The 288358-nt window shown below is 44.2% G+C and overlaps 1 protein-coding gene across 3 annotated transcripts; it reads left to right on the top strand.

Moving 5' to 3' along the window:
* The first annotated feature begins 26028 nt into the window (after positions 1-26028).
* On the top strand, positions 26029-230696 carry ARNT2 (aryl hydrocarbon receptor nuclear translocator 2). 3 transcript variants are annotated; one of them, XM_049852831.1, is made up of 19 exons: positions 26029-26152; positions 75547-75661; positions 83544-83591; positions 94601-94814; positions 98751-98964; positions 134969-135071; positions 140701-140766; positions 141192-141277; positions 175974-176050; positions 177502-177636; positions 181326-181400; positions 188773-188924; positions 197661-197733; positions 198591-198714; positions 206596-206695; positions 209315-209453; positions 210141-210306; positions 223662-223798; positions 226053-230694. In XM_049852831.1, the coding sequence occupies exons 1-19, from the start codon at positions 26122-26124 to the stop codon at positions 226149-226151; spliced, it is 2154 nt and encodes a 717-aa protein (XP_049708788.1). In that variant the 5' UTR covers positions 26029-26121; the 3' UTR covers positions 226152-230694. The 3 variants fall into 3 exon arrangements, with proteins under 3 accessions (XP_049708788.1, XP_049708789.1, XP_049708790.1); XM_049852832.1 differs by lacking the exon at positions 26029-26152 and adding an exon at positions 190342-190410 and having other exon boundaries at positions 75572-75661; positions 94603-94814; positions 226053-230696; XM_049852833.1 differs by lacking the exon at positions 26029-26152 and adding an exon at positions 190342-190410 and having other exon boundaries at positions 75621-75661; positions 87850-94814; positions 226053-230696.
* The last annotated feature ends 57662 nt before the right edge of the window (positions 230697-288358 follow it).

Here is a 288358-nt window from a genome sequence, read left to right on the forward strand (position 1 = left end):
ATAATTTGGAAAACAATAGCAAGAATGGTTGTATAACTTAAAGAATGCAATCCCTGTCACTGAATCATGCATGTAAAATTTGTTGAATTGCTGTGTTTTATTATGTATATTTTCACCACAATAAAAAAAATTAATTAAAAAAAAAAAGAAGTAGCGATCACAGCTTTAGCAAGTAGTTCTCAAATTGTGGCCCCTAGACCAGCAACATCAGCATCACCTGGGAACTTGTTAGACATGCAGAATTTCAGACCATAACCCAGACTTCCTGAACCAGAAACTCTGGGGGTGAAACCCAGAAATCTGTTTTAACAAGTCATCCAGGTAATCATGATGTTGTACCAACTTTGAGAACCACTTACCAGACAATGGTAATAAGGATTGGGTCCAATCAGTGAATCAAGACAATAAATTTTAAAAAGAGTCATTATGTCAGAAGCAGGAGAGATTGGAAAGAAATTGGGGAGTGGAGTGCAAGATGGCAGGGTAAGTGGTTTTGGATGAAGTCTTGGATTATGTGAAAGGTTTGAGAAGCTTTGTGGTCCTAGGGTGGGGAAAGGAGCTGATTAAATGCTGTTCCAGACATTGTCAATTCCTACATATTACTCTCCACTGTGTAGCACGTTGAAGTTTACAACATCCATCCACCCACCCATTTACTGATTGATTCATTGATTGAAAAATCTTCTTGAGGGACTACAGGCATTCAAGAGTTCTGTGCATTGGAAAAACTGAAGTAAGTCACCTTCCCTACTCATAAATAACTCATGTTCTAGAACAGGAAAATGCCCAAGCAAAATGTAATTACAATGCAGTGTGATGAGAAATAAACATATGAACTCAAAGGAGGGAAAGAGTCACCTACCTGCCCTGGCTGGGAAGCCTTTCATTTGAATTATATGATTTACTAATCTTTAAGCCTTAAAACCTTCTTTAAACCAAAATAATAATAATAATAGCTTAGCTTAATTAGTAGAGAATGTCTGCCTTGAGCATTGTTCTCTTTTAAATTACTATCTATATGGGATCAAATTGACAACAGCAACTCAAAAGGTTGGATAGGGAGCTTAGGGAGGGAGTTAGTTTATGTTAATAGAGGAGGAACAATTCAGAAAAGGAGGGTGAGAATGGTTACACAACTTGGAGAATGTAATCAATATCACTGAATTGTACATATACCCACTGTGATAGAGGCGTCACATATATTATGCATTGAGAGAAATTATAATGTTTATTGGGGAGTTTTTTAAGGGAGAATATTGAAAACAATAAAAACCATTTATTGACTGTCTACTCTGCTATTGGAACTCTACGTGCATTATTGCTAATCCTCCCAGTTACCCAGAAAGATGGACTTTATTATCACCCCCTTTGCATTTCTTTAGTAGCATGCGTCTGCTCTCCAAAACCACGAATAATATGGGGCAGAATGAGGTATATTCTTTCATACCTCCAAGTGTGGAGACCTGGAATATGCTCATTTGGTAGGTGCAGAGTGTAGACCAACTGGCTCTTGCATGCCATACGCATTCACTGAGCACACCTACATGTTAAGTACTTTGCTAGACCTGGAGGTTACAGAGGGGAATAAACAGGACCCCTGTCTCCAAAGTCTCTGAAGTTGTCTGAGATCTACAAGCACACAAACAGTTGAATCTCCTCGTTGTTTTTATTGATGTTAGCTGCCATAGAACCAGGTCTGATTGACGGCGACCCAATGCACAACAGAACAACACAGTGCCTGGTCCTGTGCCATCTTCACAATTGTTGGTATGCATTAACCCATTGTTGTAGCCACTGTTTATTTTGAGTGACTTCAAGCCTAGGGAGTTTATCTTCCAGCACTGTATTGGATAATATTCTGCTGTGATCCATAGGATTTCATTGGCTAATTTTTGGAAGTAGATTTCCAGGCCTTTCTTCTTAGTCTGCCTTAGTCTGGAAGCTCCACTGAAACCTGTCCACCATGGGTGACCCTGCTGCTATTTGAAATACCAGTGGTATGGCTTCCAGAATCACAGCAACATGTAAGCCACCACAGTACAACAAACCAACAGGCAGTGGTGGGTCACATTACAGTACAGGAAAACTCCACCAAGTGTAAAATATGAGTTACTGCAATGCAAAAATAAAGAACAGTTTTTTTTTTTTAATGGCACAGAGATAGAGGAGGCCACTACCTGTTGCTGCTGAGTCAATTCCCTACCCTGCAGGATAGAGTAGAACTGCTCCATGGGGTTTCCAAGGAGCAGATGGTGGATTTGAAATGCGAACTTTTGGTTAGCAGCCAAGCTCTTAACCACTTCACCACCAGGGCACTAGGCTTACAAAACTCAAATCTTATGATAAAAAGTCAAAACTACTGTTTGAGTGTATGTATATCTTAATTGAACTATTTTGGTTGCAAGTAAGGGAAAATAACCCAAGAAGTTTAAGGACTAAGAGAAGGCAGGGATTCCGAAGTGGTTTGTGAAAACCTAAGGCTAGAATAAGGAGCCCTGGTTGTGCAATGATTAAATGCTCTACTGCTAACTGGAACATCAGAGGCCCAAACCCACCAGTGCCTCTCCAGGAGAAAAGACCTGTCGATCTACTCCCATAAAGATTATAGCATAGGAAACTTTATGCAGCAGTTCCACTCTGTCACATAGGTCGCTAAGAGTCTTTCCATGACACACAACAACAACAACAAGACTAGAATATGAGGCATTGGTGGTTCAGTGGTAGAATTCTCACCTTCCATGTGGGACACCTGTGTTTGATTCCCGGACAGTACACTTTCTGAGCAGCCATCACCTGTCTGTCAGTGGAGGCTAGTGTGTTGCTATGATACTGAACAGGTTTCAGTTTTTAAGCTCTGTCTTAGAGCTTCCAGACTAAGAGTAAGAGGAAAGGCCTGGCAGTCTACTTCCAAAAATCCACCAGTGAAAACCCCGTGGATCACAACGATCCAATCTGCAACCAATCATGGGGATGGCACAGGACTGGGCCATGTTTTGTTCTGTTGAGCATGGGGTCACCATGGATCGGGGTAGGGGGAGGCAACTCTGGAGGTTAACAACAGTAAGGCTTGAATGCTATGGAAACTCTCAAGGGATAGTACCCAAGCATCACAAAGCCCTCAGATATTCAGGCAGTTCTTTCTCCCCATCTCTCTTTCTCTGTGCATCTGTTTCATTCTTCTGTCTGCCATTTTCTGTTTTTCCAGGCACTGGACAGCACCTAAGTCCTGGGACCATGTGGCTGGACCTTATAGAACTATGTGGCAGCTGCAGCCCACTGCACTGGGAGGGGGAATTCTCAGGGAAAATGAGTCATGACTAGGCTAAGACATTTCCCATAGTGTAAAGCACTAGTCTGGGATGTAGCCCTTGCGTTCAAGATGCTTACTGTCTAGAAGAAAAATGACTCAAGTTGCACAGATAGCTCTGGAAATGGCAAAAAATGATCAGTGCTGAAAAAGCGGTACAGCCAAAGTGTAGTGGGAGGTCGGAAGAAGAAGACCTGACTTCAGACTGGGAAGATACAGAAGTTTGCAGAAGAAATGGAAATAAACTGAGCATTGAAGGAAAGTTCCAACCAGTGTGTTGTTGTTGCTGTTATTAAGTGCCATCCAGTCAATTTTGACTTATAGGAACCCCATGTGACAGAGTATAACTGCCCTGTAGTGTTTTCTTGGCTGTAATCTTTATGGGAGCAGATTGCCAGGTCTTTCTCCCACTGAACTGCTCAGTGGGTTCAAACCACTGGGTGGGTTCAAACTGCCAACCTTGCGGTTAGCAGCCAAGTGTCTGACTGTTGTGCAGTCAGGGCTCCTTGGAATTAACAGAGGCAAGCACAAAAGCTGGGAATTAGTTTGTCCTGGAGTTTCCCTTTAGTGATACAAGGAAAGTTGTGATCCTTCAAAGGGGCTAGCTGTGCAGAGCTGTTCAGTGCCCATTCCCCAGGTGCATGTCCAACTAGTCACCCACATCTTAGCCCCATAATGGTCATCTCATTCTTGCTCTGGCTAGCTAATATCTTTTGAGCTGTTTACCATGTACCAGGCACTGTTACCTGTATTATCTCAATTGAGTCCCATAATAGCACAATGAAATTAGGTATCATTGTCCCCATTTTTACATGTGAGAAAACTGAGGTTCAGAGAGATAAAGCAATTTGCTTAAGGTCACACATATTGAATATACCATGGACTGCCAAAAGAACAAACAAATCAGCCTTAGAAGAAATACAACCAGATGCTCCTTAGAAGGGGGTGTGGCTAGGCTTTGGCTTGCTTACTTTGGACACAGCACCAGGAAAGACCAGTCACTAGAACAGGACATCCTGTTTGGCAGACTGTCAGCGAAAACGAGGGAAACCCTCAATGAGGATTAACACAACAGCCACACAATGAACTCAAACATACCAGTGATTACGAAGACGACACAGAACCAAGCAACATTTTGTTCTGTTGTGTGTAAAGTTGCCACGAGTCAGAGCCCACATGATGCAACTGACAACGCAAGTGTCGTTCTCCACGCATTCTGTCTTATCTGTCAACTTCCGGATTGCCATACAACTCACATCTGATGCATCAAATTGCATAATTTTTTTTCTATTGTACTTTAGATGAAGGTTTACAGAGCAAACAAATTTCTCATTAAACAATTAACACACATATCTTTTGGTGACATTGGTTGCCAACCCCATGACATGTTGACACTCTCTCCTTCTGGACCTTAGGTTTCCCATTATCAGTTCTCCTGTCCCCTCCTGCCTCCTCCTCCTTGCCCCTGGGCTGGTGTGCCCATTTAGTCCTGTTTTGTTGTATTGGCCTAATCTTGGCTAAAAAAAAAAAAAAAAAAAAAATTTTTTATTTTAATCTTTGGCTAAAGGGTGAACCTCAGCAATGACTTCATTACTGAGCCAGAAGCATGTCCTGGGACCATACTTTGAGGTTTTCTCCAGTCTCAAATCAGATAACTTTCTAAGAAAAAGACCTATAATTGCAGAGTACCTAAAATGGTTGAGTGGAAGTGGCTGGAGACGGTAAATCCACACAAATTTCTGGAAAAAAGTCTGGTGCAAAATAAAAGACAGGCTGAGCCTAGAAAACTTCCCTCAAGTTTTTACCTACTTTATGTCCTTTGGGTCCTTAGCTCTTGAAATTGGCATAAGCACTGATTTCATTTGCAAAACTTCTCACAATAGCATTATCCCTTTGGCGGATGCTTTTGAAAGTGAAAGAACATCTACGTATGAAGTCAAAGGTCAAAAAGAAGCCTCTAACCATGCCCTCGGGGAATATCTAGCTCAGTTGGCATAACATAGTTTCTAAAGAAAATGTTCTGCATTCTACTTTGGTGAGCAGTGTCTGAGGTCTTAAAAGCTTGTGAGCAGCCGTCTAAGATATCCCACTGGCCTCACTCTGCCTGGAGCAAAGGAGAATGAAGAAAACCAAAGACACAAAGGAAAGATTAGTCCAAAGGACTAATGGACCACAAGTACCACAATCTCCACCAGACTGAGTCCAGCGCAGCTAGATGGTGCGCAGCTACCACCCCTGACTGCTCTGACAGGGATCACAGTAGAGGATCCCAGACAGAGCTGGAGCAAAATGTAGCACAAAATTCTAACTCAAAAAAAAAAAAAAAAAGACCAGGCTTACTGGTCTGACGCGGACAGGAGAAACCCCAAAAGTATGGCCCCTCGGGACCCTTTTAGCTTAGTAATGAAGTCATTCCTGATGTTCACCCTTTAGCCAAAGATTAGACAGGCTCGTAAAACAAGATGAGACTAAATGGACGTACCAGCCCAGGGGCAAGGACTAGAAAGCAGGAAGAGACAGGAAAGCTGGTAATGGGAAATCCAAGGTCAAGAAAGGGAGAGTGCTGACATGTCATGGGATTGGCAATCAATATCACAAAACAATATGTGTATTAATTGTTTAATGAAAAGCTAGTTTGCTCTGTAAACTTTCATCTAAAGTACAATAAAAGACAAAAGAAGCCTCTAAGTGGAAAAAGATATGTGCTTGAACTTTTGACTCATTTCAATATGATGATAAATTTAAGCACTCTTTTGGTGTCAAAGATTCCAGCCTTGTAAGTTAGAAATAACCACAGCAAATACATCTGATGGCATTTAAGCACTCTTTTTTCTACCCCCTAATTATAAAGCAGGGAACTGAAATCATTTGCTTTGATTTACTTCATAAATGATGTGTCTACGCTTGATGTGATAATGTTAATGTGCTAATGAAGTTTGGCACCTTTTATTGTACATCCTTTTTTCAGTAAAATAGAAAAAATACGATGAGAAGTATGTTTTCCCAAGTTGGTTCTGGAATAAATAGGGCAAATACCATGTGAGAGCAGGAAATGTTATCTTTGGTTTGAGCTGGTTTAGATACAATTTAATTTGAACAGTTGAACATATTTATAACGTGCAAGAAGCAAATAAAAAGGCACATTCAAGCTGTGTATTCTGCATTGCTCTCACATTAAAGCTGAAACAACTGTAAGTGTGCTTGTATGTGGGCTAGCGTTGTTTTTGCTTTTCCTGGACATCCCAGAAAGCAGTAAAAACAAAAAAACAAACCCATTGTCATCAAGTCAATTCCGACTCATAGCGACCCTATAGGACAGAGTAGAGCTGCCCCATAGGGCTTCCAAGGAGTATCTGGTAGATTCGAACTGCCAACCCATTGGTTAGCAGCCGTAGCTCCTAACCACTGTGCAACCAGGGCTTCCCAGGGAGCAGTAGCAGAGAATATTCTGCTTACATGTTTCTCTAAGGCCACCTTTAACTTGAATTTATATCGTTTCTAGTTTTTTTTTTCCTTGACTCAATTTATGCAGACATTTTCATTATTTTGCATGCTGGTGTTGCTTCTGATTTTCCTCTTGAAACTTTAGAAAAAAGTCTGAGGCTTAGTTCTTATCTGAGATAATGAATACTGTTTAAGAGAGACAGGGTCAGTTGTTTCCAGCTGCAGAATGATCAAATGAATAGGAACACCTAGGGATACCAGTGTTGTATGCCTGTCCTCCATTTTGTGATTGTAATTTTATGTTGAGAAGATTAGGGTGGGATTGTAACACCACCCTCACTCAGGTCACCTCCCTGATCCAAGTTTCCCTGGGGTGTGGCCTGCACCACCTTTTATCTCTCAAGAGATAAAAAGAAAGGAAAGCAAGTAGAGAGCTGGGGATGTCATGCCACCAAGAAAGCAGCACCAGGAGCAGAGCGCATCCTTTCAACCCAGGGTCCCTGCCCTTGAGAAGCTCCTTGACCAGGGGAAGATTGAGGACAAGGACCTTCCTCCAGAGGTGACAGAGAGAGAAAGCCTTCCCCTGGAGCTGATGCCCTGAATTTGGAATTGTAACCTACTAGCTTGTGAGAGAAATAAATTTCTCTTTGTTAAAGCCATCCACTTGTATTTCTGTTATGGCAGCACTAGATGACTAAGACATATCTGAATTTAGAGACCATCTCAAAAACAGATTTGATGCATTGAACACTAATGACCAAAGGCCAGATGAGTTGTGGGATGGCATCAAGGACATCATACATGAAGAAAGAAAAAGGTCATTAGAAAGACAAGAAAGAAAGACAAAAATGGATGTCAGAAGAGACTCTGAAACTTGCCCTTGAACGTAGATTAAAAAAAAAAAAAAGAAGAAGACATGATGAAGTAAAAGAGCTGAACAGCAGATTTCAAAGGGTGGCTTGAGAAGACAAAATAAAGTATTAAAATGAAATGTGCAAAGACCTGGAGTTAGAAAACCAAAAGGGAAGAACACGCCCTGCATTTCTCAAGCTGAAAGAACTGAAAAAAAAATTCAAGCCTCAAGTTGCAATATTGAAGGAGTTTATCCACAATCAACGCCCATGGAAGCAGCAGTCAAGAAATCAAAAGACATGTTGCACTAGACAAGTCTGCTGCAAAAGACCTCTATAAAGTGTTAAAAAGTAAAGATGTCACTCTGAGGACTAAGGCACCCCTGACCCAAGCCATGATATTTTCAATCACCTTATCTGCACGTGAAAGCCAGACAATACGTGAGGGAGTTGAGAGTGGCAACCTACCCTTTTTGAGTTCATCAGTGCTACTTCCTCTGTGAAGCCTTCCTAAAGTGCCCCGTGGGAATGAGTTGCCTCTGTTTAAGCTCTTCTAACACTGCTTTTGGAAACCCTAGTGACATAGTGGTTAAGTGCTATGGCTGCTAAGCAAAAGGTTGGCAGTTGGAATTCACCAGGCACTCCTTGGAAACTCAGCAGAGCAGTTCTACTCTGTCCTGTAAAGTTGCTATGAGTCAGAATTGATTCAGTGGCAACTGGTTAGCACCACTTTTAGTTACTGGGAGATCTTGCCATGGTATTTGTATGACCCTAACAGCTTCTTGAAGGCAAAGGACGATACCTTATTATCTAATCGTCAACCTACCCTGTACCTCACATAGTCCCTTCACAAAATAGAAACTCAGTAAATGCTTGTTTTATTAATGAATAGATGAGCGAATTAATAAACTAATGAAAAAAGCCTAGTAAGGATGTTTTGACCCAGCAGAAAATTCCTTGTGCAATGCCAATGATCCTTAGGTCAGAGTTTCTCAGCCTTGGTTGGCACTATTGACATTTTAGACCAGATAATTCTCTGCTATGGGGGGTTGTCTTATGTAATGCAGAAGGCTTAGCTGTATCTCTGGCCTCTACCTTCCAGATGGATAACACCCCATCCCCCAGTTGTAATAATCAAAACATCTCCAGACACTGCCAATGCCCCTGGAGGGCAAAATCATCCCCAGTTGAGAAGCACCAGTCTTGGTTATCACTTGGACATTCGCCCTCTGCTATAACCCAGGCAGTTTCCTGATGGTACAAAATACAAAGTCTAATCACAAACCCTACGAAACACAGCTTTCCACTTTTGAAACATGCAGTGCAGTGAGTTACTTAATACGGCCCTTTGAGCCATGGTCTTTGTGACTCACACACAATGATTAAATGAGACTATGCACATAAGTTATATGGAATCTGTGATGGTAGGGATTATGTGTAGGCTTTGCTGGGCCATGATTCCCAGTATTGTATGGTTGTCCCTCATTTTATGTGTTGTAAATACTAACCTTGACATGTTAATGAGGCAGAATTGGCAGGGGTGTCTCTTGAGTCACAGCCTCGCAGGAGGGCGTGACTCAAGTCCCATCTTTACTCAAGTTATGCCCTTCCCTGGAGTGTGCCCTGCATCCAAGGTATATATGTGGGTGCCCTGATGGGTCTCTCTCTACATCTGGATCCCACATCCAGTTGGTGATTGCCTAACCTCCAGTTCTTGGGACTTGAGCCAGAGGCCTGCCACCTGACCTGCCAGTTCTGGGATTCATCGGCCTTCGCAGTCCTGTGGCCTATGATCTGACCTGATTTGCCAGCTTCTGCAGCCTTGTGAGCTAGCAGCCTGTGGTCTGACCTGCTGGTTTGGGTTCATCAACCCCTGCAGCCACATGGGTCAGAAGAAGCCTACACCGGACCCACGGATTTGGGACTTGCCAGCCTCCACAACTTCATGAGCCATTTCCTTGATATGGTTCATGAGTTCTGTGAGACACTGCAGTGAATTGTATAACCCAAAGATGGGAGGGAAGGGTACCGAGGGGAGGAGGAGTAGTTGATGTTAGAGACGGTGGAGTGGTACAGCAATTTGGAAAAGCTGGACATTTGGGACATCTTTAGCCTCTGCCTCATACGAACAGCTTTGTACTGATCCCTATAAAAGAAATTATTCATTTATGACATTATTTCAGTTTGTTTACTTTTGATTTCAGCAGAAAATTCAGTAGAGTCTGGGATGAAATTTGTATGGCTGAAACTGCCAAGGGACAAAGCACTTGTCACAGTGCGATTCAGTCAGTGACCAGTGAAACCGCAGTACCCAGTTTTCAGTGGTCAAACAGCCAGTTCCAGCCATCTGAGTGACCGGTTCTTATCCAGGGCATAGAAGGCTAACCAACCGTCTGACACCTGTCTACTTCTTGTTTGTTTGTTTCCTCTGTTTACAGACAGACTCCTAAATCATTCCAACTTACTTACTTCAATAAGTTAACAAGGGAAGTCACATTTCAAGTTTCTGTGTTAAAACGGAATAACATCTATCAGTGGAGAGGGCTTTTTGTTTTTGTTTTTTCCATAAATGACCACTTGGAGAGTAAGTGAGCAAGAAGTTTGAAGTCAGAGCAGTCTGGTTTCACATTATTTAGCTCTGTCACTTGTTAGCTGTGTGGCTTTGGGCAAGTCACTTAACCTCTCTGAATATCAGTCACCAGATCTGTAAAATGAGAGTAAGAAGTACACTAAAGAGTTACCTAAAATCATATATACAAAATAATTTTGTTGTCTTTCAGGCACTTTATAAATATAGATAGGTGTACACACATATTCATAGAAATGTCCTTGAGTGGTGCAAACAGTTAAGCACTTGACTTCAAACCAAAAGATGGTGATTCAAGTCCACCTGGAGGTACCTCAGAAGAAAGGCCTGGTGATCTACATCTGAAAAACCTGCCACTGAAAACCTTATGGAGTACAGTTCTCCTCTGACACACATGGAGCTACCGTGAAGCAGAGTTGACTCAATGGCAACTTTTTGTTTGTTTATTCATATAAATATAAATGTGATATTTTTGTTAGATAGATTGTATTGATTAAAATTAGAAATTCATGAGACTAAGATGCTCTCCAGGAAGGTCAGAGGCTGATCAGCATTACCTTGGGGTGAAACCACTGCCTGTGGTCTGGAACCTTGGTTTTTTTAGCTTAAGCATTGCCAATCATACCCTGAAGGAAAAACTTAACTAACTAAATGACAATTTCTTTTTAATAGGGAACATAAATGGCAAGTAGACCAGTTATCCTGTGGGCTGGGCAGCTCATTACCTCCTTATGGAAAAGCCTCTTTAGGAAGCAAGATTATATCCTGTGTGTTGCTGGGGCAGGATGACGCATGTACATGTGTTGACAGAGAGAGAGAGAGAAGGAGCTGTAAGTAGAGTAAGAGGGATTAGAAGGATGGCTTTGGAGTCAATGTCATTGAGCCATGACAGCCTAATGCATCCCCCTCCAAGGGCAGACCTAGCCACATGACCAGGGATCACTCTGGGGCCCCGGACACACTGCACTTCTTGAAAGTTCCTTGACCAGGCACCTCATAGACTATACATTCCTGTTGACAAAGGAATGCCTGGGCATGTTTGCTTACTAGTTTTTTAGATTTTTAGTTGGGACAAGTCCTTAAAGTTATTCTAACGGGGATTTATCTTTAGCAGGTCTTGCTTAGGCTGTCTAGCCCATCCTTTTGTGTTTGACCCAAGAAACACCTTCTTTTAAGTCAACTTGTGCCTTAAACAATTTCATCCATTTTGCATTGATTCCCCATCCCCAAGTCGAGCCCTGGGTTCTGGGGTGTCTGATTCTCATGCCAGTGTCCTGAATTCAGTGTCCTGCTGCTGTGGTCAGAAATTCAATGTCACCTTCAGAAACCATCATGCCACCAGCGATCAACTTCTCCTCTCTTTAGGCACTGGGAGAAGGGCAAGTGGGGAAACTCATAATCAGGAATGGACTCAGCCCCCAAGAAAGAGATATCAGTGAGGGTTTCAAGGGCACCTCATGTTAATAGCTGTCCCTGGCTGGCGCAGACAGTTCGACACTTGTCTACTACCCAAACCCACCCAGAGACTTCTCAGAAGAAGGGCCTGGCTATTTGCTTCAGAAATGTCACAGCCTTGAAAACCCTACTGATTGCAGTTCTACTCTACAACACATGGGGACGCCAGAAGTCTGAATCTACTCCATGGCAACTGATTTGGTTTTGTCTGGGGTGGAGGGGGGAAGATACCACAATCAGTAAGGCTGCTAACACCTGGTAGGTTGCCTCTCCAACTCACCAAATTCTCATAAGGACTGTGTAAACAAACTAAGGACAGTAAAGGGGGAAAACTCAGAATGGTTCTCACAGTGAATTTTGGGATTTGTCAGTATGACTCATCTGTTCAGTGATACTATAAGACTAATATGATTTGATACGCAAATATCCTGTTCAAATGTTATTTGGAGGCACTCACGTGAGGTAATAGGGACCCCTTGAGGATTTGCATTTTCTTCTAAGTGTTCTTTTGCTCATTTTTCCTCAAAGATGCACAAGTCACAAATGGTGACTTGAGAATGAGGAGCCCTTGACCCCAGCCCACCCTTGCTATTATCCCACATTTTTACCGTTGTTTTTCTGTTACAAGGAAATACAAAGTTATAACATGTATAAGATTGGGCAACCCAGACCTTGGGAAATGTGCCACGATCAGTCTCTTGTCATCATCTTTTTGAGCCCAAGGGGCAAATCACATCCTGGTAGGTCAGGAAGAGAATGGCGGTCCCCACTTTCAGTATTCTAGCAAAGTAGGAAGTCTTGGGCCAGGAATCGAGGTGTGTTCTGGAGTGGATAAGGGAGGACTTCTCCCTTATTATGGATTGAATTGTGTCCCCACAAAATATGTATGTGGGAATCCTAACCCCAATAGTTGTGGATGTAATTATGTTGGGTAATAGGGTTTTCTTTTCTATGTCATGTTGATAAGGTCATTCCAGTGTAGGCTGGAGGTATAAAATGAGCAGATTAGACGCAGAGGCAAGCATTCAAGGGGGAAGACAGAGATCGCGTGAGAATCACCAAGGAACCAAGGAATGCCAGGGCTACTGACAAGGAAAGTATTGACATGACCAAGACACTTATTTGGACTTCTAGCCTCCAGAACTCCAAAAAAATAAATTTTTATTCTTTAAAGCCACCTACTTGCGGTATTTGTGTTACAGCAGCGTTTGAAAGCTAAGACATCCTTCTTTCTGGAAGCTGGAAGGATTTGGAACCCTGGACCTTAAGGGGTAGGGAGGGCTAGAGCACTTGAGTGGTCAGAGGTATGCGCATGGAGACAGGCCAGTAGCAAGGGTTTGGTTTGCAGCTGGTTGCACTGTAAGAAGCAAATGAATTAGCAGCACAGAGGAGGGGCCAGTTCCAGAGTAGTCAGCACCTGGGGTTGTAGCTGGAGATGCCTCAGAGCTCTGGCCCCATTAGCAGGTGGTGAGAACGAAGGGGGATGGCCTCTTATAAGTGAGGCAGCAGGCCTGCTCTAACGCTGGCGCTGGCTAGGGACAGCAGCTATCATGAACTGTGTTGACAGCAATGTCCAGCAGAGCGGAAATCTAGCAGGGTTGCCAGAAGAGACAGGTGTTCACCAGGAGAGGAGCCTGGATTAGAGGTCACAGGAAGATGGCTGACTGGGTGGCAAGAGCCAATCAAGACAGATTTCTGGAAAATTTAGAGTTTCTTGAGAACCACCCAAAAATGCCTGGGGGTAGGAAACCTTATGAAGACTAGACTTCCTGTTAATAGGGGGATAATCCACCACTCCTCTGTCAGTTTGTCTTACTGTGGTGGCTTGCGTGTTGCTGTGATGCGTGAAGCTATGATTGTGAGGATGGCGCAGGACCGGGCAGTGTTTCATTCTGTTGTACATAGGGTCACTATGAATCAAAACTGACTTGACATCACCTAACGACAACAACAGGAGAATAATAGGGAAAGATGGATATTTGTGTTATTCTTTGAGACCCAGTAATAGGTGGCACAGTGGTTAAGTACTTGGCTGCTAACTGAAAGGTCTGAGGTTCGAACCCACCAGCTGCTCTGTGGGAGAAAGATGTGGCAGTCTGCTTCTGTGAATATTTACAGCTTTGGAAAGCCTGTGGGACCATTCTAGTCTGTCCTCTAGAGTCGGTATGAGTCAGAATTGACTTGATGTCAATGAGTTTTGGTTTCAAGGCAGTAACAGTGATTGCAATGTCCTCCCCACCCCCCAACGTGCTAAAGTGGTACATCTTCGTTTCATCTTTAACCCTTAATTTCCTAATAAATACAATAAGCAGTAAAAACTAGAATGTTTCTAAGGTTTACCTCCAAAATATGAACTAGGTGGTTTACCTCTAAAATATGAACCAGAAGCTTACCTCTAAAATTCTATGACTCTTTAAAATAGATGTTCAGGAGACCGAAATTTAACTCCCCAATGAGTTAGACTGAGTGTTGTCTTAGGCATCTGGTGCTGCTATAACAGAAATACCACAAGTGAATGGCTTTAACAAAGAGAAGATTTATTTTCTCACAGTCTAGTATGCTCGAAGTCCAAATTCAGGGCATCGGCTTCAGGTGAAGGCTTTCTCTCTCTGTTGGCTCTGGAGGAAGGTCCTTCTCATCAATCTTATCCTGGACTAGGAGCTTCTCCGTTCAGGAACCCCAGGTCCAAAGGATGCACTGTGCTCCCAACACTGCTTTCTTGGTGGTATGAGGTCCCCACTCTGTGCTTGATTCCCTTTCATCTCTTCTAAGATAAAAGGTGGTGCAGGCCATACCCCGGGGAAACTCCCTTTACATTGGATTGGGGATGTGACCTTAGTAAGGGTGTTATAATCCCACCCTAATCCTCTTTTAGGTAAAATTACAATCACAAAATGGAGGAAAACCACACAATACTGGGAATCATCGCCTAACGTATTTTGAGGAGACACAGTGCAATACATGACAAGTGTTTTCACAGTAAATTTTCTTAAGCAGAAGCTTCCCTGGTTTCCCCCTAATGATGTGACCTATAGGAAAAGAAGTCATTCTCACCTGTCCTTTATTTGTGGTAATTTGCATGTTAATGATTGAGCCTCCACAGACCAGTCAGTTGGATAATGAACTTGGCCTAGCCATGTTGTATCACAGTAACCAATGTAGACGACAATGGAATGTGAGATTAATTATTAACCAGTCCAATTAAGTCACTTGGAATTTGTAGGCAAAAATTACCTCTTTACATATAACATAAAGAAAGGATCAAACACACATTGCCTGCTAGAATTGCCAAAGAACCATATTAGGCGGAAATAAAATTTTTCTCATTTATGACAGTGATTTCCAAATAGGAAAACAAATACAAAAACCAAAGCCTTCACCAGTGAGTCGATTCTGATTCACAGGGACTGCAAAGGGCATTAGAAAGACAGGAAAGAAATAAAAGCCCAAAATGGATGTCAGAAGAGACTCTGAAACTTGCTGTTGAACATCGAGTATCTAAAGCAAAAGGAAACATTATAAAGTAAAACAACTGAACACAAGATTTCAAAGGGCAGCTCAAGAAGACAAAGTAGAGTATTATAATCACATATCCAAAGACCTGGAGTTAGAAAACCAAAAAGGAAAATCATGCTCACATTTCTCAACCTGAAAGAATTGAAAAAAAAAAAAAAATTAAGCCTCATGTTGCAATATTGATGGAGTTGCAATACTGAAGGATTCTATGGGGAAAATATTAAACACCACAAGAAGCATCAAAAGAGAGGGAAGGAATACACAGAGCCGATCCATTTCAGGAGGTAGCATATGATCAGGAACCTACAGTACTGAAGAAAGAGGTCCAAGCTGCACTGAAGGCGTTAGCAAAAAACAAGGCTCCAGGAATTGACAGAATACCAATTGAGATGCAGCGCTGGAAGTACTCACCTATGCCAAGAAATTTGGAAGACAGCTACCTGGCCAACTGACTGGAAGAGATCCATATTTACGCCTATTCCAAAGAAAGGTGATCCAACTGAATGCAGAAATTATCGAACAATATCATTAATATCACACAAAAGTAAAATTTTGCTGAAGATCATTCAAAAGCGGCTATAGCAGTACACCGACAGGAAACTGCCAGAAATCCAAGCCGGATTCAGAACAGGATATGGAACCAGGGATATCATTGCTGATGTCAGATGGGTCCTGGCTGAAAGCAGAGAGTACCAGAAAGATGTTTACCTATGTTTTATTGACTATGCAAAGGCATTCAGCTGTAGGGATCATGACAAATTATGGCTAACATTTCAAAGAATGAGATTTCCTAAACACTTAACTGTGCTCATGAAGAACCTGTACATAGATCAAGAGGCAGTCATTCGAACAGAACAAGGGAATACTGCGTGGTTTAAAATCAGGAAAGGTGTGCGTCAGGGTTGTATCTTTTCACCATACTTAATCAGTCTGTATGCTGAGCAAATAATTCAAGAAGCTGGACTACATGAACAAGAATGGGGCATCAGCATTGGCGGAAGACTCATTAAAAACTTGTGTTATGCAGATGACACAACCTTGCTTGCTGAAAGTGAACAGGACTTGAAACATTTATTGATAAAGATCAAAGACTTCAGCCTTCAGTATGGATTACATCTCAACATAAAGAAAACCAAAATCCTCTCAACTGGACCAATAAGCAAAATCATGATAGAGAAAATATTCAAGTTGTCAAGGATTTCATTTTACTTGGATCCACAATCAACACCCATGGAAGCAGCAGCCAAGAAATCAAACGACACATAACATTGAGCAAATCAGCTGCAACAGACCTCTTTATAGTGTTAAAAAGCAAAGATGTCACCTTGAGAACTAAGGTGCGCCTGACCCAAGCCATGGTGTTTTCAATCACCTCATATGCATGTGAAAGCTGCACAATGAATAAGGAAGACCAAAGAAGAATTGATGCCTTTGAATTATGGTGTTGGTGGAAAATATTGAATATATCATGGACTGCAAAAAGAACGAATGAATCTGTCTTGGAAGAAGTACAGCCAGAATCTCCTTAAAAGCAAGGATGGCGAGACTATGTCTCACACACTTTGGACATGTTATCAGGAGGGATCAGTCCCTAAAGAAGGATACCATGCTTGGTAGAGTGGAGGGTCAGCAAAAAAAAAAAAGCAAGACCCTCAACAAGATGGATTGACACAGTGGCTGTAAAAATGGGCTGAAACATAACAAGAATTATGAGGATGGCACAGGACCAGGCAGTGTTTTGTTCTGTTGTTCATAGGGTCGCTATTATTTGGAACCGACTGGACAGCACTTAACAACAACAACAAAAAGGCAGAGTAGGGCTGCCCCGTGGTGTTTCCAAGGCTGTAGTCTTTATGGAGGCTGACTAAACCACTGACCTTTCAGTTAGCATCTGAGCACTTAACCACTGAGCAACCAGGGTTCCTCCATAAAGACTACAGCCAAGAAAACCATATGGGGCAGTTCTACTCTGTCTTGTAGAGGGGCTATGAGTTGAAATCTTCTCCATGGCACCTAACAACAGCAACAAATTGAGTTACTGAAATCCTTCCCATGCACTTGGAAAAAATTAAGAATCGCACTGAGTAGAATATTTTTTATACTCATTTTCCTCTTGCTCCCCTAGTATTGTGTGATTGTCCACCATTTTGTGATTTTCCTGCTTGTTGTAAATCCTGTCACTATGAAGTTAATGAGATGGATTAGTGGCAGTTATGTTGATGAGATCTGCAAGACTGGATTGAGTCTTAAGCCAATCTCTGAGATATAAAAGAGAGAGGCAGGTAGAGAGACAGGGGGACTTCATACCACCAAGAAAGCAGGGACAGGAACACAGCACGTCCTTTGGGCCTGAGGTTCCTGCACTGAGATGCTCCCAGACCAAGGGAAGACTGATGGATCACAATGACCTTCCTCCAGAGCCGACAGAAAGCCTTCCCCTGGAGCCAGCGCACTGAATTTAGACTTCTAGCCTACTGGGCTGTGAGAGAATAACTGCTCTTTGTTAAAGCCATCCACTTGTGGAATTTCTGTTATAGCAGCCCTAGATGACTAAGACACACTCACTCATAAACATTAGTAGAATACCTTGTATGGGCCAGGCTATGAGCTAGGTACTGGGGAAGCAAATCAATGATGAAAACAGAGTCTACCCTGAAGTAGCTCACAGATCAGTGGGAAAAAAAAAAGACTTTTCTCATACAGTGAGTTATGTACTATAATAGGGGAAAAAGAAAGATTTGGAACTCTTTCACGGACGAATTGACACACGCCTGAGAGAGAGGAGGCAATTAATAAATTGGGGAGAGAGAAGACAATCAATTATTCTAGTTCACTGAAGAGAGGGACATTTTGGCAAAGCAAATATCATGATGTGTCTTAGTTTCCTAGCGCTTCTGTAACAGAAATGCCACAAGTGAGTGGTTTTAAAGAACAGGTATTTATTTTCTTTCACTTCAGGAGACTGGCAGTCCAAATTCAGGGCACCGGCTCTTGAGGAAGACTCTCTGTCTGCTTTGGGGGAAATTCCTTGCCTTACTTCTCTAGCCCCTGTGTCCTCCTGTTCCTTGGAGATCTCTGAGTGGCATCTGTCTTTTCCCCATTTGTGCTTGCTTGTCTCTGAGCCTAATCTGCTCATTTTATATCTCAAGAGTGATTAGGTTTAAGACACACCCTACCCTAACATGGGGTGCCCTGGTGGCACAGTGGGTAAACATTTGGCTGCTAAACAAAAGATTGGCAGTTTGAATCCGCCAGCTGCTCCTTGGAAACCCTACGGGGCTGGGGCCTTTCTACTCTGCCCTATAGGGTGGCTATGAGTTGGGAATCGACTCAATAGCAATGGGTTTGGTTTTTTTGGTTTTACACTAAGATGGCCATTAACAAAACAAAGAAGGCCCTACTCCAAATGGGATTACAGCCATAGGTATAGGGGTTAGGATTCCAACACATAGTTTTTGGGGATACAGTTCAATCCATAACATGGTGAATGTAGAAAACGACAAGTAGCTAGGTTTTATTGGGGCATAATTGTCAGTTGAGGCAGTGGGTGTCAAAAGGTAAAAAACAGACAGGTAGGTGGAGCCAGATACACAGAGATTCTTTTCAAAGACTAAGCCCTTGGATTAATTTATGATTTTTTGTTGTTGTTGTTGTTGTTGTTCTTGCTAAATGGTGGCGCAAATGTTTAAAGTGATCGACTGCTAACTGGAAGGTTGGCTGTTCAAGTCCACCCAGGGGCACCTCAGAAAATAGGCCTGGTGATCTACTTCCAAAAAATCAACCATTGAAAACTCTGATTTCCAAACAGGGCTAGTTTGAGCTAATTTGAGTTGGGATGCTTTTATGCACAAAGAAATGAATCCTTATTGATTGACCAAAAGAGTTGAATGCTGAGCTCACTTATTTTCATTTATTCCTGTTTAATAATGCAGTATGTGCAGTTGTGAATTTTTCTCTGGGTATAATTTTTGATACAGAGAGGCATTGTTAAGTTATTTTCCAAATTGCCAGTTGCTGTGGTTTTGAATTTCTTTTTTTCATTTGCTCCATCTCATATTTGTCTATGGAACTTTACCACTCTTATAACGGCAATAATATCAGTCAATACATTATACCAACTACATGCCAGATAATGTTCTAAGCTTTTCACAAATGTGATCTCATCTAGTTCTAACAAAAACCCTATAAGTACTATTATTATCCCTATTTCACAGACGAGGAAACTGAGGCATGTAGAGTTTAACTTACAAAGCATATAAGTAGATTGCCAAGATTTTAACAGGGCCTAGCTGGCTTCCAAGGCCATGCTCTGTGAGCAGCTTAGAGCATAAATTGCTATGCCATGACTCCTCTATATGGTAGAGAAGGCCAGTTGAGATGCCCAAGCAACCAAGAAAGCCAGAAAACTCAGCAAAAGGGCCAGGGTGAGTATGTGCTGCCCCAATACCTTAACAAAGCTCAGGTCTCAAAACACTGGCTCCTTTTAGCCAGGGAGTGACTCCCAAGAACCAGAGAACTCCAGGGAGGAAGATGATGCTGGTAGCCTGATGGCCCAATTATTGTCTCTGGACTCACTCAGTCATAGATACCCACCTTCCCCTTGGAGCTAGGGTAATTTTGACCCGTGCTTAGGGAAGGGATTGGGGGAGGGGAGGTGCAGCAGAGCCTTTGGGTCCTATGACATGGCCACGAGTAAACAACAAACCACACATTTTTTACATTTATCCTCTTGTTTATTTGATCTTTCAAAAACTAGAAAAGGTTGGGTAAAGTCTCCACTGCCACTGTAGTAGTTGCCAGCTTCTTCTCAAATATCTAGTAGTTTTCCTTTTATATATTTTAATACCATATTATTGTTGTTGTTGTTAGCTGCCATTGAGTCAGCTCTGACTCATGGCGGTGCCACGTACAACAGAATGAAATGCTGCCTGGTACTGCGTCATCCTCACTGTTATTGGTGTGCTCAAGTCCATTGTTGCAGCCACTGTGTATGTTAAGGACCTTCCAACCTAAGGGACTTATCTTCCGGCACCATGCTGGACAACATTCTATCGCGATCCATAGGATTTTCATTGTCTAATTTTCAGAAGTAGATTGTCAAGCCTTTCTTCCAACTGTCTTAGTCTGGAAGCTCTGCTGAAACCTGTCCATCATGGGTGACCCTGCTGGTATTTGAAATACTGGTAGCGTAGCTTCCAGCATCATAGCAATATGCAAGCCACCACAGTACGACAAACTGACAGATGGGTGCTTTGGTTTTGAATGTTATTTGGTTTTATCCCTGAAAGTTCATGGAGGATACATTTTCACTGTAGACATGTTCATATCTGTTATATTTTCACTTCAGGCTGTCCCTTTTTGTCCATGTAGTAGGATCAGAAATTTACTCATACCATACTTATTTGAATCAAATTAACTTAAAACTGGACAATTAATGCTGTCTCTTTGGTTAAAATCATCTCTCTTGGATAGCTCAGTCTTTTTCAGTTGAGCAAGCAGCCTTCCTGGTGTCCTCATCCTCCCACTCTCCTGTTCCTCTTCTACATGGTGTCTGGGTGCCCATAGTGGAGGCAGTGGGGGGTGCCCATAGTGGAGGCAGTGGATGGGTTGGTCATCTGGCTAGTGACCAGTATGGAGTCATTAGCAGGTCTTGCACAGGGGATTAAAATCTGTGGTCTTGGTTTTTGGCGATGGTTCATTCACCACCCAGCATGGCTTCTTAGTCCTCACCCAGGTGTCCATCAGTCTAGACTCCCTCACTACTCCCATGTCTTCTCACCTATGGAACTTGGGTCCCTACCACAACACAGAGGCCACAGCAGGGCCGCAGGGAGGGGGGAGGGAGGAGGAGCACCACCTCAGATCCAGCTATCTGGCCACATCCCTCAATCCCTACCGAACCACCCTGTGTGGCAATCTCCTCCTAGGCTTCCAGATAGGGAGCAGTCAAAAACTCCTCAGCTTTTAGCTTTTCCACCAACTCGTTTGATATGCCTTGCCTGAGGCGTAGGCCCAGAAAACCTAAGTCAGGATACATGGATCTGACCGCCTGTTGCCCACTCTCCATGAAGGTAAACTGTACTGTTCCCTTCCTATCTCTTTTGGGCAGGGACTTATCATAGTTTTCGTCTTCCCTTAGCAGAATAGCATTTTAAAGTCTCTAAAATATACAGATAGCCACAGCAATGGACTCAAACATACCAACAATCATGAAGATGATATAGGACCAGGCAATGTTTCATGCCTAAGGTCAGCATGAGACAGAGCCAACTGGATGGCAACTATCTTAGGTTGGGTTCTCTAGAGAAGCAAAAGTACTGAAGTGTATACACATATACACACACACACACATATATATTTAGAGAGAGAGAGATTTATCTCAAGAAAATTGCTCACACGGTTGTGGAGGCTGGCAAGTCCCAAAGCCCATCAGTCAGACATCTGCTGGAGGCTTCTGCTGATTCATGTGGTTGTAGGTGCTGACAAGCCCAGAATCGGCAGGTCAGACAACAAGTTGCAGGCTCGCAGGGCTGTGGAGCTGGCGAATCCCAAAGTCAGCAGGTCAGATGACAAGCTACTGGTTCAAGTCCCAAGAACCAGAGGTCAGAAGATGACCAGCTGGAAACAGGATCCAGAGCAAGCAAAGAGCTTTGCCAGAAGTCCACATAGATATTGGGTATAGACCACACCCCCGAGGAAACTCCCGTTACAACTGGTAGGCTGATCACATCAGCTCACATTATGGAAGTGATTATAGTACTTATGGGAGATCACAAAATAGAGGATAATTACATTAAATCATAAAATGGAGGATAATTACATAATACTGAGAATCATGGCCTAGCCAAGTTGACATATAACATCATGGCAACTAACAACAAAAATATTTAGGACAATCAATGGATGAATGGATAAATAAATTACGGTATATCCACCCAATGGAATACTACACATTGTTAAAGAACAATGATGAATCCGTGAAACATTTCATAACATGGAGGAATCTGGAAGGCATTATGCAGAGTAAAATTAGTTGCAAAAGGACAAATATTGTATGAGACCACTATTATAAGAACTTGAGAAATAGTTTAAACAGAGAAGAAAATATTCTTTGATGGTTGTGAGAGTGGGGAGGGAGGGAGGAAGGGAGGGTGGGAGAGGGGCATTCACTAATTAGTAGACAAGAACTATTTCAGGTGAAGAGAAAGAACACACAATACAGGAGAGGTCAGCTCAACTGGACGAAGCCAAAAGCAAAGAAGTTTCCTGAATAAACTTAATGCTTCAAAGGCCAGCGTAGCTGGAGTGGGGGTTTGGGGACTATGTTTTCAAGGGACATGTAGGTCAATTGGCATGATAAAATCTATTAAGAAAACATTCTGCATCCCACTTTTGAGAGTGGCTTCTGGGGTCTTAAACACTAGCAAGCGGCCATCTAAGATGCATCAATTGGTCTCAACCCACCTGGAGCAAAGGAAAATGAGGAACACGAAAGACACAAGGTAATTATGACCCCAAGAGACAGAAAGGGCCACATAAACCAGAGACTAGATCAGCCTGAGACCAGAAGAACTAGACGGTGTCCGGCTACAACCGATGACTGCCCTGACAGGGAACATAACAGAGAACCCCTGAGGGAGCAGCAGTGTGATGCAGACCTCCAATTCTCATAAAAAGACCAGACTTAATGGTCTGACTGAGACTAGAAGGACCCCGGAGGTCATGATCCCCAGACCTTCTGTTAGCCCAAGACAAAAACCATTCCCAAAGCCAACTCTTCAGACAGGGACTGGACTGGACTATGGGATAGAAAATGATACCGGTGAGGAGTGAGCTTCTTGGATCAAGTGGACACATGAGACTATGTGGGCAGCTCCTGTCTGGATGGGAGATGAGAGGGCAGAGGGAGTCAGAAGCTGGATGAATGGACTCGAAAATAGAGGGTGGAGAGAAGGAGTGTTCTGTCTCATTAGAGGGAGAGCAACTAGGAGTATACAGCAAGGTGTATATGAATTTCTGTATGAGAGACTGACTTGATTTGTAACCTTTCACTTAAGGCACAACAAAAATTATTTTTAAAAAAATGTAGGGCACATGCATTGCCTTATTCAATTAATCTTCAGTATAACTCAACACAGTAGGTAACATTATCCCTGTTTTATGTATAGGGAAAGAGACGTACAGAGGTTTAAGTTCCAAGGATAATACAGTAAGTTAGGGACACAGCACCAGGCTTTCTACTTCAAAGGCCAGTGCTTGTGCCTTTTTGTAGAAAACTGAGATCTCCTCCACCCCTGACCTTTTATAAGTCTGTGATTCTGAGTGTTAATGAAGTACCTGATGGAGAGGGAGGAGAGAGGGCGTAGGCGTGATGTGTATCATGATGGGGACTCCGGGAAGCCTTATGGGGAGGGTGTGGGCAGTTGTCACCTGTGTAGAATTAAAGATAAAGAGGTAGAAGTGGGGATAACAAAGACCTAAAAGTCTTTCTGTACAGTGAAGAGAAAGAAGTTGGAAAGAATGGTGGAGGAAGGGTGGAGAGAAACATGCAGGAACAGAGAGAGGAAAAGCTTGTGGTTGTAGACATGTTGTTGTTGGGGGACCTCAAGTTGATTCCATCTCATAATGACCCCATCTGACAGAGGAGGACTGCCCCTTAGCGTTTCCTAGACTGTAATCTTCACAGAAGCAGATTGCCAGGTCTCTTTCCAGCAGAGCCACTGGGTGGGATCAAACTACCAATCTTTCGGTGAGCAGCTGAGTACTTAACCATTATACTACCGGGGCTGTAATTATAGACATAAACCCGTTGCCATTCCGACTAACAGCGACCCTGTAGGGTTTCCAAGGAGCAGCTGATAGATTTGAACTGCCAACCTTTTGGTTAGCAGCCGAGCTCTTTAACCACTATGTCACCTGGGCTCCAGCTATACACACGGTGGACCATTATTTACCCGGTCACTCCTTCTACATCCACAGCAAGCCAAGCTTCTATTCCTAGTCCCTTGGTATCTTAAAGTGAAGTTAACAGAAGTTAAAAATTCCTGGAATCATTATACATTACACAATGGAAGCCCTTTTTGTCTCCAGTGTCAGGATCCAAAGGCCTGTGAAACAGAATTGGGGTGACTGCTTTCTCTCACTAAGTTAAAAAAAAAAAAAAAAAAAAGGCTCTGAAACACCAGTACTTGTCAGCACCATGGCTGGCAAGCCCTGCTCATTTTTGACAGTACTTTGTCCAGCATTATGTGGTATGGACCCAGTGAGTCGGCTTTCATTTTTTTTAATGTGAATCTCAGCTTCAAATTTAACAGCCTTCTTTGGATTTTAAGAGTGTTCTAGGTTGTTTAAAGGTTGAGTGGAATTCCTGAGCCTGTTAACTGGTCACAGTCTACTAACTCTCATAATTAGCACGAGACCACTGTGTTGTGTAAATGCTGCTCTGTACTCAGCAATGAATAACCACTCCATTTCAGACTGTTTACTTAAGGGTGGAGGCTTTCACACACAATCGATGTTTCTGGGTATTTAAACTATTTAACGCCCAGAGATAAGAGAGAAGGCAAGGCCCCCAATTACCCATTCTTCTATCCCTTCTCACCCGATCCCACTCTACCTCCCTGGGCCACCAAATCCCAGCATGTGGGTGACCCGGTTCTAAGTCTTCTCCTGCTGTTGAACCATATGACCTTGGGAAAGGCACTTCTCTACCCTGAGCCTCAGTTTCTGTATCAGCCAACTGTGGGGGCTAATGGTGGGGTGGAGAAACAATGCTTGGGGTGTATTTTCAAATAAGAATTTTCTTCAGGAAGTATTTGTCACTATTGATCTGACTAATAGGCTCTTCATGATATCCATCTGTTTATGGATTCACCACTATGGTGATGTTTTCTACCTAAAAGTCATGACCTTTCACACAGATCTTACTGTGTGGTAGAAAACAACCCCTCCAAGCTCTGGGCAGCCCAGCTCTACCAGGATATGCAAATCAAAGCATCAGAAAAAAAGCATTTTAAATGATCAACTTAAAATTGTAAATAAGGCTCTTGCAGCAACCTCAGATAATAACCAACGACAATCACCATGGCGAGAAGGTAGCCGAGCTTGGGCCCAGCGGCCTCTGCCTGGACGTGTTTACTGAGTGCACCTTGAAGCTTTGTGTTGCGGTGGCCTTGGAGGTGTGGGGGACCTTAGGAATTTCTGGACGTCCTTCCTTCAGCACCGGGGACTGGGTCTCTGCCCCGAGGAGCCTAGTTGCGCGGCCCTGGCATGCTAAGTGGGCAGCACTGGAACGCCTTTGTTTCTTGCGGCCATCTCCAAGGACCCCGTTTCCCTCTTGAATCTTAATGGACTTCGGCCCCACCCGCTCCGCCCTGGCCCACAAGGCTGGGGACGGCGCCCCTCGATGATGCGCCCCCGGACATTTGGGATGTGGGTGTGGGGGGCAAACTAAGGCGGCACGGGAGGGGGTGCGCCTGAAGGCCCCAGCCTGGGCAGGCCCAAGCACCTACGCGGGCCCGAGGGGGCGGACGCCCGCCTGCTTCCCCCCGCCCGCAGGGGCACCCCTCCAGCCAGAGCCTCCAAACTTCGGGGGTCCAGCCGCCCGCAGCCCCAAGTCTCGCGGTGCTACGGCTCGGACGGGGGAGCCACGGGCCGGGCTTCCGAGCGGCGCGGACTGCGCGCCCCCAGCCGCGCGACAAAGGCTGAACCCGGAGGAGGAGGCCGAGGAGCAGGAGGAGGAGGAGATAAAGGCGGGGCGGCGAACGGCGGCGGCGGCGGCGGCGGCGGTGAGAGCGCGGAGGCAGCGACCGCCCGCGCCGTCCTTTGTGTGGCGGCGGCAGCGGCGGCAGCGGCGGCGGCGGCGCCTGGGCCTGCGCCGGCCGCGCCTGGCCCCGGGGGGCGCTCGGCTCCGCGCGCCCCTCCCGCTTCCCGCCGGCGCGCGCCCATCCTTCCCCGGCAAGATGGCAACCCCGGCGGCAGTCAACCCTCCGGGTGAGTAACGGCGCGGCCCGGCCGTTCGGCCGCTGCCCGCAGGCCCTGCCCCGGGGTCGGCGCGGGCCAGGCGCGGCGGGCGTCCTCCGGCCCGGGAGCTGGGCGCTCAGTCCCGGGGTAGGGTGGGGGAGCGGCTGTCACTCCGCGCAGCTGCCTCAACATCAGCACCAGCAAGAGCGCAGCATCTATATCCCTCTCTCTGCCCCATCCCAGACCCCAGGATGCGCCTGCCTGGATTCGCGGGCAGCAGGACTTCGGATTCTGCAGCCCCGGCAGCCAGAAGGACCGGTCCTGGATCCACTCAAGCTCCGATAAAACCATATTTGCCTTCTCCATTCCGCGCATTTTTCTCTTCCGGTCCCAGCCCCTGTGGCATCTCCGCGTCAGTGGGTCTTGGAGGGTAGAAGGGTGCCACACTGACGGAGGGAAAAGTTTGGAGTTAGGATTCAACAGGGTAGAACTCCGGCCCCCAGATTTTCCCCTGCCCGCCTGGCCATCGAGCGCTGGTCCTTTGCCCCTTTGGCAACTGGCGGGTGTGTATCATAGTCATTAGTTCGTACAACCTGTGATAACAGCGTGGGGCATCCCCAGTCCTGCCCAAGTCACATTCTCTGTCATCTGGGGCTGAACTGTGACATCTGTGCTCATTTCGGTAGTTTTTGAAAGTGGAAGGAGGGCAAAAAGGGGACAGCTAGGCTGGCTGTCGCAAAGTTTTGGGTGTTGTGCACTGACTGCTGTGGGTATGGGCTGGAAGCAGGGAGTCAGAGGCCAGTTGTCAGTTGTGGGGAATTCCTAGGAGAGGGAGGTCGTCTGTTGGGGGTGGGGTGTGGTGGGAGGACAGTCACAATGCCTAGCAAGTGTCATCAGAGAGTTAGGAATGAAGTACCCTTTCCAGCCCAGGTGGTGAGCGAAGGTTTTTTGGAGGTTGGATATTTTAGTGAGATCTTGAAGAATTGGAAATTTTGAATATACAGAGCAGGGGGCTGAGGGGCATTGCAGGCAGGAGGGATAGCGTAAGTGATGGTGACTTGCTGTGAGCATGCCTAGGGTTCGGTGAGTCGTTGGTGCACTGGGGTTATCAAAGGGAGCAGTGGGATTGATTGTACATGGAATTGTTTGGATGTGGCCACGCTTCAGAGAACTTCGAATGACAGGCTCAGGAGTATGGGTTCTGTCCCTCCACTTCTGGGAAGACCCTCAATGGTTTTAAACAAGGAAGTCATGTGATCATTGTTCCTCTGGAAGATGAATTTGTCAGCCATACATAGGAGGGGTAGGACTGGAGGCGAAGAGGCCAGGTTGAAATGGAACAGGTGCTGGGGAGGTCCGAGTTAGCTGCGGTGGCTGGGAACAGAGAGGAAAGAAAGGTAAAGGAGTTCAGATGTGGCAGCTGATTAGATTTGGGGTAAGGGAGGAGGAGGAGGTAAAGGAGGTACAAAGGGGAGGTTTCCATGGAGACACAGAGGTGAGGTGCCTGTGTAACTCCAAGGAAAGAGGCTCCATAAACAGAAATTAGGGAGTCCTGGGCAAACAGGCCAGGAGTCCCCTCTCTAGAACATTGGGTGGGAGCAGGGCTGGGTGGGAGCAGGGCTGGGTGGAAAGCACAGCTGGGCCAGTTTGCTTGCAATGGAAGCCTACAATTTCAACCTGCTCAGCTCCTTAAAATCAATAGCAAAAAAAAATCAATAGCAAACTGATCGATTTAAAAGCTGTTAAATTAGAAAAAGCAGAAAATGTTAAATAAGATATTTCTAACATAGGTTAAGATGGGAAATTGGAATGAAAACACAGGGGCAATTTACATAACTTACATACCATCACAGCACTGTTTAAAGCTGTTTTGTCCGTGACATTGTTTTGTGAGCTACAGAATAAATAAGGCCCACCTGCCCAGCTGGTGGTGCTGAGCACATGGATGCCGGTGTCTGGACCAGGGGAGACCTGAATGGTGCAAGCCCCGGGTATTGTTTGTAAACACCTGGCCTCCTTGGCAGACAGTGACTTCTGTGTCATTTCTCTGTTGGTGGAGATAACCAGGGATCTTGAGTGTGGTGAGAATTTCTCAAGTGCCCCGTCTGCAGCTGTGAAAATTTCTTGGGGTGATCACCTGTTCTCTTATCCATCTGTGGGACATACTGTCCTTGCCCCATCTGAATCTAACTTCTTTGTGTGAAAAGGTTTAGACTCAAGGGATATGACTAAAGGTTTTAACCTGAAGAGAGAGATTTCAGATTCTACAGGCAATTTACAACAAAAAGAGACGTGGCACCTAAGCTTGTCAACGGGAGCCTGCCTCTCATGGGCAGAAGTCATGTGTTGCTTCTTTGAATTCCTACCTCACCCATCTCCCCAAATGTTGCTCTGTGAAGACTAAGAGCTTGGTAAACACAGGCAAATGGACTGGGAGACGTTAGGATTTATTTCTGCTGCCGGTGTGTGCCCCGGGGTACAAAGGCCACAGGCTGTTGCCTTCCCCACCCCCATCTACTTATTCCACCTTTTTCCAGAGGACCACTGCACACCAGCAGACCCATTGGAATTACGCTTCTCAGTGGTGTATAGTGGGGGCACTTGGGGTGTACATTATGGCAGATGATATTGAAGCCTTTATTCTCTCATGTTATTCAGTTGGTAGGAGCAAGGTTTAAACTCTAATCTTCTTCTTTTAGATCTCCTGTTCAGCTTTCAGGTTTGGATTCTACCAGCTAAGCTAGCTGAGGAGTGGTCGCTGGAAAAAGAAGGGTTTGGATCCTGTTCTCCTATGGCTCTGCCACAGCAGTCATGGGTCTAGTTCCTACCTCCCATGGCCTCTGACATCTGTCCTGTTTCTGGTGTATTCCCAGTCCTGCACTGGCCACTGGTAATGTTGTACTGGCTGATTTTCCTTCCCCTCTGGCTGGGGACGTTTGTCCTCTAGACTAGAAGACTGCGTCGTGGAGTCTTCTGTTACGTGTGTATGCATGTATGTGCATGTGTGTGTATTTGTTTTACTACCTTTTTGGGTGATATTTTATCTTTTCTTATTTATATGAAATAGTGAGGCTTTGAATCGTTTACATGCCTTAAAGGGCCTCCAGCAGCTGAAATGTCGCAATTAAACAGGGTTGTTTTTCCATTGCCATTGTTCAATCTCAGTCTTTTGGAATTTATGAGGGAATCAGGTACAAATTCAGACTAATAGTCGTTTGGAATTACACATTCTCCGAACATCCTCTGAAATGAGTAATTGCTGAGGAATTAATAAGGCTTGCATATTTTAATGGAATTCGAAGGTATGTTTTAAGAAATTGAGTTTTTTTTTTTTTTCTGAAATCAGTTATTAGACTTTTTTTTTCAGGTTTCTGGTTGTTGGTATTTTAATTTGGAGTTGATTGTTTCATATAGGAAGCGTCTCTGGGCAAATTGCCTTAGATGCAGGGCCATTTGGTTTGGTGCAGCAAACATATTGAACACCTCAGATGTGCCAGGCACTCTTCTGGGGGCGTGGGATAATGCAAAGCTGAGCAGGAGTGTTCCCTAACCTTGGAAAGTTGAGCCTGAGAGGGGAGGCATGAGTAGACTAATGTCATGTACAGAAGGTGGAATGAAATGAATGTTGATTAGGTGTGTACGTGTCATGATGGGGAGGTAGCTTCTGATAATAGGCCTTTGGAAGAGAGAGATTTTTCTCTATAGAGAATTAAAAGAAAAACAAAAAACCAAATCGGTTGCCATTGAGTCAGGCCAACTCATGGCGACCCCATGTGTGTCAGAGTAGAACTGCGCTCCACAGGGTTTTTAAGGCTGTGACGTTTTGGAAGCAGATCGTTGGGTCTTTCTTCTGCAGCACCTCTGGGTGGGTTTGAACCACAAACTTTTCAGCTCGTAGTCGAGTGATTAGCCATGTATGCCACCCACGGACTCCTATAGAGAATTTAGGAGTCATTTCAAGCAGAGGGTGTGGACAGACTTGGGAAAGTATGAGATACCGTCAGGGAATGGGAATTCCAAAGTAGTTGTCTCCTCAGTGCTCTTGGGGACTGAGCTGGTCCCCACAGACATGGGGCCAATACAGAGCTCCTGAGAGAAATATTGGCGTCGCCTGTAACTGTCTAGCAGCATTGCCTTGGGCTGAGGCAAACGCCTGATTAGTGGAAAGTAGAGATCAGATTCCTTAGCATACTGCATTTCAGTGAATCTGTCAGCCCGTCAATGGCAAGACACATCATTATTTTATGTATCTGTAAGAAATTAAACTCTCCCAGGTAAACTCTGGCATACTGTCGGTTGTCGTAGGCACCTCGAGTTCAGAGATGTTTAGAAACACGTGTCTTAGAATCAGTAAAATGCTGCACATTAAGAAAAAGTCAGCTGGCATTGTGACTTGAGACTATAAATACTGTAAAGTTTGCCCTGTAGGCACGTGTCAGGGAGCCCAGTGATGAACTGATGCCCTTTTAGCCTCCATCAAAAGAAAGGTGTGATATCCGAAAAAGAGATTTATTTATTCTTTCGATTAATATTTATTAAGCAACTACTATGTGCTGGGTATTGAGTTAGGTTCTGGGGATACAGTGGTGAACAGTGCGTAAGACTTATTTCCCATTTCTAGTCAAGCTCCTTCCCACTCGAGGGCTCTTGCTTCTGCTCTGCCCTTCCTCCTGGAAGGCTTAATTACTCACTTGTTCCCCCTTTTCCATTCCTGCCCCTGTCCACACCTAACTGTTTCCCTGTCCAACTCCTTTGTTTCCTTTAGGCCTCAGCTTGAATTCTCACTCCATTAGAGACCTCTCCTGACCCCTCTACCCAGGAAAAGTGCATCTATAATTCATTCTGCCAGGACCTGCCTGTACTTTGGCTTTGACCTGCTTCTGCTAACCTGCAGTTTACTGGTAAATTGTGCAGTTATTTGATTGATGACTTGTCACCTGCCTGACTGGAAGCCCTGTGAGGGCAGGGAACGTATCATTCAACATGGCATCCCTGGCACCTACCATATGGCCTCACATACAGCAGGTATCCAGTAAAGTTCTGATAGTGAATGAGTGTGTGGCCACCAGGGGATTACATTATACTTTTGTATGTGGCTGCTTTTAAGTGTCTTGAAAAAAAGAAAGGTATATTGTATATTTATGGGTCTCTGAAACAAAATGGTCCAGAACTGCCTAATTTAGATTCTGATTTTTATTTGTGGGAACTGATTTCAATCTCAAAATCTTACCATGATGATCCCGACCAGAGCCAGTTCCTCTAGATTTTATAAATAGGTAAGGAAGCCTTGGAGACACCCAAACTAAGGCAACTGATCCTCCTATAATTCTCCCCAGAGGGAGGGTAGGTTGAACTGGTAACAGCCTGGAGATGCGCTGGTAGGCGTAGAAGGCCTGTCTCCATCAGGTTCCTTGTTAACATCCCACTAGGGTCATCTTGGAAGGGATCCTCCGCATCGACTCTGCTCCGTTTTGTATGGAGGACAATTTACATGCCTTGCTCAATTCCCTGCAGTGACAGACGAGGCTGACGCCTGGTTGGCTTTGGTTGAAATGGGCCCCAGGAAGGCAGTAGCACGTTCAGAGGATGCATTTGCTCTGCTTTGATGGAACGCTGCAGGCTCTAAGGTTGGAAGCTGAGGTCCTTGGCAGATACGAGGAGATCCTGTGGCTTCTGGACTATGCCAGTTTGACTATTTGTCAGACCAGTCCACGAAAAGGCAAAAATGTTTACAAGTAGGTTGTTATTAGGTGCCACCGAGTTGGTTCCTACTTACAGTACAACAGAATGAAACACTGCCCGGTTCTGCACATTCTCAAAATTGTTGGCTATGTTCGATCCCATTGTTGCAGCCACTGTGTCAGTCCATCACATTGAGGGTCTTCCTCTTTTTCGTTGACCCTCTACTTTACCAAGCCTATTGTCCTTCTCCAGGGACTGGTCCCTTCTGATAACATGTCCAAAGTATGTGAGACAAAGCCCCGCTGTTCCTGGTTCTAAGGAGCACTCTGGCTGCACTTCTTCCAAGACATATTTCTTTGTTCTTCTGGCAGTCCATGGTGTATTCAATATTCTTTGCCAACACCATAATTCAAAGTCATCAATTTTTCGGTCTTCTTTATTCATTTTCTAGCTTTTGAATGCATATGAGGTGATTGAAAACACCATGGTTTGGGTCAGGTGCACCTTAGTCCTCACAGTGATATCTTTGCTTTTTAACACTTTAAAGAGATCTTTTGCAACAGATTTGCCCAATGCGGTGCGTTGTTTGATTTCTTGACTGCTGCTTCCGTGGGTACAAGTAGGTAGTTCCTGCCTTTGTAGGTTGTATGGAAACACTGGGCATCTTGCACTGTTTTGGTTGTGTTGTGAGAGAAGCCAAAGCAGAACTTTGGGCTTTTCTGCTACTGTTACTGAGGAGTCCGCTTCTTTCATCATCAGAACCAATCTCCCGCCCCCAAACGCAACAGTAAAGGTACATGTTAATTTAAAAAAAACGGGAAATTATATAGAAGTGCTAAGATATTTCTACTACCCACTACTGGCATTTTTTCATATGTCCTAACAGACTTTTTTCCATGATATTATCATATATATACATGCAGATATATAAGCAAAATAGAATTGTTCTGAATGTGTTGCATCGTTACCGCTTTTCCTTCATTAACAGTGTGTCCTACCAGGGATACCAATTTGAGAGGCTGCACTATATTTTATTGTATGGCTGTGTCATAATTTTTTAATTCAGTCTCTTGTATTAATCCACCGCCGTCGAGTCTGTTCTGACTCATAGCGACCTTGCAGGACAGAGTAGAGCTGCCCCATAGGGTTTCCAAGGCTGTAATCTTTACAGAAGCAGATTGCCACACCTTGCTTCGGAGGAGTGGCTGGTAGTTTCAAACCACTGGCCTTTTGGTTAGCACCTGAGCGCTCAACCACTGTGCCCCCAGTGCTCCTTTCTCTTATATTAGGCATGTAATTATGTTTTCCCGTTTGTCAGTATTATACACCACATTGTAAGCTACATGGGAACATTGGTGATTCAGTGGTAGAATTCTCACCTTCTGTGCAGGAGATCGGGGTTTGATTCCCGGCCACTGCACCTCATGTATAACCACCAACTGGCTTGTCAGTGAAGGCTTGCGCGCTGCTATGATACTGAACAGATTTCAGTGGCACTTCCAGACTAAGATGTACTAGAAAGAAAGATCTGGTGATATACTTCCCCAAATCAGCCGATTGATCACAACAGTTGGACCCACAATTGATTATGGGGATGGCGAAGGACTGGGCAGCATTTTGTCCTGCTGTGTATGGGGTTGCCATGAGTCAGAGGCCAACTTGATGGCAGCCAACAACAGCCTATAAATATACGATTAATTACTTAAAGCAACACCCTAGAATTGGAACTGAACAGATAAATGGTATATATAATTTTCTTTTGCTTTCCACAAAAGCCAAACCAGTGATTCTCAACTGGGATGATTTTACCCCAGAAGACATCTGGCAATGCCTAGAGTCCGCTGGCCTTTCTCCCTGTATTTTATGATGGTAGGTAAGTCGTGGTAGTTATTCCCATTTCAAATGCAGAGGCAGGAGGTTGTAATAACTGAGGATAAATGTGTTTTGCTTTTGATTTGGCGATCCTTGCTTTCCTTCCACAACTCTGCAAAAGTAGAGAGCAGCTGCAGGTAGAACCAGGCAGGCAGCTTTCTGTCCAGACTCCAGTGGCAAAAGGAATGCCTTGGAAGTAGGACAGCCTGGGAGGGCCGAGGAGAGTTGGTCTGAGCTGAAACCAAGCTCGTTGGCTAGATCCTGAGAGCAAGACTCCTGAGGGCCTTGCTGGTAGCTGAATGGGGAGGTGGGACTGACAGAGAGGAAGGTCATCTTCTGCACGCAGGGCAGTCACTGCGATTCTGGCCATTCCAGTCACTCAGAGGTTCTCTGACTATTGATTGAGGCACCTTCCTGCCTGCTGCCCATGGTTCCCTGTGTTTCTCCAATAGCAGCTGAGGAAAAAGCCACTGAAATCTGCAAATGACTGAAGGGAGGCCAGGAAAGGTAAATGGTTGGCCCTATAGACATCAGTGGAGCCCTGGTGACACAGTGGTTAAAGAGCTTGGCTGCTAACCAAAAGGTCGGCAGTTTGAATCTGTCTCTCCTTGGATACCCTATGGGGCAGCTCTACTCTGTCCTGTAGGGTCACTATGAGTTGGAATCGACTCGATGGCAGCGGGTTTGGTTTCTTTTGGTATAGACTTCAGGAGCCCCTGGGTGTTTCAAAAGGTTAAGTACTCAGTTGCTAACTAAAAGGTTGGCAGTTCAAACTCATCTGAAAGTGCCCCAGAAGAAAGGCCTGACGATCTCCTAAAAGGTCACAACCTTGAAAACCCTATGGAGCGGTTCTACTCTGTAATGCTTGGGGTTGCCATGAGTTGGTATCAACCTGACAGCTACTTTTTTCTTATATATACAGACATCAGTAGATGAGCTGCGTTGCAAACTTTGAGGCAACAAAAAATCTGAAGCTAATTTCTCCCCCCAATTTTTATGCATAGCTATACAAAAATATACCCTTTCTTATCTAGAGTAGAAGATGCTCCTTGGAAACTCTATCAGGCAATTCTACTCTGTCCTGTAGGGTCACTGTGAGTCAGAATCAACTCGATGGCAGTGGGTTTGGGTTATCTAGAGTAGAGCTGTGACAAATCAGGAGGAAGAGCATCTGAAGAACCTGGCCATAGGGAGGCCAGATGTGCTTCTAACCAGGGGCAGTTTTGCCCCCCAGGGCACATTTGCGGTGCCTGGAGACACTTTTGGTCGTCACAGCAAGGGCACGGGGAGTGTACTGCACTGGCATCTAGTGGGTGGAGGCCAGGGATCCTGCAAAACATCCTGCAATGCACGGGACAGACAGCGCTCCACAAGACAGGATCGTACAGCTCCAGAAGTCAGTGGTGCCCAGGCTGAGAAACCCTGATCTATGGGGACAGGACTTTTCGCAGGCCTCTGGCCAATGGAAGGACCCTCGTGGCACAGTGGTTAAGTGCTTGGCTGCGAATCGAAAGGTTAGTAGTTCGAACCCACCCAGTGACTCCTTGGGAGAAAGGCCTGTCAATCTGTTTCCATAAAGATTACAGCCTAGGAAACCCTATGGGGGCAGTTCTACTCTGTCACATGGGGTTGCTCTGAGTCGAAATCAACCTGACAGCCCCCAACAACAACAACCAGGCGATAGCAGCCTGAGAAGGAACCCAGAAGTTCCAGAGAGGTAGGCAGCAGACAGAACAATGGGGCCAGCCAGGGCCGCCAGCTCAGCATCAGAAAACACAGTGGCTCTAAAAACAAGATGATGCTTTTAAGGTAATTATGATATCTGTGATGGGAGTTAATTTAAATGTGAAATAACAGGACTGCAAGAAATTTTTTATTACTCTTATTTTTAGAACAGCATTGATGTTTCTGTCACATCAGCGGTTTGAAATGAGGCACGGTCTGGAATCACTTGCCATAATTTGATATGCTTGATGGATTCCAAGTCCCCAAAAGAATAAAATGAATGAATGTGATCAAAGATCACAGCTGCGTTCTTTTTTTGAAAGCATTTCATACCAGAAAACTTCCAATTCAGTTCAACTAACCTTCCCTGAGCACTACGCCTCCCCACCATGCAGCGGGTGCTGTGCTCAGTGCTGGGTGGAAAGAGAGACTCAGTGAAACAGGTTGGCTACCTATGTGTTTCAGCCAGTCTCTAAAAAAAGTAACTTGGGGCTTTTTTATGCAAATGACTGATTGCATGCTAGAGAACAGAAAAGAATGTAGACCCCACCACTTCCTTCCCACCATCCAAGAAAGAGCTCTACAGAAATAAGTTAGGGGTATACAGCACATTTCAGGACCAGAGTGTGTGCATTTCCCTAAAGTCAGTGTCATGAACTGCAGGTTTCTCTTTCTCTGTCTGCTGGTATCTCTATCCCTGTGTCCTGCTGATTCTGCAAAGCCGGCACCTCCTACATCGACTCCTCCCCCTGAGTCCTTGTGGCAGTGAATGGCACCACTCTCCATTCACTGGCCCAAGCCAGGCATTAATTATTTTAATTGCTTACCCACCTAATTAAACAAATATTAGTTGAATGCCAACTGTGTGCTCACAGTGGCGTGCAAACCCAGGCGTGGCTTCTGCTTCCCTGGCGCTTACTGTGTGGTGGAAGAGTGGGCCATTTATTCAGTAATAAACGTGCATGAGGATATCATTAAAGTAAGTGTTAAAAAAGAAAGGAGCCTTTATTTCCAAATGCAGCAGGGAGCCATTGACGTGCTGTGAACAGGGGTGTGATGTGATCAGAAGTGCTTTTGGAAAGGACTGCTCTGGCTGCTGAGTGATGGGCGTATTGGCAGCAGGGTGGACTGGGCGACGGAAACCTGCTGGGAGGCTATTTCAGCAGGGAGATGGTGGAGACCTGTTCCCGGTGGCAGTGGACCGTGAGAGAAGTGGATGAATTCTTGAGATATTTAGGAGCTAAAACCAGCTGAGCCAGGTGATGGATGGGTTATAGGAGATGACAGGGAGGTGAACACGGTGCCATTTCCCAAGACAGAGAACGCTGGACGAGGCTCGCGGTGCTTGGAGTTTTTTTTGGTGGGGGTTGGGAGGAGGTCATGGGTTTGGCCTTGGACATGTTGCATTTAAGACATCTTTAGACATCCAAGGGGGTGGGGATTTGGCAGTAGCTTCTAAGTCGCGTCTGTGCTACATCGATGGCACAGATGATGGTTTTTCTCGGTATCGTCATAGTACAGGAGCTGCTCAGGTTCCCTGGAGCCAGGGACTTCTGTATCCCCCAAGCCTTGAACAACGCCTGGGACATAATTGGTGCTTAATATTTGGTGACTGACTGAATGAATGAATTGGCCTTCAAGTCTCTCTAACTCTAAACCAATGAAAAGAGATGTGTCTGTACCACAAGGCTGTTTAGTTTTCGGTAATCTTTTATTCTGAAATAATTTTAGGCTTCCCGAGAAGTTGCAAGAATAGTACAAAGAGCTCCTGTGTACATTTCGTCCACATTACTGAATTGTTAACGTTGTACTATATTTGCCTTATCAATTTTTCCCCATTTTTTTTTTCCTGAATCATTTGAGAATAAGTGGCAGACACAAATGCCTCTTTTATCTCTAAATAATGCAATGTCTACTTCCTAAGATGAGGACATTCTCCTACATAACTCCAATTTATGACCAAAACCAGGAAGTTGACATTAATGTATTAGTATTATTTAAATAAAGGAGTGGCACAAACCATCATATGCTCAGCTACTAACTGAAAGGTTGGCGATTCAAATGCACCCAGAGGCACCTCGGAAGAAGGTCCCAGTGATCTGCTTCTGAAGAGTCAGCCGTTGAAAACCCAATGGAGCACAGTTCTACTCTGACACACTGGGGGGTCACCATGAATCAGAGTCTACTCAGTGGCAACTTTTTTTTTTTTTAATTATTTAACTCACACACCTTACTCATATTTTACCAATTGTTTTACACAGCAGAACACAAAATAAAAGAAACTTTTTTGGGGTTCAGGGTTCAGTCCAGGATAACTGTTGTGATGTCTCTTTAGTCTCCTTTAATTCTGGAATAATTCCACAGCCCTTTGTGTTTCACGATCTTAGATTTTTGTAGAGTATATGCCAGTTTTTTTTCCCCCTAGGGTATCCCTCCATTCGGTTTTGTCTGATGTTGCGTAACAGGTACAGTGGGGTTGTGCTCACTCACCCTTCTTCCTTCCCTCCCTTCCTTCCCCCACCCCCACTTCCTTCTTCTCTCCCTCCTTTCCTTCCTTCCAGGAATACCACAAAAGTGATGTATCACAAGGTTACTTTTTTTTTTGTTATTTATTTTTAAGGATTTTCTCTTTATATTCTTCTCATTATTTTTTATATATTTTTTTAGTTGTTATAATTATACACAGCAGAACATACACCAATTCAACAATTTCCACATGTACAATACAGTGACACTGATTTCATTCTTCAAGTTGTGCAACCGTTCTCATTCTTCTTTTCCAAATGGTTCCGCCATCATTCTCATAAACTCACTGCTGCCTAAGCTTCCTAGCCAACCTTTCTTGAGTTGCTGTTGTCACTTTGGTCCCATACAGATAGTTCTTTATAAGAGTTCAATGCTAAGGCAGACATTCTTTACTAAATAAGCTAAACTATTGTTTGGTTGGAGCCCTGGTGATGCAATGGTTTAAGAGCTCGGTTGGTAACCAAAAGGTCCACGGTTCAAATCAACCAGCCACTCCTTGGAAATCGTGTGGGGTCACTATGAGTCGGATCTACTTGATGGCAACGGGTTTGGTTTTTGGTTTTTTATTGTTTGGTTTAAAAAAGACTTCAGGGAATATTTTTGGCTTAAGGTTCAAAGATTAGTTTAGGGCAGTAGTTTTGGAGCTCATCTAGCCTCAGTGGTTCCAGAAAGATCATTATTTAAAAGTGAGTCTCATCCTGGATGAAGTCAGGGTTGTATGTAGATAGGGCTAAGGGAGTATGATTAGTGGTTTAAGATGCTGTTCCCTACATGCTTGGCAAGCCCCTTCTCTGAGTTCTATATACCATATATAGGTAGCTTCAGATACTCCTTGTCAAGTATGGGTTCCATGGGATTAAAAAAAAAAAAATCTCTAAAAACTAAATACCAATTTAACAAATGAAATAATTACAATATAGCTGTGTAAGGATTATCATGTCTTTAATAAATTCAGTCAGCCACATGCTTGTCGGTTTGTCATACTGTGGTGGCTTGCATGTTTTGCTGTAATGCTGGAAGCTATGCCACTAGTATTTCAAATACCATCAGGGTCACTCATGGTGGGGAGGTTTCATCAGAGCTTCCAGACTAAGACAGACTAGGAAGAAGGACCTGGCAATCTACTTCTAAAAAAATTGACCAGTGAAAACCTTATGAATAGCAGTGTAACATTGTCTGAGATAGTGCTGGAAGATGAGCCCCTCAGGTTGAAAGGCACTGAAAGTACAACTGAGGAAAGCTGCCTCCTCAAAGCAGAGTTGACCTTAATGACGTGGATGAAGTAAAGCCTTCAGGACCTTCATTTGCTGATGTGGCATGACTCAAAATGAGAAGAAACAGCTGCAAACATCCATTAATAAACAGAACGTGGACTATATGAGATATGAATTTAGGAAATTTGGAAGTTGTCAGAAATGAAACGGAACAAATAAAGATTGATATTCTAGGCATTATGAGCTGAAATGGACAGGTATTGGGCATTTTGAATCGGACAATCATAAGGTCTGCTATGCTGGGAATTACAAATTGAAGATGAATGGCTCTGTTTTGATCATCAAAAAGAACGTTTCAGGATCTATCCAGAAGTACAACACTGTCAGTGATAGAGTAATATCCATATGCCTACAAGAAAGACCAGTTAATATGACTGTTATTCAATTTTACACATCAACTACTAGTGCCAAAGATGAAGAAACTGAAGATTTTTACGAGCTTCTGCAGTCTTAAATTAATCAGATATGGAATCAGGATGCATTGATAATTACTGGTGATTGGAATGTGAAAGTAGGAAACAAAGAAGAAGGATCGGTAGTTGGAAAATATGGCGTTGATGATAGAACCAATGCTGGAGATCGCATGATACAATTTTGCAAGACCAATGATCTAGTCATTGCAAATACCCTTTTTCAACAACGTAAACTGCAACTGAGATGTGGACCTCAAAGGATGGAATACACAGGAATAAAATCAACTATGTCTGTGGAGAGAGACAGAGAAGCTCAGTATCATCAGTCAGAACAAAGCCAGGGGCTGACCATGGAACGGACGATCAATTACTCATATGCAAGTTCAAGTTGAAGCTAAAGAAAATTAAAACAAGTCCACAAGATCCAAAATATGAACTTGAGTATATCCCATCTGAATTTAGAGACCATATCAAGAATAGATTTGACTCATTAAACGCTAATGACTGAAGAACAGATGAGTTATAGGGTGGCATCAAGGACATCATACATGACGAAGGCAAAAGGCCATTAAAAAGACGGAAAAAAAGACCAAAATGGATGTCAGAGGAAACTCTGAAACTTGCTCTTGAACATGTTGTAGCTAAAGCTAAAGGAAGAAATGATACACTAAAAGAGCTGAACAAAAGATTTCAAAGGGTGGCTCGAGAAGATGAAGTATTATAAATGTGCGAGGACCTGGAGATAGAAAACCAAAAGGGAAGAACGTGCTTGACATTTCTTAAGCTAAAAGAACTAAGAAAACATTCAAGCATCGAGTTGCAATATTGAAGGATTCTACAGGGAAAATATTAAACAATGCAGGAAGCATCATAAGAAGATGGAAGAATACACAGAGTTGCTGTGCCGGAGGTAGCGTATGATCAAGATCTGTGGTCCTAAAAGAAGAAGTCCAAGCTGCAGTGAAGGCATTGGCAAAAAACAAGGCTCCAGGAATTGACAGAATACCAACTGAGATGTTTCAACAAATGGATGCAGCGCTGGAGGTGCTTACTCATCTATGCCAAGAAATTTGGAAGACGGCTACTCGGCCAGCCCACTGCAAGAAGTCCGTATTTGTGCCCATTCCAAAGAAAGGTGATCCAACAGAATGTGGAAATTATCAAACGATATCATTAATATCACATGCAAGTAAAATTTTGCTGAAGATAATTAAAAAATGATTGCAGCAGTACATCGACAGGGAACTGCCAGAAATTCAAGCCAGATTCAGAAGAGGACGATGAACCAGGGATATCACTGCTAATGTCAGACAGGTCCTGGCTGAAAGCAGAGAATACCAGAAGGATGTTTACCTGTGTTTTATTGACTATGCAAAGGCTTTCAGCTGTGTGGATCATAACAAATTATGGATGACATTGTGCAGAATGGAACCCCAGAACACTTAATTTTGCTTCTGCGGAATCTGTACGTAGACCACGAGGCAGTCATTCGAACAGAAAAGGGGAATACTGCATGGTTTAAAATTGGGAGAGTTGTGTGTCAGGGTTGTATCCTTTCACCATACTTACTCAATCTGTATGCTAAGCAAATAATCAGAGAAGCTGGACTAGATGAAGAACGAGTCATGAGGATTGCAGGAAGACTCATTAACAACCTGTGATATGCAGTGACACAGCTTTGCTTGCTGAAAGTCAAGAGGACTTGAAGCATTCACTGATGAAGATCAAAGACCACAGCCTTCAGCATAGATTGCACATCAACATAAAGAAAACCAAAATCCTCACAACTGGACCAATAAGCAACATGATAAACGGAGAAAAGATTGAAGTTATCAAGGACTTCATTTTACTTGGTTCCACAATCAACACCCGTCAAAGCGGCTATCAGGAAATCAAATAACATATTGCATTGGATAAATCTGCTGGGAAAGACCTCTTGAAAATGCTCAAAAACAATGATGTCACTTTGAGGGCTAAGGTGCCCCTGACTCAGTCCGTGGTATTTTTAACTGCCTCATATGCATACGAAAGCTCAGCAGTGAATAAGGTAGACCAAAGAAGAATTGATGCCTTCAGATTATGGTGTTGGTGAAGAATATATGAATATGCCATGGACTGCCAGAAGAACGAACAAATCTGTCTTGGAAGACGTACAGCCAGAATGCTCCTTAGAAGGGAGAATGGTGAGACTTTGTCCTACACGCTTTGGACAGTTATTAGGAGGGACCAGCTCCTGGAGGAGGATATCATGCTTAGTAGAGTAGAGGATCAGTTTAAAAGGGGAAAACCCTCAACGAGATGGGTTGACACAATGTCTGTAACCATGAACTCAAACATAGCCAGGATTGTGAGGATGGTGCAGGACCGCACAGTGCTTCATTCTGTTGTACATAGGGCTGCTCTGGATGGCACCTAACAACAGTAAAGTCAGTAGGAAGTTGAAGTGTTTAATTATCAACTTTCGTGACATACAAATTGAAAAGCTTTTCAGGTGAGTTGCTCGTGTGGAACGCCCGAAACACTGCAATTAACAAGTGGATCTTCACTCAAACAGTAATTAGTGTGTGATTTGGCCCATTCTTCGCTGCTGGTGTATATCCCGGTTTCAGTGTGTATTTGCATTTATTTTAGAAAGTTAATTTGCTATTTCTGCTACCAAAACCAAACCCCCTGCCATAGAGTCGATTCCTACTCATAGCGACCCTATAGGACAGAATAGAGCTGCCCCATAGAGTTTCCAAGGATCGCCTGGCGAATTTGAACTGCCAACCTCTTGGTTAGCAGCTGTAGCACTTAACCACTACGCCACCAGGGTTTCCACTTCTACTAAGGCCCCCTTAAAAAATAATCTGTGTTTTACTGTGGCTTCATAAAATAAGACCATCTTTTTTTTTTTCTTAGTGACTTAAAAATCAGATTTTTTTTTATTGTTTTACCTAATTTGCCTGAGAAGCTTAATGAGTTTTCCAAAGTTTGCTAAGGATTTTAGAATTTCTTCCTCCTCGCCTTCACTCTCCCTTTCTTTATTGCAGACCCATAGAAATGGGACAGGATGGAAATGTTTGGTCTACCCAGCAGTTCGTCTTGCTGGACGGGTATCTATAAATGCCCACTTCTAAAAGGATAGCGATAATGTTTGCACAATGTGAAGAATGTGACCGGTGTCACTGAATTGTATGTGTAGAAATTGTTGAGCTGGTGTACGTTTTGCTATGTACATTTTCCCCACAATAAAAAAAAATCCCCACTTCTTCGTATTCTGGGAAACCCTGGTGGCATAGTGGTTGAGTGCTACGGCTGCTAACCAAAGGGTCGGCCGTTCGAATCCGCCAGGTGCTCCTTGGAAACTCTATGGGGCAGTTCCACTCTGTCCTGTAGGGTTGCTATGAGTCAGAATCGACTCAGCGGCACTGGGTTTTTGGTTTTTCGTACTCTGAGCATGGTGAGGATGTCGTCACCGCTTACCAGGAGAGGGTACAGGTATTGAAGGCCTCAGTTTTTCCATCTGTAAAATAAGGAGACTCGTTTATTGGGTACCCCCTGTGTACTTGGACCTGTTCTGTTTGCTCAGGATTCAAGGTGAGCGAAACACTGGCTTTGCCCTTATGGCAGGGTGTGGTGGACTGGATGACCTTGGCTCTTTGGCTAGCTGTTGCCCTCTCATTGCCACTGTTTCCATATACGTTAGAAAAACAAAGAAAACCCATTGCTGTTGAATCACCTCTGACTCATGGCGACCCCATGTGTACAGAGTAGAACTGCTTGGTAGGGTTTTCAAGTCTGTGACCTTTCAGAAGTAGATCACCAGGCCTTTATTATGAGGCACCTCTGGGTGGGTTCAAACCAACCTTTCAGGTAGCCAAGCACTTAACCATTTGCAACACCTGGGCTGTCTTATATGTAAAATGAGGGCGATAATAGTATTTGCCTCATTTGGTTGTGGTGAGCATTAAGTGGTTCTCCGTATCAGAGTTTAAGACAGTACCTGGCACACAGCAAGCACTCTGTAAGCATTGGCTTTTCTCATTATAATTGATTTTCTCAAGGCTCTCGTTGTCGTCATCGTTGTCGTCGTCATTGTAGTAGTGTGGAACACAGCACAGGGTTCAGACGCAAGGGCTTCTTTCCAGCTGGTCAGTGAAGGCTTGGGGAACAAGTCACCAAATGTGCTTAGTAAGAGAGGGGGTCTCTTGTGAAACAGGAAGCCCCATCTTCCCTTGGCACCTTGGGGTGCTTGGGGCTCATGTTGGCAGGGACTCTTCAGCATGTGCAGGGTTGGGAAGCCATGTCTGCTTGTGGCTTTCCCTCTTCCTGGTCTCATTGTGAGGAAAGCCTCCTGGCCCTTCTGTGCTGTCCCCGCTTCGCACAGCCCTGGGAGGGAATACAGCAGCCTTGGGATAGTCCCCTCCCTGACCCTGCTGGACTCCAGGCAGCTTCTTCCTGACGTGTTGTGATTATACTTCTTGCTGCCTGCCCCTTTCCTAGACAGGCCATGTGCCCTGCATCCAGCTGCTAACTTCAGACCAGTAAATTCCATGTTACCCGTTCCTCTTTCCTCCCTGTCCTCACTAGAGGGCCCTGTCCCCAACGATTGTGCCCCGTTTTGGCTCCTCCCATGCCCCTGACAGACAGGGTAGGTTCTGACCACCCGCGGGGACCCCTGTTGATGGCCGAGGGCTGTGGCTGTGGATGCTGTGCCTGGCCTGCCTGGGCACCTGGACCTTTCCTCTGTGGCTGGCTGGCTGCCTGTCCCCTTCCAGCCCTTCACCTGGCCCTGTTGACCGCAGGCTGATTCCTAAGACAGTGGTTTTATACAGCCCTTTATGGATGAACTCAGAGTTAGGACATGTGCCTTTTTTGTTCAGGTTTATTCATTTGGATTCACTTATTCATTCAACAAACATCTATTAAATGTCTGTTCTGTATTAATCATGGTGCTTAGGTTCTGGGAATAGACAGGTTAGAAAGAAAGACACAGTCTGTGCCTTCACACACTGCGGTCTCCTAGAGGGCAGCTTCTTCCTTTAAGCCCGCCACATTGAATGCGCAAGCGCTGAAAACCAACCACTTCCCACAATGCAGAATCTGTTAGGCCTTTCTGCCAGTAGGTGGCGCTTTCAAACAGGTAAGTTGGTGGCTCTCAAACTTGGCCATATATCAGGACCACCAGGAGGACTGGTAAACAGAGTGCTAGCCCCCTCCCCCTCTGAGAGTTTCCAGTTAGCAGGACAGGGTTGGAGGGGGGTAGGCGAGATTTGGATTTCTAATAAGTGTCCAGGTGGTCCTGTTGCTGCTGGCCCAGGGGCCACACTTTGCGATCCACGAGGCAGGGGTAGGACTCAGCAATTCTGTGTCCACTGCCAACCAACTCGGCTGCTTCAGGTCTTCTGTATACATGATTTCTTTTGGTCTTCTTGATTGTTGGGTTTAATAGCCCCATTTCAGTAATGAGGAAATGGGGACTTAGATGGTCGACAGCTTTGCCCAAGATTGCCTGGCAGGTGAGGGGCAGAGCTGAGGTTTAGAAGCCAATCTCCTGATCCTATTTGCACTCTCTTTTCACCATGTCACTGGCTTTTCGGGCAGTTTGGGGAGAGAAGCGAGTGGGTTAGTGAGTGAACTGTACTGGGTGGGGAGAAGTGAATTGAGGTGTTAACTAGACATTCTGGGCAGTATGAGAGGGTGGAAAGAGCCTAGTCCAGCCCTTGACTGGCATTAGCCTGGCTCTGTGGTCTTGAACACTCCACTTTTTCTGTTTGGGCCTTGGTTTTCTCATCTATGAGGATTGGTCATGAAAGCCTCTCTTACGCGGCACAGTCTTAAAGAGTCCTAGGAGAATAAAGCTGAAGGACACAGTCCCAGTTCTCAGGCAACTTTCATGGTCTTTCGAGAACTTGAGAAATGTGATCTCCCTGTGTCTCTAGGCAGAAGGACAGCCTGAACAGCAGAGTGCACTTGGCTTTGGAATCCAGCATAAGGCCCTTAGACCTTAGAGGCTCTCAGGGTAAGAGATCACTTAAGAAGAGATGACAGTAAGCCCTGTCTCTGTGTGGAAGTCTGGGGCAGGTGGGGAGACTGGCAGCAGATAGCCACAGGGCACCCCCACTTTCCCATTTGGCCCCTGCCTCCACCCATTTCTCTGAGCCTCTCTCCCACACCAGAACCCATGTTCAGGATCTGTCTTTTAGCTCTTTCTCTATTGTATCTGTTCTTGGTTAACAGATCTTATGAACATATATACAGATAGATAGATAGCTGCTGTCGAGTTGACTTCCAGTTCATGGCAACTTTATGTACACCGGAGTGAAACATTGCCCAGTCCTGTATCCTCACGATCACTGGCACGTTCGAGTCCATTGCTGTGGCAGTTGTGCTGATGCATCTCACCGACGGTCTCCATTGTCCTTTGCTGGCCCTCTACTTCACCAAACATGATGTTGTCCTTTAGCAATTGATCCCTTCTGGTGATGTGTCCAAAGCAAGCAAGTCAGACAGTGTTCTGTTGTGATCCATAAGATTTTCATTGGCTAATTTTCAGAAGTAGATTACCAGGCCTTCCTTCCTAGTCTCAGCCTGGAAGCTCTGCTGAAAACTGTACACCATGGGTTACTCTGCTGGTATTTGAAATACCAATGGCATGACTTCCATCATCACAGCAACATGTAAGCTACCGCAGTATGACAGACTGAGAGATGGGTGGTGGATATACTTGTATATACTACCATGAGAGTGACTCACCCCGTCCTGGGAGAGCCAGTGTGTTGTGATGGTAAGGACATAACCACTTCTGGGTTGGAATCTCATTTCTGCCACTTGGAGAAAGGAACTTAACCCTTCTGGGCCTTTCCATGTCTCTAAAAGAGGAAAAACAAAAACAAAAAAACCTGTCTCCTTCTAAATAATAATACCTTGGAGAGTTATTGTGAGAATTAGGTAAACACATAAAAAAACCAAGTGCTATGCTTGGCATGTAGTAAGGATTCAGCAGACAGTAATACCCTGTCACAAGAGTCAAGAATAAATGTCTCTTGCTGGACAGGAGTCTCCATGGATTTTTTCTCCCACCATGTCAGATGCTTTATTATCCAAAGAGACGATAAAGAAAAACTCTCATTTACTGTGCTGCTGTTCTAACATCTGGATAAAGTTGTCTCTTTCTGCTAAAATTGATAATTTAGCTGCTCCTAGCTGTCGGCGAAGGAGCCCTGGTGTGGTACAGTGGTTAAGCACTTGGCTGCTAACTGAAAGGTTGTTGGTTTGAACCCACCCAGAAGCTCTGTGGGAAAAAGACCTGGCAATCCGCTCCTGTAAAGATTAAAAAACAAATAAACAAACTGCTGCAGTTGAGTCAATTCTGATCCATAGGCACCCTATAGGACAGAGTAGAACTGCCTCATAGGGTTTCCAAGGCTGTGATCTTTACAGAAGCAGATTGCTATACCTTTCTTCCCCTTAGTAGCTAGTGGGTTTAAACCACTGAGCTTTTGGTTAGCATCCAAGCACTTAACCACTGCACCACCAGGGCTCCTACCTGTAAAGATGACAGCTTAGAAAACCCTATGGGGGCAGTTCTACTGTGTCACATGGGGTCTCTATGAGTCAAAATCAACTTGATGGCACCTAATACCAACAGCTGTTAGCTGTCACAGGCAGTCATCCAGATATCTGAGCTTTGCTTTTTCCAGGCTGTTGAATAGTGAGGATCCCTTTGAGTGGTGCCACCTTCTCTGGGGCGAGCTTGGGCATTTGATATGCCGTATGTTCTGCTCCTGGCAGTTTATGATGTTGCTTCTCCAGTGGATTTTTAGAGTACCCTTAGATACATTTTAGCAACATTCAGCCTCTCCAGTGGGCCCAGCTCTAGACTTTTCACCGCTCTCCTGGATGAGTGGGACCCGGGTTTCAGGGTCCACTTGTCTTCCTCTTTCTTGCTTTACTCTCTCATTTTGCTGAAATTCATTGTGCATGGGGGATAAATTTTCTGAGTCCTTGGATGTCTGGAAATGTCTTTATTTTGCCCTCACACATGCTTGATGAATAGGGTGGTTATAGAATGCTAGGCTTCAAATCAGTTTCTCTCAGAATGCTAAAGCTACTTCTCCACTGTCTTGGAGCATCTAGTGCTACTGTCGAAAGCGGAGTACCATCCTAACTGCTTTCCTGTATAGATGACTCCTACCCCCTCTGCTATACACACACCAAACCGTCTTTGATCTTCTCTGTCCTTGGTGTGTGCATTTTTTTTTTTCATTTATTGTGCTGGGTTCTCAGTGGCCCTTACAGTCTGGAGACGCTGACTTCCCACCACTACCACCACTTGCTGTGAAGTTGACTCCGACTCATGGTGACCCCATGTGTGTCCAAGTAGAACTGTGCTCCATAGAGTTTTCAGTGGCTGATTTTTCAGAAGTAAATCACCAGGCCTTCCTTCTTAGGCATCTCTGGGTGGACTCAAACCACCAACCTTTTGGTTAGCAGCCCAAGCGTGTTAACCACTTGCATCACAGAGGGACTCCAGGAGTGGGTAATTTTTTTTCCCCAAATTCCTTTTCTCTCTTTCTGGAAATCCTGTTAGTTGGGTGTGGCCGTTCTGAATGGATCCTCCAGCTCCTATTTTTTCTCTCATTCCTCCCCACCCCCTCCCCCACCCCCCAGTGTTTTGTTTGCTTTAGGGAGATTTTAATTTCTGTAGGAAATAATCCTTCCCCAGGGGTTGGTGTCAGTTTGTCAGCATTAGGGATTGGACTTCCTTTAGTGTCATTACTGGGGTGTCAGGAAGAAGAGATGAAGGCATGTGTTCAGTGTACTGTCCTCAAGTGGAAAACAGTAGCTTTTAAGAGAAGCACTTAGGTTAATTTTTCTTTTAAAAGACAAAGATTCCCTAATTGGGTAAACCAGTAAAAGCTAGACTAAGTAATTGTGTCCTACTATTTACAGCTTGAAAAAAGTTATTAAAAGTTTAAAAATAAAAAGATTGGTCATGGTATGTCAGGTCATTGCAAACACAAAGAAAGCCTTGGTTACATTGTTAAAATCAGTAAAAAGGAATCTCAAAAGGCATCTAATGGTACAAAGGTCATTTTTCTATAATTCACTGGTTTCGAAACTTAATGCACAAAACAGATTGTATAACTAATATGAATCGTATGATGATAACCCCAAAACCCAAACCCAGTGCCATCGAATTGATTCCGACTCATAGCAACCCTATAGGACGGAGTAGAACTGGCCCATACGGTTTCCAAGGAGCACCTGGCAGATTTAAACTGCCAACCTTTTGGTTAGCAGCCATAGCACTTAACCACTACACCACCAGGGTTTCCTTGTCTGATGATAGTTGGGTGCAAATCCACCATACTGCTTTTTTTTTTTTTTTTTGCCAGTCAGTTAAATCCGTCTATCCCCACCAGCTTGGCTGTGGGAACACAGTCTCATCATTTCTCCAATGGAAGGTGCACCTTTCCTCTAGGTCATTTATGACACTCTGGGCCTTATATAACTCGGGAAAATTGGAAATTGGCCTCTGGTCTTCCTTTAATTGTGGTTCCTAGTGAGATACTCATTAACTAGGCTCTCAGGGTCCAGTTGAAGGTAGCTAGCTGGCTGGCCTGTTCGTTTGCCCAAGTGAGCTGTCAGGAAATTCTAGCACTGAAAAATAAAGTAAACAAATTAGGAAATCAGTGGATGGGTTAAACAGCTATTAAACACAGATGAATAGAGAATTAATGAGTTAGGAAGTAGAATTAAAGAAATGACAGAGAATTCAGCACAGAGACAGTTAGAACATATGAAAGAGTGGCTATGAGACAAAGAGGTTAGAGACCTCCTTCTTGCGTACATATATTAGAGTTCCAGCCAGAGCTAGTAGGGAGAATGCAGAAGGGGCTGATAATTTTAGAGAACTAATGAAAAATACAGAGCCCCAGATTCAGAAGCTATAACAAATCCCAAGCAAGATAAATACACAAAGAAATCCAAACCTAAACAAAATCTTAAAAGCAGTAACAGAACCAACAGATCACTTACTCAGGAATGACAACTAGATTGACAAATGATTTTTTAACAGCAGTTATGCAAACCGGAGGACAATAGAATGAAATTTTCAGTTAGCTAGTTGAAAGTTATTGTAAACCTAGAATTCTATATTTAGAAAATATGTAATTTAAGAATGACAGGGAAATAAAAACGTGTTCAAACAAATCAAGAGAGTTAGCGATCTCATTAAAGGCACTTCTAAAGGATCTACTTCTGGAAGATGATAATTGACCACAGATGGAAGTTTTGGGATGCAGGAAGCAAGAGTAAGCAAAGAAAATAATAAACACAAGAGTAAACTAAATATACTGTGAGTCTAAATAATAATAACATCTACTTTATGAAGTTGACCATAGGTGAAGCGTTTTAAGGTTCTTAGGTAGTTCAGGAGGAGGATGAAAATTTTGGTTAATTTTAAACTTTGCCAAGTATGCATGATAATATTTCTAGAAGAACAATTAATGTATATAGAGTATATAACTTTTAAGCTAGTATAGCAACAGATAATGGAATAAAGAGTATAATCCCTTGCTCCAACAAAACAATAGCAAGTGAAGGAAAAAGAAACAGAAAAAAATGGGACAAATAGAAAGCAAAAAAGAAGTGGTAGAAAACAAGTAAACAAACCCATTGCTGTCGAGTCAATACTGACTAATAGCAACCCTATGAGAGTAGAACTGCCCCATAGGGTTTCCAAGGAGCAGCTGCTGGATTAGAACTGCCGACCTTTTGGTTAGCAGACTGACCCCTTAACCTCTGAGTCATCAGGGCTCCAGAAATAAATCTGTCTATAAAAATAGTCCCAATAAATAGACCAAATTTTCCAGGTTAGAAAACATTGTCAAGTTGGGTTTTTAAAAAAATATACCAGTTACCAGTTGCCATGGAGTTAGTTCTGATTCGTGGCTGCCCGTGTGTGTCAGAGTAGAACTGTGCTCCACAGGCTTTTCAGTGGCTGATATTTTGAAAATAGAGGTGCCTGTGGGTGGACTTGAACCTCCAACCTTTCAGTTAGCAGCCAAGGGCATTAACCATTTGTACCACCCGGGGCCTCCATTAAAAATTCTAGCCATAGGCGTTTTACAAGCGACATGTTTAAAATATATTATAGATTTCATTAGGAAAGTTTATAGCTTCAACTGTGTAGGTAGTGGTCCATTTCTTAATGTGGGAATTGGTACAAATTTTCACTCCTTTTTGTATGTCTTAAAATTTTTTATAGTAAGGTAAATTTTAAAATTCAGCTTATACAAAATTAAGTGACAATAGAGAAAAATATTTTTAAAGTATACAACAGTTAATTTCAAATGTGTGTACAGTAAAACCTGTGAAAGCTGTAGCCTGTGTAAGGCAGAAACCTGTCAGAGAAGGAAAATTCAAATATTTTCTACTAATAGAGAGCAATAGAAAAGTAGTAAGACTGCAGCCTGTCAAATTAGAAAACTTGTGAGACCTGGAAAAACAAGATGGTCCTGTTGAGTTCCAGCTCTCACCAGTTTTACTGTGTGTCTGGACGAAAAGGGTAGTATAGTAGCAATAGTATTGTCAGAACCTGTCTAACTTCAGGGGGGATAGTGACCAGGATCCGCCCAAAGCTGATTGCCATGAGGTGGAGGTCAAACATACCTCTACCCTCCGACCTTTTTGTCAGTTCTGACACCAGTCATGCCTCCCATGGCACTCTGTAATTCTCTTCTGGGTTTAATAATCCATTACAATAGCTATACAAATCTTAAAGTTAAATGGTTTGTTAAGGAAGTAAGTGGCTACAACTCAGGATGAGGATCGGGAAGCATGTAGGCAAAGTCTCCCTTCTTCAGTGTGGGATAGATCTCTTGGTTTTTCTCGACCATACAGGCTTCCTCTCAGCCCCCTGAGGACAGGCTCCTCATGGCCCCTTGAGGACAGGCTTCTCTTGGGCCTACCATCTGTCACCACCAGCTCTGCTGCGGGCCCCTTCTGGGCCTTTTGCCACTGGATCTGCCACTGGGCCCCTTCCATACCTCTCACTGCCTTCACTGTTACAGCCCTTGACCTGTGTTACAGCCCTTGACTTGTGTTACAGCTCTTTCAGGAGGTTCATTGTCTCCATTTTCTCTCTCTCACTCTGCATCTTCTCTCATTCTTCTGCTGCTTCCTGCTGCTTCTCTTCCTGTTTCTTTCTGTCTGAAAAACTTCTGTTGAGCTGGCTGCCTATATATACAACTCCTTGTCAATTTCAAGGCATGACCCTCCCACGAGGGCCATAAACTAACGGATCCACTCTCAGTAGACCACAGATGCTTCATTTGCATAGTAGGTTACAGGCACCACATTTGCATAGTCTATTGACCAATCCCTGCAAGGTATACACCAGTCACAGGGCAGGCTACAGTCCAGGACCAGATCAAAAATTATCAAACCAAGTTGTTTTATAGTTTACTCAGGAAATGTCAGTCAACCTGGACGAAAGTAACAAACCCCCTGTAGTGGAAAACTAAGCAAAGGTAACTCTCAGAGTTTAGGAGAAAAATCTCTCAAGCTGCTTTTCCTAAGAACCAGGGTAAAAGGCCACATAAATGAACTCATTTCACCAGTGCATATGTATGTATGTTTGTATACGTGTGAGTATGTGAGTCTATATGTGTGTGTGTATAAACAGTAAAAAGAAGACTAAAACCCCAAAAGGAACATTTTTTGAAACATAGAATTTACACAATTCAGAAAATAAATAAAATATGTTGTTGTTATTAGTTGCCTTCAAGTAAGCTCCAACTCCTGGTGACCTTATGTATAATAGAACAAAATGTGTCCCAGTCCTGCACCATGTTCACGGTCATTGGTATGCCTGAGTCCATTGCTGTGGCTGTTGTGTAGTGCCTTCCAACCTCGGAGGCTCATCTTCCAGCACTATGTCGAACGATATTCTATTGTGATCCATAAGGCTTTCATTGACTAATTTTTGGAAGTTGCCAGGCCTTTCTTCCTAGTCTTTCTTAACCTGGAAGCTCCAGTGAAACCTGTCCACCTTGGGTGATCCTTTCGGTATATGAAATACCAGTGGCATAGCTTCCAGCATCATAGCAACATGCAAGCCACGACAGTAGGACAAATTGACAGATGGGTGATGGAAATAAAACCTAATCACATGAAAACATGTTTAGATTCATTAATAACTAATGAAATAAAACTTAAAACAATATATACTTAGTTTTGCCTGTCAGTTTGGCAGTAGTCGAAAAGCATTATAATAATTTGGGTTGGCCAGGAAGTTTCTTTTTGATGGTAGTAAACTTGTAAACTCTTTGATTAGGTAATTCTAGTGTACTATTTTTATAATTATAGTTTATAAAAATGGAAACAATGGAAACAATGTAAATGCCCAATAATGACAAATAATGCTTAAGGTGTTCGTATAGTTTTTTAGTGTCCTGTCATTTAGGCTTTACAATGATGATACACGTCTATTCTCATCGACAAGGAAAAGCTTCAAGATTTATTAATTGAAAAAGTAGATTAATAATATGATCCCATTTGTATTAAATATAAGGAGCCCTGGTGGTGCAGTGGTTAAGCACTCAGCTGCTAACAGAAATGTTGGCAGTTGGAACCAACTAGTGGCTCCATGGGAGAAATGGCCTGGTCATCTGCTCCTGTAAAGATTGCAGCCTAGGGAACCCTATGGGGCATTTCTGCTCCATCATATAGGGTCACTACGAGTTGGAATCAACTTGACAGCACACAACATACATACAACATGCATATTAAATATATCTCTATATATTTGCATTTCTATGTGTATGACAAAGAGTTTAGATTCACAGATGCCAAAAAATTAACTAGAGTTATCTCGTACTGTATACTTTTACTTTCTAGCCTTTTTGGTCTTATAATTCACAATAGAATAAAAATTTAGAAAACAGAATATGTTCCTAACTTATATATCCTATTTCGTCTTGTGTAATTAGAAGCATCCACTTTTAAATCAAATGTACCTTGGTTTGCGTTTCACCTGTTACTTATCTGTGTGACTTAACCTCTGAACTAAAATTCCTTATTGGTAAAGTGAGAATAATAAAACCAAAAAGAAAAAAACAGTTGCCATTGAGTCGACCCTGACTCTTGGCAACCTTATGCGTGTCAGATAGAGCTGTGCTCCGCAGGTTTTCCATGGCTGTGACAGTTTGGACGTAGATCGCCAGAACTTTTTTCTAAGGTGCCTCTGGGTGGACTAAACCACCAGCTCTTTTGGTTAGTAGCCTAACTGTTTGCATCCCCCGCAGGTTAGTAGCTTAACTGTTTGCATCCCCCGCAGGTGGCTGAGAATAATAATAGTGCCTACCTCATAGAGCTGCTGTTGTTGTTAGGTGCCGTTGACTCGGTTCTGACTCATAGCGACCCTGTGCACAACAGAACGAAACACTGCCCAGTCCTGCGCCATCCTTACAATCGTTGTTATGCTTGAGCCCATTGTTGCAGCCACTGTGTCAGTCCACCTCGTTGAGGGTCTTCCTCTTTTCTGCTGACCCTGTACTTTGCCAAGCATGATGTCCTTCTCCAGGGACTGATCCCTCCTGACAACATGTCCAAAGTATGTGAGACGCAATCTCGCCATCCTTACTTCTAAGGAGCATTCTGGTTGTCCTTCCTCCAAGACAGATTTGTTTGTTCTTCTGGCAGTCCATGGTATATTCAGTATTCTTCGCCAACACCACAATTCAAAGGCATCAATTCTTCTTCAATTTTCCTTATTCATTGTCCAGCTTTCACGTGCATATGATGCTATTGAAAATACCATGGCTTGGGTCAGCCTCACCTTAGTCTTCAAGGTGATATCTTTGCTTTTCAACACTTTAAAGAGGCCCTTTGCAGCAGATTTACCCAAGAGAGCAGTTGTGTATAAATAAGACAATGCATGGAGTGTTCTTAGTACGGTACCTAGCAGAGTCCATGCCCTATAAACCTTACCCATTACCATCATTGGAGCCCTGATGGTCCAGTAGTTAAGAGCTCAGGCTCACTAACCAAACAGGTTGGCAGTTCAAATCCACCAGCTGTTCCCTGGAAACCCTATAGGGCAGTTCTACTCTGTCCTATAGGGTCGATATGAGTCAGAATCGACTCGATGGCAACTAGTTTGGTTTTGGTTTTGTTATTACCATCATTGGGATCATCATCACCATCACCATCATCCTGGATTTGAGGACCGTTTCCACAAAGGGGTTGAGAACTGATACTCAAATGGTCTGAGCCAGTGGCAGCATTGAAGAATAAGTATGGAAACATACAGGAACTCCTAATACTAGGAGTATACTTCTGTCAAAGTAATGAGACATAATCAACTGTGAAATGTCTTAAAAGTGTCTGTAGAGATAAACACATTTTTTTTTTTCTTATTTAAGCTATTGATAGATTTCCTAATGTTGAACTTTCTATATATTCCTGGAATAAAAGGTACATGCGAACACTACATTGTTCTTTTAATATTATTAAAAGATACGTTGGGACTAATTTGCTAAGACTTATTTAGGATTTCTCATCCATATAAATAGGTGAGATTTTTCTGCAAATATGCTAGGATTTGTAGTATAGTTGGTAAAGAATTGTACTTGTCAAAATAACTCATCATATATATAAATAACAAATATTTATCCTATGTGTGAGAGAAAGATGGAGAGGGAGAGAAAGAAAGAACAAATAAAATCACAGTGTATTTGCCAGGATTCTTTCAGCACCAAAAGACAGATAGCCCATTTCAAAATAGCTTAAACAAGTCATAAAGGAATCGTTCATAAAACTAGGATACGCAAGTGGATGCTTGGCTTCAGATGAAGATCCAGAGGGTGCTAACAGTATACTTGAGGCACTGTTGATCTTCCTCTTGGTCCATTTGCCCTTTTTCCCTGGTGTTGGGTTTATTCTCCGGCAGGCTCTACCCAAGTGGTGGCATAGTTATATTTTATCAGTGGAAACTCCAGCAGAAGTCACTGGGTGGAATAGTAACGTGATATCCCTGAACCAATCCCTGTTGCCCGGGGATGTGGTGCTCTGACTGCTTAGATCTGAGCACGTGCAAACCCCGGGAGCTGTCATGGGGTCAGACTTACCTGTGCCAATGGGCTGCAAGTGAGAGAAGGGGCATTCCTCAAAGATGCTCTCAGTACTTCCACCAGCAGGGAGAATGGCACAGGGCAGGGAATACAACAGATGTCTACACCGCTGTCTGTCAAGTGCTTGGAATGTCACAGGTTTGGTTACTTTATTAGGTTTGAATACTACTCCTGTGAAGCTTTATTTTATGACATTTTATTCCCATTTTTATTGAGGAGATAGCCTCAGAGAGGTTCAGAGGCTTGCCCACTGGGAAGGATGATGAGATGGTGCCTTTCCCTCAGTGGGGCTCCTTCCCTGGTCAGGACGCCCTGTGTCACCCCTTTCTGAACACCCTTATTGGCCAGTCACTGCTGATGCCCTTCTTGGTATAATTATGGTGCCCATTTGTCTATAATAATCAGGTAAAATTTCCCCTGTGGGTGGAAACTAAAGAGATTGTACTCTTACTGCTTCTCTGTTGCCTGGAACCTTTCCCTTCTAGTTCTCTGAGTCATAATTTATCTTTGGTTTATTGACAAAACAGCTTTTACTGTTTTCCTCCAAAACAGCCCTAAAAAACAAATAAGCAAACAGAGAATGGATTTCTAATTTGTCTCACACAAACTCAGGCTTCCAGAAACTATTGAAGCCCAAGATCTTTGTTTTGAAGATGTGACTGCTTCTGAGAACCTGCCATGAGTTTCATATAATTCCTTATGAAAAATAAACCCTGTTCTGCAGTGCAAAGGGTTGAAGTTGAAAGATCACGTAAGCAAACCAACCAACAGATAAGCTATTAAAATCAAAACACATCCTAGAGATATTTTTGCAAACTAACTTGGGATTTTGGGCATACCCAACTACTCTTGACCAAGTCTTGGCACATTGTGTTTGTGTTTTGTAGTATTGAAGCTCTGCTCAGATTAGCCCTGTTTCTATCAATAAAAATGAGCAGGGCGCTCAGGCTCACCTTTGTCTTTAAATAGTTCACAATAAGAATGTCCTTCGCAGGAGTCTGAAGTGTTAATTACATAATCTTTGACTTGCATGTATATAACGTGCTTCCTGTTTCTGCAAGTATGGCTCCCAAGTGGCCGTTGCTTTATTATTTGGAATTCTGATGCATCCGTTTTTTTTCTACCCTCTTGGGTGGAGATTGCTATTTCAGGGGAGCAGCATTGTTGCAGGGTGACTTCTGAGGGTCAAGTTCCAGAATTTGCTCTCTCTTTCAGGTTCCCGAGTCTATCCACATGGCTCAGTGAATTAAGTGCTTGTTAGAACTGAACGTGTAAAAGAAGAGAATACCATTTTTGGGGTGCATGGATAAAAGTGAGAAGACAGAGCGGTGACTGGTTGCCTGGCTTCTTCTGTGCACAGGGTAGAAAATTCTTGAGGTCTGTGCTTCTTAAAATAAACGTGGCTTATTGATTACTCCTCATCCACACCTTGGTTATGACACTCCCCAAATTGCAAGGGCGTGATCATGTCTCGTTAGATTGTTCTTCTCTTGGGATGCAAGAAGAGGAAATGAAATTTCACCACTATTGCCCTGGTTAAATTTTTTTTTTTTTTGGAAGGACGCATTATACAAATGAAAAACATTCTTCCAGCTAGGTGCTGTTGACCAGCACAAAATTGTTTTTGCTAGGATGATATTGTAGTGATCCATCCATGGGGCAGTAAGGTCCTAAGCTAGTGTTGAAAAGGTGAGAAAGGACAGACATCAGAAAGGGGGGTCAGCAGAGCACCTCACCTGCGAGGCCAAGGCTGTGTGGCCAGTGCTTTTTCTGCAAAGACTTAAATATGCGTGCTTTCTGTCCCTTGCCTACTTCTCTACTAAGATACATTTACAAAGTATTTCTTGGTTCACAGCTCAAATTGATTGTGTAATAGGCGTTGACAATTTGACCTTATTTACACTTTCTTGGACATTATCTCATGCGACAGTAGTATTTGTGATCCGTAATTTACAGACGAAAACGAGTCAGACAGATTGTGACTCACCCAGTTTCACGGATGAGCAAGTGAGGAACCTGAGCGTGGACCCAGCTACTCTGGGTGTTAAACCTTACGTGATAATTGCGCAGGAGCTATCTGATTTGTTTGAACCGTCATCTGAAGTACCCTCGACTGATCCATGTCGAAGCTGAGGCTGAAGGAGGGCTGAGGTCACAAGCGATGAGGAGGAACTGGTAGGACTGTGCATCTGTTTCCTAGTGCTGCTGTGATGGGATACCACAAACTGGGTGGCTTCAAGTAACAGAAATTTAGCCTGTCGTAGAAAAAAAAAAAAAAAAAAATTTTTTTTTTTTTTTTTTAGTTTTAGAGGCTAGGAGTCCGAAATCAAGGTATCAGTAGGGCCTTGCTCTCTGCCAGGCGTTCCTTGGCTTGTGGCAGCAAAACTCCAGTCTCTGCTTCCATCTTCAAATGGCTGTCTCCCCTGTGCCTCTCTGTCTCTTCTCTTTTTATAAGGACGCCACTCAGATTAGGACCCAACATACTCCAGTATGAACTCATGTTAACTGACAACATCTTCAAAGACCCTGTTTCCAAACAAGGTGACACTCATAGGTATCAGGGGTTAGGATTCCAACATAACTTTTTGAGGGACACAGTTCACTCCATAACAGACTGTGACTATAAATTTCACCTTCCAAGTACTCCTTTTTTCAAGCACACTTTTTCAATTGAATAGGCCCAAGTTCTGCTCTCTTCTGGAAGAGAGGCGAAGAGGATTTTGAAGGAAGCAGAGGACCACGATTGGTTCAAAGCAAACAGAATTCCTTTCATATACAATTCCCAACTTTTTTCTCTTTGACCTGTTCATACCCACCTCTGAACAAAACTAATTTTGTATTGTGCAATGAACTGAATCCTCACCATTTGTTTGGCGTGTGCTATATGCCAGCAAGTGGATTGGAACAGATGTAGGACTTATTTGATGTACTATGTCACTGGCAGAGGTTATAAAACTGATGTGCTACCACCGTTTCTCAGAATACCGCTTCTGTATGCCAGGACTCCAAAGCAGAAGAAATTACCTTGACTGATGCAACTTTTCAGAATGAAGAAATGCTATGGCCTAGTGCTGCCCAGCTGAAGTTCCCAACAGAGCCCATGCCCATTAAGGAACACCAGCCCTTTCTCTGTACTGCCGGTATCATGGCTACCCTTCAGTCCTAGGAAGCAGCAGAGACCCCTTACACCCCCAGCCAGGCATCTCCTTCTTTTCAGCATTCTTTCCTATAGCAGCCACACCCATAGGACATCATTGTCACTCTCGAGAAATGCCAACAGGGAAGCCTGTGCATGAACATGCCCAGTTTTGAGGCCTGATCAGCCATCTTCAGGATTATTCCATCCCCCCAAGAAGGCTTCTCCGTGCTTCCTTGGGCCTCCTTCCCCAGGAATAGAGCTGCTTTTCCTGGTACCACCAGGACTTCCTAGGCCCCCTGATTTGATATCATAGCTGTAAACTGGGCTTCCCCAGGCCACTCTCTAAGCTAGATACAATAGGCCACATGGCTACTTGGCCATGACTCCAGCTCTGAAATTTGTATGGTCTCCCTACTTCCCAAGTCCCACCTGCAGCCCCTCTTACCTGTTCGACGGGTATGGCTGGTCAATTTTCTCCTCACTCCAAATCTAAGGTAGTTCCACGGGAAAATAGAATGATCAAATATATGTCATTGATATGACCAAACCAGACAGTCAGATCCATAGCAAAGCTCCTAAGTCAAACTCCTTCTTACTTATAAGCTCTTTGGAGGTGCTTCCTCTTGGGATGAATGATCCCAGAGGAAACAGCCTAAAGCACCCAGAGACTGAAGATACCATCTGTCCATCCTCAGTTTGAGGAGTAAAAAGTCTTAGGCCATCCTTCCTGGTGTCTTCATGTTCTCGCTCTCATTCTGTCTCTGATAGGCTGGGATCTGCTTGATCTTCCAGGGTATTAGGTGTGACCGTGGGGATTTTCTCAACTTGGGTGGTCTCTTATGCCTTAGTGTCACAGTGAAAAAAATCAGAATTGGAAGTTAAAGATCATCTCCTGCTATGGCTAGAATTGTGTCTCCCAAAAAGTTTTGTTGAAGTCCTAACCCTTGTACCTGTAAATATGGTCTTTAAAGCTGTCTACTGTTTGGTACTTTTTTATAGCAGCTCTAGGAAATGAAACATCTCCCATACTCCCTCTACCCCTACCCCACAATACACACAACCTGGAAAGAGTCGATCAGCCCATCCAGGCCAGTGGGGGCCACTCATGTACAAATCCAGCACTGATCTGAGCACTCCCCAAGGTTTCCAGGGACCTTGGAACAAGGAAAATGTGGCAGTCATTGAAGGGTGTGACAGTTCCATAAGAAAAACAAAAAGATACTGCTCCCTGTACTGAGGGAGCTTATCTTGTCATGGGTGACAGATGCACACCTAGCCAACGATGGATTGTAGTAATCTGACGACGTTGCTTTCACTGCATCCACCCAAGTGTCCCTATCACTGTGCCAGCTCCTCTGGTTTTGACTGAAATGTGTGGAAAGTCTTGGTTGCTTGATGGTTTGGGAAGGGGCATCGGGTGTTCAGTGGTAGAATTCTCACCTTTCATGAGGGAGACCCAGGTTTGATTCCCAGCCAGTTCACTTCATGTGCAGCTACCACCCATCTGTCAGTGGATATTTGCGTGTTGCTTTTTTATGATGCTGAACAGGTTTCAGTGGAGTGTCCAGACTCAGACAGATGAGGAAGAAAGGCCTGGTGATCTACTTCTGACAATCAGCCAGTGAAAACCGTATTGACCACAACTGTCTGATGCGTAACCAATCACGGGAATGTTGTAGGACCAGGAAATGTTTCATTCTGTTGTTGCCATGATTCAAGGGTCACCGTGATGTCAGCTAACAATAACAAGATTGCCAGGTCACTAATAGACCCAAAATTATTAAAAATCTGGTGTCCTGGGAGTGCTTCTATATAAATGTTTCATGATTTATATGGGTTCAGTAGCCTGTCATTGTGATTGAGCCAACAGTCCACATGTAAGGTGGCCATATGCCTGGTTTGTCTGCACAGCCCCATTTATGCCTGGGACTGTAACATCTCTGCATGCCAGCTGGTTTGAGGTTTATCCCACCCTCCTTCCAGGGTGAGTCCAGGAGGCAGGATTCAGGTCTGCCTCACCTTGTCTGTTATTTACAGGTTAAACTGTGTTCACTACAACTCCACCAGCTCCTCGTCTCCTCCAGAAGCCTTCTGGACTCTTCCCACTTACTTCCATACCCGGCTTGCCTTGGCTGATACCTTCAGTCCCCAGAGCACTCTGAATTTACCTGTCTTTATCACTTATTCACACAGCCCTTTTCTTGCTGTTTGCTGTTTTTTCTTCCCTGATGTTGGTGGGCTCCTCATGGACTGGAGGGCATCTTGGCTTTCTATGTATGTATTATTATTTAATAATTGTTCTGTACACATTTCTTGGCTCAAAATAGACATAGTGGTCTTCCTGAAAGTAACTAATATATTCAGGGTCTAATGCTGTGCTGTGCCTGGGCACAGTGGTTAAGCCCTTGGCTGCTAACTGAAAAGGTTGGCAGTTGGGACCCACCCAGCAGCTCCCTGGGAGAAAGACCTAGTGAAATGCTCCCATAAGGATTAACAGAAAAACAAACAAACAAACCCATTGCTGTCGAGTCGATTCCAACTCAAAGCAACCCTAGAGCTGCCCCATAGAGTTTCCAAGGAGCGCCCGCTGGATTCGAACTGCCGCCCTATTGATTGGCAGCTGTAGCACTTAACTACTACGCCATCAGGGTTTCCCCGTAAGGATTACAGCCTAGAAAGCCCTATGGGGCAGTTCTACTCTGTCATATGGGGTCACTATAAGTTGAAAATCAACTTGAAGGCACCCAACAACAGTGACAATAACCTGTGTCTGGTACTCAGGAAGTGCTAGATAAATGTAGAGGCATAATGTTTTAGAGGAGGGCGAGGCCATGAGGAGTTCATGACCAGATAAAGTTTCTGAATGGTACAGGGCGGAATTACTGTGTTTCCTCTGCTGTGGAGGGTTGGGGGCCTTTGCTCCTTACCTCCACTGGCATCAGGAAGTCACAGGTGGGGAAGTGAGGACAGGATAACTCTCAGGAGGAACATACACGTTCGTCTGATCACTGTTATTCCTTGTCCAGACTTCTGAAGTCATGGCAGCTTTTCCCCCATCTAGGTATCTAAGCTTCCAGTATTTCTTTGGTGGATTCTCACCCTCTGCATCCCTCTTATCCCATTTTGTCTCTTCACCTCTTGTCTGGCCTCATCTCCCATTCTTTATACTTCCCTGAATATTTCAAATCCTTTGCCGTGCACGGTTACTACTACTATTCTAAACAGAAAATAATAAATATTAGCGCACCTGAGATTTGGTGGTAACGATGTCTCTCTCCCTGTGGTGAGGCTTAACGAACCTCTCTGGAACACAGGAGATACTTCATATTAAAATCATACCGACTTCCTTCCCTTCCCTCTGTGATACGTTTGTTCAGCTGTAAGTAGGTGGCTACGTGACTTCACGACTCACGACTCCGTCTCCTGCTCCATTCCTCCACTGCTGCATTCCGCAGAGTTCCCAAGCTGCCTGCCTGTGGAACCCCACTTCCTGGGTCTGGACATTTATCTTCACCAAAACAACTTACGCTTGCTCCTGATCCTTGCATTCTAAATTTTAAAAATTTGGAGGTTATAGAAAATGATAAGTGGAAAATAAAAAGCATCTGTGATCTTACTATCCAAATCTTGGCTTTGTTCAGTTTTTAGTGTATTTACCTCATGACACACACACACACACACACACCCCCATACGTTAGAGATACACTGAATTAATCCACAGTTTGGCTGAATGGTAAAGGGCTGAGTGTTAAAATCAACGTTTGGCCATGATTGAGGCTGAAGCTGGATATCACCATTGTTGAATGAAAATCTGGAATTTTTGCAAAAATAAGTATTACTACTATTTTATAATTACTTGTCAGTTGCTATGTGAAAGTTTGCCATCTAGGTCAGAAACCATCCTACCTGGGCACTGTTCTCCGTTAGATGGCTCCTGTATTCGTGTGCTGCATTTGTGATACTAAATGGGTGCTCATTTGCAACTGAGTTTAGTGGAGGAATGAGATATGTTGGGGAGACTTCATGTTTCTCAAACGCTTTCTTCTTTCATTTGTTCTCCTTGTTTTCTGGATTATGTCTGGACTGAAGATAATTTACTGTAGATGTTATTATATGTAATTTTGGAGTTTTTCCTCCTTATGAATTTTTGAGGTAGCAAAGTTGGCAAAATTGGCTATTAATTCATCCTTGTAAAGATATTAAAGCTCCAAAATAAAATTTTTTCTTGAAAGATGCACGTTCTGAATAGAAATTATTTTTTAAAAATCTTAAAAGTCTAATGTTATCAGAGCCCTTATACCAAACAGTTCTGCAAAGATTTAGATTATGATAAAATCTAACCTATTACTCTGCTTTGTATTCTTTGTATTCTTATTTAATAATCGTTCTGTACACATTTCTTGGCTCAAAATAGATATAATGGTCTTCCTCAAAGTAACAAACAAATATATGCACTCTTAATATTTGTATTATTTTTCTCATTTTCTTTTTCATTTAACTATTTGGAAGTTCTTAATAACTGGTTTTTCACATAAAATTAATAGCTTTTACAAAAGGTCGTGGATTATCACACATTTTACTCTTGCAGTAATACACCTGATTGGAGGAATTGCAACATCCATCACACATGCAAGGAGATTTTCAATCTAAGTACATCTAGAATGCTTATCTGTAACAACCACGTTGCTGTCGAGTCAGTTCTGACTCAGCGACCCTATAGAACAGAGTAGAACTGTCCCGCATGGTATCCAAGGAGTGGCTGTTGAATTCCAGCTGCCGACCTTTTGGTTAGCAGCCAAACCACTGTGCCACCAGAGCTCTATATCTGTGTCGAAAGTAAGTATTCAGACTTGAACAATAAATTCCTATAGCATACTTGTTTGTTGTGCTGATGTTATTATACTGATTAGATACAATGGTGGCCTGCATGGTCATATGGCCTTTGGTGATGCACAAGTTCAGAGATGCCAGAAATGACATTGAAATAGATGCTCAGAGATTTGTCCTTTTAAAAACCAAGGCATTCATTCAGAAACCATGGCCAAATGGTAGGTTTTGAACAAATATTGTGGCCAAAGCTGAACTTTGTTGGATCTCCAGTAAATATATGTTTGCATGTAAGAATTTGTATCCAGCTCTTTGAACTTATCCTTAGCATTTTCCTGTGACATTGCTTTTTAAAATCATGATATTTAATGGCTGAGTAATTTTTTATCTGTATGGATATTCTATAATTTATTAGCATTTCTCTTTATGTCAGACATTTGAGCTCATTTGATTTCTGTTCAACTTTAAACTGTATCTGGACAATCAACACATATCTGGGTCATTCATTTTTTTTCCTGACCCTTCATATCCTTGAATCGCATGATGAGGTCTCTGTAGCAATCAAGAGCAGTCTCTCTGCTTTTGTACATGAAGGTCCCTCAGGTATTTGAGGACAGTTTCATCTCCCTGCCTCAAGGGCTCTTTCAGGTGGACAAGCTTTGTCTCATCAGAAGAGTCTCCTTGCTGTAGTATTTGAACCCTTCACCATCCCACATGGCTCTCAAATATTTTTGAACATGAAGAATCAGAGCTTTGGGCTCCTTGCAAGCTCTACCACCATGAGCCCACACTCTGCTCTTTGCCCTGTGAGGTCTATTCTGCTGCAGTGGGCTCCTGACTCTAGACCTGGGCCTTGGTGGGCACCAGCCTAGGTTTGTGGTACAGCTCTCTCGAAGACCTTCTTAGGGGCGGCCTGTGCGCTGACAGAACCTGAGCCTTCCAGCCACGGTGTTTCTGGGCTGTCTTCTGCTTGGCTGATGACACCTGCTTTCCTCTAATGGTCTCTTGCTGTTGGATTTGGCTTAGACCTGAGGCCATTCATGGGCAAATGTCCCCATTGTGGTTAAACCCGTGGACCCTTGTTCACTGGGGGCAGGTTGATTGTGGTGTTCACCCTAACTGTTTTACTCCAGAATCACAAGAGTTGTTCAACAATAACCTCTTTACCTTTCTTCTGTTAGACTTACTGGTTGGTCATCTGCTTGCTGGGTCTGTGTTTTTACCCCTTTTATAAAGTCTAGCACAAGGGTACTTGGACTTCAGCCAGCAGGGCAGGGAAGGAAGCTGGAGTTACAGGGGCCCAGACACTGCTGGAAACATGGGTACTGACACACCAGTGGGCTGTAATGCCAGTGTCCAAGTTCCAAAGGGCACACCAGAGTGCCCAGTGGGACCTGGGGACCCAGGGCAGGAAGGCATCTCACCAGGCTGACTAGTTCCTATTCCTTAGTGCCAGCACCAGCCTGCCTGCTAAGGAGTGGCTCAGACACAGCCAGGGCTGTGTCCAGGCTGGAGGCACCAGCTGGGACAGGGAGGAACTGGCTGGCCTCTTCCTCCTTCTGGGTCCATTAGCCATCTTCCCGTTCTGCCACTTACTGCCCTGTTGCAGAGCCCCTGGACCAGCCTGCCATCAGGTAAAGGACCTCTTACAGAGGCTCACAGTGCTGGCTAAAGCCTAGCAAGAACCTGCTGGTTTAAAACCCAACTCCCAGTCTAATGGTTTTTCTGTACATTGTGCTACAGAAACCCCACCCTACAGAGGACCTCTGGGAATCGTGTGCAAGCCTTCCTTCCAGAAGTGGAGGGGACCCTCCCTCGCTTGTACTTGAGGAAGAATCCTATATAGTCTCTCACTGACTGTTACTAAATGATAACAGTGTAGATACTTCAGATGTGTATCTGCCATGGTTGCACAAGCAACCGTTTTCTTTTTTTCAGAACCTAAGCAGTTAATGCTAGAAATTTTGCTGCAAATAAATTGATCAGTATGCAAGACAGTTGTCACGGCTGAATCATGGTCCACAGTTAAGGTAAACAGATCTGTGATGACATTTTCTGAGCAGAATACAAATGCATCTAGTTTCCTCGCAGAGGTTTCTGACATTTCCTCTGCACGGATAACAGATTCTCCCAAGAAGGTGTTGGCCACCAGGAAGAAAGATCTTTGTTTAATCCCTCTGAAAAGGTAGGGCTGCAATATTTGATATCCTTTCTGCGAAAAGAATTGTTCTAAGACAGATGAATATTGAAGAGAACGTTTTTTTTGGGTTTGCTGCCTTCCCTGGCTCCCTCACCCACCCATAGAGAGAGCCTTTTGGTTTTTTGTTTATTTCAGTGATCATGAAAATGTTTTGTTGTTGTATTGTGAAAGTCGGCATGTGGTTAGTTTTTTTTTCCAATGTGAAGATCAAGGGATATTTATTTAGATTCAGATAAAATAGTGGGGGAGGGGTGGCAAAATGTCTTTTTTTCATTCCTCATGTTCCTTTCATCTGTAATGTTCTCAAGTTTTGCATTTTTCCTGGTTATCGCTGCCTGTACCGCCTTATGGAAATTCTACACAATATGTCTGCATTTGAAATGTGAAATAGTATTTAGATACTGCATCATGAGCCAGTTAGGGTTTTTTGTATTATAGTGAAGCTTTCAAAATCTTTCGCTTGTACTGATTTTAAGGTGGTTTTAAATGAGCCCCACACCCTACTGCAAGTTTGTCTGAGAGCAGGAGGTCATTCATTTCTCCCGTGTGTGTGATGGGGAACGGTTTCCTCTGGGGCGGTTTGCGTTTGGGGTCGAACTGCTGTGAAGAGGGATATTTCTGCTAGTTTCTGCACTTGGAGTTGGTTATGATGGGGGACCTCCATCAGAGACCTGTATAAGAAGACGGCATTTGAGGAGGGGGCATTCATTCTAGATCTTGTCGGTAGTTGCTGTTGGGGTAAAAGGCCAGAAAGCCCTTGTGACTGGAAGTGAGTAAGAGAGTATGTCCCTCAACGGGAGGATGGATGCACGTGCTCAGAAATTCTGCAGCCACCCGAAGAATACATTTAAGAAAAGGGCATCATTTATATAGAGTTCATTCCTCCCGAAGCGTTTTTGCAGTCAGTGGCCGGGTTAGCACAGGGGTGGCCTCCTCCAGGAAGCCTCATATCCCATCAGCTCATTCCCACGACCCGCTGCCCAGTTCTGTCTCCTAGCACTCACCTCTAGCACTCTGAATGACATTGCCTGGCCAAGTGCCTCCATCCCACTCAAGACTGGACTTGTCAGAGGGCAGGAACAGGCCCCTTTCATCTCTGACCATTGCTCAGCTTCTAGCACAGCCCCTAGCTCAAAACACGAGCTTTGCAGATGCTTCTTAGAATTGAAACATCAACCTCTGCAGAAGGAAATAATGGCCTGACTTAACCCCATTTCTCAGATGGACAGCAGATGGAGAAACTGAGGATCAGATGGTAAAGGAGCCAGATCTAGAGCCAGACTCCTGCTGAGCACTGGGCCCTCTGAGTAAGTTTTTGTAGGACAGCATGAATGGTTGTACCTCTGCCTGGCTGCAGAAATCCCGTGTATCAAGCTTGTGTGGCCTGGTGAAAGTGAGTATGTAGCCAGCCCACCCATATTTTTCTTCCTGTTCCAGAAATGCCTGTCCCATACAGCCTCCGTGTAGGAGGATCAGGTGACCAAGTTTTTTAGAATCATCCCTTTTTGGGCTCTGAAGCTGACACAGTGTGTATTTTGAGGCAGTGACATCATCTCTTCACCTTCTGAGCTCCCTCCTCGCTGTTCCATTCTCACATCATTGCCTTTATTCAGGTCCCTGTCATCTTTCACCTGCGCTGCTGTGACCTTCGTCATTCATAGGACAGGTAAAAGTCTAAGAATGAATCACCAGGGACCAGACCTAGACTTGGGTAGGGGGTTGGTCAGGGACAGGCTTTGTTGAGAAAGTGATGTTTGAGTTGAATCTAAAAGATGATTAGGAGTTAAGAGAGGGAAGAGAGTGTTCTTGATAGAGGGCATAACGTGTGCAAAGGCCCTGAGGTAGGAGGGAACGTGGTATGTTCAGGAACTGATTGGGCCATGCAGCTGGATTTAGAGAGGTGGATAGGAGGGGTGGGCGGTGGCCTGACCATGCAGGGCCTGGTTGGTCATGGCAGAGTGCGTGCCGTTTATGCTAAGAGCATAGAGAAGCCATTTAACACAGAGAAGCCATTAAAGGATATAAGCAAGGACTGGCCTGACCAGATTTGCTGTGTGGGGAAGGGATAGGAGGGGAGAGTAGATGCAGGCGGGGGGAGCATGTGGTGCTCCGGAGGTGGGTCAGGGGCAGAGCCCAGGAGATGAGAGACCTTAGGAGGTTACAGCAGAACTTGATGGCTTTTCTTGGGAATCATCAGCAAAGCATTGGCATTCATGTCAAGTGCCAGGATGAGATCACATGGGGAGAGGACAGGCAGAGGAGAGAGGAAGGAAGCTAGCCAAGAGGCTTGAGGTCTAGTAGAGAAGGAGGAGCCAGGAAAGGAGACCGAGAAGGAGGAACCCGTGAGGCAGAAGGCAAGGGAATGTAGCTTTGGAAACTCAGAGAATGTTTATGAGTTTGAGATGAGGGAGTAGGGAGCCATATCCACAGAGAAAGTTGGGGTCCAAGGAGTGACCGTCTGCCTTTAGAGGATGCTGGCCCAGTGATGAAGGGAGCTCTCCAGTGCGGTGACGGGGAGGTGGAAAGTGAAGGCTGTGAGGAGAGAAAGCTCTTTCATGGAATTTTGCTCCATGAGGGAGCAGAAACCTTTGCCACAGTTGCATGCTTTTACTTGTACAATTGAAAAGTCTGCATCTGTTTTGTGGTTGATCTGAATTTTGGGATGTGGCAGTATTCCTGTCCATGGGATGCATTACTGTTTCTGGGCTGCCCCAGATCCCTTTCCCGTTTAAATGTGGTAAACCTTAAACTGCATGAGAAAACCAAGGCGTAGGTCATGTCCTTTGTTTTCTTTCAGATGAACTTTGTTCCAGTCTCTGCTTGGGTTGCCCACAGGGGAGCTGGAGTAGAGAGGGAGGGACGGCTTCTCCAGGGGTCACTTGCTGGCCTGAGTCACCCCCGAGGGCTGGGTGGGCTGTGGGGTCCCAGGGCTGTGAGGGTGCCAGAGCACTCTTCTCTATGCAGGTGAAGCTGTTGTTGGGGTAAGAACACGTCATCAGTAGAGGAGAAGCTGTGCCTTTGTCAGGTTCAAGGTCGGGGGAGAGGTTGAAGCCCTGAGAGAACATGAGTCAGAGATGGTGGAGTGGGGAGGGCAGGGCAGCATGGCTGGTGGAGTAAAGGTGGATGAAGGCATACAGCTCAGGCCCCAGCTCTGCGCCAGGTAGGGCTCAGGGCTTGTCCGCTGAATCTGACCCTGCGATAGAGGGGGGCTGCCAGCAGGCGTAAAGGCAGCATGAGGCAGCATAGAGAGAACCCCTTTCAGGCTGCCCATCTTGTCGCTGGCCCCCTTTGCGTCCATTTTCAACAGCATCACCAGGGTGAACTTCCTACGAGTGGTGGGGTGCTGACGAATATACAGCTATACTGCCCTTGTGGCCCGTCGTTCCCTTTCCTGCACCCCTGTGAGATACAGGACCATAAAAATACAGTCATATAAGTGACTTAATTCCTTACAGGAAGAGATGGTTGTAAGTTGTATTAGTATCCGTGTGTGTGTTCATGTAACAAACACATGTATGTGTTTACTATGTATCAGGCACCACTAATCTACATGCTTTACAGATGTTAAACTTGAATCCTTATAATAGCCATGAGGTACATGGTATTATAATCCCCATTTTATAGATAGAAAAGTGAGGCACAGAGACATTGTCTCAAGAGCACGCACAGACAGAGACACACACACAGACACACGCGTACAGAGGTCCCTGGGTGGCTCAAATGGTTTGCGCTCGGCTGATCACTGAAAGATTGGCAGTTAGAACCCCCCCAGTGGTATCATGCAAGAAAGTCCTGGTGATCTGCTTCGGTAAAGATTACAGTCAAGAAAACCCATATGATCCTTGAAAAAAACACTAGAATATTCCGAAGACAAAAAGAGCCTTTAGGAGAATATAGCTCACCTCTTAGCCCACCGCAGAAATAGCCACAGTTAACACACTGATGGACATCTATCTATCTTCCAGTCCTTTTTCTGTGCATATAACAAACTGCAGACGCACACACACCTTCCACCCACTAGGATCTTCTTGTGAGCATGGGTGTTTTAAGGTCTCTTGATACACACTGCTGAGTTGCCCTCCAGAAGGGCTGTACCCGTGTACACACATAGCCTCAGGGTGTGACTGTGGCCACGTGGTCACCCTCTAGGTATCTGAGGTGTAGTTTCCTCTGCACAGTGCAGTGGTCAGTTTCCCCTTTTCTTCACTTCTGCGATACACAAAACCCTAGAACAAATCTGCAGCATGCTCACAGGGCCAGAGCCACTTTCCATCTAAACATGTAGTCTTCTCTGCTCCAATATATACCAGGCCCTGCTTTTGGTAGCCTTCACCTCCACCTGGCGAGTGACTGCCTCCAGCCACTTTGCCTGAGTGGAAATACTTTTTGGGATGACCAAGAGCTTTGTCCACTGATATTTGAGTCATACAAAAGTTGCTGGAATTGGGAGGCAATTATCACTTTTCTAGGGAAGGCCAACAGCGGATCACATTGGCAGATATGGACATAGACTACAGAGGAGAGAGACATGTTTTTTACTTTTGTGTGAATTTATTAAGGGTGGTTCCTAAAAGACATTTGATAAAATATTTAACTTTTAAAGTGAATTTAGGTTTCATTGATTGCATCTTCCATTTGGTTTATTTACCATATAAAATTTTATTTTAGTTACCAAAATTGCATTTGATAAAATGAGACATCCATTCCTTAAATAAACTTTAAAAAGTAGTCATAGGAGCAGATTTCCTTGGCCCCATAAAGAATGTCTGCCTTAAACCAGCAGCTCATTCCAACTAAATTCAAGGACCAAACAAGGTTGCTTATCATCACTGTAATTATGATAATTTTAATTATCATTGTTTGAGTGTGTATTTTCCAGACACTGTGCCAGACTCTTTACTTACATTACCCTTAATTCTGAAAATGCCCCTTCAGGGTATTACAACATTGCATTGATGACCCGATAACTTGGAGTGGTGGTCACTCTGATAGTTAGGGAGTGTTTTGAGTTGGGATTTAAAATCAAGTATGTCTGACTACAAAGACCCATGGTCTCTTCTTAGCTCATTTTAGGTCATTATTACTGAATATTGTCTGGAAGTTCTGGCCAATGAAATAAGACATGAAAAAGAAATTAAATATTTAACCATTCAAAAGGAATAAAAAGTATCATTATTTGCAGTCAATAGGATATGTAAATTTAGGAAATTTAAAAGCATCAAGGAAAAGGTATTAGAACAAGTAAAAGAATTTCATGAAATGGCAGGAAACATAATAGTGACCAGAGAAACTCTCTAACCAGGCATATAAATTTTGAAAGGATAACACCCTTAACAGTGAGGGAGGGGAGAATAACACCTACCTTAGCCGTCAGTCAGGACAGTTGAAATTAGTTCTGACAGAGTTGTTGCAATTCAGTTGTCTTCACAGCAACTGACCAGTTAGAAAATAAACTGGGAAAGAAAATACCATTCACATTAATAGCAGTGATAATAACATGCAACACAGTAGTATATCATAACAACAACACAAAAAATCTAGAAATAAACCGAACAAGAAGTTTTGGAGACCTATGTGATAAAAATGAAAAACTTCATTAAGCTAAAAAAGGGAGTCTTAAGTCAATTATAAGCATATGTCAGTTCTCGACTGAGAATTCTAATATTGTGAAAATGTCAGTTTTCCCCAAAATTAATTTGTAGGTTCAAGGTAATACAGTTGATTCCCAAATTTGAGGTTAAATTTTAGGTCTTAATCAAATTATCATTACAATGGAAGAATAAACCAGGAAGAACAAAGACAATTATGAAAAGTGAGATAAACTTGCACTAGTGAATATATTATAATACTGCAATACTAGAGGAAACCTAGGTAACTAGACAATTGACAAAATAGTGTCATGGGTTAAATTATGTCCCCCTAAAAATGTGTGTATCCGTTTGGCTGAGCCATGATTCCCAGTATTGTGTGGTTTTCCTATATGTTATAAATTCTGCCTCTATGATGAGGGAGGATGGGTGGCAGTTGCGTTAGTGAGGCAGGACTGGACCTACAGGATTGGATTGTGTTTTGAGGCAATCTCTTGAGATATAAAAGATAGAAGCAAGCAGAGAGACGAGGAACCTCATGCCACCAAGAAAGCAGTGCCAGGAGCAGAGTGTGTCTTTTGGACCTGGGGTTCCTGCGCAAAGAAGCTCCTAGTCGGGGGGAAGATTGATGCGAGGGTTGACAGAGAGAGAAAGCTGTCCCCTGAAGCTGACACCCTGAATTTGAACTTGTAGCCTACTAGACTGTGAGAAAATAAATTTCTCTTTGTTAAAGCCATCCACTTGTGGCATTTCTGTTATAGCGGCACTAGATGGCTAAGACAAATTGATAAGTATAGAAACAGGTAGTTGTTCTACGTGCAAATACAGGGTAGAGGGAGCATCATAGAACTTACGGGGAAAGGAAGGAATCTTGCGTAATTGGGGTTGGGTCAACTGATCTTGTCTCCTTGAAACTCTGCTTCTTAAAACTTTTCTATAGTAGAAGTTTTTTTTTTTTTTTTTCCAGCATGAAAAGGAAGTGACAGATGAGAAAAAATAAAGTCAAATTTCTTTATCGTAAAAAGAGATCATGCAGATAGATAAGAAAGATACTCCATCTCAGCAGAGAAATGGATACAAGATAGACAAACGGAGTTTACGGAAGACGAAATGGAACTAGAATGAGTAGGCCTTCTTAAGAAATGGTTTGTGATGGTGTTGGAGGTGGTGAGCCACCATCCTTCTGTTATTGCTTCATTAGTCCGCTTTGCAGGAAATGTGTATGAGCCCCTTGTTTTTAAATTCTGGCGATCCCTTTGTATATTAAGCTCCCTCGATCCCCTCCCCTTTCCATAGTGCACTGGCATTAGGGCACGTGCATTGCATATGCAAACATGTAGGTGTCTCTGTGCATAGCTGCCTGCCACATCACCTTCATTAAGTGTAGAATTTCCCCAGGTAGAAGCCAGCTTCGTCTACCCGTTAACAAATTTAGCATCTTCCACCGAGTATGGAGGACACTGGCATAGGCACAGTGGGGTCTTTGAGAGGCCTGCTGGTTGTGGGCCTGCCCCTACAAAGCTGGCCCTTTTGCTGAGCACACAAGACTTACCCAGGGCAACAGCCAGGGGAGCAGAGATGCCTGCCTTGTCGGAACCCCTGCGCAAGACCCCTACCCTCTCTGTGCCTTGCTTCCCTAATCTGTCTATGGAAAGGTTTGGACTTTGAGTATTCCTCAACCTTTGCTCCCCAACAGTCGAGATTTTGTGGAGTTTTGCTTTCTGTAACTTGTATGACAGAAATAACTGGCCTTGTTTTTGTTTTCCCAAAATAAAACTCGATGTATATACCTTTTGTCAATCTACGCATTGACGTCCTGTCCCCACTCCCACCCCTCACACCTCCGAACTGGCGGAGAATTGGGATCGGGGAAGGGATGGACCTTCTAGATTTGCAGATGATGGCAAAGATTCTGCCTGAAATTTCTTTACCTCAAAGGCAGGAGTGAGGTAGTTGGCCTTAAAGTACTTAAGCTAGTGTTCTGTGGAGCACTAGCTGTGCTAATAAGTTATAAAAAGTTTAATAAATTTTAAAAGTTTCCACAGTTAGAGACATTTATAATGTGCTGGGTCAATCAAAGTTAAACAAGCTTCTCAGTATGTTTTCAATGGATGTTTGAATCTCCAAGAAAGGGATTAAGTGTGTACCTCTTCCCAAACGTTTTGGATGGTGTAACCCTTTTGGGCGGGGGGGGGGGAATCCTGAGGGACTGCTGGTCTGTGGAACTTGTTTTAAGAAGTGGTAACTTTCATTTTCACGCAGGTTTGCTCTAGCAGTGATTCTGCCCTTCAGTTTGGGGACTTAATGAGTTTAATGTGCTTAAGCCTTCATTTCGGAAAAAATGTAAATTTCTTAATCAGAAGCAGGCAGATGACAGGGTTGTTAGATCATCTCTATTAATATTGTGTAGCTGTCACAAACCCAGTACAGTAATTGTCTAAAGAGGAGAGGATGACTTTAAGAAAGGAATTTTTTTCTCAATTACTTTTCAATGTGTATGTTGGTTAAAAAAAAAAAAAAAAAAACTGTAATACTTCTTAAATTTTTGTGAACTTAACAGAGTAAGTTAAGACTAAAAATTCTTCTGCAGAAATTTTCAGTGGAATATCTCAAGTTGACCTTAACTTGCTGCTTTCGCATCGACTCCGACTCATAGCGACCCTGTAGGACAGAGCAGAACTGCCCCATAGAGTTTCCAAGGAGCGCCTGGTAGATTCAAACTGCCAACCTTTTAGTTAGCAGCCAAACTCTTAACCACTTCCCCACCAGGGTTTCCCAAGTTGCCCTTAGGATGTGTTTATTAAACACGATGTTTTTGGACATAATTGTGTGTCACCTGTCAGATGACAGAGAGCAGTAACCCACGCCCTGTGTCTGCCACCAACAGCACCCCACTAACAAGGGCCCAGATGCCCCTAGTCATCCCTGTGTCTTTCTGCAATATGTTTTTGTAGCCTGTTGCTTCTCTTCTGCCTTGAGTAAGAGTTCAGCTAATAAAAGCAAACGCTGTGGAAGTCATTTCCAAGAACAATAAACAGAATCAGAGATGCTGTTTGAAATACTTATCTCACCATTTAATGGTCTGAATTTATGAACCCTTCAGAAAGTGGAAAGGATAAACTTTTTAAGTGTGGTTTCTTTGAAGTTAGAGCTGCTTAATGTTGCCTTAATGGGCTTCCCGAAGTGTCTAGCGTGTTAAGAAATGCTCAGGAAGGGTACTGTCGTCTAATGCCAGCCCTTCTTATTCTTTACTGTTTATCCCTGGGAAGGCCTGGACTGGCATTATCACTGGCCAGTGTGGGCCTGAGGCCATACTGTCAACGCCCCTGGACCTCATGGTCCTTAATGGTGAGTGGGTGTCAGAGCCAAGTGGGGCTCAAACATTCAAGGGTTCTGATCCCAGAGCATCAGCCCACACTGCCACAGGGGACTGACTCCCAGTGGACCTGCCCCATGTGTTTCACTGAGGGGAACCAGTACTGGCTCCTTCCTCCCAGGCTTTGGTCATGCTGCTTGGGTTCCTGGCTGTCTTATCTCTCTCCACGTAACTAGGAGACACGAGTCCCTTATGAAGGCTGCCAAACTGCATTCTTTTTAGTCACTGTTTCAAGCACTAAACATGGGAGTCTTGCTTGGAGACAGGAGTCCCTGGATGGTGCAGGTGGTTTAGCGCTCAGCTACTAGCTGAAAGGTTAGAGGTTCCGATCCACTCAGAGGTGCCTCAGAAGAAAGGCCTAGTGATCTGCTTCCAAAAGGTCATAGCTTGAAAGCCCCATGCAGTGCCGCTCTGCTCTGATGTGCGTGAGGTCACCGTGCGTTGGAATCAATTCCGTGGCAACTGTTTTCCGTTTTTTTTTTTTTTTGGCCCAGAGACATCCTTCTCCAGGGAAGAAAGGCAGAGCCCAGAGAGGGGGTGATGGGCAGAGTGGCCCCCAGGACCCAAGTCCTCAGGCTTTCCTCCCAGGTGGTGCTTTTGGGACTGCACTGCAACCATCTTGTTTATTGCTAGGCTTTTCTGGGATTGATGAAACCTCTCGTGTTTGCTGAATTCCAGAAATGGCTTCCGACATACCTGGATCGGTGACACTGCCTGTTGCCCCCATGGCGGCCACTGGACAGGTGAGGATGGCGGGGGCCATGCCTGCGCGTGGAGGAAAGCGGCGTTCCGGGTAAGCAACCTCAGTGTTCCTAGCAATTAGACTTCTGTGTTGTGCAGCACCCTTGACCTGTCAGGAAAATATTGTTTCTCCCCGTCCTGTGGGATGAAAGCTCAGCAGTTTGCATCCTGTTTAGATTTTGCAAGATCCCTAAATATGCACATGATTTGCCTCTTAAGTGTTTTGGGCCTCGGCACCCAGCTGGGGACTTTGTTTGCTTGTCCTTGTGGTGAGAATTTGCTTTGTGATCCTGCCTGGCCTTGCTCAGGCCATCTTTCTGAAGGGAGGGGTCTCAACCATTATCCCTGCACACCCCCCACAAGCCAGAGAGCAAGACTGCCCAGCTGCGTTCCAGCCCCTGGGGCTGCAAAGGATTGATCCACCCTGGTGCCTTTTCCTCCTTTCCTCAGGCTACCTGTCCTTGGTAGGAATTCCTTTCAAAAGAATTGGCTAAAGCCCAGCACCTAAAGGCCAGGCAGCTTGCACTGCATGCTAGTCTTTTAGGTGTGTTGGTAACAGTGATAAATTCTGTTGACCATACTGGGTCCTGATGGAACCAGAAAGACCATCACTCTTAGCAGATAGGACCAAAAACTGCATCACCTTGTGATGTATCGTGTTTATAACTATAAACAGATCTAAAAAACAAATATCCCTGCAGGAAAACGTAACTGTTTCAGACTCATTGTATCACCTAACTCCCTTTTGCCATTATTTTCAACGCAATATCTGATGAAGAAGGTTTCTCAGGAATTGGAATCCATTTTTACTTTGAATACAATTTCTGATCACACATGGCTCCTTAGCATTGCCACTGTCATGTTACACCAAGGCCTGCGTGGGTCTGTTTTTTCTTCCCTTTTTCTTCTTTTTTTATTGTACTTTAGATGAAGGTTTACAGAACAAACTAGTTTCTCATTGAACAGTACACATTGTTTTGTGACACTGGTTAACAACCGTACAACATGTCAACACTCTCCCTTCACAACCTTGGGTTCCCTATTACCAGCTTTCCTGTCCCCTCCTGCCCTCTTGTCCTTGGTGGGTCCCTTTTTTAATGGTCATTTTAAACCTGAGAATTTCCTCCAAAGCCATGAGATTCTTAAAGGCAGCGAGGACCACTGTCTGTCAAAATCTGGGGTGAAGTGGGGGTAGTTTGAAAATGCATGTTCATTATAAATAAATGTAAATTTATTTACATTATAATAAATGTAAATCATTTATAATGATTGTAAAAAGCCTGTTGTTAGTGTAGTCCAGTTATTAAAGGAGGGCCTGAGATTTTTACAATTATTGAGAGGGTTAAAAATCCTGAGAAACTGGGTTCAATGGTTTGACCAGAGATGCCCTCATTCCCAGGTGTGGAGCTGATGCAGCCAGGTCTCTCTCCAGACTGCCATAGTCTTTCCAGCAGAATGAGCCGAGCTGTAAGGAGCTCTGTGGGTACCTAGGGCAAAACTCAAATTAACTTTGTAATAAATGATGTGGCTTGGCCCCTGGGGCTTACTGAAAACACAGCCGTCCTATGTTAACTAGCTACTCTTGCTAACTAGGCGCCTTAATCAGGGGAGCCTAAGTTGCTAAAGAAATGCATGAGCTGGCAACATAATCACTTACTGGTTTAAAAAAAAAAAACAAATTCAGGTCTTTTAAAATTAGTACTTGTGTACTCTCTAACTTGCATTCCCTAGGGACAAAGCCTCATTGCTAGCCCAAGTTCTTTTTAAGAAGTGGCCGACACTGGACTCTTTGATGAGGTCGGGTGGGCTGGGTCAGGGCCAAGTGCTGCAGAGATGCCCAGGCCCAGCCCAGTATTCCCAGGACAAGGAACCCTCTCTGCACTGGGCATTTGTCTTCCAGTTCCTGCCAGAGCTCCTCTACCCCTCCTGCAGCGGGTGTGCTGGGTCTGTGCTCTGCAAGGGCCTGGGCTAAGTGAGCTGAGATTTCTTCCTTCTTTGAACCTTGGCATTTCTGACCCTAGCCTGGCTTTCAGACTCTGATTTCTGATTGTTCCTGAAACTGATGACCTGCCTCTCTGTCTTGACTGTGGACTCAGTCTTCTTAAGAAACCCTCCATAGCTGTCTGTCTCCCGACCAGATCTGGATCTCTCTCTCTCACACACACACACGCACACCATGGCACTGGAGGCAGAGCCCAGAGTTCAAGACCACATATAGCCAAGGAAGTAAAATATCAAGAGAAGAAACAAAAGAGATAAAAGGGGATGAACAGCAACTGACGACACGCCACCCAAAAGTGAGGGTGCGGGTACCACTCCAAGGGTCTCGACGCTTTGATCCCCTGGAGGACAGATCACTGAGCATGCTCTTCTCTCGGATGCTTGTCCTAGATAATAACAACGATAGCATCCTCAGTTGTGGGGTCCACATGCCTGCTCCCTTTTCCTCTTCAGAGGAGGGAACAAGCCAGCCCTGGTTCTTTTTGCCGAGCCCCATGATCTCAAAGGATTTATCCTCTGTGTCCACACAAAGAACTCTCCCTTTTACACTGCTGTTTCCATAGTAATTCATGCATCTGACTTTTTTACATTATTTGCTGAAATTCTGTGCTCAAGGCCAGCGCTGCTTGAGAACATCTTAATAACACCTCTTTGACCATGACCTAAACATTTCACTTAGCAAGTGGAAGTCAGATTCACCAAAACAGGCAGCCCCTGTCAGGGTTCCACTCTTGTACCTCCATTAACTGCTGTTCTCCCTGTTGGCACAGTGTCCTCCCACCTTGTCTCCAAGAATGGGGACACAGTTGGAGAGACACAAGAAGAGAGGGAAAAGAAAAAAAGGGGGGAGTAGGGTGGAGGGTATTGCATTGGGCAAATTTGCTGCAAAAGATCTCTTTAAAGTGTTAAAAAGCAAAGATGTCATCTTGAGGACTAAGATGTGTCTGACCCAAGCCGTGGTATTTTCAATTGCCTCGTATGCGTGTGAATGCTGGGCAATGAATAAGGAAGACTGAAGAAGAATTGATGCCTTTGAATTATGGTGCTGGCGAAGAATATTGAGTATTGCATGTACCGCCGGAAGAACAAACAAATCTGTCTTGGAAGAAGTACAACCAGAATGCTCCTTGGAAGCAAGGATGGCGAGACCCTGTCTCACATGCTTTGGACATGTTATCAGGAGAGACCCGCCCCTGGAGGAGTGCATCATGCTTGGTAAACCAAAGGGTCAGCAAAGAAGAGGAAGACCCTCAATGAGATGGACTGACACAATGGACTCAAACATAGCAGCGGTTGTGTGAGGATGGTGCAAGATCAGGCAGTGTTTCGTTCTGTCGTCCATAGGGTCGCTATGAGTCAGAACTGACTCGACAGCACCTAGTAACACAGCAACAGGGTGGCAGGAGAGATGAAGTAGCGAGAGACACAGGCCTTCTTCCCATCTGCCTGTTCCTTGGCTAGGTCTTTCCACTCTCTCCTGATTATTTTAATGGAGGAAAGGCTCTCAAATTCCCAGTTTAACCACCCCACCCCAGTGTTTCAAAGCCAAGGAGAACGGACTGCTCAGACTGCTCCCTGTTTCGGATCCTCCCGGTTGCATGCCTGGCCCAGCATGACTTCTTCAGGGTTGCATGTCCTTCCCGCTGCTTGAGAGCCTTCCTCCTCAGGATTCTAGGCAAGCTGCCTGTGCTCCTAGCAGCTGGGACACAAGGTGAAGGGTCAGAAGTATCAGATTCTTTGAAAAGTGATTCCACATGTGTGGGAAAAGTTGCCAAAGCAAGTCACCTGAAATGCATTTTTGTAGAAATGTCTGATCTCAGGGAAGGACTGTGTAAGGGGGGCACTTCCACAGGGGCAAAATCCGTGCTTCTGAAGGGGAAGCAGCAGCGATTGTCTGCCCCCCAGAGCTGGCCTTTCAGGGATGAAGGGTGGAGGCTCAGACAGGGATATGTCAGCCCCTTTCCACTGCCCTGGAATTAGCTGCTGGGCTTCTAAAATACAATGATCGAGGGAAAACTATTTTCAAATTGTAGATAGCTGATAGACCAGTATCTCCCTCCAAAGTACCCAGGGGCTGCTGGTATGTGGTCAAATGAGAAGTGTACTCACTTAAGCTTAAGTAGTTATTAGCCTGTTGTTTTAGTTCCCTAGTGCTGCTAAAACAGGAATACCACAAGTGGCTGGCTTTAACAAACAAATTTATTTTCCCACAGTTCAGGAGGCTAGAAGTTGGAATTCAGGGCACCAGCTCTTGGGAAAGGCTTTCTGTCTCTGTCAGCTCTGGGGGAAGGTCCTTGTCTCTTTCCAGCTTCTGTTCCCCAGGTCCTTGGCGATCTTCTGGTGGCGTGGCATCTGTCTTTCCCCAGTTCCTGCTGACTTGTCTCTGTGACTCATCTGCTCTTTTATATCTCAGAGGTGGCTGGTTTAACACACACCCTACCCTGATATGGCCTCATTAACGTAACAAAGAAAACCCTGTTCCCAAATGGGATTGCATCCAGAGATGTAGGGGTTAGGATTTACAGCACATATTTTGGGGGGACACAATTCAGTTGGTAACACCAGGTGAGCACTTACGTACTGGCACTGCTGTGGCTCAGTGAGCTGGCCCGGCTCTGAGGAGCGTGTTTGCAGCACCTGTGCCACTCACTTCGTGTTGGCAGAAGCTTGGAACTGGCCCTGCTGCAGGGCCTTTTATCCTTTCTCGTGAGAGCATGAGTGACTTCTCCTTCGTGCATTGTATTTGATGGTGCACTGTTATTACTACACAGCCAGTGGTAGGAAGATTCACGTTGCTCACTTTTAATGAGTGCAAGCTCACAAATGCCTTTCACAGCCTTTTATCAAGGTGAGAGCTCATGCTCATTGACAGGAGAGGGAGGCAGAAAGCATTCTTAGCCCGGCTTTGGCGAACTCTTACATCATCCACTCATTGTACTGAATTCTGTAAAATGAATGCAGTAGGACTTCAAGTCATATTCTGCTTTCTGTTCCTTATTACCCAGATGCTTCAGTATAATAGAGACACATAAAAGACAGAAAGCGAAGGGTGATTGATTAACTTAGGCTTTTTATAGCCAAAGAGAGAAGCAGGCTGATTGTGGTCGTATTTAAAGTGGAAAAATTAAAGTGGTGGCAGAAGACAAAAGGCAGCACCTGGGCAAGTGCTGCTCTGAAAGGTCCTTTGTGTCAGTGGGAGTTGGGTTTTTCTGTGTTCTGTGCGCTCTCTCTCGTGTATGAGCAGGTGAGCCTGTCTCGGGGACAGGTGAGTCATCCTGAGGATGTGAGCAATTGCTTGTGTCCTGATTTAACTCCTGGCTTCTCCCCGACCTTATGCTTTTCCGAATCACGGAATCCGTTTGCGGTACACAGTGATCACATTCATGCAGAGGCAGGGAGGTACGGTTTCTTGGTCCCTGATTTTTCGTAGACGAATCCCGATTCCCAACTTCCCTGCAGATTTCAGAGAACTTTGGCCTCAGAGCAAGGCTGTTCGTCCCTGCCTTACACCCTCTGTGTGATGGACCCTCAGCTGTCCTGGCCCAAGCTGGGACCCTTGACCACATGGCTCACGTCTCCATTTTTCCGCTCCTGGAGGGTCCTGGTAAAAAACAGAGCTGTCTTTGCCAAAACCAGGTAACCAACCATCCCCGTTGTAGCACTGGAGTCCTGTATCCGGGGAATCCCCTCAGTCCTGGGAAAACCTGGATGGTTTGTCACCCTAAAACCCAGAAGTTTGTGCAGGCTGAGAAGCAAGAAGGCCGACTAATCGTGTCTTGCTGAAGCCTTATCATACTCAACGTCAATTTGAGCTAAAACGCATTTTAGAGATCATTCCACATCTCATACCCACCTGAGGTTTTATTAAATGCATACATGAATTCATTGGAAGTTTGAAAACGTTACTTCTTCTTCTTAACCCTAAGCTGTTTTTGACAGCCCAAGGATGTTAAGAAATCTTCATGTTGGTGGCAAAATCGCTATTTCCCATAATGAACACTGGGTGGCAGTGTGGCACTGCAGCGCAGCAGAATACAAAAACCACTGCGGTCGAGTCGATTCCGACTCAGCGACCCTAGAGGACAGAGTAGAACTACCCCATAAAGTTTCCAAGGAGCACCTGGCGGATTCGAACTGCTGACCTTTTGGTTAGCAGCCGTAGCACTTAACCACTATGTTACCAGGGTTTCCTTAAGAGGCTTTAGTAGCCCTATTTTTGGTGGTAGCTCCCTGATGTAGTTTTCAGCAAAGGTGAGATGATGGCTTAGTACTTAGAATATTGACAGCGCTGCTTCATTTAGAAAGTCATTTATTCAGCTCGTGTTTGTCCACAACATAGACAACTCTACAGTGGCTGCTGGTGTTTGGCTTCAGGGAGCAAGTGTGTTTTCCCCTAGTGGTGTGTGTATGGTCTTTTAACTGTTCTTTCCCTTTCTCATTATTTTTCTTCCCTACCCCCACTTCTCTTATGCATAGGTATTTTTGTTATATTGCTGTCATCTCTAACTGTCTAACTCCTTTTGTTCTTTCCTTAGCAGCTAGTACAACCCTTGTGTCTGAGGACCAGGAATTCCACGTTGGCAGGGAATCCCTTCAGGTCATCCTGAACAAGATGATGCCCAGATTAGAACTCTGGCCACAATGCACATAAAACAAAATGAAAACAAACAACTTCTAAGAAGAAAAAAATACCTCCTTTGCCCCATCTGATCCCAGTCCCTCCAGTTCCTCAAAAGCCTAGAGAATCTGATTCATCTCATTAGGGGCCCCTTGTATGAGCTTGTTGCAAGGATGGCTCCTTTTCTTACAAACTGCTGTTTCCTGGTAGCCTCGGTGCCCTGTGCCTTCGCAGGTCACCCACTATGGAAGCCTTGCCCTTAAAGCTGGAGGTGGGGTGCTACCCACTCTTTGAGGCCAGGGGCACACATCCCGTTCTTATACCAAGCTGCTCAGACAAGGAGCTTCTCTGTCTGGCTGCTGGGAAGACTGGCCTCCCTTCTGTTTGAACTCCATGGGACTGTGCCTCACCCTGCCCTTCCAGTCCCACCAAGAATGTGGGGGCTGTGAGACATTGTTCCCCAAAGAACTCCACTCACTCTGGATGTCCAGGAGAGCCAAGACATCTGTATTACTTCTCATTTTGTTCCCCACCGACTCGGGGTACACTTTATACCACGTCAGCCCCATCTCTGCCCTCACGTCTTCAAGGGCAATATTTATTAATTGATGTTAAAAGAGGCCGAGTTTTTTGAGAAGGAGTGCTTGGGATATTAATTGAACAAGTATCTACCTAGACCTTTTGTTTTATGTTTAGAAGCTCAGTAAAGTGGAAATCTAAATTGTTATTTCATGCTTTTCAACAAGCAGCCAGCCAATTTGAGTAGTTTGGGCCCCAGGTGACCATTTTCACCTCCACAGCCATTTATGTAGTATGTCCTCTTTTCCTCATAGTTCCTTTACCACCCTCAAAACTTCCTCAGAATTCCTTGAGATTTTGTGGTCTATTAATATACCACAGAATAAAGTAAAAAAAAGGAAGTTTCAACGTGGGATGAACGATGTGGAGGGGAGCAGGTATCCCCCAAATATGATGGAAGATACGGAGTGTCGACCTTTCTAACACAGCCTAAGCCATCCGTTGGCCTCCTGTATAGGGTCCTGGGGGGGGGATGAGTGGATACTTAAACACTTCTGCAAAAGTTCCCAGCCGTATAATTAATGGTGCTCGTACTGAAAACCTTTCATTTTGCCTCCTCTTCCTGTCCTGAATCCATTAGATGACTACATGGAGACGTTTTTGTTTAGCACGCCAAGGGTTGGGACTGTTGGACAGCAATCTGGTCCGATAAGGCCCACCATGTGCCAGTAGCCCATGTTACCAGTTACGATGTTCTGCCTATAATCAGTGCTCACTTGTGATCTTGATTTTTCAGAATGGACTTTGACGATGAGGATGGTGAAGGTCCCAGCAAATTCTCAAGGTGAGTTTATTTTCCTTAGATTGAAAAAAAGCCAAGAGCCAGCAGTCACCTTATTGGAATGCACAGCGATTGAATACCCTTTGTCATTGAAAAAGCCATCGCCTGTTGTTTGACCCTCTTACTTGTCCCTCATTCTGTGCCACTATTTGGTCTGATGGCAGCTAACTGTGAACAATCCAGGTTATCAAAAGTTAAATAATAAGTTCTTAACTTTTTTTGTTTTTGAAACAGTGACTTCTATTTTTAATAGATTCACATTTAAAAGACAAACCTAGAGTTCAAGTTTAGAAAAAATTATCAAGATAAGGCCTCCTTTTTTACCACGGAAAATGAGGAGAGTTATGAGAAGCCTGGGTGGCCCTACTCTGGATGCAGGATATAAAACTTGATTTTGAGTTCCTAAACTGGCCTCACGACAGCATCTTAAGCTGGGCTCTGTGGGGCTGTCATGAGTACAGACTACCTCATAGAAAGGATGCTGAATCAGGGTGCCAGTGGTGTCACATACATGACATACAAATGGGATAAGATGGACCCATCCCCATGACTCTTTTGTTTTGGTAAGAAGTTTGGCAATGTTGGCAGGAAGGCACAAATCATCCAGTCAAACCTAGCAAATTCCCAGCTACACTCAGTTTACTTATGTAAGGGCCTGCCTGGACGTCCATCCCATGACCTAACCAAAAAAAAAAAAAAATCACCTAAGCCTTCCTTAATTCTTGGTTGTCAGTGAACTTGAAAACCTGCCACAAGCGATGGTGTCTTTTCTCCTGTCTACGTGATCCACAATTTGAATTGACAGCCTTGGTCGTTTTAAAAAAGTGTTTAGAAGAATGAATATGCGTATCAAGCCCTGAACCCACTGAACAACAACAGAACCAGCAACAGTTTGGTTTTGGTTATGGTTCCTTTTATCCATGGATGGTTGTGAATTAAACATGCATTCCCATCAATCCCAGAGGAACGTTCATCTTGTTACTTTACAAGGATTCCCAGTCTCCAAGCCCGTAGTAAATGCCTTGTCTTGAGATAAATTCTCCTCCCTGGAAACGTTTCCTTTCGTCAGTGGCACCTGGCTTCAGCTTTGGGTGAAAGAGTAGATAGGAGATTGATAACATTTTGATCTCTAATGACCCTGGAGTTTCTAATCAAAACAAGATGTGAGTTTCAATGACAAAAGCTTTTATTGTTTTTCCATTGGTGTGGACAGAACCCAGCTTGCGTGTCTACCCATCTCTTAGGATACATTTTTATTAGCAGGGAGCACTTTGTTCCTGAAACCGAGCTAGCTTCGGAAATGAGGGTACATATCTCCCAGTCCTAGTGTGCTCTCGCCTTACACAGACTCCCTTCATAAAGAAACAATGACTTTTGATTCCTCTGTATCAAAATTTCCCTCCTGATAACATTCCATACCATGTTAACCCCAGGAAATGATGATTCCTGGGGTCTCAGAACATAAAGAAGGAGTGAGATGAAGAGGGACATTTGTTTGACATTGAAGATCGGTGTCAGTGATGAAAAAATGTTGCAGGGACTCAAAGAGCTCATTGTGTTAGGCCCAGTCATTAAAAAGCAGAAACCCTAGACCCGGGGCATCTATCTCGTAAGCTTGTCAGTGAGTCAGCTTACACATAGTTGGGGTTCAAACCTAGGCTTCTGTGAACCATATCCTCTCCCCAACATGTTAAAAATAAGAGAGGAAGATGGTCTGTATTTCCACCATAAGCTGTTGTTTATACGGTTGAGTTTGCCGGACTCTAGAGGTCGCATTACTCTATCATAGTTGGCTGGTGATGGGCCCACCAGCTGATGGGTACATTGGAGCTGCTCAGAGTTGGGGGAGATAACTGTCTACCCGCACCCCTCCCTCCTTGCCAGTGGCTGTGGCTGCCACCCAGGGAGGAGGAGAGTGCTTTGTACAGGACACGCCCTGAGGCCTCTCCTGTCTCCTGCTTCTGCACTTACAATCAGTCCAGAGAGCCCCTCAGGTGAGGCCCTAGTGGAGATGATGGCTGAGACAGGTGCCAGTACCCAACACAGTTAGTGACTCAATCCTAGCTTGGTGCAGTGCCATGATTTCTGTCCCCAGATGTCTGTTCAACCAGCTTCCCTTAGATGTCAAGGAGGACCCAAATTCAAATGTCCTGCCTATCATCAGGCCTCCTGTCCCAATTTTTGATTTGGAAAAAGTGGCCACAGTCACATGGGAGTAAATCATAGCCAATTTGCTACCTTGTCACAGCCAGGCCCATCACAGCCGGCCTCAGAGTGAATAAAATAGTAGATGTGAAGCTGCCTGCTGCCTCTCTACTTGCCCCCATCAGTCGCAGACACGCACGCACATGCACATGGGGCTTCAGGCAATTAAGTGCTGATGAGAGGGCACCGGAAGAGGCCAAGCTGTGGGCCCAACAGCAGAGAGAATATAGCAAGGCCAGGAACCAGGAGAAAGTGGAGGAGGCCAGAGACCGAAACTTGGAATGTGGTTAAGGAGTAGCTCTAATTCTGTGGGAGTCTGAGAGAGCTAGAAAAGTAGGAAGTTGTGGTCAAATAGTGAAAAGTTGCAACCATGGCAGAGGTTGACTGAGGTCAGGTGGAGGAGGGGATGGTCATCGGAGAAGGGACCGAAAGAGCCAGAAGGGTGGAGTGTGTGCCACCTCACCCATGAAGTTGTTGAAGGTGCTGGGGTAGAGGCCCCCTCTCTGTGGGCTGCCAATGGGTGACATGATAAGGAGCCTTCAGGGTGGAGGAGATGGACTTGTGAGCTGCAAAGGAAGCGGCTTTTTGCCTAAGAGGTGGTAAGGAGTGGGGCTGCGGAGCTTTCTTCCCAGGCTGTGCCTGGAGAAAGCAGCCTCCATGTGAGAGCACTCAGCTTGACCTCACTTCCTGCCTCCTGGAAGCCCGGTTACTGTGTCACCTATCCTAACAGTGGGCGGTGGTGAACTGTCCTTCTCGGGGGAACTCTGATTATGCTCCAGAAAGCGTTCCTCTGCAGACGAGCTTCCCTGGCAGCTGGTGGTGGCGCCGCATCTCCTTCAAGGATGTCGAAACAAGCCCCTCTGTAATCTCATCCCTGGTGGATGGCCTTGGTGTACCTGGAGGGTCAGAGCGACACCCATCCCAGCCAGCAGAGCCTGTAACCCCAACGACCTGCTCTGCACACTGAGCGGTTAAGGCGCACGCGCCTACTTTCACAGCCCTCTGGGTGGATGCGTTTCCCTTCCCTGCAGTTGGGGTCAGCTGAGACCAGTGGGTAGTGGCGTCTTGAATGCACTTCATAGTTGGGACAGCTGACCTCCCAGAGCTGTCATCTGTGGAGTCAAAGATTATACACCATGCTGTTCATGTGACTTACATATATATATTCATGTGTAATATTCTTCATTACAACAGAAAAGTGGAAACATGGCTCCTTAAAATATTTTTTAATGTTAGATTTATAACTTAGGAACAACCAGGCATTCACTCCCAAACCTTTAATTATTGTCACTGCATATTACCAGCCTGTTTTTTCTGTGTTCTGACTCTGCACCCCTTCCAAAAAGACCCAAAAGACTTTCCAAGGAATTCTCATGTCTGTTACCATGGATTTGGCTCCAGTGCTTGGGGCCTCCTGAGGGGGGACATTTTCTTTCCCCATAGGCCATAAATATGTTGGCCTCTCAGGCTCACTGGGCATCCTGGCTCCGAGTCCAGGACCAGTTAGCCCTGATTGGTGGGTTTATTAGCTTCTCTTTCACCCTTGGAAGAACAGCTCTAAGTGATCTGCCTGAGGCCCTATTAGCTGCGTGGCCCACTCACCTATCCCCTGGTGAGGTTATAGCCCACAAAGGCACCAGTTCAAAAGTATTCCTTATTTTTTATAGGAGTTAATAGTTTACCCTCAACTGCTAACCTACAGGTTGGCACTTTGAACCCACCCAGCAACACTGCAGAAGAAAGACCTGGCAAAAACCCTATGGAGCATATGAGTCGTGGGTTCCCATGAGTCAGAGTCAAAGCAGTGGGTTTCTTTTCTTTTTTTTTTTTTTTAAGCCAGTGAACCTTTAAAGTTATCTGAAAGTAAAAATATTCATGATAATTTGAAAAGTCTGAACAAAATTGACCTTTGAGTTTTCACCATGCCAATCTGATCCTTTACCCATGGTTTGCATGGTATTTACCCTTGCATGCATTTTTTTCTGGTTTTGTATGTCGTGACGCTGTTTTAGCTTTAATCATTGGGTCTGAACTTACCGCTCTGCTTTGTTTATAGGTATGATGATTAAAACCCTGTTGCTATGGAGAACTGTGCAAGGTAGGCGTGTTCTGCTGTCCCCAACAGAAAAAGAAGAGGATTGGCGTTTCCCAGAATTCTTAGTCTCTGAATCTTAGCTTAGAGAGCTGTTTATTTCCAGGCAGGAAGATGCGCAAAGCACTTCTGATGCAGAGAGGATGGCCAGGTAGGAAGAAGGATTGCCCTTTTTATCTCACCTGTTGTTACCAGTCACCCTTCTCTTCAAAGCGGGAGGAGTCTTGGCCAAACGTTCATGATTTTGCAGAGTCAACACTCAAGACGAGCACTTTTGAACTTCCCAAACTTTCTTCCTGCCTCGACATCCTCCATTATCATGAACCAAGAAAGTATTGCAGATAAACTGGGTAGAACTTGGCAGGGTGTAGCCTATGAGCAGCCGAATCACTGAGGACTTTAGTTTGAGAAGTTCATGTCATTTCAGTGGGTTAGGATTAGCCTTAGAGCTAGGGGAGAGTTAGGGTTGGAACACATTTGAACGAACTGTTTGTCAGACCGAGCCAGTTGTCTAACATCATGCTGACATGGAGCAGTTGATTCTTTCTAGAAGATGCGCTGGCCCTCATGTGATTGACCTGCACCATTTTTGATGCATTTCTCACCTTACTCAACGGCTCCACTCACCTTCCATTTTTTTCCTTAAGAGATTAACCTTGCTTTGAAATGACAGTACCTGGATAGCGCCTGGAGAGAGGGGAGGAAATCATTTCTGGATTTCTAAGTAGTCCTGAGCTGTGTCTTTTTGGAGGCTGCCAGGCATTTTCTTCCCCTCCAATCCTGGATCCCTGGGTGGTGCAAACAGTTAAGTGCTCAATTACTAACTTAAAGGTTGGTGGTTCCAGCCCACCCAGCAGCACTGTGAGAGAAAGTCTGGGTGATCCGCATCGTTAAGATCACAGCCAGGAAAACCCTATGGAGCAATTCTACTCGAATCAACTCAACAGTAACGGGTTTGGTTTTGGTGTTTTAGGTTTTAAATATGTTTGCTTCTCAGGCTCACTGGCTCTGAATCTAGGACCAGTTAGTACTCTGCTGAGGAGAGATAGTGAGAGAGGCAAAGCAGGCATTGAGTAGTACTGGTTTGTGTCCTGGCTTGGCCACTTAAGACAAGCTGTGTGGCCTTAGGTAAGTCATGGTGCCTCTCTGAGCTGCAGGTTCCTCATCCATGAAAAGAGGAGGTATTTCTTTACAGGGTGATTGTGAGGATCAAATGCAGTGATACCTGTGTAATGACTTGATGAGCTGCAAGGTGCCATATAAACATGGATGTGTGCCCCATTGGGGATGGGCATTATCAGATACCCTGAGTCCGGGGCTTTGAAAGATCTGGGATTTCTCAGACTCCATTTCCTGAATTTAGGGTGAGCCTTGTTTTCAGCCTAGACAGACAGTGTCTGGCAGGAAACATGCCCTGGCTAGCTTCTGGGAAGCAGGTACATGTCTTCTCTTCAAGGAGAGAATGAGCTTTGTCCTTTCTGGAGAAGCCTCAGAAGCTGGACAAGCTGCTGAACTGGGCATGCGTCTGGGGGTCCCCTCACAGGGCCTGTGTCCAGCTTCACTCTGGGGCTCCACAGGATGGCTTTGCTCTGGCCAGCACGCCTTCACAACACCCTGCCCTGCTGCCCAGGAAGGGCTGACCAGGACTTGAAGGATGTCCCCTGAAAGCCCTGCAAGATACGGTCTTCCCTCCTGAGTGTCAGTGGGGGCCAGGCCCAGCCTGCACCCACAGCCGCACCAGAGGCAGCTGACAGCTGGAGAAGGACTCTTGTAACCCCAGCCGAGGCTGTCAGTCTTGGTCTGGATGGCTCCCTCAGCCTAACTCTGCAGGCCTGGTGGCCATGTGCCTTTGCAGAGGGTAAGAGGGTAAGGAGGGGATTAAGGCTTCTTTTGCATGAGAAGTCGGGAATACCCTTACCAAATCATGAGTGCATGCAAGGAGCCTTGGCCTTTGGTCCAGTAATTCAGAGCGTGTATAGTTGGGTGAATTGTTCAAGAGCAGAGGTGATCACTGTGTGAGTTCTGAGAAGCAAAAAAACTCCCGGTGATCGATCCTCCAGTCCTGACTCGGTCTGGGCTATGGAGCACACATCTCGTTCTGTGTGGCACCTGTCCCCAAACCTGCTGCGTCATGAGTGTGTCCGAGTGGGTACGCCTAGACAACTCACAAATGCCAAGTTCACAGCTTCTCCCACCCCACCCTTGCAGCTCCTCCAAGCAGACACTAGATCCCTCTCACCTGTGATGGTGATGGCCTTGGCCCAGCACACCTTGTCCCGGAATGATGTCCTGTTTTCACAAGACCTTTTTTTCCCTCTCCCCTCATCCCCATGAAGTCTTGAAAATGAATCAATCTCTCTCTCGCTCTCTCTCTCTAAACACACATACCTACATAAAAAAAACCAAACCCAGTGCCGTCAAGTCGATTCCGACTCATAGCGACCCTATAGGACAGAGTGGAACCGCCCCATAGAGTTTCCAAGGAGCACCTGGCGGTTTCAGACTGCTGACCCTTTGGTTAGCAGCTGTAGCACTTAACCACTACACCACCAGGGTTTCCCATCCCCACATACACATATATTTTATAAATTCAGCAACTACAGTATCTTATTTATCAAATCTTGTTGCTAGGTAACCGGCAGCTCTCTGTCATTTTGACGTTCTGCTGACACCTCCAGTCCTATTTCATAAAATGGTCGGAACGTTCTCTGGGCTGGTTAGTGAACAGTCAGTTTGTAAACAGCTGGCCCAGCATCATCGTCTTCATGCACCTCATCCCGTGAGTTGGGTTCATCGAGCACTGTCTCTGTGAGGAAATTGCTTTAGACTTCTATTTAAGAACCTCACAAAGATGCTTTTTCCCCAAAATGTTTATAAAACAAGAAGGTCTGTGGCAGTATGGTACAGGCTCTCTTGGAAAGGAGGATCAGAAGCACCTTTGCTTCTGGCCCTGCACTGGAGTGGTTGCCGTGGTTAAGTAGCTGAGAGGTTCGAGCCTGACTCCCTAGGTTTTGGGGCATCATTGAAGGAAGCACTTTAAGGCAAGGGTTGGATTTGCATTTTTGGAGATATCGGTGTGGGTATAACACTGAAGACTGACCTGGAGGGAGATGGGCCTGGAGACAGGTGGCTGCAGGAGGACATGAGCTGCAAGGTGTGGTGTGCTGACAGCTACAACAGGCAGTGGGTGTGGAGAAGATGGGAGAGAATGCAGAGATATTTACAGGACATTTGACGCAAAGACAAGTTTCAGGAGAAAAAGCAATCTGGAGAGTGCTGAAGTGAAGATTGGAGCCCAGGTGGTACAGTGGTTAAGAGCTTGGCTGCTAACCAAAACTCAGCAGTTTGAACCCACCTCCTTGGAAGCCCTATGGGCAATTCTGTTCTGTCCTCTAGGGTCACTACGGGTTTTTTTTTTTTTTTTTTTGGTTGGAAGTGAAGATAAGCAGGAGTGAACATGGTGTTCTTAGAACGCTGGGAGGAGTTGAGTAGCTGAATGACTGTTGGAATCAAGTGGGAGGAAGTAGGTGGGGCCTGATTAGGAAGATCCTAAAAGGCTGAGGAATTCAGACTCCAGGTGGTGGGAGCGAGCTAGTCTGAGGGAGCTGCTCTGAGCAGGAGATGAGACGAAAGCCTGTCCTCCAGTGTTCCTCGGGCGAGAGGAGCGTGCAGGGCGGTGAGGTGGAGAAGCTGGGTCCTCCTTCTGCGTGACGAGGGTCCACAAGTGAGCACTGAGCAGCCCAGCAGTTTCTGCATACCTTCACCGTACCTGGTCTGCCTGATAAGGCGCAGGCAGCGAGGTGGGGGGCACTGCCCTCAGAGAGCTCACTCAGGCCGTTCCGATGCAGCCTCCTGTGAGAGGCGGTTATAGTGACAGTGCAGGGGTCACTGATGACAGAGCTGATTCCAGCTCTGCTGCCACCATGGACTTACCTGCCTTGGGAATGGTGGAGAGAGGAGAGGTGCTCATCTGCCCCTCCCAGGGGAGAATTCTGCATCCACCATAGAAAGCAGGGACCCTGAACCAAATCCCCCTTTGTCATCACTGTCTCTCCCTCTTTGTAACTGCCCACCCCCTTTTCTGGTTGGAAACCCTGGTGGCATAGTGGCTAAGAGCTATGGCGGCTAACCAAAAGGTCAGCAGTTCAAATCCACCAGGCGCTCCTTGGAAACTCTGTGGGGCAGTTCTGCTCTGTGCTATAGGGTCATTCTGAGTTGAAATGGACTCGATGGCAGTAGGTTTGATTTGGTTTTTTGGTTTTCCCTGGTTCCCTTTGTTCTCCCCCAGTAAAGGCCATGCCCAATCGCCTGAAAGCCCTGGTGTCTTTGCCCTGTGGAACAATAGCATCTGTGCCAGCTCCTATATGTCTCCACATTCCAGGGAGTCAGCCCTGAGGTTTATCACTGTGGCTAGGGCTGGAGGACCATCCTCAGGACTCTCCTTGCTGAGCTAAGCCTCCAGGTCTCCGCGGTCAAATAAGACTCACCCACCTCTGAGCCCCTCCCCAGAAACCAGCCACAGGGACCTGGAAGATCTGGGCCCTGTTGTCAGCCTGGTCACCATCACAGCTGTCTCTTCATCATCTGACATTGTTTCTCCTTGGCCCCTCTCCTCCAAGCCCCTGTCTGCCCCTCCATAGGGGCCCGTCTCCTCACTGCCCTCCAAGGCCTGCTCCCAATTCCAGGCTTTGATCATGCTGCTTCTCTTCCCAGAAGACACTTCAGGTTCTCCCCGCTCCTCCTCTCTGCCTTTTCCAGCCCCTGTACCCCTACCCAGGACCACTTCCTCCTCTTACCTCTTACTGCTTGCGGTTTTTACTTTCTGTGTGCCTTTTGGACCATTTAATCATGTTCTTTTTTTATTAATTTTTTTATTCCTAGTGGCAAAGCACAACCAAGCATCAATCCATCCACAATTTCTACAGGGACAGTTCAGTGACATTGGTTATATACTTGACATTCTGTCACCATTCTCAGTGTCTCTACTCTTAATTGTTTCATCATTAATTTAGACCCTCTGCCCCTTAAGGTTCTTGTCTGTGCTTTAGATTAACCGTTGTCAGTTTGAATCCACATAGATACATTTTTATGAGTGTGCCATGTTCAAGGCAAACATTCTTTGTTAATTCAGCTGAACTCTTGCTTAGTTTAATGATGGCTTTGTGGGATAGTTTTGATTCAAGGTTTAAAGATTATTTTGGGGCAGCAGATTCAGGGGTTCCCCCAGTCTCAGTGATCTAGTAGGTCTGGTTTCCATGTGAATTTAAAGTTCTGTTCCACGATTTTACTCTTTTTGATCAGGATCCATCTGTTGGGTCCTTGATCAAAACATTCAGCAGGGTTAGCCAGGCACCATCCATTTCTTCTGGCCTCATAGCAAAAGAGGTACTATTTCATAAAGGCAACTAGACCTGCAGTCCATTTCCTTGGAGCATTTAGTCATATTCTGCCTCTCATCTCCACTGTGCCAGGAATATGCTTTACTCTCTTAATTGAACCCCTGCTGCTTAAGGACAGGAATTGGGCATTGCTTGTTTCCTCTGCCACCCTCGTCCCCTCAGGTGCCTGGCTCAGTGCTCTTGTATAGAAGATGCTCCCTCGATGGCCCAGGTCAGCTCCCCACAGTGACCATTACCCCAGTCTTACTTCCCCAAGGTTAGCATGTTCACAGAGGGCCTCGGCATGTATTCCTTGCATATGATTAGGCATAATTGGCATGTCTGCTCCCCAGACTTGGGAGGGTGAGGTGTTAAGCCTAATTAATAGGTGCAGTGTTTAGAGGCAGCCTTGCCTGAGCATGTTCCTTTCTTGCTAGTAGTATGGTTCTCATTCTTTGAGTATCGATGAAACCCTAAATCCTACAACAGACACGGGATGTACTTTTATCATTCTTTTATCCCAAGTAATGGCTTTGCCGTAGTGCTGTTGAACTGGGTCAGCTGTTACTCTTCTGTTCAAGCCTACAGGTATTAATAACCCAAGATGGAAACATTCTGCCATGCTTCCTGCTAGTTTTTCATCTTAACACATCACAGGGATTGATTTCAGTAATTCCTCACGGTGTTTTTTTCCCCCCCAAACTGGCCCTTTGTTGTTTAATAAGCCAGGAGTACACCTGTTCTGTTACCATGCTGTGGAAAACGTGTTGGGCTTAGAACAAAGGCATGTTCATAACTTTATGTGAAGTAAATTTGTGGCATTACAGCCTACTTAGTGACACAGGAGTAGCAAGGCTCTATGATGCTTCTTATTATAGGGTCGATGTAAACCACATATTCAAGCAGTAACACATGTATGCACTTGTGTATGTGCATGTATGTATGTGTACGTGTGCACACCCATGTAGGGATTCATGTGGCACATGGAAAGCATGTTGGGTTAATTTTAGACTGCTGAAGTATAATGTTTTAATTCCTTATGCTCATTCAAAAGTACGTAGGTTCATTGGAACAATTAGGAGATTTCAGTAAATAGAGGTTGAGACAGAGGAATTGTAGAAGCCTTTGCTTGCCGCACACAGAAACTAAACTTCCTGAGGCATCTGAAGAGCTTCTCTGCCCAATATGTGTTCAAGACACCCAGCTGGTATGAGTTGTTACCTGTCGCTTGATCACTTGGTGTTAGCAATGTGCTCTTCTATCCTGTTAGACACTAAACCCTAGTCTGATACTTCTCTCTTCCCTCCCCTCCCCCCATTCTTGTGCTTTCTGGGAAGAGAGAATCACAGTGAGATTGAAAGGCGCAGGCGGAACAAGATGACCCAGTACATCACGGAGCTCTCTGACATGGTCCCCACGTGCAGCGCGCTGGCCCGGAAGCCAGACAAGCTCACCATCCTCCGCATGGCTGTCTCGCACATGAAGTCCATGAGGGGCACAGGGAACAAGTCTACGGATGGTGCATACAAGCCTTCGTTCCTGACAGAGCAGGTACACTGTTTGTCACTTGTCCTATCCCCCCAATAATGTCATCATTAGAAGGAGGGGAAAATAACAGTGTCGCCGAGATGAAATAAGCCTGGGGAAATGGGGTTAAAGTTTGAGGAAATTGTTTCCAATCTTCACTGGGAAGCCCTCTTCAAGGAGTGTTTGTCAGATCTTTATGTCTCCTGATTTTACCTTTCCCATGTATACCTTCATGAGACATCACTCAAAAAAAAAAAAAAAAATGAACATCTGAACGGTGTGCTTAGCATTGTGCCATGGGACACAGGAAAAAATCAGTAAACAATACAATTCTTAGGCACTGGCCTAGTGCTGGTCCTGAACAAAATGAAAGTAATGGCAGCAGTTATAATCATAATAGGAACAATATAATATAAATGTAAATCATATAAATAAAATGCACTTAGCAGGCATTTGTATATTGTTGTTTTTGTTAGGTGCCATCGAGTCAGTTCCAACTCGTAGTGACCCTGTATACAACAGAACAGGACACTGCCCGGTCCTGCACCATCCTCACAATCCTTGTTATACCTCAGCCCATTGTTGCAGCCACTGTCAATCCATCTTAAGGGCCTTCTTCCTTTTCACTGACCCTCTGCTTCACCAAGCATCGTGGCCTTCTCCAGCCACTGATCCCTCTTGATAACATGCCCAAAGTATATGAGATGAAGGAGCATTCTGGCTATATTTCTTCCAAGACAGATTTGTTCTTTCTTTTGGAAGTCCACGGTATATCCAATATTCTTCACGTTGGTACATACTGGGGGCAAAAATACAGGGATGTGGCTGTCAGGGAATGCCGTTAAAAAGTGCAGAATTATGTAGGGTGCACAGGTAAAATAGTGGAGTATTTAGTGAGGCACACAGTGTGTGGCCAAAATGAAAGGGAGCAGGAGTGGCCTCGTATCAAAGAGAACTTCTCAGAGGAAATACGGCACTGGTGGGCTATGAAAGAGCAACACAATGTGGTTACAAAGAGGGGAGCAAGAGGGGGTTCTACACAAGGGCAGCACAGTCTCAGCGGCAGGAATGGAAAAGGCATGGTGGAGAGACAGTCACTTATTCTGCCGGAGCTGTGGATCTGTGTTCATGTGTGGAAGTTAGGTTTAGAAAAAGAACAATGAAAGAGGAGTAGCATTCGTTACTGCTGGTCCTGAAGCAGGGAGTCCTTAGGTGGTGTAAAGTTAGTGCACTTGGCTGCTAACCAAAAGGCTGAAAGTTCAGGTCCACCCAGAGGTGCCTCAGAAGGAAGGCAATCTACTTCTGAAAAAAATTCAGCTCTTGAAACTCTATGGAGCACAGTTCTACTCTTACACAGATGGGATCGTCATGAGTCAGAGTTGACTCCACGACAGCTGGTACTGATACAGGTTTTGTAGCAGACATTTTGCCAGGTACTTTACATCCTTGATCCTTCCTTTAATGACACAATGGCCCTGTGATACTCTTACCTCACAGGTGTTGGAAACTACAACACTGGTAGTCACATCCTCTACTGGAAGGACATTGAGCTCGGTGGTTAAGGGCGCTGGCTTCATGCCTCACTTCCCCCTCTGTAAAAATGAATGTAGTGATAGCCCCCACCTCTCATGGTGGTGATGAAGAATCAGGAAGTCAGTGATGCAGGTTGTTTCACATGGGGCTTGGAGTATAGGAACAGGCTAGATAACTGCTAGGTAACCAGATGGAAATTTATGAAGCACCTGTGAACTGCCAGGGTTAGTAAAGGCTCTTTCTCTTTTTTAAACCTCACAAAGATCCTGCTAGTCAGTATTTGAAATTAATCTATCTCTAAGCAACAAAAAAAAAAAATTTTTTTTTTTTTAAGCAACTAAGGATTATGAAAGTGGAATTAAAAAAGAAAGCAGTTGTTCAGATCATATGGGTCTTGCCCATATTTCTCTCAGTGACTTGGATAATGACAATAACAGTTACATTTATTGAGCACCTACTGTGTGCCCGGCCCTTACTATGTCCTTTACGTGAAGGATCTCATTTGACTTCCCACAAACTCACTGACAATAAAAACTGCATGAACAAATGGAAGCTGGGAACGTTAAGTAACTTGCCAACAGTTGCCCAGCTGAGTGGAAGAACCATGGTTGAATCTCTTTTGCTCTAAACTCCGTGCTCTTAACCTTTACTATTTTGTTTTACTGGAGAATTAGAGCCAGGGCTGGTTCTGGGTTCTGGGCGCATGATCTTGGTAATGAGTGGCACACGCCTAGAAGATGAAAATCAGGGAGGTGGCAGGTAGAAAGAGGGGTTGGTGATGAGGGTGAGGCTCTGTCCTATCCAGCCTTTCCAAATAGTTATTTGTCTACTGGAAGAAAATATGAAAACCTAAGTAAAGCCAGGCAGCCTCCACTTACCCTCCTCCGTGACAGAGAAATCCCTGCCTCCCCAGGAATCCTGGTCTAGTTTTACAGGTCCTACTATTGGGAATATCTTCCCAATACCAAAAATTAAAATGCTGACCCAACCCTCTGAACTCAGAACAAGTCTAGGAGACACAGAACAGCAGACGGCAATGTCAGAAAAATGGGCAAAACATACGTTTCCTTAAAAAACCCTGTGTAATCAGCTTCCACACTAGTTTCCCAGCCAGAGGATGTTAGAATTCCCACCTGGCCAAGAGCATAGAGACACTTACAGAGCACCCCAGGCTCTGCCCACCAGCAGATCAACATTTAACCTTTGGGTCCTTGGCACCTCCTTGGGGACTGGGATTTCGGTCAGGGCTAGACACTCTAGACTCCCCACGTTTTGCTTCCACTCAGCTGGGCTTTAATCTCTTTTCCACTGGGGCTTCCACATAAGATTACATTTGCACAGAGGATTCACAGCAAAAAATGTTTACAGACTACTAACCTGGAGGGATACCTTTGTTCTTTGGTGCTGAGCCGTGTGTGAGGTGGACGGAGGGTGGCTGTGGACTCCCAATGCTGGGCAAGGGTTAGTTCAACAACCCCTGCAGGAATGGAGCCCATCTCATCAGCAGGAAAGAGCTGCTTAGCTTGAGGGAGAATGACACAGGTAGCTAAACTTGAGCTGCCTTCAGCTTTGCAAAGATAAGACCTCTTATTTTAACAAAGTTGATTTTACCCCATTCACATCCCTCTTTGGATGATACAAGGCTTCCTGCCACCCATTCATGGACCCCAAGCATCTTTTTTCCTGCCTTCAGTGCCAGTCATGGCCCTGGTGAGTCAGAGTGACCCTGGGTGTGATGCCCCTAACCTCTGTGCTCACTGTAAAATGATGTGGGCAGTGATTTATTCCCTCTGCCTCCAAGGGTTATCCTGAGACCCTGGTGAGATGATGGTTGTCAAAGAGTCCTGGGAGTCTGACAGACAAGCAGATGTAAGCTGATACACTTATCACCAGTGCCAGGATTCAGCTCAGAAAGGACAGGCAGAGAAGAGGAACAGAGTGCACTGTCATTGTGGCAAACAGTGGGTGGGGAGGCACACAGTCCCTTTCCTTCTCTCTCCACAGTTTCTCATTTTCCTTCTCTTCCTTCCATTGAGTACCTTTTGTGCCAAGCACTGTGTGCTGTGTGCTTCTGCTCTAGAGGCATAACTATGGTTTAAATATTTGAATGAGGCTGTTCATACTTCTGACAGCCCAGAGTCTTCTGGTAATCACTCTTTGTTCTTCCATTCCCCTGGGCAGGAAATTCCCTCTCTTCCTGAGAGGGCTGGTTAAGACAAGGCTAACAGCAACAACAGTGTTTAGAATGGCTGTATCTTAAGGATGGTGCAAGCTTTGTGTATTTTTCCAGCTCATCTACCAGTAAAAAAGCAGAGTTTCTATTTGTGTACCAGAACAAATGTCTGAATAAAAGTCGAGGGTTGCTAATAAGCAAGTTTAATTGGCCTTTGTCAGTGCTGTGATCTTATCATAATCTTTTCTTCCCAGGAGCTGAAGCATCTCATCCTCGAAGCAGCTGATGGATTTCTGTTTGTTGTCGCAGCTGAGACAGGGCGAGTGATTTACGTGTCTGACTCTGTTACTCCTGTTCTGAACCAGCCCCAGTCAGAGTGGTTTGGAAGCACCCTCTATGAACAGGTGCATCCTGATGACGTGGAGAAGCTGAGAGAGCAGCTGTGCACCTCAGAGAACTCGATGACAGGTCAGTGTAACTCCTTTTAGGAGGCTGTTTGACTCTAGAGACCAAAACTTCTTGTAGTGAAAAGGCCAGGAAGCTGAAGGTAGAAAAAGTTGCCTAAAGGAGAAGGGATATATTTGGCTTGACTTTTGTAAAGGCTTCATTCACCTTATAACATTTTAAAAAGTGTTTATTTTTTAATACGTCTTTTTTTTCTGTATTTTACATGCAATTAGTGTACATTGCCACTAGAAGTCAGTGTTGCTACTTTAGTCAGATCCACATGCTCTGTAATGAGGTTCGTGTAGCAAGCGTGGTTATTTGTGATCCTGATCATAGGCATTTATTACCCAGGCCTCAGTTACCTGGGTTATTGAAACATTTAAAAACAGTTAAATAACACAACACATGCATTCCTAAAAATCACTACACTATACAAAATCATGCAGTAAAAACCACAGGGCTTATGAGAATAAAAACGTTAGGAGTACAACGCTCAAATGCTTCATTAGTGACACAAAGAAACAAAAATAGGAGCCTAATAAAAATGGTAGCATAGCTTTATGCATGTTAAATGGTTAAAAAATAATAATAAATACTACCATAAATATGAGCCTTCGCCTTGAAAACAACATGAAGTTTGCTTGTGGAAGTGGGTCTTGCAAGAGGGTTGCAGCCTCTGTCTTATTGTGAAACGTTGGAAGGAGCATTATCTGAAATCAGAAGGAAAGTTGTGACGCCAGATATGGATGGGTGCAGCTCATAACACGCAGTGAACTGAGGTCACTCCTAGATGTTTGAGGTGTGCGTGTTTTCTGTATTCCTGTGTGGCTTGGAAGGAGCTCTGGTGGCGCAGTGGCTAAGCGCTTGGATGCTAACCGAAAGGTCAGCGGTTCAAACCCACCAGCTGCTCCATGGGAGAAAGATGTGGCAGTCTGCTTCTGTAAAGATTACAGCCTTGGAAACCCTGTGGGGCAGCTCTCCTCTGTCCTATAGGGTCACTATGAGTTGGAATTGACTTCATGGCAACGGGATGTGGCTTGGTTTAGCTGCGTGTAGTTTTCTGGATTCATTTAGTATGTCTCGCAGATGAAATCATGCCTAAGCAAATGTGCAAATTGTTCCCTAAATATCAATTGAATTAGACCAAATTTGCGTTTTCAAAAGAAGCATTCTAGCAGAAGTGACCATACCGTAAGTTTTGCGTTCCACAGTCTGACGAATATATTTGTGCTGTTTATTTGTGCAGATACATTTGTGCTGATCATTCTCCCTGACCATGTTAAGAGTTTGTGGCTGCCCACAGTGCCTAACAGTGCTTTGCATGTAATATGTGTTCAGCAGAAGTCTGATGAATAAATGGGTCAGTATTTTGCTTCTGAGCATCAAAAGCCTGAATCAGATGCTGTCAAAACCAATAAAAGTACAACTGTTTCACAGCGATAGTAGTAACTTTCTCAGTATTAGTTATCAATGATGTACTATATAAGGGAGAAAGAAAAGAGATCTAAGGTGTGAGGACCGAGTCTGTGTCGAAGTCACCTCTGTGTCTCATGTAACGTGTAACACACGACCTGGCAGCGAGATCTCCATGCATGTAAAGCAACTGTGTCAAAATAGAGGCAGAGAAAGACTTGCTCTGCTGCCCCTTCCCGGATAGAATATAGAGAACGCCGCATAGAAATCCTCAAAGAACATGCCACTTTATAAAGTTAAATACACGGGAGGAATGAGAAAGAGATAAATAAATCAACCAGAAAGTGTTGGTTTGACAGCTGAAATTACTTTCTCTGGAAAGATTTGTGTTTCCCCAGACTTCCATATCCGACCACAGGATGTGGCTTTTTGAAACCCAGTCAGGAGACACAGCTGGGGCAGATGGCAGCGGAAGTGATGGTCAAGGGTGGGTAAGGTTCAGGCCAAGGGTTTAGCTAACTGGCTCGCCAGAGTTGGGTGGACATTTCTGCCCATTTGAAGTCTTAATGTGCCTGGCAGAGTTTAAAGAGGCAGTATCAACTATATTTGGAGAGAAACGTCCTTGGAATGGGCACTGGATGGTGGCCACTGCCACCAGAGCTGATTCAATGGAGGAAGTCCTCCGAGATGCCAGTGAAGTTCCGTGACAAGTGAACCGCCAAGCCCTCTGAGTTCTTCCTCTGATCAGCTCCTTTTGTGAGGAACAAGAGAGGGCTAGAGAAGTGGGTCCTTATTCCTAGAGTGGAAGAGAGGACTGAGTCTCTCTCTGAACCAGAGAGAATGTGATGTGAGTCTTTCAGAACATGCAACATAAAAGCATGCTGATCTGGTCAGGGAGAGCTTGGAAGAGCTAACTTCAACAGGACTGCTGTTAAGACAGGGCCTCAGGATTTCACTGATACTCAGGACAGGGCCAGAGACAAGTTTCAGCACCAGCCAAAGTGTGGGTGTAATAACTTGCCACAGCCTGGCCTCAGGGATGACTTGACGTCTTTGATTTTTGGACTAGGGTCTTTCATACTCTCCTGTGTCCCCGGGCTTGTTTGGTTTCATCCCAAAAAGAGAGGACATGGTCCAGTTGGTGGGAGGTAGGGTGAGAGCCTGACAGAGTGGGAGTGCTTTAACTGGGGCCACCAGGCCCACTTGCCCCAGGGGAGTTCCCCTTTTGTGAGCCCCTCAGTCAGGAGTGAGTGGATACCCCCATCGTGAGAGTTGAGGAGTCACCTATACTGAAGGGAGGGGGGCTGGTAGGGGTCGTGTGTGTGATGTGACAGGAGGAGCAAGAAGCCTAACCACAGTGCGGCCTGTAGACACTGAGGCTGGCTTGGGGACCCCAGGGAAGCCATGCTTACACAGAGCTGCAGTAACTTGAATGGCGGTGACGATGATGTTCTTTGTCGAATTAAGTTTTTCCCTAGGTGGAGAGGTGGTGACAAAGGGTGGGCAGAAGACATATAAAGTCTCCTTGGAAGCACCATGGAATGGTGTGGACCAAAGCAGTGACTTATTTGATTTGTTTGTGAATTAAAATTGGAATTTACCAATGGCGGCAGAGACTGTGTGGAGCCCTCAACTAGCATCAGCAAGGTATGGTAGAGAGTTCTGGAAAGGGAGCTGGGAGCCCGTATGTGGTTTTCACTGTGTGATTCTTGGCAAGTTCCTTCCTCCTCAGACCCTCATTCTCTTGATCCCAGCCCAGAAAATCCTTAAGGACCCTTCCAGCTCTGAGGGAATGCTGAGTCTACCCTCTTGCCTAAAGCCCCAGTATACAATTTAACTCACCAGTCTAAGAAGTGCTGGGAGACTGGAGGAGAGGAACTGATGCAAAAATGAAATAAAACCAAGTTGCATGGCACAAAGCCATGAGCCCAAGCCCTTGCTGAGCCTCATGCCTGTGGACCCCTTGATTGCTGATTGGCAAAACCTGTAGCAATGGTCCCGGAAGCTCAGGGGCAGTGCGGAAAGTGTGTCCATTCCCTAGGACTTGAGTTGGTAATAGGTTGAAGGTGGCTACTGATGGCAGAGGGTTTAAGGTGGCTCACAGGGAGAAGAACCCCACTCTGTTCAAGGATATACTTTGACAGGTGGATAAAAGGGGTCTGCCATTTCCAACTGAGTAACTGGATGGGATGTAAACCTGGAAAAATCTCTCCACAAACAGTTTCCGGGGGTAGCTGAACTTTCATTTTGTAGGAGTGATCAGGTTGTTGAGAACTCTGGGGGTCCTAGAAGGTTCGAAGGGCTGGTCAGAGGGAGCCAGTGCCTTCCTCCTCCAGGCCTGCATGCTTATAAAAAAAGAACAGCTGTAGAACCAGACTGGGTTCAAGTGACAGAAAACCAACACAGACTGGCTTAAGTGAAAAAGGACATTTATTGGCTCAAATGACTGAAAAGGGTTAATTGACTTCACGTGCAGAAGGATCCAGGTGATCAAACGCTGCTAACAAAGCTCCGTCTTCTCAATATCCCAGCTTTGCTTTCCTTATGCAGAGTTGATTCTCGGGCAGGCTCTCCGCGTATGTGAGCAGAGGTATTCAGCTAGCAGCTCTGGGCATACATTCTACCAGCTTAGCAACACAAGCAGAAACAGGACGCCTTTCCCAGTGGCCCTAGCAAATACCTAGGCTGGCTTCTTGGTTTGGGCCACCTGCCTACCTGGCCAGTCACTGAGCCAGGGTGTTAGGTCAGCCTCACCCAAGAGTTGGGAAGAGATGATTCTCCGGAAGAAATCAGGGTGTTGTCACTAAAGGGGGGAGGAAGCGATGCCGGGCAGACAAAACAAGTCTGCACTGCCTGGCCTAGAAGGGCAAGCCTCAGTGGTTTCTGAGGGGAAAGGATCGGGTGTTCCCTGGAGAAGGGGCAGTGATACTCTCTCACTGGTAATGCTAGGGATTTGGGGTTATAGGATTCTGAGCAGAAGATGGACCAGGTAAGGATGAGGCCAGGGATCAAATTAAATGTTGTAGGGGGATGGGCTGCAGAAATAATTACGTGGATCTCTGAATGACTGAGCCCCAGCTTGCTGTGGGGAAGGAGGGGAGCCCCAGGAGTCCCACAGGCTTCAGCCTGTGACTGTAACTGGATATGCCCACAGGGTGGGGTCAGAGGGCAAGCAGAGAGCAGTAGAAGACCGCTGGGCAGGGTCCTCCACTTGAGCCTGAGTGAGTGAACTCTCCTCTGTGTCTTCCGATGGCCTTTCCCAAATCCTCCCTGTGGCTGCTGAACACTGGAAAACCTTGATCTTGGTGAGCAAAAGCTGTAGGTGCCTTTAAGTGACCTGAAATGCTGCTCTGGGTAGAAATTGTCTAGATTCCCTGACTGGGAAGTTTATGTGGAAAAGGATAACCCATGGCCTTTCAAAGACAAGGTTTATTTGGCCTATTCTCTGCAGTGCACTTCTGTGGTTCTGTTTCCTCTGGACTCTTCCTTCCTTCAGGGAACTGGGTCAGCACTTTGGTACAGTAAAGGGAAGAATTCCGCAATAGTCAGAACTGTCCAAAGGTGGAAAGGGTGCCAGCAGAGGCAGAATTGTTTTCTTTTGTCCTTTCTGCCTTTTCTTCCTTTCTGTTTCTCTCTTTCCCTCCCTTCCTTCCCTCTCTCTCTCTCCAGTCACTCCTTCATTTAATCATTTATTTATCCATTCAATAAATGCCTGTTTTGCATGACTATGGAAAGGCCATCTGGGAGGCAGCTCACCTCATGATCAGCCTCTCCTTTCCCTTTTTCTACTCCATACCCGTTTCAGTCTTCGCAAAGGACATTGGAGACCCACCCTAGGCTTCCAAAAGGCACCTTCCACTCTGTTCCTCTGTCCAGCAGCGAGGGGCCTAAATGGCTGAGCAGAGGCCTGTCCGAGCACTCTCCACCACCCCTGCCTGGCCATCACGGATGCTCTGCAGCCTCTGCAGGGATATGCAAAGGAGTCCAGGGACTGGTCCAGGCAAGAAAACTGATAACACTCCCCAGCTGTTCTGGAATGAATGAGCTCCCATATTTTAGCCATTCTAGCCCAGATTCCTGGTGATAATTTGGAGAGAGCTGAGCCAGGTTGGTCCCTGGGGGCTGGGGCCTGGAAGCCCCTGTGCATGACTCACAGGCCCCCATTAGCTGTGACAGAGCTTCCCTATCTCCCTGAGAGGCTTAGCCAAAGTCCAGAGATGCCTGGGGCCTTGGATCACAGGCTCTGGCCAGGCCGTGGTCTGGGCACAGATAGCAGCAGCTCACGATGCGGGCTCCCGGGGAGCCTGCCCAGCCAGCCAGCTAGCTCTGCAGCTCTGCTGGGATACCTTTCATCAGGCTGTGTGCCTGAGAGCATTTAAAGGTAGCGCATTCGCTTTGGAGTCTCCCTGCTTGTCTGGAGAGAGGACACCTGTGGGACCCTGGATGCTTTTTGCTTTTATTTTCTCATTCAACAGTAATAGCGAAATATTAATGGATTCTATGAATTCTCTTACATTTTTGCAGCACTTCTTAACCTACTAGAATCAGTCACCTGGGGAGATTTTGCAAATACATGTGCCCAGGATTTGGGGAGGGGCCTGGGCACTGGTGTTTTGTAAAAGCTTCCCAGGTGATGCTGATGCACGGGTAGGGCCGAGAACCCTTGATCCTTTGGACCTCATCCCAGGCCTGTGCCTGTGGAGGTGTTGGCCCCATTTCACAGATGAGGCCCATGAGGCATGAAATCATTGAGAGAATCCCAAGGTCACACAGCTCAGGCCAAACAGCTGCTACCAAGCTGAACTTGTACTCCATGCAGGTGAAGCTTGTTGAATTTGGGGGCGTCTAGATACAAAGAAAACTCGAAAGCCTCAGCATGGGCCTGTGTTCCTCGGGCCCCAGAAGTCAATCCAGGCAGGGCAGCTCAACCCAGGGCTTCGGGGACCCTGGTTCATAGAGGCAAACCAGGAATGCAACTCCATGGTGTTCAGGGCATATGAGTGGTGAATGGTGTCAGAGCTTCAAGACTAAAGTCGGACGCCACTGAGGTCACCCGGGTCCTGCATGGTCTAGTGCAGCAGTTCTCAGTGTGGTCCCTGGACCAGCTGCCGGAGCATCACCTGTGAACTCGTTAGAGATGCACATTCTCCACTCCACCCCAGACCTCTTAAGTCAGAAATTCTGAGGATCCAGTAATCTCTGTTTTTATCCACCCTCCAGGCAGTCCGGACGCATGCTCAAGTTTAATAGCCATTGATTTAGTGAAACCATCCTGGGAATTGAAATCAAGACCTGGATTGAGTCCACCTGTCTGCTTGACCTTACCAAGCTCTTTGGTCCCTGAGTTTAAATTCCCTTCTCAGCAAAATGGGGCCTGTGTAGTTTTATGCAACATCTTTCAAATACAAAATCAAAACCCGTTGCCATGTAGTCTATTCCAACTCATAGCGACCCTATAGGACAGAGTAGAACTGCTCCCTAGGATTTCCAAGGCTATAAATCTTTACAGAGGCAGACTGCCACATCTTTCTCCTGGGGAGCAGCTGATGGGTTGGAACCACCAACCTTTCAGTTAACAGCTGAGCACTTAACCACTGTGCCACTAACGTCTTTCTATATAAGTTGATGCAAATGTCTGTTTGTACTTGGAAGGTTGTGTTGTCAAGTTGATTCTGACTCATGGCAACCCATGTGTTACACAGTAGAAGTGCTTCATGGGGTTTTCTAGGTTGTAAAAAAAAAAAAAAAAAAAATTTTTTTTTTTAATCTTTATGGAAGCAGATCGCCAGCCCTTTGCTTCCACGGTGCTGATGGGTAGGTTTCAACCACCAGCCTTTTGGTTACCAGCCAAGTGCAAACTATTTGTGCCACCCAGAGATGTTACTTGGGTAGTAAACCCTGGTAAGACCTGGTAAGTGTGGTCTGTGGACCAGCAACATCTGCATCTCCTGGGAGCTTGTTAGAAATGCAGAATCCAGGCCCCACCCCAGACCTACTCCATCAGGCTCTGCACTGTAATAAGATCTCCAGGGGATTTATGTACACGTCAAAGTTTGAGAAGCCCTGAACTAAAGAACTTAGCAAGTTGGGTTGCAGCAGTTGGGGTCTGAGGCATCCTTTGGCATGAAGTGATGAGAACTGCCCCCAATGTGTTCTGTTGCCAGCTTGTGCTGCCCAGCTCTGGGGGTAACAGGGTCAGGCCTTTGAGGGGAACAGTCAGAGAAGCCATCCCTGTAGACTTGCTGGCCTCTCCTTGCTGTCCATCCCTGTAGTCTTACTGGCCTCTCCTTGCTGTCCATCCCTGTAGTCTTGCTGGCCTCTCCTTGCTGTTCAGGACACAGGGAATGTGCATGGCAGCAGAGCCACCTGCAGCAGCCCTGGACACCGCTCCATCAGCTCACAGGTCCCAGAATCTCCACAGAGGTTGGTAGGAGGTTTGCAGAGTTAGTGGGCAGCATCATGGACTGCTAAACAGAAGGAAAACGAATCGAGGGTGTTCCCACACTGTCATCCTGTGAAGACCCAGGCCAGAGCAGAAATGAACCTGAATATGCATGTTCCCACAAAGGACAGCATGCTTGTTATGCAATGAGTGTGCCTGGGAAAATAGCAGACAGTTGTCAACATCCAGTCTCAGCCCACCCAAGGCAGCTGGGCTCTCTTCGTAACACTTTGTAAGAGGGCAAGGACAAAACCATGTTGAGCTCAGCAAAGCAGTCGAATCCTTCAGTGGAAGAATGTCAGGCAGATAATTAGTCCCGCAGGGGTCCCGTGAACTATGAAATCCACCCCTGTGGTATCAGTTCTAGAAAAAGATGGTCTCTTTCCAAATGTCAGTCATGAAGGTAGCTTCATGAAAACCATACTTTGAAATGTATAACGTATTTTCTTTGGAATACCCAAACTTCATCTTTGGACGAATGCCAGCATCTGAAATCCTACATACATGCATCAGTCTGTTTCTTGCCATATTAGGTAACAGAGATAAATGTGGCAAAACAAAAAAAAAAAGTCCTGATTTTACCTTGAGTCAACTGTTAACACTGTTATTGGGTTTCTGATGTTTTGAAATCAAAATAAAGTCTTTTAGTGGCAAGCGAAGCATGTTTATTTGTCTTAGGCCCCTTGGAAATTGCCCAATTGTGTAGTAAACACTTAGGCCACCGGAAAAAGCGTTTCTAGTTGGGTTGCAGGGGTGCCTGGTAAATGCACGTGAGAGTGAAATCTGAGAGTCACAGGCTGGTTATTTTTTGTATCTTCTCAGTGACTCTCCTGCTCGAAACCACAGCCGACTTAGATCTGTTATCCCAGATGTTCCTTTGGCGCCAGTTCAGTTCTTTCTCATTGTTAAATATTTATACAACCTGCCTTGTTTTGCTTCGCTGCATACATAGCATGCTGATGCTGTTCAACTGTTTGTGTTTTTTGCTCATATTTTACGTTGAAAGATATTTCATGAATCTGGCCAGCCCGGCGGCTGGGTTCATTATCACTGTGGTGTCACAGCAGTTAAAGGAGTCAGAGCAGTGTTTTTGCACACATTGCAGACTCCGTTTGGAGGCCAGGCTCTCCTTGCATGCAGAGAGGGCACACACCAACCCATGAGTGCTAACCGCGGAGACTCAGGAGAGACAGTCGTGTGGGCATGGGGGCTTGGGAAGGAAGAGGAAGGCCTCTGAAGGGTCCCTGTACTTGGAGCCACATGGACCCGGCAACACTTACAGTTCATGGCCCTTCCACTTGACCAGCTGTGTCACATTGGGCGAATGACTTAACCTTCCTGAGCCTCAGTTTCCTCACCTGTAAATGCAGACAATAACATATCCCCTACGGAACTGCTTTGAAACACACATGAGATGGCATATGGCATAGTATTAACAATAGTGTTTGGGAATTTCATTCATTTTTAATGACTGAGGATAATGTTTAAACACTGATCTAGATCTTGCTCTGCTTCATTACTCTCCTTGCCCCTCTAAAATGTGTTTTGTAACTGTTGACAAAGGAAAATGGGTGAACATTGACCTTTATTAGTTTTGCCCATATATCAGAGGATGTCGTCCTCTCTTCCACACTGTGCTTCAGAACATCGGTCACATGTTCAGATGGAAGATAGGGTAGCTGAGAATATGTGCTGACTGCCTTTTTTCCTATTCATCCATCCAGCACGTGTTTATTGAGTACTAACTCTGTGTGAGATGTTGGGCTAAGTGTTGGGGATAGACTGGGGAATAAGACCGATGTAGCCTGGCTCTCACGGAGAAAGAGCGACATCAAACAATCACACATAATGACACACCGTCATTAGTAGTATGGAAGGAAAGTCTGTGGTGCAATGAGGACACATAATATGGACACCTGACTTGTTCTGGGCAGGTTTGGAGAAGGTTCTCATGAGTGAGCGATGCTCACTGAGATCTGATAAAAGAGCTGAAGATAACCAGTGAGGAGGTGGTAGAAGGTAGGTGCTTGTTTTCAGAGCAATAACAGGCCGCTAAACCTTTCTAACCAGAGGATTCCATGACTGCAGAGTGGAGAACGTGTTGTAGTGGGGCAGAATGACTGAAAGAAGTCCATGCTGGGAGGATGTTGGAGTTATCCAGACAAGAGATGACGCAGGGTCAGGTTAGGGTGCTGGCAGTAGAGAGAAGTAGGTAGATTTAAGAACTGTTTCGGCAGCAAGACCAACAAGGGGGTGTTGATCCACTCATTCTAGTTCTTTCTCCACCCAAATAGTGTTAAAGAGCTGGCTTGTAGGGTCTTTGGCGACCCTTTGTTTTCACTTGACACATCTCTATTAGGAGTGCATTTAACCATGGAGAGCAGGAAGCACCTCCTCAGTGGTCCCAACTTGACACATTGAATCAAACCACGAACTCCTGTCACTTCCTTTGATGGTTTGCTTTCACTGATGGATCCCATTGAACCCATCAGCCTATTTTTACAGGTCAAATTTCCTGCAATGCAGAAAGTGCTCAGTTTCCCCTGCTGGGAAGTAGGACTCCTCAGTGTTGTTAATTCTGTATAACCGTCAGTCACCCTACTCTGTGAGTCAGCAATGTCTCAATCCAAGGACTGTGGGGAGAGTGTGACTGTACTAGCCCTGCCATCTTTGCATGGTGCTGATTCAGAAGTGGGCATCAGTACAGCTGTCCTGGATCATATCAGTTCCTCTGCCTCGTTTTCCTGGCCTCTGCCTCCTCATTTCCTTCAAGTGGGACCTACTAAAGTTCACCCTTCATCCATCTGAGGTACGTTTAAGTCTGCCCAAAGGCAAGATAAAAAGCCATGCTTTCTACCCCCCACCCCCCTCCCCTCAGATCTGGTGGGGCCTGGAATTCAGTCGCCCATCCAAACCTGGGCAAGCAGTTTAATCCCTCGGGCATGTCCCTTGCCATCATTCTCCCTGCCTGTGGTACTGGCTCCAGCCCTAAGCCTGGACTTCTGCCTCTCATCACCTGCCTGTGTTCTGACTTAATTCATCATCTGGTGCCTGCCTCCCCACTGACTTGGACCAGAACTGCCACTTTGAGCTGTCAGCACAGACAGAAGCAGAGCCAGACACAGTCCAGAGCCTGAGTGCCAGGGCGACTCCCGTGAGAGCTGTGAAAGGTGGCCACAGCAAGGGACAAGTTCAGATGGTGTAAGTGAAGGGTGCTGGTCAGGAGCTGAAGCAAGAGAGAGAGAAGTGTGAGGCCAGGAGGCATGCACACCTGAGAGGGGACAGAAGTTGGGCCCCCAACTCAGGACGTATTCTGCTGTGGCAGGAACCTAGTCCTCTCAGACTGTCTCTGCCCATCTGCAGGGTACAGAATCTATTGCCAGAGGTAGGACTTAGATGGTTGGCACTCAGCCACTGTGCAGACTTTCTGAGGCTTCTTTGTAGCTGGTCCCTAAAGCCAAGCCAGGGCATCCCATCCCCACCCCAATCCCAAGTCCCTCTCTTTTCTTTCCCTCCTGCCCGATGTCTGAGGGTTTAGCATGTTTTGTCCAGAGTAATAACTTTTGAGGGAAGGGCTCATGCTAGAACTGAAGAGTACCCAGGCTTTGCAAGGCTCAAAGAGGAGACTTGCCCAGTAATGTCAGTGAATGACAGGGTTTTCCATTCATTCACAGAGTATCCCTCTGCCAGAGAAGTGATCAGCCACACCCAGCTACCCAACAAGGGGCTTACTGGGAGCAGGGAAGCAGGGAGGCAGCCCAGGACACAAGTAAAACTTACCAATGTGATACAAGTGAAACTCACCACTCTGAGTTCATTTCATTTATACACAACCCACTGGATTCTGTCCTTTGGCACTAGAGAACCATCCTCTCCCCATCAAATGAGATTTGTAGTTAAGTATGGAGAATCCTCCAGACCCTGCTTGAGCCATGCTGTCTGCTTCCTGCTTCAGACCGCAGAAAGTGAAGTGGTTTCTAGGGTCCTGAGGGAGATGAGAAGGCAGGGGTTATGGAAAACATCAGACCTGGACATTACTTTGGACATCTTCCTGTTTACAAGGCACACTCCAACCCATCATCGAATTTTAATTTCATAAGCAGGGAATATGTTACCCTTATTCTGCAGGTGAGGAAACTGAGGCTCATATAGTGAAACAATTTGCTCAAGGTTGCCTGGCTAGGAAGTAAAATTTTTAAACTCACCCTGCAGACTCCTGACTCCTGACCTTATGCTGCTTCATCAATCTTAGCCAGGTTAGAGAGGAGCGGGGAGGGGTACTGCTGCAAAGTCCAGGCGGAGAAGTAGTCTTTCCTCTCCCCAGCGAGAGCAGGCTGCCTCTGTCCTGGGTAAAAGGGCAGAGATTAAAGTTCTCTTAAATGGGTCAATGTACATATCTTCCATCCCGTAATAAATCTATGTGAATTAGACTGGAGAACTCTGAATCTTGCCTTAAATTCACACAGATTTAACCATATTAAAGACCCATTTGTGTCTTCCTTTGTAATGCCAAGAATCACCTCCTAAAGATCTGTTCTCTTCATTCTCGTGTCATGGCTTTTGATAGAAGGAATATCCGAGGAGCAGCTGGAAAACATTTATTACAGCTTTGTAAGTAAGCTTTAAAAGTCTCCAGCCCTCAAACTGGTAGTTCTCAACCTCAAGGCACACCAGAATCCCACTGGATTTTTTAAAAAATCCTCATGCTGGGGCTCTACCCTGTTCTCTGAATCTGCTTTCTGTGGTGAAGCCCAGGCACCTGTATTTTCAAAAAGCAACTCCCGTGATTTAAGTGTGAACCAGAGATTGAAAACCAGTAGTCCCAATCCACTCCCTCCAAAAAGAAACATACAGACACACACACACAAAATAAAATAATACAACCCAAACCTATTCTACATGTAGGAGAGAAATTGCAACAAAATAAAATAGAAAAAAGAAACTTTTTTATTTGCCATCACCAACAAACAAAATGTTAAAAATGTAATCAGTTAGCAACACAATTGAAAAATGAGCAGTACCAGCATTTTAAATGCTCTAGAGCCTTGACTTCTTAATGAAGTGTCTTTTATCCTAGCTTTGATACGCAAGAAGTAACTAGACAAGGAACTTTTTTCCATGTATAAAAGGAAACTCTTAACAAAAATAACCTAGAAGTAGGATTGTTTTTAGGCACATAAAACTGTTTCACGTTCCTTTAGGATGTTTAAAAAGACGAATCATTGCTTCCTGCTGGTATGATTTAGGTTTCAGTAATATTCTCACTTGATGGTCATATTTTGTAATGCTTTGGTTAAAAATAGCTCGATTGCAAAAACTCCAGCATGATCAAGAAAATTAAAATAGTTTCCTTTCGCTTCACTAAAAAACGAAAAAGAGAGACACGTTTCCCTCTGAAATGTTATGACTCACGCCAAATGGTTAAATAAAAATGCACTTATGACACTAATCTTTCCTGTTTATTACTTTTTCAGTAGAAGCTAATTTGAGGAAAACATCTGCATTCAGTTTTCCCTTTATTTTTATACATTCTTTTCTTGAACTCTAACGCAAAGCCTCCCTTGCTGGTGGTTTATTCAGGCAGTTATCCGATGGATGGGTTTCAGTATTCCACTTTTGGGTGTTGACATGAATTACTCTCCGATGAGCTATTTACAATGTCTTTAACCTTGAGCTGAGTGCACGTATTCTGAGGACTGAGAGTCACAAGAACTCATAGGTCACACAGCCCAACTCTTCTCTCAGTCATACATTTCCCTCCATACATCCTGTAAAGTAGGCATGTGGCTTCTTGTGTATCTGTGGTGGCTGAGCTGGTCACCTCACAGGTAGCCCTTTCTACTTTGGAACAATGTGTAATTATACTGAGCTTGAAACCCTACCCCCACCCCACATCTGCCACTTGTAATTCCTGCCACTGTTTGAAACAGCACAGGTCACATTCTTCGGTAGGACTAGGAGTCTGTACACATGGACTGCAAGGCCATTGTGCTAAGGGCATGGACTTTGGAGACAGATTCTGCCAAGCGTTTTAGTCCTAGTTCCATCCATGACCAGCTGGGTGATCTTGAACAAGGTTCAGAGTCTCTCTGAGCCATCATTTCCTCATAGGGTTGGTGCCTAGGACAGTGCCTGACACATACTAGGTGGGTGCCAGTAAATGTTGGTTCCGCCACCTGACTGTTGATTTGTCATACTGGGTGGCTCGCATGTTGCTGTGATGCTGGAAGCTCTACCACCGGTATTTCAAATACCGGCAGGGTCACGCATGGTAGACAGGTTTCAGTGGTTTCCAGACTAAGACTAGGAAGAAAGGCCTGGCAATCTATTTCCAAAAACTAGCCAATGAAAATCCTACAGGTTACAGAATACTATCTGAGACTTTCACTTGCGTACTTACTTTGGATGTGTCATCAGGAGGGACCGACCGCTGGAGAAGGACATCATGTTTGGTAAAGTGGAAGACCAGTGAAGGCAAGGGAAACCCTCAATGAGAGGGACTGATATAATGGCTGCAACAGTGGACTCAACACAAACCAAAGATCATGAACGTGGATCAGGACCAGGCAACATATCATTATGTAACACGTGGAGTCACCATGAGTCAGAGCCAACTCAGCAGCAGCTAACACCACCACCAAAATGTTGGTTGCCGCTTTTTCCCTACTATAGACAGCTTTTGGTTGAGTTCTGTAGACATGGAACCTGGGTGGGGATTTGTGCACACGTTTATGGAGAGAGCTGGTGAGGGAGAAGCAAGATAGGTCAGAGAAGCAACCAGGCAAAGATGTGGTTCAGGAGAGGTCTAGCCTCAGCCTGATCCCACAGGGAGCTCTCGAGCATAAATTGCACCACAGAGCTTGTCCCACCTGGAAGCAAAGGAGTGGGCTTTTGTAACGCCCAGTCAGTCAATGGCCATGGGCCTTGAGGGATGGGTGTAACTGGACTGGTAGATATAATAATCCCTGGCATCTTCAGGCAAGGCACCCTCAAGGAGGTTTCGAGAGCAATCCTTTGGAAAAGGTGCATGTGTGAGCCATTATCTGAAGCACCCTCAGCAGCCGGGGGAGGGATCCACCAGCCAAACTGGGATTCAGGAGATCTGGGTAAGATACCAGCCATGTCTACTGCAGCCTTCCAAGTAAGGAAGCCCCTGGGTGGAGTGATGACTCTCAGGCTTCCCCACAGGAGCAGCTGAGGTTTGTCCAAGACAACCTGTCAAAAAAACTTTAGAGCCACAGGGCCAGAGCCATGTTGATATGGACCCCACTGCTCACTTCTCTTCTTCCCAGGGCTTCTCTGGGGCTTAGCCAACAAGTCTTCGGGATGGAGGGGAGACCTCTATATGAGGCAAATTGCATGTCTTTGTTTAATGAATCAAATATCTATCCAGGAAATATTGAGTGTCCAACACTGTGCTAGATACTGAAAAGAAAGCAGGGAATGCAAAAAACATGGTCACCACCCATTAAGGGGCTTCCAGTCTTCTTATGGGGAAATGGCAGATGAATGGTCATACAGTGAACATAGAATTAAAACTGTGATGTGTTCTCAGGGAAAGGAACAGGAGGCTATAAAAACAGTAACAACGACAACAAAAAACATTGCTGTCAAGTCAGTTCCAACTCATAGCCACCCTATAGGCCAGAGTAGAACGGTCTTATAGGGTTTCCAAGGAGCGACTGGTGGATTTGGACTGCCGACCTTTTGATTAGCAGCTGAACACTTAACCACTGTGCCACCAGGGCTCCAAAAACAGTGACAGGGGTCTAATTCACATGTTGGAGGTGGTGGGGAGAGTGGGACAGGGAAATACTTGTTTTTATGTATTGATCTTGTATCCTGCAGTCTTGGCAAACACACTTATTAGTTCTAGCGTCTTTTGTATAAACTCCATCAGATTTTCCACATATAAGATCATCTTCAAATAAAGCCAGTTTTTCTTCTTCCTTTCCTGTTTACTTTTTTGCCTTGTTGCACTGGTTAGAATCTCCATTATATGTAGACTATAACCAGAAATACCTTTTTTTCAATGGCAACTATACATGTGGACCTTGCCAGATGGAAAACGCTTCTACGTCTATGGAAAGATAATGGAGAAGCTACAATATCATCAGTGAGAACAAGGCCAGGGGCCACCTGTGGAACAGACCATCCATTACTCATATACAAGTTCAAGATGAAGCTGAAGAAAATTAAAACAAGTCCAAAAAAGCCAAAGTATGACCTTGAGTATGTGCCACCTGAGTTTAGAGACCATCTCAAGAATAGATTTGACACATTGAAAACTAATGACTGAAGGCCAGCGACTTGTGGGATGACTTCAGGGACATCATACATGAAGAAAGCAAAAGGTCATTAAAAAGAGAAAAGAAAGAAAAGACCAAAATGGATGTCAGAAGAGACCCTGAGACTTGTTCTTGAATGTAGAGTAGCTAAAGCGAATGGAAGAAGTGATGAAGTAAAAGAGCTTAACAGAAGATTCCAAAGGTCGACTTGAGAAGACAGAGTAAAGTATGATAATGAAATGTGCAAAGACCTGGAGTTAGAAAACCAAAAAGGAAAAACATGCTTGGCATTTCTCGAGCTGAAAGAACTGAAGAAAAAATTCAAACCTCAAGTTGCAATTTTGGAGGATTCTGTGGGCAAAATATTTCTGTGGGCAAAATATTGAACAGCACAGGAAGCATCAAAAAAAAGATGGAATGAATACACAGAGTCACAGAATCAAAAAGAATTGGTCTATGTTCAGCCATTTCAGGAGGTAGCATAAGATCAAGAACCGATGGTACTGAAGGAAGAAATCTAAGCATTGAAGGCATTAGGGAAAAACAAGGCTCCAAGAATTGACAGAGTTATCAATTGAGATGTTTTAACAAATAGATGCAACACTGGAAGTGCTCACTTGTCTATGCCAAGAAATTTGGGAGACAGCTTCCTGGCTGTTACAGATTGAATCATGTTCCCCCAGAATATGTGTTATAAATCCTAACCTCTGTCTGTGGTTACAATTCCATTTGTGAATGGGTTGTGTTATGTTAATGAGGCAGGATTCAAAAAAAAAAAAAAAACCCAAGCCCTTTGCCATTGAATCGATTCTGGCTCATAGTGACCCTACAGAACAGAGTAGAACTACCCCATAGGGTTTCCAAGGAGTGTCTGGTGAATTCGAACTGATGACCTTTTGGTTAGCAGCCAAGCTCTTAACCAGTGCACCACCAGGGCTCCATTAGGCAAGATTAGGTTATGTCAGTGAGGATTACATTAGGTTAATGAGACAGGATTAGGGTGTATCTTGGGTCAATCTCTTTTGAGATATAAAAGATTAGGTTAGGTTATGTCAATGAGGATTACATTAGGTTAATGAGACAGGATCAAGATTAGGTTATGTCAATGAGGATTACATTAGGTTAATGAGACAGGATTAGGGTGTATCTTGGGTCAATCTCTTTTGAGATATAAAAGAGATTAAACAAGCAAGTGAGAGAAGCAGAGATGGGAGATGAAAGATGCCAAGCCACATGAAGATTGCCCAGGAGCAGGAGCTCAGAAGAGACAAGGACCTTCGCATGGAGACAACGGAGTGTGAAAGCCTTTCCCTAGAGCCAGTACCCTGACTTTGGACTTGTAACCTCCTAAACTGTGAGAAAATAATTTCTGTTTGTTAAAGCCATCCATTTGTGGTATTTCTATCGTAGCAGCCATTTCAGGAGGTAGCATAAGATCAAGAACCGATGGTACTGAAGGAAGAAATCCCAAGATACTAGCCAGCTGACTAGAAGAGATCCATATGGGCCCGTTCCAAAGAAAGGTGATACAACAAAATATGGAAATTATTGAACAAAATCATTAATATCGAAAGATATGTGCCTGTGTATTATTGTCTATGCAAAGGCATTCGACCGTGTGGATCATAACAAATTATGGATAACATCACAAAGAAAGGGAATTTCAGAACTCTTAATTGTGTTTGTGCAGAACCTGTACATAGGCCAAGAGGCACTTGTAAAAATAGAACAAGGGTATATTGTTTGATTTAAAATCAGAAAAGGTGTGCATCAGGGTGTATATCCTTTTATCTCATCTTATTCAGACTGTATGCTGAGCAAATAATCCGAGAAGCTGGACTATGTGAAGAAGAAAGCGGAATCAGTTTTGGAGGAAGACTCATTAACAACCTGCAATATCCGGATGACACGACCTTGCTTGCAGAATGCGAAGAGGACTTGAAGCATTTACTGATGAAGATCAAAGACTACATCCTTCAGTATGTATTACACCTCAATGTAAAGAAAACAAAAATTCTTACAACTGGACCAATAAGCAACACCATGATAAATGGAGAAACGATTGATGTTGTCAAGAATTTCGTTTTACTTGGATGCACCATCAATGCCCATGGAAGCAGCAGTTAAGAAATCAAAGGATGTACTGCATTGGGCCAGTCTGCTGCAAAGGCCCTTTTTAAAGTGTTGAAAAACAAAGATGTCACTTTGAGGACTAAGGTGTGCCTCATCCAAGCTATGGTATTTTCAGTTGCCTCATGTGCATGTGAAAGCTGGACAATGAATAAGGAAAACTCAAGAAGGATTGATGACTTTGAATTATGGTGTTGCTGAAGAATATTTAATTTACCATGGACTGCTAGAAAAATGAACAAACCTGTCTTGGAAAAAGTGCAGCCAGAATGTACCTTAGAAGCAAGGATAACGAGTTTCACATCCTTTGGACATGCTTTCAGGAGGGACTAGTCCCTGGAGAAGGACATCATGCTTGGCAAAGAAGAGGGTCAGGGAAAAAGAGGAAGACCCTGAACAAGATGGAATGACACAGTGACTGCAACAATGGACTCAAACAAAGCAATGATTGTGAGGATGGCACAGGACCGGACAGTGTTCCGTTTTGTGGTACATGAGATCACTATGAGTATAATAATGTAGTATATAACATAGAAAAGAAGTGATGAGTGCAGACATCTTTGTCTTTTTCCTAATCATACGAAGAATCCAGTCTTTTACCATTAAGTATGATATTAGCTGGCATCCCTCCTTGGATCTCTATGGGGCAGTTCTACTCTGTCCTGTAGGGTCGCTATGAGTCGGAATCAACTCGGCGGCACTGGGTTTTTATTTCTGGGTCCCTGGGTTGTCCAAATGATGAATACACTTGGCTGCTAACTGAAAGGTTGGAAGTTTAGTGATCTATTTCTGAGAAAATCAGCCATTGAAAACCTCACGGAGCACAGTTCTGCTCTGATACATATGTGGCCGCCATGAGTTGGAATTGAGTTGATGTCAACTGGTTTTTACTAAGTTAGGATCCTTTTCAGTGATCTACTTAATGCCTCGTGAGCTCTGAGGCTTTTCTGTCTGACTGTTGAGAACTGGCATCATCCCCAACCCCATGTGAGTTCTGGATATTGTTCTCTCTAATCCTTTGTGTTGGTTGTTTTCTTGACCTAGCATAATTTCCTCACATACCGGCACCAAGTAGAACTCTGGAGGATATTCATGGGGGCCCCCTCTGCAGATCTCCAGAGTTCTTTCTCTGAGCACCTCTCTCCTCTGATACTCTGTCCTATGAACTCTAGCTATGTTAGTCCCTCTGAACTTCTCATTCTCTGACGATTAAGATTGTGTGTCAGTTTGGCTGGGCCATGATTCTCAATGATTTGGCAGTTATGTAATGATGTAGTTAGGTGGTTATGTAATGATGTAGTTACCCTCCATTTTGTGATATAATGTAATCATCTCCATGATGTGATTTTAAGTGATCATCCAATCAGTTGTAAGGAGAGTTGCCTCAGGTGCATGGCCTGCATCCAGTATATATGGATGTTCTGGCAAAGGTCGCTAGCTTTTGCTTGCCCTGGATTCTGCATCCTGCTCATCATCATCTGATCTCCAGTTCTTGGGACTTGAGCCAGCGGCCTGCCGTATTACCTGCCAATCTTGGATTCATCAGCCGTTGCAGCTGTGTGACTCAGGAGAAGCCTACAGCCTGATGCCTAACCCACAGACTTGGGACTTGCCAGCCTCTATCACATGGGCCATTTCCTTGAGATAAATCAATTTCTTTCTCTCTCTCTTTATATATATATATATATATATATATATATATATACACATCCAAAAAACCAAACCAAACCCAGTGCCGTCAAGTTGATTCCAACTCATAGCGACCCTATAGGAAAGAGTAGAACTGCCACATTGAGTTTCCAAGGAGCGCGTGGTGGATTCGAACTGCCAACCCTTTGGTTAGCAGCTGTAGCACTTAACCACTACACCATCAGGGTTTATATATTTATATATATTTGGGTATATGTATATATATATAGTAGGGTGATCCTTGTTGTTTCCCATGTCTCGGGAATTACTCTCCTTCATTGCCTGATGTCCAGTGCCTTGAGTACTATTGTTCTATATAATTTACCTGGTGTTTGATTGTTTCAGAAGAGAAGGTAAAATCTGTACCCTGTTACTCTATCTTCATTGGAAGTAGACGTCCTTCTAATCTTTTAATGCTTCTCCTTTTGTCTCCTCTGTCAGTCTCTTCTGCAACTCCTGTGATAAATCTCCTGACTCTGTTCTCAAGGAATGTTACCCCTTTGCTTATCACATTCACATCCTTTTTCTTTCTTGTGACTTCTGGGAGAATATCTTGAACGTTTCTTCTAGTTCATTGAGTTCAGCAGTATCACTATTTGCTGCCTACATTTGGGTTTTCAATTATGAAATCATGCTTTCCATCTAAAAGCAGCCTTGCTGGCTCTCAGGTTATTTTCTTTATGTATGAAAGATCTTCTCAAATCTTGCTGAGATTTAGTATTTGAAAATATCATCTTTTTGGAGTCTGTTCCATGGAATGGTATTTGTTCTAATTTTTCAGGTCAGTTCCTTTCTCTTTAAATACTGAGTCATCTCACGCGTTAAGCTATGTTCCCCACCCTCTTTTAATTCATCTTATATTTCTAACTTTTATTAAGACTTAAAATGGTTTCTGTCAGTGATTATGCCCCAACATAACCAGTGTATTTTTTTGGAGGTGGGGAGGGATTTAATTTTTCTAGATTGGGGGTCCGGATGTCTGGGTGGACCCAGGGGGGAGCTGCAGCCAGAGGCAGCTGTGTGCATGGACCATGGCAGCCAGAAGTTAGCAGGGCGTTGCCTGCGCACTGACTGGAACGCAGTCCTGGGAGCCGCCCACAGCAGCCTCACCTCCTCTATACCTGGCAGGTTGACTGCTTCAGTCAAGGGGATGTGAGAGCTCTGCCCCGACCTTCCTCTGTTGAGACCCTGGCCCACTTCTCCTCTGCTTCCTGACTCCCTGTTTGCTCTCTTCTACTTGGGTTTTGGAAGCGTCTGTTGGGGATCCCTGTCATTTCCTTGCCAAGCAGACCGTTCCTTTGTATTTGTTGAACATGGGGCTGCTCATACTTGTTTCCATCCATCCCACCTGCGCTGTTTCTTGCAGAAGTTTCTCTACATCTCTGATCTATTGGAGTCCCTGAGTGGTTCAGACTCTTAGTGCTCTCAGCTGCTAGCTGAAAGGCTGGAGGTTCGAATCCACCAAGAGGTGTCTCAGAAAAATAAGCCACCTGGTGATCCCTTTAGAAAAATAAGCCATTGAAGACCCTGTGGAGTATGGTTCTACTGTGACACACGTGGGGCCCCCATGAGTCGCGATCAGCTCCACATCAACTTGTTCCACTGTTTTTCTGCTGGGATGCAGATTTTTCCTGCTATTTTTCTTTTTTTTTTTTTTTTTATCATTTCATTAGCAACTTAAGAAGGAGGGAGACACGGGCCGAAAGTGCCTTCTTGAACTCTGTGTCAGCCTGGCCTCTTTCCATATCTCAAGCTGCCTTTTTCTTACAGCCAAAGAGGGGGAAAGGGGTTAATCATTTACTGTTAAAATTAAAACCCTCAGGCTTGCATTTCTGGCATTTTTGTAGCATGATACCCCAAGAGGAATGTGTGTCTTTAAATCGCACTCCAGCGTACTCTAAACTGGACGAAGAATTTGGACTTTTGTCTACAGATTAAATAGCAGAAGAGGTGCCGGCCGCAGGGGGACTGTGGGGTGATGACTGTACAATGAATAGCAGAGCAGCAGGCTGCAGCATGTCGCTCTCCTGTGATTCCACGTCATGTTTGGAATGTGAATGCCGGGGAAAGTTCTGAAGTACTGGGCTTTTCAGAGAGCTTGGAGAGCCCCGTGGTCAAAGGTGGTAGAAGTGGCGTGGCCTGTCCCCATGTTGGAGTTCTCTGCCCTTTGGTGCAGCTTCACTCCGAAATGTCCCAGTCTCTGTCTTTCCATTGTGCATGATGTGATTGTCTCACTGATGCTCCCTGCAGATTTTTGCTCACTCCCTTAGCCATCCTGCTGCCTGCTCCCTGTCTAGTTAGCGTCTCATTAGCACCTTCCCCAGATGGCAGGGAGGGGAGCGGGGAGGAATGACACTCCAGCCAGGCTGCATGGCAGAGAGGCTTGAGTAGAGTGTCTGCAGGCCCTGTTAGTCACAGTGCCCAGTCTCTTTTCACAAGTCCTGGTCAGGGCCCTCACAAGCCCTTTTGTTTCTTTTGTTATTCCATGGCCAAAGACTGGAGTCCTAACCCAGCTACCATCTTCCTTGGTCAGAAAAGAAAGAGGGCTTGAGAGTGGGGGATGGTTCCCAGCAAGCTTATCCCCACTCCCTGAAAATAATACCGGCCAGCCAGGAGCACCGTTCTGCTCAATGAGCATCCCCGTCATTGCCGTCCTGTTGCTACTTCCCAGCATGCTTTGTGCATCAGACTGGCACTCTCCCAGGTAGCTAAGACACCCCACTCCCTAGGGTGTCTCTGTGTGCCTGAGTATCAGATATGGGCAGCATTGGATATTGATGTTGCTCTTACAAGTTTTTGCTTCTGAAATCTAAATTATTGATATTACTGTATTTAAAATGTAAATCATGCGGATTTCCCCAGCCGGCCTGGGAAGGTAGAAGTTGTGTTTTTACAACATGATTGACCTTTGCAAAGTGTACTCAATATTTATTCCCTACAACACCATGGGGATCAAGGGATAGACGGGTCTGTCAGAAGCACATTTCCTAAGCAGCTGGAGTTTATGGCTTTCCTGCCTCCACGTGAGAGACCTCGGAACAGCCCTGAAGGCTTGAATCCTCTGCTTGCTTCTGCTGGTGCCTTCCTGGGCATGTGGACCCTCTGGGGGCCTAGGGAGGCCCCCTTCCAGCCTACCTCCCACCTCTCTCCCACCCAGCACCAACCAATCAGGACTCTGCCCCATCCTCAGACCCCATCCCTCTGCTTCCCCAGCGCAAGGTCCTGATCCCTTGTCCTGGGGCACCTTTCCCCTCCAGCTCTACCTCTGCACCCCCCAGAGCTCCCTTAACTCCTCCTCTTGCAGAGAGGGTTCAGATACCCCCTTTGCTCTCTGACCACAAACTCTTCCTCTGCTCTGGGCTACATTTGTCCTTTTTCCAGGCCTCTCCTGAGTTGGTTTTATAGTTAGGTGGGAACAATGTCTTGTTCTCCCCAGACTCTCAGCCACTTGGGTGCCGTACTTGCACTTCACACTTTCTGTTAGGTGGGGTCGGTTAATAGGTCCCTGCTCCCCACCCAGCCTCTAGAGACTCTATGCACCCTTCTTTAATTTTTTTATTGTGATGAAAACACACACAACATGACATATACCAGGTCAACAATTTCTACATGTATACCTCAGTGACATTGCTTAACAGTCTTCATGTTAGAGGTACTCTTTTTTGACAATCTTAGAAAAGTCTGTTGCTCTAAGGCAGACTCCCGTCCTGGGAGTGGCCGGTCTGTCCTTTCTAGTCCATTCCTGTCTGAATTCACCATATCCCAGTGCCCCTTCCTCCCCTCCCAGCCTGAGCTGTGATCATCATGTGTTATATGGGAGATTACCGCCTAGCATATGGTCCGGGTGGGTGGAGTTTAACACGACCTCCAGATGGAGCTGAGTAAGGAAGCTTCACTCTGCTGCTGCTGTTAAACCATGCACCCTTTCTTATGAAAGCCCTTCCAGACTCAAATGCCAGTGTCCCCAGTGGATTAAATCATTCCGAACTGGTCGGTGTACACACATAGCCTGCCATTCGTTGGGAGTCAGCAACTTTCCCTGCCCGGATAACCATATAGAACCAGAAAAGAGGAGATGTGTTAGTTATTTGGTTCAGGTTATTAGGAGAGGGTCTGTGTTTACCACCTCCTGGTTGTTGAAAAGACACCAGGAGCTTGGCTTCTAGCAGTTGCTCAGCATTTCTACTGCAAAGGAAAATGCCATATTGCTATATTAGGCTCAAGGTTGGGTAGGGGGTACTTCAGAGAGAGGCCATAGTCCTAAATCTTGAAGGATCCTTTAGAAAATAGAGGTAAGAGAGACACATGAAGCATGCATGGAGTTGTAATTCAACCACCACACAGTCATGAGAGCTTAGCCTTTACAGAAGTGGCCATGATTTAGGTCAGAGCTATGAACAGCCACTGTGTGCAAGGCATCCTCCCAAATTATAGACTCAAACCCATTCCACTCATTCTCCTAGGAATGGGTGGGAGAGGTTAGAACAATTGCAAGGCCTCTACTAAATCAGAAGAATAAGCCGAAAAGCAACACACAACCCAAAAGAATTGTTTTCCCAGTCTGAGTTTCTGATCCTTAAACTACCACGATGTGGCCACACTCCTTTACAGATTGCTGACCTCCTTTCCTCTAAATGCCCATCCACTTCTGTTTGGTGGGCACAATCTTATCTTCAGCTGTGGAGAGTGGCCTCCCAGCTTCCAGGAAGAGTTGCCACTGGGAAGACTAAAGACTTGGCAGCCAGGCAGCCTGCTCCCCTTCCCAGCCGAAAGACCAATCTCAGGTGCATCATTTAGAGTCTCTGGGCTTCAGCTGGAAACCCTGGTGGTCTAGTGGTCAAGTGCTACAGCTGCTAACCAAAGGGTCGGCAGTTTGAACCCACCAGGCCCTGCTTGGAAACTCTGTGGGGTAGTTCTACTCTGTCCTATAGGGTCGCTATGAGTCGGAATTGACTCGACTGCAGCAGGTGGGCTGGGCTTCAGTTTCCTCATGGGAACAATACACCGTTCAGGGGTTACCAAGGAGGTGGCATGGTTGAGAGTGCCTGTCCAGTGGCTGGCGATGAGGGGGCACAGTGTCCATGGAGAATTTGAAAGCAGTAATAAAACCTACTAAAAAGTTAGCTTTTCATTATCTCCATGCACAGTTCCTGGCCATGTTGTTGTGTTAGGTGCTGTTGAGTTGATTCCAGCTCACGGTGACCCCATGTGACAGAGTAGAATTGCCCCATAGGGTTTTCTTGGCTGTAATCTTTATGCGAGCAGATCACCCCATCTTTCTACCTCAGAGCTGCTGGGTGAGTTGGAACCACCCGCCTTTCAGTTAACAGCCCAGCGATTAACCATTGCACCAACATGGCTCCATGTTCTTGGCAATATCAGTAGTAAAATACTTCTCCCCCTAGGACTAATGGCTCTCACTGTCCCTCCCCCACCCCACGTTCTTACACCGTGTGGCCCACTTCCTAGGGTTGGTATGTAGATACAATATGTAAAATGCTCCACAGTACCTGGCCCTTAGTAAAATGCTCACTAAGTAAAAAGTTCGTTTCCTTGGCCTTCCCCTTCCTTTCAAAGGCCAGAGACCATTGATTTAGTCTCAGTCACTGGTTGTAAGTGAAGAAAGCTAAAATTGAACTAGTTTAGGCATAACAGGGGAATTTATTGGCATGAAAAACTTGAACACCACAAGGGTGTTCTTTCACTGTTCTGTGTTTTCACTTCTTTCTATATTCAGTTTCGTTCTCTTAGACCCAATTCTCCATTGCTGCTCAGATTCCTGTAGATAATAAAGGAAGAAAAGATGGAAGAAGACACTGTTTGCCTGCAGAGGACTCTCATTGGCCTGGTTGGATCATGTCTTCTATGGGCTGATCACAATGGACAGGGTAGAGGATGAGGTACTATAATTGGCCCAACTTGTGTCAGGTAGCCACCCTCAACTAATCACTGTGGCCAGAGAGATGGGAAATTGTGTAAGAGGACAGCTCCTTTCTGACTTACCTAATAAAGGAAGAGCATGGAGCTGCTTCTCAAAAAGGCATCGTAGTGGGGAAAGTGCTGGGTGGTTAGAGTAGTAGATGTCCCTATACAACCCTGCTGCCAGACCCAGCCAGAGCCATTTGGAAAGAAAATGCTTTGGCTACAATTCCTGATGAGTCCTTGGTGGTACAAACAGTTAATGCACTCTGCTGCTAGCCAGACGGTTGGAGGTTCGAGTCCACCCAGAGGCACCTCAGAAGAAAGGCCTAAAGGCCTAGTGGTCTACTTCCAAAAAATCAGCCACCAAAAACTCTGTGGAGCACAGTTCTACTCCGACACACATGGGGTCACCATGAATTGGAGTCAACTCAACAGTAACTGGTTTATAACTCGTGAATTGGTGTACTTACACCCTTAGCCATTTCCAGACACCTGCCAAGAGATCATGAAATGGGAGGAAAACGTGCCCACATTCCTAGCAGAAGGCCCAGTCTCTCTCAGGTTTGTTGGACAAAGCTCATGGCTCCAGAGTTTGTTCAGAAGCCGGCCTTGTGCACGTTGCTTGGATTCCTGTGCTGTGGTGGGTGTTTTTTCCTGTGTTTACAGCTGCTCTAATGGCTGGGGTCAACCTTTTGAGAATGGGAACACATTGTCACTGGAACAGCAACTGAAGCCTCCTCTGGCCTCTGGGCCCCCATTTCAGGGGGACACACATTTTTGGAATCACATCAAATGTGCATCACGGGGCCATTGCTTTGCTTGTGTTGCTAATCGTTTTCTCTTGTTTTCCTCCCTGTCTATCTTGGTTTTCCTCCTTTCTTAACCGAGATAAGATGTTTCCAGTTTTCTTAAGGATTCTTTTGATGAAATAATTCTACTTTATATTTTTATTTCTGTTGTAGCCTGGGGAGCATTTTTATGTGCACAAAGCCTTCTTTTGTGATCTTATCCAAGACAAACTTCTGATTCTTCTTTTTTAAAAAGTGACTGCCGACCGTAATAATGCTTAAAAATCTGCTTACTGAAAACGGTTATGGGAGGACCCTCAGCCCATAGTAAAAGATGCTCCATTGTTGGAATCTTTATAATCGTCCTTCTAAAACAGGAATTGGCAAATGTCTTTTTGTAAAGGGCCGGATAGTAAATATTTTAAGCTTTGTGGGCTGTACAGTCTTTGTCACAACTACTCAACTCTGCCATTGTAGGACAAGAGCAGCCACAGACAATACATAAATGAATAGTTGTGGCTGTGTTCCATTAAAACTTTATTTATGAAAACAGGCAGTGGGCTAGATTTGGGCCACAGACCATAACTTGCCAACCCCTGTTTTAAAGCATTTGTGCTTTTCATGAAAAATTATAGTTGAAAACTTGGAGATGGACCATCATTCTTGTTTCCATCCCACTGATTAGAAAAACAGAATACCAGTTGCTTTGTGGACCGCAGGGCCCACTGTGATAGACAAGGATTTTGGTATCAACAGTCTTAAAAATAATCATCTCACTTGATGCAGGAATTTCGATTTTAGCAATCTATCCTAAGGAGCCCTGGTGGCACAGTGGTTAAGCGCTTGGCTGCAAACTGAAAGACTGGCGATTTGAACCCACCAGTTGCTCCGTAGGAGAAAAGACCTGGCAGTCTGCACCTATAAGCATTTAGCCTAGGAAACTCTATGGGGCAGTTCTACTTTGTCCTGTAGGGTCTCCATGAGTCGGAATTGATTCGATAGCACACAAGACTGCTATTTGTGTGTGTCTGTGTGTACATAAGAGCTACAGCTGCCAACCAAAAGGTCGGCAGTTTGAATCCACCAGGCGCTCCTTGGAAACTCTATGGGGCAGTTCCACCCTGTCCTACGGGGTCTCTATGAGTCGGAATTGACGCGATGGCAACGGGTTTGGTTTTTTTGTGTGAATCTACGTATATGTTCACTACAGCATTATTTGCCATATAGAAAACCTGGGAACAACTTAAATGTCCAACAGTAAATTATCTACTCAAAATAATATTATAGAGCCTTTAAAATTATGTTTGATGATAAAAAAAACTTATGAACAAATGTTACATGACATAAAGTAGAAAAATACATACTGTGAGAACTCAGTTAATTAAAATGAAGGGTGGGAATGCATAGAAAAAGATCGAGAGGAAACACATCTAAATGTTAACAATGTTTTTCTCTGAAGTGGAAGATTGCCTGGGATTTTTACTTCACACGTGCGTCTGTGTGTGTATATATTATGTATATTTATATGTATGCATTATAGCAATATGATATATGTGTATACATATATATGGAAACCCTGGTGATGTAGTGGTTAAGAGCCACAGCTGCTAACCAAAAGATCAGCAGTTTGAATCCACCAGGTACTTATTGGAAACCCTATGGGGCAATTCTACCATCCTATAAGGTGGCTATGAGTCAGAATCGACTCGACGGCAGTGGGTTTGGCTTTTTGGCTTATACGTATATACATAAAAATATGTATGTATGTACACACGTATATCATGCTTGGCAAAGTACAGGGTCAGCAGAAAAGAGGAAGACCCTCAACGAGGTGGATTGACACAGTGGCTGCAACAATGAGCTCAAGCATAACCACGACTGTAAGGATGGTGCAGGACCAGGCAGTGTTTCGTTCTGTTGTGCATAGGGTCGCTATAAGTCGGAACCAACTCAACGGCACCTGACAACAACAACATATGTGTATATAGATAGTGGTGCAGCAATGGGTTCAAAGAGAGCAATGATCGTGAGGATGGCACGGGACTGGGCAGTGTTTTGTTCTGTTGTACGTAGGGGCACTATGAGTGGGAACTGAATCGATAGCACCTAACAAGAACAAATGTATTTGTGTGTACATTTGATTTTTCTGAAAAGACCACTTTGGTTTTAGAATTTAAAAAGCTTTTAAGGAGAAAAAAAAAGATCAAATCCTTCAGCCTTTTAGCCTGTGGCTGCTCCCTCTGCGTTTTATTTTAACCTCTAGCAGGCCAGCCTACCCTCTGTCCTTGGAGAAGCCAGGCGGTGGTGGTAACCAGGCTGAATGACCAGGACTTGAGCAGACCCTCCCCTCCCTGTGGCTCTCTGGTCTCAGGACTCACAAAGTTCCCGCCTGGAGTCTTGTGCCTTAAACCTCAATGCCCTGTCAGCTTCCTTTTTTCCGAACTCAACCTGGACCTATGGCCCATCACGTCAGTTACTCTCCTAGCAGTTCCAGTGACTTCCTGACCCCCTGTTGCTTCTCTCCCAAGTGCACCTGGGAAGTCCTCGGCCCTGGACCAATTCAGTTCATACTCAGATCTTCACATAACCTTTCAAAGTAGGCATGTCCCATTTTTCAGTCAGAAAAGACTCAGAGAAATCAAGGGACCTGCTCAAACTCCCACAACCAGCACGTGGAAGAGCTATGACTCAGACCGTTGCTGCCTCTTATACTTTGAAATAACAGGCTTCAGATTGGGGCTAATCACTGTTCTTCATATATCAAATCCAGAACAATGTCTACTTCCGCAGTTGCGGGTTGTGGTGAAAGATTATCAGGGCCTTTTCGGCAAAGGCAGCCATTGTGTAACCTGAGCTATAATTGCTCTGTAGACTGGGTACCAGTGTTGCAGAGAGAAGCTCATGGCGACAGGCTTCACCTGCTATCAAAGATGGACATCTTAGGACAGACGATTTGGCAGCTTTTTCAATCAGACAATTTTTGGGAGCAACTGCCTCCTCATGTGACTCTGGGCCACATTCTTACGAAGTGGAAAAGACAACTCGGGTTTTGCCAAGCGATCTAATGAGGACATGCAGGTTTAGGTCAGAGACATAAAGTAAGCGTGACCAGGCACACAAGATGCTCTTGGAGTGACAGATACCTGATGGTTCCTAGCTCTGTGAAGGGACCAAAAGGAAAAAATGCACCAAGTCAGCACCCAGGTTCAACAGCAGTGTCTGCTCTGATGGGATGTCTTTCTGATGTAGCACCGGAAAAAAAAAAAAAAACAGAGGCTGTGGTGGAATGGTAGAAAAAGCATGGGGCTGGGAGTAAGAAAACCTGGATGGAGTTTTCTACTCTCTCACTAGCTGTTTAATCTGAGACAAATCACTTACATTTCACATCTGTGAAATGGGTGTTCCATTAATACCTACTTCCCGGGGTTACTGTGAGGCTTAAATAATTAATATATATATAAATCTCTTTAAGGCGCCCAGGTGGTGCAGTGGTTAAGCGTTTGGCTACTAGCTGAAAGAAAGGTCGATGGTTCGAACCTACCCAGCAGCTCCAGGGGAGAAAAGATCTGGCAATCTGCTCCCATAAAGATTACAGCCTAGGAAACCCTATGGAGCAGTTCTGCTCTGTCGCACGGGGACACTATAGTCAGAATCGACTCGATAGCACCCTACAACAACAAATATATTTAGGAAACTGAAGCAAGTACAGTTATTTGTTACTGTGTTTGTCTTCTCCTGGAGGGGTGGGAAAATTTGAGAAGACACTAAAACAGAAAAAAAAACCAAACACGTTGCCGTCAAGTCCAGCTCATCGCGACAACTGTTCCATAGGGTTTCCGTGGAGCAGCTGGTGGATTCAAACTGCCAACCTTTTCGTTGGTAGCTGAGCTCTTAACCATTGCATCTCCTGAGAGACACTGGCAAGTTCAAATTTGAGGGGTGCTACTAAAAGGGTCAGGGAGGTTGAGGAGCAGTGGGTGGTATGACGAGAAACCTGAAAATCATGTTGTTTTCAAAAGGAAGAATCCGAGGTGCTGGAGTTAAAAGGAAGACTTGGGGCAAGGGGGATGGATCTGATAACTTGATAGCGGGCAGCATAATACCTGAAGGTGAGAATCCTGTAGAAACAAAAGCAGAGGTTCTCCTTGCTGCTCTTCAGGGAAGAACCAGAACTACGACTGGATGTTGTAGGAAGACATATCTTGACTCTGGGTAAGAAAGAGCTGCCTAACCCTCTGAGCTGCCAAGCCATCCTGGCTGTAAAGAGCTCCCTGACACTGGATATGTCTAAGTGGAGGCTGGACGACGATCTGTCGAAACACTGTGGAAAGGCGATTTGCACGGGGACAGATTGGACCAGAGCACCTCTGAGGATTTTCTTATGACTTCATGGTCTTAGGAAGTTTGAACCCTCAAATGTAAGCCCTGGATTCCCCCCATTTTTAAAGGTTCTACTTTGTTGATGGAGACCCATGTTGCTCACTCAGGATCAGTCTGATGGCTGATATTCTGATGTTGAATAGGGGACAGGAGGATAGGACCCAGGCCTGGGCAGAAAGAGCAGGCCTAGACCAGAGGAGGGTCTTGTGTGTTTATAGATGGAGCAGGAGAAAGTGGGAGAGCTGTCTTCTCTGCAGAATAGGAGGGGTGGGATCATTGAGCAGGAGGAAGAACTGAGAGGTTAGGAGGATTTAAAGGAGTGGTTACATTTTGATAGGAATGGGAGAAACCAAATTCAAGAAACAAGAAGTGCTTGATCAGGGGAGGGGGAGGTGAGTTTGGAAACCTTGGATTTGTTATGACACCAGAGTGCATGATACATGATTTTTCCCTGACGCGATTTGGCTGTCCTGGTATAGGAGTAGAGAAGGCAGACAAGTGAATTGGACTGGTCCAGAAGTGAGAATTTTCCAGGTGGACTTTGCAAATAAAAAACCAACCAAACCTGTTGCCACGGAGTCAATTCCAACTCATAGCGACCCTATAGGAAACAGAGTTGAACTGCCTCAGGGTTTCCAAGGAGTGGCTGGTGGATTCGAACTGCTGACCTTTTGGTTAGCAGCTGAGCTCTTAACCACTGCACCACCAGAGCTCCAAAGAAAGAACAGGGAGTAAGGAACTCAGTCTGTACTAGGGGAGTGGCTGAGGTGATGGGCCACAGGTCCAGATTGAGTACTGCGAAAAGGAAGCTGGTAGGGTGTTGAGGTTTAAGGCACAAGACTCTCCCTGAATGCAAAGAACAGATGAAGTGGGAGGACCAGAGTGAGGGGACTAGTAGCTGCAACAGATAATGGTCCTGTCAGGGATGTTTGAAGTTAAAATATCAGATAGAGCAGTTATAAATGACTACAGTTCCAGACTACGTGGTGGGAGTGGGTGGCTGCCGTGGAGAGGAGATAAATATAACCAGAATTGAAGTCAGAATCCTGAGAGGTGAGGATGTTGAGTGGTTCCTTCACATGGATGTTGAAACCATGGAAGATGATAGTAGGTCTTGGGGTGAAGAGAAGGACGATGAGTGATGTGCCAGCATCTAAAATGAGTGAGGAGGGGTGATGTGGAGGTTGGAAGGCTACAGGACCAAAGGGTAGCAGGGGGACTAGCCAGATGTCCTAGTCCGAAGGAGCCGAGGGTATATGAGAATAGAGGCTTAGAAGGGCTTTGGGGACAGAGGAAGACACAGGCGTGTGGGACACAAGAGAACAAGCCTCCACTCCAGGCAGAACACTGGTGGGAAGCAGTTGGGCCAGGCTGGTTTCTGTGGAGGCAGAGAATGGAGGAATTTTGTCAAGGAGCTGAGGCTGTGGAGAAATTTATGTATGGAGTGGGCATTTCAGAAATTACCCTAGAGGAGATTAGGAGGCAGGGAGACGGGGGAGGACTTGAATCATGGGTTGAGAGTACAGAGAGGGGAGATGAGCAGGGTGAGTGGCAGTTCTGAAACTGGCTGAGGAGGCAGGGTGGGAAGTGGAGTGAGAGCAGCCTGGGGACAGGATTGCACAAGAATGAGTCCTCCCATGGATGTGGTGTGGAAGGAAGGGTCTTGGCCTCTCTGGAAGGAGTCAGCATTGGCCTGGGCGATTGTGCTTCTGGAGACCTGCTAGAACCAGCCCTAGAATCTAGACCCAAGGTTTTAAGCAGACCCAAGGTTTCTGTAGGTCAGGAAGAAGACCTGGAGCACTGGAATAGCAGCTATGGCTCCATGCTGGCTTCTTTGCTGGGAAGCCCCATTGTAAGCAAACTGAGTGCACAGGTTGACTGTGGTACATGGAGAGAGTCACTTTCCATGATACTGGGGTTCACTGCCCAGGAAATGGCCAGTTGCCTGCAGACATCTCAACTGCCATAACATTTATCAAAAATCCAGTTCACACACCACTTTTCAAGAACATACCTACTGCGTAAAGTTAGGTGTGCTTTCATTCCAAAGGAGCCTGGAAAGGGGTTTCATTGTGCCTGAGGAAACCGGAGAATTGCACGGAGAAATGAGCTTGGAGGCAGTTGTCTCCTGGGGTCATGACAGCGGCTCAGGGAAATGTGTTTTTTCATTTCCTCATGTTCCGCTGTTCATGTGCTACGCAGCTGGGATTTATTTTCAGAGTGCACTTTGGAATTTGACAGACTCGCATGCTGGCCTGCTTCACAGCTGAAACCATTTGCCACTTGGTAGATGATACAGCAAGTGACAATTTACACTAATGCAGTCGTTATAAAAGAAGTCATCAGTGAATGAGATGGGCAGGTGTCAAACCGGGTGGCAGATGACTGCAGAGCACCGGCAGATGCTCGGGCACTGCCAGAGCTCCAACAGACCTGGAGTTGAGCCTCTCAGTTGAGCGGAATTCTGGCATACACAGCCTGCTTAAAGCCGGATCAGTCTGGAGCATGATAATAATTACCGGTATCTGTATTTGTAGGGGCTCTGCATCCTACAGAGCCCTGGTGGCGCAGTGGTTAAGAGCTTAGCCGCAAACTAAAAGGCTTGAATCACCAGCCACTCCTTCGAAACCCTACCGGGCAGTTCCACTCTGTCCTGTAGAGTCACTGTGAGTCAGAATTGACTCAACGGCAGCGGGTCTCATTTGGTTTTGATGCATCCTACAGGAGCCCTGGTGGCGCAGTGGTTAAGGACTCCACAGCTAAATGAAAAGTCAGTGGTCTGAACCCACCAGGCGCTCCAAGGAAGAAAGATGTGGCAGTCTGCTTCCATAAAGATTACAGCTTTGGAAACCCTATGGGGCAATTCTACCCTGTCTATAGGTCACTATGAGTCAGAATCAACTCAGTGGCAACTGGTTCTTGGTGCATCCTACAGCAGTCCCTGGGTGGTACAAATGGTTAAATGCTTGGCTACTCACTGAAAGGTTGGTAGTTCAAATCCACTCAAAAACCAAACCCAGTGCCATTGAGTTACTTCCTACTCATAGCAACCCTATAGGACAGAGTAGAACTGCCCCATAGAGTTTCCAAGGAGCACCTGGCAGATTCAAACTGCTGACCTTTTGGTTAGCAGCCATAGCATTTAACCACTACACCACCAGGGTTTCCAATCCACCCAAAGGCATCTTGAAAGAAAGGCCTGGAGATCTGCTTCCAAACGGACAAAAGAAACCAAACCCATTGCCATCAACTCCATTCCAACTCAGCCAAGCTCTTAACCATTGTGCCACCAGGGCTCCAATTCCAATTCATAGTGAGTCCATAGCCTTGAAAACCCTGTGGTCTTGTTTTACTCTGTGCATGTGGAGTCGCCATGTGTTGGCATTGACTTGATGGCAACTAACAACAATTAGAAAATTTAAAATTACATAGGTGGCTCATATTATATTTCTATTGGACAGAAAACAGGGCTGGTATAAAGTATGAGATGTGAGACCAACAGGAAATGAAGAAGAAATGAGTCTGAGAGACTGGTAGGGCCCAAATTAGGAAGGACTTTGTAAAGAGTTCCTATAAGCAGTGAAATTTTAAGCCAAGGCAGTCACAGTCGTATGTGTGTGAATCACTGTCAGCAGCGTGAGAGGTGATCTCGGGAAGCTAGAGAGGGCACCCTTGCAGGTCTCTAGTGAGGGGTGATGAGGGGGTACCATGACTGAGGCAGAGGAGGGAGAGAGAAAAGAACCAGCTGTGCAGGAGGTGAGGGAGAGGAAGGAGTCAGAGAAGACAACCAGAACTCTGGCTTAGTTTTTCATGTTTGTGGCAATGCTTGTTGGTGGCATAAATCTGGAGCTAAGGAGAGGGAGGGGCTGGTGCATCTCTCCATTTCCTAGTGCGGTTCTAACAGAAATACCACACAGGTGGCTTTAAAGAATAGAAATTAATTTCCTCACAGTTCCAGAGGCTAAAAGTCCAAGTCAGTGTCTCAAACATGTCAGTTCCTTCCTTGCAGGTAGTCTCTGGCATTCCTTGGTTGCTTGGTCAACAATCTTTACATGGCTTCTGTCTTCCCCCATGTGTGCGTGTCTCTCTGTGTCAAATCTGCTTTTTTTTTTTTTCTCTCTTTTTGGTGGTGAAAATATACACAACAGAACATATGCCAATTCATCAATTTCTACATGTATAACTCAGTGACATTGATTACATTCTTCAAGTTGTGCATAATCTGCCCTTTTTATAGCCCAGCCACCCTACTCTGGTATGATCTAATTTACATAGAAAGAAAACCCAGTTTCCAAACAGGATTACATCCACAAGCACAGGTGTTAGGATTCCAACACATATTTTGGGGGAACTCAACTTAATCTGTAACAGGGCCGGAGGTGGAGATTTAGGATCGTTAGCCTATGGAGGTGGTCATTCAGAATTTGGGGAGTGCATAAACTCGTGTAGGGGAACACAGTGAAATGGCCGAGGATGGAGCCTTTGGGGCACACTGGCAGTTAAGGGGCAGACAGAACAGAGTGGAATGTGGTGTCCCAGAAGCCAAGGGCAGGTAGAATTTTTTAGAGGAAATCAGCATATGAATGAAGTTCAGCACAACAGTCAGATAAAATAAAGAAAAAAATGTGCTTTGGATTTAGCAGTAAGGAAGTTGTTGGTGACCTTGGCATAAGCCATTTCCATAGGGTGGGGGGAGAGACAGCAAAATCAGAATGACTTGAGGCAATGGAATCTGACAAAGCAGAGACAGCAAGTATATTCTGTTCTGTGAAGCAAACAAGGCATCTTGAATTATGTGGATTTCATTGATTTGTGTTTTTCCTGCCAAAGAATGTTGGGAATTCCAAGAAGCAAAATGATATCCACAATCTCACTTGTCCTCATTTGACAGAGCATTTGGGGAGCGCTCTCCCCACCTCACCCCAATCAAAGGCAGAGGTATTCATGCAGATGTCCTTCTCTCCCTCTCTTAGGCCGGATCTTGGACCTAAAGACTGGGACAGTCAAGAAAGAAGGGCAGCAGTCATCCATGAGGATGTGCATGGGCTCACGGAGGTCCTTCATCTGCAGGATGAGGTCTGTGTGGGTGAACAAGGGGCAGGGGTTAGTTTCCTCCCATCTTATCTGCCATAAAAAGCCTCCATCAGCTCTACTAAGATCCCCATGCAGACTTGGTTTCACTAGATGACTTCTATCTTCTTGACCTCAACACGTGAACAAGAGGTTCCCTGATCTATCGTGGAAGGGCTTCCTTGCTCCCATACTGCCTTGTCTAATCTCTCACCATTTCTCCCCATCCCTAGATTGGCATCCTCTTGTCCATTGTATCTATCACCTTTCTACCCATCCTTCAGGGCCCTTCTCAAATCCAACACCCTCTTCCCCAGGCTCAATATTTTTCAGTATATTTTATATAAAAAAAAAATTTTATGTAAGACCTACTAATTTCATACTTAGTCTTATATTTCCTTATGACAACTCATATTTTAATTGGTCTTTAATTGTTGTTGTTTGGTATTTTAAGCCTTAAAGTCTTGGCTCCACAAGTAAATTACAATTACCTTGAGTATAGAACTGTCATTTATACCGTTTGAGCCTTCTATAACATTTAGCAGAGTGTTCTGCACATATATGATGAATACATGGTTGTTGAAAAAATGCTGGAGTGACTGAATTTTGGAGTAACCATGGGAGTTTAGTCCTATCTGCAAAGGAGAGCAAGAATCTTGAATCCTCAAATCCAGTTCAGACACCCCTATGCCCTCAACCCTGTGGCCCCAGTGGAGTGGGTGACATTAACTGCAAAGCAGGAGGTAGAGGATAGAGAGCCCACTTCAGCTGGGCAATGGAGTTAATGAGGCAGTGACATAGTGGTGCCTGTCATTCATTCATTGTGCATTTATGCAACAAATTTATATTGAGGGCCTGCCTGTGCCTGACACTCTTCAAGGTGCTAGGGATCCAGTGTTGAATAAAGCAGACAAAATCCTTTCCATCAAAGAGCTTCATTTTAGTGAAGAAGGTACACAGTAGACAAAAACACCTAGTAAATACATGGTATGCCGGACAGTAATAGCTGATATGGAAAAAAGATAAATTAAGAAGCAGTAGGAAGTAGTACCAAAAAAATACCAAACTCAGTGCCGTTGAGTTGATTCCAACTCATAGCGACCCTATAGGACAGAATAAAACTGCCCCATAGAGTTTCCAAGGAGTGCCTGACAGATTCGAACTGCTGACCCATTGGTTAGCAGCCATAGCACTTAACCACTACGCCACCAGGCTTTCCAGGAAGTAGTAGGGGGCTATCAATTTATATGTTATTTAAGGTGGTTACACCTAACAGGTGGCATTTGAGTAGAAACCTGAAGGAAGTAAGGGAGTGAGGCATGGGAATACAAAGTAGGGGTAGCAAGTGCAAAGAACGTGCTCGGCCTGGGGACCATAGTCTCGGGGAACATCTAGCTCAATTGGTATAAACATAGTTTATATAAAGAAAATGTTCTACATCCTACTTTGGTGAGTAGTGTCTAGGGTCTTAAAAGCTTGAGAGTGGACATCTAAGATACTCCCCTGATCCCACCCCATCTGGAGCAAGGGAGACTGAAGAAAACCAAAGACACAGGGAAAGATTAGTCCAAAGGGCTAATGGACCACAACTACCACAGCCTCCACCAGACTGAGTCCGCAAAGACAGATGATGCCTGGCTACCACCACCAACTGCTCTGACAGGGATCACAATAGAAGGTCCCGGACAGAGCTAGAGAAAATGTAGAACAAAATTCTAACTCACAAAAGAAGACTAGACTTCTTGGTCTGACAGAGACTGGAGAAACCCCAAGAGTATGGCCCCTGGATACCCTTTTAACTCAGTGCTGAAACCACTCCTGGGGTTCACCCTTCAGCCAAAGAGTAGTCAGGCCCTTAAAACAAGACTAAGCAGGCACACCAGCCCAGGGGCACGGACTAGAAGGCAGGAGGGGATAGGAAAGCTGCAAATGGGGAACGCAGGGTCAAGACAGGGAGAGTGTTGACATGTAATGGGGTTGGCAACCAATATCACAAAACAGTATGTTTATTAATTGTTGAATGAGAAACTGATTTGCTCTGTAAAGCTTCATTTAAAGTACAAAAAAAAAAGAACGTGCTCAGCCTGTTCAGGGAACAATAGGGAGGTTACTCTCTTGAGAGTAACCGGCAGTATAAATATTTAAACTGCACCATCTAAATGTGGTTGGGAGGACTGGTAAGAGATGAAGTTGAGAGGTATTGAATGTTAGGTCTGTCAGCCCTTATAATACTTTGGCTTTTACTCTGAATAAGATGGGAGGCCACTGGAGTTTGATCATATGAGTAAATGTTCTGAATTATATTTTTAAAAAAAGCCCCCCTGGCTTTGTGTGGAGAATAGACTTGGGGAGGCAGGAGGACAGGGTACAGGAGAGAAGCAGTGGGAGAACATAATAGAAGTAAGGAAGCTATATTATAATATGCAGGTGAGAGATGTGTTGATAGTAATTATGGCAAAAAGTGCTCAGGTTTGGAATATATTTCATATAGAGCCAGCCTGAATGTAGGATGTGAGAGGAAGAATTCAAAGAGAAGTCTAAAATTTTTGCCTGGCCAACCAGAAAAGTGGAATTGCCGTTTGCAAAGATGGGGAAGATGGCTGGAGGAACTGGTGTGGAGTGAAGGGGAATTTCAAGCATTTTAAGTTTGAGATGCCTGTCAGACATGCAATTCTGGAATTCAAGGGAGAGGCTGGGACTGAAGATAAAGTTTGGGGATTGACATCATGGAGATGGTATTTAAAAGCTGAGACCTTATGAACTTACTTGGGAAGTACATGTAGATAGAGAAGAGAGGTCAGAGGACCAAGCCCTGGGGCACTCCCATAGCAGGGAGATAAAGAAGAACCAGAAAAAGAGGCTGGGAAGGAGTAGCTAGGGAGGTAGGAGAAGAACACGAGAGTGTGAAAGAGAAGTTCTAGGAGGAAGGAGTGATCAGCTGCCAGCTGCTACTGGTGGGTCCAGAAGATGTGGACTGAGGCTCAGTCCCTGGACCTCAGAGGGAGAGCCAGCAGGAGCTGGAGCTGTAGGCAGGTGAGCAAGGCTCCTCCTCCAGAGAAGAAACTTCTCTCTACCATCCCTGGCCTTCGGTCTTCTAAAGCAGCTCTCCTTCCATGGGGTTCATACCAAAGCCTGCAGTCTTCCTGTGGTGTGTTGGCTCTAATTTAAAAGGTCCTTTCCTAGTGCAGTAGGCTTTCAGTTGAGCAAGGCGATAGCAACAGAGGCTGGACAGAGAGAGGAGGAGGTCACAGAGGGCCCCAAATCATGGCTAAAACAAAGCCAGTCCACTGATTCCACACAGTACTGACCTTAACTTAGCCTCTAGCCCACTTCTGCACTGTGGGACCTCCTCTACTCTGCCAAGGTGCCTACATTGTTGATGTTGAGGGTCTCAGGCCCTGGCCCAGGTGAGGCACTCACTAATGTCATTTTTCATCCAACTGTTTGCTGCTGGAACTATGAGTCCTGCTTGCGCATCTGTTGGCTACTATGAAATTCCAAAGAACAGATACTTGAAAATACATCTATATCTTCACTCATTCAAAATGATCTTTTAAAAGCAAGCGTTCTTTTAAAAAGAAATTTGTTGATCTACAGCCTGGTGAGTTGGCCTCAGATCATCAAGATCGTCTGTGTCGAGCTGGAACCGTTCTCCTTCTCACCTCTAGCTGGGCCCTCAGAGCCAGCAGAGTCATTTTGCTCCTTTTTAAAAGAAATGGCCCTGCAGGAATTTGAGTGTAGCTATCCTTTCCTCTGAGTCTGCTCCACTCCAGACTGAATATCTGAAATTCTTCCAGAAGACACGAATGTAATCACCCTCATCACTTGCCTCAGGTCACAAGATGACGTTGGAAGTCTCCATTTGCCTTAGGAGTGAGTCTCTGCAGACCGCCTGCCCCTCTGTTCAGCTCACAGGGAGAACTGGGCAGTAGGATTCAAACATCAGTGCTCACCCGGGGTAAACCACCATCAGTTAACATAGTCACAGCAGGGCCCTTCTTCCAGTGCTTTAGCCAACAGAGGAAATGCACACCCTGGCTGGTAGACATTTAACATGTTGTTGTTACCTGCTGTCAAGTGGACTCCAACTCATGGTAACCGTAGGTACAACAGAATGAAACATTGCCCGATCCTGCATCATCCTCACAATTGCCAGCATTTTCAAGTCCACCATTGTGGCCATTGTGCCAATCCACCCCACTGAGAGTCTCCCTGCTCTTGCAGGCCTTCTGCTTCACCAACTATGATGTCCTCCTCCAGCAATTAGATCTCTCCTGATGCTGTGTCCAAAGCAAGTGAGTTAGACAGTATTCTGCTGTAATTCATAAGGTTTTCATTGGCTTATTTTTGGAAGTAGATTACCAGACCTTTCTTCCTAGTCTGGAAACTCTACTGAAACCTGTCCACCACGGGTGACCCTGCTGGTATTTGAAGCACCAGTGGCATTCAGTATAGCACCAGCAGTGTAAATGTTTAATTGCACCATCTAAGCAATTCCTTTATTAGTACATTAATTAGACGTGTCATAGTACACTGTTTGTATTAGTGGCCTATTTGAAATGCTATTAGCACTGCCCTGTCAACCAGGTAGTCCCCTCTGTGCTCTGATCCTCCTCTGGGGACATGCTCTTAAGTTGCTTTTCACAGTGCCGGGCCCACACTACCTGGCCTTACCTCTGTGGTGGGCAGCACTGCCATCTGCTGAGAGCATGAGCTTCTCCAAGTAAGCAGCCTATGACATCTTAGTTTCAGCAAAACACTGGTCACAGTCTGCCAGGAAAGGGCACCAGTGGCATGGTTTGAGTCTGCTGTGACTACCATGCTGGTGCTGGCAGTTGTCCAGGGCCTCAGAGTGAAATTGGACTCTTTTCTTTGAAGTATTGAATATTAAGATATTGGGACATTACTTATCATGTAGTTGGGAAATGGAAACATATGTGAAAAGCAGTCTTATCAGGCACCAGTCAGAACCTGGCCATGATGCCAGCTTTGGACATTCAGAGTCCAGGATACTGAGAGGAGAAGCCACCATGGGCAGTGTGACACCTCACATACCCCGCCCCCCAGAGAAGGGCTCACAGAAAGACCTGCGTCCCCACTTTTCCTCTGCCATCAACAGGATTGCAGCTGTCTGGTCATTCCTGGTGCCAGAACATTGAAGGGAGGAGGGAGAGTTTCTACAGCTGTGATTCTAGAGCCTGAGAAGATGCTTCTGTTCATCAACTGGCAACATCTGTTTTGAGTTGATGTTTCTGCTCAGGCCTGAAGAAACACTGTTGCTGTCATCACCCCTTTCCCTTGTTCCCTGAAAGCCACCCGGTTACACTGAATGATCTACAGGATTGAGCATGACCAGGCTCCCCTAGTCTTTCTGTGGGTCTCAGCTTGTGGGTTGGGCCCTGAAACAATTCCGATGTGCATTGCAAAGTGGGTCCCACTCTCCTGGCTTTCAGTGACAGTTGAAATTCAAAGGCGTGCAATCCTGCTTCTACCACTTTGGGAGGAAATTGGCCATAGGTCTCGTCTGAATAAACCTGTAAATGTCAATTAAGGTCCATCTACTTGATGGCCACACTGTACATTTTATAAACTTACCTAGTTCTTCACTCATTCTAATAAATTTATCACATCTTAGGTGTGGAAATGCTCCTTTGGACCACCTTCCTCTGAACAGAATAACCACCATGAGAAAAAGGTTCAGGTCAGTATGCCTTTCTGATGTGTGTTTTTGGGCTGTGCTAGTAGATAGCTTAGATCCTCTAAGCTAAGGAGTAACTGACTTGAAGAGGGGACTAACTGTGGAGGGGACCAGTGGATACCTACAGCGGGGCTGTGGTGGCTGAAATGAGAATTGGAAGTGAGATGGAATCTGTTTTGAACTTCAGTCTGCATAAAACCAAACCACTTGCTGTTGAGTTGATTCCAACCCATGGCAACCCCATCCATGTATATCAGAGTAGAACTGTGCTCTGTAGGGTTTTCAAGGGAAGTGAGGTTATTAAGAAGTCAGGATTCAAAGTCACAAGGCAAACAAGTAAACACATTAGCTTAGATGTCAAAGGAATCATTGCCATCCTTGCCCCCCCACATTTGATAAAAACAATTTCACAAATGTTCTTTCTTTAGGAATGGCCTTGGCCCTGTGAAAGAAGGAGAAGCCCAATATGCTGTGGTCCATTGCACAGGATACATCAAGGCCTGGCCACCAGCAGGTAAGCAGCACCTGCATACTTGTTCCAAGGGAATTGGATTCCATATCACCTTGCCGCATGCAGCATACCATGGTATCTTGTTAGCAATGTATTCTTGTAGAAAGAGGCAGGGTCTTGTTTTCCACTTTATTTGGAACATAATGATCTTCGTAATTGGAAAAAGTTCCTGCTGTTTGAAACAAAGGTTTCTAAAAAGAACTAATTTTGTAACAGTGATTGGAGCCTTAGCAAGTTATTCCTATATTCTATCACTTAGAGCACTCTAGAAAGGCAAAATAGCAATTTGAAATGATCGTCGTAGCCAGGGTGTCTTGTGCTGCTATAACAGAAATACCACAAGTGGATGGCTTAAACCAAGAGAAGTTTATTTCCTCACAGTAAAGTACATTAGAAGTCCAAATTTAGGGTGTCAACTCCAGGGGAAGGCTTTCTTTCTCTGTTGGCCTCTCATCAATTTTCCTCCAGACTAGGAGCTTCTCTGCACAGGGATTCCGGGTCCAATGGACACGCTCTGCTCCCAGCACTGTTTTCTTGGTGGTGTTAGGTCCCCAACTCTCTCCTTGCTTCCCTTTCCTTTTCTCTCTTTTAAGATAAAAGGTGGTGCAGGCCACACCCCATGGAAACTCCCTTTACATTGGATCAGGAATGTGGCCTCAGTAAGGGTGTTACAGTCCTACCCTAATCCTCTTTAACATAAAATTACAGTCACAGAATGGAGGATAACCACACAATACTGGGAATCATGGCTCAGCCAAATTGACACACACATTTTTGGGGAGACATAATTCAATCCATGACACAAGGCTTAGTATACCATCTTTGATACATGAAAGCCAGGGAAGTAAACGCTATATTCCAGAGTTACATGAAAAATTTTAAAGGGAAAAAGGCCTTAAACTAACTTATTACCTGCTTTTATTGAAGTTAGCATTAAAGATGTTTTATAGACTAATACGTATTTATTTTGTTCATGTAAATATAGAATTTTTAGAGTCTAATAGGAAATAATAACCAACGTTAATTTATGAAACCTGGGGAAAAAAGTATAAAATCACAGCTAAAAAATATATTGCATATTGGAATTAGTAAATACTGATGACCGTCCTCCATGTTCCTACTACAAAATACAGAAATGCTGGGTAAAACGTAGCAGAAAATAGATATCACTGTATAGCTTAGCTTGCAAAACAACAAAGGGAAATCTTCAGGTGGCAAAAATGAGAGACTTATAGCTGGAAAGGTAAGAACACAAGCTAATGGCACTGCAGCCCAGGAGGATATCAGATCTAAGTAAAATCCTAATATCTAGGGGATTTGGTCTTAACATACATAAAAGTACAGGAAAAGGAGCTTTTGGACCTGAGCAGTATAGAAAAATACAGCTGACATCTCTGTATAAAGCCAAGACTATGGGAGGGCTGTATAAAGGGAAGCTGAAAAAATTTTACTCATTGACTCAGGGCAAGGATAAGAATGCTTGTCTCTGCTCAGAGTTCTGTGTAGAGATAAAATCTCCTACGAGGTATTAAAACACCAAACCTGTGCAGCATTTGGATTGAGGCCATATTTAAACAGTCCACATCAAGATGGAATCAAAGTCAGGGAAACTCGCGTGGTATCTAACCTAGTGAGACCCTTCAGAGCACTTAACGAAAGCAAATCGAAAGTACATTGTTAGGAACATTGCCACAACCCAGGGTGCGTGAGTCTTTCTCTCTTTCTTATGCATACACATACAGACATTTTATTTTCCCTAGGTATAGAATTCTGAGTTGACAGGGCTTTTTTTGTTTTGTTTTGTTTTTTGTTCTTTTTTCCCTTTCAGCCCTTTAAAAATAGAACTTCAGTGTCTTCCTGCTTGCATAGTTTCTGAAACAAAGTCTGCTGTATTTCTTATTGTTGTCCCTCTGTGTAATGTCCCTCTTTTTCCCCCCATATGCCCTCAAGATTTTTCTCCTTATCTTTGGTTTTCCAGCAGTTTGACTATGATTTCACTAAGATATGTCTAGGAGTGTGTGTGTCTGTTTTGGTATTTATTCTGTTTGTGGTTTTCTGAGATTTTTGGACCTGTGGTTTGATCTCTTTCATTATTTTTAGAATGTTCTCATCCATTATCTCTTCAAACTTTTTTCTGCTCATATTCATTTATTCTCATATATCCATTCATTCAATCTGTCTCTCTTCTTTCCCTTTGCAGGATTTAATTATACTTATGCTAAACCATTTGATATTGTCCCACAGCTCTTGAGACTCTGTTCTGTTTTTATCTTTTTTTTTTTTTTTTTCTTTTTGCGCTTCAATTTGGGTAATTTCTCTCGACCTGTCTCCAAGTTCACTGATTCTTTCTTTGGCTTTTTCAAGTGTACTGGTGAGCCCATCAAAGGAAATTTTTATCACTGTTACCATGTTTTTATTTCTAGCATTTCCATTCATCTCTTTCTTCTAATTTCTTTCTGCTGAAAGTCCCCATCTATTTATGCCTGTTGTCCACCTTTCCCACTAGAGCCTTCAACATATCAATCATAATTATTTTAAATTCCTAACAGCTGGGCTACCTCTGAGACTAGGTCTATTGATTGCTTTGTTTCTTGAAAGGAGGTTATCCTTTCTTGCTTTTTTTGTGTGTCTCATAATTTTAAATAGAGTGCTACACATCATGTGTAGACTAATAGAGACTAAGGTGAATAGTATTTATGCCTGGAAATGGACATGCTTTTTCTCCTGCTAGGCCATTAGTCTGGGAGGTTGTGTCAATCTAGTCAAGAGTTGAGCTGGATTTGGGTTTTGTTGTTGCTATGCTTACCCTAAGTACACCACCAGCTTTGAATTTCTCTAGCACAATTTTTCTCAACCTTAGTATTACTGAATTTTTGGCTGAAAAAACCTTTGTTTTAAGGGCGGTTTTGTATATTGTAGGGTATTTAGGAGCATCCTGGCCTCTACCTACTAGTTTCCAGTAGCACCCTCCCCAAGTTGTGACAACAAAAATATCTCCATACACTGCCAAATGTCCCCTGTGGGGTAGGGGGCAAAATCATCCCTGGCTGAGAACCATTGCTGTAGTGTTACGTTGTGCTTAGGATGGAGGTTGGGTTGCCTGAGAGTAATACAAGAACTTGGTAGATAAAATATAAAACTCTATGAAAAGACATGAAAGAAGATCTAAGCAAATGACTAGTTTTACCGTGTTAATATATGGGAAGAGTTACCCTACATTCTTTAAAAATTCCTTTCATTTCCAATCAAAGTATATTTTTAAATAAATTAATTTTTTCTAGAACTTGACGTGTTGATCCTTAAATTTATATTTAATGGTAAAAGGCCAAAATTATTCAAGAGGAATTTGAAGAAGAAGGAGGAGAAAGAAGATGACTTACCCTACAAATTACAAGAGTTATTTCTGAGCTATAAGTAATGAAAATAAAAGACTCATAAACCAATGAACCAAAGTAAAATCTCAGAAATATCTGACAGAAGTAGCTTTAAGCTAATTCAGTGATGAAAGGGCTTGGATGAAATTAGATTATTTTTTCATACTATACTCAAAAACAAATTTTGGGTTTGTGAAAAGCAAAAATTTCAGATATTTGAAGAAATGGAGGGTAGCCCTAGTGGCACAATGGTTAAGCACTCAGCTGCTAACCAAAAGGTCAGCAGTTTGAACCCACCAGGTGCTCCGCAGGAGAAAAGACCTGGCACTCTGCTCTCATAAAAATTTCAGCATTGGAAACCCTGTGGTGGCTATGAGTCAAAACTGACTTGACAGCACACAACAACAACAGAAAAAATGGAGAACTATATTTTTTTAACATCAGGGAGAGATTTCTTAAGACATAATAGGTACAAATTCTAAAGCTAAAAATCAGTGCATTTTACTACATCTAAATTTAGAACTTCTATACAATAAGACATCATTCATAAAAATAAACTATAAATCACAGACTAGGAGAAGGTATTTCCAATGCATGTAACTGGAAAGGAATTAGCATTAGTTTAGGAGGATTTAAAGAGCTTCCACAAATCAGTAAGTTAAAGAACAGGCAAATGGAAAAATAAGCAAAAGGTATAAATAGGCAAGAAAAGAAAACCCATATGATATTATGCTTAACTTCACACCTACTAAGATTCATGCTAATTGAAACAACAATGAGATGCTATTTCATTTTTATCCTTTTGGCCAAAAAATTAAAACTCTGATAGAGGTTATGGAGAAGTAGGAGATCTCATTCAATGCTGGTGTAGTATCCAGAGATACAGACACACAGGAGAGCCATTTGACATTTTTTAGAGAAACTGAAGATACATAGTTCTGGTGACCTAGCAATTCCACATCTCAACTTATGACCTACAAAAGAAACTGTCACATGTGCACAAAGGTACCTCCACGAGTACAAGCAAAGAGCTCTCCAATTTGGAAAGTGTCCCCAGAAGCTGATCTTTAAACCAAGTGCACTTTACTCATACTGTGGGGTTCCTTGTTGATGCACCCTAGCCCACCAAGGGTATCAAGAGAGGCTTCCTGAAGAGGCTTGTAATAGTGCTGGACTGGCACTGCCAAATTCTGTTGCAAGGAACCCCATTCCAAGCTGACCATCTCAATTTTCCTGATGCTTTCTTTTTTTTTTTTTTCCTTATTTTAACTAGTTAGTCATTGTCATTCCGCCAGACAAATTGCTCTTCTTGTTTCTGGCTTCACAATACTGTGTTTCTCACTACTTTATTTGAGTTCCTGCCTGATATTACAAGAGAATACCATTATTATGGTAAAACAAACTGTTAGTATCCTGCGGACAAGGTGGAGGAAGGAGGCTGAGGCCCCAGGTGTGTGCAGGTGACTGTATCTTGAGAGTCTGCAAAAATGACCCAGGGCAAGTTTTTCTGGAGTCACATCTAGTTTTTTGTTTTGTTTTTATAGTTATTTTGCACAGGTTTTAATTTTTCCTTCAACTTAGAAAAAAACAAAATTCCAGATTTATGAAGCATATTACTTTTTATATGTAACTCTTCCCACCACCCCCACAGTCAAACAAGCATACTCCATTTAGCGAAACAAAATGGGGGAAAGTACCACATGGTGCTCTCTATTTCCTGACTTTTAAAGACATTATATGTCTTTAAAGAGGCTACAATAGACATTGACAGTTGGCCTCCCTGTAGGGCAAGGGCCATGGCAATGGCCTGCATCCCCCTCCAGCCTTCACCCCAACTCCCAGCAGATTAAATCAGTTTCTCCTTGGGGGCCTCCACTGTATCCAAGGTGTAGTCTATTATTTTACATGTTAATTTCCACTACACTCTGAGATCCTTGAAGGTGGGAATTGGGCTTACTCATCTCGGTGTCAAAATTTGGGAGCATGTATAGTTTCGTGTCACTTGAACGTTGGCGTGTACAGGGTAATGGAGGCAGTGAGTCTTCAACGGCACTTGAAACTCTGCCACAGGAGAAACGGTTGAAGGAGCCGGGGGTGTTGGAGAAAGTGAGACATGATTTTTGTCTTAAAGTATTTGAGGGGGTGTCATTTGAGGGAAGAATTAAACTTATTTAGGACAGTTGCAGAAGGCATAACTTGGACCAAAGAGAGAAGGTTACCAGAAGGCAAATTTTTACTCAGTAGAGAGAAAGGACAAAAGATATGAACAGGATGTTTAAAATATATATGAATATAGATACATGCACACGTGTGTGGGGGTGTATATACACTAAGCTTATGGGGAAAAGATGAACCTTCCTGTTAGTCACAATTGCAAATGAAAACAATTTGATACCATCTCTTATTACCTACAAATGACCAAAAAAAAAAATGCCCAATATTGGTAATGTTCAGATAAGTGGACACTTTCACCTACTGCTAGTGGGCATATAAATTAGCACAAATCTTCTGAAGAACAATGTAGCCAAACCAAAAACCCACTGCCGTCGAGTCGATTCCAACTCATAGCAACCCTATAGGACAGAGTAGAACTGCCCCATAGAGTTTCCAAGGAGCGCCTGGCGGATTCGAACTGCTGACCCTTTGGTTAGCAGCCGTAGCACTTAACCACTACGCCACCAGGGTTTCCAAACAATATAGCAGTATGTGTTAAATGCCTTAAATTGCGCTGCCTTAGTCATCTAGTGCTGCTATAACAGAAATACCACAAGTGGATGGCTTTAAAAAAGAGAAGTTCATTCTCTCACAGTCCAGTAGGCTAGAAGTCCGAATTCAGGGCGCCAGCTCCAGAGGAAGGCTTTCTCTCTCTGTCGGCTCTGAAGGAGGGTCCTTGTGATGCATCAGTCTTCCCTTGGTCTGGGAGCATCTCAGTGCAGGAACCTTAGGTCCGAATGACACACTCTGCTCCCGGCGCTGCTTTCTTGGTGGTATGAGGTTCCCATGTCTCTCTGCTCACTTCTCTCTTATATCTCACCAGAAATGGGCTTAAGACACTAATCTTGTAGATGTCATCAGTGTAATTGCCACTAATCCATCTTATTACATCGTAGTGTTAAGATTGACAACATATGGGAAAATCACATAAAATGATGAACAATCACACAATACTGAGAATCATGGCCCAGCTAAATTGACAGATATTTTGGGGGGACAGAATTCAGTCCATGACATGTGCATTCCTTAAGCTACAGGAATAGTATTGCTAGGAATTTATTCTAAGGAATTAATTAGAAATGTGTATGCGTTGTACATTTAAGCATTATTCTACAGGCAGTCCCGGTGTTAGGAAGGAGATCCGCTCCTGTGTCTTTACATCGAGTGTGTAGGTAAGCTGGAACAGGTGCGTGCAGCTCTTATTTAGCCTTACTTTAGTGCAAGAGCAGGCTCGAAGCCCATTCAATGATTTAAACGCTGCATGTGCAGCCAAGGTGTTGTGGTGAAGACTTTGCTTCGAGTAGGGGTTGGTTCAGTCATTTCAAAATGAGGGCAAATTTACATAATATTGAAGGGCAAGTACCAGTTGTCTGTAAATCCGATGTGTGTAACTGGGGACTGCCTGTAATTGTGAAAAACTCGAATTAATCTAAATTTCAGTGATAGAAAATCAGTTAACAATAGCATGGAACATCTATATGATAGACTGCCAGGCAACCATTAAACAGGCATGCTTTCAAAAGATATTCACAAATAAGGCAAAGTGCTAAAAAGTGTTAAGAAAAATAGCAGGTTATAAAGCATACATATTACAATCCCAACTTTATTTTTAAATTACTAATTGCTAAAGTGTGATGGGAAGCCATGGTGGCGTAGTGGTTAAGTGCTATGGCTGCTAATCAAAGGGTTGGCAGTTTGAATCTGCCAGGTGCTCCTTGGAAACTCTATGGGACAGTTCTGCTCCGTCCTACAGGGTCACTATGAGTCAGAATTGACTCAACGGCACTGGATTTGGGTTTTTTTTTTTGGTAAAAATTTTCAACGTATAAGCACACTTTAAACCAAAAAGCCAAACCCACTGCCGTCGAGCTGATTACCAACTCATAGTGACCCTGTAGGACAGAGTAGAACTGCCCCATAGAGTTTCCAAGGAGCACCTGGCGGATTCGAACTGCCAACCCTTTGGTTTGCAGCCGTAGCACTTAACCACTACGTCACCAGGGTTTCTGAAAATTTTTACATTCAGTATTAATCTTTGTTTTGTCTGTGTGGTAGATTATTGGTCACTTTTTTCTTCTCTTTCCATTTCCACGTTTTCCAAATTTTTGTATAACTTTAATAATCAGAGAAAAATGACATTTTTAAGAAATCGATATGAGTTTTCTGAAGAAGCATTCCAGACCATTGGATTAAGTGTTTTGCAGTCAATGTAGAAGTGGTATTTTTTTCATTTATTTTTGTATTTTTTTGGTTGTGTTTTTATGAAGACTGAGGTTCTAAAACCAAGTCTGTCTCCCAACATATGATGGTTCCAGCATGCCTACAGGATACTTAGCTGATACTGCTTTTTCTGTGGCAGTTAATACTCTGCTTTTTGATAGATGACCACATCCTCAGCGTATGTAACTCTGCTTTGTGTTTACTGTTTATATTTCAGTCTCCCTCGTTAGCCAGTAGATCCCTCAAAACCATGGGTTGTGCCTCGTTCATCTTCTCAACCCAGTGCTTGGCTCAGGCCTGGCACCATAGCATGTACTTACTGAGGACTGGAAGGATGGGTGGATGGGTGGATGGATGGATGGAGGGATGGAGGGAGGGGCTCTTGCCTAGACAAAAGAGGTACTCGACCTAGGGAGATGAGTATGTGAAAGAATTTCTTGCCAGAATTCCTGAAGGAGTTTATAGAATCTGTTTTCCCAGAAATCTTTTAAGATGATGAAAACGGTCACCTGGCTTAGATAAGGTGGTTGAAATGAGGTTATTGGCACCCTTGCCCTACTATAAAATCACAGAATTGGAGCAGTAACCACTTAACGATTGGATGATGCCTTGTAAATGCTCACAAAGAATGCTGTCCTTGCTTGCTTGCTCCTCAATTATAAACAATGACTTGATTAGGAAGTATGAAGATTCCTAAGTACCAGAGTTGCTAAAAAGGTCGGCAGCTGACCTTGAAAATTATCTCAAGGTGAGCAGAAGAAGTATACTTTGTAGAACGCACAGTGGCTTTACAAGCTGATTCCTTTGGCACCCCACTTGCAACATGTGTACTTATCCCTGAGACGCTGAGTTGTATACTCGCGCTTCTCCTGTTGCCTGCTGCCTCCATGTTAAAGGTAAATGACACGTGTGTTCTGATGTATTCCATAAGCCCTTTCTGTGTCACAGTAGCCTTCCCAATTAGCCATACTTGGCTCTGTCTCACCAAATTTTACACTGTGTAAATTTGGTAGTTCAGTGGTAGAATTCTCACCTTCTTGAGTGTGGAAGACCTAGGTTTGATTCCCAGCCAACGTACCTCACACACAGCCACCACCTGTCCGTGGAGGCTTATGTGTTGCTACGATGCTGAGCAGGTTTCAGTGAAGCATCCAAACTGAGATGGACTAGGAAGAAAGTCCTGACGATCTGCTGCCAAAAATCAGCCAGTGAAAACCCTCTGGATCACAGTTGTTCCGTCTATAACCAGCCATGAAGATGGCTTAGAACTGGGCAGTGTTTCATCCCATTGTACACGGGTCCCCTGGTCTGACACTTCGGTTGTTCCAGTCTGACAGAAATCACCCATGACAGGTTATGTTCTGCACTTTATGAAGTGTGTTCAGAGTCCAAAGAAACTTTGAAATTCTAAAGATATTAATTGCCTCCACTGCATTGTCACTGACCCACCACCTTGCATTTCATAGACTGGCAGTCAGCTTTGGGCTGGAAGCCATTTCTTAGAGACCTCCTTTTCCAGTAACCATCATCTGATCATCCTTGTTCATCATACCACAGTCCATGGAAAATGTCTGATTAACTGGCAGTGAGTCCACACAGGAGAACCAAAATCTGGCCCAGGGGAGGGGGCACTTGACTAAGAGCTGGTGACCTCACACTGGGACCATCTGGGTCAGGAAGGGGTTCAGTACTGGAGTCCTCATGTATGAGACTGACACTGCTCTTTCTTCTGCTGCTAGGCTTTTGGTAAGCCTTGGCCACCACATGCCAGAGACCTGAGGTTATTTTAGGGTTTTGGCTAGCCTCTGCAGTGGTCAGACAGGCCTTTCACTTCAGCGGGCACCTCAGTCCTGCCATGAGCTCATCTCTAGCCATCCTGCAGTTCTTGTAGCTTGCATGTTGTACATAGTATGTTTGTTTTTCCTTGTTTGAAAGTCTCCAAAAGCTGCTGATCTGTATCGAAGCCACTTCAGTACTGCTATCTCCAGCCCTCAGCCGCTTGGCCCTGCCCGAGTTGCATCCATGCATCAGGCTCCTGCCTGGTACCTCACCACCCAGCAAAGTCATGCCCTTAGCTTGTGAGATGGAGGATGACAGCTGGCAAGTGTCTTAGCTACCTAGTGCTGCTGTCACAGAGATACCACAAGGGGGTGGCTGTAATGGACAGAATTTTATTTTCTCATAGTTTGGGGGGTTAAAAGCCCAAATTCAGGGCACCAGCTCCAGGGGAAAGCTCTCTGTCTGCTCTGGAAGAAAATCCTTGTCTCAGCTTCTCTAGCGTTCTTTTCAGTGTTTCTTGGAGATTTTCACATGGCATCTATCTTTCCCCCATTAGCGCTGGCTTGCTCCTGTGCCTCATCTGCTCTTTTTATATCTCAGAAGTGATTGGTTGAAGCACACCCTACGTTGAAATGGACTCATTAACATTACAAAGAACACCCTATTCCCACAGTATAAAAAAACAAACCAAACCCCATTGCTTTCAAGTCAATTTCAACTCAGCAATCCTGTAAAACAGAGTAGAACTGTCCCATAGGGTTTCTAAGGAGTGCCTAGTGGATTTGAACTGCCGACTTTTTGGTTAGCAGCTGAGCTCTTAACCACTTTGCCCCCAGGGCTCCATTCCCACAGTACAGGGGTTAGAATTCCAACACATATATTTGAGAGGCACAGTTCAGTTGATAACAGCAAGTGTTTCAGCCTTCTCCTTCCATGCCTTCAGTGAACACTTCTTGAGATGCTGCTATGCGCCCAGCTCCTTGTTAGGTTTGGGATCCTAAGGTGAGTCTGACGTGGTTCTTGTCCTTAAGGAGCTGACAGTGTGGTGGCGGGGACAGGCAGGTATGCAGGTCATTGCAAAGCCTTGGGTCAAGGGTCATGACAGGCATGCACAGGGGAAGCACGTAGCAGGGAGACGCCATCTGCTAGCATGCCAAGATTGGCTCCTCCCTCCTACACACTGTGGCCAAGGCTTACTGAGAGGCTAGCAGGCAAAGAGAGTAATATTTGAGGTGAAACATAAAGAAGTAAGAATTTGCTAATTGAAAAAAAAATGTATTACAGGCATATAAAATAGTGTGAGCAAGGGAGGTGTAGTAATAATTATGGTTTTCATTTGTTCATGCTTGCTACGTGCCAGGCACCATGAAAAGCCCTTTACACCTGTCATGCTACTTAATCCTCACCACAGCCCCATGAGGTATGGGTGCTATTATTAGCTCCATTTTACAGATGAGACACCTGAGGTTTAGAATAGTTGAATAATTTGCGCAGTTTACAGCTAGTAAGTAGTAGGGTTAGGTTGCAAAACCAGGCCTTCTTGACGCTCTTAAAATAATACTCTGCCTTCTCTATCGAGAGAGAGATGCTGTGTTGGGAACCGTATGTAATTCACCATGGCTGGTGGGGAGATAGCCCAGATCTCCTTGGGAGACCTAAGCCTCAGAGTTTGGACATTTCTCTGTAGACAATAGACTCCCTGGGAGGTGCAGTCAATGCCTTCAGCTGCTAATTGAGAGGTTTGAAATTCTAGTCCACCTAGAGGCACCTCAGAAGAAAGACTTGGCCATCTGCTTCTGAAAAATCAGCCACTGAAAACCATATGGAAAGTAGTTCTACTCTGAAACACATGGGGTCACCATGACTCAGAGTCAATTGAATGGCAACTGATTGTACAGCCTGTGGAGAGTCATTGAAAGTCACTGAAGGTTTTTAAAGATAGTTCCGGAAGGTGGATTGAAGTGGGAAGAGGGGCAGGAATAGGCCTGGAGACAAGGGGACTAGAGCTTTTGCAATAACCCAGGGGGAAATTGTGAGGCCTGAATTAGAGCAGTGGCTGTGCAGATGGAGAGGAGTGTGGAGAGGGGGAGTTGTGAGATGGCTGAGATAAAGCAGGCCGTGGGCCGGGCTGGCACTGAGCAAGGATTGCAGCTGGTGGGTGGTGATGCAGGGAGCCTGACCCAGAATCAGCCTGCTTGAGCATTCCACTCAGTTGCCTTCCTTGACCCCTTCCAATTAATGTTAAAATAATCTTTAGATCTAGAATTTAAATTTCAGATAGTTGGTCATTATTATTTTATATCATCTTCTTCACTTTCAAGAAACATGTTTGCCATTGGTAGTAAATTCTCTGACTGTGATATCTAGTTATTCAGACTCTAAGCCGGCCTCCCTGGTACCATGGCTCACCCCCCATTTCTTCTATACCATTCTCTCCCCATTAGTTCATCTCATTGCTCAGTACTAGGATGATTCTTTAAGTACTTTTTTTGAAGAAGGTTGAGTGGGTGCTACCTTTTATGATTCTTTGCAAGTTGGGGCTACGCTTCCTGTTGCACAGATAGAGCTGTGTGTAGAAGTGTTGGGTCACGGGGCTCTTCCTCAGAACTGGGGGGATATCACCCTGTCGTCTTTAGAAGTCACTGTTGTAGGGAAACCTGAGACCAATTTCTGTTTCTCTTTTCTAGGTAGCCTGTTTTTCTTTGTTCCACTATGACACTTGTAGGTTGTTTTTTCTTTATCCCTGGAATTTAAGACTTTCACTCAGATATGTCTAGTGTAGGTCTGTTTTCATTCATTTTAATTGGTGCTGGGTGGGCTCTTTCGGTCGGCAGACTCGCGTCTTTCTTCACCAAGGGGAAATTCTTCTATTTTTCCAAGTTGCTGCTCCTTCTCAGCCTCTCTGCTCACTCCTGGAGGTTCCATATCGGTTTCCTGGATGTGCTATCCCTGGGATTTCGATTTTTGTTCATCACGTTAATTCCTTTATTCTTTTCTTCCAAATTCTTGGAGAATTTCTCAATCCAAATCTTCTATTCTTGGTTCCTGTTTAATTTTTGTTTAATTTGGCAATTAATGTTTTTCACCTGAACTCAGTCCTTGCTGAATTAAGGTTATGCCTTTTTCGAAGTCACAGTCTTCAGTCATCTCATCTGTATGCGAAAGCTGGACGATGAAAAAGGAAGACAGAAGAAAAATGGATGCATTCAGACTGTGGTGTTGGCAAAGAATATTGAATATACCATGGACTGCCAAAAGAGTGAGTAAATCAGTCACAGAAGAAATACAACCAGAATGTTCCTTAGAAGCAAGGATGGCAAGACTTCAGCTTGCTTGCTTTGGACATATCATCAGGAAAGACCCATCACTAGAAAAGGACATCACGGTTGATAAAGTAGAGGGTCAGTGAAAACAAGCAAAACCTTCAGTGAGATGGACCAACACAATATCCACAGCAGTGGACTCAAACATGCAGTGATGATGAAGACGGCACAGGCCCGGGCAGCATCTCCTTCTGCTGTACAAAATGCCCCCATGAGTCAGCGCCAACTCCATGGCAACTGACAACAAAAATGTCCTCTTAAGTCGCACTGAGAAGTTGAATTTAGATTTTTCCCCTCCTCTTTTTTTAATGAAAGCCGTTTTTCTAATGGGGACGTTTGCTCTGATTCCTTACTCAGTCCCCTCTTTTTCATATGCTTGTGTTTTTTTTCCCATGTGGCTCCCAGTACTGATCTATACCAACCAAAAGCCCATTGCCATCTAGTCGATTCCAACTCATAGCAGCCCTATAGGACAGAGTAGACCTGCCCCATAGAATTTCCAAGGAGTGGCTGGTGGATTTGAACTGCCGACCTTTTGGTTAGCAGCTGAGTTCTTAACCACTATACCACCAAGGCCCCGTACTGATATATTTTTAAAAACCCTGTTGTAGTCGAGTTGATTCCAACTCATAGTAACCCTGTAAGGCAGAGTAGAACTGCCGCCATAGGGTTTCCAAGGAGTGGCTAGTGGATTTGAACTGCTAACCTTTTGGTTAGCAGCCAGCCTCTTAACCACTGTGCCACCAGGGTTCCATACTGATACATACTTCTCCTTATTTCAGACTCGGTCCTTTTCACGGTAATTTAGAAGGGATAAGTAGTTACTCAGGTAGTCTCAGTTTTCTCTTTTGAGCCCAAAGCGCCAGTTGTACTTCAAAACTTTGCTTTGTAAAGTAGGGATCCCCTTCCTTTGGAGTCACCAGCAGGAACCCTGAGATCTGTAGTTTAGCATTTCCCAAAATATATTTCAAGATCACAAGTCCATAGAGATATAGCATGAAAAAAGAAGTTCCGTGGTCAGTAAATTTGGGAAACTTTTCATTCTATATCCCCCTTTAGGCACATTCAAGTTGCATATTAAATTCTCAGAGAAGTCCTACAGTCTTGAAACCTCTTTATTTTTGTTTAAACTATGTTTCTCAAATGTTTTTGGCCAAAGTACTATTTTTTGCCTAAGACTTGTTACTATTCCCCCGAGAACACTTTGGAAGCATGCTGGGAACAAGTACCCTGAATTGCTCACAGCAGAAGGTGGTTTTCTCCCCCACCCCGTGTTTTGTGGAACACACAAGCAAGTCCTGATTTAAATGTGAAGATGTAGGTCCCAGGACAGACCCCACCCAGGGTTACTAAACCGCTTTCCATCAGTGTTTTCACAGGGTTAATGCAATCCTTGGTGAGAAATGAAGAAGCATTTCTGGCCAATGCGGAGTTCCATAACAAGCAACAGTTTCCAGTTACATTTCATTTGTCGGTTGTTTGTATTACCCAGGGTTTATTTAGACATGGCATTAGTGAACAGTGTTTCCACAGAGAAGGTAATTTAATGTAGGGCAAAATGAACTTGTGAAACCGATTAGGGAATCGTTGAAATCCATTAAAAGAGCTGGAATTATCTTGCTCATATTAAAAACTACTTTGATAGGTATTCCGATCCCTGCCAGGAAGCTCTCCCTCCTGACGGTGTTCCTCCTGGCCCTGACGTCCAGCCTTGGCTGCCTGCCTCTCCTCAAAGCAGCAAATTCTTTTCTTTGCCAAAACGCTAACGACGTGGCATTGCGGTGATCTGGGTCTCCATTTGTTTCCCCACCAGCCAGGGAGCTTCTTGAGAATAGGAACCAGGTCTCATTCACTGCTAACCCCCTTGTCAGTAGCAGAGTGCTACCTGGCACTACTGTTGTTCTTGTTGTTTTTAGTTGCTATTGAGTCGATACTGACTCATGGTGACCCCATGTGTTATAAAGTAGAACTGCTCCGTAGGGTTTTCTAGGCAATAATCTCTATAGAAGCAGATCACCAGGCCTTTTCTTCCACGGAACCACTGGCTATGTTCAAACTGCAAGCCTTTACTAGGTGCTCAGAAAGAATATCAAACTTGACTGATCTCACAGCTGAACCTTGACCTGTTGTTTGGACCCACAGAAAGTCAAAGCCAAAGGGAACACTGGGGCCTATCTTGGGCCAGCCCCTGCTGTCTCACAGAGGGAGAGCCTGAAGTCTTATAAGGGTCTGAGTCACAGCTGACCCACCGTCTCAACTCCACAGCACGTCCCGGCCCCTGTCTGTAGCCCAAACCCTACATAGGAAGCTGTACCAGGCACAGCTCTGCCACCTCCAGAAGGCAGCCCTGTGGTGGAATGACTCCACCTCTGGACCAATGCCAAGGACAGCGTTATCAGCATCACAGTGAAAACAAGAGCCAGAACACACTGAGCATTCCATGCCAGGCACTGCACTACATGCTTGATGTTATGGACTGAATAGTGTCCCTCCAAAATATGTGTCAACTTGATTAGGCCATGACTCCCAGTATAGTGTGGTTGTCCTCCATTTTGTGATTGTAATTGTATGTTAAAGAAGATTAGGTGGGATTGTAACGCCCTAACTAAGTTCACATCCCTGATCCAACGTAAAGGCAATTTCCCTGGAGTGTGGCCTGCACCACCTTTTACCTTAGTAAAAAGAAAGGGAAGCAAGCAGAGGGGGGACCTCATACCACCAAAAAAGCAACATCAGGAGCAGAGCTGTCCTTTGGACCCAGGGTTCCTGCGCAGAGAAGCTCCTAGTCCAGGGGAAGGTTGATGACAAGGACCTTCCTCCAGAGCCGACAGAGAAGGCCTTCCCCTGGAGCCGGTGCCCTGAATTTGGACTTGTAGCCTCCTAGACTGTGAGAAATAAATTTCTCTTTGTTAAAGACATCCACTTGTGGCATTTCTGTTATAGCAGCGCTAGATGACAAAGACACTTGATATGTAGGCCCACAGCAGCCTTTTATAATAAAAATAGGGACTACTATTATTGTTTTGACTTTACAGATAAGTAAATCGAAGCCTTTTAGAGAGGATGAAGCTTAGTCGTTAGTGTAAATGGTAGAGTCAGGGTTCCAATCCAGTCCAATGCCCACGTGACTCTAGAGTCAGAGCCCATAATAACCATCAAGCCTCCCAGAGACTTGCCTTCTGGACATCAAGTATCAGCACCAGGGACAATGACTGTCTTACCTCTAAAGGACCCTTTCCTGAGACCAGTTCTGCCACTTTCTAAAAGTCCCCTGTGAGTGGTCAGCATACTGTAGGAAAAAGAGCACAGCCAGCCTACAGCAGAAAGTTGTTTTATTCTTCAGTCAGTTATCCCTTCCTCACTATCAAGATTCTTACTTGGCTGAACTGACCACCAAACCAGAATCAGAGATGTGCTTCCAGGGCACTATTCACTAGAATCAGTTTTACAGTTAGAATGAATGGCCCTGAAATTGGTGACCAATGGGGTGACTTGGAGGTGTTTTGAGAAGGGGCTCAAGTATGGTCATGGCTGTGCTTTGGGAGAATGAAAGGCAGAGATGGAGTAGAGAGGAGAGAGTGGTGGGAGTGGATGTTGCGAGGTGAGTCTGCAATGAGAAAAGACTGTTTAGCACCAGTAACAGGAGAGTTGTGTGGAGGCAGCACTGGGGGTGGGAGGTCTGTGACCGCCAGACCTTGACAAAGGTGCAGCCTCTGATGGGGAGGGTGGTCACCATCAGGGAGGGGCCGTAGAGGCAGGCCAGATCATAGCCTGCAAGAGGTGGACAGTCAGGCTGTGGGCCTTTGGTTGCAAAGAATATAGTTCCTAAGGGAAGGGCTGAGTAGAAAGGACTTGTTTGGAAACTGGTTAGTTTGGGAAGGGTGAGCAAGAGCAGGTGGAGTCTGATCTTCATTGGGGGGGAGAGAATGGAGCAGACACTGATGGTGGTGACAGATGATAGCAGAGGGATGCAGGGGCTACAGGAGGGGCACGCTATGGTGAGTGCTGAGTGGGCAAAATTTAAGTCACGTAGGAACTATTGGTACCAGCCAGTCCCCAAGTTCCCCAAGGCAGAATTATTACGATGGAAGTTGGAGTCCCAGTGTAGCCCCACAGCAGGGTTGGGTGACCGATGGACTGCCAACACAGCTCTACCTTCTAGATGCCTGTCCTGTGCTGTGAGGAACTTTCAGCTTCTAGAAGTGGGGAACAGGGAAGAAGCCAGCCATTGAAGCATATCATTGTATCTATGAGCTTTGTACAACTGCGCTCTTGAAAACGAGCCATAGGATCCCACAGCTGAGGCATGGGGAGAATCAGAGGTCTAGCATTCTTTCACTTCTCTTGGAAAAGAGCCCACTGCCTTCCCACTGAAAGCCCACCTGTCCTCTGAAAGTGGTGATCACAAGGACTCAGGTCTCACAGTGGGCAGTGCCTGGAAGACCTCAGAGCCCCCACCTCTCTCTGCCATTGGTCTTCATGCCTCCTCATTCCTTTCTCCTGGAGTCTCCACTACACCTCAGCATGTCTTTATTGTTGCAGCCTCTTAGCTAACACTTTGTTTACAGATTCCAATTTATTGGAAATGAAGCTCTATCTTCTAAGTCCAAGTTTATGTAGAAAATACTCATTTGCACTTTCCCTTCAGGCAGAGGAAGACTCGTGTTAATTCTCGTGATTTAATGGCAGTAAACTTGCAAAGAAATGTTGCGACTCTTTGCCGTATATTTTAGAATTAAACTTCTACCATCATTAGGGACACTTTCCGTCTGCTTAGTAATAGCCATCCCAGGGCAGAATCCTAAAGGTTGTACTTAAGTCCACCAAGGTCATGTTGCTGACTTTATTCGAGAATGAGGTGCAACATGAGAAAATTTTCCAGGTGCGTGAAGCATGTGTTTTTAAGCACCAAAACATCACGTGCCAGCCTTCTTTTTTTTTTTCTACCATTTTTTTTCTCCTTCTGATTACAAAAGCCTCAGCGTGAACTCAAACCTGCTGTTAGCAGCCAAGTACTGTTACCTATTAGCACCAGCCAGGAATTCCTAAGTTTCCATGTCCACCCAAAAAACCCACAGCTGTCAAGTCGATTCCCACTCATAGCGACCCTATAGGACAGAGTAGAACTGCCCCGTAGAGTTTCCAAGGAGCGCCTGGCGGATTTAGACTGCCAGCCTTTTGGTTAGGAGCCATAGCACTCAACCACTACGCCACCAGGGTTTCCAGGTTTCCATAGATACTACGAAATTACCCTGCAAAACAGGATAGGAGCGGGTCCATTTTCCCACTCCTAGTGACCCTGTAGGACAGAGTAGAACTGCCCCTTAATGTTTCCAAGGGTGCAATCTTTATGGAAGCAGACTGCCACATCTTTCTTCTGCAGAGCGGCTGGTGGGCTCAAACCGGTGACCTTTCAGTTAGCAGCCAAGTGCTTAACCAATGCACCACCAGGGTTCCTCATCCTACCAACTCTGAATGTTTTCCTCCTTTTGTAAATTTTGTCAATCCGATAGTTTGGGGGAAATGATGTGTTTTAGATTGGATATTCTTCATTAGTGAAGCTGAGCACCTTTCCTGGGCAGTTGACTATTTGTATTTCTCCTGTGAATTGCTTGTTCATGGTTTGTGGCCAGTTTCCTACTGGGGGATTTGAGCTTTTCTTGTTATGGGAGATCTCTACAACATTATGACCTTATCACTGACAGCGCCGTACTTCAGGATAGATCTTGAAATGTTCTTTTTGACAATGAACGCAAAACCATTCCTCTTCAAGTTGTCATTCCCAGCATAGTAGACTATATGATTGTCCGATTCAAAATGGCCAACACCAGTCCATTCCAGCTCACTAATGCCTAGGATATCAATGTTTATGCATTCCATTTCATTTTTGACGATTTCCAACTTTCCTAGATTCATACTTTGTACTTTCCAGGGTCCGATTATTAATGGATGTTTCCAGCTGTTTCTTCTCATTTTGAGTTGTGCCACATCAGCGAATGAAGGTCCCGAAAGCTTTACTCCACCCACGTCATTAAGGTCGACTCTACTTTGAGGAGGCAGCTCTTCCCTGGTCATCTTTTGAGTGCCTTCCAACCTGGGGGGCTCATCTTCCAGCACTATATCAGACAGTGTTCCTCTGCTATTCATAAGGTTTTCACTGGCTAATGCTTTTCAGAAGTAGACTGCCAGGTCCTTCTTCCTAGTCTGTCTTAGTCTGGAAGCTCAGCTGAAACCTGTCCTCCATGGGTGACCCTGCTGGTATCTGAATACCACTGGCGTAGCTTCCAGCATCACGGCAACACGTAAGCCCCCACAGTATGACAAACTGACAGATATGTGGGGCATCAGGATTGGAGGAAGACTCATTAACAACCTGTGTTATGTAGATGACACAACCTTGCTTGCTGAAAGTGAAAAGGACTTGGAGCACTTACTAATGAAGATCAAAGACCACAGCCTTCAGTGTGGATTGCACCTCAACACAAAGAAAACAAAAATCCTCACAAGTGGACCAATGAGCAACATCATGATAAATGGAGAAAAGATTGAAGTTCTCAAGGATTTCGTTTGACTTGGATCCACAGTCAACAGCCATGGAAGCAGCAATCAAGAAATCAAAAGACACATTGCATTGGGCAAATCTGCTGCAAAGGACCTCTTTAAAGTGTTGAAGAACAAAGATGTCACCTTGAGGCTAAGGTGCGCCTGACCCAAGCCATGGTATTTTCAATCACATCATATGCATGTGAAAGCTGGACAACGAATAAGGAAGACCGAAGAAGAATTGATGCCTTTGAATTGTGGGGTTGGCGAAGAATATTGAATATACCGTGGACTGCCAAAAGAATGAACAAATCTATCTTCGAAGAAGTACAACCAGAATGCTCCTTAGAAGCAAGGATGGAGAGACCTCGTCTCACATATTTTGGACGTGTTGTCAGGAGGGATCAGTCCCTGGTGAAGGACATCATGCTTGGCAAAGTACATGGTCAGCGGAAAAGAGGAAGACCCTCAACAAGGTGGTTTGACACAGTGGCTGCAACAATGAGCTCAAGCATAACAACGATTGTAAGGATGGCGCAGGACCAAGCAGTGTTTCGTTCTGTTGTGCATGGGGTCCCTATGAGCCGGAACCGATTCGATGGCACCTAACAACAACAACAGCATAACATTGTGAAAGGAGCCCTTGTGGCACAGTGGTTAAACACTCAGCTGCTAACCGAAAGGTCTGCAGTTGGAACCCACCAGCAGCTTCAAGGGAGAAAAAGCTAGGCGATCTGCTCTGTAAAGTTTACAGCCTAAGAAGCTGGTAGGGCAGTTCTGTTAACTCCTTGTTATTATTTATGTTGCAAATGTTTCCTTCTAGCCTGTTGGTTATCTTTTTAATTTTGTTTATATTGCCCTTCATCACAGGGGAAATTTTTATCTTTTTCAATAAAGGGTGCAAAACAGGCTTTCATCTTTTCCTGCTGACTCAGAGCTCTCATTACAAAGTCCAGGGCTGGGCAGGCATCAATTCAAAGTTGCCCTCAGGGCTTCTTGAAGTATTTGGAGTCTCAGCCCACTGCTGCACTGCTGGTGGTGTTTTGTTTGCTTCTTTTTCAGTTCTTTTCACACAGAGCAAGAATTCTCTGTCCCATCCCCTGCTGATGTCTGACACTTCTTGTTTCTTTCTGTGTGCCTAGGTTTTTATACTGTCCCCATCCAATCACAAATTGCTGCTTCTCATCCTTCATGGTCTAGAAAACCAGAGAGCACAACTTGTCAGTAACGTGGATGACAGGAAATAAGCTAGGCTGTAAGTTGGGCCTTTTTCTGCGTATACTCTGCGTGGCCTTTTGTGAATGGCCTTTGGACATCTGGGCTGCATAGAGACTGGTTTCTGGATAGCTGAGATCGATAAACGGGTGATTTCCAAATGAAGGAGTGCTTTTGTAGCCTTTTATCTTATGCAAAAGGCAGTTCTTTGAAGCCTCCCCTCTGATTGGTTGGGGGCTCGGAGTCTTGGTCTGGCTGCTCAGAGGGTGATGTTACGTGTATCTGGGATAGACCCATCATTCCACACATGTTACGTGTATCTGGGATAGACCCATCATTCCACACATGTTACGTGTATCTGGGATAGACCCATCATTCCACACACTGTACTGCCTTCCCCTGATGTCATTCCTCAGCCAGAAGTGCTCTTAGTCTCTGCTCTGCCCACCAAATGTACAAAGCCCAGTTTGGTGAATCTTTCTCCATAAAGTCTTGTCCAGCATTCTGCCAAGTTTCCCCAGCCACTTGTGTCAACTTTGTCACTTTGTCAAAGGTTCCTAGGTATGCGAACAGTATGCTTTTGGCTACTAACCTAAAGGTTGGTGGTTCAAGCCCACCTAGTAGTGCCACAGAAGAAAGTCCTGGCAATCTGCTTCCATAAAGATTACAGCCAAAAAGATAGCTCTGGTGGCATAAACAGCTAAGGGCTCAGCTGCTAACTGAAAGGTTAGTGGTTCGAACCCACCCAGTGGCTCCAAAGGAGAAAAGACCTGACGATCTGCTTCTGTAAAGGTCACAGCCACGTAAATCCTACGGGGCAGTTCTGCTCTGTCACATGGAGTCACTGTGAGTGGGAGTTGACTCGATGGCACCCAACAGCAACAGTGAGAAAATCTACCTGGCTACATGGTAAATGAAAAAAAAGATTACAGCCCAAAAACCCGTATGGAGCAGTTCTACTCTGTGACACGTGCAGGGTACCATGAGTTGGAATAGACTGGATAGCGCGGGGGTTTGGGTTGTCACTTTGTATTACAGCTGTGTTTGCATCTGTTTGTTTCTCTTGCTAACCCTGTGCCCCTGGGAGGTGAGGTCCCTACCTATCATACACATTTCTGTATTATTTAAAAGGCTGAGCAGAGACCATAGAACATAGCCGGTGTCCTGGTGAATAGTTGATGACTAAATCCTTCTTTGTATCTTCTAGCTATCTTTTAAAAATCAGCTTACAAAGGAACCTATCCTGAGTAACTCTTGGTGAAGGATGGAAATCAAAACTCTTAATTACAGACTACTTTGTAATTAACAACCATGGCCTCATTCCATAGCAAAACTTAGGAGATATAGCCAAAATGTGTTTAGAAGAAAGCTGTGGTGCAAAATGCTTTTGTGATTAACTGTGGAAAATTAAAATAAACTGTGGATCTAACTTACGAACCTAGAAAAAGAATAATAAAATCACAAGAGCAAACAATGTAGAAAGAATTACTGAAAAAAAATTAAAACGAGCAATATTAGAAAACAAAAGAATTATCTAATTGATTAACGGTCCTTTGCCAAGACTGGTAAAACAGAAAACCTCTGACAAGATTAATTCTGATAAAAGAAGAAGAAGAAAAAGAATGAATAAAAAATACATATTAAGATTGAACAGATTTAACAGAGAACGTTTAAAACCTTATAAACTAGTAGTGTCTATAACTCAGATTTATACGTGTTAAAGTCTTTGGGAAGAAAGCTAATTGCTGGGAAAATGAGTAACCAAATTTGAATCAAAAAAAGTTTTTTAAAAAAGTGTGAAAAGGTAGGCAAGAAATTGAAAGTTGACAAAAAACTGCTCCCCAAATGGTGCCAAGCCTAGATGATTTTATGGACAAATTATTTAAAGACTTCCATCACATAGGAAAAAATAGAAAGTGTACTGGTTTGTTTTCTGAAGTTAACACAACTTTGATACAAAAGCTGACCAGGATATTTCAATAAAAGAAAACTACTGACCCAATTTCACTTATGAATATAAAGATACTAAATAAAGTATTAAAAAACCAAGATAATAGTTACACATATACATATTAATTTCAAAAATATTTGAGCGCTTTAACATCAAGAAATCTGCTGATGTAATTAATCAAAGGAGAAAACCTGTATGACCAAATAAAATTAATTTTAGGTATTCATTATTTTAATTTAAAAAAATCTTTGTAAAGTAGGAGTAGAAACACACTTTCTTAACAGAGGCAAAACAAATACCTGAAGCCAAGAATCAATATCTTACAGAATGATGAAATACTACAAGGATTTTCATTAAATGAAGAATATACCCAGAATGCTCACTCTTACCACTATTATTCAATATTGTTTTGGAATATCTAGCCAACACAATAAATTAAAAAAAAATAGAAGTACTTGAAGAAAAGAAACATGGAATTAATATAATTTGCAGGTGAGGTGATTATCTACTTAGAAAGAAAAATCTAATCAAAGTGTGAGTATGAAGGAACTTAGAAAATACTAAAAAAAATTAGTAACCAGTTAGAAAATATAATTAATATCCATTTATAAAAATAACAACGATATAAAATACATGTTGATAAAATTAACATGAAATATATAAGATTCCTTTACCTAAAACTATGAAAATGATGCTCAGGGAGATGAACGATTGCCTGGGTGAAGTGTCATGCGTATCCTTTGAGATGAAGGTTTATCGTATAAACAGTTTCATTCCTTCCAAAGTAATCTATCCCGTTGGGACTTAATACAATTCCAATAATTGTTCCAATGGGATTTCCTTTTAAAATGCCAAATCTGAAATTCATATGGAAAAAAATATATAAGAATAGCTAATAAAATTTTGATGAACAGAGTAGTGGGGAGTAAGTGACTTACCAGATATGATGATATGTTTTAAAGCCTAAATAGTTAAAATGTAATAAAGGAATCTACAAATGAAATTATTGAACAAATTTAAAAGACCTAAAACTATTCAGATTCTTTGCCCATTTTTTTAATTGGGTTATGCATTTTTTTATTGTTGCCTTGTAAGAGTCAAATTCATTTTGAAAGAGTGTGTATCACTGTATTTTTACGCAAATAACACAGGCCTTTCACAATGGTTTGCCAACTGTGCCCTGCCCCAGGCAAGGTATTTTTATAAGCACTCTATGCTATTTTTTTTACAGCAACATGTGAAAAAAAAATTGGTACAGAAGTGCTTACGGAAATACCTCATGGAGGGGAGGGCATGGTTGACAAACAACTGTGGAAGGCCCCGTTATTTGTGTAAAAGTGCAGTATTTGAAAATGTTGCATAAGCAATGCTTAGAAAATAGAGAAAAATCCAAGTGTATGGATGACCATAGAAATTGCAAAGTATGCCCTGTCCCAGAAGTGTTTTGTCACAAATACCATATGAGAGCTTGATCCTAAATCCTTTCCACCTGCTAATGCCAGAGCCATGCCCCTGCCTTCCCTGCAGTCGGTCATCCACAAACACCTCAAGACCATGGTAATCTGAGTGACAATGGTGACAGGTTCACTGGTGGTTTGATCTCAGCAGCTGCTCATGGGGGTTGGTGGCAAGGCCACCTTTACACATGTTTGACCCTGCTAACTTGGATGCCATCCCTCTCATGGAGAAGCTGAGCCCGGGATCCTGAGGAGAATCTTCAGACTAGACAAAAAGAACTTATTCCTTTAAGGAAGTTTGGGTTTCCTGAAAATTTTCTGGAATTTTGCAAACAGATGATTGAATCTCATTCACAACTAAAGATTACTTGTCCATGTTAAGGCCAAATCTAGTAGTTTAATAAATTACAACTTTACCCTTCATTTCTGAAAAGACAAGTAACTGTATTAACATTATTTTACTTGCTGGATTAAAATACTCTCATATATATGAGCCTGTTTATATGTTTAAAGGACTGGTATCTTAGGGCCCCCGTCAAGTCTCTTCTATATTTCTAAGCTGGTATGTCTTTCGTCTGGGATGGACTTTATTCATTCATTGGCCTTAAACAACCACCAGTTTATTCTGTCTGCAGATTCTGTGGATTAGGAATTTGGCCAGGACACAGTGAGGATGGCTTGTCTCTGCTCCATAATGCCTGAGGCTGCTTGTCTAGAAGTCACACCGTGTTATTTCCACTGTACTTCCTTGGTCAGAGTAGTCACAAGGAAATCTAACTTCAACTCTTGAATGAAGGCGTATAAAAAGAATGTGTGACTACTGTTAAAAATCTGCAACGATCTCCAAATACTTGTTGAATGAAGAGTGAATTAATCAACTGGATTGTGATAGCCTTAGATAATTGGTCACAAGTATTAGCAAGCGAGAGTCTAAAACCTACAGGTCCCTCCAAAGGATAGTACTGAGAAAAATTTTCTTCATTCCAACTAGATTATAGGATTCTCCATGCTATCCCCGCTGCCTCCAATTCTGGCATTGCATCCTGATTCATAAATATGGCAAAAGTACATTTGTGCTCACTGCCTTCTTTGTCCAGAAATACACGTCTTTACCAGCACTTGGGGAATGAGGCTGGGGAAGTGAGAAGGAAGCTAACATTCTGGGCTTGGGCTGAATGCTTCACATGCATCACCTCGTTCAATCCTAACAACACACCCATGAGATGGGCATTCTCATACCCATGTTATAGATAAGGAAACAAAGGGTCAGAGTGGTTCAGTCACTGTAACAGATACCCCTGGTGCCCTCATCACATCCTACTGGCCCAGCTCGGATTTCAGTCACAGCTGCAAGCTCAAGTTCACCTCAAGCTGATAGCATCCACATCACACTGGCATCTTTCTACTTTCTACACCAGGAAATCCAGAGATAGGCAGTCCAGAGTTAGTGCAGTGGCTTTATGATGAAATTAGGGACATATTCTCCTAGCTTTTTTATTCCACAATCCTAGTTGTGTGCTTCTGGCTTTCCTGTGTTCAAGATGGCTACTAGAGTCCCTCTGTTGTGTTTGTGTTTCACACAGAGAAAGGCACTTTCCTGAAAGCCCCATTCAGGGACTTTCACTTCATCTCATAGACCAGATCTGTGTTACCTAACCACCTCTAATGGAAAAGCAAAAAAAAAAAAAAAAATTATTTTTTAATAATGAACATGAAATAGTGTTCAGACTCATTCAGACAGCACTGATAAGCTGAACACATTGTCACTTGGAATAAACCAGCATGGAAGAAGGAAAAAATGTTTATGGGTTGATCACTGACAGTCTTTGCACAGGAGAATAGAAAGAGGAAGGGGTTTGGAGGAAAGATTTGGATAATATTGAGATTGGAGGGGCTTTGAGGCTGAGATAGATATTTTTAGTAGGCGGATGGAGTCAGGATCTGGAACTCCAGAAGAAAATCTAGACGAAAGACATAGTTTTGGGTCTCATTAATGTATAGTTAGAAGTGGAGGCAGTGGGGAAAGGATCAGAAGAGAGGCAAGGGTGAAACTCTAAGGAACAGCAACACTGAAAGCCACAGTTCTCAAAGTGTGGCCCCTGGACCTTGGGTCCCTGAAACAGCTTCCAGGGCTCACAAAGTCAAAATTGTTTTCGTAATAACACTAAGAAGTCATTTGCCCTTTTCACCATGGTGACATCTGCACTGGTGGTGCAGAATTATTGGTGAATAAGAACAGCTGGCACCTTCACACAATGCAAGGCAGTGGCACCAAACTACTAGAAGTCATTGTATTTTTCATCACCACATCCTTGCAGTAGACAAAAATAGAAATTCCAAGTTTTAAAGGCTGGTTTCACTTAAGAATGTCTTTTGATGAATCAATATAGTATTCGTTTTTATTAAACTCTGAACTGGTAGGTATCCATAGAGCACTTCACACACCGAAGCAGCATGGTCATCTGGAGGAGAAGCCCTTGTGTGGCAGAGTTGTGAGCTCCACTAGCCACTTGTTTCATGAACTACCATTTTTACTTGAAAGGATGATTAACAGACAAACTATGGTCATTAAAACTTGTGTATTTGGGAGAATTTTCACAAAAATGAATAAAGCGAGCGTATCATTTCAAGGAAAACAGTTGACAGTCTTTATTGCCAGTGATGAAGTCCAAGCTTTCCAGTGAAAATTAGAATTTTGTATCCACTACCGTGAGCTTGACCAATACCTAGAGACATTTCTAATGGGATTCAGGGTGATATTAACAAGTGTGATTTTTGTTATTGTATAATGTAATATGCCAACATTTAGAAGATCTGCATAATTTGGTGAACCAGTATTTTCCAAATGACCAATATATGATGCTTCAAAAGCACTCATGGGTAAGAGATCCATTCAAAGTATTAGATAGACCAGTCTTTTTAATATAACAGTATAAAATTTGTTGAAATGAGTAGTTTTCCTAGGGCTGCCATTACAAAATACCACAAAGTAGGTGGCTTAAAACAGTGGAAATTTATTGCCTCTCAGTTCTAGAGACTAGCAGTCTGAAATCAGGATGTCTGCTTTGTTGGTTTCTTCTGAGGGTTCTGAGCGGGGAGAATCTGTTCTATGCCTCTCTGCTAGCTTCTGGTGACAGCCCACAGCCCTTGGTGTTCCTTAGCTTGTGGCAGCACAACTCCAATCTCTGCTTCCATCTTCACACAGCCATCTTTCTTCTGTGTCCCTCTATGTTTCTTCTCTTCTTTTTCTAAGGACACCAGTCATATTGGATTAGGGCCCACCCTACTCCAGTTTTATCCCATGTTAATTAATTATATCTACAAGGGCTCTATTTCCAAATAAGGTCACATTCACAGGTGCTACAGGTTAAGGCTTAAATGTATCTTTTGGGGGGACACAAATCAACCCACAACATGTAGTTTCAGATTTCACATTGCAATTACTCTTTAAGAGACTACCACTTGTCAAGTTTTGGAGTAATACCAAAAAAGAATATCTACAACCATCTAAAAAAGCTTCTCCCTTTTCCAACTACGTATCTATGTGAGGCCAGATTTTGATTGCATGCAAAAGGAGATATCAGAATCCAGATATCTATTAATAAGCAAGATATAAAAGAGATTTGCAAAAATGTTAAACAAAAACCCTTAGGTTAGTAGTTGAGTAGAAACCGGTTATGCCATCCAGGGACTCTAGTCCAAAAGATGGTATCTTATTCACTGGAGAAGCTTTATGGCATTTTCATTAAGATCAGGAGCAATGGGAGGTTGCCCACTATCTTTGTTATTATTCAGCATTGTAGTAGAAATATTAGCTAATCCAATTAAACAAGAGAAATCAGTTAGAGGCACACAAAACTATGTGTAAAGAAGTAGGAAGACTATCTCTATTTTCATATGATATGATACCAAAAAAACAAACCCGTTGCCATCGAGTCAATTCTGACTCATAGCAACCCTAGAGGACAGAGAGGAACTGCCACATAGGGTTTCCAAGAAGTGTCTAGTGGATTCAGACTGCTAACCTTTGGTTAGCAGCTGAACTCTTAACCACTATGCCACCAGGGTTTCCATGATATGATAGTATACCTGGAAAACCCCAGAGAATTAATGATAAAACTAACTCAAACAACAAAAGAACTCAGTGAAGTAGCATAGTACAGCATAAATGTATAGAAATCAATAGCCTTTATCTACATAAACAATAAACAGAGAACGTAATGGAGGAGAAACCCCACTTTGCAATAGCAACAAAGAAGACTAAACCCTTGGGAATAATTTTAACAAGTGTACAAAACCTATACACAGAAATTTTAAACATACTTCTAAAAGATGTAAAAGCTGACTTGAACAAATAGGATAACTTAACATTATAAACATGTCTGTTCTTCTGAAGTTATAAATTCAATGCAATCCCCAAAAAAATACCAACAAGGTGTTTTATAGATTCGTTTTACAATAAAGTTTGTATGGAAAAGCAAATATGCAAGAATAGCTAAGAAAAAACTACAAGGAGAGAATAACCCTGTCATACACTAAAATGTGCAAAAAGGCCTTTGTAATTAAAACATGGTAAAACATGGTACTTGTGCTTAAATAGACAAATAGGCCAGTGGAATTGAAGAGAAAGTCCAAGATTAGACTCAAATACGTATGGAAATTTCATACGTGATAAAGGTGTCATCTTAAATCACTGCAGTAAATATGGACTTCTTAATAAATGTTGATGGTGCAACTTTTAACCCCCCCAGTGGATAAAATTAGATCCGTATCTCACACCCTACACAAGAATAACTACAAATGAATTAAATGTAAAAAATGAAACTGTGAAAGTACTAGAGGAAATTATGATGATACTCTTTTAATATTGCCAGAGGATAAGGCTGCATAAAAATTTTAAATTTTGCATGACAAAAAAACAATAAAATAAGCAAAGTCAAGAGACTGCCAACCAACTGAAAAGACATATTTACAACATAGGCCACAGAGGCCTAATATCTCTAATATATAAAGAACCCTTAAAAATTGAGGCACGATGGACCAAAAACCCAGTAGAGAAGTGGGGAAAAGATAAGTATGGGCAATTCCATTAAAAAAAAAAAAAATTTTTCTAATGGCCCTCAAACATTTGAAATAATATTCCGACTCTCTCATCATTAAACAAATGCAAATTAAGACAACACTGAGATGTCATTTCTCACCTGTCCAACTGGCAATTACTAAAAAAAGAACGACAGCTCATTCTGTTGGTGAGGGGGTAGGGAACAGGGCCTCTCCCGGCTGGCAGCTGGGAATGCAGATTGGTGTGACCCTTCTGGGGGGACATTGGGACCAGCTAACAAAACTACATATGCGCTGACTTTGAACCCAGCAATCCCAATTCTAGGGGTCTACCCTGAAGATATGCCTCCCACCATATGAAAAATGCATGGCCACAATGTGATTCATTGCCGCATTGTTTGTAATTGCAAACTATTGGGAACATTTAAATGCTCATACACGGGAGAGTGGTTGAATAAGCTGTGGTACCGCCACACAATGCAATACTCTGCAGTTCTAAAAAAGAATGAGGAAGATCTCCATGAATGGATTAGGAGTGATTTCCAGGACATGCTGTTAAGTGAAATATGTGAAATCCAAGAGTAACGACCATTTGCCTCCCTTCGTATAGGAAAGAATGGGATATAAGAAAATACACATGCATCCGCTCCTATGTGTAAAGGATCAGCTGGAAACTAGAGATTGGTTACCTACAGTAGGCCGATGGGAAAAGGATGGCAAGAAGAGGGGAACGCAAAGGGATACCCAGGGTGAGGAGGGAGTGACATTTCACTGACTCTTAGAACCATAGTCGTGTTTTACATGCCCTTCAGGGTCTGTGTAAGGAGTCCCGGTGGCACAGCAGTTAAAGCATTTGGCTGCTAAGAAAAAGGTAGGCAGTTCGAATCTACCAGATGATCCATGGCAGAAAGGTGTGGTGGTCTCCTTCCATAAGATTACAGCCTTGGAAACCCCATGGGGCAGTTCTACTCTGTCCTATAGGTCACTGTGAGTCAGAATCGACTCAATGGCAGTGAGTTCAGGGTTTACAGTGATGAGTTCTCATGAGCTTGTGTGACTGTGTCACTGTGGACCTTTGGTCTGGCCCAGTGTGGAAATATTTATGTTTAAAGCATTATGCAGCATAAAAGGGAAATTTTCTTCTTAACAGCCGCACTTGCCTAGGAGGTAACAAAATAAACGCTTGTTTCACCAGAGCGTCTCTAACCAGCTACAGCTGCTCGAGAACCATGTACCGTGAGAGACCTCAGATACAGACCCTTACTGAGCCTAACTGCAGGCTCTTTCTGACCAGTGAACAAGAATTGTTTTAATCAATTTCTTCCTATCCGGAGCATTAGTTTTCAGGTCTTAATTAGCATAACCATCACCAATTTCTCCTTTCTAGCCATTTAAAAAAACCCTAAATCCCACCCCCCAAGGGGATGTATTGGTTTTGTTCCCTCAACTGACAACAGCTTCAGCTTTGGTGGTTTTTTTTAATTTGTTTTTTATTTTGACAACGTATACTGGAAATCTTCTGTTCAGTTCTTTTACTTCAATTCTTCCTTTTGCTTTAGCTGCTCGATGTTCGAGAGCAAGTTTCAGAGTCTCCTCTGACATCCATCTTGGTCTTTTCTTTCTTTCCTGGCTTTTCAGTGACCTCTTGCTTCCTTCATGTATGATGTCCTTGATGTCATTCCACAACTCGTCTGGTCTTCAGTCACTAGTGTTCAATGTGTCAAATCTATTCTTTGGATGGTCTCTAAATTCAGATGGGATGTACTCAAGGTCATATTTTGGCTCTTGTGGACTTGCTCTGATTGTCTTCAGTTTCAGCTTGAACTTGCATATGAGCAATTGATGGTCTGTTCCACAGTCAGCCCCTGGCCTTATTCTAATTGATGATATTGAGCTTTTCCATTATCTCTTTCCATAGTTGTAGTCAGTTTGATTTCTGTGTGTTCCATTTGGCGAGGTCCATGCATATAGTCGCTGTTTATGTTGGTGAAATAAGGCATTTGCAATGAAGAAGCCCTTGGTCTTGCAAAATTCTATCATTCGATCTCTGGCATTGTTTCTATCACCAAGGCCATATTTTCCAACTACTGATTCTTCTTCGTTTCCAGCTTTCACATTCCAATTGCCAGTAATTATCAATGCATCCTGATTACATGTTCAGTCAATTTCAGACTGCAGCAGCTGATAAAAATCTTCTATTTCTTCATCTTTGGCCCTAGTGTTTGGTGCATAATTTTGAATAATAGTCGTATTAACTGGTCTTCCTTGTAGGCGTATGGATATTATCCTATCACTGACAGCGTTGTAATTCAGGATAGATCTTGAAACGTTCTTTTTGACGATGAATGTAACACCATTCCTCTTCAAGTTGTCATTCCCAGCATAGTAGACTATTTGATTGTCCGATTCAAAATGGCCAATACCAGTCCATTTCAGCTCACTGATGCCTAGAATATCAATGTTTATGCATTCCATTTCATTTTTGACGATTTCCAATTTTCCTAGATTCATACTTCGTACCTTCCAGGTTCCAATTATTAATGGATGTTTGCAGCTGTTTCTTCTCATTTTGAGTCGCACCATATCAGCAAATGAAGGTCCCGAAAGCTTTACTCCATCTACATCATTTAGGTCAACTCTACTTTGAGGAGGCAGCTCCTCCCCAGTCATCTTTCGAGTGCCTTCCAGCCTTGGGGGCTCATCTTCCAGCACTATATCAGACAGTGTTCCGCTGCTATTCATAAGGTTTTCACTGGCTAATGCTTTTCAGAAGTAGACTGCCAGGTCCTTCTTTCTAGTCTGTCTGAGTCTGGAAGCTCAGCTGAAACCTGTCCTCCATGGGTGACCCTACCGGTATCTGAATACCGGTGTCATCCCTTCCAGCATCACAGCAACACGCAATCCCCCACAGTATGACAGACAAGTGGGAGGAGACTCTGAAACTTGCTCCTGAATGTTGAGCAGCTAAAGCCAAAGGAAGAATTGATGAAATAAAAGAAGTGAACAGAAGATTTCAAAGGGTGTCTCGAGAAGACAAAATATTATAATGCATGTACAAAGAGATGGAAAACCAAAAGGGAAGAACACTCTCAGCATTTCTCAAGCTGAAAGAACTGAGGAAAAAATTCAAGCCTCAAGTTGCAATAGGATTCTATGGGGAAAATATTAAACGACGCAGGAAACGTCAAAAGAAGATGGAAGGAATACACCAAGTCATTATACCAAAAAGAATTAGTCGATGTTCAACCATTTCAAGAGGTGGCATATGATCAGGAACAGGTGGTACTGAAGGAAGAAGTCCAAGCTGCCCTGAAGGCATTAGCGAAAAACAAGGCTCCAGGAATTGATGAAATATCAATTGAGATGTCTATGCCAAGAAATATGGAAGACAGCTTCCTGACCAACTGACTGGAAGAGATCCGTATTTATGTCTATTCCCAAGAAAGGTGATCCAACCGAATGTGGAAATTATAGAACAATATCATTAATATCACACACAAGCAAAATTTTGCTGAGATCATTCAAAAACGGCTGCAGCAGTATATCGACAGGGAACTGCCAGAAATTCAGGCTGGTTTCAAAAGAAGATGTGGAACCGGGGATATCATTGCTGGTGTCAGATGGATCCTGGCTGAAAGCAGAGAATACCAGAAGGATGTTTACCTGTGTTTTATTGACTATGCAGAGGCATTTGACTGTGTGGATCATAACAAATTATGGATAACATTGCAAAGAATGGGAATTCCAGAACACTTAATCGTGCTCACGAGGAACCATTATATAGATCAAGAGGCAGTTGTTCCGACAGAACAAGGGGATACTGATTGGCTTAAAGTCAGGAAAGGTGTGCATCAGGGTTGTATTCTTTCACCATACCTATTCAATCTGTATGCCGAGCAAATATAATCTGAGAAGCTGGACTATAAGAAGAAGAACGGGGCATCAGGATTGGAGGAAGACTCGTTAACAACCTGCGTTATGCAGATGACACAACCTTGCTTGCTGAAAGTGGAAAGGACTTGGAGCACTTATTAATGAAGATCAAACACCACAGCCTTCAGTATGGATTGCACCTCAATATAAAGAAAACAAAAATACTTACAACTGGACCAATGAGCAAGATCATGATAAATGGAGAAAAGACTGAACTTGTCAAGGATTTCATTTTACTTGGATCCACAACCAACAGCCATGGAAACAGCAGTCAAGAAATCCAAAGACGCATTGCATTGGGTAAATCTGCTGCAAAGGACCTCTTTAAGGTGTTGAAAAGCAAAGATGTCACCTTGAAGACTAAGGTGCACCTGACCCAAGCCATGGTATTTTCCAGTCACATCATATGCATGTGAAAGGTGGACAGTGAATAAGGAAGACTGAAGAAGAATTGATACCTCTGAATTGTGGTGTTGGTGAAGAATATTGAATATACCATGGACTGCCAAAAGAACCAACAAATTTGTCTTAGAAGAAATACAGCCAGAATGCTCCTTAGAGGCGAGGAGGGAGAGACTACTGCGTCTTACATACTTTGGACATGTTGTCAGGAGGGATCAGTCCCTGGAGAAGGACATCATGCTTCACAGAGTACAGGGTCAGGGTCAGCGGAAAAGAGGAAGACCCTCAACAAGGTGGATTGATACAGTGGCTGCAACAATGAGCGCAAGCATAATAACAATTGTAAGGTTGGCTCAGGACCAGGCAGTGTTTCGTACTGTGGCGTATAGGGTGGCTATGAGTAGGAACCGACTCAGCGGCACCTAACAACAACAACAACATACTTGAAATGTTTCGTTGTCATTGTTAGGTGCCGTTGAGTCATCTCCGACTCATAGCAACCCTTTGTACAGCAGAATGAAACACTGCCCGATCTTGCACCATCCTCATAATCATTGCAGTGTTTAACCCTATGGTTACAGCCACTGTATCAGTCCATCTCGTTGAGGGCCTTCTGCTTTTTCACTGGCCATCTACCTTACCAAGCATGATGTCCTTCTCCAGGGACTGGTCCCTCCTGATAACATGTCCAAAGTCTCACCATCCTCGCTTCTAAGGAGCATTCTGGCCATACTTCTTCCAAGACAGATTTATTCGTTCTTCCGGCATTCCGTGGTATATTCAGCATTCTTTACCAACACCATAATTCAAAGACATCAGTTCTTCTTTTGGTCTTCCTTATTCATTGTCCAGCTTTTGCATACATATGAAGTGATTGAAAATATATAACCTTAAATGTCCAGTATGGGTGCTTTACTGAAATTTTCTTCATAACTACATGATTGAGCCATATTGTGTAAATGTAAAAATGAGTGATTTGGTTTTCATTTTCCTTAATTTCCTCTTCATTTTCCATTGATGCAGATGATAATGTACCGTGAAATTATCAAATAAGTACATGCAGAAGAGGAGCAGGAAGTGAGGGCGGGGCAGTTAATTCATTGACTGCCTTTCCAACCCTGAGTAGTCAGTAGTGGATCTGTATTTTCAATTGCATAAAAAATTCACACGCACTTTTGGCCCCTTTTCCGCTCATGTTAGTGATGACAGTGGTGTTCCTCATTTCAGGAATGACTATACCTGAAGAAGATGCTGAAGTGGGACAAGGCAGTAAATATTGCCTTGTGGCAATTGGAAGACTCCAGGTAAGACCAAACTCATAGACTTTTTAATGTCAAAAGAGGGCTTATGATTATAAAGGGCAAGAGACTGTAGGTTTGAATCCCTGTTCTAATCTCTATATACTCAGAATTTGCTGGGCTTCATTTCTTATGCAGTGGGACAAGGATGAGGCTGAATGTGGAAGAAGAGAACCATGAGTTGTAAACAGCAGGGTTCTTGCTGCATTGAGGGGTTGTATCCGTCCAACCTCCATGCTTGTGCCAATTATTGCAAAGTTGAGTACTGTTTTCACCATGCCCCTGTTTAAGTACCTTGAACATCTCCCCATTGTCTACAGGGTAAAGTCCAAACTCATCATGAGGTCATCCAGCCTCATCTCCTTCCTTTCTCCCTCTCTCTCCACACCCTATTCCCAAATAGCACCATTCCCTTTTCCATAAACCCACCATGTACTTCCCCACCTCTGTGGGTGTCCACAGGTTGTTTCTTCTGCCTGCCATTTCCTTTTTCCTCTTCTCCTTTTAGCATTCTTTCTTCTCGTTTTCCTATCTACTCATTCTTCAAGACCCAGCTAAAATGACTCCCCTATTCCCTTAGTCAAAATTAATCATTCTCTTGTACCTGGACTTAAACCATTGAGTTTACATGTCAGTTACCATTCTTTCACTGTCTGTCGTAGTGTGGTTAGTTGAGTGCATGCCTAGTCCACCATTAAACTGCAAGCTCCTTAAGAGCAGGGAATATGTCTTATTTATCTTGTTAAAACTGACTATGTTGTAGAGAGATAATGTAAATTAAGCCCCTGGCACAGTGAATGGCACACACAGTAGCTACTCAATCAACTGGGCTGTTCATTCTCCTTGTGGCATTGAGAGTTGTCCCCATACTGATGAGTGGGAATATGATAGACATAATTCTGAGGACACTAGTCTTCATGTGCCTGGTTTCCTGGGTCTTGCCATTTTCAGGCAGGTGAATAAGCAGTTCCATTCGTGCTTACCAAACTTTGGGTATTCCTTTCTGAGAGGTACTTGAATAAATTCATTCTACCGATGTATACTTTCCACATATTTTGAGCAGTTCCTTAGACTCATTTGCTATTGTTAATAAAGGGAAGGTGAGAGAAGTGAAGGGTATTAATATTTATTGAGCATTGGCTATATGCCAGACATTGTGCCTGAGTTTAACATGCAGTATCTCTTTTGAACTTCACAACCACCCTAAGAGATTACATGTTTCGTTTTTCCCACTGACTGATGAGGAAGCTGAGGCTCGAACTGTAAGGGAAGAGGCACACTGTTACACAGTCAGAGGTATGACCGGAGCTATTCGAACCCTTTAGACTCATGGTACTAATGGCACCAAAGGATCTGTGAGATTAAATCCATGCGAATTATTCACATTCTCCACCTCTGCCGCCAGCTCCCTCTGTCTCTGTCAACACCACCCCAGCTGTGGATTTTCCCCATTCCAGGTGACCAGCTCTCCTGTATGCATGGACATGAACGGGATGTCGGTGCCCACGGAGTTCTTATCCCGCCATAACTCTGATGGGATCATCACGTTTGTGGATCCAAGATGCATCAGTGTGATTGGCTACCAACCTCAGGTGGGTAGAGAGTTTTGAGCTCATGGCAGTTGGCTAGAGATTTAACTTTCCTTTAAATGCACTTATCTCATTTGTTCTAGATACAACACTATGACAGTAGAGCATAAAATGCATGCGTCCTTCCTGGAGAAAGTGATATCTTTCCAAATCAAGAAAGGACATTGTAGGCAACTGCACTGCTTAAAATTAGGTCATCATTCTTTGCCCTAACCGCTCTGGTTCTCTAGCTGATTTTTCACTAAAAAGGGTTTCTCTGACCAATTTTGATAAATACCAAGTCTTCTACTTGGAGGCTTACCAAGCATATAAACATGAAAGACTCTGAAAGTTCTTGCAGTAAAGATGCCCGCTCAACTTTGCCTAACCCCATGTTTCTCCAGTGCATAGTCATGCACCACATAACGTCCGTTAGAGCAATGTCCAATCACTTAAGAACAGGATGTAGCAGACATAACCGGACATACTGAACAAGACAGCTTCCAGCACGCAACACGTGCATCTCACATCTCTTGTATACAGAGTGATTGCACTGACAGGGATATAATGGTACAATACATACAGAACCTGTAATACATGTGTCTTTATGGTCATAATAAGCACCTAAGTACTTTCTATCATTATGTTAACGTGAACTTTCCCTACTTAAAAGGTTACCGTATAACAACACATGCTTCAACTCGTGGGCAGCAGTATCCAACCTTGTGTATTGCGTGTCTCTTGAATGTTGTAGTGTTATCTCTCCTTTTAACTTTCTTTTGAAAATATTACCATGAAGTGCATCATGGCTTCTAAATGCAGCAAAACCAGAACTAGGGATAGCAGGAGCAAAAGGTAAAGGAGAAGTATCGCTTTGTAAGTGAAACAAAATGTTTTTAAACAACACGAAGAGGGAAAAGCAGTGAACGCTGTTGCTCGTGATTTAGGCATGTCACACTTCACTATCATGGTGATCCTCAGAAACAGAAAAAATCCTCCAAGCTGTTAAAGGATTAGCTCCACTGAACACTATAAGGTAACGAAAATGCGAGAAGGACCTGTTTCAGATGTGGGGGAATTGCTAATGACTTGGATTGCTAACCAAACAGAAAAGTGAATCCCTCTTAGCACGTTGACAGTCACTGCTAAGGCACAAAGTTTGTTCAAGATGCTTAAAGAAAAAGCAGGACCAGACTATGACATCCAGTTTAGTGCTAGCTCAGGGTGGTTTAAGTGCTTCAAACAACATTTTCCCTGCATAACGTGAGAGTGAGTGGTGAGTCTGCGCGTGCTGATGCGAAGGCCGCAGGAGAATTTGTTGAAACCTTAGATAAACTGATTGTAGAGGGAGGTTATTTGCCCCAGCAAATTTTTGCTATGGATGAAATCTCTTTATTCAGGAAGCGAATGCCTAAAAGGACCTTCATCTATAAGGAGGCCAAGTCAGTGCCAGGCTTTAACGCTTTTCAAGACAGAGTGACAATGTTGTTAGGAGACGACGTTGTATATAATATAGTGTTTGCACAACGTCCAAATTACATAATGTTTTATTTCTCAGAACGTGTCGTGGAAGTTAAGTGATGCATGACCGTATTTGGAAACCCTCTTTAGAGGGGTACTTTTTCAAATCTCTGTTCCATGTTCTTAAGGAAAAACAAAAGAGTTTCGTGTCATGAGAAACACCGTAAGGCAGGAGGGATTCTTCCAAATTAAGGGAGATCAAAGAGATAAAACAACAATATGTGACGTGAGAGCCTTCATTGGGTCCTGGACCTGAAGGCATACAGCTATAAAAGACACTTGGAGACAACTGAGAAAGAGTTAACATGGGTGGAATATTGGGTGATTTTATGGAATAATTATCAACTCCCTTAGGTGTAATGGAGCCCTGGTGGCACAGTGGTTAAGAACTTGGCTGCTAACCAAAAGGTAGGCAGTTCGAATCCACCAGCCACTCCTTAGAAACCCTATGGGGAAGTTCTACTCTGTCCTATAGGGTTGCTGCGAGTCAGAATCAACTCTATATCAATGGGGTTTTTGGGGGGGGTTAGGTGTTTTTTGTCTTTTTAGGTGTAATAATGGTATATTGTGGTTTTGTAAGATAATGCCATTTTTATGAGATACATACTAAAGTACTTAGGGAAGAAGTGTCATGATGTCTATAACTTACTTTCAAATGGTTCAGCAAGAAATGTTAAAAAAATATATATACACACACATATGTAACCCATTGCCAACCAAAATATCAGCGGTTTGAATCCACCAGGTGCTCCTTGGAAACCTCGTGGGGGCAGTTCTGCCCTGTCCTATAGGGTCAGAACGGACCCAACGGCAACAGGGTTTTTTTTTTTTTAAATACTTGCATGTATATGCCTGAAAGAAAAAAGACACAAATGTGACAAAATATTGGCAATTGTTGAACCTAGGCAAATGGTATATAGGTGTTTATTGTACTATTCTTGCAGCTTTTTTGTAGATTTAGATTTCTTTCAAAATAAAAGGCCTTTTTAAAAAGGCAGGGGAACAAAGTTGGGGATTTGTTGATAAAAAAAAAAAAAGGCGTTTTATTTATGTGTATGTTTTAGAGCTAGAAACAGTCCAAACGAGGAATATTGGAACCTTTCATATAATTCCGTCTCTCTTTTAGGTTGTTAGGTGCCGTTGAGTCGATCTTCCATTCCTAGTGACCCCATGTGACAGAGTAGAGCTGCGCCATAGGGTTTCCTGGGCTGTAATCTTTATGGGAGCAGATGGCCAGGTCTTCCTCCTGAGGAGCAGCTGGTGGGTTCAAACCACAAATCCGTCCATTAGCAGCCAAGTCCTTAACCATTGCGCCAGCAGGGCTTCTTCTCTCTGTCTCTGTTCATGCAAGTCTTGAGATTCTTGGGCAGAAGAAAGGGGGAGTTTGATCTCTTTCCAAATTCACCATAGCCCCCAATGGCACATATTCCCAGCTAGATCCGTTTTTCCACTGGCACCTCCGGCAGCATCTGGACACTTACTGGTGCATGGATAAGGCTTCCCTTCCACTGCCAGCATCAGCCCACACCTGGGCCATTTGGTGACCTGGGTCCTGGCCAATGAGTTGGTTTAAATTTTTTGCTGTTTAAGACACTTCCAGTTGGACCACTTCCTGTAACATATTTGGAGTTGCCTTTTGATGGTTTATCTTATTCTAGTCTGTTTTGTTATGAAACGGACTTTGTTTTGGGTTAACGCTTGGTCCTTTGAATAAAACATAGACTAGTGAAGGTGGAAAGTAAACAGGCTTCTAACAAGTGCAGTTATTTTATGAGAACAGCATTTCTTCAGCCACAAGACAGCTACAGTTTCTGCATTTAAACAGTTCCACTCATCATCAGTTCTCCTGCAGTCATTCTGCTTTCTGTTTATGTTTATTAAAATATTTTATGACAGTTTACCTCTCCAAGGCAAACAAGCATAAAATTGCATTCTGAAGCTGCTGATCTAGTGCCTCAGCAAAATTGGAACTTGGTATTGAGCAGGCCGGTGGGACTTCGAGTGGACACCAGGAAGCCAGCTTCACAACCGCTCCGAGGGGAAATTTGCATCTACCTTTGTGTTCCCCGTGGTGGGGCGAATTGAAGGAGATGAGAAGCAGCAGATGCAAATGGACACTGTTGTCCAATAGTGAGTAAATAAATATTGAAAAGTGGGCCTTGGAATTATTAAAGCTTGTTTGTTTTATCTAGGACCTTCTGGGAAAGGACATTTTGGAATTCTGCCACCCTGAGGATCAGAGCCACCTGCGTGAGAGCTTCCAGCAGGTACTGCCGACACCCAGTGCTGAGGTAGAAGCTTGAATACATGTGAGTGTGGCTGGCAGGCCATCGGGGTCTGCTGTGTGCCAGGCAGCTGCAAGGCCCTACCTAAGGCATCAGTCATGGCCTCTGCCGTGAAGGAACTTAGCGGGGAAGACAGACACATCAGGAAGATAATTACTGAGGAATAGGGCAAAAGCTGTAATGGGTCATGAAGAAAATGCCACAGTGGCCAGAGAGATTTACTGTGTGGGGAGGAGTCCGGAACAGTCTCCTGGAGGAGGGAACGGTTGGGATGAGTGATACAGGATAAGCATACAAGAACTGAGAGAACATTCTAGACTGAGGGCCAGCACCCAGAGATGCAAAGGAACATGGTCTATTGGGAGAATTATAAGCAGTTCCTTGTGGCTTGGCGTGATACTGCCTAACTTATAGGAAAGAAGTGGGCAGTGGTAAAAAAATGAGGCCAAATTATGAAGGGCGGTGGATGCCATGCCAAGGAACTGAAATTCTCTTCTGAGTCATTTAAGGGTACATGAGGACTTCTTCAAGGATTTCAAGCAGAGCAATGTTTTTGGAAAACAGCTTTGGCGGCTCAAGTATACTGAATAGACAGATGTGGGGAAATTACTGGAAATAATGGCAAGTCAGGAAGCTGTTTAAATTGTTCGGATATTGGTCAGGGACAGTGGGAATTAAAAATAGGAGGCAACTTGAGTAGATATTTTTTGGGTTAGTGATGTTTTGGATAGAGACAGTGAGGTTGAGATTGGAATTTAGAATGATTCTTGGGAACCTGAGAGGATGACCACCCTGTTAATGGCATCATGAACATCACTACTGTTAGCTATTTATTGAGCATCTACTAGGTGTCAGGCACTGTGGAGAACCCTTTTACATTTACTACCTTATTGGATCTTCACAACAATCACATTTCACAGGTGAGGAAACTAAGGCTCCGTGAAGTAACAGTCTTTAAGGTTAATGAGTGACAGAACTAGGATTCACACTATGTATTTGCAACCTCCTGAACCCAAGCCCCTGGATGTTAGTTAATGTGCTCAGCTGCTAACAGAAAGGTTGGAGGTTCAAGTCCACCCAGAGGTGCCTCAGAAGAAGGGCCTGCTGATCTGCTTCTAAAAGGTCACAGCCATTGAAAACCCTATGGAGCACAGTTCTACTCTGACACACATGGAGTCATCATGATCTGGAATTGACTCAATGGTAGCTAGTTTTTACTGGGAGCCCAAGTTGAGCTGTCATGAGAAACAGAACACACTTCTTCAAAGAACTCTGATGTCTCACTGCAGCCCTGGGAAAGACATGGAGTGGACAACGTTACCAAAAAGGGACCTTTGAGTTCCTTTTGAAGAGTGATTCCTATGTAGTCATTCATCTGAGAGAACCAGTGCTTGGCACCCTGCTTTGCACACGTTTTGAATGGACCTACTCCAGTTGTCCACCACATGTGCGGGCACGTCTCTAACCCCTCCTCCTCCCTGCACCATGCTGCTCTTTTCTTCTCAAACATTCCCGGACCCAGTTTTCCTCCCACCTCTCCAGACACTTCCTTTCAGATTCCTTTTCTGGTTCCTCCTCTTCTGCCTTGCTTAGACAAGCTCTGGTACCCCAGGGCCCTGGCCTTGGCTGCCTTCTTTCTTCTCTGTAGTATCTCCCTCCTGATCTGATCCATTGGTCAGGTGACTGCAGTCCAGACTGCCCACTGAGCTCCACACCTGCCAGTATCCAGGCACTACTTCGCACCTCCACTTATACCGTCGCCAGTCTCCCTCACCCTACATCCACCTGGTTCTTCAGGCCAGAAACAAGAAACATCATTCATGCTTTCCTTACTCTCACTCCCCACATCCAGCCCATCGGCAGCTCCTGTCACATCTCCACATACATCTGCCACCCATCCCCTTCTGCTGTTTTTTCTCACCCACCTTGGCCAGCCCATCCCCATCTCTCGTTTGAAATTGCAGTCACCTCTTTCCTGAACCGCCTCTGCTTTGACTCTTGTCCCACTCCAAGCCATTGGTAAAACATTAACTAGGTTTTGCCACACTTTCATTTAAGACCTCCCAGTGGCTCTTCCTGTGTATCTAGACTAAAACCAAGCTCCTTCCCACTCTGCATTCTCTGCCTGGCCCTGCCCTGTCGGTCTCGTCCTCATCGTTCACAACATTGCAGTCACACTGGCCACCTTCTAGTTCTTTAGGACATCACACCTTTTCCTATCTCAGGACCTTTGCACATGTTGTTCCCTCTGACTGGGATGCTTTCCCCTCAGTCTTCAGTCTTCATGACTGGTGCCTTCTTATCCTTTAGGTTTCAACTCATCATCTCATAGATATCATCTAAGGCCACTCTAACTGAGAAAGATCCCCCAGCCCCTTTTGCAGCCCTTACTTTTCCTGCATAACAGCTAGTCCAGTTGTCCAGTTTTTAATTGTTTTATTTATTTGTCTTTTTTTTTTTTTTTTTTTCCGGTCTTCTCTACTAAAACATAAGCTCTCTGTTGGCAGAGTCTGCCACGCTTTTCACCGTTATCTCCACCATGTAGCGTGGAGTCTGGCATTTGACTGGGATTTAATAAAGCAATCTCAGTTGATCATAACCCCCAGCAGATGGCTTGCATTTTGGAAAAAGATGAGTTTAAAATGGCTGAATGTTGTAAGGTTATGTCCTTTTATGCCCTTTCTTTCCTAAATATGTGGAGTTTGTTAGGAACTTTGCATTGGTTTAACTTAGGTGTCTTAGTTACCTAGTGCTGCTGTAACAGAAATACCACAAGTGGGTGGCTTTGAGGAACAGAAATTAATTTTCTTACAGTTCAGGAGGCTAGAAGTCCAAATTCAGGGCACTGGCTATAGGGGAAGATTCTCTCATCTCTGTGGGAAGATCCTTGTCTCTTTCAGTTCCTGTGGCCCCAGCATTCCTCAGTTCCTTGGCCATCTTCACATGGAGTCTATCTTCCCACATTTGTGTTCACTTCTGAGTCTCGTCTGCTCTTTTTATCACTCAGAAGTGATTAGGTTTAGGGCACACCCTGCAAACATATGGGCTTGTTAACGTAACAAAGAAAACTCTAATTTCAAACAGGATTACATCCATAAGTACAGGGACTAGGATTCTGACACGGTTCAGTCCACAGTGGTCAGGTTTGGGTCAGTTGGCTTCACTTTTCTGGGTACATGGAAATGAAGCTCTAACAGTGACTGGGCCTCCACTACATGCCCAATCACGAGCCAGACCCTTTGGAGTACAATATCTTACAGAACGCTGGGCCCCCACGGTGAATGTGGTCATCCCCACTTCTCCACAGTGGACACCAGGACTCAGAGAGGCTTGGTATCCTGCCCTGGGTCATACAGCAGGGTGGCAACAGGCTAGGGTGTGGGCCCAGGCCTGCCTCCCTCCAAAGCTTCCCCTCCCAACCCCACACCGCACACACAGCCCTCTCCATCTGACAGAGACCACCTGAGGCTTCAAACTGCTGGCCTTCTCAGACCCTGGTTGATTTTGAAAAGGAAGAGAAGGAATTTCACGTCTGACCCTGGTACCTAGCTTCAGTGACCCTCGCTCTGTGAGCAGCAGCCTCATTCCTCTGGCAGAGGGAAGCTGAGGCAGCGGTGCCTGAGAGCCGGCCGCCCCGCCCGCCCCGGGGCTCAGCGGGCTGCAGCTGAGCATCCTGAAGCACGCCGGGCCTCGGCCCCACACCAGTGTTCTTTGGGCTCTGGCCACTGGTGGGGGGAATGGGGACAAATGTTGATAAAGGGAAGTGACTTATTCATACAAAAGAACGAAAGAATGGAGAGGGCTCTGTCAGCTCAAAGTCAGCCCATGAACTCTGGATTTAAACAAAAGCACCTGACTGGCCTAGACGTGAGACCCTTAGCGCATATTCAGCTTAGAAGGAATTTGAATTGGTGGGGCGACAGTATGCTGGCCTGGGGGCTGGGGATCCCGCATGCTGCACTCGGCCCTGCTCATGGGTTCCCTTTCTGTACCATGATTTATGTAGAAGCCAAATGGAAGAGTTGAACCCAGTGAGATTTAAGGAAGGGCCTTGTCGCATCGCTCTCCTCTCTGCTCAGATCTCTTTGATAATGATGATGATGATGACGGAAGCTTTTTTTATGAAGGGCTGTGCCAGGCTGGAGCCCAGTGGTGGTTCAGGGGTACAATTCTCGCCTTCCATGCAGAAAGCCTGGGTTCAATTCCCAGCCAGTGCACTTCATGCGCAGCCACCACGTATCTGTCAGTGGAGGCTCACGCATTGCACAGATGCTAAACAGGTCTCAGCAGAGCTTCCAGACTGAGGCAGACTAGGAACAAAGGCCTGGCAATCTACTAAAAATCAGCCAATAAAAACCTTATGGTCACAACAGATCCCATCATGCATGGGGTGGCCATGAGTCAGGAGTTGACTCAGTAGCAGCTGACAACAACATGCTGAGCTAGGTTTTATGTCCTTTGTATATGTGACCCCGGTGAAGTGCCGTCGAATGCATCACCCTGGTTGTGAGGCCTAGCCTGTGTTACATGGCTAAGCCCCAGTCGCACGTCAGCTTTGCCAGCCTCCAAATACTCGCTCATGCTGTGCCTCCTCCCAGGAGAGCCCTCCCTTGCCAACATTTTGACCTTCCCCCGACCACGTTTGTTCCAAACCCCATCTCCATCCAAGACTCCTTTCTGGACCCCAAGAGCATGCTGTCCCCTTGCCCTGCTGGTAACCCCATGACGCTTGCACTATCTTTTGGGGGTTTCAGTGACTTTCTCTGGGTGCAGTTATCTACATGTCTGTCCTGCCCCTGGTAGGCGAGGAGCTCCCTGGGCACCGGGCGCCTGCCTTTTCAATAGAGATGCATGAGAAGACAGTGGGCCCTGGCTCAGGGAGAGCTGTGATCAGACCCTTAGTCGAGAGGCCCCGGGCAGCATATGTACTTCCTTGAGGCTCACATTCCGGATCCACACAGTGTCATGGTGGGATTACACATATAAGGTACTTAGCATGTAATTTGGCCCCTCAGAGCATGCAGGACTGCTGGCTCCCTTCCTTCTTTATCCACAGCTCCAAGAGGCGTGTTTCGTACACAGGCGGTGCCTTGCAAGTGTTTGTTACATGGAGCTGAAAAATTTCACACATCTCAGGCATTCCAGCTAGAAGAACAACACAAAGGCTCCCTACACCCTCGTCTTCAGAGAGCAGATGTATGTCTCAGCACATGGGGGCAGCTGTCTAGTCCTGTGTTCTGTGCAGACACAGGGGAGTCCCCATGGCAGTACCCCTCAGAACACTGACCGAGGGGCCATGTGGCCTTGTCTTCTGGCCCTTCTGGGGACAGTGCCAGGTCTCTGGCATCCTTAGTTTTGGGGTTGCAGACTTGCCATCAGGCAGTAACCCTGAGTGCCCCAGCCTTGCATTACACACAGCTAGGCTCCAGGCAAGGCCTCCCACCCTCCTTGACCCTTTGGTAGGATTCCTCTGTCACTCCAGAATTTCCCACTGGGGAGCCTTGTCTGACACACTCGGGCTTGGGGCTAATCTGGCTTCTCCAGGGGGGGACAGAAAGAGAATGGTGGCCCACTACACCAGCCCAGGGCATGGGCCCAGTAGACCCGCCAGGGCAGTTGGGAAATGTGTGCTGATGGCCCACTCAGGCCTAGGCATGGTCTGGGGTGGGCTGGCGGGGTGCCAGAAGTGCCTGCCTCCATGCTGCATGTAGTCTGGGAAAGATGACAGATGTCAAACAGGAAATGAACTACAAATGTACATCCTACAGATGTCTCAGGAACTGGGGAGTCAGGCCTTCTCTACCCTGGGACTACGTTCCCGTTCTTACCTATGCTCACACCGTGACCTCTGAGTCAGGTGGGTCTGCACGCACCTGTGGAGGGGAGAGCCCTGCTTTTGGCACTGCGTCCTGAGGCTATAATTACACCCCAGGCCTAGGCCTACAGTCACTTATATCCTTTCTCCTTCTCCTGTTCACATTTCAGCGGTGAATGCCGCCTCGTGTACGGACACATGCTTGTTTACAGTCTTTGTGTTTCTGCAGATGCTTACAGAGTGTGTGTGTCTTAGCGTGTGTGTGTGCACAGAATGCAAGAGAGAGCTGTGTGTCCAGAGAGACAGTCTTGTGATTTGGAAGTAAGACCGTGGTGCCTGTTCCAGCTTTCCCACCAAGGTCGCCTGATCTTTGGTCGCTTAATTTCTGTGGGTCTCAGTATGATCATTTGTAAATAGTAAAGCCCGCCTCTCCAAACACATCAGGATATACCTGAGGTGGTAATGCACTGAAGGTGTTTTGGAAAACATATTGTAACATAAGGGTAGTAATAGGGACGTAGATACATGCATACAAACACATGATACCTACAAATTTATCATTTTATTACCTGTCCTCTCAGAGTATATTTGACCCAATTTACGTAGTACACAGAGGTTAAAATTTTTTAATGTGAGGTATGAAGAAATAAACCCATGAATACAATGTGACGGTACCTACATGAGATACGAACTCTGGGGAGGAGGGAGCACTAGCACCAAACTCAGAGTACCCTAGCAGCCAAGGCAAAAAGAGAAACACTCCAGCTTGTAGAGTTTTCACGATCTGATTTGTAAAATCAGAAAGTTATGATATAAAAAGGACACCAACTAGTTGGTTTCTCACACACAAGCCAGAATGGCCCAAATACAGTGCCCTGTTTCAAAGCAGAAGTAGAGCAATAGCGTGCTTGCTTTCTCTCTTTCACTCTCTCTCTGTCCCTTGCTCTCTTTCTCTGTCCTTTGTCTCTCTCTCTCCCTCTGTCTCTGCCCCTCTCTCCGTCGCTCTGTCTTTGTCTTTCTGCCTTTCTTTCACTCTCTCTTTTTGGCTCTCTCTACCCCTCACTGTCTGTGTCCTTGTCTCTCTCACTCACTCTCTTTCTTACCCCCTGTCTCCCTCTGTCTGTCACTCACTCTCATTCTCTGTCTGTCTTTCTGGTTCTCTCTGTCTTTCTGTCTCTCTTGTTCACTCTCTTTCCCTCTCTCTCTCACTCTTGCTGTCTCTGTCTCTGTCTTTCTGTCTCTCACTATCTCTCACTCACCCTCATTCTTACCCTCTTCCTCACTCACTGTTGCTGTCTCTCTATCTCTGTCTTTCTGTTCCTCACTCAGTCTGTTTCTGTCTCTCTCTCACTTGCTCATTCTCTGTCTGTCTTTCTGGCCCTCACTCTCTCTCTCTCCCCCTCCCCTTTGGCTACAATGCCCCTATTCTGAGGTCCACGGCCCTCACAGTGACCGCCCTGCCTCTGCCTCTCCCTCTCCCTCCTTCTGTCTGGCACCGTCCTTCCTCCCGCTGACTTCCTTCTCCAAATGTTTTCTCAGGTGGTCAAGCTGAAAGGCCAAGTACTGTCAGTCATGTATCGATTCCGTACCAAGAACCGGGAGTGGATGTTGATCCGCACCAGCAGCTTCACATTTCAGAACCCCTATTCAGATGAGATTGAGTACATCATCTGCACCAACACCAACGTCAAGTACGTACGTGGCCCCTTCCCTCTGCTGGGCTTGAGATGCCCTTTCTTGGGTCTAGGGCTGGTGATTTTACGTTGGGTCTTGTTTTCCAACAAACTCTAGCTACAGCAGGAAACCCCTGTAGGTAGTAAGAAGCAAGACTAGGGGAGATTTTGGGTCCCCAACACTGCTTCCCTTCCATGCTTCTACTTCTTGTTTCCTTGCTGATTTAAAAGAACCCAAAGGGCCTAGGGATGACCCCCACAGAACCCGCTTCTACTCCCCATGATCAGTCCAAGGTACTCTGATTTTCATTCTCTCCTTTCTCCCTCCCAAGCATGGAGCCCACCTGAGTGGGGCTGTGCCTGGTGCTCCCTCTCCGCCTCCCGGTGTGGCAGCTGTTTGTCCCTGGCTTCTGGGTCCTGGTGACGCCGGGGGTGGAGGAACTGAGGCTGAACCTCTAGAGCACAGGGCTGGGCTGGGTACCTCACTCAGGACACGTGGTTTCTCTGTAGCCTAGTCTTTCTAGCACTCCTTCCTGCTCTGGGCCTGGGGGGTGCCCAGACCCTCTGCTGGCTTCACCACCCCCGCCCCCATGGGTGCTAGCACACAGACCTGGGCTCCAGCCTTGGCCTCACCACTTCCTGGCCGTGTGACCTTGAACAAGTCGCTTCTTCTCTTGGCCTTCACCTTGTCATCTGTGAAATGGAATGATAATACCCACCTGTGAGAAATAAATGAGATCACACTCCTGACTACGGGCCAGATGCTAGGTTCAAATCTCTGCACAGTGTGTATGACCTTGGGCAAGTAACACTTCCCCTCTGGATTTAGTCTCAAAGAAATTCAAGGCCAAGGAACCAGCACAAACAAAGCCAAAATGATGTCCAAGTGTATGTGAGCTTGTCCAAACCATGCCTGGTATGTCAGGAAGGCTGGGACATGCAGGGGCATGAGATGAGGCTGATGTGGCTGGAAGGGGCCCACGTTTGTCTTGTTACTATTGGGTTTATCTAGTCACTACTGGGCTTATCTAGTCACTAATAGGTTTTTCTAGTCGCTACTGGGTAGCCTCAGTCAAATTAAGAGTTTTTTATTTCTCCCACTTGTGAAGGTGATTTCTTCACTCAAGAAGCAGGGCCCTGGCCTTGAAGATAATAGTGAAGCTAGAGACATTGGAGTAAGAGTCAGACAGACCAAGCTTAGTAACCATTGCTTAGTCTTTGTTCAACAGGTGGGGCCTGGAGGGAAGTGAGCACAGACCTGTCTTTTAAGAGCTCTTGGAATCGAGGGGACCAGGGAAACAGGGTGTGCTCATTGACCTGATGGAGACAGGTACAGGCAGTGGGGGCACAGGAGGAAGAGACCAGAGTACGAGAAGAAGGAAAATACCAGCCCCGATCTCCTTAACATCTGTTCAAGCTGCAGTTTTGTCCCCAGGCTCGTGCCTCCTGTCACAGGCCCCTCCCCAGCCACATCAGGCCACCTGTGCTGGAATTCAGGAAATGGGTAAGCACACCACCCGTCTAGAGTTACTTCCCCCTGAGTCTCAGAGACAACATGCCCAGGGGGGAGCACTGTGGTGTGGCCCGGGAGGAAAGTAAACCCAAAACCTGTTGCCATCGAGTCGATTTCGACTCATCGACGACCCCATGTGTTACAGAGTAGAATATCCTCTTAAAACCCGTCCCCCAGCAGAGGTTTTCATTTCCTTTTCTGAAACTCAGGCAGCAGTGGCCAAACACAAGAAACGCTGTGTGCGGGGTGGACCTACATCTTGTCCCAGGTTGCTCGCTCTTGGCGGCTCAATGAGGTTCTGTCGGATCAGAGTCCTCTTGGACACAGACTATATATACCGAGAAGCCGGACTAGGCTGTCCTCTGAACAGAAAGGTCTTTAGTTGGTAAAGATGGCTGGGAAAGCTCACTGTGGACGGTAGAGGGCAGTGGTAACCGAGGAGGTGGTCGGTCCAGCCCTGTTTTGAATTTGTGAGACTGACCTTTGCCAGCAGTAGGCAGGCTTCTATGGGAAGATCCTGGAGTCAGGCTTCTATGGAAAGATCCTGAAATGCTCTGTGCTTGCAGGGGAAAATGCGACATCAGTTCAGTCAAGAGCGTCCAAAAGAAACTTCCTGGAGAAATTGAGTACTTAATGTTGAGCATTTGTGTGAAGCTGCTGAAAAGAAGGCCTCTGTATCACCCTTGCGTTTTTTCCCATCTTGTTGATGCAGAACAAATTTCAGAAAAACGCAGACTGCTATTAACCTGCTGGTGACACAGCTTTGAAACTTGCCCCTGTCTTGGGGTTGGGATCGACTCTGTTTTATGGAGACAAGTTCTGGACACTTTCTGAGCCTGAGTCATTTCCGTGATTGTACATTTTCACGACCTAGCTACAGTGCTTTCTTCGTTTCCAAAACCTCTTTATGGGAGTGATCTGAGCGTCCTTTGTGTCTCCTTGGGCTGAGCCCTCTTTCCTGTGACGGCGCTTGTTCCAAAGCCTTTGTTGGTTTTTATAACCACAACTGCTTGTTGAGCTGTCGCGTGTGTCCACTTTCTTGCAGCTCCACTGTGCCTAGGGTCATGTATGACGTCTTTTAAAGCCAGTTGTTTATCCACAAGTGTTTAGCGATTGACTGCTGCATGCCCAGCTGGTTGGGCAATGGGCAGGAGTAGACACGGGTACAAAAGAAGTTCAAGAAGGTTGCCTTCCTGGTCTCTGCAGAGCTTAGGACTCATAAGGGGCTGAAACACCCAGTCAGCCAAGCCCCAAACCTGAGTTTTCCTGAGTGCCTTCCTCTCGTTCACCAGCTACAGACAACTAGTCACAGAGCCTGAAGTCTATCTGTGATTTTCTCTAGTCCATCTCTTCTCTGCCACTCCCATCATTCCCCAGTTGAGGCCTTCACCATCTCTCTCATGATCACTAGACCCTCCTTCCTAACCAGAACCCCCTGCCTTCACTCTGGCCCCAGTTGACCCAACCTGCATGGCCCAATGAGCAATCTTTGTAAAACACACACAGGGTCATGTTGCTCCCTGTCCCGGATCAAGTAAATTCCAAACCCCTTAACTGGAGCCCTGGTGGCACAGTGGTTAAGTGCTTGGCTGCTAACCGAAAGGGCGACAGTTTAAACCCACCAGGAGCTCTGCAGGAGAAAAGACCTGGTAATCTGCTACCATAAAGATTATTGTTGTTAGGTGCCCTCGAGTCAGTTCCAAGTTATAGTGACGCTTATGTACAATAGAACGAAACGCTGCCCGGTCCTGCGCCATCCTCACCGTCACTGGTATGTTTGAGGCCGTTAATCTCCTTGAAGATCTTCTTTTTTGCTGACCCTCTGCTTTACCAAGCATGATGTCCTTCTCCAGGGACTGGTCCCTCCTGATAACATGCCAAAAGTATGTGAGACAAAGTCTAGCCATCCTTGCCTCCAAGGAGCATTCTGGCTGTACTTCTTCCAAGACAGATTTGTTCATTCTTCTGGTAGTCCATGGTATATTCAATATTCTTTGCCAACACCATAATTCACAGGCATCAATTCTTCCTCAGTCTTCCTTATTCATTGTCCACCACCAAGAAAGAAGAGCCAGGAGTGGAACACATTCTTTGGACTGGGGATTCTGCAATGAGAAGCTCCTGGAACCAGGAGACCAAAAGAGAGAACTGTAACACTGAAGCAGAAGACGGTGAGGAATGGAGGAAAAGAAAGGCAGCAGCAGAGGCAGGAGACCGGCAATAGGCGGGAAACAGTGAGGTGGGCTTCCTTGCCCTCGGAGCGAAAAAATGGAGCACCTTCGGGCAGGAAGCTTCTTGCAGAGTAGGGTGTCTCCAGGCACTTGGTGGAGCTAGATTTGCTGACCCATGGAGCTAGAGCTGAGCACTTTCAGGCTGAGGCTTACTGGTGGAGTAGGGTTCCTCAGGGCACTTATCACAGAGCTAAAAGAGCTTTGTAATGCTTGCCCGAGCAAGGCAGAGGCCAAGGGGCCAGAGAGAGACATATCTGCAGGCACAGCTGAGAAGAGGCTGTCCTGATGGAAGAAATGTATCCTGAGCATTCCTGAACCCAAATTGTAACCTGTAACTTCCCTAATAAACCCCATAATCATGAGTATTGTCTGTGAGTTGTGTGTGGCCACTGCAACAAATTATTGAACACGGCAGAGAAGTAGAGAGTGCTGTGGGAGGGATGGTTGGTGTCAGAGTTGATGAAAAAGGGGAGAAGGAGGAGGCATTTCCTGACCTTCACCTCATGGGAATCAGCCTTGGGCTCCTGATCTTGATTTTTCTTTCCCTTTGTGAAGTTTAGAGGAGGTCAGAAGCAGCCCCTGCCACACCATTTGTATACTACCTCATCCCCTGTCACCGTGTTTCCCTGTCCCCTCACCAGACTATGAACCAGCAAGTGTGTCTTGTTCATCTCTGTTTCCCCAGTATCTAGCTGAGAACCCCAAAAGAAAGGAAGGCAGATCAGAATGGGAGAGATAGCAAGAGGGACTTCCCATGCCCATCTGGTGGCAGTGAGGCCCCGAGTGACTAGAGCACTGGACCAGTCACCCTGAAAGTCAGGCGTTCTGCGCTGGGAAGGGACAGCAGCTCAGGAGGGACAGGGGAGAGAGGCACACCGTGTGGAGAAGTGATAGCCGTACCTTCCGACTCTGTGGATGGAAAACTCAGGGGACATGCCTGGAGCTGCGGGGAGAGCGTAGTGCTGCCTGTCGATGCTCAGGCCTGAGGAGCAGAGTCAGGAACCCGCAGAGGACATGAAACACCCAAGTCTTCAGCCTCAAGGAGCCAGGGTCTAGGCAGGACCCCATCTTGGCTAAAAGAGTGGGCTTTGGAGCCGGATGAACCTGGGTCTAGGGCATTTATTGGCTTGTGACTTTGGGCATGTCATTTAACCAGCTCGCCTTAGATGTAAATGGGTTTGCAATCACTTTCTCCCTGGATTGAAGTAAGGATTCATTAACAGCCCATATGATCCATGCCCACGCACACAGGCATGCAGACAGCACTCAATCAATGGTGTGTGTTATTAGCACGACTCTGATCAGCTGAGCTCATTGAGCCCCCAGGTGCCTCCCAGCCAGCTTCCAGTTACTCCCAGGGGTGCCATTTCCCGCTATCTCTGAATGCCCCCCTAATGGCTCTGTCCTCACTTACTCAGGCTGAGTAAAGCCGTGTCCAGCGAGTGTCAGTGATAATCGACAGCATCTGCCCAGTATCCTGCACCTCCCCGGTGCAGGGAGGGCAGCCAACAGGAAGCCAGGGCCTGAGCTTGATGCGTCTGGTTTCTCATAACCGGCCTGTCCACCAGCTAATGGAGGTCAGCACTTCCCTGCGGTGGAGACCTGGTCCTCGCCTGGGTGTCCGGTCAGCTTTCTGCCCAGCAGTGCTTCCTCCCTCTCTGGAATTTGCAAGCACACCAAGGTTTATTTTTACACCTTTGCTGTAAAATGTCTGAGAAACCTCCTCAGGCCTTTTCTCGGGTTGGGGGTGGCCTGCAGGTCAGCACTTCTTTGGCAGGCACTGGGCTGTGGAAGCGGAAGCCTGGGGCTGGGCAGAGATGCTGATGCCCAAACCACAGAGCAGTGAGGTTAGGATCCTGGGCGTTTGGCAGCCAAGCCAGACACCTTATTTTCTGCATCCCAGTATAAGGAGCTTCCCCTCATCTTCAAAAAACAAAACAAAAACAATTGCCTTCAAGTCGGTTCCGACTCATGATGACCCCATCTGTGTCAGAGTAGAACTGTGCTTCATAGGATTTTCAGTGTTTTTTCAGAAGTAGGTTGCCACGCCTTTCTTCCAAGGTGCCTCTGGGTGGACTAGAACCTCCATTCTTTTGGTCAGCAGCCAAGCATATTAGCCATTTGTACCACCCAGGGGTTCCTTCTCTGGTCTAGGAACCCAAAGAGGAACAGAACTAACAGTGAATTCCCACCCTGATGTCATGGGCCCTTATCACACCTTCGCGCAAATTAGAAACTTGCACTCTCCCCACCCATTGCAGACCTGCACCAGGGTGTGGTTGGGCTGTGGAGTAGGGTCCTCAGCCAGGCCCCCTGGAGCAGGGCACAGTAGCACAACCCCACACGGTAGCCCTGCCCACTACCTAAGGCTTTGTTCTTGGGCTGGGAAAGGATCTGAGCCACAAGGGAGGAAGGTTGGTATTCCCTGACAAGGCACTTGTGGGTTGCAGGTTGGGCTCTGGGAAGCCTGTGAAAGGGGAAGAGGGTAGTCTGCGGATTCCTGCCACGGCGGGGGGTTCACGGCTTCAGTCACACAAATCCCAAAGAACAGATTTTTGTCCCATCTTGTGTCTCAAGATGGCATGTCATCGGACCCAAGACTCTGGAATGCGAGACGTAGGATGGTAGTCCTTGTTGGAACAGTGAACATTTATCCTGGAGGGAGGGGAAGGCAGGGTGAGAGGGAGCAGCAGCCTGGGAGAGTAGGGAGAGAGACCTGCAGTGTCCTTCTCACCTTCCTGCCACGATTGGCAGACTTCTGGCTGACCTAACCATACCATCCCCTCCTGAATGGGATCCTCCAAGCCCTCGCCAGGTCTGTGCTTCTGCTGATTGGAACTACTTGCTCCACGAGTATTCAGGCTGTGCCAGCACGTCCACCTGCCGCTCCTCTCAGGTTGCTATCCCTCTCTCACCTCCTCCTCACTTGCCACCTGCTGAATGTCTAGCCTGCCCTCCCTGCACCTCAGGCCCGGAGTGAAGGGGAGGGCATCCTGTGAGCCGCTCCTCTGTGGGCCACTGCCGCCCTGCCCAGAGCACAGCCAGGAGCAAAGAGCTGGACCATGTGTTACAGGGAGTCGCAAAGATCATTCTTGTTTCAAAATAGTGAAAATAAACCATGCAAATCCAATCTTTCCATTTGATGCAGCCCCTTGAGAGAGTTTTTTCTGTGTTTCATTCAAATTGCGTTTACCCACCTGACACATAATGTTCATAGTCATAACCATAGTGTGCCTCACACTTTGTGCTGAACTTTCCGCATGTTCTCATGCACACCTTCCCACGTTTCCCAACGGACGCTGTTAGTGACTGTGGAGTGTTCACTCAGTAAATTAACATACAGAATTTACAAAGTCACTGCCCTGTTACAACAGCCAACTTTATAGTGGATGCCGGGTGGATAGCTCTTATTTTCCCTCTGTTGAATAATTTCCACAGTGCAATCCCCCACAGCAGGGAAGACTACCTGGGAGAGTAGGAACCTGTCCACAGTTCCTCAGGTAGATTATCGTACAGCTTTCCAAAGGGGTTCTGTCCACACACAAGTCAACAAAGTGTGGTGATAGTAGTTTTACTATAAAGCCATTACATTAAACATGGGGGCTGTGATTTTTATTTGTAATTTGAATTGCATATTACATACAGTATTTTTTCCCCTCATCCTTATTGGTATTTAAAGTTGTCGTTGGATGCCATTGAGTCGCTTCTGACTCATACTGACCCGTAGTGACAGAGTAGAGCTGATGTATAGGGTTTTCTAGGCCGTAATCGTTAAGGGGAACTCTGGTGACACAGTGGTTACGGGCTTGGCCACTAACCAAAAAGTTAGTTGTTTGAGCCCATCAGCGGCTCCGTGGGAAAAAGATGTGGCAGTCGGCTTCTATAAAGATTACAGCCTTGGAAACTCTATGGGGCAGTTCTACTCGGTCCTGTAGGGTTGCTGTAAATCAGAATCAACTCTATGGCAATGAGTTTTGTTTGTGTTTTTTTTTTCTAATCTTTACTGGAGCAAATTACCAGGTCTTTCTCCCCCAGAGCCATTGGGTGGGTTTGAACTGCTAACCTTTTGGTTACAGCTAAGCGCTTAACTGCTGCACCACCAGAGCTCCTTAAAATTGAAGAGGGTCCTGTAATTCTGTCCCGTTTTTAGGCTCTGAGCTGTAGGATTCATTGTCCCTTTGAAGTACATAACCCAGTTCGCACACCGAGAAAGTTAAAATAGCCTTTCCTACAAGTCACTTTCTTTCCTAAATGGAGCAGCCTAGTAGAGTGGATAGAAGGAGCCAGAGCAACTTGGAATCAGAAGAGTTGGGTCAGATCCTGGTTCTAATGCATCATGACCACTTATGACAACCACTTAACCTCTTTGACCTTCAGTTTCTTAATTTTAAAATGGGGGTGAAGTAACCCCTATGAAAGTTTAGTGTGAGGATTGAGTGAGATAATGTCAACTCCTGACAGTTTAGGGGTAAGCATTAGCTGAAGCCAACTACTCCTTAGCATTAAGCCCAACTGTTTCTCTGAATTTTGCCTTAAAAAAAAAAAGTGATTTGTTGTCTTTCTACATTGCATAAAACAATGTCGTAATTCAAAATTTATTCCTTAAATAAACTTAAAGTTCAGGGTTTAGAGTCCTGATTTGGAATAACTCAAACCAAACCCATTGCCGTCGAGATGATATCGACTTATAGAGACCCTAAAGGACAGAGTGGAACTGCTCTATAGGGTTTCCAAGGGTGTAAATCTTTATGGAAGCAGGCTGCCACATCTTTCTCCTGAGGAGCAAGCTGGTGGCTTCAAACCGCCTACCTTTTGGTTAGCAGCCAAATACTTAACCACTGTGCCACCAGGGTCCCTCTTGATTTGGGATATAAAATAATTAAAGTTGAAAATAATTTAGAGATCCATCGGGTCTCACCCACCATGCCTTTGAGGAACAGGGAAAGCTTTCGTTCCTCCGTGTTGGCATCTCTTCTGTTCTTCCTGACTCTGTTGACTTTTATTTTGCAGGCAACTTCAGCAGCAGCAGGCAGAATTGGAAGTGCACCAGAGAGACGGGTTGTCATCATATGACTTGTCTCAGGTGAATTTTTGGACAACTCTTTCCCAATTAGAGCTGTCTCCAACCCAAAGTTGGGGACTTCTGAACTGGGAACTAAATTCAACCCTTAGCTTAAGCCCCTGAGCCCAAAGGGTACTCAGCCTCCACATGTACTCACTGTAGGGCAGAGAGCATTTTGAACCCCTAGTGGTTGACTATGACTCTTCCATGCAGAACTGAGCCAGGAAGAGTATAAAACATGTGAAGAGCTATGAGCCATAATCAACCAGTAGTAAGAATTCCAAAGGGGTAACGGAAATTTCAAAAGGCTATGAACTCTAGCACTAAGATAGAAGCCAATATAAGCAAGCCTGAACCTTCTCAATCCTCTAGCTCTGTAGCTCTTTCTCCTGCCTTTTTTCTGCGTCCATCTCTTCCTCAATGCATCTCTTTCTGTCATGCTGTCTCCCCACTTTACCTGCAGTCTCTCTCCTTTCCTTCTCTTATCTCTTCCCCTCTCCCCACTTCACCTCTCGCTGTTTCTGATAGTGGGCCACAGGAGGAAACAAGCATCTGTTGGTATTTGGCCTCTTTCCTAAATTGAACTTGATGTTCTCCTTTCTTCATGTTTAGAGTAAGTTATTTTTCCTTTCTCTATCTCTAAGAAAGTAATCAGTATAACTCTGTCCCTTCTGTGACTTCTAGTTCATACCTCCCACCTCGGCTGTTTTTGGCTTTTCTATATAGAAAGGCTGCCTACCCTGTGAAGTGTCCAAGCCAGAAATGCCAGTGATCCCAGAAGGAAGGGGGCTGATATAGGAGGACTGGGCACTGGTGGAGACTTATTTTCTGGGCCTCACAAATGGGTTGCTGCTGTGTTTGTTTTAATACACAAACAGGTTCCTGTCCCCAACCTACCAGCCGGTGTTCACGAGTCTGGGAAGTCCGTGGAAAAGGCAGACGCCATCTTTTCCCAGGAAAGGGATCCTCGGTTTGCTGAGATGTTTGCAGGAATCAGTGCATGTAAGTTTCCTCGGTCTTGTGAGGTTGAGGATGTGGGAATTAAGTGGCTTTCAGGCCGTCTCACGACGGCCACATGTAAAGGCAGAGAGCCATGGGAGGGATGCCCTGAGTGACTGTTGTGGGATATGAAATACAGGAGTGGGGTGGATTCTCTCTACTGCTGGCCTGGTTACCTGCGGGCAGCCACAAATCCTTCCCGGGCCTCTGACATCTCATCCTGAAAATTTAAGGGGCTGGAATAAATTACCTTTATTAATTCATAATTTTGCACTACATTAAGCTGAAGACATGTTCCTGTTTAAAAAAAAAAAAAGAACTCAACTTAAGCCCTAACGCAGAGAGCACCATATTTTAAAATAAAAATATGAAGTAGAAAGAAAAATTAAAATGATCCACTGTCCCACCACCTGATATAATCATTTTTAACTTTTCTTTTAACTGTATTTTTTTTTTTAACTATATTCTTTTTCCTTATAAAATTGAGCTCACACTATTTGGCAGCTTACGTTTTTCACTCAACAATTAATTTTTTTTTTTTTTTTGACAACTTCTTATGAACATATCTCCAGGTTGTTAAACAATCTAAATCATGTTTATGGCCTGCATAGCATTCCATTATATGGCTGCCCCATAGTTCAGTCAGTCAGTCCTTTATGGTGGTCACGAGGTTGTCTATTGATGGCACTATTGCTGTTAGACTGGTGCGGTTCTAGTCATAAGATGTCCCATATGACTCAAAATCGACTCAACAACGACGGGGTTTTTTCGTTTGTTTGTTTTTTTAAAGGGAGCCCACATGGTTTAACTGTCTCACTCTCCCACACAAATTACCACTGAGATTATCAAAACATAAAATTTGGAAATGTTTCTGTCTGTTCCAAAATTCAGAAAAAGATTTCATTTCTGTGTGGTCAAAGATTTCCTGAAAGGTCCAGGATAGGCAGGATCTGTTAAAGGGAGAAACCAGTTGACTCGTGAAAAGGAAGAGTGGGAAACACTGTAGAATCCTCTAGAAGAACAAGCTGCGGACAGTGTTGACTGAACTAAGGACTGACAGGCCTTTCGGCACTTAAAGGGGAGAAAACTTCAATCTTCCTGATGCCCGTGGATGTAGTGGGAGACCACAGCCTTCATCACCCCTTGGCTGTGGTGTGGACAGAATGCTGAGAAGCAAGGGGGTCTGCTGGAGCCGCCCCCCACTGAAGGCAGTAGTTGCCAACCCAACCTAATGTCCAGCTGCCAACACAAAACAGAAAATAGACCTTTTAGCACCACAGGGAAGCTCCCTGCTCTTGGTTCCCACTGGCCATCCCAGTGTGCCCCGTTACCAGACGACCAGCCTACGTCAGGATTTCTTTGACTTTTATTGAGTAATAGAGTTTCATCCATTAACAGGAAACAATAGCATACCCAAAAGTTTTCTCCTCCTCTCAGATAAGCCTGAAATATATGACCAGAGACCCACAATATTTCTGAGAAATCCATTGGAACTTTTAATACTGTACAAACATAAACACTTTCCCATAACAATGAGAAATCGGAAAAAAATGTTAACAGCCAAGAAAAAAGAAGAGGAATGGGTCCAACAAGAGGAATCAGAGCAAATGTCCTCCTTTGAAAATGCGTTTTTATAATAAAGAGGAGAAAGATTTGAAAATCTCCAGTGTTTATTCTCAAGGTGATTCCAGAGGGCATCATTGCATTTCTGAGAGCGAGAAAGCTGAGGTGGAGAAAGGTAGAATGCTAACAAGGTGGAGTCACTACAAAGCAAATTTAATGTTGCAAAATTCCAAGTCAGGGACTTAGAAAGGCCAGTTGCATGAATTTTCCCAAAATGCAAAGCTTGGGTCTTCCAGCTGGGAAGGAGCTCAGGGAATACCAGGACAAAATTTTTAAAAGAGATTCACACCTAGACATGGTCTGTTATATTTACTTTTTTAAAAAATTCAAGAATAAAAGAAAAACCCTGCAAACACCTAGGGATAAAAAAAAAATGCACTAACTACAAAGGGAAATCCTTAGTTAGACTCCACTATGACGATAAATGCCAGAAGTCAGTGGAGGAATGACTAGAGAATTCCGAGGGAAAATAGGCGATCCAAAACTTTTCCACCAGCCAAGCTGTCTCTCATATGTGTGGACAACAGATGTTCTTAGAAATGCGAGGACTCAAAGCATGCTGTCCACTTACGTTTCCGAAGAACTCACCTGCAGAGAGATTGCGCTTGTCTGCAAAATGAATCTGAACCTAGAGCACAAGAATGGAGGTGATAAGTTAGAAAAGCAGTCGTGGTGGAAAATGAAGCCACTAACATCTAGAATTAGCATAAAAATTATTAGACAATACAAGAGATAAAAAATAAATTGAAACCAAATTCTGAAATCACTTCAGCAAAGATCCAGACATATGTTAGAGATGGGGGGAGGGTAGTAAACAGAAATTTCTCTTCAGAATATACTGTTTTCTCCCTGACACTAGAGAGAAATATAGTTTCTACTATGTCTAAAGACAACCACTGGTGGAAGAAAAAAAAAAGGAAGGAAGGAATGCTTACTGCCAAGTAAAAGACAATTTTTAGCAAAATATTCAGAAAAAAAAAATACATAAATTGAGATCACGAGGAAGCATGAAAATCAAGAATAAGGAGATAAATTGAAATACAGAAGCTCCTGATTGATACCCGTGAATAATGTTATTGTTAAACCAAAAACCAAACCCACTGCCGTTAAGTCGATTCCGACTCATAGCGACCCTCTAGGACAGAGTAGAACTGCCCCATAGAGTTTCCAAGGAGCGCCTGGCGGATTTAAACTGCCGACCTCTTGGTTAGCAGCCATAGCACTTAACCACTACGCCACCAGGGTTTCCCAACGTTGTTGTTAGGTCCCATCAAGTCCATTTTTTGACTCATAGCGACCCCATGTACTGAGTAAAACTGTCCCATAGGGTTTTCTAGGCTGTAATTTTTATGAAAGCAGATTGCCAGGTCTTTCTCCTGCAGAGCTGCTTGGTGGGTTCAAACCACCAACCTTTCAGTTAGCAGCTGAGCCCTTAACTGTTGTGCCACCTGGGCTCCTCCCCTGAATGATATGATGCCAAAAAAATGATATTAATACAACCAAACAAGTGAAATGGAACTATTTAACGTGAAAGAATGGGTGGTGGGTACTCTACGAATCCTAGAAGGAAAGTAGAATCCAGTATTGCCAGACAAAGAAAAATCCAGGATGTTCAGTGGGGCCAAGAGGTGATTTTATACAGATAAAAGATGTAACCTGAGATGAATATATTAATGTCACAGACATTGAAACATGTGAAAGCCAGGATTGTTGGAAATACGAGAAAATGCTGATAAGCCAAATTGTAGTGGAAGATTTCAATATGCCTTTCCTCATCTCTAACAGATGAAGTAGATCAAAAACATAAAATGAAGATATGAGACTGAATAATATAATGATCTTAATATATGTATATTGAGTTTTGTACCTTACAAATGTACAAATAAGATTTAAAAAATTATTATTTACCCAACTATAAAAAAATTTAAATACATGAGAAAAAAATGGCTAGCCAAGGGAAAAAAAAACCCAAACTCATTGCCATTGAGTTGATTCCAACTCAAGGTGACCTCATGTGTTATAGACTAGAACAGAGTCACATAGGATTTTCTTGGCTGTAATCTTTACAGAAGCAGATTGCCAGGCCTTTCTTCCACAGTGTCAAAACCATGGGTTCTAATTGTCACCCAGCAGCTGAGCACATACCCAGAGACCAGTTATAGTCAGGAAACCAAACCAACCCAAACCGACTGCCGTCGAGTCGATTCCGACTTATAGTCAAGAGAATTCCCTAAATCTACCTTATTCCTAAAACCTTTAGCCTCATCTCCCATCTCCTTCAGTCTTGCTCTTTATCCCCAGATTTGAGGTGTATGAATTGGGTTGCAAATACACACCCAGAGAGCCTGAGGTCCTTCACTGCTCCATCCACCCGGGGTGCCGCTCGCTCCTTTAAGGATTTCCCACTGCCTGGCTCCCCAGTCACTGCAGCAAAAGGAAATGGACCAGAAAAGCTGCTCAGTGACTCGGCTTTATTACAGCATCACAGAGGTTGTTCATGAGTGTGGGAGATGCAGCACAGAGTCCCTGATGCCTGGCCTCTCAGCCCCAAGCCCACCAGCCTGGGCATCCATCCCTGCCCAAGTCTACTTAAGCTGACCCACCTGCTCTGCTTCCCCCCCCCCCACCCCCTGTCCAACCACCACCAAGCCAGAGATGAGTTCAGATGTGGGGTCTGTCTCAGCACAAAATAATTACCATGTAATTAACCTTTATTTCTCTTATTCACATATCGCATCAGGGAGGAAGGATTTAGGGGATTATAGGAATAAGACCAAGGAGCCCTGGTGGTGCAGTGGTTAAGCACTCAGCTGTTAACTGAAAGGTTGGCCATTTGAACCCACTAGCCACTCCACGGGAGGAAGATGTGGCAGTCTGGTTGCATAAAGATTACAGCCTTGGAAACCCTATGGGACAGTTCTACTGTGTCCTGTAGGGTTATGAGTTGGAATCAACGTGACAGCAGTGGGTAGGAATAAGACAGAAGTCCCTGGGCGTTGCAAACAGTTAACACACTTGATTGCGAATCAAAAAGTTAGTGGTTCAGATCCAACCAGAGGTGTTTCAGAAGAACGGCCTGGCGATCTACTTCCAAAAAACCAGCCGTTGAAAACCCTGAGGAGCACAGTTCTACGCTGACACACCTGGGGTCGCCATGGTCAGAGTTGATCCAATGGCAGCCGGTAGGAACCAGACACGTTGGCGGTTTAGGACTCTGTGGGTGGGGGAGGGGTGCTTTACATAGCCTTGTTGTTGTATGCAGATGAGTTGATTCCGACTCAGGGACCCTATAGGACAGAGTAGAGGTTTCCAAGCCTTTAATCTTTATGAGAACAGATCATCGTGTCTTCTCTCCTAGGGAGCAGCTGGTGGGTTCGAACTGCTGACCTTTTGGTTAGAAAATAAGCACTTAGCCTTTGCATCACCAAGGCTTCTTTCAGATAGCCTTAAAACCAAAAAAAAAAACCTGTGGCAGTGGAGTCGATCCCAACTCATAGTGACCCTATAGGACAGAGTAGAACTACCCCATAGGGTTTCCAAGGCTGTCGTCTTTATGGAAGTAGACTGCCCCATCTTTCTCCTGTGGAGCAGCTGGTGGGTTTGAACTGCTGACCTTTTGGTTAGCAGCTGAGTGCTTTAACCACTGCGTCAGAGGGCTCCCCTCAGGTAGCCTTAAGGTAGCCTTAGGCATTTCAATTACAAGAAGCAGTGAGGGCTTCCAGTGCTCACACTGGAGTGTGCCTTTCTGGTAACCTGGTCCATCGCTTCCCCATCCCTGTTTCTCAAATGGCTACAGAGAGCACCTCCTTCCTCTTGTAATATCTTAACAGCCTAGCAGGGGTTTCAGTCCATTTCTTCAGTCTCCCTCTGTGGGTGAGACAGCTGAGCTAAGTTTCCTGCTTACATTCATGGTGGCAGAAAGCATCAATCATTATATGTCCTAACCTGTGCCTGGGTGTCTTCAGCTGCCTGAGGGGCTCTGTCTCTCAGAGCATCCCTCATGGAAGGCCAGGGAACACAGGTCTGGGGCCCTGGTCACTCAGCCTGTGACCTCACGTCAGTACCTGCTAGCTGAGGGCAGGCAGGACTAGGGTAGTTCTGGGGCCGTGGAATGAGCACTGGGCTTGGATTCCAGCTTTGGGCCCTCTCTTACTGGCAGGTGACCTAGCACAAGCTGTGCTTCAGTATTCCCATCTGTGACAATATTAATGATACCAAAAAAAAAAAAACCTGTTGCCATCGAGTTGATTCCAACTCATAGCAACCCTGTAGGGCATGGTAGAACTGCCCTGTAGAGTTTCCAAGGAGCGCCTGGTAGATTTGAACTGCTGGCTCTTTGGTTAGCAGCTATAGCACTTAACTACTACACCACCAGGGTTTCCATACTAATGATAAACCAAAAAAAAAAAAAAACCAAACCCACTGCCTGTCGAGTAGATTCCAACTCATAGCTACCCTGTAAAACACAGCACTTAGGTTCACTCATTTAATTTCCACAACATCCTATTATCTCCAGCTTTCAGTTGAGGAAATTAAGGCAGAGTTAAATAACATGTCTAAGGCTGATAAGTATGGCAGAGCTGGGGTTCAAACCCACGGAGCTGAGTCCTCTGGACCGTTCCACTGTGTTTCATCGCCCACAAAATGAGGATGCCTCATATCTAGCCATGGAGTGGGAAGGGTTCACTAAAATAGCTTCTGAGAAAGTACTTTCATTACCCCTTTTAATCTTCCCAGCTGTCACAAAGGCTCTCGCTAGAAAAGAGTTTGGCAGTTCCTCAGAAAGTTCACCATGGGATTACCAGAAATTCCACTCCCAAGCGTGTACCCAAGAGACTTGAAAGCAGGGACTCAGATGCACGTGCACCAGTGTTACTGCAGCGTTGTTCACAGTAACCATGAGGGGGAAACAACCCAGTGTCAAGTGTGGTGTGTACATACCACACCAAAACCAAACCCATTGCCGTCAAATCGATTCCAACTGGTAGTGACCCCATAGGACGGAGTGGAACTGCCCCATAGGGTTTCTAAGGTAGTAATCTTTACAGAAGCCAACTGCCATATCTTTCTCCTGTGGAGCAGCTGGTGGGTTCGAACATCTGACCTTTTGGTTGGCAGCTGAGCGCTTTAACCACTGCCCCACTGGGGCTTCTTTTGTATACATACAGTGGAACGTTACTCGGCCATAAAGAAATGAAATTGTGATACATAGTACGACACGGATGAACCTTGAAAATGTTCTGCTGAGTGAAATAAGTCAGCCACAAAAGGACAAGTATCATTGTATGATCCCACTTACGTGAAATACCTAAAACAGGCAAATGAATAGAGACAGGAAGTAGATTAGAGGTTACCAGGGAGGGCCTGGGGGTGGGGCAGGAGGGCATGAGGTACAGAGCTTAGTGGGTATAGAGTTTCTGTTTGAGGTGGCGAAAATGTTTTGGAAATAGATCATTGATGATGGTTGCATAACATTGTGAACATAATTGATGCCATTGAATGGTACACTTAAAAATAGTTAAAATGGAAAATTTTATGTGTATTTTACCACAATAAAATTAACAATTAAAAAGAGGCAGGGGGGTCGTCAATTTAGATTTTCAACATCACATGCCAGCTGTTAACCTTTCAGGGCTTTAGAATCCTTTTACCTGTTTGTTCAGGAATCAGTTTGCTCAGTGTATATTTTTCAAGGGGCTGCGGTGGTTCAGTGGTAGAATTCTCGCCTCCAATGTGAGAGACCCAGGTTCAATACCAGCCAGTGCACCTCAAGCATAGCCACTACTTGTCTGTCCGTGGAGGCTTGCGTGCTGCTATGATGCTGAACAGTTTTCAGCAGAGCTTCCAGACTCAGACGAGGAAAAAAGGCCTGGTGATCTACTTCTGAAAATCAGCCAGTGAAAACCCTTTGGATCACAACAGCCCAATCTGCAACCAATCATGGGGATTGTGTAGGACCAGCAGTGTTTCATTCCGTTGTGCATGGGGTTGCCTTGAGTTGGGGGCCTACTCCACAGTCCCTAACAACAAGCTAACAACATATTTTTCATACGATGACTTCCTCTTAAAAAAAAAAAACTCTTACCTTCAGGTGGCATTGGCCATAGCCCCTGATGCTCTCAGGTGTCAGAAAGGCCCAGGAAAGACAACTATTCTGCGGTGAGGGCAGAGCGGGCTATGTGGGGATGGGCTGCCCAGGCCTGCACCTGTTCTTAGGACTGGGAACCTTCACGTGTGAACCCTCTGCTCTGGTTTTCCTAGCGGAGAAGAAAATGATGAGCTCAGCTTCCGCAGCAGGCACCCAGCAGATCTACTCCCAAGGCAGCCCGTTCCCCCCCGGCCACTCGGGGAAGGCCTTCAGGTACATGCTGGCCAGGGGGAAGGGGGCAAGGGCCGGCAGGGAAGAGACCTCCTTGCAAAGGAGGCCCTGGTTTCAGAGCTCATCGGCTCTGTGCGCTGCAAACATGGCAAACAGTACTGATGACTGTCCCACGGGCATTGGGCCAGGCTGGCTTTGTTGCTCTGCTTTTGGAGAAGAGTGACTGGACGAAAAGAGTGACTTGAGGAAGGGGGTCCTAAAGAGGGTTCAAGGTGGCAGTGGTGGGTGGGCGCAGAGGGAGAGGGAGGCAGGCAGTTAGGACGGACAGTCCAGCTGGAGATGCTGAGACCTGAGTTAGGCTATTGTCGTAGAAATAGAAAAGTGGGGTAGACTGGGAGACAGTCATAGAGGAGGAAAGGCAGGCTTTAGGGCCAGCTGGCGGTGTGGGGAAGGAGTAAAGGGAGGACTCCAGCACTTGTGTGGAGCCTGGCAGGGTGAAGATGCTTACTAAATATTAGTCTCTGAGATGGATGGGTGGATGAATGAATGAATGAAAGGTAATGATGAGACCTGAAGCCTGTGGAATGGGCAGAATGTCTGTAAAATCTAAAGGGCCTTAGCTGGTTTAGGGTGGGGAATGTGTGGAATGAACAACTCTGGTGTCCAACATGGTCACAGGTAGCCCTGAGCCCACATCCAAGGTATGCCCTCATCTGGAGTCTTTTGCCTATGGTCTGTGACCTGCCTGTCTATACCAAGGCAGGCAGCTGTAGCCCAGAGGCTCATGGGGGCTGCTGGGCCCAAGGTCCTTTCCTTGGCCTCAAGAAGCCCTGCCTTTCAGCCAGGGCACCAGCTAGCAATGTAATAGCTGGACCTTACCAATGCCATGGGGAAGTCCCCAAGGGCTGGGGGCACAGAAAAGAGCAATCAGAAAATACCCTCTGAAGTCATTCATTCATCCGGAAGGAGAGTGGTAAAGAACCCTTGTGTTAAGTGAGGAATTGATTTTAGGAAGATGAAATGTCTTCCTCTTAACGTAAGCAACTGAACTCATTTTACAGTGGTTCCTCCCATCTTAGGTGGAATCAGATCGCATAGGAAAACAATATTACAACACAATTCATAAAACTATACCCAGTTGTCTTAGTCTTCTAGCGCTGCTATAACAGAAATACCACAAGTGGATGGCTTTAACAAAGAGAAATTTATTCTCTCATAGTCTGGTAGGCTACAAGTCCAAATTCAGGGCGTCAGCTCCAGGGGAAGGCTTTCTCTCTCCTCTGTCGGCTCTGGAGGAAGGTCCTTGTCATCAGTCTTCCCTTGGTCTAGGAGCTTCTCAGGTGCAGGGACCCTGGATCCAAAGAACACGCTCTGCTCTGGATGCAGCTTTCTTGGTGGTATGAGGTCCCTATCCTCTGCTGGCTTCCCTTTCCTTTTATCTCTTGTAAGATAAAAAAGGTGGTGCAGGCCACACTCCCTTTACATCGGATCAGGGATGTGACCTTAGTAAGGGTGTTACAATCCCACCCTAATCTTTTTTAACATAATCTAATCTTGCTTCATTAACCACAGGCAGAGATTAGGATTTACAACACAGGAAAATTATAATCACAAAATGGAGGACAACCACGCAATACTGGGAATCGTGACCTAACCAAGTTGACACATATTTTGGGGGGACACAATTCAGTCCATGACATTCTGTATCAGCTGCCTTTGTTTCAAAGCCCAGCTGAAAATCCACCTCCACCCAAAGCCTTCTGTGGTTAGCCCCGTTCCAGCCCACTTGATTCACTTGTGGGCCCCCAGAACTCTGCCCTGTACACTGAGCTAGCCCAGGGAGGCAGGAGGAGGGGCCGGAAACAAAATGTGAGTCTTTTCCCACCTCCCAATCCTTAATGAGCTCCCTGTATAATCAACATAGCTGGAAAAATCCCACGGAAGAACTGCTGAGCAGTGCCTAGGAGCAGGGGCAAGTGGTCATAGACTGAGCCTGTGAAAGCACATGCAGACGGCACTGAGCACAGTGTGATGCACGCAACAGGTGTCTAATAAAGACTGGTGGAATTAAATTGAAGATAAACTGATAGGAAGTAGAAGAGGTACATAGGAACATGCTCTGGGGAACTGGACTAGCCATACCAGCAGGTTTCCATGGCAGCTTTGATTTCTGCTCAAAACTCCCTATCTGGCAGCCTGCATCCTATTCCAGAATCCTTAAGCCTTACAGGCATCCCCAAAGGAACAAATTAACCAAACACAAGGGGGTAAGTGAACACCAAGCCTGATTTTTATTCTAAGAAGCTTCTCTTTTCATGGGAGCCAAACCATGTGCTGAGAGCAAAGGAAGCCCAGGGGTAGGATTGGGGCTTGAGTCAGGGAGGGTAGGGAGACCCCTGTAGGGGAAATGAGGCTGAGGAAATAAGAGATGCTACCAGGACCACTTGGGATGGCAGAGGAAGCACTAAAGGAAGGCAGAGAAGGAAGACCACGTGGCTTTGTGGCTTACTGTGTGGTGGCCTTTTTATCTAGTAAGGTGCTGCACTGGGGAAGAGAAGGCAGGAAGGTGGCCCGGTTGAGGGCCTGGCACAGTGGGCTGGGCTCGTGGACTCATCCAAGGCAGGGCATTTCTCAGGGTAAACGCACTCTCTTCTCTTCCAGCTCCTCAGTGGTCCACGTGCCTGGGGTGAATGATATTCAGTCCTCCTCGTCAACAAGCCAGAACATGTCCCAAATCTCCCGGCAGCTAAACCAGAGTCAAGTGGCATGGACAGGGAGCCGTCCACCCTTTGCCGGACAGGTACAGGCATCCGGGAGGGCGCTGCCCCCAGATGCCAAGAGGTACCTCCCTTCTGAATGGGCAGAGCTGCCAGGGTCTTGACTCCAAGGATGGGCCAGTGCTCAGAGCTGGCACTGACTTCCCCCAACCACAACTGGGCACCCAGGAGCGCTGGCCGCCCTACAGGCACCTTGGAGCAGGGTTCCTAACAGCCTTACCACATCTGATTTCAGCTTCTCTCCTCACAGTCCTGACCTGAGGAAACTAATGCGAAGGGGCCAGGCCTATAGAGCCCCTCCATTCACAGTTACCCCTCACCACTCTCGCCTAGGAGTACATGAAAATACGCAGTTTTGTGACCCATTCAGCTCCCTCCTAGTCACTGGGAAGATGTGTGCTGATTGGCTTGAGGGAGTTGTGTTTATACTACCAAGGCCTCGGTAACCACGGAAACCAGAGTCCCCAGATTGGGTTACTTCAACCAGACCTGCCCCAAAGATCCAAGGCACAGTCTTGCAGTTCTTGGACCTGCACACACTGGGCTGATACCAGGCCTGTGACTGGCCATCCAAGAGGGCCACAGGGAGTTGGTGTGGGCCCCGAGTAGTCACTGCCACTGCCTTCTGCCCCTGTGGAAGCAGCGACAGGCCCGGAGCATCAGGGCAGGGCCATTGGATGATGCTCCTATCTGGTTTTTCCTGATTTTAGCAAATCCCATCTCAGTCCAGCAAGACTCAGTCATCTCCCTTTGGGATTGGAACAAGCCACACCTACCCGGCTGACCCATCTTCCTACAGCCCTCTCTCCAGCCCAGCTACCTCCTCGCCAAGCGGGAACGCCTACTCCAGTCTCGCCAACAGGACTCCAGGGTTCGGTAGGTGGGGAATGGGGAACAGAAGTCCTGGGAGAGCCAACCAGAGCAGAATGCTTTCTGAACATCCTGAGTCTGGGGCTTAGCCCCCAGCTCCCAGAACCCCAGGACCAGGTTTGGAAGTCCCCAAGATCCTGGGTTCTTGCTGGCCATGATGAGGCCGGTGGTATTTCTGAGAGACTGGGTGCTTTTGTGACTTGACTCTAAAGGCACTGGGTACTATATTCCTGTGCTCTCGTGTGATTTTGAATGATTTTTTTAACCGTTTATGGCCACTGACAAGGATTTCCAGAGCCCCCAAGTCAAAAAACCCAATAGTCTTGTTGCAAAGAAACTGGGAAATAATCACAGGGCTGACAGACCGTGGAAGTAAACGTTGTAGAGTTCTCTCTGTTTAGTACTTAAAGAGGGATGCTGTCCCATGTAAGAGCACCTTTCTTAGCTTAGTTAAATGTCAGGCCATAAAGGATTAGGTGGCGCCATCCCTCGCGCATCTCTCAGGAGCCCTTGCCGTTGCTCACTCTTTGTGTGTCTGATGAACCCCCAGCAGACCCCCCACAGCCAGGGTTCCATTTCATGTAAGGAGGGGTAGAGAAGAGCCCTGTGATACTGATAAAAGGCCCAGGCTGTGCCCATTTATCGCAGTGCTGTAGTTGGTGACATCTCATAGCGTGGCTCACAGGGCATTTCTCTGCAGAATCAATCATTCTCAGGCGTGAAGCTGAGCCCAAACAGCTGAATTTCCGTTGGGCAAGTTAAAAGCTTCCATTTAAGCCATTTGTCTGCCAGCCTTATTGGAAACTCTGTGCCGTCTCCCTAGCCAATGATGTGGAGTTCTCAGCCCACCCCCTCCTCCTCACCTGCCTCCACTCCTAATAGCAGCACTTATGCCTCAGTCAGCCTTGGGGTCCAGCATTTCTGGAGCCTTGTTTGTCTCTCCAGCCATGAATCCCATTTACTTGGAGGATGTCCTCATGTTCGGCCTTTATATATCCTTGTGTTTTTATTAGATAAAGCTAAATTTAGATCCACAGTCACCCGCTTTAAAAAGGAGGATCCCTGTGGCTGTTCCTTCAAGTCAGCCAGGAGCTCCATGCAGGAGACACCCCAGTTTCTGGCTCTCAGGAGACCCACCCCCTCCCTTAAATGTGAGAGCATTCTCCTCTCATTTCGTCACCTGGGTGTGGTGAAACTTTCCGTCTGCATCCTGAAGGCAGCTTTGCCGACTTGAAGCACTACAGGTACCTAGTCATTCCAGGCAACAGGAGAGACCCATCTGGACTGACTGACTCAGCACGCATTCGCATTCGCGAGCGGCAGGCCCCATGCTGAGCAATGGGAGGACAGATCTTCTCCAGAGGGCCCCAACCCTGGAGAAGATGACAGTACAGAGACTGAGATAGAGAAAACGGATAGGTAAACGGAGGAGGGCAAGCTAGCATGTAGGTGCAGCAGCTAAGGTCTCAGTGGAGTACGCTGGTGGCTGAAGGCCAGGAGGGTCCTTGTGTCCAGCAAGGCCAGGAAAGGCCTCCAAGGAGAACTAACAGTCATCCTTGGTAAGGCCTCGGAGCACTTCACTGTGGCCATTACAAGAATGATCCGACACCTGTAGCTCTGTCCATCTGTCCAGTCTCTGCTAAGCAGATGCCAGGCCCTAAAGTATACATGGAGAAGGGCCCCAGGTAGGACAAAGCCCTTGGCTCAGGCCTCTGCACAATGCTGATGGCCAAGACAGGGTCACACAAAGAGGGACAGAAGGCTTAGCAGCCATTATTTTTACAGTTGCCTTCAAAGTATCTCAGATGATAATAGTGACACACATTTGAATTCATTTAATGCTCACAGTAGCCGCATGAGGCAGGTACCATTATTATTGCCATTTTATAGATAAATAAGGCACAGAGAGGTCAAATAACTTACCCAAGCCCTCAAAGCAGATAAGTGGTAGAGTCATGCCTGTAGAGCCAAGATGCACACCTGGGCTGTGTGAGCCCAGTGTGTGCTCCCATCCACACTGCTCTGTAATCTTACCATCCTCTTCTGATCCATGCTTCAGGGAATCTTAGAATTAAGCCAGAATCGGAGGTCTCAGTGTCAGCCTCTTGATTCATATGAATGAGAAAGGGGCTGGAACCCTTCCACTGAGGCCATGGAAGATACCATAAAATATATAAATTACGGGTTGAGAAGTTTCACGTGGCCTCACCGTCAATAACTCATTTGTGACCCTTGACCAAATGAAGCATTTGAGTGGACTAGGATGCACGTGGAGTGTTTGAAGCCAGCCTGCAGGGGCGTGAGCAGGTAATGAATAGAGACAGAAAGCTGAGGAGAGAGAGAAAGGTGACAAGGTGTGAGGATGGAGGGGAAGACCTTGGCAGGTGGGAGCCAGGATTATCAGTGATGACGCTGCTCAAGGATAGCTCGTGGTGGAGGCTGTCACATCAGGGTGGTGTGAGGTGGTGAGTGAGGTGGTGCCAGGCCCCCTGACCGTGAGGTCTGTGGAGTGGGAAGCAAGTGGCCTCCACCTCAGAGGGCTTCCGGGAAGCAGAGTCATCAGAGGGAGCCCAGCTCTGGTCAGGGTACGAGAAGAGGAGGTATGTGAGTAGGAAGAGGACCTGAGGGGCTATTTGCTACCGAGATGGTTGCTAGTGGGGCACAGTGGATAAGGGGTGAGAGAGGAGAGCAGATGAGAATGGGTGGGTGGGGAATGCATCAGAGCAGTCTCCACTAATGATCAGGTTCATTGATAAGAAACAAAGCAGTTAAAACAACAGGCAGCATTTATATAGCAGATCTGAGTGGCTTCCCCAGTGGCCTCTCGAGGGCGTGGATGAGACAGCTGCAGCCCGAGGCCTGCTGGTTGAACACCAGGGGTCATAAGCATGGCAACACCCTGTCATACCTGTCTTCAGTCAGTTATCCATGACCAGATACCTGCCTCCAGAGAGGTAGTATAGTCGACCCTGACCTCCCTCCTTGCTGGCTGGGGCAGGCAGCGGTTCTGGAGTACCTGCTGAGCTGACTTGCTGGACGTCACCCAGCGATGGTCCACGTGGCTGACATCAAGGGGCAGCAAGCATAACAGGTCCCTTTTGAGCAGTAACTCGACTTCAGCTGGACTCCTCAGGATAGTTTTGTGGATTGAGTTCATGCATTTAATGAGAAAACGGGCCTGCCTGGCTTCCAGCCCCTTTCTAGGAACCACATGCTGGTTCTGTTCCATGAGCTCTCAGGAGCCAGTTCTCAAAGCATTTTTTGCATTTCAGGCCTATTGAGTTATCTTGATGTGCTGTACTGTTAAGGAGCCCTGGAGGTACAGTGGTGAAGCGCTTAGCTACTAACTGAAAGGTCAGCAGTTCAAACCCTCCAGCCACACTGCAGGAGAAAGATGTGCCAGTCTCCTTCTGTAAAGATTACAGCCTGGGAAACCCTATGGGGCAGTTCTACTCTGTCCTTCAGGGTCGCTATGAGTCAGGATCGACTTGATGGGAATGGGTGGGTGGGTTATATGAATGTTACAGTTGTTTCCAATCTTAGCTTTAATTTCAGTCTGACTCAGGTCACAGTTCAAAAACCTAGTTCTTTAAGATGTGGCATCCACAAACAGAGCTAAGAAATCACACAATCCATTTATTTAAGCGTTCACAAATTCAAGCATTTGTTTCCTTAACAAACTAAATGGGGAAGGTGTTGTGTCAGTCAGGCCACAGAAGACAGAAACCACACCAGGAATTTGAACAGGGAATTTTGAATATAAAGTTTTGTTTTGTTTTTGTTTTTTACTAATAAAAAGTGGTAAAGGAAGACCTAGAGAATACAGGCATAGCAAATGCAGGGAGCAGTTTCTACCTCTAAGGCTGAGGGAAAGTAGACAAGAACAGACCTTAAAACTTGGAAAAGGAGACCCCGCCTCCACAAAGGCCAAGTCAGACCTTGTGGAGAGGGTGGCTGCTGCAGGAATGCACCCCTGCTGGTGGTAAGCAACCTCGCCAGAGGGCTTGGGCTGCAGTTGGCCTGTAGAAGCAACCAGCCAGGTGGCAGAGAGGTGGCACTAGAAGGTGCAGGTGGATCAGAAATGGTCTACAGACATCACCCACCAGGTGGCCAAGAATTTCACTGGAGAGTGCCAGCAGGCTGGAGCTGGTTTGCAAGAAGCCACCCTCTGGGTGATAGAGAGACTTGCTGAAGAGTGAGTGTCACTGGGCCTCCTGCACAATGTTGAGAGACAAGCTATAAGAAGAAAATTTTTTAAAAACCTGAACCAGGAAAAGCAGCCCCTTCCTATGCTATGGCATGTGGTTTCGTTTCAGCACCCCCTGTTGACGAAGGCTGGCTTTTACAATTGGCAAAGGGGAAACGTTTACAGGGTCCAGCTCCAGTATCACAAAGCAAAGCAAAGAAGGGTGAATTTGGAGCTAAGAGGCAATAAATTGGTAACTGGTAGGGGCATATGTGACCTGAGTCCCCGAACTTCTCTCTGGCTCAGCCACCACTAGACATCTGCTCATTGCCATTATGATGTTTCTTGCAAAATGCAAGGACCCAAGCACACAGGTTGCTCCATGAGAAGTGTCTCAGAGATGGCTGTGGCAGGCCAGGCATTTATTCCTTGGTTGGCTGTGAGTGTGAAATATGTGCACTCTCAGTTTTGGTTCTAAAATACATTATTTTTTTCTCAGTATGCTTCCAAACGTATTGGCTTGGCAAGCACAATCGTATCCGTTGCTTCTTGTTCCCCATAATCTTTCCAGTTTAGGAAGAGGTAATTACGGCATTTCATTCATGCATGACCTAAGTCATGGCAGGTCAAAGCAGATCAAATCAGGGACACAGCAGAATACACTAACAACTTCGAGCACGAGTATCCTTTACAAAGCTCAAGAAAGACATCCGTAACACAACTGCCCTGTCTCAAGAGAGCCATGTGCATCTCAGCCGGACCCACCCACCCCAGCAGATTTACTTTGGAGAGGGTGATTGAAAGAATTTGCCATTCCAAAAAATGTCCAAAGAGTCTTTCAGTGAGGAATAGGATGCAAAATTAGAGGTGGGGCAGTAGGTGGGACCAGCACAGTGAGGGAATAGATAGGATTTCAAAACACTTAATAACCGGAAATTTTGGCAGACACCGTACCCCGTCCCGCCATGCACTTAATCCTGCACCCCAGACTAAGCCCTGTGTATGCTTACCAGCAAATTTGAGGGACTCACAGGTCCTTGTTAGTGATGAAAATATGAAATCTTAGCCAGAAATCTTGGGTTGTGAGGTGCAGTTCTTAACTGAGAACTACAGTGTGCTTTCAGCCTTGAAGGTATCTAAGAAAATGATCTACCTCTTTGGTGTTCTTCGTTGGCTTTATCCAGCAGAGCTTCTCGATTTCAGCAGTACTGTCATGTTAGACCAGATGACTCTTTGTTGTGGCGGCGGTGGGGGGTGCTCCTCTGTGCATTGTCTGCTGGTTAACAGCATCCTTGGCCTTTACCCACTAAATGCCAGTAGCACTCCTCCATTTATGACAATCAGAAATGTCTCCAGACATTTCTTGATGCCTCTGAGGGGCAAAATCACTGTCCGTTGAGAACCATTGAGCTAAAACCCAATCACATAGGCCCACTGAGCAGGACTTCAAGTGAGCTTTGAATCTTAGGGCAATTTCTGAATCAGCTGAGTCTCATAAGGAAAAATACTGGTTAGCAAGAGTGAAATTATAGCACTGAGCTCCAGTAAAAAAAGGAAGATGTCATCCTCCTTCCTCTACAGCCTAGAAATCCATAAGCTCCTCAGGATTTTGACCTTTGGCTGGCCCATGTGTTGTTGTTTTTAGGTGCCATCAAGTTGGTTCCAACTCATAGCAATGCTGTGTACAACAGAATGAAACACTGACTGGTCCTGCGCCATGCCCACAATCGTTGTTATGCTCGAGCCCATTGTTGCAGCCACTGTGTCAATCCATCTCTTTGAGGGTCTTCCTCTTTTTCATTGACTCTCTACTTTTTACCAACCATGATGTCCTTCTCCAGTGACTGATCTCTCCTGACCACATGTCCAAAGTATGTAAGATACAGTCTTGCCATCCTTGCTTCTATGGAGCATTCTGGTTGTATTTCTTCCAAGACAGATATGTTCATTTTTTTGACAGTCCAGGGTGTATTCAATATTCTTTGCCAACACCACAGTTCAAAAGTGTCAATTCTTCTTTGGTCTTCCTTATTCATTGTCCAGCTTTCACGTGCATATGATACGACTGAAAACACCATGGCTTGGGTCAGGTGCACCTTAGTCTTCAAGGTGACATCTTTGCTTTTTAACACTTTAAAGAGGTCTTTTGCAGCAGATTTGCCCAATGCCATGCATCTTTTGATTTCATGACTGCTGCTTCCATGGCTGTTGATTGTGAATCCAAGTAAAATGAAATCCTTGACAACTTCGGTGTTTTCTCCGTTTGTCATGATCTTGCTCTTTGGTCCAGTTGTGAGGATTTTTGTTTTCTTTATGTTGAGGTGTAATCCATACTGAAGGCCATAGTCTTTGAGCTTCATCAATAAGTGCTTTAAGTCCTCTTCACTTTCAGCAAGCAAGGCTGTGTCATCTGGGTAACGCAGGTTGTTAATGAATCTTCCTCCAATCCTGATGCCCCGTTCTTCTTCATATAGTCCAGCTTCTCGGATTATTTGCTCAGCATACAGATTGAATAGATATGATGAAAGGATAGAACCCTGATGCACACCGTTCCTGACTTTAGACCTTGCAGTGTCCCTTGTTCTGTCCAAACAAGTGCCTCTTGATCTATATACAGGTTCCTCATGAGCACAATCAAGTGGAATTCCCATTCTTTGAAATGTTAGCCATAATTTATTAAGATCCACACAGTCAAATGACTTTGCATAGTCAATAAAACACAGGTAAAGATCTTTCTGGTGACCTGTGCTTTCAGCCAGGATCCCTCTGGCCTCAGCAGTGATAGCCCTGGTCTTCTGAATCGGACCGGAATTTCTGGCAGTTCCTGTCAATATACTGTTGCAGCTGCTTTTCAATCATCTTCAGTAAAATTTTACTTGTGTGTGATGTTAATGATATTGTTCAATAATTTCCATATTCTGTTGGATGACCTTTCTTGGGAATAGGCATAAATATGGATCTCTTCCAGTCAGTTGGCCAGGTAGCTCTCTTCCAAATTTCTTGGCATAAATGAGTGAGCACTTCTAGCGCTGCATCTGTTTGTTGAAACATCTCGATTGATTGCCATCAGTTCCTGGATCCTTGTTTTTTGCCAATGCCTTCAGAGCAGCTTGGCCTTCTTCCTTCAGTACCATCGGTTCCTGATCATATGCCACCTCTTGAAATGGTTGAACATCGACCAGTTCTTTTTGGTGTAATGACTCTGTGTATTCCTTCCATCTTGTTTTGATGCTTCCCACATCATTTAATATCTTCCCCATAGAATCCTTCACTGTTGCAACTCGAGGCTTGAATTTTTTCTTCAGTTCTTTCAGCTTGAGAAACGCCAGGAGTGTTCTATTTCCAGCTCTTTGCACATGTCATTGTAATACTTTGTCTTCTTTAGCCACCCTTGGAAATCTTCTGTTCAGTTCTCTTACTTCATAACTTCTTCCTTTTACTTTAGCTACTTGATGTTCAAGAGCAAGTTTCACAGTCTCTTCTGACATCCATTTTGGCCTTTTCTTTCTTTCCTGTCTTTTTAATGACCTCTTGCTTTCTTCATGGATCATGTCCTTGATGTCATTCCACAACTCATCTGGTCTTCGGTCATTAGCATTCACCACGTCACTTCTGTTCTTGAGATGGTCTCTAAATTCAGGTAGGATATACTCAAAAGTCATAGTTTGGCTCTCATGGACTAGTTCTGATTTTTTTCAGTTTCACCTTGAACTTGCACATGAGCAATTGATGGCCTGTTCGCAGTCTGCCCCTGGCCTTATTCTGACTGATGATATTGAGCTTTTCCATTGTCTCTTTCCACAGATGTAGTTGATTTGATTCCTGTGTATTCCACCTTTTGAGGTCCATGTGTATAGACACTGTTTATGTTGGTAAAAAAAAGTATTTGCAATGAAGAAGTTGTTGGGCTTGCAAAATTCTATCATTCGATCTCCGGCATCGTTTCTATCATCAAGGCCATATTTTCCAACTACTGATCCTTCTTTGTTTCCAACTTTCACATTCTAATCACCAGTAATTATCAGTGCATCCTGTTTGCATGTTTGATCAATTTCAGATTGCAGAATTTGGTAAAAATCTTAAATTTCTTCATCTTTGGCCTTAGCGGTTGGTGTATAAATTTGAGTAATAGTCATATTAACTGGTCTTCCTTGTAGGCATATGGCTATTATGGCTATTATGTAGGCGTATGGATATTATCCTATCACTGACAGCGTTATACTTCAGGATAACGCTTTTTGACAATGAATGCGACGCCATTCCTCTTCAAGTTGTCATTCCTGGCATAGTAGACCATATGATTGTCTGATTCAAAATGGCCAATACCACTCCATTTCAACTCACTGATGCCTAGGATGTCGATGTTTATGCGCTCTATTTCATTTTTGATGATTTCCAATTTTCCTGGATTCATCCTTCATACATTCCAGGTTCTGATTATTAATGGATGTTTGTAGCTGTTCTCATTTTGAGTCTGGCCACATCAGCAAATGAAGGTCCCAAAAGCTTGACTCCATTCCTGTCATTAAGGTCGACTCTACTTTGAGAAGGCACCTCTTCTCCAGTCATCTTTTGAGTACCTTCCAACCTGGGGGGCTCATCTTCTGGCACTATATAAGACAGTGTTCTGCTGCTATTCATAAGGCTTTCACGGGCTATCTCTTTTCAGAAGTAGACTGCTGGGTCCTTCTTCCTAGTCTGCCTAGTCTGGAAGCTCAGCTGAAACCTGTCCTCCATGGATGACCCTGCTGGTGTCTGAATACCAGTGGCATACCTTCCACCATCACAGCAACAATGCGCCAGCCCCCACAGTACAAGAAACTGACAGACACATGGGGGTCCACATAGTGGCAGCCAGTAACACAATCTGTTTGGACACTTTGGCTGGCAGGTGTCCTGTACACCCAGTCTTGCTGAAGAATCCAGAAGATCAAAAGCAATACAGCATGGCTGGAACCCAGCCCACAGTGCCCACCAAGATTCACAAAGTTTGTACCCATACACAATGGCTTTTGGAACAAGAAGGCAAATCACAAGAATGTTGGTGACTACTAGAGCTTTGTTTCACAAAGAGGCTTGTGGGTTCATCTTGGAGACAGGCCAGGTGCAGCCCCTGCTCACCGTCTCTGCAGTGCAGATCAGTCAGGGCCAAGGTTTGGACTGAGAAGCCACAGTGCTCCTGGAGAGGGTGCACTGTAGTTGTTGCTCGTTACTTAGTCAGATAGGTCACTAATACAATTCAGGAAAGATAATTTCAGTTGCAGAGGCTGAAATGAGGGTTTTCACCTTAACTCTTCCATCCCATGGCCAGTGACCTCATCTGTCAGGTCCTCACTCTGTATGTAACTTCTTCTAGGAAGACTCAAGTCTGAATTAGGTCCCACTCTCACATCCTTTCACAGCTGCCTGTACCTCCTTCATGAGAGCCCTTAACAGTTCCAATTGCCTAGTTACTCATCTGTTTTTCTTACTGGATTGGGCCAGTGCAGATCACACTGTTCAGTCAATACACTATTCAGCGTCTAGTACGCAGTTGGTGTTTGGCATATATACTGTGCTTATCAAATGGATGCACAAGCCCTTCAGAGTCAGAAAACCTGGGTTTAAACCCTGGCTCTGGCATTATGATTAAATGAGGTGGGCAAGTTTCTTGATATCTTTGAACCTTAGTTTCCTTATCTGAAAAATATGGATAATGGACCCATCTCTTAGAGTTATAGTGAAGAGGAAATGAAAAGAAATAATGCACATGAAATACCTCGCACAGTGCCTGGCACACAGCCAGTGACCCAAAAATACTAAGTTCTTTCCCTCCTTCCTTAACTAGTTCATGCCATTCCCAAAGCAGTCCAAATAGTTGATATGTTTACTGTGTCCCACTTTATGCGTTCACAGTGTGTGGACATTACCACTGCCAGGCCTTGAGCATCTGTTGTAAACGTGTAAGGAAAGCACTTCACAGAAGCTTAAGAATTTTTATTCTGAAATTTTACATCAAGCCTTCCCCAGATACAAATAGAAAGCCAATCTTCTGCTGATCCGCACCCTTCCCACTCTACCCCATCTCTAAATGTCCCTGAGGTAAGACTGATTAAAAAAAAAGAAGTGCACTTGCTTGATCACAGGTTGGCTATGCCCAGGAAGCTTCAGATTTGAGTAGAAATAGAAGTTTATGGGATGTTCATGTTCTTCCTTCTTAGTCCTCTCGCTCCCTTCCTTTCTTCATTCTTTCCTTCAGCAAATACTTATTGAAGCCCCTATGTGCCAAACTCACCTTACTAAAAACTAGGATAGACATAGATGGTCCTTGGCCTTAAGTTGCTCACAATTTCAGGGCAGTGGATATGGTGTGATGAGTACGTTCATAAAGGATGGTACAAATGCCATAGGCAAGCTAAGAGGAGAGACTGAGGAAGTCGCCAAAGCCTTCTCATACAAGGTCACATTTTATTAGGGCTTTGAATGTGAGTAGAATTCTCCAGGCAGGAGAAGGGGAAGGTGTACATGGCAGAGTGAACACATGGGCAGTAGCACAGAGATACAATAGAGCAAGGTGTTTGGGGGAAATCTAAGGATTGTCATGGGACTGAGGTAAAAGGGACTGGGGTTACAGAGAACAGCAGTGGGAGATGAGCCTGGAAGCTTAGGCAGAATCCAGTTTATGAAGGGTATTGGATGCCAACTCTAAGGAACATGGACCTGTTTCATAGACGGTACTGGGCTATGTTAGTTTTTAAGCACTGGCCTACTATTTTAGGAAGCTAACACACCAGCTGGGGTAGAGTAGGAGCTCAGTGAATATTTGCCAAATGAACCAATGAATCCTGGGAATAGAAGTGATTGTCCCCATCGAGTCATTAATAAGAAGGAAGGCCTGACTCAGATCCTTGCTTTCAGCATATGCTAGGGGACAGAGAAATAAGTAAGACTCTCACTGCACCTGAGAAGGAGTAGTGGAATAAAAAGCAAATGTAGCCCTAGAAGTTAACAAAACCGTTTCAAGGAGAGTGTGATCAAGAGTGCTGGATACCCAAGAGAGATTGGGAATGACTCTTGGAATGCCTGTTGGACTGGGTTCCTCAGTACGGACTTGGCTGTGGAGTGATTACTGGGGGTTAAGAAGGGTTGCGGAGGGAGGGAAAAGTAAGGAAGAAGATGCTGTGTATATGGATGGCTTTAGAAGTTTGATGGCAAAGGGGAGGGGAGGTAGAAATGTATCTCCAGAGGAAGGAATTGCTGAGAGAAAGGATTCTTGATGGGCAAGACCACAAGGAAGTCATTGTTGAAACAAGATCTTGGAGGAAGCCTGAGGGTATCTGAATGGCAGTCACGCATCCTGCCCCAGAGTATTTCAGGACTGGTCCACTGTCTACCTTGCCCTGACCTTCAGCCCCCTGTGGTGACGGTGTTCATCCATCCATGAGCTGTGCTGTGCTGTGCTGTGCTCCCACTCTCCAGGCTGCAGACGGGGCCGGCAACTGTGCAGTGGGAATTTCCTCACTGCTCCAGCTGGGGCTGCTGCAGATTTTGCCACAGTTATGAGCCAGGCCTGTCTTTTACTCTCAGCCAATTTGAGATTTTTTGATTTCCAGATCAGGCCAGTAGGCATGATTCTAGAAAGATTTCTTCCTGACCCTTGGAATTGCATATGAGGGTATTCAGAAAAGACATTCAGATTACCAGATGCGTATTGTTTACCACCAAATTCCATGTGCACAGTAGACTTAAATCCCTCCTGTGCTGAAGTCAGTTGGAAATGCTCCCTTCCCTGATTTCACAGAACTCCTACCAACCGTTGTCATCATGCAAAGTTGGAAAAGCACCAAGAATGAGGCATTAAAGGGAGCTTATTGAGAAGCCTGAGTAGCTCAAGCAGTTTGCAGTTGGCTGCGAACCTAAAGGTTGGCATTTTCAATCCACCCAGCAGCTCTGTAAAAGAAAGGCCTGGTGAACTGCTTCCATAAAGATTACAGCCAAGAAAACCCTATGGAGCTGTTCTACTCCGTAATGCATGGGGTCACCATGAGTCAGAGATGACTTGATGGCAGCTAACAACATTGATTTTATTAAAAGCCTGTTAGGTCTCCGGCAATGTGTGTGGGGTATTTGTGTGTGTGTGTGTGTGTACACATTTAACTCAGTGCCCCCCTGTCATTTAAATCCCTTGACTGATTTAACTCAGTATCCACCCATCAGGTGGGGTGAGGTTGCCTGTAGTCAGCGTGGCTGTTGATGGGCACTGTCCCACCACTCAGAGCTTTACAGAGAGCCCATCACCTCCGAAATGTTATTGAATGGTTTGAAAGAAGAAAAAAAAGTTCCTGGCATTTATGATGTGCCTTAAGATAAACGAATTCTTTTTGGGTAAATCTTTAAAAAAAAAGAAAAGTTTTAGATAAAATTTGGCTTCTTCTTCTAACCATCTGTTTCTCCATTGGCTATTCTTTCTAAACTATAGACAAAAGCAAGGTCACGCTCGTTTAAAAATTAATTTGCTAATTCCCACAGAAAATCCTTATCTCCACCCCCCCCAAATTCCTTCCCTCCCAAACAAACTGATACTAAGATACTCTCAGCTGAAGGGACAGACAGTAAGGGATCACAGCTCTTGCTTGTACAATGTCACGTACGGCTGGCTTTAGCCGAGTTCCTGGGCAGATTGTGACACTGGCAATTCTCAGTGAAATGCTGAGGGCCAGACTCCTTTCAAACAGCAGCCTGGAACTGAGAAGTCCCCCTTGGTGGGAGAGCCTAGAAGTGGTGAGGTCTGCTTCTCCCTTCTCACGCCAACACTGGCCCTACCCATGCCCTGGGTCCCACAGACATGCCCCTGGCCCCCAGCCACCTAACCGAAGCGTCCATTAGTGGTCACAAAGGGCATGGAGGACACCTAAGGCTTAAACTGCCTGGTCACCTGGCAGGCAAACTTCAAAGAGAACTGCCCTCTCTAGCCAAGTCCTGCGCCATTCCTCAGAGGGCTCTCCTTTCTGTGTTACCCATTGGCTTCTCTAGTGCTAAACTGACGGACTTCTAGCTGAGTCAGAGCGAAAGGGCTGGGAACACACCCAGCCAGCCTTTCGGAAGTGTGGGGCCCTCTGAGCTGCAATGGTTCTTCGGGCTCAAGGGACCATGAGATGGCTTTTAAAGGAAGTGTCCTGTCCGTCGGGTCTTTCAGCTGAAGGTGGACAAAGTAGCGGGCAGTTTCAAGGGCGGCCCTCAGAAGTCTGGTCACAGTGGCAAAGCCAGCACCACGGTCAGCAGAGCGGTGAGCAGCACTCCCACCAGCAGCCCAGTCAGACTGAAGTGTTCCAGGTAAATCGAGCGAGCACCGCCTTCTCGTAGGTACCGGCGCCTTCTCTCTGCTTCCTTTCCCCCTCGGTCTCTGCCGCAGCCGGTGGCGATCGTGAGTTCTGGCGTGGCCTGAGTCATATTGTAGTCCTGAGCTAGAGGGGAGTCCAGGCGTAGCCAGCCCTGTCCTGCCCAGCGAGAAACCTGAGACACACTTGGCAAAGGTGAGGGGGCCTTTAGCCTTTGAGCTGAGGCAGACAAAGCGGGATGCTGCAGTTGGAGACTCCCCTGCCTCAAGCCCCACAGCTGCCCAGGAGAGGTACACAAAGCACAAGGCCGAGGGGACCCTGCCCAGGATGCAGCACCTGCTGCCTCTCCTGGGAGCTGCAGGCTCCTTCAGACCTGACTGCCTCCAGTTGCCCCGGCCCACTCGTCACCCCTGCCACCACCCAGGAGGGGAGGATGGCCCAGCCCAGCCCAGCCCTGGCTCAGCTCTTCTCTCTAGTTAGGCCCGGTGGTTAAGATCACCAGGCACCTGGCCTTGGGCTTTTAACTGCTCATTGTTTGGGACATTTCCTGGTCCATCCCTGGGAGCCTGGGGCAGATCTAGCCTAACTGTGCAGCTATAGCGGGCCCCACTGACAGCCCTGCAGAGTAGCACTCTGACCCCTTGGGGTTTTCTGGACTCCACTGTCAGCCAGAAATGTTCTCATTGGAGGCTCTGAATGGGGTACAAGTCCACTGACTACCCCTCAGCCAAGTGCTTGGCCTATCCCACCAGGTCTGCATGAGGGAAAAGGCCCTGTAACAAGAGCCCAAGCTCTCTGTGTCTTACCCAGAGCCTCCACATGCCTCAAGATCCTGGGCAAGAATTGCATCGTGGCCACCTGGGGGACTCCTAGGATTATAAACCCCCTTCCTAAGGGCCAGCTCTTCACTAACCCTCGCTTTCATCCCAAACTCCTTTCCAGGCAGGCCAGCCAGCATATTCACAGACAATGGTCTAGAGGCCAGATATCATTTAAAAGGGGGCAGTCTCCTTTTAAATATGCAGGAAGTACCTCACCTGGGCCTTAGCCTGGCCTGCACGGACTTGCTGATGGCCCTCATGTTCCCCCTGCCTCCTGTGTGAGTCCTGGTACTTACCTTATATGTCACCTCAGCCCCTAAGGCAGAGCCCCCCAAAGTGGATCTTAATTGTCAAGATGCTAGAATTCTTGGTCACACACTGGTTACACTCAATTATTCAGATTCTTTATTGTAGGACTTCTCAGAGTCTTTATTATACAGGCAGTCTCCAGATTACAAACAAGTTTCTTTCCTGAATCTGTCTTTAACTCGAATTTGTACATAAGTCTGAACAGTTACGTATCTAACGTCATTTAGTCAAATGTTTTATCTTAGTATATAGTATATAGCGTACCTTTCTTTGCATAAAAAACATTAAAGAAACACTTTCCAGTACATTAAATCATCTTTAATATAGTAATACAGTAATAATCGTGTTTTGATGCTTGTGGCAAGGTAGCACACGTTTGTTATTACGAACCATTGTGTGTACCTCGAATTTTTAATATAATAAACTTTATGAGGTTGGTTCGTAATTACGGGCTATACATAAGTTGGACGTTCGTACCCTGGGGACTGCCTTACTCATGAGGACTGAATTTCTAGACAGTAGGTAATGTATGCCTTGTACCCCAAATTTATTTGCCCACGGAGTTCTTTTTTTTACTGGATATCTCATGGGCCTGGAATTCCACAGAAAACACTTCGGGAAATGAGCCATAAGGACTGGAATATTGCTACTGCTACTTTCTAGGTGGGTTTTCTGAGGCCCAGAGAACGTGAGGGGTTTGTCTAAACCGAAGTACAATAAGCATGCAGGGATTTGGCCCTGTCCCCACGGTGCACAATGAATACAGGCCACACAGATCTTCTTCACACAAGCTCCTTCTGCCCCACCTTGCATTTTGTTTCTTTTGCATTTGGGTGCATGCAGGGGCCAGGCAGGGTTCTCCCCAATGTCCTGGGCTTGGCTTTAAATAGACAAAGGTTGTGTCCTGAAGTTGTGTTTGCGTGCTGGAATGACAGCTCCCAGGGGAGGGGGGAACCATTCCCCAGGGTCTCAGATAGTTGAGGCCTCAGAGGGCTGGGGACTATTCTGGGCTGCCCCAGAGAGATGACAGTGAAGGTGAGTGGCAGGCTGAGCTCCTGGGACATGCCCAGTGTGCGGGAGAATGACCCGACTCCCCTGTGGCTTTTTTCTCTTCTGCAGGACATGCTGCCCATGCCAGGAGATCCAACCCAGGGGACTGGCAACTATAACATCGAAGACTTTGCCGACCTGGGCATGTTCCCGCCTTTTTCTGAGTAGCCTTGGGCAGCGCGAGGCTCCCGTGTGCAGTGCTATCTGCGCTGTGACATCAGCTCTGATGTGAACAGACCTGCCCTCGCCCTGCCTGCCCTGGGCAGGACCCCCACCAGAAGGCACCCCACCCCTGTCCCCATGGACCCTCATTGCCCAGCTCGAACAGGCAGCCTGGCCACTCTGCACTGGCCAGGGGTATTGGTCGATGCTTGGGGATTGGTTGTATTTATTGTATTCTATCTGTGCTTTGAAGGGGACATATCCAGCCCTTAAATGTGATTGTGAAGAATCTCTTAGTAGATACCTTACACCTGGTCAGAGTTCACTTAAGGCTCAGAGTGATCTGGCAGCACCAGCAGGCCAGCCCAAGACTCTGAAATCTGGTTGCTTCTTGTGTTTAACTTTCACCGGATGAGTGGGGATCAGGGGGTGCTGAGCAAAGAGGAAGCAGGATGCATAGCCTTTGTTCTGTGAGTTGACGGTGACGAGCACAGAGCACAGGGACACCGAGGGGTGCTGGCTTCTCCGCCACTCAGCTCAGCTAAACCTGTCTGTGCATCCATTGCACAGGGGGACGGGTGTACTTTGTGCAGTGTGACATGACTTCCTGTCCTGATGGATGTGTTGTGCCTCGTGTCTGTCATGTACAGCCAGGGTGAGTGTATAGCAATCAGACTGTATTGTGAGCATGAGAACCCCGATGTGGAGCCCCTGTCCCCAGGTTCAGCAGCACCCTGACTGGGGGTATCTGGGCCCTTGGTTTTCAGCCCTGTTGGCCTTGGCCTGGGATCTGGAAGCTGGGCTGACATGGTGCAGGCCTGCACATCAGCAATGTCACCAGGAATCATGGCTGGGGACCGTTCTTTGGTCTAAGCCTCTGGTGCAGACTCAAGGACTCCCCTAGAGAAACCAGCCCCTTCCTCCTGTAGGAGGCCCCCTGTGGGAGCGCCTACCCTCTCCCACTTGGCTCTGGACAGCTTCTATTCCTGGTTACATCAGTGTTTCTCATCCTTACTCCATCGATGAGAGGCAAACCTTGTCCATGCTAGTGCCTGCAGGAAGGCACACCTGTGTCTTGTCCAGAGTGGTCACGGAGGCCTAGGCCCCTCTGCAGGTGTGAATGGGCTGGGCAGGACTGTGGCCTTGTCAAGTATTCCAGGCCATGCTGGCCGTGCTTCCCCAGGACTAGCCTCAGTGGCCGCATTCTGCTCAGCGACTCAAGATGGTTGAGGGGTCAACCCCATGTGTGGAGATGGGAACTCGGAACCACTTCTTCTGGGCCACATGGGCCTTCTTTCTTCAGCCCAGCTGGGGAACAGATAGGCTCTTGGGAGGGCAAGAGTGCAGGTCTGTGGAGCAGAAGACTTGGGTTCCAGGTGTGACTCCAGCTCTGCATCAGCCACACACTCATCAGGGCCTTGAATTCCTCTGGTGGTTTGAAGACGGGAGTAAGAGCAGATTTTTAGGACTTTCCACTCGTGGCCCCAGGCTTACTGGGTTTCCCCAAGATGTGAGGAAATGAGCTTAAGAATCCATCCCCCCGTTTCTCGCTTCCCCTGCCCTGCCTCATGCCCTTTAGCAAAAGCTGTCTCTGCCGCTCCTGTTTTCTCCTTTGGTGACATCCAGCCTCCTGTTCACATCACCATCCAGTCAGCTCGTTGGCTTCCTCTTGGGAGAGAAGCTTCACTGGACCGCCTTGGGGCAGTGAAACCTGGTGTCCCTTCCAGAGTCCCTCCAGGCATACCCTGTCAGGCACTGGCTTAGTAGTGAAAACGCTCAGAAACAATCAGTGTGTCATCTTCACACTTTGTAGAGGCCATGGGAAGTAGACTTGCTTCTAGGCTGCAGAGCGAGCCCGGCATGATGCAGGCAGGAGCTGGGGGGTGCTTCTGTCACCCCTTTGAAAGCTCTGCATTAAACCCCAGTCCTGTCTGGCATCCAGAGCAGGCAGGAGGGAACTCCTGGGCAGCTTCACCTGTCAGAGTCCAACATGGTCTGTCTACTACCTTTGGCCAATAGCCAGTTTTGTGTGATCTCAGTTCCTACACTCTAAGTTAACATTAATTTTGCAGTTTCAGAGCAGCTTTGGATCCTTTTGTATACAGTGGTGATTGGGGCTTGAGTTTAAATGCATGTGGTGTTGCTCCTCCCTCAGGAGCCGTTTCCCTTTGGAGAAGTGGCAGGTGGTCCAGACTCCTCACATTCGCACATGTAGACAGTGCCAGACCCAGAGCAGGCCTGCTTGCATGTGCCCTGCCCCACCCAGGCCCACCTCTGCCACCAGCGGCCTCCAGCTTGCCCCAGGCAGTGGGCATAATTATTTTCTAGAAAGGCACAAAAATAGATTTTGGATCAAAGACAGATTTCTTGGTGAAATGAAAACAGACTTGTTGTGATCTTTAGCCTGTGAGTTAGGAAGTTTCGGGGGTTTGATGTTTGCTTTTTCCACCTGATTTGGGGAAGTTGGGGGCTTTTCTTAGGTGCAGTAAATCTGTTAACACATTTGCTGTGAGCCTGCCTGGTATCCGGTCTGTCCTGGGCACCGAGGGAATACAAAACAAATAAGAGGTGGTCCCTGCTCCCAAGGACCTTTCATTGGCTTCTCCTACTTAAACAGGGGTCTAGGTTGCAGCCAGCTCAGTTCTTGATCCTGGATGGTAAAGATTCATGGGTGACCAGAAGCCAGACATACTAGGGAGTGTCAAAACCAAATGGTCCCAATGTCTACCCTTCCAGCTTTGCCCTAGGAGTACCAGCAGGGAATTTGATTGGCTGGCTTGCGTTACATGTCTCCTCCATTCCCCATACCACTTTTTGGATGTGATTCTAAGAAGCCATCATAGGGCCAATAAGAAAATAGATGGAGAGAGGGAGGACGGGAAGCCCAGGGCAGGGAGAATCCCATACCCAAGAGATTCTCTCACCAAGTATTTGAGCAAACTGGAGTAAGAAAGACCTAGACGGTTTGATTATCCCAGGTTACAAAGAACCTCTGAAGCCGGCCTGCCTTGGAAACCAGAAAGCTAATGGACCCTCTTATCTGCTTGTCCTTCAGCCAGTGACCCAGCCCAAATCCTTCTCCATACCTGAGATGGAGTTGAAGCCAGGATTGGAAAGGTGAGAGGAACTTTCTCACCCGAAGTCATCCTTTATGACTTTATTTGGCTCTGTGTCTCACTTCCTCACTCTCACCTCATCTGAACTACTAGACTTTCGTTTCCTTAGGCCAAACGAGCAGGTGGTTTTTCACAGAGAGGGCCATGTGGTAGCTGCCTGAGCCATTGGTGAGGACACAGAAGCAGCCACATGCAGGCTTAACTGAACTGAGTTAGTGATTACGGTAGTAGCTAAGGATGGTTCTAGAACATTTTACCTATATGCCAGTCCTCACTAGTTTTGTTTTTAGTTCTGGTTTCAGGAAGTAATAGAGCTATCACCAACACAACCACATTCTTCTCTGCTTCCCAGTGTATAAAATTCAACCCTTTTGTTATTTCTTGAATACCTGTGGCCAGTAGTAAGAAGATTTCGATAATTGATGGAACTTACACTGGGAAGCTTAAGTCTTTCATGCCAATAAAGTGGTTCTCTGTTACCCAGATTAGCCACACTTGCAGATTCCAACGCTCCTACTAGTCTTGGCTAAAAGATGAGACAGGCCCTGAGGAAATGAATGAGGGTCTCTCCCCCCTTCCCCCCCCCCCACCCCTTACTGGTTTGTCTGCATATGAGCTAGGCTAGAACAGTGAACACTGGGCCCCTAGGCCCATTGCTCCATCAGTTACTACCTGTCATGTAAACAGGAATAAGCCAGTTACCTAACAGCTCTAGTCAGTGACAAGTCAGAGTAGAAATGCTCTGTATTACCAGAAAGTAGGATTTGGCCATTAAGTAGCTGCATCTTGACTTGCCAGGGGTCCATGTAGCCCCCTTATGTCCCCATCTTGTGTACACTGGTTAAGAGATCACCTGCTAACCAAAAGGTAGGCAGTTTGAATCTACCAGCTGCACCTTGGAAACCCTATGGGGCAGTTCTCTGTCCTAAGGGTTGCTCTGGGTTGGAATCTGCCTGACAGCAAGGGGGTTCATAGGCTAAGGAGCTGTGAGCCACCTGGTTGTCCACATCCCCTTGCGTGCCTGGAGTCTAGGGTAACCTGAGGCCCTACGTGGGTACATTTTCACATGTAGGTGTGTCCAGGTCTTGTGGCGGAAGCTGGAGTTGTGGTCAAGCCACTGGCCAAAGTCTGCAGGGCACTAACTGTGAAAGTGCCAAAATGAAGGTTTCCCGGGCCGTGCAGGACAGGGCAGCTTGCCTCATGTAACAGTCTAATTCTCCTTCAAAAACAAAGATTTCCCAGACAGGCTTCGGTTGGTGACTTCAGCACTTAATCGTTTCCCTTTTAGCCTTTCTTATGGATGTGAACTGTGCTGTGAGTAAATCATAATTTGTATTTCTTGAATGGTCTCCATGACTAACAGTTATAAAGTTGGTTGTGTATATGTTTAACTAATGTAACTGCCTTTTAAAATTTCATTACAATAAAAATGACTTTGCTCAGAACAATGAATGGTCCAGGCCGACTTTGTAATTGAACAATTTGTGGAATCTCTCCCTTGGAGTTTGGGGTGGATCTTGTATGAACACCTTCTTAAGTGTGGTAGCCAGTAAAGGTGTAGAGTGCAGGAATGCTAAAGAGGGACCCTTCAGGGAGATGTAACTGCTTAGGATAGAAAAGGAACTAACATTTCTTGAGCTGCTGTGTTAGGCAAGGCCCTCTACAAGCCTCTTTGCAAATGCTGTTTTGATAATCGTTATAAACCTTTTATGTAGCTATTACTCCTGGTTTTACACGCGAAGAAAAGGAGCCCTGGTGGCACAACAGTTAAGCACTTGGCTGCTTAAAGGTAAGCAGTTTGAACCCACCCAGTGGCTCTGCAGGAGGACCTGGTGACCTCCCGTGAAGATGACTGCCTGGAAAACCTTATGGGGTAGTTACACGGCATCACATGGGTGCTGTGAGTCAGAGTCAACTCAGCAGCACCCACCACCACCAGATGAAGAAACTGGGGCTCAGAGAAGAACTCACCTGCGAGCGCATAGAAGAAAATGGCAGAGCCAGGATTTGATCTCAGGTCTCACTCCAAAACCCTATATGTAGTGTCCTCGTCAAACACTCTTTTTTAATTTTAAATCTCCCAAAATTAAGTTAGTATTTTAATGTGCTCAAATCACTACTAAATACTTCCCAATCTTATTCTTTCTTTGTCAAAAGAGGGCTATTGGCATTCTAGCAAAGTAGCAGACTAAAACCACCTGAAAGCCCTTTTCCACCTAACACTTAACATTGCTGTTTTTTTCCAGCTTTATTGAGGTATTAAAAAAACAAACAAACAAACAAACCCATTACTATTGATGCCAACTCATAGCGACCCTATAAAAAAAAAAAAATAGGACAGAGTAAAACTGCCCCATAGGGTTTCCAAGGAGCAGCTGGTAGATTCAAACTGCCGACCCTTTGGTTAGCAGCCAAATTCTTAACCACTGTGCCACCAGGGTTCCACCAACATAAAATAAACTGCACATATTTAAAGTACACATGTAGGAGAAAACCTCTGACCTAGAGTTAGGCATAGATTTCTTAGATAATCCACCAAAAATGTGATCATAAAATAATAAGCTGATAAATTGGACTTGATCAAAATTTAAAATATCTGCTCTCCTGAAGTCACTGCTAAAAGAATGAAAGATAAGCCACTGACTGGGAGAAAACTTGCAAACCTATCTGACAAAGGACATACATGCAAAAGATGTACCAAAGGCTTACAACTTAATAAGACAGACAACTCGGTACAAAACAGGCACACAAAAAAATTTGGCCACTTCACCAAAGAAGATATACAAGTGGCAAATAAGCACATGAAAAAATGTTCAACATCACTAGTCATCAGAGAAATGCAAATTAAAACCACCAGGAGATACCACAGTGTACACCTATTGGAATGACTAAAATATACAAAGACTGATGATAGCAAGTGTCCAGGAAATGGGGCAACTAGAACCCTCACACATGCAAAAAATGGTACAATCACTTTATTGTGCAAAAGTTATATCTAAAGTTGATGTAAAAATAGTTACAGCAAAGTTTCTTATGGAATTTGACGTGGTGATCCCAAATATCCTCTGGCACAGAAAAGGAAAAAATTAGCCAATAAATATTATCGAATAAGGTATTTCAAGAAAAGAGAGGAAGAACAAGAAAAGGAATAGGAGGAGAAAGGAGGAGCGTTCAGCCTACCAGGTACTGGTAAGCTTTATCATCAAAAGTGTGGGATCTGCTTAAAGAAAAAAGACAGTCAATAAAGTGGTAGAAAATATTCGTAATTTATATATCTAACAAAGTAGTATCCAGAGTCCATAAAGAAATCATAAAAACTGGTAAGAAAAATACAATAGGTACATGCTCAAAGTGTTTGAATTATCAATCCCTGGAAACTCCAGTGGCATTAAATATATTAGAAGAGGCTGAAACTCTCTAATAACTAAGGGAAATGCCAAATTAAAGTGGGACAACTTCAAATATCACTCAGATTTGCAAAAATTACAAAGTCTGATAACACAATTGTTACTAAGGATATGGGGAGACAGGAACTCTTCCCCTTGCTGATAGGAAATGGTATAATTGCTTTGGAGTGTATTAGGCAATAGCCAGTAATGTCAAAGATGCACAAACCCTGTGACTCAGTGATCCCAATTCCTAACATCTATCCTAGAAAAATTCCCCCATGCACACAGGAAACAGGTAAAGGATATCTGTTGCACTGTTTGGAACAGGAAACAAAATGGAAAGCAGCCTAACGATCCTCCCCTGGGTGGCACAAACGGTTAACATGCTCAGCTACTAACCCAAAGGTTGGAGGTGCCTCAGAAGAAAGACCTGGTGATCTGCTTCTGAAAAATCAGCCTTCGAAAACCCAACGGAGCGCAGGTCCACTCACTCACACACGTGAGGTCACCATGAGTCTGATTTGATTCCACAGCAATTGTTCACCCAGGAGAGAAATGAACAGACTGATTTAGTCACTCAAGGGAATATATTGCAGAACTTAAAATAATCTTATTTCAGCATGTAAAAATTCTAAAAGTTTAATATTTAATTTAAAATGTGTATACTTCTACAATTTAAAGCAATCACATGTTTTGTTTGTGAGTAAATAGCTGTGTAGTAAAGGGAAAAGAAAAAAACCCACATGGACTGATGCATACAACTCCATTGATGGGGAAAGACGAAGGAGTTGCTTGTCTGGCAAATTCCAATATATTAAGAACGAGAAAAGAGAAAGGGGTGGGGGGGGCATGTTGGTTGAAATGGAAAAAGAAAAACATTCGAAGCCATTATGGCAAAATGTTAACCAGCTGTTTAATGTCTGTGACAAGCATATAGGAGTCTGTTCAACTTTTCTCAAATTTGATGTATATTGGAAATATTTAATAATTAAACATAGATCAGTACACGAGAAAATGAAAACTTAATCTCACAAATAGGGACGTGCAAATTAAAGTACCAATGAATGAAATATCTCATGCAATAGATGGGCAAAAGAGCAAAAGAGGGATCATACCTACTACCTGTGAGGATGCACGTAAAAGATTTCTCTTACGCGTTTTTGGTAGAAGTGTAAATTCTTACAACTCGTTTTGAGGGCAATGTGGCAATAGCTATTAAATTCAAAAGAAAGCAAAAACATATTTTTGACTCAGCTGCACATTTACCCCACTTTTAGAGACTCATCCTAGTGAAACGAAATCCTCAGAATATATGAACATATGCATGAGGATGTTTATTGAAGCAACATTTTATAGTTGGGGAAATTGTGAATTAACACAAAGCCTGCTGAGAGCAATAGATGAATAAATTGGAGTACATCTATGTCATTAAAGGTTATATCACCATTACCTCAATATAATGTTAGCATATAAAAGCAATAATAAGAGAAGTATAAATAACATGAATCCATTTTGAGAAAAACACTTGAAAAAACACATTGAGTAGGTTCATCTGTGAGTATGTGGCTGTGTGTGTGTGTGTGTGTGTAGGGAGTCCCTGAGAGTATGTGGCTATGTGTGTGGTGTGTACAGGGAGTCCCTGGGAGTATGTGTGTGTCTACAGGGAGTCCCTGGGAGTATGTGTGTGTCTACAGGGAGTCCTTGGGAGTATGTGGATGAGTGTGTGTCTACAGGGAGTCCCTGGGAGTATGTGTGTGTCTACAGGGAGTCCTTGGGAGTATGTGGATGAGTGTGTGTCTACAGGGAGTCCCTGGGAGTATGTGTGTGTCTACAGGGAGTCCTTGGGAGTATGTGGATGAGTGTGTGTCTACAGGGAGTCCCTGGGAGTATGTGTGTGTCTACAGGGAGTCCCTGGGAGTATGTGGATGAGTGTGTGTCTACAGGGAGTCCCTGGGAATATGTGTGTGTCTACAGGGAGTCCCTGGGAGTATGTGGATGTGTGTGTGTCTACAGGGAGTCCCTGGGAGTATGTGGATGAGTGTGTGTCTACAGGGAGTCCCTGGGAGTATGTGTGTGTCTACAGGGAGTCCCTGGGAGTATGTGGATGTGTGTGTGTCTACAGGGAGTCCCTGGGAGTATGTGTGTGTCTACAGGGAGTCCCTGGGAGTATGTGGATGTGTGTGTGTCTACAGGGAGTCCCTGGGAGTATATGGATGAGTGTGTGTCTACAGGGAGTCCCTGGGAGTATGTGTGTGTCTACAGGGAGTCCCTGGGAGTATGTGGATGTGTGTGTGTCTACAGGGAGTCCCTGGGAGTATGTGGATGAATGTGTGTCTACAGGGAGTCCCTGAGAATATGTGGCTGTTGTGTGTGTGTGTGTGTGTGTGTGTACAAGGAGTCCCTGGGAGTATGTGGCTGTGTGTGTGTGGGGGTGTGTGTGTGTGTGTGTATAGGGAGTCCCTGGGAGTATATGGCTATAAGTGTATGTGTATGAAGTCCCTGGGTGGTATAAATGATTAAGCACTCGACTACTAGCTGAAAAATTGGTTCGAACCCACACAAAGGCACCTGAATAACAAAATATTCTCATTAGGCTGTATTCAAGTCCCAGGAAGTGAGGAAGCAGAGAGAGTAAGCAAAAATTAAAAGCATTAAATGCAATTACCTTTACATAAGAACTTTTATAAGCGTGCATTCCTGTGCATAATAGATGTATGGCAATATCCTAATGGTAGTTTTGAAGTGTTGAAATTTCAGGTGAATTTCCCTACCATCCTTGTAACTTTTAATACGACTTGTTTTACAAAAACTGTATCTATAAAATCATAAAAAATAATAAAAAGCAAAATACCTGTCAGAATAAGGGAATAAATGATTCACAACAATACCTTGAAATCTGTGGGCAGGTTACTTAAGAATTTAGAGCCCAAAAAACCCAAACCCTTGCCGGTGAGTCAATTCCAACTTGCAGCGACCCCATGTGTTAGGTCCATTGGATTTTCCTGGCTGTAATCTTTATACACGCACATTGCTAGGCCTTTCTCCCACAGAGCCACTGGGTGAGTTTGAATCCCCAACCTTTAAGGTTAGCGGTCAGCGAAAACCACTTGTGCCACCTGTACCCACTGCACCACCCAGGGACCTATTTAGAAGCCACAGGATGTAAAAGAGAAATGTGCCCTTGGAGAGTGGTAGATTGGCCCAGAGCTGAGCAAGCCTGTGACACTGGAAACTCACAGCATGGTAAGACAGGGGCAGGGGAGCAGAAATTCTGAAAAAGACCAAATACTTGTTACCACCTGTGCTGGTACTATAATTGTAGTCTCTCTTTAATACAGAAAATGAATGATTTTTAAAAATATGTCCTTTTCATAAATGGAACAATAGTAGTTATCTCCCTGAGTTTACCAATAATATATGTTCAGTATTTTATGTGAAGAGCCCTGGTGGCGCCGTGGTTAAGAGCTCAGCTGCTAACCAAAATGTTGGCAGTTCAAATTCACCAGCTGTTCTTTGGAAACCCTATGGGGCAGTTCTACTCTGTCCTATAGGGTCATGGTATGAGTTGGAATCAACTCATCTATTTCTGTAAAGATTAAACCCAAAACCAAACCCACTGTCATCAAGTTGAGTCACTCAGCGCACGACCCGACACAGCTTCCAAGGCTGTAAATCTTTACCAAAGCAGACTGCCACATCTTTCTCCTGTGGAGCAGCTGGTGACTTGGAACCGCCAATCTTTTGGTTAGCAGCCAAATGCTTAACCACTGCACTGCCAGGGCTCCTTCCCGTAAAGATTAAAACCTAGGAACCCTTATGGAGCAGTTCTACTCAGTGCTATAGGGTTGCTGTGAGTCAAAATTGACTCAACGGTAATGGGCTTGGTTTGGTTTTGGACCTGCCATGCACAGTACTGGACCTGAGGCTACAGAGGGAACACCCAGGGGAGAGAGACATGCAAACAGAACATGGTTTTCCAGAGAGTGTGAAGGGTTTAGGTGGAGGCCCACGTGGCAGAACAGCTTGCATGACAGCCTGAACCTTTTGCAGAACCTTCTCTTGTTCTGGGTCCCGCTCAAAACTAGCAGCTTTTTGAGTCACTTGCTAAGTAGGCCAAAACAGCACACCAAATGAGGGATATGCTGCCTTTAAAATCCAAAGAGGCCCACCAGGCATTGTGCCTCCTTTTTAGTTGTAGGAGGAGCCAGATGTAACAACTTATTCTTCACTTTGGAAGGAATATCTGCACATGCCACACACCACCGGAATCCTAGAAATTTCACTGAGGTGGAGGGCGCAAGAATTTTTGTTGGATTAATTTCCCACCCTCCAGCATGTGAATGTATTACCAAAAAGTCTAGAGTGATTGATACGTCTTCCTTTCTAGGTCCAATCAGCAAATGTCATCAATGTAATGGACCAGTGTGACATCGTGTGGAAGGGAAAGGCAATCAAGATCCCTGCGGTCTAAATTATGACATAGGGCTGGAGAGTTGATATACTCCTCAGGTAGGACAGTGAAGTTGTATTGATAGCCTTGCCAGCTGAAGGCAAACTTGCTTCTGATGGTCCTTCTAAACAGGTATGGAGAAAAAGGTATTAGCCAGATCAATAGCTGCATACCAGGTACCAGGCGATGGATTAATATACTCAGGCAATGAAACCACATCTGGGACAGTAGCTGCCATTGGAGACCGCACCTGGTTAAGTTTTCAATAATCCGCTGCCATTCCAAGATTCATCTGACTTTTGCACAGGCCAAATAGGTGAGTTAAAAGGGGACTGGGGTGGGAATCGCCTCCCCTGCATCCTTCAAAGCCTGAATAGTGGCAGTAAACTCTGCAATCCCTCCAGGAATGTGGCATTGCTTTTGGTTTACTATTTTTCTAGGTAGGAGCAGTTCTAATGGCTTCCACTTAGCCTTTCCTACCAAAATAGCCCTTACTCCACATGTCAAGGATCCAGTGTAGTGGTTCTGCCAGTTGTTGAATATGTCTATTCCACTTATGCATTCTGGAACTGGGGAAATCACTACAGGATGGTTTGGGGACCCACTGGATCCACTGTGAAATGGATATGAGCTAAGTAAGACTCCATTAATACCTGACCTCCATATGCCCCCACTCTGACTGGTGGGCCACAGTGACATTTTTTTTGTAATAATTTTTATTGTGCTTTAAGTGAAAGTTTACAAATCAAGTCAGTCTGTCACATATAAGCTTATATACACCTTACTGCATACTCCCACTTTCCCCATAATGAGTCACCTGCTCCCTCCTTCCAGTCTCTCCCCTCGTGACGGTCTTGCCAGTTTCTAACCCTCTCTTCGCTCCCACCTCCCTCCAGACAGGAGATGACAACACAGTCTCAAGTGTCCACCTGATACAAGTAGCTCACTCTTCATCAGCATCTCTCTCCAGCCCATTGTCCAGTCCCTTCCATGTCTGATGAGTTGTCTTCGGGGATGGTTCCTGTCCTGGGCCAACAGAAGGTTTGGGGACCATGACCACCGGGATTCTTCTAGTCTCAGTCAGACCATTAAGTCTGGTCTTTTTATGAGAATTTGGGGTCTGCATTTTTTTTTATCCCACTGTTCCTGCTCCCTCAGGGGTTCTCTGTTGTGCTCCCTGTCAGGGCAGTCATCGGATGTGGCCGGGCACCATCTAGTTCTTCTGGTCTCAGGATGATGTAAGTCTCTGGTTCATGTGGCCCTTTCTGTCTCTTGGGCTCATAGTTATCGTGTGACCTTGGTGTTCTTCATTCTCCCTTGATCCAGGTGGGTTGAGACCAATTGATGCATCTTAGATGGCCGCTTGTTAGCATTTAAGACCCCAGACGCCACACTTCAAAGTGGGATGCAGAATGTTTTCATAATAGAATTATTTTGCCAATTGGCTTAGAAGTCCCCTTAAGCCATAGTCCCCAAACCCCCGCCATTGCTCTGCTGACCTTTGAAGCATTCAGTTTATCCCTGAAACTTCTTTGCTTTTGGTCCAGTCCAGTTGAGCTGATCTTCCGTGTATTGAGTACTGTCCCTCCCTTCACCTAAAGTAGTTCTTATGTACTAACTAATCAGTAAATAACCCTCTCCCACCCTCCCTCCCTCCCCGCCTCGTAACCACAAAAGTATGTGTTCTTCTCAGTTTATACTATTTCTCAAGATCTTATAATAGTGGTCTTATACAATATTTGTCCTTTTGCATCTGACTAATTTCACTCAGCATAATGCCTTCCAGGTTCCTCCATGTTATGAAATGTTTCACAGATTCGTCACTGTTCTTTATCGATGCGTACTATTTCGTTGTGTGAATATACCATAATTTATTTAACCATTCATCCGTTGATGGACACCTTGGTTACTTCCAGCTTTTTGGTATTGTAAACAGTGCTGCAATAAACATGGGTGTGCATATATCTGTTCGTGTAAAGGCTCTTATTTCTCTAGGGTATATTCCAAGGAGTGGGATTTCTGGGTTGTATGGTAGTTCTATTTCTAACTTTTTAAGAAAACGCCAGATAGATTTCCAAAGTGGTTGTACCATTTTACGTTCCCACCAGCAGTGTATAAGAGTTCCAATCTCTCCGCACCCTCTCCAACATTTATTATGTTGTGTTTTTTGGATTAATGCCAGCCTTGTTGGAGTGAGATGGAATCTCATCGCAGTTTTAATTTGCATTTCTCTAATGGCTAATGATTGAGAGCATTTTCTCATGTATCTGTTAGCTGGCTGAATATCTTCTTTAGTGAAGTGCGTGTTCATGTACTTTGCCCACTTTTTGATTGCGTTGTTTGTCTTTTTGCGGTTGAGTTTTAACAGAATCATATAGATTTTAGAGATCAGGCGCTGGTCGGAGATGTCATAGCTGAAAATTTTTTCCCAATCTGTAGGTGGTCTTTTTACTCTTTTGGTGAAGTCTTTAGATGAGCATAGGTGTTTGATTTTTAGGAGCTCCCAGTTATCTGGTTTCTCTTCGTCATTTTTGGTAACGTTTTGTATTCTGTTTAAGCCTTGTATTAGGGCTCCTAGGGTTGTCCCTATTTTTTCTTCCATGATCTTTATCGTTTGAGTCTTTATGTTTAGGTCTTTGATCCACTTGGAGTTAGTTTTTGTGCATGGTGTGAGGTATGGGTCCTGTTTCATTTTTTTGCAAATGGATATCCAGTTATGCCAGCACCATTTGTTAAAAAGGCTATCTTTTCCCCAATTAACTGACACTGGGCCTTTGTCAAATATCAGCTGCTGATATGTGGATGGATTTATATCTGGGTTCTCAATTCTGTTCCATTGGTCTATGTGCCTGTTGTTGTACCAGTACCAGGCTGTTTTAACTACACGGTGACATTTTGAGTCTCCTGGAATTAGTGTCAGTTCAGAGCCAGTGTCCAGTAATCCCCAAAAAGTCTGATTATTTCCTTTCCCCCAGTGAATAGTCACTCTCATAAAAGGCCATAGATCCCTTTGAGGAAGGCTGGGAGAAAGATTAACGGTATAAATTTGTGGAAGTGCAGCCAGGTCCTTCTTCAAGGGAACCCAGCCTTCTTTTCATCCAAGGGGTGTTGGGTCTGTAAACTGCCTCAGGTCTCGTAATTGATTAAGGGGCCGTGACTCTATTCTGGGTATTCAAGTTAGACTGCCATTCACTTGACCTAGAATTCTTCCACCTGTACAGATCAAGAAAATAGTAGATTTCCCATCTATTTCACTCCTAGGGACTCCACGACTAAGTAGCCAATACCATAAGTCCATACAAGTCAGATAATTCTGATTACTGCTTTAACTCCACTGCCCGTTACAGTAACCACATCCAACTTGTCTTTGTCAGTTGAGTGCCTTCACTTGGCCTGTACCACCATGTGGTCCAATCACCCCCATTGTAGCTAGATGTCTTAATTCAGTTAGGGCAGCTTCCACTGTCAAATCTGACTTACATAAAATAGCAATCACAGCAGATTGCAAGGATGCTGGGGCTCCCTTCACAAATTTGTTCCTCACTGTTGTGGTAAAAGGTATGTCCTCTGGGCACTCCACATATGGATCTGTGGGTCTAACCTGATAAATCCACTCTAACTTGCCAATTTCCCTAAATCTCTGGATTCCTTCTACAGTGTACCAAGGCAGGTCTGGCACTTCAACCTGATTTAATTTTTTACCATGTAACCCATGTTTCAGCAAACCAACCAAATAAACTACTACGTCCTTTTGTAACCTCTCGAGCTGAAACACTGAGTGAAGAATCTGAGCTTAGTGGCCCATATCAATAAACTCAGACTGATCCATCTTTACATTCCTTGCACCATTAATAGCCATTCCCACACATATTCCTCAGGTTTCTGTTTGTGCATATTAAAAAAGTCAAGCAGTCTTTTTGGAGTGTAGCATACCTCCTCCTGGGTCACACTTTGTACTTCACCTTTTGGGACTCACTGGGATTTAATGCTAGTTATAGTCTAGAAGAAAAAATGGGTGGTGGGGATGTGTTCTGAGAACATTTAGTAATGTTTTGTAAGGCATCTGCCTCAGGCCATGCCCCAGGCAATGACTCAGACATCCCCCCAGGTGATGATTCAGATAAAGGCTTGTTAAACACAGCTGGGTTAATCTCATTAGATGGGGGTGGAGGGGCTAATGGTTTTACTGGGGAGGTTGGCTTAGCTGAAAAAGATGGGTAATCTCTTTAGATGGGAGTGAGAGGGCTGGTTCTATTGGCATGAGTGATTCAGTGGAATTTAGGGGCTCATTGTCCCCAGCTTCCTAATTATCTGCCCATATGTTACCATCCCAAGTTTCAAGATCTTAGTTCTTCCCAGTCAGTGCCCTCATCTTAACTTCAGACACCATCAAGTTTGGGAATTCAATTGACTCTGTAATTCAGCCACTCTTATAATAAGACTCTAGTTTTTTGGCAATATCACCTCTGTTACTATAAAAATAAGACTTTCTTTTACAGCACAGGTGGCAACGTTGTGGTCATTTATGTGGCGTGTGAGCTGTGACTCTGAAGCCCTGAGATCATCTCTTTCAGCACTTCATCTAGTGAAAGTAGAACCAACCAACCAACTTCTTTATACTTCTGATTCTGACAAAATTGTAGAAAAGTATCAAACATGTGATCACCAAAAGCCTCACCTCTCACCAATACTTGATCTACTAGTGCTGATATTTTGTGTATTTCTATTACCACCTCACACCATGGATTAGCAGTGCCCTCTTTACTACTGGAAGCAGAGTCATCAACATCTTTAAGACTAACCAGACTTGAGAACCAATTTAGAAAACTCATCCTTACAATTTTGTTTGTCTAGAACCACTCTCCATACCAAATGTCTTAGGCTGGGTTCTCTGAAACCCAAAACAGAGAGGTAAAATCAGTGAAGCAAATATAGAGAGAGACAGACAGAGAGAAATTTATCTCAAGGAAATTGTAGAGGCTAGAAAGTCCCAAATCTGTGGATTGGCCTGAGGCTTAAGGCTTCTCCTGACTCATGTAGCTGCAGGATCTAACGAACCTAAGATCAGCAAGTAAGATGGCAGGCCACAGGGTCACAGACTGCAGAAGCTGACAAATCCCAAAATCAGCAGGTAATCTACTAGATCAAGTCCCAAGAACTGGAGATCATATGATGGTGAGCAGCATGCAGGATCCAGAGCAAGAGCCTTGCTGGAATATATATATATATACTGGAGGCAGGCCACTTCCCCAAGGAAACTCCTTTTCAACTGATTGGCTTCTCATAGTAGATCTCATGGAGTTGATTACATTATTACCTAACTGCCAAATATGTCATTAAATAATTGCCAAACTACATCGTAACTGCTAAACCACTGAGAATCATGGCCCAACCAACTTGACACACAACCTTAACCATCACTGCAGCCAAATGTATTAACCATTTGTACCACCTAGGGAATACAACTTTTGCGGAGCATGCTCAATGGGTTCCCATTTCCAAGCCCAAGACCCTTTAAATCATGAAATAGTTACAACCCCTGAGTAGGATACCATATTGGTATAACTGGAACACAGCCTTCCTCTGATCTATAGCCACCACCACCCCCAACTTCTAACCCTTCCCACACATTTCACTTTGAGTTAAGTATATGTGCCAAAAATAAAGACATGTGCCCTAGGGTTGTTGAGGGGAAAAAAGCAACATTACATCACAGTGACTTATCAGTGTGTAAGCATTTCTCTTCCACAAGGCACCTTAAGCACTGAAGACAATGTTGATTCATTTTGTTCATGGAATCTTTATTCCCAGGTTTTCAATGTGGCTATGGGTGAGTTTAAACTTGGCCCACAAAATGGAGACCTGCAACCAGTGATGTCATTCAGAGGTTATTGGAAACCTTGGTGATCCCTCAGACCCCAACTGCTCTTCTGAGAGGATGTGGTTCTGAGAGCTCCCTGTGGGAGAGCACATATAGCTATCTAGTCATGTAGACTCAATGAGAAATCTGGATCCCTAAAGCTAAGAAGACTCTAAAGACCTTGAAATTATCATTTCCTAGCCTCACTTTCCACTGGGAGAAGGAAGTGTCAATTCAAGACTAAAAGGGCTAGTCATCAGGTAAGGGTGGAAGAGTGACATTTTTCCCAGTGTGAGTAGTAAGGGATGAAGACTATCTCGCTCCCCCGGAAAGTGGAGTACAGTATTACAAAGTGGGTGGCTTAAAACAAAAGAAATTTATTGTTTCACAGTTCTGGAGACTAGGAGTTCAAAATTAGAATGTCAGCCATGTTGATTCTATCTGAGGTCTCCGACTTCACGTGGCTGTCTCCCTTTGTGTGTGTCTCTGTGGCTCTTTTCCTCTTTCATAGGACACTGCTCATATTAGATTGGGACTCACCTTACTCCAATATGACTTCACATTAACTGATAACATTTTCAAAGTCCCTATTTCCAAACAAGGTCACATTCACAGGTACTGGAGATTAGGACTTCAGTGTATCTTTTGGGGGAACACAATTCAATCCATAACCGAGAGGATAGAAAGAATCAGAAAGCTGGGATGAAAGTATTTGGCGTTCGGTTATGGTGAAAACTGGCTGATCTCAAGGGAAAGAGATGAACTCTGGGGTCTGGAAGGTGTGGAAAGCAGGAACAAAGAGCTGAGCAGCCTCAGCTTTGGTGTCCTCAGGCTTTGCCCCTGGTTTTACTGCAGGAACTATCCAGAGAAATATTTTCCTTCTGTGGAGGGGGAGGAGGCAGCATCGTGGTTTTTCCTGGGAATTCTCCTTAAGCAAATCAGTTTCATATGAATATTTTTCTAAGATTCTACTTCTGAAGAACCCAACCTAGGATAACACTGCTATAACAGATGCTGATCTGTGGCAAAAGAAAGAATAAATAATAAACAAGTCATTGTCAGTTCAAACCACCAGCCTTTCAGTTAGCAGCCTAGTGCTTAACCACTGTGCTACCAGAGCTCCACTCCCAGTAAAAAGTAATGCAAAGATACATTTTTTTAAAGTGTAAAACAAAGAATTTAGTCTTTACTAAATCATTAATTTTAGTAATATTTGCTACTGTTGATGTGGAGAGGACTTTGTCCTCAGTGACACTTCTGTTCTTACCAGGACTGGGGTAATCAATTTATCCCAGTTTACCTGAGACTTTCCTAGTTTTGGAGCCGTGGTAGAACAGTGGTTAAGAGCTTGGCTGCTAACCTAAAGGTCAGCAGTTCGAATCCACTGGCCACTCCTTGGAAACCCTATGGGGCAGTTCTACTCTGTCCTATAGTATTGCTATGAGTTGCAATTGACTCAACGGCAAAGGGTTTTCTTAGATTTATCAGTGAAAGTCCAAAATCCTGGGAAATCCCTTCAGTCCAGGGAAACCCAGGACATTTGGTCACCCTATCCAGAAAGCTGACGCTTAATGGCAGAGAAGACAGAGCACTCGGAAAGGAAGAAAAAACTGATGGGACTTTTTCAGACCATAGATGCTAGAGCTGGAGGGGATTCCAAGTATCAGAGACCAATATTCTCAGGTAGCAGATGAGGAAAAGGGATCCAGAAACCTCAGAAAATTTTTATTTTGTTTCACAGAAACCTTAGCAAGGGAGGAAACCTCATTTCAGCCTGGGCCTTCTAAATAAACAAGGCTAAGAATCAGGCAACAAAGATCCCACCAGAAGCTGAGGAGTCTTCTACTTCAAATTCAACTTACTGCACCTGTGGGGAATCACCACTCCACTTTGACCCTGGGAAGCCTGAGCACATTAAATATGTGTATTTTACCCAAGTAAAAAAATCATAAAGGGAGTGGTAAATGAATGCAAAACCAACCTGGCAATTTTGCCCATTGAGGGAAATCCTGAGTCATTGAGGCTGAACTTACTGAAGAGAACAACTTTGTTTCTCCCCTGAGAATAACCAGCAAAAGATCTCTGGTCAGTCCCACCCAAGCCTCTGAGAATCTTAGGATGAGAAAGGAACAACTGAAACCCTAAGCTTGGTCCTGCAGAAGAGAAGGGGAAGAGGCCCAATCAGAGACCCGAGAGTGGCTGAGCACCCTGAGTGCTGCAGCCCTGCTGCTGTGTTCCCTACCTAGGAGGCCATTTCAGAGGAAGCTAGGCAAGGGTGAGGGAGGGTTCTAGTTGCTGAATCTTCCACAAAGAAATGCAGGAATTCAGATGCTCTGTGTCAGAAGTATGGAGGCCCAAACATAATATCCAGGAGAGCAATGAGCAGCTAAAAGACATCCTTACTAATTAAAGTGGAGGCCAAAGAAAAAACATGTGAATTTTTTAAGAAGCACTTGGGTGAGCAGAGGCAACAGTTGCATGAACTGGAACAGCAGATGGAGAGGATGTAAAAACAGCAAGCCTAGGGAGACAACAAACAGCTGGTCATCCCCAATGCTGGAGAGGAAAAGGCTTAGGAGGTCTTTGACTCTTCATGCAAATGATGAAGTGAGAGATTTAGGTCTATTCTCTAAGAACCCCCATCCAGGTACTTCTGTCTGCCGCCACCTCTGCCAGCACAATTGCACAAGCCTAGAAGATGGAATACTCACAGGAGGTTAGAACGGCTAACCTCAAACACCAGGGCAGGCTCAGAGGGACACCTCAACCCAGGAAAAGGGATGGAAGCCAGGACCACAACTAGAGAGTAAGGTCCTTAGGTTGCTAAGGGCTAGCTGTACCACTTTTTGGGATTCAAATATACTTTCTCTGGGAAATGGGAGGTGGAAGGAAGACAGTCCCCAGAAAAGCAAATCCCACTCTGTTGTTTGTTAGGACAGGGGAAGAGAAACGGAGATGACAGGAGTTATGACTTAGTAAAGGAAATGGATTCAAACACATAACCAAAGATCATGAAGATGGCACAGAACCAGGCAAAATTTTGTTCTGTTATATGTAAGGTCACCATGAGTTGAAGCCACCTTCACAGCAACCACAACAACGAAGGAAATGGGCCAGTGGAGTAATCTGACTGGATAAGACCAATGAGTATAAATCCCTAGAAACAACACCACCTCTCTTCTTGCCCATTGTCCGCATGCAGAGAAGAGAGCATGGCTGATGTAAAGAAAACCACGCAACAAGGAGAGAAAGACCTGTTGTTCTAATAGATATGAATCCGCAGTTTAAGGTTAATGGGTTCACTGGCAAAAGATAGGGGTTATGTTCTTTTTGGTTTTATTTTTTGCATTAAAATGTATTGCGTTCTTATCTCTTTCTGGAATCTACTATTCCGAGGACATGATTATGCCCCCAGAAACGTCCTAGAAAAGACAAATTCCCTGGATGTGGTGTGGGTAAATTCATCTCTGTATTCCCACTTTCTAACACAATGTCTGGAAGAGTTATCAGCATAATGCCACTTTTGTGAAATGTTTCTACTTAACATTCTAATCTTTCTTCTATCTTATTGACTATATGGCATATAGTTACAAAAAACAGATTTAGTGTCCTTTTCTACAAATTCTGTCATCTGTATCATTCCTGGATATGCCTCTATTGATTGAATTTTGTACTCACTGTTCATCACATTTTCTTGCTTCTTTGAATGCCCGGTAATTTTCTACTGGATGGCAGACTTTGTGAATGTTACATTGTTGAGTGTTGGATATTTTTCTGTTCTTGTACATATTCTTGAGCTTTATTCTGGCACACATTTGAGTTACTTGGAAACAGGTCGATCCTTTTGAGTCCTGCTTTTAAACTTTGTTGGGAGGTATCAGAACAGCCTTTAATCTAGGTCTGATTTTCCCCTTTGGTGAGATAAGTCCCTTCTGAGCACTCTACCTGATGTCCCAGAAATTACGAGGTTTTCTACTCTAGCTAACGGAAACAAGAATTATTTCTAGCCCTGTGTGTGTACTGATTGTTCCCTTTGCCCTTTTGGGTATTTCTTTCTTCAGTGTCAGATAGTTTCCTCACAAACATTCACTGATGAGTACTCAGCTAAAGCAAGACTGAAGAGAGGCTCTCTGAAGATCTCCATAGCTCTCTCTGTCTTAGTCATCTAGTGCTGCTATAACAGAAATACCACAAGTGGATGGCTTTAACAAAGAAAAGTTTATTTCCTCACAGTGAAGTAAGCTAAAAGTCCAAATTCAGGGCATCAGCTCCAGTAGAAGGCTTTCTCTTTCTGCCGAACTTCTCATCAATCTTCCCCTGGACAGGAGCTTTTCTGTGCAGCGACCCCAGGTCCAAAGGACATGCTCTGCTCCTGGCACTGTTTTCTTGGTGGTATGAGGGCCCCCACTCTCTGGTCACTTCCCTTTCCTTATATCTCTTGTAAGATAAAAGGTGGTGCAGGCCACAGCCCAGGGAAACTCCCTTTACATTAGATCAGGGATATGACCTTGGTAAGGGTGTTACAATCCCACCCTAATCCTCTTTAACATAAATTTATAATCACAAAATAGAGGACAAGCACACAATACTGGGAATCACGGCCTAACCAAGTTGACATATGTTTTGGGGGGACACAATTCAATCCATGACACTCTCTGTGCAAGTCTCTACTCTGACAATTTGCCTTGCAAGCTCTAGCTTCCTTGGCTTCCCTGGACTCCCAGCCCTGTCTTCTCAACTCAAGGATGCTGCCATGGTTTGCTTGGATTTCCTCTCTCTGTGATGCAGTCTAGAAACACTCTTCAGGTACTAAGCTAGGGAAATCTTAGAGTTCACCTCACATTCTCACCTCTCTCAGGAATTGCTGGCTTTCATAACCTGGTGACCAATGTCTGAAAACCACTGTTTTATAGATTATATCTGTGTTTTTATTTGATTCACATGTTTCTCTATCTTGGCTGGAAACATAAGTCTCCTGCTTTATGGGTTTATGAGTCAGGCTAACACCTGCTCTAAGGTCTATGAACCTGGCTTTGTTCTCCAATTGCAATGTCCCATGATTTCTGGTCTTGTCCATACCATAGACTCTGATAATCTCTTGGTCTTCTTGCACCTCCAAATCCCCCTGTTTGAGCATTTGGGAGCTGCTGGGTCTCCTGTATCCTCTCACTGTCCTGTGAGGAACTGAATACTAGTTCAAACCATGTCCATCTGCTTGTGCTCGACTGCCCTTGGACTATTGCACCTGACTGACCCCAGCAGGGAAATGGGATGCAGCACAATGTCCTTGAATGCTCTCTCAATATATTTGGTGTTTCAAGTGGTTTCTTTTGTTGAGTTGTTTATTTTAAAAATTCCCACTTTTGTATTCAGACAGCACTCCAAGCTCCATAAGAGCAGGGATCTTTGTCTGTGTTGTTCATGATGTATCCTAACCACTGAGAATATTGCCTGGCACATCATAGATAAATAATATTTCCTGAATTAGATAATGAATTATTTCTGAATTTCCCTCTCCCACCTGCCAGATCAGCTTCTACTTCCTTTTCTTGTTTGGTGAGGACTTCCTCTACCTCATATCCTTTTTCTCTACACAATGGGCTTCTTTGTTCTAGGTGGCAGCCACTCTCCCCTTTCTTGGGGTTAAAGTTGCCATGAATTAAGTTGGAGCCGAAAGACCTACAGGAGAATGAAAACACTGAGATTACTAAAAGAGGCAAGACATTAGGAAGTATATCAAGATTGTCAACAATACTTTAAGCATTGAGATTGTCGCAGTGGACAGATTTCTTTGATCTGGATTATTTTATATTTATAAACTAAGTCTTTTTTGTTTAGGAAAAAATGAGACCTTTAGCCATTAGCCACAATGAGATACCACTACATGCCTATCAGAATTGGTAAGTGAAAAATAGTGATGAAACCAAATGCTGACAAGAATGTGGAAACACCAGGTCGCTTATACATTGCTGGTAGGAACATAAAATGGCGCAGCCACTCTGGAAAATAACCTGGTAGATCCTTTCAAAACTAAAAAAGTGGACTTAAAGTACAACCCAGCAATTGCGCTCTTGGGCATTTATCCCAGAGAACTGAGCACTTATTTTACACAGGAACTTCTACACAAATATCCATAGCAGTTTTATTTTTAATAATCCCAAACTGGAAACCTTCCAAATATTCTTCAGTGGGTAAATGGATTTAAAAAACTGTGGTGTGTTCATGCCTTGGAATGCTGCTCAGCAATAAAAAGGAACAAACTATCAATTTATGCAACAGCTTGGATGAACCTCAAGGAAATTATGCTGAGTAAAAAAAGCCAATCTCAAAAAGATACATATTGCTTGATTCTATTTATTTAGCATTCGTGGAATACCATAAGTAGAGAGAAGGAGAACGCATTAGTGATTGCAGGACTTAGGAATGGGAGAAATATGATGGGTGTAGCTATAAAGAAGTAACAGGAGGCAGTCTTTTGATGATGGTATGACTGAGTATCTTCATTGTGCTGGTGGTTACACAAGACTGTTGTTAGTTGCCATAAAAGTTGGTTCTGACTCATGGCGACTCCATGTTGACAGAGTAGAACTGCTCCATAGGGTTTTCAAGGCTGTGATCTTTCAGAAGCAGATTGCTAGGCCTGTCTTCTGAGGAGCTTCTGGGTGGATTCAAACCGACAACCTTTCAGTTAGTAGTTGAGCATTTAACCATTTGCACCACCTAGGGGCACCTACACAAGGCTACACATGATAAAACTGTAAAGGAATGCGTATATATTTTGTGAAATCTAAATGAGCTCTATGGATTGTGCCAATGTCAATTTCTTAGTTTTAGTACTGTGCAATAACTGTGTAAGTTGTTAACGCTGGGTGGGGGCGTTGGAGGAAGAGTGCATGGGGCTTCTCTGTATGTTCATGTGCGACCTCTGCTACAATTATTTCAAAATTAAAAGTTTTTTTTAACGAGCCTTCAGTACAGTATAAATATTTATGAATTATAAAATGCTTTTCCAACTCCCTCCCTCTGCACTTCTTCTGATCATATTAATGTGAACTAGCTCCCAACACTTAAGAAAGCCAAAAGGGAATCATAAAATTTTTCTAACAGACATGTATTAAGGAACCAGCATCAGCAATGTTAAGTGACACAGAGCTACCAGATCATATCTGGAAGTGTCCCTTAGTTTGGAGATTACGAGTCACTGGGGACCCCAGTGAGTGCATGTCCAATGGTGAGGAAAAGGCAGCATCTAGGATGCCATAGCCTGACAGTGACCTTTACATAAGGACTAACCCTCTGAAGGTTATTCAGATGAAGATGTAGATATCAGGACAAAGATACAAACTTGGTTACCAGACCCAGATCATAAGGTGAGGTCTGTTGTTGTTGTTGTCAGCTGCTGTCGATCCGGCCCGCAGCTCATGGTGACCCCATACGCAACGGAATGAAACACTGCTCAGTCCTGCACCACCCCCATGATCTGTTACAAATCAGACCATTGTGTTTTCATGGCTGATTTTCTAAAGTAGATTGCTAGGCCTTTCCTCCTGGTTTGTCTTAGTCTGGAAGCTCCACTGAAACCTGTTCAGCGTTATGGCAACACACAAGCCTCCACTGACAGGCAGGCAGTGGCTGCGCATGAGGTGCACTGGCCAGGAATCGAACTCAGGTCTTCCACATGGAAGGCAAGAATTCTACCAGTAAACCCCCACTGCCCTAGGTTGCAGAAACAAGGCATGATGAGTGGAACAAGCAGCAAGTTTGACCCAATGGTTGCAGAGCTTGCAGGTGGAAGTCAAGGGGTCATGGCAATGGGAAGATGAGAGCTGGAGTCAAGGAGATGGGCAACCCTGCCAGACACTTGTTACTGTACAAGTAGATGTTCCACTTCCACTAGGATCACCACACACATCTACAAGAATCCAAAATTCAGGTATTAAACCATGCAGGGCTTCACCCCCAAGAATGAGGCTGTGGCATTATACAGACTATGTGTGGTCTTTCCTCTGCTAAGAGATCATAATTGATCTCAATGTTGTAGCACTGATCCCATGAGGCATGGAAATGACCCTTGCAACTTTCTACTGCCATTTAGTAATGTGTCATAAGCCATGCAGACTTCTGCATATACTCTTTAACGCATTCATCCAGGACCTGGGAATTTATTTTATAAAAATTACTCAGTAGAAGGAAAAACTAAACTCACAGAAATTGTTCATTTCAGTTTTATTTATATAACAGGGCAATGATTTAATTTTAATCTTATGGACATTCTGTGGCCTTTATCCTCTGCTTTCCTACCCATCCTCCACTTGGGCAGCAGGAAAAACCTTTTGATATCCTCTTTTTTAGGGGAAGGTAGAAAGAGTTTAAAACAATGAAATTAATTTTTTAAAAAGATTAAATGGATTACTTAAAGTCACAGAGAAAGAGTAGCCAAAGTATTTTCCAAGATCCAGTCTTTGTTAAAGTTAGAAAGATTTCCTACACATTCTAGAATCTGAACTTCAAAAAATAAAAAGGTAAGCTTGGAAGACTGAGTAGAGTTTTTCCTTCCCATTGAGTAAGGAAGACCTCATGATGACCTAAGGATAATCTTCCCATCCAAAAAGGAAGTGAGAATTTGACAAGCAGGTAGGAAGAGGTGATTCACAACGGGCAACATAGGAGTATGGATATTAGTGGCTGCTTCGTGGAATACAGACCATGGGACCATGGGTGTAGTTATAAAAACCTTCACCCCACCCCACCCCAGCCCCCCAAAAACAGTTGTTGTTGAGTCAATTCCGACCATCACAACCCCATGCCCCATGTGTGTCAGGGTAGAACTGCTCCATAGGATTTTCAGTGGCTGATTTTTGTTGGATGTAGATTACCAGGCCTTTCTTCTAAGGCAACTTTCAGTTAGTAGCTGAATGCTTAGCCATTTGTACCATCCAGGGACTCCTGTAGTGATGGAAACCTTCCCAAAATGTTTGAGGGTAACCCAGACCAGTGGGGTATGCCTCCCTTCGCAAAGCACATCAAGGCAGTTCATCCCCTAAGCAGCAATCAGCAATGGTCAGGGTGGTGCTCCAGAAGCAGTAAAAGTCCCCCAGTTCCCAATATAGATCCATAAATGCTACAAAAACTAGTGGCTGTGAGAGGCATGGGGTCAGAAAAAGGATGATCCTGGGAGGACAGGTCTCTGTTGACCAAAAATGGGGATCATGGATGTGAACAATACCCAATGTCTAATTTCAGGTGGGTCAAGTATCAACACAGCAGAGGCTGGTGAGGACAGAGATAGCACAAAAGAAGCACTCCCACACCAAGATAACTCCTTGAAAATTAGGTCATCTTGGGGGAGATGAAAAGTAGAAGCAATCTTAAATTTCACTATTGACCCAAAATAAACTAATTTTTAAAGCAAATGTAAGTGGAGGAACAAGCGTGTTCTACCATTTGTGGAACTATCGAGTTGAGTCACAGAAAAATAAAGTGGTATTCACGCACATAAGAGGTATGGTTGTAATTTGAAAACTTAGAAATGAGGCACTACAGTCATTACAAGTGATCTATATGTCAAAGATTCTATAGAATAATTCTGATCAAAAGGGGAAAAATGCAGAATGGAATTTCAAATTCTCCTAAAATCCAGACTTGGAGTCCTTGAGGTTGGATGAACCCATGAAACTATTGCCCTGAGATAACCTTGAAACCCTGAGCCAAAAATACCCTCTGAAATCTCCTTTAAACCAAACAATGTTGTTGTTGTTAGGTGCCATTGAGTCAGTTCCCACTTGTAGCAACCCTATGTACAGCAGAATGAAACACTGCCCAGTCCTGCCCCATCCTCACAATCTTTGCTACGCTTGAGCCCATTGTTGTAGCAACTGTGGCAATCCATCTCATTAAGGGTCTTCTTTTTCGCTGAGACTGTACCAAGCATGATGGCCTTCTCCAGGGTCTGGTCCCTCATGATAACATGTCCAAAGTACATGAGACAAGGTCTCAACATCCTTGCTTCTAAGGAGCATTTTGGCTATACTTCTTCCAAGACAGATTGGTTTCTTCTTCTGGCAGTCCATAGTATATTCACTATTCTTTGCTAACACCATAATTCAGAGGCATCAATTCTTCTGTCTTCTGTGTTCATTGTCCAGCTTTCATATGCATATCAGGCAATTGAAAATACCATGGCTTGGGTCAGACGCACCTTAATCCTCAAAGTGACATCACTGCTTTTCAACACGGTGAAGAGGTCTTTGCAGCAGATTTGCCCAATGCAATACAGTGTCCAATTTCTTGACTGCTACTTTCATGAGTGTTGATTGTGGATCCAAGTAAAACGAAATCCTTGACAACTTCAGTCTTTTCTCCATTTGTCATGATGTTGCTCATTGGTCCAGTTGTGAGGATTTTTGTTTTCTTTATGTTGAGGTATAATTCATACTGAAGGCTATAGTCTTTGATCTTCATCAGCAAGTGCTTCAAGTCCTCTTCACTTTCAGCAAACAAGGTTTTGTCATCTGCATATCACGGTTGTTACTGAGTCTTCCTGAAATCCTGATGCCCAGTTCTTCATCCAGTCCAGCTTTTCAGATTATTTGTTCAGCATACAGGTTGGATAAGTATGGTAAAAGGATATAACTTTGGCACACACCTTCCATGACTTTAAACCACACAGTATCCCCTTGTTCTATTCAAATAACTGCCTCCTCATCTATGTACAGGTTCCTTATGGGTACAATTAAGTGTTTTGGAATTCCCATTCTTCACAATGTTACCTGTAATTTGTTAATGATTCACACAGTCGAATGTCTTTGCATAGTCAATAAAACACAAATAAACATCTTTCTGGTATGATTCTGCTTTCAGCCAAGATCCACCAGACATCAACAATGATATCCCCCATTCCACATTCTCTTATGAATCTGGCTTGAATTTCTGGAAGTTCCCTGTCAATGTACTGCTGTAGCCACTTTTGAATGATCTTCAGCAAAATTTTACTTGCATGTGGTATTGATGATATTGTTTGATAATTTCCTCATTCTATTGGGTCAGCTTTTTTTGGAATGGGCACAAATATGGATGTCTTCTAGTCAGTTGGCCAGGTAAATGAATGAGTACGTCCAGCACTAAATCCATTTATTGAAACATCTCAATTGGTATTCCATCAATTCCTGGAGCTTTGGAGGCAGGGTCAAGATGGCAGAGTAGTCAGACACTTACAGTAATCCCTCTTACAACAAAGACCCGAAAGAACAAGTGAAATGATTATATTTACGACAAGCTAGGGGCCCTGAACATCAAAGGCAAACTTAGAAAATGGACCGAGTGGCAGGGGGAGGGAAAGATGGTTCAGAAGCAGAAGGGAGTTGCTGGGCCTGAATCACCAGGAACCCTCAGGCATCATTCTCTGGAGCAACCATGGTGGGGCTGGTGGTAGTGTTCCAGATGCAGTTTCCTCAGGGAGAGACAGCCAGCCACACAGCGTACTCACATCTCTGGAGCCAGAGAAGAACCGCCCTCTCAGCCAAAGCTAAGTACTTGCATATATTTTAATGTGCCCCTAGCCCCCAAGCTGGCTTCAGTGGCTATCGATTTCCCTGGGCCTGAGATAGGCCATGCTGAGCACCTTGAGCCATTCTCCCGGCCTTGGAGAAGGAATAAATTCACAATTGGGGAAATGGTAATCTGGCAGCTCCACTAATCTGGGGAGCTCGAGATAGAAGCAGCTCCTGTCCAGGCATAAATGGTCCGTAGACTTTGAATACTTTTCCCCCCTTTATGGACCTGTGTGGGCCTATTTCAGGAGAATAGGCCCTTGTTGGCAGGCTGCAACTGTTTCAGCTGTGCAGTGGAGAGGTGGGTGTTTGATGTTTGACACCACTTTGTCTATTAAACAGGGTCCTCACCTACCCACATCAGGGACCTAAGGACTGGGGGCTCTACCCACATCACCTAGCCACCTGCAACAGGGGTCCAAGGATAACTGGTACCTCCTAGTTCTTACAACCAAAAGCATTGTGTGCCCATGGTCCCTCTGCAGAACCCACCCACCTGTGTGCTCTAGGGAACAGGGATGTGCTTTCCTCACAGACACTTGGGGGACAGTTGTCAGCCCTCTGCCTTGTTCAGAGTGTGACCCCCTGTTGCAACCAGATACCAGTACCTACACCAATCACCCCCGCCCCTCTAAGACTGTAGGACAGAGCCTGTACCACACACTTGATGACCAACAACCCGGACACCTGAGCTGAATCCATACAAGAAAAGTGAGTGGACTTCTAGGCTCATATACCTGATAAGAGCTCTAGCCATCTGGTGACAGGATGTTAGAGCTTCAAAGGTGCAAACAATCAAGATAGCTCACTCAAGCAGCCTATTTGTGCATATCAAAACAAAACAAAGCAAGAAGCAAGGATACAGTAGGCAAACATAAAATAAACTAATACAATGACTTATAGATGGCTAGGAGACAACAGTCAGTATCAAATCACATAAAGAAGCAGACCATGATCACTTCAATAAGCTCTCAAAACAAAGAATCAAGGGATCTTCTGGATGAAGGTGCATTCCTGGAATTACCAGATGCAGAATACAAAAGATTAATATACAGAACTCTTAAAGACATCAGGAATGAGATCATGAAGGAACCAGGCAAAATGCAGAACAAGCCAAGGAACACACAGATAAAGCAATTGAAGAAATTAAAAAGGTTATTCAAGAACATAATGAAAAATTTAATAACCTGAAATTCCTGGAGCCTTAGTTTTTTGCCAATGCCTTCAGTGCAGCTTGGACTTCTTCCTTCAGTATCATCGGTTCCTCCTGAAATGATTGAACATCGACCAGTTGTTTTTGGTACAGTGACTCTGTATTCCTTCCATCTTCTTTTGATGCTTCCTGCATCATTCAAAGTTTTCCCATGGAATCCTTTAATACTGCAACTCGAGGCTTGAATTTTTTCTTCAATTCTTTCAACTTGAGAAATGCTGAGCATGTTCTTCCTTTTGGTTTTCTAACTCCAGGTCTTTGCAAAATTCATTAGAATACTTTTTTTTTACTGTAGCATCAATCAGTTTTTATTTGTTCAAATAATTTTTGAATTTAGAGAAGCATTTGTACTGCCATAACAAAGTACCACAAAGTGGAGACTGAAAATAACAGAAATTTATTCTCTAACAGTTCTGGAGGCTAGAAGTCCGATGTTAAGGATCAAGGTTTTGGCCCGCCATGGTCTGTCTGAAGATTCTAGGGGAGGAATCCTTTATTGCCTCTTCTAGCTTCTGGTAGCCCCAGGTGTTCCTTGGCTTGTGATGACATAACTCCAGTCTCTGCCTCTGTTTTCACGTGGCTGTCTTCTACATGTCTCTGTCCGCTTCCCTTCACTTTATAAGGAGAACGGTCATATTGAATTAGGACCCACCGTACTAAAAAACAAAACAAAAAACAGTTGCTTTAGAGTGGACTCCACCTCATGGTGACACCGTGTGTATCAGAGTAGAACTGAGCTCCATAGGATTTTCTTTTTTTTATTGTACTTTAGATGAAGGTTTACAGAACAAAGTAGTTTCTCACCAAACAGTCAGTATACACCTTGTTCTATGACATTGGTTAGCAATCCCACAACATGTCAACACTCTCCCTTCTCAATCCTGTGTTCCCTATTACCAGCTTTCCTGTTCCCTCCTGCCTTCCAGTCCCTGCCCCAGGGCTGGTGTGCCCATTTAGTCTTGTTTTGTTCAATGGGCCTGCTCAGTCTTTGGCTGAAGGGTGAACCTCAGGAATGGGCTCATTACTGAGCTGAAAGGGTGTCCAGTGGGCATACTCTCAGGGTTTCTCCAGTCTCTGTCAGGCCAGCAAGTCTGGTCTTTCTTTTTGAGTTAGAATTTCGTTCTACATTTTTCTCCATCTCTGTCAGGGACCCTCTATTGTGATCCCTGTCAGAGCAGTCAGGGGTGGTAACCAGGCACCATCTAGATGTACTGGACTCAGTCTGGTGGAGGTCATGGCAGATGTGGTCCATTAGTTCTTTGGACTAATCTTTCCCTTGTATCTTTACTTTTCTTCAGCCTTCCTTGCTCCCAAAGGGGTGAGACCAGTGGACTATCCTAGATGGCTGCTCACAGGATTTTAAGACCCCAGAAGCTACTCACCACAGTAGAATGTAGAACACATTCTTTATAAACTATGTTATGGCAATTGAGCTAGATGTTCCCTGAGACCATGGTCCCCACAGCCCTGAGCCCAGTAACTCAGTCCCTCAGGGAGTTTGGATGTGTCTATGGAGCTACCATGACGTTGCCATGTACGGGTTGTGCTGGGTTCCCCAATACTGTGTACTGCTTACCCTTCACCAAAATTTCCACTAATCTATTGTCAATTAAGTGTTTTTCCATCCCAACCCCTCCTCTCCCTGGCAGCCATCAAAGATTGTTTCTTTTTGTGTGTAAACTTTTTCATGAGCTTTTATAGTAGTGGTCTCATACAATATTTGCCCTTTTGTGATTGACTTATTTCACTCAGCATAATGCCCTCCAGATTCACTCATGTTATGAGATGCTTCACAGGGTCATCATTGTTTTTTATCGTTGCGTAGTACCCCATTGTGTGTATGTACCACAGTTTGTTTATCCATTCATCTGTTGAGGGGCATCTAGATTGTTTCCATCTTTTTGCTATTGTGAACAATGCTGCAATAAACATGGGTGTGCATACGTCTATTCGTGTGACGACTCTTATTTCTCTAGGATACATTCCTATGAGTGGGATTGCTGGATCATACAGTATTTCTATTTCTAGCTTTCTAAGGAAGCATCATATCGTTTTCCAAAATGGTTGTATAGTTTTCATCCCCACCAGGAGTGCATAAGAGTTCCAACCTCCCCGCAGCCTCTCCAACATTTGTTATTTCCCTTCTTTTTTTTTTTTTTTTTTTTTTAAATTCATGCCAGTAATGCCGGGGTGAAATGGTATCTCACTGTTGTTTTGATTTGCACTTCTCTCTCTTTTTTTTTTTAATGGCTAGAGATTGTGAGTATTTCCTCATGTGTCTGTTTGCTGCTTTGATGTCTTCTTTGATGAAGTGTCTGTTCACTTCCTTTGCCATTTTTTAATTGGATTATTTGTCTTTTCATTGTAGAGGTGTTGGATTTTCTTGTAGATTTTAGAGATTAGATCTTTGTCTGATTTGTAATAGCCGCAATTTTTTTCCCAGTCTGTAAGTTCTCTTTTTACTCTTTTGGTGAAGTTTTTCAGTGTGCATAAGTGTTTAATTTTCAGATCCCAGTTATCTAGCTTATCCTCTGGAGCTTGTGTGTCGTTGGTTGTGGTTTATATCCTGTTAATGCCATGTATTAGGACCTCTAGCACTGATCCTATTTTTTTCTCCTATGAACTTCATGATTTTTGGCTTTGTATTTAGGTCCATTTTGAGTTACTTTTTGTATATGGTCTGAGGCATGAGTACTGTTTCATTTTTTTGCAGGTGGACATCCAGTTTAGCCAGCACCATTTGTTAAAAAAGACTGTCTTTTCCCCATTTGATGGACTTTGGGCCCTTGTCAAAGATCAGGTTACCATAGGTGGATGGATTTACATCTGGGTTCTCAATTCTATTCCATTGGTCAATGTATCTGTTGTTGTAGCAGTACCAGGCTGTTTTGACTACTGTAGCTGTATAGTAGGTTCTGAGGTCAGGTACTGCGAGTCCTCCTACTTTCTTCTTCAGTAGTACTTAATTTATCTGGGGCTTTTTCCCTTTCCATATAAAGTTAATGATAATTTTTTCCATCTCTTTAAAGAATGTTGTTGGTATTTCGATGGGGATTGCACTGTATTTGTAAATTGTTTTGGGTAGAATTGTTATTTTCACAATGTTGAGTCTTCCTATCGATGAGTATGGTATGTTTTTCCATTTATGTAGATCTCTTGCAGTAGTGTTTTGTAGTTGTCTTTGTACAGGCCTTTTACATCACTGGTTAGATTTATTCCCAAGTATTTTATTTTTTTAGAGGCTATTGTAAATGGTATTGTTTTCCTGATTTCCTTTTTATCATTCTCTTTATTAGTGTATAGGAATCCAACTGATTTTTGTATGTTTATCTTGTATCTTGCAACTCTGCTGAATCTTTCTATTAGCTCCAGTAGTTTTCTCATGGAGTCTTTTGGATTTTCCATGTGTAGTATCATATCACCCTCAAATAGGGAGAGTTAACTTCTTCATTACCAATTTGGATGCCCTTTATTTGTGTTTCTTGCCTTATTGCTCTAGCTGGGACTTCCAACACAATGTTAAAACGGAGTGGCGAAAATTCCCATAAGACCAGACTTAATGGTCTGACTGAGGCTGGAAGGACCCGGTAGTCATGGCCCCCAGACCTTCTGTTGCCCCAGGACAGGAACCATTCCTGAATCCAACTCTTCAGACATGGATTGGACTGGACAATGGGTTGGAGAGGGATGCAGGTGAGGAGTGAGCTTCTTGGATCAGGTGGACACTTGAGACTGTGTTGGCATCTCCTGCCCAGAGGGGAGATGGGAGGGTGGAGGGGGTTAGAAGCTGGCGAAAAGGACAGGGAAAGAGAGAGTGGAAGGAGAGAGCAGGCTGTCTCATTGAGGGGAGGGTAATTGGGAGTGTGTAGCAGGGTGTATATGGGTTTTTGTGTGAGGGACTGACTTGATTTGTAAACTTTCACTTAAAGCACAATAAAAATTATTAAAAAAAAAAAAAGGAGTGGTGATAAAGGGCATCCTTGTCTTGTTCCTGTTCTCAAGGGGAATATTTTCAGCCTCTCTCCACTGAGAATGATGTTGGCCATTGGTTTTGCATAGATGCCCTTTATTATGTTGAGAAATTTCCCACCTATAACAATGTGATTGAGAGTTTTTGTCAGGAACGGGTGTTGGACTTTGTCAAATGCCTTGTCTGCGTCAGTTGAGATGATCATGTGATTCCTTTCTTTTTATTTATGTGGTGTATTATGTTGATTGATGTTCTAATGTTGAACCATCCTTGCATACCTGGTATGAATCCTACTTCGTTGTGGTGTATTATTTTTTTTGATATGATGCTGAATTCTATTGGCTAGAGTTTTTCTTTCTTTTTTTTTTTTTTTTTTGAGAATTTTTTCATCTACATTCTTGAGAGATATTGGTCTGTAGTTTTCTTTTTTTGTGGTGTCTCTGCCTGGTTTTGGTATCAGGGTTATGCTGGCTTCATAGAATGAATTCGGAAGTCTCGCTTCCCTTTCTATGTTCTGAAATAGTTTGAGTATTACTGTTGTAAGCTCTTCTCTGAATATTTCTTCAGCGAAACCATCTGGGCCAGGGCTCTTTTTTGTTGAGAGTTTTTTAAATTAACTTTTCAAGCTCCTCTCTTGTTATGGGTCTGTTCAGATTTTCAACATCATTCTGTGTTAGTTTGGGTAGGTAGTGTGTTTCTAGAAATTTGCCCATTTCCTCTAGGTTTTCAAATTTGAGTATAGTTATTCATAATACTCTGTTATGATCCCTTTTATTTCAGCTGGGTCTATTGTAATGTCCCCATTTCATTTCTTATCTGAGTTATTTGCATCCTCTCCTGTTTTTCTTTTGTCAATTTGGCCAGTGATTTGTTGATTTTGTTGATCCTTTCAAAGAACCAACTTTTGATTTTGTTGATTCTTTCTATTGTTTTTCCATTGTCTATTTCATTTATTTCTACTCTGATCATTATTGTTTCTTTTCTTCTGGTGGGTGTGGGCTTCTTTTGCTGTTCTTTTTCTATTTGTTTTTAAGTTGTGTAGCTAATGTTTTGATTTTGTCCCTTTCTCCTTTTTTCATGTGTGCATCTAGTGCTATAAACTGACCTCTGAGAGCTGCCTTTGCTGTGTCCCAAAGGTTTTGGTATGATGTGTTTTCATTCTCATTTGATTCTAGGAATTTTTTTATTCCATCTCTGATTTCTTCCATTGCCCAGTGGTTTTTAAGCAGGGTGTTATTCAGTTTCCATGTAATTGATTTTTTTTCCTTGCTCTTACTGTTGTTAATTTCTACTTTGATGGCATTGTGGTCACAGGAGATACTTTGTATTATCTCAATGGTTTGGATTTTGTTGAGGGTTACTCTGTGGCCTAAGAGGTGGTTTATTTTGAAGAACGTTCCACGTGCATTGGAAAAGAATCTGTACTTTGTAGTTGTTGGGTGGAGCATTCTATATATGTCTGCGAGGTCAACTTGGCTGATTGTGGTCTTTAGCTCTTCTTGTAGATTTGTTGAGTTTCTTTCTAGATGTTCTGCCCTTTACCTAGAGTAGTGTATTAAAGTCTCCTACTATTATTGTGGAACTGTCAGTTTCTCTTTTCAGTGCTGTTAGAGTTTGTTTTATGTATTTTGGAGCCCTGTCATTGGATATGTAGATGTTTATTATGGTTCAGTCTTCATAATGGATCATCCCTTTAATCATTATATAGTGCCCTTCTTTGTCTTTTACTGTGGATTTTGTTTCAAAGTCTATTTTATATGAAATTAGTGTTGCTACTCCTGTTGTTTTTTGGTATTTATTTGCTTGATATATTTTTTTCCGTCCTTTCATTTTTAATAAATTTACGTCTTTGTTTCTAAGGTGTGTCTCCTGTAGATAGCATAATGATGGATCCTGTTTTTTGTTTTTTTTTTCTTAATCCATTCTGTCACTCTGTGACTCCTTATGGGTGCATTTAGACCATTTACATTCAGTGTAATTATTCATAGGTGTGAGTTTATTGCTGTCATTTTGTAGTGCTTTTTTTTTTTTTTTTTTTTGTGGTACTAACATTTTCTTTCTTCCTCTTACTCTCCTGTGCTGAGTTCCTTTTGTTTGTAGATTTCTTTTCCATTTCTTTCATTTTTGTAGATTTTATTTTTATTGAGACTTTATGTTTTTCTTCTTTATTTTGATAAGTAGGCTTGTTAACTTTCTTTGTGATTACCTTGTAATTTACCTTTATCTTCCTAGCTTTGAACCAGTCTATTATTACTTGGTATCGCCTTGCCTTCCTCTCCATTAGAAAGTTCTATACCTACACTGTTTATTCCCTCTTTTATTGTTGTTGTCATTTACAGATTAACCTGTCTGGTTCCCTGTTGCAATTCTTTTGGTTTTGGACAGTCCTTGAGAGTTCATTTTGTACATTGGTATCTGGCTGGTATAATCTTGCATCCTAGATTCAGGTTGTGGTCTGATGTTGTTTGTTTTCAGACTGAAGGACTCCCTTAATAATTCTTGTATGTTTTGTTTGGTTTTTACATATTCCCTTAATTTCTGTTTATCTGGAAATGTCCTAATTTCACCATCATATTTGAATGAAAGTTTTGCAGGATGTATTATTCTTGGTTGGCGATTTTTTTCTTTCAAGGTTTTTTATATGTTATCCCATTGCCTTCTTGCCTGCATGGTTTCTGCTGAATAATCAGAGCTTAGTCTTAGTGTTTCTCCTCTGTATGTGACTTTTTGTTTTTCTCGAGCTGCTCTCAGGATTTTTTCTTTGTCTTTGGCTTTAGCGAGTGTGATTATGATATGCCTTGGAGTTTTTCTTTTGGGGTCTATCCTAAATGGGATTTGTTGAGCTTCTTGGATGGTAAGCTTTTCATCATTCATGATATTAGGGAAGTTTTCTGTCAACAATTCTTCAATGATCCTCTCTGTGTTTTCCGTTTTCTCTCCCTGTTCTGGAACTCCGATCCTCGTGAATTTTTGCTTTTGATTGTATTCCACATAATTCTCATAATTTCCTCATTTTTCTTCATCCTTTTTTTCTGATTTTTCCTCAGATAGAGTTGTATCTAAGTGTTTGTCTTCAGTTTCACTGATCCTGTCTTCCATCATTTCAAACCTGTTCCCCAGCCCTTCCATTTGTGAAATCTTATTGTTTGTCTTTTGGATTTCTACTGTTGTTTTTGTATGATTTCTAGTGGTGAATTTATTTTGGTGTTTTGTTCCTGTGTTATTTTCCTGAATGCTTCCATTTTTTTTCTGTATTTTCCATGAATTTGCTGTCTTTTCCATAAATTTGTCTATTTTTTCCTCATTTTTGTCTGCTTTTTGCTTCAACTCTTGGATAGCTCTGAATATTAGAGATTTGAATTCCTTATCAGGTACTTCTACTACCTTTTCTTCTATGGAAAGTCATCTGGTATTTTATTTTGGACACCTACTGGAACCATCCTGTCCTGTTTTTTTTTATATGTTTTGATATTAAATGTCTCCAGGACATTTGGTAGCTATTTTCTTTGTTTCTTGATTGTATATTTCATCCTTTTTTTTTTTTGTTGTTGTTGTTTTTTGTTTTGGTTATATCTGAGCAGGCAGGCTATGCATTTTTTGTTGTTTGTCTTTGTAACGATATGTTTTACGTCCTTGTCCAATGGACTGGGCCAGTCATTCAGCTATGATGCAGCAGGGCAGGTCCAGCTGAAAGGGAGAGGCTGGGATGGGTTGTTTGTGGCACTAGGTATACTAGGGCCAATATGGCAGGCCAGGAGTCAGTGCCAGGCAGGTTCTGGTAGGCTGTGCCTGTGCTGCTCAGAGATGTGATGTTCAGCACACAGTGCAGGTAGGCAGGAAAGGGGGGGTGGAGCTTGTGATGTATGGAGGTAATATGGGCATGGGAAAGAGGAGAGAGAAACAGGAGCCAAAAACAAAGGTCAAGAAAAAAAAAAAAAAGAGCGTTAAGGGAGCCTGCTATTGGAGTGGAGAGACGAGAAACCGAGAAATGGAGAAAAGCAAAAAAAGAGAAAAAAAGAAAAAGGAGGGAAGCTAAATAATTTGTAAAGGGAAAAAAAAAGCCCCCAGGGGTCCCAACAGTGTGGCCATGAGAACCATGGAAGTCCCTTAGGCTGCACAGAGGGGCTAGAGGGGGTATAGATGTTACACAGCACCAGGTATTCAGGAGACAGAAAAAGAAGCTAAGTATAGACAGACAAGAAATGAAGAAAGACAGAAAGGAAAAAAGAGAGAAGGAAAAAAAAGAAAGAAATGCCCCCAGGGATCCCGCCTACGTGGCTGAGCAGATCCTGCGAGAGTGGCTCCTAAGCTGTGCAGTGCAGCCCAGCTAGAAGGGACTCCAAGTGTGAAAGAGAAAAGAGAATGAAACAAAACAAGCAAAAAATGCCCCAAGGATCACCAGCGTGCTGTCATAGGCCAGGGGAGTGGTTCCCCAGTTCAGCCAGGCTTCACAACCTTTCAAGAAGAAGGAAAGATGGCACACAGACCCAGGTGTCTGAGAGAAAGGAGGGGGAGGTGGTGGGAGGCAGGGAAGAAACCAAAAGAGACGGAAAGAAGCAACACCAGCTCAGGGACCCGGCCAGTGTGGGCAGGTTGAATCCAAGCAGCCTGGGGCAGAAGCAGTTGCCTCCTGGCCAAAAGACTGTGGCTGGCAGGAAGCAGAAGAGGCCAAAGCGAAAGGGGAAGCAGGGTGGCGGTTAGGAAAGCATATATCGCTCTTTACCGGGTGCTGTCTCCTGCTGGGAACTTCATGAAGCTGTTTTTCCGGACCCCCTGTTTGCTGATCTGTGATGTGGGTGGGGCGAACCCAAGCAGCACAGATGCTGCACTTCCTTGCCAGCCAAGCCTCCACAGCCAGCCAGGAAGCTTGGAGGTAGAGCAGTGGTGAGAGGATGGGGGATGGGAAAGTGTGTATCACTGGTTACCAGGTGCTCTGTCTCCTGCTGGAAGCTCCATGAAGCTCCTTTCCCGTGCTCCCTGTCAGCCAATTTCCAACAGGAGTTCAAGATGGCGAATCTGTGTTCCTTTAGGAACCTCTGCATGTATCTTTTCTCACTCTTTGTCCTCTGTCAGTTTCTTATTCCATTCAGTGTTTGGCTGACTTTATCTCTTTATTTGACACTTCGTGTTCCAGGAATGATGTTTGCCTCTGTTTTACTTAGTTTTTTGGGTCTTTGCTGTGGAGGGATGGCATGGTGCTTCTGTCTATGGGGCCATGTTGGCCAGAAGTCTCTCATTATGATACTTTGTCTTCTTGAGCTGCCCTTTGAAATCTTCTATTCAGCTCTTTCACTTCATCATTTCTTCCATTCACATTAGCTACTCTACATTCAAGAGCAAGTTTCAGAGTCTCTTCTTTGAAACTGTCTTCAGGTGGACTAGATTAAAATGAACTCAAAGTATTTGCACCCCAGCACAAGATGTTAAGTTGACCTGTCCCATACTTTTTTTTTTTAAATAATATTTGATTGTGTTTTCAGTGAAGGTTTACACGGCAGTTTAGGTTCCCATTCATCAAATTATACACAAATTGTTCAGGGGCATTGTTTACTTTCTTCACAATCCATGAGCATTCTCATTATTTCTGTTCTGGTTGTTCCATTTGTCCTATACTTTTTTTTAAAAAGATGGGCTCATTTTCCTGAAGTCTGTAAAGCAGCTGATACACCCTGTGGTTTATAAAAACCTCCCTTGGTGCTAGCTAAACACCGTAAGTCAGTAAGTTAAGAACTGCAGAAACAACTAGAAAAGGGCAAATGTGACGGAAACTGGTATTCATTACTCACCACCAACATTTGTTTTTCAGCCAAATGAGTTTCTTGATTAATGGCGTTATACAACATTTGGGAAGTATATAAAAACAAATTAATGCGAGGCTCTCTGATTCCCAAATTCCTGCCAACCTACATCTGTAACATATTTCCATCTTAGTATCTGACGGGTGTCTCTCCTCTTTGCCCAACCATCTTGAGTTGTGGAAAGAAATTCAACAGTCCAGTTTCAGGCAATCGCCCTGATGAAGTGCACATTGTTGTCACTGGTCCCTGGAAGTCACACACACAGGACAGTCACCATCTCCTGCCTGAGGACTGGTGTGTAACCAAGAGAGTTATTTTATTTATTTCTTCATTTCCTTTCTTCCTGACCTCAAATGGCTTTGAAACTGAGGAAGAAAAACAAAACAAAAACAAGAGAGAGAAATTTTCCTACTACGTTTTGGATTACAATGATGTACAAGATAATCAGCAGCCCATGATTATTTCTCAAAATAAATATTCAGTAACAACTGCTACCATTTGTTGAGCACTAAGCATGCTATGGAAACCCCGGTGGCGTAGTGGTTAAGTGCTACGGCTGCTAACCAAGGGGTTGGCAGTTCAAATCCGCCAGGTGTTCCTTGGAAACTCTATGGGGCAGTTCTACTCTGTTCTATAGGGTCGCTATGAGTCGGAATCAACTCGATGGCACTGGGTTTTAGTTTTGGTTAAGCATGCTATAAGGAGCGTTGGTGGTGCAACACTTAAGCACTCAGCTGCTAACTGAAAGGTTGATAGATCAAATTCACCCAGCAGCTATGTGGGAGAAAGACCTAGTGAAAAAACCTGGCAATCTTCCATAAAGATTACAGCCTAAAAAATCCCTATGGAGCAGTTTTGCTCTGACACATGGGATCGCTATAAGTCAAAAATCAACTCAACGGCACCCAACAACGACATCAATAAACATGCCATAATTTAGTCCTCACAATATTTCTCTGAGGTAAGGACTGTGATCACCATTTTACAAATATGGAAGCTGAAGCTCAAGTTAACTAATTTTACCAACAGCTAGAAAGTAATGGAATCTCGATTTGAACTTGGTTCAACTTTGACTTCAAAGCTCATGCTCTTAGCCATTGTATTCAGTGTCTGAGTCCTCAAGCTCTTTCCTTCATCCATGAGTCCTCTAATTTGTATATTGTTGTTATCTGCCAGTGAGTTAGCTCCTGACCCCACGCACAACAGGACTGGACTGTTGTGATCTATAGGGTTTTCACTGGCTGATTTTTGGAAGTAGATCACCAGGCCTTTCTTCCTAGCCCATCTTAGTCTGGAAGCTCCACTGAAACCTGTTCAGCAGCACACAAGCTGCCACTGACAGATGGGTGATGGCCGAGCACGAGATGAATTGACCAGGAATTTGACCTAGGTCTCCTGCACGGAAAGCGAAAATTCTACCACTAAACCACCAATGCCTCTCCTCTGACTCATATAATCCTAGCATATTTGAGCTGGAAGACATTCTTTCACCCAGAGGTCATCTGATACAACCACATTTTCAATGACTTACAGGATTTCTGTTAAAGCAGTGAGCCCGTTGCCTCCCAGGGCAGCTCGTTCCACCTCTGGCCAGCAAAAATCGTGAGCAAGGTCTTCCTCGTGTTGAGTTCCAATCTAGTGTTGCTCCACCCTTTGGCACTAGTTTCGATCCCTTGAAACTTCTTCCACAAGATGGTCCTTGAGATGTCTAAAAATGGCATCCCCAGCCAACACCCAGGACGGCTCCCAGTAGCAATGCCTTCAGCCCCTTCTCACAGGACACTCCAGGTTCCAGTGTCTTCACTTGCCTAGTTTGTCTCTGTATTTGCTTTGTAAGGTCTGGGTATCATTCAACATAACCAAAAACAGTGTTCTGGTAGGCTCCTAGAGTGGGTTCCCAGGAAAAATCCTTTCTGCTGCCAGCAGCCACAGCAGATCTCTGAACAAAGGCCAAGTTGGAGCTAACTTGGGATGTTCCAGGACACAGGACTGAGCCCAGGGGCTGCAAAAGGTGGATTAAAAGGGAGAGGGTAGGAGGCTCATCCTGAGTATATGGATGGAACTCAGCATTGCTGCCTCTCCACATAAGGTATTTCTTGAATTAAAAAAACAAACAAAAAACCGAGCTTGTTGTCATGGAATTGATTCTGAGTATTACAGAGTAAAACTGTTCCATAGCGTTGCCTTGGCTGTGATCTTTACTGAAGCAGGTCTCCAGGCCTTTCTTTTGAAGCACCGCTTGGTGGGTTCAAACCACCAACCTTTCGATTAGTAGCCAAAAGCATGTGAATCAACATTCAAATTTTCCTTCTGCCAAGTTTTTTTCTCAAATGGAGCTCATTTGGGAGCCTGTTTCTTCCCTTGGGATTGGCATAGTAATGGCTAGTCTCATAATGGTGGCCAGTGACACATTGAGTGAGCAGGAAGGGCCCTAGGAGGGTGAGAAACTACAATATAGGCTCCATAGGGACAGCTACTGGGCATGTCCATAACCCTCATTGCATCCAAAGTGTAGCTCATGGAAACATGGTAGCAAGACCTAATCAATGATTCCTAATCTGCAAGGCTAGCCTCCCTGTCCTGGAGGTGATGATGTGCCTTGGCACTTTCTTCTCCTCCTCCTTTCTTCTTTTCTCTTGCTGCTGGGTTTTGTGGAAAAGAGATTAAAATAGGGGGCAAAAAACATATTCTATAAAGGGCCAGAAAGTAAATATTTCAGGCTTCATGGGTCATGAGATCTCTGCACTATATAACTATGGTATTGCAACATCAAAGCAGCCATAGACATACTCGCTGCCTTTGAGTCTACTCTGACTTATAGCAAGCCTGTAGTGAGCAACCCTACGGGACTGAGTAGGACTCTCTCATAGGCTTTCCAAGGAATGACTGGTGCATTCGAACTGACAACCTCTTGGCTAGCTGCCATGGCTCTTAACCACTGTACCACCAGGACTCCGCCCACAGACACAGCCATAAGCAAATGGGTGGCTGTGTCCTAACAAAACTTTATTTTTGGACATGGAAATTAAATCTCATATAGTTTTCACATGTCACAAAATATCATTCTTTTATTTTTTTTTTCAGCCTTTTACATTTTAAGCATCATTCTTAGGTTTCCAGCCATGCAAAAACAGGCAGTACCTCAGATTTGGCCTTCGGGCCATAGTTTGCAGGCCTTTGGTCTAAAGTATTTACTGATCCCAAGTGTTAGCTGGGGTGAGAGACCCTGGACTATATGATCTCCCAAGGACCTTGACTCTTTGCCTCTAAGTCTGGGCCATGTGGGCCTTCCATCCCTGATGACACATCTGGAAATAACATGTATTCTGTCTCTGCATGGTTTCTTCCCCTGCAGCTCTGTTCCTCTGGTCACGGCTGTGCCAAGCCCAGCATCAATAGGCTCGTCACATCCGTTTGTGTCTTAATGTTGTGGTGTCATTCTTTGGAAGGCTGACCCAAACAAGAAGAATATTTGAGAGCTGCCTTGAGCTTTGACTCATTATTGCAAAAGGGTAAATGCCTGAGAATTCATTTCTTACGGAAACATGATTAAGAGGAAACGTAAATGTTTGGGGACAGTAGAAACTTAACAGGAAACGAGACCCTTGGGGAGGCTGGAATGAACCAAGAGTTGGGATGGGCCATTGAGGTGGACCAGTTAACAGTAGTTCTTTCTTGAACTAAAAAAACTACTCTTTTCCAATCTTAAAAACATTTCTTAAACTCAGCTTGTTGTTGTTGGGTGCCATTGAGTCATTTTCTACTCATAGCAACCCCACGTGACAGAACAGAACTGCCCCACAGGATTTTCTCAGCTGTAATCTTTACGAAAGCCAGGTCTTTTGCAGAGCCACTGAGCGGGTGGGTTTGAACCGCCAACCTTTCAGTTAGCTGCTGAGTGCTTAACCATTTGCACCACCAGGGCTCCTTAACTCAGATTAAGTACCATTTTTTGTGCTGTGATGAGGCAGAGAGTTTTTTGCAGAAAGTAGAGTGGCTTTCAAATATTATTTTAAATTGTTTGCAGCTAGTTATTTTCTTAATCTGGAAATGGGAGTTTTGGGTTCTCCTAAATGATGTTTTTTCTTTTAAATCCTTTGTTTGTCTTAGGAAAGTCCCAGGGCTCTTGTTCCCATTTGCTTCTTAACTTGTTTGCCAAAGCTTTGTGGCTGAACTCTGTTCCTCTCCACTTCATGGGCTGCCTGGGAAAAGGAAGACCACATGGTTAGGGTGGAAATAGCAGGGGCCCGAGTCAGAAGATAGAGGATGTCACTAACCAGCAGGTCAATGGATTCCTCATAGCTGACCCATACCTGAGAATGGCTATAATTCTCCCTGGTGTTCCTGCTGTTCTAGGGGCACAATGGTATAAAAGTGGGGTGAGATGTATACAGCAGACACAAGTGCCTAGAGTCACTGGCCACAGACAAAGTCCAGGGTACTTACGCCAACCCTGTTCTGACCCATGTTTTCTGGATATGAGGGAGGAATGAGACAAGTTTCCAACTTGGCAGCAAAATTACTACATAAACTACATAAAAAAAAAAAAAAACTACATAGTTTCCTGAAATTGACTCAATTGTAAATATATATTAATTTAATTGTAAATGAAATTATTTGGAATTATATTGTAATTTTAAATATATATTATATTGCATTTATATATTATATTATATTTTGTCTATTAAATATATAATTCCAATTGTAGATATATATTAACACAGGTTATGGGAGATGTTGAAAGGCTCCCAAAACATGTCCATCTGCAATGCAGAACACATTCAAATAATTGGTTTTTTAACATAATATTGTAATGATTATATAATTAATACATGTTCACTAAAGAATATGGAAAAACAAATAAAGACAAAAATGGATTAACAAAAGAAGTACAAAACTTATACTCCAAAAACTACAAAGCATTGTTGAAAGAAATTAAGGAAGCTCTAAATAATTAGAAATAAATCCCATATTCACAGATGGGAAGACGTAATATTGTTAAGATGGCAATACTCCCCAATTTGATTTACAGACTCAAGACAATCCCTAACAGAATCCCAGCTGGTTTCTTTGCAGAACTGATGAGCTGATTCTAATATTCATGTGGAAATTCAAGCAACCCAGAATAGCCCAAAGAAACTTTAACAAGGAATAAAGTCGGAGGAATTATATTTCCTGATTTCAAAACTTACTACAAAGATATAATGATCAAGAAAGTGTGGCACTAGCATAAGGATAGACATATAAATCAATGGACTAAAATTGAGAGTCCAGAAATAAACCCTCACATTGATGGTCAGCTGGTTTTCTACAAGGGTGCCAAGAGAATTCAATGGGGAAAGAATAGTCTTTTCAATAAATGGTGCTGAACAACTGGATATCCACATGCAAAAAATAAAATTGAACCCGTACTTCATTCTATATACAAAAATTAACTCAAAATGGATACAAAACCTAAATGTAAGAGCTAAAACTCTAAAGCTCTTTGGAGAAAATATAGGCATAAATCTTCATGACCTTGGATAGGCAATAGTTTCTTAGCTACAACACCAAAAGCACAAGTAACAACATCAACAAAAAACAGAGAAACTGGACATCATCAAAATTAAAAAATTTTGTGCTTCAAAGTGCACCATCATGAAAGTCAAAAATAACACACGGAATAGGAGAAAATATTTGCAAATCACATATCTAATAAAGAACTCTTACAAGTCAATAATTAAATGATCTTTCTCCAAAAAGCCCACAATGAGATGCCGCTTCACACTACACACTGCCAGTGGGATTGTAAAATGGTGCAGCCACTTTGGAAAGCAAAATTGCATTTCTTCAAACGGTTAAACATAGAATTACCATATAGCCTTGAAATTCTACTCCTAGAAATATACCTAAGAGAAACGAAGACATACGTCCACATAAAAACTTGTACAATGATGTTCATACCAGCATTATTCATAATAGCTAAAAAGTAGAAACAACCCAAATGCCCAACTGATGAATGGATAAACATAATATGGTATATTTATACAATGGAATAGTATTCCCCCTTAAAAGGAAAGAAGTACTGATCCATGCTACAACCTGGAGGAACCTTGAAAGCATTATTCTAAGGGAAAGAGCCCAGTCACAAAAGGCCAAGTATTGTATTATTTCATTTACATGAAATATCCAGAATAGGCAAATCTATAGAGACAGAAAGTGTGTGAGTGATTTTCTAAGCTAAGGAGTTTTGGGAAAATGAGAAGTGACTGCTAATAGAATTTCTCTCTGGGGTGATGAAAATGTTCTAAAATTGGTAGTGGTCATGGTTGCACAACTTAGCAAATATACTAAACATACTGAATTGTATACTTTTTTAAAAATCACTTTCTTTTTTAATTTTATTTATTTTGTTCTTTTTGTTGAGACTATACACAGCAAAACACACCAATTCAATAGCTTCTGCATGTACAATTCAGTGATGTTGATTACATTCTTCAAGTTGTATATCCCTGACATGTGGAGTAAGTAGGAAAGGCCAAGTAGAAGCCACTAGAACTTCCCCTACCTAGGAAAATAGTAAACAAAAAGCAATACTGCATTTCTGGAGGGATTACACAGATTACTGCCACCATCAAGGACTTGAAGGATACAGCCGTGGTGATTCCCAGACCATCCCCATTCAACTGGTTATTTGGACTATGCAAAAATGACAGTGGATTAATGTACATTTTACCAGGTGGTGATTCTACTTGTAGCTGCTGTTAAATTGCTTGAGCAAATTAATACATCTCCCGGTACCTGGGATGCGCTGTTGAGCTGGCCAATGCCTTTTTCTTGATTCCAGTTTTGAAGGGAACACCAGAGGCAGTTTACCTATAGTTGGCAAGGCCAGCAATACATCATCACTGTTCTATCTCAAAGGTATATCAACTCTCCAGCCCTTTGTCATGATATAATTCACAGGGGATTTGATCTCGTTCCCCTTCCACAAGAGGTCACGCTAGTGCATTACACTGATGATGTTATGCTGATTGGACCAAGTAAAGAAGAATGTCAATGACACTGGACTTATTAGTAAAACATTTGCATGCTAGATGGTGGGTAAATAATCCCACAAAAATTCAGGCACCTTCCACCTCAGTGAAATTTCTGCAAGTCCAGTGGTGCGGGGCATGTTGAGATACTCTTTCAAAGTGAAGGGTAAGTTGTTGCATCTGGACCCTCCTACAGCTAAAAAGGAAGCACAACATCTGGTGGGCCTCTTTAGATTTTGAAGGCAACATATTTGGGTGTTCAACTATTTATCAAGTGACTTGAAAAGCTGATAGCTCCGAGTGGGGCCCAGAATAAGAAAAAAAAAGTAAGAAAGGGCTCTGCAAAAGGTTCAGGCTGCCTTGCAAGCCGCTCTGCCAATTGGGCCATATGATCCAGCTGATCCATTGGTGCTTGAAGTATCAGTGGCAGATAGGAATGCTGTTTGGAGTCTTGGGCAGGCCCCACTTAGTGAATCACAGTGCAGACCCTTAGGATTTTGGAACAAAACCCTGTCATCCTCTGCAGATAACTATTCTCCTTTTTCAGAAATAGCTATTGGCTTGTTATTGGATCTTAGAAGAGACTGAACACTTAACCATGGGCCACCAAATCTCTGGTGGCCTAACCTGCCCATCATGAACTGGGTGTTGTTTGAGCCACAGAGCCATGAAGTCATATGTGCACAGCAGCACTTCATCATTGAATGGAAGTGGTATATATGAGATCAGGCCTGAGAAGGACCTGAAGGCACAGGTAAGTTGCACGAGGAAGTGGCCCAAATGCTCATGGTCTTCACTCCTGTCGCATTACTTGCCCTCTCCCAGTCTGCACCTATGGCCTCATGGGGAGGTTATGATCAGTTGACTGAGGAAGAGAAAACTTGTGCCTGGTTTACAGATGGGTCTTTGTGATATGTCCACTCAAAAGTAGACAGTGGCATTGTTACAGCCCCTTTCTGGGACCTCCCTGAAGAATGATGGTGAAGGGACATCTTCCCAAAGGGCAGAACACCTGGTTGTTCACTTTTCTTAGAGGGAGAGATGGCCAGATGTGTGACTGTATACCATTTCATGGACTATGGTCAATGGTTTGGCTAGATGGTCAGGGACTTGGAAGGAACATTATTGGAAAATTGATGACAAGAGGGTACAGAGAAGAGGTATGTTGATAGACCTCTCTGAAAGGGCCAAATAAATTAAGATATTTGTGTCTCATGTGAATGCTCATCAAAAGATAACCTCAGAAGAGGAGGATTTTAACAATCATGTGGATATGATAACAAGTTGTGAGGAAATCAGTTATCCTCTTTCCTCAGCCACTCCTATTATTTCCCAGTGGGTTCATGAACAAAGTGTCCGTGGTGACAGGGATAGAGGTTATGCATGGGATCAGAAACGTGGACTTCCACTCACCAAGATCAACTTGGCTACAGCTGCGGGTAAATGCCCAATCTGCCAGTAACACTGGGTCCCCAATATGGTACCATTCCTCAGGGTGATCAGCCAGCAAACTGGTGGCAGGTTGATTACATTGGACCATCAGGAAAAGGGCAGCATTTTGTTCTTACTGGAATAGACACATACTCTGGATACTGATATGCCTTTCCTGCATGCAGTGCTTCTGCCAAAACTACCATCTGTGGAGTCATAGAATTTCCTTATCCATTGACACAGTATGTTGCACAGCATTGCCTCAGATCAAGGGACTCACTTCACAGCAAATGGGCTCATGGAATTCACTGGTTTTACCATGCTCTTCATCATCCTAAAGCAGCTGGCTTGATAGAATGATGGAATGGCCTCCTAAAGACATAATTATGGTGCCAGCTAGGTGGCAATACTTTAAGAGTTGGAGCAATGTTCTCCAGGATACTGTATATGCTCTAACCTGGTGCCCAATACATGGTGCTGTTTCTCACATAGCCAGGACTCATGGTTCCAGGAATCAAGGGGAGGAAATGGGAGTGGCACCACTCAGTATTACCTCTAGTGATCCACTTGCAAAAATTCTTCTTCCTGTCCTCATGACCCAATGCTCCGTGGGTCTGGAGGTCTTAGTTCCTGCCTTAGGCTGGGTTCTCTAGAGAAGTAAAACCAGTGACCATAAAAACATATATACATATATAAAAAGAAAGAGAGAGATTTATGGAAATAGGTCATGCAGTTGTAGAGACTGGCAATTCCCAAGACCATGGGTCAGGCATCAGGCTGGAGGCTTCTCCAGACTCATGTAGCTGCAGATGCTGATGAATCCAAGATTGACAGATCAGATGGCAGGCTGCTGGCTCACAGGCTATGGAAGCTGATGAATCCAAGATGGTCAGACAAGATGGCAGGTTGCTGGCTCACAGGCTGCAGAAGCTGACGAATCACAAGATCAGCAGGTAAGCTGTTAGCTCAAATCCCAAGAACCAGGGGTCAGATGATGATGAGCTAGATGCAAGGTCCAGAGTAGGAGCCTTGCTGGAACACCCATTTATTTACTGGAGGCAGGCACTCACAGTTGTAAAATGTGTATCCTCTGGGCACTCCATATGTAGATCTGTGGGTCTAACCTGATAAACCCACTCTAACTTGCCAATTTCCCTAATCCTTTGTATTCCTTCTTTTGCAGTACGTTAAGGCAGGACTGGTACTTTGGATTGATTTAGTGTAGGCACCGTATAGTCCATGCTTCAGTGAACCAACCAAATAAACTATTAGATCCTTTCCTAACCTCTCGAGCTGAAACATTGAATGCAGGATCTATGCTAAGTGGGCCCATATCTATAAATTCAGACTGATCCAACTTTATGTTCCTTGCACCATTATCCCACATCCTTAACAGCCATTCCCACACATATTCCCTAGGTTTCTGTTTGTACATATTAGAAAAGTCAAGCAGTTCTTTTGAAGCGTACCTCCTCCTAGGTCACACTGTACTTCACCTTTTGGAGCTTGCTGTGACTTAAGTCTAGCTACAGGTATTGAAGCAAAACTGGTGGTGGAGATGCATTCTGAGTACATTTAGCAACGTTTTTTTAAGGCATCTGCCTCAGGCAATGCCCCAAGCAATAACTCCGATGCCTCCCCAGTCGATGATTTAGATACCATCCCAGGCATTATCTCAGACAAAGGCTTTTCAGACACAGCTGATTGATCTCATCAAACGGGGGTGGAGGGGCTAATGGTTTTAATGAGTAAGTTGATTTAGCAGAGAAAGATGGCATAATTTCTTCAGGTCAGAGTAAGAGGGCTGGTTCTGTTGGCAGAAGTGATTCAACAGAATCTAGCAGGGCTCAGCTTCCTGATTATCTGCCCACGTGTCCCCATCTCAAGTTTCAGGATCCCACTTTTTCCCAATCAATGCCCTCACTTTAATTTCAGACACCATTTGAGGTTGCAAATTCAATTGGCATTGTAATTCAGCCACTCTTACAATAAATCTCTGAGTTTGATTTTAAGCAATATCTGCTGTTACTACAAGAAATAAAGTTTTCTTTCAGAGCACAAGTGGCAACTTTGAGGTCATTTATGTGGCACTTGAATTGTGAGTCTGAAGCCCTAAGCTCATCTCTTTCTTTCACCACCACTTTGTCTAGCAAAAGTATAACCAACAAACCAGCTTCCCTATGCTTCTCATTCTGACAAAATCATAGAAAAGTATCAAACATGTGGACACCTTGAGACTCACCTCTCACCAATACTTGATCTACTGGTGGTGATATTTTCATATTTCTATCGCCACCTCACATGATGGATTAGCAGCTCCCTCTTTACTATTAGAAGCAGAGTCATCAATATCTTTAAGAGTAACCAGACTTAATTTAGACCAATTTGGAAGACTCAACCTTATAATTGTGTTTCTTTAGAGCTACTATCAGTCCCAAATGTCTCTAAACAGTATATTTATAGGAGTTATGGCAAAGGTCCCTTGCTTGCTCTGGATCCTTCATCTGGCTCATCATCATCTGACTTCTAGTTCTTGAGATTTGAGCCAGCAGCCTGCCATCTTACCTGCTGATCTTAGATTTGTCAGCCTCTGCTGCCCATAAGCCAATGGCCTGCCATCCGACTTACTGATCTTGGGTTCGTCAGCCTCTGTAACTATGTAAGACAGGAGACGCAATCAGGATGATATATGCCCCCATAGACTTGGTACAGCTCTGGGAATGATGTTCCAATCTATGTTTTAACAAGCCCTTCCGGAGATCCTCATGCATGTTATAGTTTGAGAAAGATTGTTTTAAAGCAGTAGTTTCCAAATTTGTCTGCACTTTGGAATCACCAGGGGAAATTCAAACTATACTGATATCTGTCCCAATCATGGGCTGTAGCCAGCTTGTACTAATTCACAAGAACTGATTGCTAAAATTTCAGAAATTTTATGGACCAGTTATTTAACATGGCAATTATTTAAAATTGAAGTATGTAAACTTAGAATTTTAAAAATCATATTAAAAACATAGTAAATATTCAAAACTCAACACTTCCTAATTATTTTACTGTTATCTATGTCCTTAAGATTATTTACATCTCTTTCATCTTCCTTTTGAAAATATTGGAGCCCTGGTGGTACAGTGATTCAGGGCTTGGCTGCTAACCAAAAGGTCAGCAGTTCAAATCCACTAGTAGCTCCTTGGAAATCCCATGGGGCAGTTCTACTCTGTCCTATATGGTCGCTATGAGTTGGAATTGACTGGATGGCAATGGGTTTGGCTTTTCTTTTTGAGGGGGGTTGGTGAAAATAATACATAAGAGCTTGATACTAAGCATCTCTTCCCAATTCTGCATTCAATGACAGCACATTGGTAGCTTGAAACCAACCATGATGGGAATATTACACCACCAAAAAAAAAAAAAAACAGACCAAATACATTGTTGTCCAGTCGATTCTGACTCATAGTGACCCTACAGGACTGGGTATAACTGCGTCATGGGGTTTCCAAGGTGGTAATCTTTATGAAAGCAGACCGCCACATCTTTGTCCTGCGGAGTGACTGGTAGGTTTCGACTGCCAACCTTTCAGTTAACAAGCAAGCCCTTAATCACTACACCACCAGGGCTCCTATTTATACCACAGGAATTAGCAAATGCTACAAATCAAGGCTTCTTCCCCAGAGAGTCAATTGTTAGATGTTTACCAGGAAACCACTGCCTGTGTTCTATTCCAGAAATTGTGATTTAATTGGTCTGGGGAGTGGCCTGGAATTTGAAGTGTTTTTAAAAATCCTCGGGTGATTCTAACTTGCAGCCAAGTTTGGGAACCACCGTTAATAAGTGGGAGTGTTTGCTGGGATACTTCATCCAAAGATGGGTGTGTTCGCACATCAAAAAAGAAAAGGACAAAATCAAAACTTTAGATACACAACTCAAACAAATAGAAAGGTAACTGCAAAAAAAGGTTACAGGAGGCGGGGCCAAGATGGCGGACTAGGTAGACGCTACCTCGGATCCCCCTTGCAACAAAGACTCGGAAAAACAAGTGAATCGATCACGTACATAACAATCTACGAACCGTGAACAACAAACACAGATTTAGAGACGGAAAACAAACAAATACGGGGAAGCAGAGATTGTTTTCAGAGCCTGGAGCCAGCGTCCCAGTCAGCGGATTTTCTGGAAAAACTAGTTTCCCAGTGATGGCTCCGAGACAGCAGTCCATATCAAACCACATAAAGAAGCAGACCATGACAGCTTCTCCAACCCCGCAAACAAAAGAATCAAAATCTTTCCCAAATGAAGATACAATCCTGGAATTATCAGATACAGAATATAAAACACTAATTTACAGAATGCTTCAAGACATCAGAAACGAAATAAGGCAAACTGCAGAAAAAGCCAAGGAACACACTGATAAAACAGTTGAAGAACTCAAAAAGATTATTCAAGAACATAGTGGAAAAATTAATAAGTTGCAGGAATCCATAGAGAGACAGCATGTAGAAATCCAAAAGATTAACAATAAAATTACAGAATTAGACAATGCAATAGGAAGTCAGAGGAGCAGACTCGAGCAATTAGAATGCAGACTGGGACATCTGGAGGACCAGGGAATTAACACCAGCATAGCTGAAAAAAATCAGATAAAAGAATTAAAAAAAATGAAGAAACCCTAAGAATCATGTGGGACTCTATCAAGAAGGATAACTTGTGTGTGATTGGAGTCCCAGAACAGGGAGGGAGGACAGAAAACACAGAGAAAATAGTTGAAGATCTGCTGACAGAAAACTTCCCTGACATCATGAAAGACGAAAGGATATCTATCCAAGATGCTCATCGAACCCCATTTAAGATTGATCCAAAAAGAAAAACACGAAGACATATTATCATCAAACTCGCCAAAACCAAAGATAAACAGAAAATTTTAAAAGCAGCCAGGGAGAAAAGAAAGGTCTCCTTCAAGGGAGAATCAATAAGAATAAGTTCAGACTACTCAGCAGAAACCATGCAGGCAAGAAGGAAATGGGACGACATATACAGAGCACTGAAGGAGAAAAGCTGCCAGCCAAGGATCATATATCCAGCAAAACTCTCTCTGAAACATGAAGGTGAAATTAAGATATTTACAGATAAACACAAGTTTAGAGAATTTGCAAAAACCAAACCAAAGCTACAAGAAATACTAAAGGATATTGTTTGGTCAGAAAACCAATAATATCAGGTACCAGCACAACACAAGGTCACAAAACAGAACATCCTGATATCAACTCAAATAGGGAAGTCACAAAAACAAATTAAGATTAATTAAAAAAAAAAAAACTCATAACAGGGGATCACTGAAATCAATATGTAAAAGATCACAATAATCAAAAAGAGGGACTAAATACAGGAGGCATAGAACTGCCATATGCAGAGTGATACAAGGCGATATAGAACAATACAAGTTAGGTTTTTACTTAGAAAAATAGGGGTAAATAATAAGGTAACTACAAAGAGGTGTAACAACTCCAGAACTCAAGATAAAAGCCAAGAAAAACGTAACGACCCAACAACCATAAAGTCAAACACTACGAAAATGAGGCTCTCACAATTTACTAAGAAAAACGTCTCAGCACAAAAAAGTATGTGGAAAAATGAAATTGTCAATAGCACACATAAGAAGGCATCAAAATGACAACACTAAACACTTATTTATCTATAATTACGCTGAATGTAAATGGACTAAATGCACCAATAAAGAGACAGAGAGTCTCGGACTGGATAAAGAAACACGATCCGTCTATATGCTGCCTAGAAGAGACACACCTTAGACTTAGAGACACAAACAAACTAAAACTCAAAGGATGGAAAAAAATATATCAAGCAAACAATAAGCAAAAAAGAAGAGGAGTAGCAATATTAATTTCTGACAAAATAGACTTTAGACTTAAATCCACCACAAAGGATAAAGAAGGACACTACATAATGATAAAAGGGACAACTGATCAGGAAGACATAACCATATTAAATATTTATGCACCCAATGACAGGGCTGCTAGATACATAAATCAAATTTTAACAGAATTGAAAAGTGAGATAGACACCTCCACAATTATAGTAGGAGACTTCAACACACCACTTTCGGAGAAGGACAGGACATCCAGTAAGAAGCTCAATAGAGACACGGAAGACCTAATTACAACAATCAACCAACTTGACCTCATTGACTTATACAGAACTCTCCACCCAACTGCTGCAAAGTATACTTTTTTTTCTAGCGCACATGGAACATTCTCTAGAATAGACCACATATTAGGTCATAAAACAAACCTTTCCAGAATCCAAAACATTGAAATATTACAAAGCATCTTCTCAGACCACAAGGCAATAAAACTAGAAATCAATAACAGAAAAACTAGGGAAAAGAAATCAAATACTTGGAAACTGAACAATACCCTCCTGAAAAAAGACTGGGTTATAGAAGACATCAAGGAGGGAACAAGGAAATTCATAGAATGCAACGAGAATGAAAATACTTCCTATCAAAACCTCTGGGACACAGCAAAAGCAGTGCTCAGAGGCCAATTTATATCAATAAATGCACACATACAAAAAGAAGAAAGAGCCAAAAGCAGAGAACTGTCCCTACAACTTGAACAAATAGAAAGTGAGCAACAAAAGAATCCATCAGGCACCAGAAGAAAACAAATAATAAAAATTAGAGCTGAACTAAATGAATTAGGGAACAGAAAAACAATTGAAAGAATTAACAAAGCCAAAAGCTGGTTCTTTGAAAAAATTAACAAAATTGATAAACCATTGGCTAGACTGACTAAAGAAAAACAGAGAAGGAAACAAATAACCCGAATAAGAAACGAGAAGGACCACATCACAACAGAACCAACTGAAATTAAAAGAATCATATCAGATTATTATGAAAAATTGTACTCTAACAAATTTGCAAACCTAGAAGAAATGGATGAATTCCTGGAAAAACACTACCTACCTAAACTAACACATTCAGAAGTAGAACAACTAAATAGACCCATAACAAAAAAAGAGATTGAAACGGTAATCAAAAAACTCCCAACAAAAAAAAGCCCTGGCCTGGACGGCTTCACGGCAGAGTTCTACCAAACTTTCAGAGAAGAGTTAACACCACTACTACTGCAGATGTTTCAAAGCATAGAAAATGACGGAATACTACCCAACTCATTCCATGAAGCCACCATCTCCCTGATACCAAAACCAGGTAAAGACATTACAAAAAAAGAAAATTATAGACCTATATCCCTCATGAACATAGATGCAAAAATCCTCAACAAAATTCTAGCCAATAGAATTCAACAACATATCAAAAAAATAATTCACCACGATCAAGTGGGATTTATACCAGGTATGCAAGGCTGGTTTAATATCAGAAAAACCATTAATACAATCCACCACATAAATAAAACAAAAGACAAAAACCACATGATCTTATCAATTGATGCAGAAAAGGCATTTGACAAAGTCCAACACCCATTTATGATAAAAACTCTCAGCAAAAGAGGAATTGAAGGAAAATTCCTCAACATAATAAAGGGCATCTATGCAAAGCCAACAGACAACATCACTCTAAATGGAGAGAACCTGAAAGCATTTCCCTTGAGAACGGGAACCAGACAAGGATGCCCTTTATCACCGCTCTTATTCAACATTGTGCTAGAAGTCCTAGCCAGGGCAATTAGGCTAGACAAAGAAATAAAAGCGATCCGGATTGGCAAGGAGGAAGTAAAAATTATCTCTATTTGCAGATGACATGATCTTATACACAGAAAACCCTAAGGAATCCTCCAGAAAACTACTGAAACTAATAGAAGAGTTTGGCAGAGTCTCAGGTTATAAGAGAAACATACAAAAATCACTTGGATTCCTCTACATCAACAAAAAGAATATCGAAGAGGAAATAACCAAATCAATACCATTCACAGTAGCCCCCAAGAAGATAAAATACTTAGGAATAAATCTTACCAAGGATGTAAAAGACCTATACAAAGAAAACTACAAAGCTTACTACAAGAAATTCAAAAGGACATACTTAAGTGGAAAAACATACCTTGCTCATGGATAGGAAGACTTAACATAGTAAAAATGTCTATTCTACCAAAAGCCATCTATACATATAACACACTTCCGATCCAAATTCCAATGTCATTTTTTAAGGTGATAGAGAAACAAATCACCAATTTCATATGGAAGGGAAAGAAGCCTCAGATAAGCAAAGCATTACTGAAAAAGAAGAAGAAAGTGGGAGGCCTCACTCTACCTGATTTCAGAAGCTATTATACAGCCACAGTAGTCAAAACAGCCTGGTACTGGTACAACAACAGGCACATAGACCAATGGAACAGAATTGAGAACCCAGATATAAATCCATCCACATATGAGCAGCTGATATTTGACAAAGGCCCAGTGTCAGTTAATTGGGGAAAAGATAGTCTTTTTAACAAATGGTGCTGGCATAATTGGATATCCATTTGCAAAAAAATGAAACAGGTCCCATACCTCACACCAAGCACAAAAACTAACTCCAAGTCGATCAAAGACCTAAACATAAAGACTCAAACGATAAAGATCATGGAAGAAAAAATAGGGACAACCCTAGGAGCCCGAATACAAGGCATAAACAGAATACAAACAATTACCAAAAATGACGAAGAGAAACCAGATAACTGGGAGCTCCTAAAAATCAAACACCTATGCTCATCTAAAGACTTCACCAAAAGAGTAAAAAGACCACCTACAGACTGGGAAAGAATTTTCAGCTATGACATCTCCAACCAGCGCCTGATCTCTAAAATCTACATGATTCTGTCAAAACTCAACCACAAAAAGACAAACAACCCAGTCAAGAAGTGGGCAAAGGATATGAACACACACTTCACTAAAGAAGATATTCAGGAAGCTAACAGATACATGAGAAAATGCTCTCGATCATTAGCCATTAGAGAAATGCAAATTAAAACTACGATGAGATTCCATCTCACTCCAACAAGGCTGGCATTAGTCCAAAAAACACAAAAGAATAAATGTTGGAGAGGCTGTGGAGAGATTGGAACTCTTATACACTGCTGGTGGGAATGTAAAATGGTACAACCACTTTGGAAATCTATCTGGCGTTTTCTTAAACAGTTAGAAATAGAACTACCATACAACCCAGAAATCCCACTCCTCGGCATATACCCTAGAGAAACAAGAGCCTTCATACAAACAGATATATGCACACCCATGTTTATTGCAGCACTGTTTACAATAGCAAAAAGCTGGAAGCAACCAAGGTGTCCATCAACGGATGAATGGGTAAATAAATTGTGGTATATTCACACAATGGAATACTACACATTGATAAAGAATAGTGACGCATCTGTGAAACATTTCATAACATGGAGGAACCTGGAAGGCATTATGCTGAGCGAAATTAGTCAGAGGCAAAAGGACAAATATTGTATAAGACCACTATTATAAGATCTTGAGAAATAGTATAAACTGAGAAGAACACATACTTTTGTGGTTACGAGGGGGGGAGGGAGGGAGGGAGGGAGAGGGTTTTTTACTGATTAATTAGTAGATAAGAACTGCTTTAGGTGAAGGGAAGGACAACACTCAATACATGGAAGGTCAGCTCAACTGGACTGGACCAAAAGCAAAGAAGTTTCCAGGATAAAATGAATGCTTCAAAGGTCAGCAGAGCAAGGGCGGGGGTTTTGGGACCATGGTTTAAGGGGACTTCTAAGTCAATTGGCAAAATAATTCTATTATGAAAACATTCTGCATCCCACTTTGAAATGTGGCGTCTGGGGTCTTAAATGCTATCTAAGATGCATCAGTTGTTCTCAACCCACCTGGAGCAAAGGAGAATGAAGAACACCAAGGTCACACGACAACTAAGAGCCCAAGAGACAGAAAGGGCCACATGAACCAGAGACCTACATCATCCTGAAACCAGAAGAACTAGTTGGTGCCCGGCCATAATCGATGACTGCCCTGACAGGGAGCACAATAGAGAACCCCTGAGGGAGCGGGAGATCAGTGGGATGCAGACCCCAAATTCTCATAAAAAGACCATACTTAATGGTCTGACTGAGACTAGAGGAATCCCGGCAGCCATGGTCCCCAAACCTTCTGTTGGCATAGGACAGGAACCATTCCCGAAGACAACTCATCAGACATGAAAGGGACTGGACAGTGGGTGGGAGAGAGATGCTGATGAAGAGTGAGCTAATTATATCAGGTGGACACTTGAGATTGTGTTGGCATCTCCTGTCTGGAGGGGGGATGGGAGGATAGAGAGAGTTGGAAGCTGGCAAAATTGTCACGAAAGGAGAGACTGGAAGGGCTGACTCATTAGGGGGAGAGCAAGTGGGAGTATGGAGTAAGATGTATGTAAACTTGTATGTGACAGACTGACTTGATTTGTAAACGTTCACTTGAAGCTCAATAAAAGTTAATAAAAAAAAAAAAAAGGCTACAGCCACAAGAAGAAAGGAAATAATAAAGATCAGAGCAGAAATAAATGAAATAGAGAGTAGAAAAACAATAGAAAGAATCAACAAAACGAAAAGTTGGTTCTTTGAGAGGATCAACAAAACCCGCAAACCACTGACCAAACTGACAAAAGAAAAATGGGAGAGGACGCAAATAACCCACAGAAGAAATGAAACGGGGGACATTACAAAAAACCAACGGAAATAAAAATGATCATAACATAGTATTATGAAAAACTTTACTCCAACAAATTTGAAAACCTAGAGGAAATGGACAAATTTCTAGAAAAACACTACCTACCCAAACTAATGCAAAAATGATGTTGAAAATTGAAACAGATTCATAACAAGAGAAGAGATTGAAAAAGTAATTTAAAAAAAAAAAAAGAACTCCCAGCAAAAAAAAGCCCTGGTCTAGATGGCTTCACTGAAGAATTCTACCAAACATTCAGAGAAGAGCTTACAACAGTAATACTCAAATTATTTCAGAACATAGAAAAGGAAGCGAGACTTCTGAATTCATCCTATGAGGCCAGCATAACCCTGACACCAAAACCAGGCAAAGACACCACAAAAAAAAGAAAATTACAAACCAGTATCTCTCATGAATGTAGATGCAAAAATTCTCAAAAAAAAACATCTAACCAATAGAATTTGGCATCATATCAAAAAAATAATACACCACAACGAAATAGGATTCAAACCAGGTATGCAAGGATTGTTGAACATTAGAACATCAATCAACATAATCCACCACATAAATAAAAAGAAAGGAATCACATGATCATCTCAATTGATGCAGAAAAGGCACTCGACAAAGTCCAACACCCGTTCCTGACAAAAACTCTCAATTACATAGGTATAGGGGGGATATTTCTCAACATGATAAAGGGTATCTATGCAAAACCAATGGCCAACATCATTCTCAATGGAGAGAGGCTGAAAATATTCCCCTTGAGAACAGGAACAAGACAAAGATGCCCTTTATCACCACTCCTTTTTAACATTGTGTTGGAAGTCCCAGCTAGAGCAATAAGGCAAGAAACACAAATAAAGGGCATCCAAATTGATAATGAAGAAGTTAAACTCTCCCTATTTGTGGATGATATGATACTCTACAAGGAAAACCCAAAAGACTCCACAAGAAAACTACTGGAACTAACAGAAAGATTCAGTGGGGTACCAGGGTACAAGATAAACATACGAAGATCAGTTGGATTCCTGTACACCAATAAAGAGAATGATGAAAAGGAAATCAGGAAAACAATACCATTTTTCATAGCTCCTGAAAAAATAAAATACTTGGGAATAAATCTAACCAGGGATGTAAAAGACCTATACAAAGAAAACCACAAAACGCTACTGCAAAAAACCAAAAGAGAGCTACATAAATGGAAAAACATACCATACTCATGGACAGGTAGACTCAACACTGTGAAAATGACAATTCTACCCAAAGCAATTTACAAATACAGCGCAATCCCAATCCAAGTACCAACAACGTTCTTAAAAGATGGAAAACTAATCATTAACTTTATACGGAAAGGGAAGAAGCCATGGATAAGTAAGTCACTATTGAAGAAGAAGAAAGTAGGACTTGCACTACCTGACCTCAGAACCTACTATACAGCTACAGTAGTCAAAACAGCCTGGTACTGGTACAATGACAGATACATTGACTAATGGAACCGAATTGAGAACCCAGATGTAAATCCATCCACCTATGGTAACTTGATCTTTGACAAGGGACCAGAGTCCAACAAATGGGGAAAAGACAGTCTTTTTAATAAATGCTGCTGGCAAAACTGGATGTCCATCAGCAAAAAATTGAAACAGGACCCATACCTCATACCATATACAAAAACTAATTCAAAATGGATCAAAGACCTAAATATAAAGCCAAAAACTCTGAAGTTAGTAAAAGAAAAAACAGGATCAATGCTAGAGGCCCTAATACATAACATTAACAGGACATAACACATAAACTTCAGAAGATAAGCTAGATAACTGGGATCTTCTAAAAATTAAACACTTATGCTCATCAAAAGACTTCACCAAAAGGGTAAAAAGAGAACCTATGGACTGTGAAAAAATGTTGGCTATTACAAATCAGACAAAGGTCTAATCTCTGAAATTTACAAGAAAATCCAACACCTCTACAACAAAAAGACAAATAATCCACTTAAAAAACGGGCAAAGGAAATGAATAGACACTTCAGCAAAGAAGACATTCAAGCAGCCAACAGACACATGAGGAAATGCTTGCGATCATTAGCCATTAGAAAAATGCAAATTAAAACCACAATGAGATACCATCTCACCCCCCCAGCACTACTGGCATGAATAAAAAAAAAAAAACAGGAAATAAGAAGTGTTGGAGTGGATGTGAGGAGATTGAAACTCTTAATGCACTGCTGGTGGGAATGTAAAATGGTACAACAATTTTGGAAAACAATATAGTGCTTCCTTAGAAAACTAGAAATAGAAATACCATACGATCCAGCAATCCCACTCCTAGGAATATATCCTAGAGAAATAAGAGTTGTCACAGGAATAGACATACACACACCCATGTTTATTGCAGCATTGTTCACAATAGCAAAAAGATGGAAACAACCTAGATGCCCATCAACAGATGAATGGGATAAACAAACTATGATACATACACACAATGGAGTATTACACAATGATAAAGAACAAGATGAATCTGCGAATGATCTCGTAACATGAATGAATCTGGATGGCATTATGCTGAGTGAAATAACTCAATCACAAAAGGACACATATTGTATGAGGCCACTACTATAAAAACTCATGAAAAAGTTTACACATAAAAAGAAACATTCTTTGGTGGTTACGAGGGGGTAGGGTGGGGATGAAAAACACTAAATAGACAATAAATAAGTGGTAACTTTGGTGAAGGATAAGACAGTACATGATACTGGGGAAGCCAGCCGAACTTGTACAAGGCAAGGTCATGGAATCTCCATAAACCAAAAAAAATCAAACCCATTGCCATGGAGTCAATTCTGACTCATAGCGACCCTATAGGGGCATAGTGGTTAAGTGCTATGGCTGCTAACCAAAGGGTCGGCAGTTCGAATCAGCCAGGCACTCCTTGGAAACTCTATGGGGCAGTTCTACTCCGTCCTATAGGGTTGCTATGAGTCGGAAGCTCCATAGAGACATCCAAACTCCCTGAGGGACCGAATTGCTGGGCTGAGGGCTGAGGGGACCATGGTCTTGGGGAACTTCTAGCTCAATCGCCGTAACACAGTTTATAAAGAAAATCTTCTACAGTCTACTTTGGCAAGTAGTGTCTGAGGCCTTAAAAGCCTGAGTGGCCATCTAAGATACTCCAGTGGTCTCACCCCTTCGGGAGCAAGGGAGAATTAAGAATACTGAAGATACAAGGGAAAGATTAGTCCAAAGGACTAATAGACCACATCTACCACAGACTCCACTAGGCTTAATCCAGTACAACTAGATGGTGCCCGGCTACCACCACTGGACAGAGGTAGAGAAAAATGTAGAACAAACTTCTAACTCATAAAAAAAGACCAGACTTAATGGCCTGACAGAGACTGGAGAAAGACCTAGAGTATGGCCCCCAGACACCCTTTTAGCTCAGTAATGAAGTCACTCCTGAGGTTCACCCTTCAGCCAAAGATTAGACAGGCCCATAAAACAAAATAAGGCTAAAGGGGTACACCACTCCAGGGGCAAGGACTAGAAGGCAGGAGGACATAGGAAAGCTGGTTATAGAGAACCCAAGGTCCAGAAGGGAGAGTGTTGACATGTCGTGGGGTTGTTAACCAATGTTATAAAACAATAAGTGCACTAACTGTTTAATGAGAAACTACTTTGCTCTGTAAACCTTCATCTAAAGTACAATAAAAATAAATAAATAAACAGACAAAAACAA

This window comes from Elephas maximus, chromosome 13 (assembly GCF_024166365.1).
Source record: "Elephas maximus indicus isolate mEleMax1 chromosome 13, mEleMax1 primary haplotype, whole genome shotgun sequence".
Lineage (NCBI taxonomy): Eukaryota > Metazoa > Chordata > Mammalia > Proboscidea > Elephantidae > Elephas > Elephas maximus.

Bases quoted from the DNA above. Each gene is read 5' to 3' on its own strand.
- ARNT2 (XM_049852831.1), top strand. From the start codon at position 26,122: ATGGCAACCCCGGCGGCAGTCAACCCTCCGG. The intron at 98,965-134,968 runs GTCAGTGTAACT...TCCCTCTCTTAG, and splicing joins CTCAGAGAACTCGATGACAG to GCCGGATCTTGGACCTAAAG. The intron at 198,715-206,595 runs GTAAGTTTCCTC...TGGTTTTCCTAG, and splicing joins GTTTGCAGGAATCAGTGCAT to CGGAGAAGAAAATGATGAGC.